General features: G+C 45.1%; 2 protein-coding genes across 7 annotated transcripts; one reads left to right on the top strand and one right to left on the bottom strand.

Annotated features, from left to right (window-relative positions):
• Window positions 1-10,359: 10,359 nt before the first annotated feature.
• Window positions 10,360-24,409, bottom strand: DNAJC27 (DnaJ heat shock protein family (Hsp40) member C27). Its single transcript, XM_066626613.1, has 7 exons — window positions 24,165-24,409; window positions 22,806-22,888; window positions 21,687-21,756; window positions 20,730-20,894; window positions 20,095-20,217; window positions 16,567-16,727; window positions 10,360-14,290 (listed from the first exon to the last, which is right to left on the bottom strand). The coding sequence occupies exons 1-7, from the start codon at window positions 24,240-24,242 to the stop codon at window positions 14,158-14,160; spliced, it is 813 nt and encodes a 270-aa protein (XP_066482710.1). The 5' UTR covers window positions 24,243-24,409; the 3' UTR covers window positions 10,360-14,157.
• A 23,319-nt stretch (window positions 24,410-47,728) lies between these two features.
• On the top strand, window positions 47,729-204,816 carry EXTL3 (exostosin like glycosyltransferase 3). 6 transcript variants are annotated; one of them, XM_066626592.1, is made up of 8 exons: window positions 47,729-47,844; window positions 119,417-119,517; window positions 137,764-137,874; window positions 159,212-161,765; window positions 193,590-193,717; window positions 197,056-197,200; window positions 198,675-198,803; window positions 201,242-204,816. In XM_066626592.1, exons 4-8 carry the CDS (start codon window positions 159,618-159,620, stop codon window positions 201,449-201,451), a joined length of 2,760 nt encoding a protein of 919 aa, XP_066482689.1. In that variant the 5' UTR covers window positions 47,729-47,844; window positions 119,417-119,517; window positions 137,764-137,874; window positions 159,212-159,617; the 3' UTR covers window positions 201,452-204,816. The 6 variants fall into 6 exon arrangements, with proteins under 6 accessions (XP_066482689.1, XP_066482657.1, XP_066482697.1 ...); XM_066626560.1 differs by having other exon boundaries at window positions 119,389-119,517; XM_066626569.1 differs by lacking the exon at window positions 47,729-47,844 and adding an exon at window positions 74,411-74,566 and having other exon boundaries at window positions 119,389-119,517.
• The last annotated feature ends 234 nt before the right edge of the window (window positions 204,817-205,050 follow it).

The raw sequence follows: 205,050 nt of genomic DNA, 5'->3' as shown, positions 1-205,050 counted from the left end.
GGTGGTGAAAAATGACTGAGGCAAAAGTTAAGATGCACCAATGTTCACTAAAGTTGCTCAAAAACCAAAAATGAGATTTGACTGGGACTAGCTACACTAATGTACTCACTTCTTAAATGATACAAGGAGGAAATCTATTGTTGTTGGCAACCTTCAGTCTCGAAAGACTATGGTATCGCGCTCTGAATGGTGGTTCTGGAACAGCGTCTAGTGTGGCTGAAAAGGCCAATCCGGGAGCGACAATCCCTTCCACACTAGGAGCAAGCGCAGTCTGTCCCTGGCCTGTCTCCCTGGCTATGGGCCTTCCTTCTTTGCCTCTTTGCCTCAGACTGTTGGCCAAGTGTCTCTTCAAACTGGGAAAGGCCATGCTGCACCGCCTGCCTCCAAGCGGGCCGCTCAGAGGCCAGGGTTTCCCACCTGTTGAGGTCCACTCCTAAGGCCTTCAGATCCCTCTTGCGCATGTCCTTGTATCGCAAGGTGGTGTATTACCACCACATGAATGTGATGGGGCCCCAAGGAAAGTAGTCAGAATGTCGAGAGGGGAACTCCTTCCAAGGAAGAGGGGCAGAGCAAACAGGGAAATATGGTGCTGGGAGAAGGGACATAGGTGAGTTGGGATTCCCAGAGGAACCCAGAAGGAAAGGGGCATTTGTAGGAGAGAAAGGTGGGGATGGCTCAGGCCATGGCAAAAGGTTGTGGCTGAGAATGACTCTCTGAAGCCTGAACCAAGGGCTACAGGCAAGAGACAAGCCCCCAAACAGGCCATTAAAGCACTTCAATCACATGCAGTGGAGAGTTGGTCTTTTCCACTGAACAGACTCTCTTGCATGATGCCACTGGTCCTAGAGAGGATCTGCTAGGTCAGTCATTTGTTTCTTCAAAGTTTGGGAGTGTTGCACTGCAGGGGTTGTGGTGGTAAGAGGCTGACCCACACAAATCTCCTTGAACAAAGGGGGATCTCAGAGGCAGAGAAAGAGCTACAAAGCAAGCAATTAACATGCAACAGAGGCAGGAGACTTCAAGAGCTGGGCAGAGGAGCCAAGCAGCCTATCTTCCTCAAGGGAAAGAGGAGGTGGGACAGTTGGAGTGAGCCCATGCTGGTAGCAATCAGGGAGAAAGGGAGGGGAAAGCCAGAAAGGAAAGGGGCTTGCAATGCATGCTGGCTTCACGGAGGCTAGAACGGGTGTCACTTGTCACATCACCAATATGCTAACAACCCAAACACAGCAAAGCAGGGCATGGATGGATGTTTTTATAGGTGTTTGTCCCATAGAATTCTTAGGTGGGGTGACTCAATCAAGAGGTCCACTATTGTTAGCCAGGGACCCCTGATGAATTCTCCCCTTGTCCCACCACCCAGTTGAAGCTGCAGTAGCTGGTTACATAGATGTGGGATCATTTCCACAATTAAGCTTGATCACAAGGTTGGCGAAGTCCACTGGGTTTGTGAAATCTTTCCTTTGTCTTTCAAAAGTTTTTTTCCCCAAATTCAGGAGTCTTGGGGAAATGGCTGGGATCTTAAACCATTAACTGAACTGTTCCAACAGGATTTAGAGCTGTAAAGTTTCATCTGCATTTTGGAGCCATGAAAACTGTATTATTTAAGCCACCACATGCACACGATGGAGTAAACAAGCTCTGTCCAAATCTGGAGCATTTAATTCTAAATATCAATTGAGTCAAGTGGGGGGTTATTACATGGCTCAAATAAGAAATTAGAAGTGTGGCCTTCCAGGTCTCTGGCCTCTTGTCACATTTCTGGCCTCCTAACAGTTATGGTCTTGATTTGGCACTTTACTTTCCAAGCAGGCATGCAACACCATGTCTCCTGCATGCCTTGAATCAAGCAGAAATAAACAGAAATAAAATATTGACCACGTAACATCATACAGTATTGCAGATGAGCAAGGCTGAGGCTGAGAGGCAGTGGCTTGCCCAAAGTCATCTAAATAAGTTCCTGGTAGAGATAATGTCTCTTTTAGCTACTGTGCTAAAGTATTTAGCATGATGATTAATGCAAATTAATGACCATGAATACTGGATTCCCTTATAAACATTAGGAACAGTTTGTTCAGCATGAATACCTCAAGAAGCTACACTGACAACTTTCATGGCTGTTTTCTCAAGAAGTTTGAGTATCCTTTGCTGTTATGTCCAACTGAAATGTTTGAAGTGGATCCTCTCTACTTGCACAAAGCTACATGTCACTGTGAACATTTCTTTTCAACTGGAAAAAGCTTTCCAGTTGGCTTAACATTTTCAGACACATTTTGTTTCTTACGGTGTGTAGTGAATTTTCAATGTATTCTTTACACAATGTTGTTTAGTATTTATGATCCTGATTGCATACTTTATTTCCATTATCAGATTTTCATTTCACTATTGTGAATTGTCCAGTAATTCATAAACTTGCCATTTCTTGCTCAGTATTCATGAATTGGTTCACACATTCTGGATTATGTAAGTTGCTTATATAACTTGTTGCTAGTTTGCAGTAGTATCCCATGTGCCATAGTATGAGAATCAGGTTTAAATTGCCAAAGCAGATTAAATAGTTGGAACCCTAAAGAAAAAAAAAATGCCTAAATTTGGAACAAACCACTTGTTTTAGCTTTCATTTACTAACAGTCAACATTTGGTAACCATTGGGTTTTCAGTACCTATGTAGATCACAAAACAGGCTGTAGCTGAGGATCCCAAATGTTCTGAGCACTGTTGCAATTTATGACTTGCATATAGGATTGAAATAAACCTGTTTCAAAATGCATTCACTATAATAGTTTCAGCCAAGGGACCTTTGCAAGCCATAGTACAGTGAAATGATAAGACCCAACCAAAAAATTCAAAAATTACAATTCCCAGGTTTCTTTGGGGAAAGTTAGTATGGTTATATAAACCTGAAACTGGTTTCAGCTCAGTTTATATTTGCAGTTCAAGTGTGTCCACTCCATCTGTGCACAGCCTAGATATGTGCTAAATACTAGCCAGGACTGTAGTTAATCAAATGCTATTATCCAGAGAGATTCAAGCTGAGACTGCTTTCAAGAGCCAAACTCTAGAAGTGATCATAATCATCTGACTGCAGACATTTTACATGATACTGAAACTATTAAAAAGCAATCTCTCTCTCTCTCTCTCTCTCTCACACACACACACACACACACACACACACACACACACACACACACAGAGTTTAAGAGAAACACATCAGATTTGCCAATAGAATCCATGTGAGAATTTCATTTTGGTTCATCAGCATTCAGTTCACAGAACCAATTACTGGAAGTGTGGAATGTTGGAAATGAGTAAAGCTATCTTTTAATCAATTCTTACTCTGCATTTCTTTAACAGTATCTGAATTCATACCTTTCTCAATTATTAATATTGCAAGAATTGAACTCATTGTTCATAGGGTCTGCTTTTAATTCATTCCCTTTCATTGAAAAGTGTATACTCTTTGGGAGACATGTGCTGAACCTAAACTCAGGAAGGGCAGAGTAGGAGAGGGCCTCCACATCAATAGCAGCCTCCTGCCTTTTCATCAAACACAGGATGGAGGGGGGCTCAGAGTTATACATACATGCAGTGTAAGGTATGGCAAACATCATCTCCACCATACAGCACCTGAGAGATGGAGGTTCTGCCTTTGCTATTTGAAAAGATCACTTGGGGGGGATGATAATTGACTTCAGAGGATGTGCTACCTCCAAGACCAATTCTTCCTCCCCCCAGTGAATTATATTCACAGGTTCCATCTTGCTATGGTATATTATCTTACATTTGTAGATTTTATTATATAGAGTGGGGTTTGTGGCACACTTGAATAGGGAAAGGAAAGTTGACAAGCACAGCTATAGTACAGGGTAAGACTTGCACTCCTGCTTATTCCATGCCTCAGACTGCAATCTTATACACACTTATCTGGGGAAGTCCAACATAATTCCATGGAGCTTGCTTCCGAACAGGCATGCACAAGATTTCACTGTCAACAGACTAGCGTTGCCTCCCCAACTCCAATGTGTATATGTAACTCTGTACAAAGTGAAACGTGACCTTGTGCATGGGAAACGTTATGCATGGGAAGGATTACCGCAGACACTCGCCTATAAGTCGATCTCACAGATAAGACGAGGGCAGGTTTTGAGTCCAAAATCATGGCATTTGCTATGACCCTCGGATAAGACAGGGGTTTAACTTAGGGAGGTGTCTTGACTATAATTTTGTCTGATTTTACTTGAGGACAGATCCTGAAAAATAACCTCTCCGTAATTGTTACCTAAGAACTGTACAGTCACTAATTTATTAAAAACACTGTATATATACATAGTATGTATACATCTATACATACATGTATACATACATAGTATGTATACATACATATGTATGTATGTATACATACATAGTATGTAGTATAGTATGTATACATACATACACTATTTCTAATACTGTTTTTGCTATACTATATACACATAGTATACATAGTTCACAGTATTCAGTATTCATAGTGAACATAGTTCACAGTATTCAGTTCACAGAAGAGAGATAAGCAACAAGGAGTGACTGAGCAAGTGCAGCTGCACATAGTATACATAGTATAGCAAAAACAGTATTAAAAATAGTCTCTAATTTATTAAAAACTATTATCTATCTCATAGATCATAAGATACATTTTTATTCACTAATTTTTTTAATTGTTCTCTCAACAACCATTTGTAAACACTATCAAAGTAAGGCCACAATCCCATCCACACTTTCCTGGGAGTAAGCCTCATTGACTTTAATGGGACTTACTTTTGAGTAGACAAGCCTAGGATTGGGCTCTAAGTACACTGGAAACAGCACACCAGTAGAACCATTAATGAAATCCTCCTTTAAAGTGCCTGGTGCCTTAAGCCAAAAGCTCTACTTAGAACACACAACTGGGAGTGTGCAATTCAGTTCACAGTAGAGAGATAAGCAACAAGGAGTGACTGAGCAAGTGCAGCTGCACATAGTTGCACCTGATTTACTTGGAAGTAGACCCTCTGTGGAGGAAGGGCAGCTGTGCTCCTGTGGAGGTCCTGGCAGGGGGAGAAGCAAGCATGCTCTCCTAAAAGCTTACTACATAAGCAGCTGTTGCAAGTGCTTTCTAGCTCCTGCCAGCATGCAGCTAAGATCTCTGGCTAAAATACCTGTTGCTGCAGAATAATTCTTCTTTAAATTCTACTCTCTGCTTTTCTGTCTGCTTTTACATCTTTGCAAGGTCTCCAGGACTCTTCCAGTGAACAAATGCAGGGACTTTCCCCCCCCCCCCCAGTCCAACTTCATTGGTGAGGATAGGGGGAAATGAGGTTAGCAAAAAGTTTTGCAAAGGAGAGACTGAAGTGTGACTGTATACAGTAAGGGGAGAGGTGGAGAGGAAAGCAAGAGGAGGGAATAGACTAGGAGCCCAATCCTAGGCATGCCTACTCAGAAGCAAGTCCCTTAATAGTCAGTGGGGCTTACTCTCATGAAAATGAGGCTAGGATTGTAGCCTTAACTGTTTTAAGTGCTCTCTCTCTCTCTCACACTCACACACACAAACTTTTCCTTTTATAAAAGTTAACTCTTCCTCTTTTCCCCCCAGTACAACTTCATCAGTGGTGAATGATTATGGAGAGAGGGGCTAGCAAGCCTCAGCTTCGCAACAGAGAGTTTAAAGTTTGGATTTAATAAGGGGGAGGGGGCAAAAACAAGAAGGAAAGAGGAGATGGACTTCACCCTTTCAATGGCTTGAGAAACAAAGGTACAGCCTTCTGCAGGCTGCCTCTTTCTCTCTCTCTCTCCCTCTTTAAAAAGATCACTCTCCCCCCTTCCTCACCCTGTCCAACTTCATCTGTGGGGAGATGGGAAGGGGGTTAGCAAGTTGGGCTTTCCAATGGAGTGCTTGAAGTTTAAATACAGTAGGAAGGGGGAACAAGAAGGAAAGGGGAGATGGACTCAGCTGTTTCAATGACTGCTTCTCCCTCGTTCAGACGCCCCCTCCCACACACAGCTCACTGTCTCTTGCTCTGTCTTGGGCGCAGCTCCAGAGATGTCTCCGTGGGCTCTGGTGCTGAACAAGGGGGGCTGCTGATGGCTGCGGTGGCAATTGCCCTACGCTTGGAGCTTCTGCAGCTGGGCAACAGCCTGAAGGAGCACATGGAGCACACCCACAGGCAGCTTCCAACACTCAGCAGCACCCCAGCCTGCACAGCTTCCTCTCAGCAGAAGATCACTTGCTCCCTGCCACCCTCCCACAATAGTGATTGGCTGGCTCACTTGCCTCCCCCCCACCCTCTTGCCTGCCACAGAGATAAGGCGGGGCAATGATTCAGGCTGCTTTTCTGGGAAGAAATTTTTCGCCTTATAAGTGAAAGGCTGGGGTGTTTGGGCCTCTTCAGCCTAGAAAAGAGACACCTGAGGGGGGACATGATTATGCAGGGGAAGGATAAAGTGGATAGAGAGATGCTCTTCACACTCTCACATAACACAATAACCAGGGGACATCCACTAAAATTGAGTGTTGGGAGAGTTAGGACAGACAAAAGAAAATATTTCTTTACTCAGTGTGTGGTTGGTCTGTGAAACTCCTTGCCATGGGATGTGGTGAAAGCATCTGGCCTGGACGCCTTTAAAAGGGGATTGGACAAGTTTCTGGAGGAAAAATCCATTACGGGTTACAAGCCATGATGCGTATGTGCAACCTACTGATTTTAGAAATGGACTATGTCAGAATGCCAGAAGCAAGGGAGGGCACCAGGATGAGGTCTCTTGTTATCTGATGTGCTCCCTGGGGCATTTGGTGGGCCGCTGTGAGATACAGGAAGCTGGACTAGATGGGCCTATGGCCTGATCCAGTGGGGCTGTTCTTATATTCTTATGACCTCAAGTGCCAGTCTCTCTCATACTTTGGGCTTGATGCACCACATGCCTCCAAAGTTTTACATTTTGAGTAGGAAAAAAATCAGGAACTCATATGTGAGATTATGGATACTTTCCTGAGCAATAATATGTATGAAAAAGATCTGAGGTTTTAGTGGATAATAAGCCAAACATGAGCTGATGATGTGACCCGATGGCAAAGAAACCAACACATTTCTCCTTCTCACAAGGTAGCATCAAAAATAGGATAGTATCACGGTCAAGAGCACTATTATCTGTATTCTACTTTAGTCAGGTTCCACTTCTGTCCAGTTTAAAGGCCCAATCCTATCCAACTTTCCAGCACCAGTGCAGCCACAATGCAAACCCAAGGCACTGGAAAATGGGATATGATTGGGCCCTAAGAGGATTATAACTCAGATAAATATCTGAGGGGCTGGTACATGGAAGATGGAGCGGATTTGTTCTTGGTTCTCCAGTTGGTAGGACAGGGACAAATGGGTTTAAATTGCAACAAGAATTTTCGTTTAAAAATTAGGAAGAATAGAAGTTCTTCCTTCTGTTAGGAAGGGAAGAATGGAAAATTTAAAACAGAAAATAAAATAAGGAACAACACAAGATTAGGAAGTTCTTCTAAACAGCAGAAACTGTTTGGCAGTGAAATGGTCTGACTTGAAACGTGGTCAACTCTTCATCCCTGGAGGTCTTTAAGCAGAGGCTGGAAAGCCACCTATCAGGGATGTTGTCGACAACTTGCACTGGCAGGGACTTGATGGTCTAGAACAATGGCTCCCAAACTTTTTAGCACCAGGACCCACTTTTTAAAATGACAGTTTCTCAGGACCCACCTAGGTTTATCAGACTTTAAAAGAAGGAGATTTAGAAAAAAATAATCTATCTATAAGTAATAATAACCAGAAAGAAAAATGTTTGTGGGTGTTGTTGGCAACCTTCAGTCTTAAAAGACTATGGTATCGCGCTCTGAAAGGTGGTTCTGGAACAGCGTCTAGTGTGGCTGAAAAGGCCAATTTGGGAGTGACAATCCCTTCCACACTGGTTGCAAGTGCAGTCTGTCCCTGGTCTGTCTCCCTGGCTATGGGCCTTCCTTCTTTGCCTCTTTGCCTCAGACTGTTGGCCAAGTGTCTCTTCAAACTGGGAAAGGCCATGCTGCACCGCCTGCCTCCAAGCAGGCCGCTCAGATGCCAGGGTTTCCCACTTGTTGAGGTCCACTCCTAAGGCCTTCAGATCCCTCTTGCAGATGTCCTTGTATCGCAGCTGAGGTCTACCTGTAGGGCGCTTTCCTTGCACGAGTTCTCCATAGAGGAGATCCTTTGGGATCCGCCCCATCATCCATTCTCACGACATGACCGAGCCAACGCAGGCGTCTCTGTTTCAGCAGTGCATACGTGCTAGGGATTCCAGCATGTTCCAGGACTGTGTTGTTTGGAACTTTGTCCTGCCAGGTGATGCCAAGAATGCGTCGGAGGCAGCGCATGTGGAAAGCGTTCAGTTTCCTCTCCTGTTGTGAGCAAAGAGTCCATGACTCACTGCAGTACAGAAGTGTACTCAGGACGCAAGCTCTGTAGACCTGGATCTTGGTATGTTCCGTCAGCTTCTTGTTGGACCAGATTCTCTTTGTGAGTCTGGAAAACGTGGTAGCTGCTTTACCGATGCGTTTGTTTAGCTCGGTATCAAGAGAAAGAGTGTCGGAGATCATTGAGCCAAGGTACACAAAGTCATGGACAACCTCCAGTTCATGTGCAGAGATTGTAATGCAGGGAGGTGAGTCCACATCCTGAACCATGACCTGTGTTTTCTTCAGGCTGATTGTCAGTCCAAAATCTTGGCAGGCCTTGCTAAAACGATTTGTGGGTCTATCTCCCTATATTTACACATCCTCGCAAACTGCAGGAGCTCAGTTCTTTGCAGGACAGTTAGCAGCTACAGTATCTGATTTTTGAATAGCTTCAGGGCTTGAGGCAATTAGATACTGATCTTTTCATCACCCTTTGGCAACCCATCAAATTCAGGTTGTAACACCCCGATGGGTCTGGACTCACAGTTTGGGAACCACTGGTCTAGAAGTTCCCTTTCAATTCTATGAAAAGGCTGCAGCTCTATGGGCTCAATCCTAACCCCTTAAGTCAGTGCTTTCCAGCACTGACTTAAAGGCAATGCAGCTCTGAGGTAAGGGAACAATCATTCCCTTACTTTGAGGAGGCCTCTGTGAGTGACACCCAACTGCAGGATGCAGCACAAGTTCCATTGGCACCACTATGCCTGTGCTGGAAAGTACTGGCATAAGGGGTTAGGATTGTGCCCTATGTCTCATCTATAAGGATAGTGCAAAAAAACAAAAATGGATAAGTTTGAATTGTGATCCTGGAAAAGGAAGGAACAAATATTCTCAGTAGAACACATTATGTAAGTCACAGGATTTCTACCTACACTTTTGGAAGTGGTAACATAGTAAGCTGGTTATTTGTTCCTCTTCAAATTGGCAGCTTGAAGCATATGAATACCATACCAGTTGTGATGTCTACAAGTTCTCTGCACTGTTGAAACAAATCAGATCCATATTACAGTTGAGCTGATTGAAATTGGCTCTGGTGTGCAGTAAGAAACCAATGAGACAACCCTTTACACAAGATCTGCTTTTCAAACCAACATGGAACACTCCCCAGAGTACTCTTTTTTAGAAGCATGATCATACATGGGCCTATAGCAGCACCCAGTGGCCATTGCAGTAAAACTCAGCTCACTAGCACGGCATATTTACTGGATGAGAACAATACAGATTAAAGAAAGCTTCACTTGGGATGTGTTAGTAGTCCTAGATCTGATGTCCTTGATTTCGTATGCACGTGTTGCACATTTCTAATGCAGGCCTACCAATGAGGCACTTTGGACAGTAGTCAGTCACTGGGCGTCACTCTTATTGAGGAATCAGCTTCCAGATGTTCTTGTTACTTTGATTTAGCTCTGGAATGGGAGGGAAACTGACAACTACAGGTCATGTTCCCCAGCCACCTTGGAGGCAACCCACCAAGAGGTTGCACGTTTTTCTTTCTTTCTCCCAGATTTCAAAATAGACAAGTCTAGCCGGGCAAAAAGCAGACATGTAAAACGAGCAGCACTAGTTGACAAAACAAGTTCAGGCAAATGAAGGCAGGGCATCCTGGGACACATAGTGACTGCCTTACCTCAAGCCACTTGTGAATCCAGGACTGAGGTAGGGATTGACCTCCAAGTATGCCCTGTGTGCATATCCAACTCTCCATTGATTGGATCAGCCTGGTTCAATATGCTATTATTGATCTGAGCCCAATTATCCCCTTTGGACCTGCTCCTCTAACCTTCTAAATTTAAGTATCCAACCATTTATCCAATTTATATGGTTCTAATAGGTAATCCAAAATGACACATTAAGAAAATAGGAACTCTCATACACATTAGACAGCAAGAAAAGATGTGGCTTTAAATTAGATTTAATTTTGTAAAAAAAAAATACATAAACTTCAGAAGGTTTTCTGTACAAGCCCATGCATAGGTGTCAGAATTTCAACATTTTCTATCAGCTCACCTCAGCTGGTCTACCCTTTCAGGTGTTGTATAACAAGGGCCTTTCGGAGTAAGGAATATTTATCAACAGATTCAAATCCATACATCTTGCAAGGCAGGCTGAGGCAGGCTCTGAGCAATAGAAAGCGCTTTGTAAAGAGTTTTCCGCCTATATGGCTTGGCATTTACCCACCCTGCACTGGGCTTCTCTCTCTTTCAAAAGTAAAGCCTGCACAAAGAAACAGTCTTTTGAACCACCCTGTCTAAAGGCCAAACATCCCCTTAAAAACTCAATTATCGTCCAAGAAACTGGAAAGGGGCAGATGTAGATCAACAGCAGACAGACCCCCTGCTTGCACTAGTATCTTTACCCCACACAGCCTTCCCTTCTCTCCCAATCAAACCTCAAGCTGTGCAAATGAGGAACCAGTAAAGGCTATGCAGATTGCATGGCTAAAATGACCCTATGCCAGCACCCAAAAGAGTTAATCAGCACTGAGTAGGCAGATACACATTTCAATGGCTTCCCACACATCCAGATTCACATGCAAGTGTCAAAGAGAGACTAACATAACCTGCTCCCCAATACAGGATCTGACCTATCAATATCACAATGTTTGATGTTCTGATCCCATCACATTGCAATTTGGTTCAGACAAGGAGTCATTTAGCCACCTTTCAGAACAACTTCATGCTGCAGAATCAGAGTATCCAAACAATGTTTTATCTGCAGCGACAGCAGGTTCCGCTTCACTTGCCTTGGGGAGATGAAGATGGAAAGGCTCCTACACTGGCATGCCAAATGCAAGGAAAATAATAATGAAAGCTGAGGAGGGGGGACAAAAATCTGCCTTAGGACAGACAAAAATCCAAATCATCATTTGCATTAGCTAATTTGCTATGCACCCCCATTTTACGATTTCAAGCCTCCTAGACTGTTCACACTGTCTTCTCTGTAAGTACATAACCCTGGGAGAAAAATATTGCCAGACCTGAAATAGAGATGAGGAACAGGGCCATTTTTCAACACCTGGAAAGAGAGTGGTATCTTTTCCTTGGGACAGATCTTAAACAGCTTTCTCTGGTCTCATGGCAATCTTTATAAATTGCAACAACTCATAGGATGACCAACAAGAATAGCAGTGCCCTACAGCGTTTCTGGACTGTACAGATTAGAGAACTACAACAGCACATACAGGCTGCTCAGAGGGTGGGCTGGAGAGAGGAGCTCCAGAAGGAGGTAGTATCTGTGGACACTGGAGGGCACAGAGGTGAAGGCAAACATCAATAATGCAACACAATATGCATGACACAGAAGGCAGAAAAGTGCAAATGCAAGAAAACACAGCAACCCATCAGTTCACTGGGATAGTACTTTACAAGGCCTATACAATGTTCAGGATACCAAGCTTCACTTTAGAAAAAGGGAGATGATTAGAGGGGAGGCAACACTATTAAGGATGTGCACTATTCGAGATGTGCAGAAGTCTACAAGCTTAAAACCACTGCCTAAGGTAAGAAATGGTATTTAGTATATTAAAGTGCAGAAATGGATTGATGGATATTTATACAATACTGAAGGTAGAGTATCATTTTTGGCTGGGGGGGCAAGATGTCTTCCCCCCCCCCAATTATTTTATCAAAAGACCTGTCCAGCAATGTATGCTCACAGGGCTTACCTATGTCCACCTCTGACCCAAAGGTAACAGAGGAAAGAACTTCCTCTCTCCAGCTCAGAGAAGCCCCAGACAACAGGGGTGCAGAGAGAAAACTAAGGTCCCCCTTGGTGGGATACTTAGTGTTCTGATGATCATGGTCTGAAAAGGATAAGGTGAAGCTTGAAGGTGCAAAGGTCACTTACTGAATAGTTAGATAAAAGTACAGCAACTTTACAGCCCCAGAGCAAATTGTGCCCCAAGGGGTGTCCCCACTCCCTAAGACAGTCATCTCCCAATGCACCGATCCATTGTCTTAAGAGATGGGAAGAAGGAAACAGGCATCAATGCATGAACAAGGGAAAGAGAACCTCATGTGTGCCTCTACCCTCTTCTCTTTTCCACTTCCTGGTATATCAAGTTGTTCCTGATAACAATTGGGGTAAGGGGGAGAAAGGGAGGTAGAATTGATAGTAGCACCTTCCCCCTACCCCAAAACAAGCTGCCACCAAGGAAAATACAGGCATACAATTTCCACCATGGAATTGGATATACTTAACTCTGAAAAAAATCATACAGCCAACCAACTGTTATGCAATCCCACCTATATTCATGCATTAGATTCCCCTCCCCTTCTTTATATGTGATCTTAAGAATGATTATTCTTCTATTGGAATGAGCCCCTGATGAAGCCAAAAGAAAGTTTACCTGGATTTGGGATTCGCACACCATTCCCCAGAATTTGGGAAAGTATTCTTTGGGAACCTTACTTAACTCAAACCTGTCCACCTGTTCATGCAGTACTGAAAAACATTATAGGAATGCCACAGCTCCACTCACTCCAAATTTCAGTCTTTTTAATCCTGTGCATCTGAAACAGACCTAATTCCATGGCAGAGGATTTCACCCTGTCACAGGGGCTGTGTTGCAGGTAGGTAACAGAGTGCAGAGAGAACTCTTTCCTGTTCCTGCAAGCCAGGCCCTGATTCCAGAAAGTACTTGGGAAGCACTGCCAACCACTTACCCTGTTGCCTTATGACTCTTAACCAGAGTTTTAAAAAAATCAAAATCACATGAAACTCACATGATAAGCACAAAGCAAGTTTCCTGCAATTTCAGTCTCAAGTCTTAATCCAGAAGCAGCCAGTGAGATTGTAAAATCACTCTCCAAGCTGGAAGAGTTTCCAGAGAATCAGTACCTAGCCTGCATTAGAAAACTTTTGAAGGCAAACGAAAAACTCAGCTTCCCTGGGACTTTTCACCTTCTCCGCACTGGGGATAAGTCAGAGGTCTTGCTAATGCTAGAGAAGGAGGGATAGCACAGAGTGGGAATTCATGGAGAACTATTACTCAGATGGGCAGAGAGCAGCTCTTACCCACCTCACGCACTCACTGCCCATAGTAGCTCCCAACCCTGGTATTTTTCCTATCTGCACACATGTGGTACATAAGAGACCATAAGAGCCAGAAAAAGCCCCTGGCAGCCACTGTATGCAGATAATAGTAAGAGGAAAAGAAGAGGATCAGCAGGTCTAAAGGACCCTATGGTAATTTAACTGAGAGAAAGGGTCTGAAAGACAACTTAAAATGGAAGAGGGAAGTTGCCAGGCCAAGAAGCAGCTGCTTAGTGGGAAACTGTAGCAAGGTAAATGTGAAGCACCACATCTGGGAGAACAAAGCACAAGGATGCTACAAAAACAAGCCCCTCCATATAGAAGAAACATATTTTAGAGTCAACTCAATCCAAAGCAAAATTCTTTGTAGAGAACATGAAAGGGCACTACAACTGCAGATGCATTCCAAAGGATTTGGGAATCCATCACAGAGGGGCAAATCTGTACTGAGCCAGTTGCAGCACATAGGAAACAGTTTTGGATTTACAAGGTGCAAGCAGCAATGAAGAGAATTCACCTTGAACGCTTCTTCAGGATCTTGCTCCCATTACCCTGCCTGCAGCAGAAGGTAACCCTTGACATCTTACTTGGACAGGAAGAGGGCACTCTTCTCAGAAAAGCCTTGAAGATCACCTGCTCTTGAGGAGACCTGTCTCCTCCCTGTCTTACTTGATGTTTTTAAGCAAAGCAGTTCGTGCGTTGACCACAGCCTTAAAGGCATCTTCACTGCCAGGAGCCATGCATTTATCCGGGTGCAGCAGTACTGCTAGTTTCCGATAGGCCTTGTTCACCTCGTCCCTGGAGGGCAAAACAAGTGTTCAACAAGAGTTGTAACCACAATCATAGGCATTAAAATTTTTTTAAAGTGGGATGCAGGAGTTGAGATTCAGAATTTCAGACTAAGTTGAAGAAAGAAGTGCATGTCCTGGCTCCTTGCATAGGCCATCTTAAAGAACTCAGAATGCAAGGAGGAGATTTCACTCACAAAGCACACATAAAGCTAAAGTTATTTCACTAGTGAAATTTACAACATTATCAGTCTTCCAAGAGCTAAATTGAATTGAAAAAAAAATATCAATCTAGAGCAGTGTTTCCCAAAGTATGAGTCACAATACACTGATAGCTCAAGAACCTATGTGTGGTGGGTCGTGATCCTCCCACCCACACTTGTGCCTGGTTGACTCCAAACCAAAGCCATTCTGGAAGAGGGCAGGTGACACGATGGCTAGAACGCCTCATTAGAAGGCCTCAGAGGCCACTTTGGGTCACACCAGGACAGTGACCCACTCTAATGGCCTCTGTGGGCCCCAGAATGGCTGGCAGAAGCATCCAGAAGTGACTTCCAGTTTGTGGACAGTTGTGTAGACCGGTAGAGTGGGTTGTGGGCCCAGCACGACCCAGAAGAGGCCTCTGGGGTCTCCCAATGAGGCACTCCAGCCAACTGCGCCACAACCCACCATGGAGGATGAGGTGGGAGGTGGACTGAACATTTTGAGCACCACTAATCTAGAGGTCACAGTGATTACTAGGCCTATCACCCAATTAAAGCATCTTAGCTGATTAATTGCATAGATTTTAGTCTACTAAATTTGACTGATTAATCAAATTTGCAAATAAGAAGCCAAGCTGTTCTGAACCAGAATGGATCCCCCCTTTCTTTAAGATGATGAATGCAAGTGTCACAGTGTCATAGAACAGGCATCCTTGACGATCTGCCTCTATAGTCATTGCAATCTGCAGTTTTCAATCGGAAACTTGAAAACTTTCAACTTTCAGGAAAAACAACAATTTTTTAGTCTACTGCCAATTAATCAGGACACAGTTTTAGTCAACAAAAGGCTTCTAAAACTAAATCAATCTAATTGATTAATCCAGAAAATGTAGCAGACCTCGCTATTACCAATCTTTTTGAGAAATGATGATGGGCAAAGGGAGCATCCCCATTACAACTGCACCCAGAACTCAGGAGTCTCCTCCATCACCATTCAGGCCTTCCAAACAAAGATGAGGAAACAACGTTCTTTGTCTTAGAAATGGCAGAAGAGAAGTCTCCCCATCTACTCAGCCTGGATGATAGCAAGGAAACAGAAACCAATATAAGGCTGGAATGTAGAAGCATGATACTGCCCTATACTGCTCGGAACCAGGGTATCTTGGAGATCACCTACTCCCATACAATCCGACTCGTCCCCTTAGGTAATCAGAGAAGGCTCTTTTACCACCCAGGGAGGTATGGGGGAGGGGGGCAGCAAGCAATAAGGCCTTCTCAATAGTGGCACCAACACTATAGAATTCCCTTCCCCTTGATTTACAAACTGCTCCCTCCCATAAAACTTTCTGGTGAGGCCTGAAGACACTTCCTTTCAGACAAGGCTTCTGAGTTCCTGGCCTTTTTAACATCATTTTTTAACATCTGGTTACAGGATTGGGGCCTTTTATAAACTGTTGCTGTTTGCTCTTTTACACTTTTTGCCTGATTGCTGTTTTAACATCTTTGTTTTTAATGTTTTTTAATTTTTTTTTTAAATTATGTTTTAATTGTATTTTTAATTATTACTGTAAGCTACCTTGCGTCCCTTTGGGGAGAAAGGCGGGATATAAATAAAGTAAATAAATAAAATAAATAATCTAGGAGCAATTGGTGGTGGAGGGCACTGGGGCACTTGCCGCCAAGCAGTAACTGAGAAGTTCCATAGTACTGGCATTGGTAGGGACAGGGCAGGTCTGTTGTGGAAAGAGGCATTATTATAGGCAATCTTCCCAGGGCGAGAAAGCAGGTCTCTTCACCACTTCCCACAAATCATCAGGGCACCCTTTCTTCCACAAACCCAGGTTTTGCACACAGTCCCTCTTCACTTCCCTCAGGCCCCATTCTCCTGGCTGAATGGTCTTGTTGGCTTCTCCAGCAGCAGGATTACTTTGCTTATTTATTTACCTGACAATTTATACCCCCACCCTTCTGCCCCCAAAAGAGGTTCCCAAGGCAGGTTACATTACTTAAAAACACAATAGTAAAATTATTGATGTCAAAATACACACACTACTTCAGGTCCAAAGGTTAGAGTCTCCATTACCTAGTAGCCCCTGGTTTGACACCCAGCATGTCCCAACTGTCCTTGCTGCCACGGATTCTTCGAATGGTGTCCGCTTGTTCCTTGGTGAAACTGACACTCATGCTGGATGTGGGGCGCTTTCCACCATTGTCAAACAGATCAACAATAGCCGAATAGAAGGTCTGCAAGCAAACAGAAGGCAAATTTAGGAATACCCAGGGCATACTGTTGCTTGACAACATCCTGTGAACCTCTCCCTACCTCCAGAAGCTCAGTCTGCTGCCTCAGATCCAGAAACCTGGGAAAGCTCAGGGATTAAGAGTCTTCTGTCCAAATCTTAACTGTGAGATGCATTAGCAGACCACAAGGTCTGCTAGCATATCTTGTGGGTTGCCGGCTTTGGCTTTTTGCTGCCATTCTGTGGCTTGCTGTTGACAGCACAGCAGCTGGTAACAGTGGGCTGCAGACCAGCCACTGGAGCAGATAAGGTGGTAGCAGGGGGAGACCTCAGTCACAACCAGTTGGAGCCCTTGGCTCAGGCCCAACACTTCCCCTTTGGCCTAACTCAGGGCTTTTCAAACTGGGGCGTTGCGACGCCCCAGCCTGCGGGCCCTGGCCCCTGCCCCCTTAAGGGGCAGGGGCAGCCTGGAGGTGGTAAATAATAATAATAATACTACAGGTATTTATGTACCACCTTTCTTGGTCATCAGATTTCTCCTCAGACTTTATTCAAGGCAGTTTACATAGGCAGGCTATTTAAATCCCCGTAGGGGGAGGAGGTAGGTAGGGAGGAGGCAGTGGCGCGATCCCTAGAATTGCGCCATTCAGGAGGGCTGCAGGGGCTTGGGTACATGTACCCAAGGCCCTGTAGCCTCCCAGGACTGTAGGGAGCCCGGCGCAACCTGCAGCAGTGAAAGTAGATGCGGAGCGATTGCGCCCCGCCTCTGCTAAAGCGGAAGTGAAGTGCTATCGCTCCGCATGTACTTTCACTGCTGCGGGGAGCCCTGCTGCAGGTTGCTTCGGGCTCCCATACCCCCAGGAGGCTGCAGGGGCTTGGGTACGTGTACCCAAGCCCCTGCAGTCCCCCTGAGCGGCACGATCCTGGGGACCGCACCGCTGCCCTCCCTCACCCCTGCTGCCTCCCCCCTCCCATCCATGCAAGAACTTAGTGGTTCTCAAACTCTCCCAGAGAGTTTGAGAAGCACTGGCCTAACTGATTTACACTAGCAGAAGAGTTGGCACAGATCTCAATAGGGCATTTGGGAACCAGGGAATGGTGGAGGAGAAAAATAACTTTAAAAAAAACCAAAAACATACATCTCACCGCTGACCTGCGGAATGCAGTGAGGAATTGTAGGGTGCAATCCTACAAGCCAAGTACCTACAAATGGCAGGGAGGCATGAGAAACACTGCCACAAAGGAGCTTCCCAGCAGTTCCCAGGTAGTTTCCCATTCAGGTACTTTACAATGACAGTACTAGAACTGTATTAAGATGCCTTCAAGATATTTTCTGGGTTACTTACAGCCCAATCCAGAACAGTGTGCACTGGCTTCACTGCCAGCATGCACTATCTCAAATATGCCATAAGACAAGTTTGTGGGACTTAGAGCAAGGCCAGTGCCGGAGCTAGCCCAGCACAAGCCCAAGCAGGACAGGCTCAGGATGGAGGTCAGTGATCTGCCACCCGGTGCTCTGTGTGAAGCACCAGGCAGCAGAGAGGGTTGAGGAGAAGGCATGGCAGGGGGAGGGAGCAGGGCATAGATGGTGGCAGGCCCTACTGTCATATCCTGACTCCCCTCCCAGCCCAGGAGTCCTGACATGGGTCTCCTCGAATCTGCACCCACTCAAGAATGGGAGCTGCACAGCTTCCCAGCCCCACTGGATGCAGCAGTAGCCATTTTGGTGCCACTGCAGGCCTGGGCACTGGGAAGCATAGGACTGGGCCCTTAATCCCTCACCTCTGCAAGCCCTCCTGTCATAAATGTACCATCCTCATTCATACAGGTTGCTGCTTCTTCCTCTTCCCACCCCCTCAATTCACAAGTTATTTTACATCTCTCCATAACAAGCTGCTACGTTCTTCCCCACCTCCTTCTATTTCAGCATACAGATGAGATGGGGGGGGGGGGATGGAGGAGAAGGGCTAGATTCTGGCACTACTGGCTCTTATTTGTTCATTCATTTAAATTTACAGCCAGATTCAAAGGAGGTTGGGGCTGTAGCTCAGCAGAGCACATGCCTTACATATAGAAGATTCCAGGTTCAGACCCTGCCAGCATTTCCAGGATGGTAAAGAACCTAAACGGAAATCAAGAAGGCTGCTGCCAGTCACTGTAGATAGTTCTGGGTCCAAGCAGTGGCCTATTGAACTCAACAGAAAGCAGTTTCATGAGTTCAAAGTTTTAGGGCAAGTAACAAATTAAAAATGACAAACACAATTTTAAATTCTTCCCTACAGTTTCAAATTGTGGGTGAGAGTTACATAGAATCAGAACAGAGAAATAAAGAAAAGCCACAAGGAATGAAACAATCTCCCTGGCTGGGGCTGAGAGTCTCTCACATGTCTGTTCTTCTGCTGCATCAGAGCAGTGCACAGGTGTAAGCCTTCAGCTACCTGGTGTTGAAAAGATCAGCTGAAAAGATCTAATCAGCACAAGGAAAGAAGACACATGCCCTCAGAGAAGGAAAACATAGGAACCAAGAAACTGCAAAAAGGAGAGGGGAAGAACCATTGACAGTTTCTCGTGACAAGCAAACTCATCCTTGGGACAAGACTCTTCTTCAAGGAAGCTCTTTTTACTCATTTATTTCTTTCAGGGACAAACAAGATTCAACTTTGAAGGTTCTTCCTCAAGTTTTCAAAACCCCAGAACAACTCCTGTCCAGGGGCAAACAGAAGATTGCAAGGGTGGGGATAGATGCTGTGCAAAAGGAAAATGGCAGGGGGGAAGACTCGGAACTCCCTCCACACACACTACTGTGGTTCAGATTCAGATGGCCACACCATTGTTTTGTGGTTTAAAAAAAAAAAAGGTAAATGTGTGATTTTTCAGTGATAAGGAAATAAAAAAAACACATAACACTGCTTTCTGAAGTTGTCATTTTGGAAAAAAAAAAACCCAAACTAAAACTCTACAAAAAAGGGAAATCATTTTCAAATATGTAATTGGCTGTGTGACTGCTGTTGCATCTGCTGACACTATAACACCTACTTGCACACAAGTTATTATAAAATTTATTAAAACATGCCCTTGGATTAAAAACACATAACACCACATTCTGCACTTTCTCCTTGGGGGGGAAAAAAATAAAATCTGTGAAAAAATTAAAACTTTTAAAAATGCCTCTAAAAATAGGGCAGGAAGAGAAGGAGCCTTTAAGCCATGCTTTAAGTCGCATCTGGTTTGGAGACAGAAACTGTCTTCCATACAGAGGTCAAAAAGTAACACTTCAGAGCTCCCACTAAAGAGAATTTACAGGGTGCATATCCTGGGAAATTAAGAAGAGTGTGCAGGAGGGTGGCATCATTTTGCATAGCAGGTTTTACCTGAAACATCTCATTGATTCCCTCTCCAGTCTGCGCTGAGGTCTCAAAATAAAGGAAGCCCCGACTTTCTGCCCACAGTCTCCCTTCACTCTCATCTACAGAGCGAAGCTTGGCACAGTCAATCTGAAAGACAAGCAATAGAGCATCACTCTAATGTCCAGGAATGGGGTTGGAGCTCACTGAGAGAGCATGCGCTTTCTTTGCAGGCAGAGGGTCTCAGGTTCAATTCTCGACATCATCAGGTAAGGGAAGCCCCTCATCTGAAACTTAGTGGTCCACTGTCAGCCAGTATAGACAATACCAAGCAAGACGGACCAAGTGTCTGACTTTGTAGAAAGGCAGCATGTGCCTGTGTTCATCCCAACTCAGCTGCCCTTTGTGAGAAAGGTGTATGACTGAACGTGGGCAGTATGCAAGCCTCAAATTCTACTTGTCATGACATACAGTTTGGGAACCTCTGGTCTATAGTGATTGAGCAATTAGCCAAAAATGTGTTTAATTCTTTTCTACAGTCAATAATTCACAACAGGAAACTCTCTGAAGTACGCACTGGTCTCCAATATGGAGCTCTCTGCAAGAGCAAATGTTATAAGAAGGAATTTTCTTCATCTTATCCTCCCCTTGGAGATGGTTACCTTGTTGGCACAAACTACAAAGACTATGTTCTCCATGTTTCCGTGTGGTCCAAGTTCCTGTTTCATCTCAGCAAGCCACGAGTCAAGAGCATCAAATGACTCTTTGTGTGCAACATCGTACACTAGGATCACGCCTTGAGTGTCCTTGTAAAACTCATTGCGCACCTACACAGAGCATAGAAACAAAGCAACTGCTATTCTAGACCACAAGGATGCTCCAAGACACAAAAAAGGCAACCACATAAACTACCAATGTACAGGTTTACAATTTATGGGTCAATTTCTTCATCACATGCATGCCAATATACAACCAATCTGATACAATCTGCACAGGCAGACAGATGGAGCTATAGGACTGACCAATGATGACAGCATCTGCACTGTATCAATAATAGTGGTGGAAGGTACATGAGCCTACGCCACATCACTCCTGCTTAATAATGTATGATCTGTCCCCAAAAATGATATAATAAGGAGGCGCATCCCTTTCAACATTAAAAGCAGGAAGGATATGACAAATTTATGCTTACATGTTTCATTTTGTGTTACGCTTGTACTTAATAAGGTTACAAGATTCCTACTTTAGTTATAGAATGGTTAACTGAGAACTACAGTGGCCACATGTTATGGTCATTATTATTCCATTTCTAATACCCCCACCCACACTTTTAAAAAAAGGTAAGGATTTCAATATATGACTACCTAAGGATAGTATAGAATGCTTGCTTTATGCTTCAAAATAATATGCAATAATTGCAAGCCACTAAGCAAATTAATGAAAGCCCTCCAGCCTAAGACAGGATTACGGTGTGGTTCTCAATGATAAACTATTTCTTTAAAATGTATATTCCAACCTTGTTTTACAGCCAGAAGTTACCTAGATCCCCGCATTAGAAGTCTCAGGGATTGCTGTCCTGACCTCTGCATTAGAAACTTGTCACTTATTAGCTCACTTACTTCATAGAAGAAGGGGTGTCCAGCCATGTCAAAGATATTCACTTTGATTTCTCGATCTCGAACCTGCACTCTGAAAGAAAGAGGAAGACAGGCACAAGGTCCAAGCATGGGCAAACTCCTCTCACCAAGTCTGTCTTTTCAATAGGCATCAACAAGCATCTCTACACAGAAGCTGAGTCACAAACCAGGAGCCTTCTGATGTACTCATTTGGACCTTGTGGCAAAACTCCAATGTTAATTTGTGAACAGAAACAGTAATCCAGTAAACTGGTAGAATAAGCTGTCTAACTGCTTTTGTGACACATTCTCCTTCCACTGAGTCATAGTAGAGCCTTGATCCACATGATGCATCCCCAATTATCTTCAGGGATGAATTTACAGGGGGTGCCACGGTATCTGGGGGGATCAGTTCTTGGACCCCCCACAGATACTGAAATCCATGGATTATGAAATTTGAGGGTTGGGGAGGCTGCATGCGGCTTCCGCAACCCTCAGAATGACTTCTAAGGCCTTGAAGAAGCCTTAGACCATCACTTCCGTTTTCTGATGAAAACTAGAAGTGACGTTTAAAGGCCTTATTAGGCTTTTGGAGGGCCAGGGAAGCCTTCCCCAGCCCTCCGAACACCTTATAAGGCCTTTAAACATTACTTCTGGTTTTCGCTGAAAATCAGAAGTGACATTCTAAGGCCTTCCTGAGGCCTTAGAACTCATTCTGAGAGTTGCGGAGGCCACATGCTGCCTCCCAAACCCTCAGAATGCCCTCTGGATGTGACCGGATCTCTGCTCCAGTCATGTTTGGAGGACTACAAGTCACCCCTGATTGGGGCTCATTGTGAGTCAGTGGACCCACATTGAGCCAAATCCAAGGATGATGAGATGCAACCTGTGCATGGCAAATGGAATGCTCACACATATAGCTACAGCTTCCCAGCAGCAGCTTTCACTATACAGGCAAAGGAAACTACCATCGCTGCAAGCATGACACCATTAGCGCATGCCTTCCACTCCTTCCATTTCACAAACACAACACACACTTTTCTTCCACACCCACCACAACAGACTTCCCTTTCAGGAACTGCAATGTATATTGGTTTTCTTCTGTGAAAGGTTATTACTTACTTGGTTACACCATAATCAATGCCAATTGTTGCAAGGTACTTGGGTACAAATCTCTTCTCACAGTACCGCTTTATAATGCAGCTCTAAAAGACAAAACACTTGTGACTGTTATTCAATTGTCAAAACTGAAGATCTGGCCCACAGGTCTTTTTGTTTTTCAAAGTTAATTTCAACACACACCTTTCAGAAATACAAGTTTCCTGCATGCGTGTACATGACCAATGCTTGATAAAACCAAGTAACTGAAGACAAAATTTACAACTCAACAGATTTAGGCTGTAATTTTTCTTTTATAAATATATCAATAACCTACACCATCCTTAAAATGCAGAGGATAATTCCAACAATTATTTATCTATACAGTGCTGTAGTGTCTTACAGAGTTCCAAAGGAAAAAAACAAACTTGTCTCTATCCCTGAAAAGTTTGCAATCTCACCCAGGAAACCCTGCACATCTCAGCATATCAGCCTTTCTGGTGGCTGTTGCTCGAGTTGTGCCATTTTAAAAAGAAGATAAGTCCCTTTGGGACAGAAAGCCATATTTTCATGTATATTGCCCATATACTGCATATATGCTTTTAAGATATATTGCCCATATACAGTATATATGCTTTTAACAATGTTAGTCAAGGGGGTTTGCTCTTGGGTAAGTAGGGATAGGACTGCAGCCTCAGGTTGTCAAACATTTTCCTGCCTTATGATGTCACTTCCGGCCATGACATCACTTCCAGATTAATGACATCACTTCCAGTGGGTCCCATCAGATTCTAAAAAGTGGGTTCCGATGCTAAAAGGTTTGAGAACCAGCGGGTTAGAAGGATTCTTTCTTTTAAATAAATTTTTAAACATATGCTTGTTGCAAACTTTTAATTTATTTGATTTGATTTTGTTGTATGGGGGTATTAAAATTTTTTCTGCACAATGATGTCACTTCTAGCCATGACAATGCTTAATGGTTATGACATCACTTCCGGTGGGTCCCGACAGACTGTCATTCTAACAAGTGGGTCTCAAGCTAAAAGGCTTGAGAAGCACTGCCAGCATATTACGCCAACAGTAAGCAGGGCAGAGCCTCCACCAGAAAGCTGCAGCCCGAGGAGGAAGTTAGGGAGAGCTCAGGACTAGAGCCCCAGGCAGGCTGCTACAGAACAGGCCACTGCTGGTCATGGCCCCCCCCCCCTGACACAACCCTGACTTCTCTTCCCAGAAGCCTTTGCAGCAGCCAAGCAATTGGTGCCTATCGCTCCATCCCTTCCCAACTGTCATAACGGCCAAATATGTTGCGAACACCCGATTGGATGCCCAGCTGTCACTCAGCCTCCCGCAAGCCAATAGCGCGCCTCCGTTTCTCCCCCTTACCTTCCCCACCTCCGCGTTGCCCATGGAGATGACTTTGATCCTCAAAGACTTGCGCGGCTCCTTCCGCTTCGCCTCCATCTGGGCGTGGAAGAGGCTCGACTTCCCCCACAGGGCTGCGGCCGCACTCACGCGTTGCCCACAGGGCCGCCGCACGCGGTACCGATCCCCGTCCTCGCCGCCACCGTAGTCCCGTTCCCCATAGTCTTGAGCACTTGGCGCGGATAGGGCCTCGGGTGACGCTTCGCGACTCTGTGCAATGTCGCGAGAGTTGATGAGCGACACGCCTCATCCACTCAGCGCAACGCGAGACCTAGGAAATCTCGCGAGACTGAACCAAAGCTGACAGCTTTTGTGCCTGTTTCAAAGTTAGATCTGGAGAACCTGCCTTGTTGCAAGTCAAGCCTCTTGTTGAAGTGCCCTTAAAGGCTGCAGTCCTAGCCACACTTTCCTGGGAGTAAGCTCCATTGATTACATGGGACTTGCTTCTGAGTAGATCTGCATAGGATAGGACTCTAAGGCTGCCATCCCGTGCACACTTTCCTGGGAATAATCTCCATTGACTATAATGGGACTTACTTCTGAGTAGACATGCATAGGATAGGACTCAAAGGCTGCCATCCCATGCACACTTTCCTGGGAGTAAGCTCCATTGACTATAATGGGACTTACTTCTGAGACTGCCATCCCGTGCACACTTTCCTGGGGGTAAGCTCCATTGACTATAATGGGACTTACTTCTGAGTAGACATGCATAGGATAGGACTCTAAGGCTGCCATCCTATGCGCACTTTCCTGGGAGTAAGTTCCATTGACTATAATGGGACTTACTTCTGAGTAGACATTTGATTGGATTTAAGGTTATATATTATGCTTCCAAGACAGATTATTGCAACAGTAAGAAGTGCATCAAATAACTTGTAATTTAACATTTCAAAATAACATTTCAAAATAACAAAAGGAAAAAATAATCACCTTAATGTTGTTGTTGGCAACCTTCAGTCTCGAAAGACTATGGTATCGCGCTCTGAAAGGTGGCTCTGGAACAGCGTCTAGTGTGGCTGAAAAGGCCGATTCGGGAGTGACAATCCCTTCCACACCGGGAGCAAGTGCAATCTATCCCTGGTCTGTCTCCCTGGCTATGGGCCTTCCTTCTTTGCCTCTTTGCCTCAGACTGTTGGCCAAGTGTCTCTTCAAACTGGGAAAGGCCATGCTGCACAGCCTGCTCAGCCTGCACAGCCTGCTCAGAGGCCAGGGTTTCCCACTTGTTGAGGTCCACTCCTAAGGCCTTCAGATCCCTCTTGCAGATGGCCTTGTATCACAGCTGTGGTCTACCTGTAGGGCGCTTTCCTTGCACGAGTTCTTCATAGAGGAGATCCTTTGGGATCCGGCCATCATCCATTCTCACGACATGACCGAGCCAACGCAGGCGTCTCTGTTTCAGTAGTGCATACATGCTAGGGATTCCAGCATGTTCCAGGACTGTGTTGTTTGGAACTTTGTCCTGCCAGGTGATGCCGAGAATGCTTCAGAGGCAGCGCATGTGGAAGGCGTTCAGTTTCCTCTCCTGTTGTGAGTGAAGAGTCCATGACTCGCTGCAGTACATAAGTGTACTCAGAACGCAAGCTCTGTAGACCTGGATCTTGGTATGTTCCGTCAGCTTCTTGTTGGACCAGACTCTCTTTGTGAGTCTGGAAAACATGGTAGCTGCTTTACCGATGCGTTTGTTTAGCTCGGTATCGAGAGAAAGAGTGTCGGAGATCGTTGAGCCAAGGTACACAAAGTCATGGACAACCTCCAGTTCATGTGCAGAGATTGTAATGCAGGGAGGTGAGTCCACATCCTGAACCATGACCTGTGTTTTCTTCAGGCTGATCATCAGTCCAAAATCTTGGCAGGCCTTGCTAAAACGATCCATGAGCTGCTGGAGATCATTGGCAGAGTGGGTAGTGATAGCTGCATCGTCGGCAAAGAGGAAGTCACGCAGACATTTCAGCTGGACTTTGGACTTTGCTCTCAGTCTGGAGAGGTTGAAGAGCTTTCCATCTGATCTGGTCCAGAGATAGATGCCTTCTGTTGCAGTTCCAAAGGCCTGCTTCAGCAGGACAGCGAAGAATATCCCAAACAAGGTTTGGGAATTTAAAACAAGGTTTTAAATTCATACACCAAAAACAATTCACACTGAAGTGAGGTTAGTTTAATGATGTCAAGACTGGAATGGAAGAGACTGGAATAAATAACACTTATGAATAAATAAAACTGATGCAAAAATAAAAACAGTGGAATGTGTTTAAAACACACAAAGACAATACAGTATTTGCAACCTGAAATTCAATATCAGGATTGTGTTAACTCCTTTCCAGCCAGAATCGTTCTGGATTGAAGTGGGCTGAAATAGACATAATATTACTATGCAAAAAACGGTGGGATGTATTAGAGGCACATAGAAGAACATTTTACAGTGTTAAAATTGTATTAAGTCTTTTTCAGCCAAAATCTATTTTTTAATGAAACAATAAATTGGAATGATGGGTTCTAAGCCATCAAACAAAGCTGGATTCACACACCAGAAAAGATTAGGTGAGTGAAAGTGATTGATACAACAACCACAACATTTCCACAACGTTCACATTTCCCTATCTGTTCAGACAATCAATAGTATTCCAGAAAAAGAATCCAGAAAACCAACTTCCAAGCTAAGTAAACCATTCAAATTCACAAGTCCCACTGGACTAGTTGAGAATGATATAGCAAGCCACAAAAACCTAAGTTTTATGTTCTGAAACCCATTCTAGGCAATAAACAGTATTGTAGAAAAAGGGGCTGAAATGTCAACTTTCCAGCTATCTTTCCTGACCAAAACCACAAATCTCACTGGGCTGATGAGAAGGGGGGTAAGGGGAGTAATTTATACCCGGGCCTAGGGTCCAAAAAGGGGCCTAGGAGCCAAAGAAGGGGGCCCCGAAATTTCCTATCTCACCTGGACTCACTGCCTGCGTGGGATGCTGGGTGCATGGTGGCTGCTGCTACCATGTTAAGGACATTACTGTCAACACAATGTCAAATATGGGAGGAAACGGACCTACTACAGTAGCTCTTTTGCATATAGATCTGTTTGCCATGAAGGAGTGTATAGGAGCTCAGGGACACAGCCTCAGGGCTTACTAACTCAAACAGACCTGCAGAGATGAGAGATTTGACTTGAAAGACTCTGACTCAGGTCTCAAAGTGCATGTTTTCCCTGACTCATGTGGACTTGAGTTACACGTTTTGAAATCGAAAATGGCTCAGGACTCAAGAGTTTTTCTCAGGAACAAGGAATGCACAGTCCTAGTATTCTTCTCCACGGACACCTGGGTGGAAGCCCCATTGAGATGTATTTGGTTTTCCATATTACCTGGGCTCCAAAAACTTTTCGGGCTGTCACCACCCTCCCCCTGTCCTGTTTTACTCCCTTGCCATTCCTGCCCACCCTTGTCATCCCGTCCCCCACTTTTTTCATCCCCTCCCCCTTTCAGAAGGGGCTCAAAAGAAACTTCGTTCTCCCTGATAAAATTCCTCTCCAAGGCCTTGGGGAGGGAAGCAGAGGCATGTATCGAGTGCTGGCTAATACATCATGCGGGGTGATTGATTTGGTCAATGGGTTGCAACAATGAGACCACAACTTAACTTACTGCTTTGAAACATCACCACAAGAAACCAGGGTTGGGAAATACATCATATCAAAAAGTGCTTCCTTGATTGAAAACCAGAGGTGCAGAACATGGGAAAGAACTCCCCTGTGAAAGTTAGAGTGGGGAATCCTATGATATGGGCATACCAGTTAGTTTCCTGCCCTCAGGGCAAAGCCTCAGAGGAAAGCTCTTGCACTGTTCGCTACAAGGGCTCCTGGACTTCCAATAAATGCAACTGCAAAAATGCCATAAAAATTATTATTTTTTATTTTTAAGATCAATACCACAACATACATAAAACATGTGTGAATTCACTAGAATGGGCTGGTTTGATACCTTCAAAACAGATGCAGAGATGAATGTCCAACAATTTAAAGAAGCCGCACTTGACAAGTAGCATGCAGAGCTCTTGCCTATAAAGTTGCCAAGAGTTGAACATGACTGAATGGATTAAAACACACACACACACACACACACACACACACACACACACACAGAGGTGGGCCTCTGTATCTGCAGATCAGGTACCCATGGATTCAATTATCCGTGGATCCGAGGGGGTCCTGTGCCCCCTGAGCTGATTCCATTACCTTAGTTTTTGTGTACTAGAGCGGGTGTTTCTTCCTTAAAGCAAAATCATTACTGAAATGAAGAGCGACTGAACCAGCCTGCATGCTAGATGGATCCTAACTGAACATTAACAGGAAGTGCTTCCTGTCAACATTGAGTGCATCTTCCTCAGAGGCATAACGCACTGTTCCGGTGCCCAGGGCAATGACGTTACAACATCACTTGATATTGTGTCACATTATGTCACTTCCCCTCCGCGGAAGGGGCTTTGTGCCCCTGTTCCTTCTCCTGTGAAGGGTCCTCTTGAAGGAGCTCAGAAGTGACTGCCTTGCAACCAGAGCACTGTCGCTTCCAGATTCTCCCCAAGACAGGGCTCTTGCTGCAGTGGTTTCACACCTCAGTTCCTTCTCCACAGGAAAAGGAATGGAGGTGCAAAGTTGCCAGTGCCTCCTCCACAACTAGGGCACAGCCTGAGGGGCAGTCATGTGCCTCCTCTTGGCGTTATGGCAAGGGCAGGTGCCCCTCAGTCAATGCCCTAGTTATGCCTCTGGTCTCCTGCCTGAAGTGTGTGGGCTGGTTGACTGTATGTCAGTCTTCAATTCAGCAAGGATTTGCTTTGTTTCAGGGAGAAACACAGAAACTAAGGTAATGGAAAGGGCGTAGGGGGCTGCTTCAATATTTGAATACTGTCCCCCATATCCATTGTTTCCATATCCGTGATGTGTGTACCTGTATCCATGGTGTGTGTGTGTTCCACATTCACGGTATGTGTGCGTGTGTGTGTGTGCATGTGCGTATGTGAGTTACATAGGGCACAAAATAGCCTGGTACCAGCTCTGAGGTACTAAACTCACTGAAGAGTAAACAAGAAATTATAAATGGTGCTAAAAAATTAAAAAAACTTACAGAAGCTGAATACAATACCTAGAAACAACTCATGTCTAGCAACATAAACTACTAATTTTGCATATGTCTAGCAACATAACCTCATAGAAATTATGTCCATCACTGACCCAAAGGTAACCAGGAGCTGTGGTGAGGAATCCTTCACTGAATTCCTCCTATAATCACAAATTGACATGCCAGAGATGTCACAGACCTTTTCTCTGCCTACATAAATGGCAGAAAGAGCTTGCTAGAAATAAATAGCATGTGTTTAATTGTGAAGTTATCTCCATCTTCTGTTCATTATTTAAAATCTTATACATGTTCTTTATTCTTTTTCCCTTAACTTAGTGCTTTTCTGATTATGTTTGTAATTGTTATAAATGGCTTTGCTTGGTAGCTGTTAGATAAGCCTGGTATGTCTCCAAATTGCCTTGATGTTTTGAATTAAATCAGCATAATGAGTCTTTTAATGTCTGCAAGGCATGCCTGGGAATACCTGACTACCCTCTTCTCCACAAGAAAAAGGATGAACATAGAACAGCCCCACTGGATCAGGCCATAGGCCCATCTAGTCCAGCTTCCTGTATCACACAGCGGCCCACCAAATGCCCCAGGGAGCACACCAGATAACAAGAGACCTGCATCCTGGTGCCCTCCCTTGCATCTGACATAGCCCATTTCTAAAACCAGGAGGTTGCACATTCACATCATGGCTTGTAACCCGTAATGGATTTTTTCTCCAGAAACTTGTCCAATTCCCTTTTAAAGGCATCCAGGCCAGATGCCATCACCACATCCTGTGGCAAGGAGTTCCACAGACCAACCACACGCTGAGTAAAGAAATATTTTCTTTTGTCTGTTCTAACTCTCCCAACACTCAATTTTAGTGGATGTCCCCTGGCTCTGGTGTTATGTGAGAGTGTAAAGAGCATCTCTCTATCCACTTTATCCTTCCCATGCATAATTTTGTATGTCTCAATCATGTCCCCCCTCAGGCGTCTCTTTTGTAGGCTGAAGAGGCCCAAACGCCATAGCCTTTCCTCATGAGGAAGGTGCCCCAGCCCAGTAATCATCTTAGTTGTCCTCTTCTGCACCTTTTCCATTTCCACTATATCCTTTTTGAGATGCAGTGACCAGAACTGAACACAAGGCTCCAGGTGTGGCCTTACCATCAATTTGTACAACGGCATTATAATATTAGCCATTTTGTTCTTAATACCTTTTCTAATGATCCCATGCATAGAATTGGCCTTCTTTACTGCCGCCGCACATTGGGTCGACACTTTCATCGACTTGTCCACCACCACCCCAAGATCTCTCTCCTGATCTGTCACAGACAGCTCAGAACCCATTAGCCTACATGTGAAGTTTTGATTTTTTGCCCCAATGTGCATGACTTTACACTTACTGACATTGAAGTGCATCTGCCATTTTGTTGCCCATTCTGCCAGTCTGGAGAGATCCTTCTGGAGCTCCCCACAATCACTTCTGTTCTTCACCACTCGGAAAAGTTTGGTGTCATCTGCAAACTTAGCCACCTCACTGCTGGAGCACTGATGGATGCATTGTGGCCCTAATGTATGTCAAGACATCTATTAATTCAGGTACCCTGTGCACATTCTGGTTGGACTTGGGGCCAGTGCAGTTCCAAGTACGAGGCAAAAAAATCCAGCATGTGCAAAAGCTGGTGCTGAGGAACTGCAGAAGTACCTTGGCCACAATCCTACCAGAGACTGAGGCAGCTGTGCAGCGCCATGCTCCAGCAGCCACTGGAACTTCCCATGCAGGGAGCCAGGCAGGTATGCTGCCCAACCTCTCCCCCTTTCTCCTGCCTGGCTACCCATCACTCTCTGTGGGTCGTCAATCTTAGCATTCAGTTTCCATTTTCCAGAGCAGGTATCCGCGGGTACCCGTTCCTCCCCATTCCACCCCACATCCCATTCTGACTGCTGCTGACTCACCATTGTTGGCAGGTGTTCCACTGTCTCCTGGTGCATACTGCAGCCTCTCCAGAAGCACACAGCTCTGCACACTAGAGGAGTATGTTTTGTGACACCTGAAAGCATGCTCTGCCATTGGAACGCTAGTTCTGGTGGCAGCCTGCCTCTTTAGGATTGGGCTGGAAGTACTTGTGATTGAAACCATCACAGAATCTTCTTCTCTCTGCTCTTGCCTCCCTACCCCCTTCTCTCCCCTCCCCTCTTCTTTGTGTCACTGGCCAGATTGTAAGCCCTTCAGAGTATGGCCTTTTCATGCTCTATTCCTCAGTGGCATTAATATAGCAACAACAATAATAGTGATCTGGGTTTATTTGAACAGATGGCTTCCCAGAGGCATCTGCTGGAAGCAGAACACTGGGCTGAATGAATCTTTGGTCTGGCCCAGCAAGGTAATTTTTAATAGCCCAGACTTTGGAAATGTTGCCCTTCTGTTCATGCAGGCAAATACAATGATTAAAATAGCTTTTCGATTTCCTCAGCCAAGAACAGAACATCTTTGAAGGCAGACTCACTCCTGGGGCCTCTAGCTGTAAATTGATCACAGTGCTTGAATGCGTCACCTCGGCCTGTTGCAGAGAGATCTCACTTGGAAGTCTCTCATTCCGGCTTCCTGCAAGAGCAATGATGCGGAACAGGCTCCTTGCTGAAATGCAGATCACGTCACTAATTGATTTGGGGCAGGCCTTCTTTCTAGTCTCCTCTATCTTCCTGCAGGTTCTTATCCCACCCAAAAACTCCCAGCTGAAACATTGCTTGCCAAAAGCAACAGTGATTTGACAGATTCTCAAACTCTATACTGAGGAGGTCGTGTTGCATTCATTTGCAGGCAATGCATACCTGCTGATGGAGATCTAGTTCCTGAACTTTTTACCTCCTCTTCAATGGGATCTTCATAATTAGTACTTCAGAGTGCTCACAAGTTAGCACATGTTCTTAGCTGCACTTGCTCTGATCTAGTAAACTCGGCTCCTAGTCAGAGCTAAAAAATAAATTCAAATACATCCTGCCAGTTTGTGCACATGATACTGGCTGCCTGAAAACCATGCTTTGCAAATTGGGAGCCAGACTCATGAATGTGTGCTCCCTCTCCCTTCTCAGCATTAAACTTGAGTGTGTGCATTCACCAACACAAATCAGTCCCCTCATACCCTGCTGGCACATCCAGTTCAAGTCACAGTCTCCGCCTCTAGCTTGCACAGGAGCCATGCGTGCAGGAGGCCTTGAGGACCCCGTGTTGATGTATTGGGCACTACAACAGGGGGTTGTGGGGTTGGCTTGGCCAAGAGGGCCTTCTGATGGACATAGGGCCTCAGCCAGTGCCCAATCCTGGAACCATGATTGACATCAGTGTGCATGTAACACAAAACTAGGGTTACTACTGGGAAGATCAAATGGCCTTTAATGGAAAAATGTATCCCAAAGGCTGGTCTTTATCTGCAAACTATGCTTTTCAGGGAGCCCATATTGCATCTGCACCAAGCCACAGTGGGAAGCAAGAAAGCTATGAGGATGACCCTTTGTTGGCAAACAGAGCCAAGGAGGAAAGTACAAAATGCCCCTTCAGTGGAACTTGGTTCCTGTAGGAGAGTTAAGACAAAAGATTTTGCAGAAGCCAACCTAGGCGAGAAATGAGTCAAAATATGAGCAGTTTATTAAAACCTAAAAGAATGGGAAAGCCGGGGGGGGGGGAGGCAGGAGGCATGTCAGGAGACAGGAAGGGGTGGCACCCAGTGCAGGTGACTTGCACTGGATGCTACCCCTTTTCTAGCCTCCCAACAAAACCCCTTTCTCTCCTTGGACCTGTGCCAGCTAAAGAGATGGCACAGGTCTAAGGAGACCCATTGGTGAAAGCCAGGAGGTTTGAGGGAAGATATGAGGAGGAAAGAGAAGATATTTTCCCTTACCTCTCCCAAGTTTCCCGATCTGCCCCCCACCCCCACTGGTATGCAGCACAGTCAGTTTTGGCACAGCTGCATGTTAGAATGGGAGAAAGGATAGGACTGGGCTGTTAGCTTCTTTATGGCATGGAATGAGGACTAAGATGTTGTAAAAGTGGGTTTTAAGAAGGGGTTTGAAGGCAGCTAGCAGGGGCGTGGTCCACAGGGTTCTGGGAGGCAGTTCCAAGCACAAGGTGCAGCAGCAGAGATAGCTGTTTGAGGGTAAAATGAGACCTTTGGATAGCTGACTTTTGGTGGAGCTGGAACAGCAAAGGCACAGGCCAGAGAGAGGGATATATGAGATGAGGATGAGGTGGGGCACAAAACCATAAAGGGCTTTAAAGATAAGGACAAAGAGCTTATGCTGAATCCAGTAATGGACTGGGAAGGGATTCAAGAGAAGGAATTCAAGGAGAGGCTACAAGCACTAAGATTCTGCAAACATGTGCATCACTCACACATTGGATGTGTACTGATGTACAAGCTGTGCACACAGTCTGTTGTGAAGCATCCAGGATAGGAGATGCTGGTCACATTGCAGAGCAAGAGGGGAGCTTGGGCACTTTCCTGAGAACCACTTCATGAGTCTGGAAAGAGGAAGGGATGCTACTTATGAGGAAGGAAAGGGAGGCCGGAATTGAGCACAGCTTGGGAGTGATGATAAAAAACAGAGAGAGGGAGAAGCCGCAGAAGTAAAACCTCCTACCCTGATATGAAGAGAGAGAAATAGGGGAGGAGGGTAGAGGATGCTTGCCGGGTCCTCCTCTCCCCCTGAGGCTACAGGGACCTGTCAGGCGAACCAGAGAGTGTGACAACTGCAGCCGGGTCCTTTCCAGTCACCATTTCCCCCTGCACATGGACAGAGTGGCACTGCCTTCTCCTTGGGCCTTGAGACAGTGGGGTTTGAGAGGCTATTTGAACAAGCCTCTCAAGAGTCATCTGCTCCAACAGGAGCCTTGAGATTGACTTTTGCACCACTGCCCTAGGTTCCCCCCACCCATGCCCCAGCACCAGAGGTACGGCAAATATTTATTTACTATGGATTTATTATATTTGAAATATTTATATCCTGCCTTTCAAACAAAAGAACCAAGGCAACTAATGATCAAAATTAAAAACAATAACATCTTAAACATAAACCATTGAAAACAATTAACAAACAACAGAAAGCAACCAAACAAAACAACAAAGGAGACAAGGCAATTCAAAATACAAGAGTCTCAAGCCCCCACTGGAAGGCCATTGAACAGACCCAAGAGATGGGCTTGCCTGTCCGGATGCCCAAAGCTGGGCATACTGTGCATCTTCTCACATCACCACTTGACTTCCAGTGGGCAGCAGAGACACTTGTGTCCAAAAGGTCTTCTTGGATCACTGCCATTTTTCTTCAGTGATGACTACAATTGGCTTGTCTTTATGCAAACCGTTCATGCTTTTACTCCAGCTACCCTTCTGTTTTTAGTGTTTTACTTGGTTCATTCTCTGTGGCTTTGAAAAGCCACACTAGAAAGGCAGAGAAACAAAATGTTTGTAGTGAAGAAGCCATCAAGTATGTGTCTGATGGAGAGAAAGCAAGGTACAAAGCGCATAAATACAAGATATAACCTCTGGCTCTTGCTTGGATTTTAATTCCCACTTCTTTGTGGCTAACATCCTCCCAGCTGGTTGTTACTTTAGCACGGGAAGGCTTAAGAGGCTCTTGAGATGCTTCTCTCTTTGCCTCTTTGAACCATTCTGGAAAGACTGCGTCACTGCAGAGACAAGGGCAACCAGCACTTCAACAGTTATTTATTTATAGCCCGTTACTGCAGTGTCCCATACTACAGTCCAGGGGAGAGCAATTATTCCAAATCCTTACAAAATAATAGGTTTTTTGCACAACGCCAATACATCAAGCCATTGCATAGACTAGATGTAGCCATGGCAACCACAGGGGCAAAGATAGATGGATGGCTACACGGTGTTAATTACATCACAGAGGAGCCGTCTTTATCAGGCACTAATCATCACATCCAGACTGGGCCTCCTTGGGAGGAGGAGCCGCGAGGGAGCCAATGACGCTCTTCCTCAGACATTGCGCCAGTAAAACAAGGCCAGCAGTTTGGGGGAGTGTAAACCAGGAGCAATTCATTCCTGAGACAAAATGGTACAACGGTGATGAAGTTCTCAAGGGAGCTGCCAGCTCATCCCTGATACCCAGGAATTTATTTGAGCTAGGACTCAGGCATACAACGTGGAAAATAGTAATAAAAAGAGCAGCTCCGAGCACATCCCACGTGCATTTCCCATTCCTGGCTCTCTTCCGCATGCTGCATGTTGATGGAGCTGCCCTACACTGAGCAAAGCCCGGATCCAGTCTGGCCCCAAACCGTTTCCTGGTTAGGCCTCAGCCAGGAGTCAGGGCAGGTTCCAGAGCAGGCAGATAATGGAGTCGGGTCCGGCAAAAGTCAAAGTCCTTTGCAGTAAACAGAGATGGGGGGGCAGAGGCAAGGCGGGCGGAGGCAAGGACATAGTGAAGGTCAGGCAGGATCCCAAAGGTGGGAGCTCAGGGGAGAAGGAAAAAGAGGCCCAGCCCAGAAGCCTGGATGTTTCCTTGTAGCATCAGTTTGCTCAGACTGAAGCAGCAGTTATATAAGGCCAGCCAGGACCCCACTGGTTCCCAAGATCACCCGGCCTGGTTGGGCAAGGAAGCTGCAGTACTCTCTCTGGCCATCATCTCAGTGGTTCTGCAGGGTAGGAAGGATAAGGCTCCTCACTCTCTCTACCTGAGAGACTCCCTATGCTGGAGACCCTACCTCAAGACACCACTGGACCCATACACCACACTTGATTGCATCAGGGTAGTTCCCTACCTTCCTGTCTGCTCTGTTGTGGCAGCTTTCCAGAAGAAGCACTGCTGCAGTGCAGGTGGTATTGCAGCTATCATCTCTACAGGGACTGAGTGACATAAAGTCCCATCTAGTCCTATAAAGCTGCTGACACACACTGGCCTGGCTCCTTGTGCCTGCTTAAACTCCATGGCCATCTGATGCTTTGGTCCTCTTGAGTCTAAGGCCAAGGTTTTTCGAAAGGATCAGTTTAACTAGAGGTGCCTGAACTGAAAGTAAGATCTTGCACAAGCAGACCACATCACCTGCTGCTGAGCCAGAGCTTATCAGCTTCTAGGTCAGACGATAAACAACAATGGGCCCAATCCTATCCAATTTTCCAGTGCCAGTGCTGCTGTGCCCATGGGGTATACACTGTTTCCTGTGTTGGGGATGCAGTCACAGAGGCCTCCTCAGGGTATGGGAACATTTGTTCCTTTACCTCGGGGCCGCATTGCAGCTGCACTGGTGCTGGAAAGTTGGATAGGATTGGCCCTATTACACACAATCCTATGCATGTCCACTCAGAAGCAAGTCCCATTGGGTTCAATGAGACTTACTTCCAGCAAAGTGTGTACAGGATTGCAGCCTTAGATACTGAAGCCACTTCAGGTTGAACATCTGGAGCTGTTTGCTTCAGAAGCAGACTATTGGTCCACCTAGACCTGTATTATCTTCTCTGGCTGGCAGCAGCTCCACAACATCCTGGGCAGCTCTGGTTTCTGGGATCCATAACTGGAAATACCAAGGACTAAACCTGGGTGCAATATATATGTAAAGCATATTTCTTGTCACTGAGCTGTGCCCCTTCTCTTATGCAAAACCCAACAAACAAGCAAGGCCCTGGTGGGAGCAATGCTGGGAGCCTTAACCCTTTGTTGGGTTGCTCAGTGGAGGACATGTCCATTGGCCTTTCCTTCCTTGCAGTGGTGTTGGAAACATGCCCCAGCAGCTGGTAATTAAATAAAACTCATAGACCCAATTGCCAACCACCTCTCTTTTCCTAGCTGAGTGCAACATATAAACCATGGCTAGGAATGATTTGATGCTGAAGTCACGCTGAGGAGTCTAATGAAAGGCACTTTTCCTCATGAGCACTGTTTACTGCAAAACTGGAGAGAACACATCAAAACGCTAACTTAGAAGTTGTTTTCAACTTCCCCTGCAGACTATTGTATGATTTCACCACTGTGGGGAAGGATTAACAATCAGGAGCATTGACATATCTTGATCAGTGAGTCTTTTTGGACACACCTGCAGCCTGAAACTGTGGGCTGAAATAGATGTTGGGTAGCTGGATCTGGGAATGCAGGTCTCTTTTGAACAATTGCAAGGTGGAGGGAAGGAGCTAGGTGAGGTGGAGCAGGGAGATGGGAGCCTCTGCTTTTTCCTCAACCAAAATTCTGGATGTGTTTGCAGCACTGACATAAGGGCAATGCAGCTCTGAGGGAAGGAAACAAACATTCCCTGACTTTGAGGAGGCCTCTGTGAGTGACACCCAACTGCAGGATGCAGCACATGGCCCATTGGCACCGCTATGCCAGTGCTGGAAAACAATGACATAAGGGGTTAGGATTACGCCCTTACAGCCCAATCCTATCCACACTTTCCTGGGAGTAAGCCCCATTGACTCTAATGAGACTTACCTCTGAGTAAACATGCATATGATTGGGCTGTTAGTCTATACTGACTGGCAGCAGCTCTCCGAGATTTCAGACATGAATTTTTCTCTTCCCTACATGGAGATGCTGCCAGGGATTGAACCTGAAATGTTCTGCCTGTGAAGCAGATACTCTGCCAAAGGGCAGTGGTTCTATCTTGTCTGCACAGTCTGGACACCCACTGAATAAACTGCCTAAGTTCCTTTTCTGGTCTAAAGCCTAGGCTGAATTCCCAGGTGATGCCTGAACTTGTTCTCATGGACATAAAGGTGGAGCATCAGCAGCTTTGAGTTGGTGCTTGGCTGACCTGAGTTTGGGGTGCTTTAACTATAAGCTGATACATCACTGAAACTGGTCATCAGATGCATGGACTAGTCTAATCATGCTATGAGAGTCTGGAAGCCTAAACAGTATTTCATTTTTATTTAATATATTTATGAAATGCATTTATTAATACATTTATTAAATACTGTTAATAATAATAATTTATTTACATATAGATAGGTATCAATTTTTCAAATTTATCTCAGACCATATCAACATACACATGTGATTGAAACATGCAAGCTCAAATTGCAGACGTCAAATAATAAAACAGCAAGAATGTAAAATGTAACAAAAATAAAACACGAATACAAAAACTTGTATCATAATTAAATTTTGGTCCAATGTTGCATATACACGACAGGAACCAAATGTGTACACCTGCAGGTTGGGCAAAAAGGAGTTAAAACTCTTTTGCCCGCTCGAAAAAGAAAAACAAACTAAATGTATTTATATACTGCTTTTCAACACACTTTGGTTTGAATCCAAAGATTCTTGGACACTCTTGTGTTGCTTGAACATCTCAGTGGAATCTTTGACTACTTCTTTCTGAGTAATAGGTCCCCATGTCATTTTCCAACTTGGCAGACTTTAGTTTGCACTGTGGCATGGGAATCTGTCACTAAAAAAAAAATAAATCACAGATTCCACTGGGTGTGCCCAAGCACATCTTTGGCTCCAAACCACAGGTCAGACTTTTTAATGCAAATTTTTTACCAGCATCAAATTCCAACCCAAGTGGTCATTAGCCATTTTCCCTAAGTATGGAGCTTAATATGGGCTTTTCCCACAAAGTTACCTTCGGGCAGCAGGTACAGCTGTGCCAGAATGGCTACCATTGCATCCAGTAGTACTGCCAGGGCTACCAGAGGTCTCCTTGAGGAAAGCCCCAAGCCCTGCAATGGGGCTTTTCAAGTCTGCGCCGGCTATTTTGCTGGCGTAGACTTAAGAGTTTCCACATCGGGTTTTTCAACCCAACATGGAGGATAGGATATGGCAGAGCAGGGCTCTAGTCCCACCCCCTCCTGCCTCGGTACCTCCCCCTCCTTGCCCTTTCCCCACCCTGGAACGCCTCTACCCTACCCCAAGGCCCTCACTGCTGCCTGGAGCTCTTACCATGCTCTGGGCAGCATCCATCTGGTGCTGGGCACGTTTGCAACACCCAGTGCCGGTGCTGGAGCTTTGTGCCAGTGCTGAGGTGGGTTAGGATAGGGTTCTAAGTTACCAAAATCTTTATTTACTACGCCCAAAGCCTTCAGGTTGGAAACAATATTTAGGAACAGAATGTTTTAAGATATAAAAAGATGCAGCCATCTCTTCTCCTCAGTCATGTTTTCAAAGATGCAGATAAAGACATTGGCGTGTTACAGAACCAATATTTGACCCTCTTGACCTTATGGATGCCATTTTCAAAACACAAAATGCGTTTTTGAAGACAGGAAACACCTATGTGCCTACAGCCAGTCACTCTGTAACAAGACGTGTGTAACACAAAGTGTTCTCCTTCCTCTGTCTTCTTAGCCACTACTCCTTGGCCTGGAGTTGCTAGGTGTCTACAGCTTAGCCAGCTTCATGAGGAAAGAGTGGGTGGCTTTTGTGTTTGTGGTTTTCCTGCTTTTTCCTGTTGGGTTTTCAGTTAGGTTGGGTTCAGTTAGGTTGGGTTCAATCTGGCAGAGGTGCAGCTTCTCACCTGCTGTGTCCGCTGAAAAAAGGGACTCTCACCAGTCCTGTCTGGTTGCCCAAGTGAGCAGCACTTCATAGTTGGAAGGGGGCAGGTGGGGGACAAGAATAGAGCTGTTTGCTCTGCTGAGCATTCTGCCAGGATTCAGCACAGCCCAGAAAATCCAACTTCCCATGCATTTTTCCCATGCCCCAGCTGCACTCGCAAGTAGAGTTGCCAACCCTCCAGGCATGGCCTGAAGTCTCAGTGAATCAGCATCAATGTCCAGGTGACAACTGAAAGCCATCTTAGGGATTTTAACAGGGAATCTCTGGCTAAATGACATTACATGCTGGGAGGAAAAAGTCTCTAGGACTAGTTTCAGAGTTGGCAACCCTAACTGTAGTGATGTGGGGTCGGGAAGGACTACAGCTCTTTGTCATTCTGGACACTACTTAGGCCTAATTCAAATGTGACTGGGCCCACATGGCTAACAACAGGGCTATCTTTGGTATACTCCATTATTTGGTGCAACTATGTGGAAAGACTATGTGCTATCCTGTGATTGCAGGACTGAAGGTCTGTAGGGTGCTTACCAGGAACGTAAAGCAGCAGAGCCAGGGCCAGCCCAACCATGAGGCCAACTGAAGTGGTCATCTCAGGCAGCAGGTTGGTGGAGGTGGTATCGCTATCTGCTTAATCTCCACTGCACCTCTTTCTTCCACTCCCTGGACTGGAAAAATAAGAGGGGGACAGAGAGGAAATATGGAGAGGAGTAGAGTGCTTAGTTAGAATTTTGATGAGTGGGAGGGGCAGAGACTTGCACATCATCAAATAAGGGGTGGCAGCTTTTGGTGTGCTGCCTTGGGCATCAGACAGTCTTTGACCAGCCTGGGGCAAAATTCTGGTTTGGAGCTTTGCCCTTCCAGTGTTTCTGAGTAGCTCCAGGGGTACCCTTTGCCTGAGAGGTGCTCTTGCAATGTTCCAAGAGGCAGTGTTCCAGGGGAAGGAGGTGAGGCAGTGGAGATATAGATTATGGTTTCTTGCTTGAGAAACCCAAGCCCTAGGGGGAAATTCAGTCCTCTTCCTCTGAGTGGTCTACAGAGTGATCTCATAAAAACATCAGAAAAACTCTGCGGGACCTGACCATATGTCAGTCTAGGACCAGTATCTTGTCCATAAGCAGGGTATGAAAGCAACAGCATTCCCCTTCTGTTCTGAACACAGGGGTTCAGTGGCATGCTGCTTTGGATCTCTTTGCCTCAGAACTGCTGCCTTGGAGATGTGGGAATTTGGACCACCACATGGTCTTGCCAAAGTGCCATCACCCACTCTCTGGCAGCAAGCAGCACTGGTGTGGAGAGTGCCTCCCAGACAGTGCCAAGCCATGAAACTCTTTGTGGCTGTGGATAACTCCTATCACATTTAAATGGTGTTTGAAGTCCCACATTATGCCCTTTGGATGGTCTGCATGTTTCTCTAGGGGTTCCTGAAATTTCATTCAACCTCACCAATCATTTTTTCTTAAAACTGGAGCCCCACAGCCATAAGGACTAGAATCTTGCTTTTGCTTTTCAAAATGCTGATATTCTTGAGTTGCTCAAGTTGCACAACTGATATAAATTTTTCTGCTTGCAGAATTGACAAAGTGCTGCCCAAATTATTGTTGATTGAATTGCTGAATCTCCAGTTAGATCAATGTGTTTTCAATTTTTTTCCCTTCCTCAGCCATATAAATTTAAGAAAAGGAATAATGTTGTGTATTTGCAAGCTATCAAAGTGCTGGATGGAAGGAAAACCAAGATGCAAGACACCTTCCACACAATCCTAAAAGCAGCAGCATAAAAGAGAAGGAAGAACAGCCAAAGAGAGTTTTGTTCCAGGTGATGACAGGAACTCTTTAAAACAGTTTTAATTGCCTGTTAAAGTGAAAACAAAACAGCATATAGAACCCCCATAAAAGTGACTTGCAGACTTCCAATTAAGAGCCAGAACCAGCCACTGCATCCTACTGCAGTATTGTTCATAATCTTTAATGAGCTAGCAAGCCCGGAAAAGGGCAGAATGGCGGCAATTCAGCAAACAGGCACCCCAGGTTGAAAGATAGAATTGTCCCTCCTGGGGACAATTGGGGTGCTGAGGGCCCAATCCTATCCAACTTTCCAGCACTGGTACAACCGCAATGCAGCCCCCCAAACAAGGGAACAAATGTTCTGATAGCTTGGGGAGGCCTCTATGATTGCCTCCCCACCACAGGATGCAGTGCATGCCCCGTTGGCACAGCTGCACTGGCACTGGAAAATTGGATAGGATTGGGCCCTGAGTTGCTGCTGAGAACAGCAGCAAGAGGGATCACCCCTTGGCTGGCCTGGAGGCAAAGAGGCACCCTCTTCTAGGTCAAAGACCTCTTCCAGGTCAGGGACCACAAGAGAGGGTGTCCCTGGCAGAGACTAGCAGTGGGCCTAGTGTGGTTTTGCAGGATCTTCTTGGGTTGCGGAAAGTCTGGGGAATGCTGTTTGGTGCTGTTCTGTGGATGATGCACTACTTGACTGTTGCCTAATTCATATGTTTTCTTGTTTTTGTGATTACTGCTGTGATTATTATTTTGATAATTGCTATGAAATTGCTGTGATTAGACTCTTAAAAATTGATTGGTACTGAGACATTCATATGAACTGAATTGTTTTTAATTTATGTATCTGTAATTTCAGTCACATTACTTGAATTGCCGGCTACTTGGGTAAAATTCTGTTTTAGAAAGATGGAATGTTAGTAAAAGTTTCAAATGAACCTTGTTCCAATAACCTTACCGTAATGAAGGAAGTTTTGCTCCAGCATATTCTTGTGCATATGAAGAGAAATTGGAGAGAGGAAAAGTACATACCCTGAGTTGTGCTTGCGTGGCTGCACTTCAGTTCGGTGTGGTTTGTGTAAGCAAACTTCCCAGTGGATTCTGCCTCATGGGTCAGCGGTGGCTGTCTTCCACACTGCTACACTTAATGAAGCCCAAATCCAGTGCCTGAGGCAGCCACCTCGCAGTAAGGCCGCCTCAGCTGGTGGAAAAATCTATATATATTCCAGCCTCTTTAGCTCTTCACCTGGATAGATTCAGCTCCAATTAGATAACAAGAGACTTGACTTATAGATAGGTGTTGCTGCCTTCTGTGGCATGTGCTTTGTTGCTTCTCAGGTCCTTTTCTCTTTTTTCTTAAGCTATTTGAATACAGGTGAGGCCTGCATGTCTCACATTAGGGGATTAGGCTGCCAGATGTCAAGTGACGCATCTATTTCCCTCTGGGATCTCCTGCCTGCCTCAAGAGGCACACAAAAGCCTTTCCTCTTTACCTATTAAAAAACAAAATATGTAACTGATTTTTCTAAACTAGTACGCTGGAGCACTGTATCAAAAGATGCTCTGCTGTGCTGTCTTTGGGTATCTGATCACAAACCACTTTACATAAGAACATAAGAACAGCCCCACTGGATCAGGCCATAGGCCCATCTAGTCCAGCTTCCCGTATCTCACAGCAGCCTACCAAATGCCCCAGGGAGCACTCCAGATAACAAGAGACCTCATCCTGGTGCCCTTCCTTGCATCTGGCATTCTGACATAGCCCATTTCTAAAATCAGGAGGTTGCACATACACATCATGGCTTGTACCCCGTAATGGATTTTTCCTCCAGAAACTTGTCCAATCCCCTTTTAAAGGCATCCAGGCCAGTCGCCATCACCACATCCTGTGGCAAGGAGTTCCACAGACCAACCACACGCTAAGTAAAGAAATATTTTCTTTTGTCTGTTCTAACTCTCCCAACACTCAATTTTAGTGGATGACCCCTGGTTCTGGTGTTATGTGAGAGTGTAAAGAGCATCACTCTATCCACTTTATCCTTCTCATGCATAATTTTGTATGTCTCAATCATGTCCCCCCTCAGGCGTCTCTTTTCTAGGCTGAAGAGGCCCAAACACCGTAACCTTTCCTCATAAGGAAGGTGCCCCAGCCGGATCAAAATTCGGCCGTAGATCTTTACCTGATTGCTGGTTATAACTTTTGGTGACAGGACCATTGCGTCCTGAACAACTGTGTTCTGGTCAAATGTGTCCCTTATTGGACATTTGTGTCTATGTTTCTTGTGTCCCTGACATCTGTGTCCTAATATATGTATATTTCTATTAGATGTACTTTTTAAATTTTTAAAAAATGCAAATGTAGGGTTAGGGTTGGGATAAGAAGTTTAGGATATATAACATAGGGTTTGTGGCCCAGTTATAGTTTGTTGCCCAGTTATAGTGGGAAGCAAAGAACCAGGATGTAAAAACAAACAAATGCAAATGTCCAGGGATGCCAATGACCAGGATGCATTTGACCAGGTCACAGTCATCCATGATGCAAATACCATAACTTTTAAGAAAAAGATCCAAATATGTTGATTTTTGCCATGTGAGAGACTAGAGGACACATTTATCAATGTGCTACTAGTCATGATGGCTATATACTAGCTTTAGTCCAGAGGCAGTACAGCATGGAATCCCAGTTACCAGTGGCAAGAAAGGGCTGCTACCTTCATCAACTTGGGAGCTTCCTGGAAACATCTAGTTAACCAACGTGGAAAGGAGGTATAAGGGTTGGAATGTGCAGGGCTCCTCTGCAGTGAGGTTTTGAGGTTAGACCTGCCATCCTGCATGCCAGGGGTGCCCAATAGGTGGATCGCGATCTACCAGTAGATCGCGAGGCAAAATGAGTAGATCGCGGAGTGCCGACCCCCCCTTCAGGTGCTTCTGGGAGGAAACGCCAGGAGTAAGGCCCATTGTACTCAATGGGGCTTACTCCCAGGTAAGTGTGGCTAGGATTGCAGCCTCACAGCCTAATCCTAGGCATGTCTACTCAGGAGTAAGTCCTGTTATACTCAGTGGGGCTCAAGGTACACCAACATACATTGTACACATAAATGTTATATGTTATGATGGCGCAAACATTGTAAAAAAAAAACTCTGGTAGATCTCCGGGCCTTGCTGGGTTTCAAAGTAGCTCTCGAGCCAAAAAAGTGTGAGCACCCCTGCTGCATGCCCACTTGCTCAGCCTGCATAAATACGTAGATATTGCTGAGTCATGACACATCTCTCCCACAAGGAAACCAACCACAGAGAAAGATGTCTCTGGAGCTGCCTTGGGTTCTATCACTAAGGAGCACAAAGCAGAAGGTTTTCCAATTACCATACTTCCCACAGATGTGAGTTTATTTCATAGATTTATTAATGCTGAGAATTTTACATATTTGAGAGTACAAAGTATATAACTGCATTTACTAGAGACTGTCAAAATATTCCTAATTTTCCGCTTGTTTCTTACAATGGGGAGAGGGTCAGTATTAAAAAAATACTCCCAGTGTATTAAAAATTTAAGTTATTTCATACATTAATTCTGGTTCCTGAACAAAAGTGCCATCCTCTCACAGGCAGAAACAGATACGTTCTTGGGTGTTTGTAACATCCCTATCCTTTTACCAGTGGTTCCCAAACTGTGAGGCGTGGCTCCCCAAGGAGCTATGGAAACCAGCCACAAGAGCCATGGAATCATAGCAAAAAACCCATAGTCCTATGCAATGAGTAGGACTGTAGCCCTAATGGGGAACCATGGTCAACGGCCCAGTAGGTCAAGGGAGCCGCCAGTCGAAAAAGTTTGGGAACCACTGCTTTATGCAAGATTCACTGCCTGGACATCTGTCTCCTGCCAAAGGTGCAGGTTGCTCTGCCTGCAGTATTCACTCCAGCAGCCTGTCCTGCCCTGGTATAAAAAGAGAGTTTGTTCTGTTGATTACACAGAGATTAGGAAGACAGTCAGTCAGTGGGTAGGCCCCTGCTGTGTATGTAGAAGGCACTGGAAGCACCTCCAGGTCAGGCTGGGAAAAGCCACCTTGCTGGTTGAATTGTTTTTACTGAAGTGGTAACTTCTTTATTGGAGTGGAAAGGCAATCTATACTGTACATTTTAAAAATGAATTCTTTTTTAAACTATTGCTTTGTGTACCTTACAGTGGGCTTAGAGGTTCATAAAGCTTATCTCATCATAAAATGGTTGGATCTGAAGGTGCCACAGGCTTCGTTGTCATGTCTGCTGCACTAGACTAAAACAGGGACTATGGACGAATAAGTCAGGAGAATTAGAGCATATGGCACATCTTTTTTTGGAGAGACTTTCTCTCACTTCCAGTTTTGAGACTGAACTGGGCGTGTGGAGGAGGCTGCCATGAGGTCGTCTACCAGGCTGACAAGGAAAGCAGCTTGTTTTTTACTTCCTGTGTGAACAAAGAAGGTGAGAAATGCCCACATTTTCACCAACTCTTAAGTTAGTGTTCTTGGCTTTTAGATCTCCTGAAGTTCAAATCCTGTCACACATGATACCCTTCCTTGTGCAGTTTGACTCTGATGGGGGTGTGTGTGTGTGTGTGTGTGTGTGACTGGGCCAGAAGGAGCAAATCTAAACCCAATCTTAGGCTGTGATACCAGTTTGGAGCCTGGGCCTGCCAGCCAGAAACCCCAGGATCTGCTCCCTCAGAGTTGGAGCCTGAGCCCCTTGGCATTTCTCATCCATGCCCACATACCTAAGTCTGCACCTGAGTTCTGGCAACAGGCTAGTGCAGTGTTTCTCAAACTGTGGGCTGGGACCCTCTAGGTGGGTCACAAGCCAATTTTAGGTGTGTCCTCATTCATTTCAAAGTGCATTTTATTTTTAATATATTTGACTTGACACTACCATGGTATGTGACTACATTTGGGGAAAAGTTACAGATATGTACTTTTAACAGGCCACTGAGTGTATGCTTTTAACAGTGATAGTCAGTGGGACTTATTCCTGGGTAAATGTGGATAGGATTGCAGCCTTTGGGATATTTGGGGATTGAGAAAAAAAACAACCAGGAGGATTAGGAGCATACATTGTTAACTTTTATTTACTTAATTTGATTTGATTTTGTTGTATGAGGGGGTGTTAATTTTCTTGCTCGATGATGTCACTTCTGGCCATGACATCACTTCCAGGAGAATGACATCACTTCCAGTGGGTCACAACACACAGATTGCCATTCTAAAAAGTGGGTCCCAGTGTTAAAAGGTTTGAGAATCTCTGGGCAAGTGGGAAGGTGACAGAACAAATGTAAGACACTAGGCCAGCCCAGAAGGTGGCCCTTTTAAACTGCTCTGCTCTCCAAGAAGAGGCAGGGTCTGGAAGGAACAACATGGGCCTGGAGGCATGCGCACCCTTGCTGCTTACTTGGAGCTCCCCTGGATTTTTCAACCACAGCTTTGCTTCACCTTGTCTTACATCTAGCCCCACTAGATCAGTCAATAGGCCCATCTAGTCCAGCTTCCTGCATCTCACAGTGGCCCACTAAATTCTTCAGGGAGCACACATGACAACAACAGACCTGCATCCTGGTGCCCTCCCTTGTACCTGGCATTCTGAGTTAACCCACTTCTAAAACTAGGAGGTTGCACATACACATCATGGCTTGTAACCCGTGATGGACCTTTCCTCCAGAAATTCTTCCGATCCCCTTTTAAAGAACATAAGAGCAGCCCCACTGGATCAGGCCATAGGCCCATTGAGTCCAGCTTCCTGTCTCTCAAAGCGGCCCACCAAATGCCCCAGGGAGCACACCAGATAACAAGAGACCTGCATCCTGGTGCCCTCCCTTGCACCAGGTATCCCTTGCACCAAAAGTATCCAGGCCAGATGCCATCACCACATCCTGTGGTAAGGAGTTCCACAGGCCAACTACACGATGAGTAAAGAAACAGTATAGAAAGTCAAGTAAAGCCTGGCCAGCTTTCTCTTGGAGGGGAGGATGCGAGGATAGAGAGCAGCACTGAACTCTGGGTCGACCGCCAGCAGGGGGCGCATCTCCCCCGTTTCCTCCCCTTTTAAATGGCTCTGCTTCCCACAATGCACTGAGCAGTGGCCACCACGGTCCCTGCCTGCTTGGCTGACTGCACGGGGCGCTGGGCAACAATGTTGCAGGAGCCTGGAGGAAGGTGCGCTGAGCCTGCATCGCCTTCTGCAGCGTCGTGCGATCGCGGCTGGCTCTGCTCCCTGGAGCTGCACGGTAAGGGCTGCCCGGCTTGGGTCGGGAGGTTCGCCCAGGCTGGGAAGGGCTCAGATATGGCTCCTTCTGCCTGCATCCCCTCCTCCTGCAAAGGGGCTTCTCGTGGCCGCGTCGTGCGTCTGGGGGGCTGCCTCCGAGCCCCCCACGCCTGCAGCCCTCCTCCCCTCCTGCAGTGGCTCACATTGCAAGGACTGGTGTGGGAGGATGCGGTGAGCACCGCTCTGGTGCGCGCACAGCCCATGCGGCTTCCTCCCTGCGAGCCCAGGGCAGTGTGTTGTTGGTGCTTCCAGGTCCAAGGCAGGAGTGTGGCCAGAAAGGCACCCTGGCATGCCTCTGATCGTGTGAACGGGTTCAGTAGCTGACCCAGGACGTCTGATTCCCCCCTCCCCCCCGCTCACCGTTCCCATCCGGGGTGCATCCACAGGGAAGAGAGTGCCCATCAGTTGTGGACGGTGCTCGACAGATCCCAAGGACCAGTGCAGTTGTCTCCAAGTGCATAGCTAAGAAACCATGTGGTTAGTGGTGGTGAAGTCCCTTACTCAGAAGTAAAGCCTTGCACAAAGTCAGATTGTTGTTGTGTCCAGCCCTGCGCTCTCAACTCGGAGCAGCTGCTATTCTTCTTAAACCCATATTTTTTTTTCTCTAGTTCTGCACCCTGAAACTAGAGGTGTTGGGAGTCAAGCTTCTTAAGCGCAAAGCACATGTTTTACTACAGAGACACAAGCACTCCCTATTTCCCCACCTGGTGATGTGCATATATGTCTTTTTTTTGGACTGTGGGCTTTGAGTATCAACTCTCAGGAATGCTGGGCTGAGACGTTAAATTTGGGGAGAGAAATAGTTTCCTGATCTTCTGTTTCAATTCTGCATGCCTTCCTGCTCTTTGTGGTAGGCGAGGCTGAGAAGTAATTTGTTTATAAAATGTATTAGTGCTGCATTATTCAGATATGATTGCAGGGGACTTCTCGCATGTGTGTTTGAATGTGTTGTTTGAGTAGAAAGATGTAGGCACCTCACTTCACTTGTTTTCTGCGGCTTCCTCTAGGGCAGTGTTTCTCAAACTGTGGGTCGGGATATTTTATTTTTAATATATTAGGCTTGATGCTACCATGGTATGTGACTGCATTTTGGTTAAAATGCAAGTTAAAAGCCTGTATATTGAACAGGCTTTTAACAATGACAGTAAATGAATTTACTCCTGGGTAAATGTGGATAGGATTGCAGCCTAGGATTGTTAAAAATTTCCCTGCTTGATGATGTCATATCCGGTCCTCACATAACTTCTGGTGGGTCCTGACAGATTCTCATTCTAAACAAGTGTGTCCCAGTGCTAAAAGTATGAAAACCACTGCTCTAGGGAGCTCAGGATAGCGGCATCCCCTTCTGTCCTCACAACTGTCCCATGTTAACTGTCCCATGTTAACTGTCCCTTCTGGTGTCCTCGTCAGTGTCACCCTGGGACAGTATTGGTGTGGAAGGTGGACTCCTGTCACCTAACCTTGGGTGTCTGGCATTAGTGGAGTAGTGTTTTTATTGACATTTATCACATTTATATCCTGTCTGTTGTCCAAGGAACTCGGGCAGTGTACATGATCTTTTTTATCCTCACAACAGCCCTTTGAGGGTAGGCTAGGGTAGGCTAAAAGAGATGATTTACCTCTCCAATGTCACCTATTGATCGTCGTACCAGAGTAGGGATTTGAACCCAGGTCTGACACCCTAACCCAGGATTTCTCAAACTTTGAGGGAGCTTTACTCCCTCAGCAAGTTCTTGTGGAGGAGGGGCTAGGGCAAAGACACGATCCCCAGGATCGCGCCACTAAGGGGGACAAGGAGGGGTGCTTGTGACTTACTTGGCATGGTGTAAGGCTGTATCAGGCTGCAGGAGGTGCAGCCTTAAAGGGATGGGGGAAGTGTTACATGCACTGGTGGGTTGCAACCCACCAGTTTGAGAACCACTGCGCTAATCACATCATTGTGCATACCTTTTAACAGATCCCGTACTGCTGAAGTAACAGTTGGGATGGGCCATAAGAGACTGACTTTCTGAAGGCCATTCCCTGAGCAGAGATCTGGATCAGCGGCTCCCTGGTCCAACTGAAACCCCACACTGGCTCTCTGTGATTTTCTGTGTGTTCAGGTTTTTTGACATATAGCAACCTCCATCCCAACCCCATCAGCTGCTTCTAGCTGAAACTTTCAGATAGTTTCACGACATACCCACCAAGGCAATGAGTGATTGGGGAAGGAATAGAAAAATCCACCAGTCCTTGGGGTACAGTAAAGGTGAAAGTTTGTGACTGTGGTGATCAGTGGCAGACTTCTCCGGCCCCACGCAGGAGCAAAGGTCTACAATGGTGCCCCCCATGAGATGCCTCTGCCCCCACATGCGAATCTGCCCCCCCCCACTCACCAAAATGTTGCAGAGCCTCGCGCGACATGTCGGGGAAGCGTTCTGAGGCTTCCCCAACGCCCTAAACTGTGCTTCTGGCAAACTGGAAGCATAGTTTTCAACCATGTCAGGAGCCTCAGAGAGGCTTCTGCATGGTTCTAGAGGGGTGCATAACTCTGCGCCCGGGGCATTTGCTCCATTGATGGGAGGTCCGCTACTGCTGGTGATGGTCCCTAACTTGGACAGCCTTAAAAGCTGGGGTGGGGGAACCGGAGAAAACTTTGAGCTTGATAAAAGAAATAATTTTTTTGTGGTAAGAAAAGAGCAGAGAATCAAAAACAAGGAAGGGGCAACCTGGCAAGTGTGCACTCCAAGTTTTCATTTTTGTGACAGAGAAGAACCCTGGCAGCATATGCTGCCTCCCCAAACATCTCCCAACACATAGAGTTCCCAGCTGTTGCTGCATAACACATATTTGGGAACAGTCTGCAGCACATGTTTCTGAAGCACATCTGTGCATAATGTTACATCTGGATGTGCCTGTTAAATGTAGAGATTAACATGCATCCACGTTGCACTGCATGTGCACATTGCACCTAGTCAGAGATCTTGAACTGCCAAATCCTCCTTCGTGGAGGTTATGAAGGCTGCCTAATGCCCCCCCCCCCAGCTGCATAACTGCTTGGAAATTATTTTGTCAAATGGATTTCATAAATCAAGCAGCATGAATAGAACTCGAGATGGAAAGCAGGCTAAAGTTAAAATAAACACAGCCTAGCTTCGTATTTTCTTGCATCACACTAGGGCTACCGGTGCCTTGTCCAAACACAAACATTCCTTACTGTGTTTCTGTTCCCAGTTTTATTTTTTGTCTCACACAGGATTGGTTTTGATCTGTGTGGAATGCAGTTTTCTTGTCTTTGGGTTTATACGCACTCCACTTCCTCTTTTTACTCCTGCATAGCTACTTTGGGTTTCTTCACTCTCATGCTACGTCTGCTCTGCCCATTGTCTGTCATTATTTCAGACATAATAGTGCTTGATATTTCCTACAGGGTGAATTGGGTAAATGGGCAGCACCACAGAGACAAGAGCCTAGTTCACAGTCATGAGGTGCTGTCTGTTGTGAGGTTATATGTTAGAGCTTGGTAGATGCTCAACAAAAGTAATGCCTGGTCTTTGATGTGGGTTGAGTGGCTTTGGATTGAGTGGCTTTGGGGTTCCACCAGAGAGCGTTGTGGCAGAGATCTTTGCCTGGACTCAGGACAGGATAAATTCTCTGTGGTCTCTTAATAATGGATGGTCAGTGCAGTTGGTTCCTCTCCAAAGATAAGGTCATGCCTCATCCACTGGGGTTCCGTTCCAGAACCCTCAGTGGATAAAAAAAAAACAGTGGATACCAAATCAGTGGAAAAATAGCTTTAAAGACCTACTTCCAGATCTCCTGCTCCTCCATTGTTGCTCTAGAATGCATTGGAATAGATGCTATATTGCATTCTGCCATAATTGGGGTGAATAATGGAATCTAATGGCCTGAAATTATTCCATTAGATTCCATTATTCAACCCATCTAGGGGCTGAATGCAGTACAACACCCATAACAATGCATTCTGGAGCAACAATGAAGGTATAAGAAACCCAGAATTGGATCTTTAAAGCTATCTTTAACCCCAAGAAGTTTGCAACCAGTGCGCTTTAACAGTGCAAAGTTAGGAAATGGAATTTTGGCATTTTTTTCCCCATGTTACAAGGCTCAGTGGAAAGCAACCTCTTTCCAGCATAGACTAAGAAGCAAAATAGCCTATATTGTCCATGGCCCTTTTCCCTAGGTCTTGCTACTCAAAGGTCAGTTGTACCATATCTGGCTATGGATACTGTCCAGCATAGGTTTTTGATTCAGTCACCTACAAAGCTTGACTTTGATGAAGAAACACCTTCTGTTACTCTTGCTGTGAAAATAAACTCAGCGGAATAACTTCTTGTGCTTCCAAGAAGGTGGACGGCCTTGGTGTGGAATGGGGCCTAGATCCATGGCAGAGTCTCTACATTTGTGGAAGGTCCCAGGTTCAGTCTCTGGCAGTATCTCCAAATAGGCCTGGCAAACACCCCTGCCACAAGTGCTGGGAAATTACTGCTAGTCATTGTAGGCAATATTGCTCTAGATCAGCGGTTCTCAAACTTCCTGTTTTCGCGACTCACTCCAGTGTGCGCTCCAGGTCCTAGGCCAGCTGCATTCAGGAAGCTGCGAGGCAATATGTAGCGCTAACCAGAAGCTGCTTCCAGGTCTTGCTGGCCCACATCTCATGCCACTGACAGTGTTGTGCTGCATCACACCTCAATGTGCTGTGCAAACTGCTCCCCCCTCACTGTTGAGTCATTCCTGATGGTGAGAGAAATTTGGAGGAGATGTTTCTGTGTTGCTCTTGCTGCCGGGAATGGCTCCAATGGTGATGGGCAGCTTGCATGATGCGTTGAGGCACCCTGCAAAACTTAGTGCTGTGCCCTCCCATAGCTACGCTACTGCATTAAAGATATCAGAAGCGTGTACAAAACACCATTTCAGGTATGTCTTCATGTTCATTTGCACTTCATTCTGCTGTAGGTGTAGACCAAATGTCAAAGTAGACAGTAGAGGAGTAGATGATAGCGACATAAGACATCTACCTTTTGCTTGATCTAAGAGGGAAATAGTACAGAGAATGTTGTGCATCCTCTTGCCCGATCCACCAGACGATGGTGCTCTGGGAAAACAGTTTATTTGAGCCTCTATCTCTGTATTCTAAATATCTGAGAACAATACCCAGCCAAGACTGTAGATGAAGTTGTGACAGTGATGTATAGTTTTCTTTTGGATCCTAGGCCAACTAGTACTGTGCGCCCAAGAGGACATGGGGATTTGGGTTAGATGAGTGGTCATTATAGCTCAGTGGAAGAGCTCTTATTTTGCATGTAGAAAGACCCAAGTTCAGTCCCCAGCTAAAATGATAATGGGTAGCGGGGCTAAGAGAAGGAGCGCTCCCCAAGACTTTGGAGAACCTAAAAGAAATACGCAGTGCAGATATGTGTAAAAAAACCCATTCCTTTGGAAGAGTCTTTCTTTGCTCCCCACATCCAGTGCTAGACTTAGTGTGGAGTGGAAGGTTGCCGTTGAAGTTCAAGAGGCATGGGCTGGGTAGAAGTTGGACCAGGAAGGCCATCGGAAAGGACCCCAATGTCTCTCCTCAGCAGTGGCTTGATGGAAATGTTATGGTGACCTGCCTGATCTTAAGAACATTGGAAGGGCCCTGCTGGATCAGACTAAGGGTCCATCTAGACCAGCATCCTTTTTTCCAGGGAGGCCAACCAAGGTAATGCTGACCTGAAGTGCCCCTCTTCCAACTTTGCTAGCCTTGTGTCAAGTGGGGAAGTTGCGAGGGTGTCATTTTGGGACTCTTCATGGGTGGGGAGCAGAAACCAGCAAACAAATGATGATCTTGGTGATACTTTTCCCAGGGCCTGTTGGTAGTTATTATTTTTCTTGCAATTTCCCTCACCATGTTTCTCCACTGAATGGGTTTGTGGGTTTAAAAAAAAAAAGGTTTAAGCCAGCAGCCCTTGGGAGAAGTGCTGCCACCAGAAAACAGTGGCACTGGGAAAAAATTGAGCTTGGGCATCTTGGCGGGGTGATTTAAACCCCCCCCCCCCACTTTTCCAGTTCTGAGTTGAAAGTTTTCCAGGTAAAATTTTCAACTTAGGGATCCTGAACCAAAGAGAAGTCCGCGATTGCAACAGGCACATCCAAGCTTGCGAGTGTACCTCAGGTAGCTCTTTGGTTTCCAGCCATGATGTATTTGGGGCTGGGTGGGTATTACAATGGTAGTGACTTCAGTTAAAGTGTGTGTGTGACCAAACAACATCAGGGCTATTTAATGTCTTATGTGTTCTCTGGCTGGTGCCTCTGGATCCTGTTGCCAAATCATTCAGCAATCGGCTTACCCGTTATTTTCCTTTTCAAAGAAGCACTTTGAGCCTCTGAGAAGTCCCCTCTTCCCCCTCTCTCCACTGACAAAATGCCCTCACCATTGTCACTGTTCTTTCCCTTCATCATCAGCAGCAGCAGTGGCAACAACAGCATCTGTTCTGCAGTTGAAGAGAGAGACAAGCAAAGAAAGAAGCATTCACAATTTGCTTTGTGTGGATAGTCAATAAGCAAGATGAAGTCATGTGATTCCTTTGCCCTTTAGCGTGCCATATCCTGATGGACTTGTCTTGTAAAGGGAAGGGAACTTCTGCTGTCTGAGCCTAGAGCCCCTTTAGGATGACTGCACAGAAAATTTTCCCTGTTCCTGGTTGCACATCTTAGTGCTAGACTTTAAGCTTGGAAGATGTGGTTTCAGTGGGCATGAGCAAAACCTACACCAGCACCACATCTTGATGTATGTGCTCAGTGTCTCCTTCTGCAGTGCTCAGGTTGGGGCATATGACCCCTGCCACAAAGCCTTGTGCTGTTATGGCGCCCCTCTAGACTGAATGGGGGCCTTGTAGACCATCCTCTTTTGCTCCTTAACATGCAAATTGCTGACATATGTATTTGTGGCCAATAATTCTGATATGTTTCTGCAAGGTGGTGCTTTTGGTTGCAGTGAGACTGCATTTCAACAAGCAATTAAATAATACTGTGCTTTCTTCAAGTAGCTGTTGCATGTTACCCACCCCTATTGGGTATTGTTTGTTCTATAAATGGTGATGAGTGAAACAACTCATAGTCCCTTCCTGTTTAGTTTCTCAAGCTTTAAAGGTCATCAATGGAACTTCACATGGTGTACCACTTCAACAAAGGAATGCACATCAGTGATGCGGAATGAAAACTTTTCCACTGGTGTATTTCTCTAGAGAAAACTTTCATTCTAAAAATATTATTTTATGGGGAAAAATGCAACATAATGAATGGCAACCGGTACCATAATCAGGCAAATAAGGAAAGTTTTAAGATTATAATTAATTTTTTTTTTCAGGGTGATTATTTCTAGGAAGTGTGTGTCTGACTCCTATTGGTTTGCACACACACAGAGAGCCCTATTGAGATGTAAATGGGGATGGGGAAGATAAGACCACAAATATACAGAGCAATCTGAATCAGAAATCAAACTGTGAATTTGGTTGGTTGAACAAGTCAACTGGAAACCACAGCTCGGATTCTTAGCCCATCTTAATTTGCAAGTACTGTAAAAGCAAAACAAAAATGGTGATTAGTTTTGGTGTCACTTCCAGCAAATGCACAGAGTAGTCTCATTTCCTTTGTTGAGCTGAGGAAGTTGGAAGTGTTTGTATCAAGTATGTTACCTTTTTAGTAGTTCAGGTTACTTTGTTTCTGCTGAAGCATTATTATAACCTCAAATTGTATGTGGTGTCACTGTAATGAAACCACTGAAGGAAGGGGGATTTGAGTATATCAACATATTGCAGACAGACATATACAAATAATGACACAAGAATTAAAAAATGGCAACATTCAGAAAGTGTTCTGAAAGACTGGAGCTCTGAATTTGTTTCAAAATAACATTTGAATCACAGTAAATGTACAATACTATTTTTGTAATCCAATATTTCACCTAATATCCAGAAAATGTCCCAATCCCTAATTTTCTGGAAAGCCAACATCACTGAGACTCCTCTAGTCTTTAAGAAACAAACAAAACCCTTTGCTGTGAGCAGCCTTGATCCCGGTGCTGTGGACAAGCAGTGTATAAAAATCAATTGATTGATCAAACCAAGGAGAAATAGTGAACACCAATCCAGCCTCCTCATTCCTGCCTTGCCTTAGGTATCACCTGCTTTTCATTTTTCTAGTATCTTGAAGGCTATGCATCCCTCCCCACCATGCACAAATACCCTTTTACATACATACATATATGTACATATATATATATAAAAGAAAACTCAAGCTTGGAAGTCTCTTTTTACTTGTGAGCATGGAAGAGGCTCCATAGCTCAGTGGCTGAGCATAGGGTTTGCATGTTTGAAGTCTTGGTTTCAGTCTATGGCAGTTCGTGTAAAAAGGATCTCCACGCAGGAAGTATGGTCTGGAGCTGTTGCCTTGCCTCAAAAAGCTAAGCAGAATCAACTGTCTTGGATCTGTGACTGAGACCAAGGGCTGCTGGTGGAGAAGTGAACTCTGGAGGAGTCAGCTTGCAAGAATGTATAACATTCTTGAGATACTGAACTGAAGCTACTGCCTAGAAAGTACAAGAAGCTGGCAAGCAGGATGACAAATGTACTATGAAGGGAAACACCTGAAGAAATTGAGGGGTCTGTGAGATTCTCTCATCGAATAATACTTGTAAAAACTTAATTGAAAAATTGGGTTTATGGGGTACAGCCTGCCAATGTAAACCACCTTGAGTGTATGAGATAAAACAGTATATAAATACTGTAATAAAAAAATAAATTGGCAAGACCATGAAAATACCTACTGGTTAAACCCGAACTGCTGCCTGTCAGAGAAGACAGAATTGAGCTAGATAGACTAATGATGTGACTTAGTGTAAAGCAGATTAGTATGCTCAGGGCCCCTTAATATTTTGAGTGCTTTTAAAAATACGATTATAATAGTTTATGATAGGGTAATGGAAGCCTCTGGCTGGAAGCCAGAAATTCCTGCTCTCAACTTCTAATTTTGACACTGCTTTTTCTTCTGTATCTGGGCAGATATAAACAAGTATTTCACTTCCTGATTTTATTTATTACAGCAGTCACTGGGATCAAGGTTGGGAATGCAGTTTGTGGGGAAGGGGTTCAATCTTCCCCCTAGCTTGTATTTCTCCTGGGAAGGAAGCTAATGTTGGTTCCAACAGCAGGTTTGGGGAGCATGGGTATTGGAACCATGGCACAGGGAGAAAGAGTTGGCCACTCCCTCCCCTCCACATTGCAGGGCTCAGAGAAGGACAGACGGACATGCTCGCTCACACACACCCAAACAAGCCCTTTTTAAAAAATTAGAGGATAAAGTACGTGCTTGGCCATTTCCACCTCCTTGTCTGTACTTCATATCATGCTAATAATCCAGCCAAAAAGTATTTGAAATATTCTTTATGGTGAAAAGTGTTAGAATTTCTTTTTTAAAAGAGTGCTGCTTTTTTTATGACTGGCTTTATAGATATCCATGCCAACAATTGTCTTCCTTTGGTCTTATGTAGCTATTCTGTTTTGTCAGTAGAGTGACATTAATTTTACTTGGGGTGAGGTTTAGCCAAGAGTAGTTTATTTACTGACTTACCCAATAAGCCAGATCTCTTATTAGCTTTATGGGATTCCTTTTTATTGACGTCCTGTCATGGAGCACACCAAGTAAAATCCAATTTTATGTTTTGTCTCCGTCTTGCTGATAAACATTTTGAACCGAGTAGGACTTCTGAACTGATCCCATTGGCATTTGTTTTTATGATGCACTAAAAGCAGGCGGAGATCTTCTGTCACTCCAAATAATGCGAATGTACCTACTCTTGTTAACACAATCAAATGTATGCATTAGAAATAAATGAAAGAATAAAAATCGTAGAAGCATGGTTTCAGATCAAAATGTTACAGTATTAATGATCAGGGCTGGCCCATCTATGAGGTTATCTTAAGCAGCATAAGAACATAAGAACAGCCCTGCTGGATCAGGCCATAGGCCCATCTAGTCCAGCTTCCTGTATCTCACAGCGGCCCACCAAAGGCCTTAGGGAGCACATAAGACAACAGGAGACCTGCATCCTGTTGCCATCCCTTGCATCTGGCATTTTGAGATAACCCTCTTCTAAAATCAGGAGGATGCACGTACACATCATGGCTTGTAACCGTGATGGACTTTTCCTCCAGAAATTTGTCCAATCCCCTTTTAAAGGTAACTAGGCCAGATGCCATCACCACATCCTGTTCCACAGAGTTCCACAGAGTTCCACAGAGCAGTGGCATCACTAGGGTTTGCATCACCTGGTGCAGGATGCCAGTGCGTCACCCCCCATGCAGTGGGCGGGGCAACACCCCAGGTGGTGGGTGTGGTGATGTACCTTCGCTCCACCCCCACTGGTTTTTTGGCTGTACCTTTTGATAGAACAAAAATAGAACATGTTCTGCATGAAATCATGCATTGATTGATATATAACATGATAGTATTATTCCTCTAAACTGTGATTTTAGTGATTTTGGTCACTAGTGGTGTTACACCCCCCCCCCAGGTGTCAACTTACTAACACATTATTGCAGCATTTCTCAAACTTTTAGCACTGGGACTCACTCTTTAGAATGACAATCTGTCCAAGACCCACCAAAAGTGATGTCATGGAGGAAGTGACATCATCAGGCAAATTAAAATAAATAAATATAAATAATTAAAACAAATAATTAAATAAGCAAAAGCCAGCCCTTTTCCACCAAGTGAATTTCCTCTGTAGTCTGCCTGCAATAACACCCCCCCTCCAAAATCAGTAAGGTTTTCAGCCCTACCCAGTGCCCAGTTCAATTTAAGAACTTCTGTTTAAACCAGATCACTGTCAGGATCCACCTGGCTGAGCAAGTTTCAAAAAAGTTCACCTTATCAGCTGAGGCCTCTGTTTTGATCCTTTTTTTATGGGGGAGGCTGCCTTTTGGAGCATTTGTTGAGCTCCAGTTCCATCAGATCAGGACGATTCTGATGGCATCACATTCCCCTTTGCCTGGCCTGACCACCAGCCAAGGCACGTTTGCTTACTTGTGAGTAAACACAACCCTGAAGCTTAGTTTCGCTTTCCATAGGGCTCAATATATTTGTCTGCTTGGTGGGAGGGACTTCCTTCTCAGGTGTTTTTGGGGGCTGCATTAATTGGATCAGGACCATTCTGGTGTTGTTGGATTCCTCTCAGCCTGCCCTTTCTGAAGGATTAAGGCAAGTTTGCCTACTCACGAGTAAATGCACAATATGGTTCAGTTTCACTTTCCATAGGGCTTCATGCAGTTTTTGTTCTCTGGTTTTTTGGCCATAACTTTTGATAGAAAGGAGACATTTCACTCTAGTGTTTTGCATTGCATTCTGCTGGAAATTCCACATCCAACGGTACAAAAGATGACAGTATTACTCCTAACCACTGCAATTTTAGCATGTCACCCCCAGTGCGCATCACCCCCCAGTGCGCCTGCATCACCCACACACTCCTAGTGACGCCACTGCCACAGACTACACGCTGAGTAAAGAAATATTTTCTTTTGTCTCACCTAACTTTCCCAACACTCAATTTTAGTGGATATCCACTGGTTCTGGTGTTATGTGAGAGGGAAAAGGTTGGTGGGAGGGCAGCCACCTCTGCCTGCCAGCTTGCCTCCGCTGCTCCTCCTTCTCCTTCCACTCCCTGGATTTGAAAAAAAGAGAAGAGAGAGGAAGAGGAAACATGGAGGGACAAAGAGTGCTGAGCTAGAGCATTGGAGGATGGGAGGAGTAGAGGCTGGCACATCATTGGGGAAGGGGGGTAGCATTTGGCATGCTGCCATAGGCATCAGGAGGTTTTGACCCAGCCCTGCAAACAATTGATCAGGAAAAGATACAGGGTGCAGTCCTAACCCCTTATGTCAGTGCTTTCCAGCCCTGGTATAGCAGTGTCAATGGGACATGTGTTGCATCCTGTGGTTGGGCGTCACTCAAGGAGACCTCCTCAAAGTAAGGGAATGTTTGTTCCCTTACCTCAGAGCTGCATTGCCATTGCCATTATGTCAGTGCTGGAAAGCACTGACATAAGGAGTTAGGATTGTGCCCACAATTTAGTACCAAATTTAGTAGAGCCAACTTCCAACATCCTGATCATTCATAATGGATATTTTATTAATAGGTGGGGTAACTGAGGGGAGGGACCGTGGCTTGGTAATAGAGCACATCCTTTCCACACATAAGATCCCAGGTACAATTCCTAGCACCAAAGTATCTTAGGTAGTAGGGCCAGAAAGATTCCTGCCAGGACCTTTTGGTACTTGCACTAGTCAGAATAGGTAATACAGTGTCAGATGAACCAGTGATCTACCTCCATAGAGGACAGCTTCACATTTACAAAGAACTGCAGCCTCTAGGGAGGGAGATTATATAGCCTTTCAACAAGACTGTTCAGACTGAAATTAGTTAAGTACCTTGACTGTGCACAGGATTGCAAGCCATGCAGATCTTAGCTAAATCAGCAACTCAGCTGATGTTGGACCTCAACAGGGGGCCACTCCATGCTCTGTCCAGGGGGCCAGAGGCAAGAACATAACCGTGACTGTTTTGGACTGAGTTTCAGAGAAGGAAGATCAGGCACTGAAGTTTGAGAAGTCCTGAGTAGGTAAATAGAGATGAAAAGGACCAGAGGCAGAAGTGTAATTGAGATCAGGTGGGGGTTGATATCCAAGGCAGCTGTAGAGCAGCCAGAACCAGATGTGAGATTGAAATTGAGCAGGGGCATGATTTAAAGCACAAATTGGGAAAAGGGAGCAGGAGTGTAGGCAGAGTCCTTGCACAAGCCATGAGTTTCTCAGATAGCTAATGCTGAGGCCAGGGCTTTTGAGAGACTGGTGTGCTGGCAAAAGTAGTCTGCATTTAGTAGCAAGATTACAGGTCTTTGGCATTGATTACAGCTCCCCTGTGTCTTGATGGTACAGGAGGCCAGAATGTTAAGACACCAAATTAAAATAAAAGCGAATGAAATCTGAATACCTTTTAGCTAAATGGCATTTCTTACTGGTACAGAATATCAAAATGAAGACTGTGGGCACTATCCAGTTGGGATTAACCACTTCTAAGTCCTATTGATTTCAGTGGGAGAGTGAAGCACAAGCTCTTATCTCTCCCAGGGAAACTGACAGGACTTCGTTCCAGCTTCAGTTGGGGTTCCTGGGCCAAACCCCTGCAGTGGGCCTCTCATGGCTCCTTTGCCTTACTGAGTACTGCCACTGGTATTGAGAGTTCAGGGCTTGGCCTGGCCTGATGGGGTCCCCTGATGGTCATGGACCCTTGGCTGACCCCTGATGCCACCCAGATGGAACTTGAAAGTGCTTCATTTTGAAGGGATTTTGTATCATATATAAATCAGTGGTGTCCCCCCCCCATCATTTTTCTGCTCTCAGCACACTGACCTTTTTGGGCTTCTCTACGGTCTCAGGGTCCAATCCTAGTCTTTGTGTGCCGGCTCACTGCAGGCACATACTTTCGCAAATGTGCCGTTTGTGGCACATTTGTGGGCCCTAGTGCTGGTGCTCCACTGGCACTAGCCCAACGCAGACTGGTGCTGGGCTAGCACTGGTGGAACACCGGAGCTCCGCTGCTTGGCGGTTGCGCGGACAGTCGAGCAGCGGAGAGGTAGGTGGGGGCATGGGGGAGGCAGGGAGGAGGCGTTCCAGGGCAGGGGGAGGCAGAGGGAGGGCAAGTAGGAGGTGTGCCGGGGGAGGGAGTGGGGCAGGAGGGAGGCAGAACCGGTGAAGCTTTGCTCCACCGAATCCAGAGCCTCCATGTCGGGCTGGCTGCCCAACCTGGAGTTCTACGCCGAGCTTTTGGTTGTTGTAGAATCGAGTAGCCCCATTGCTGGGCTGCTCGGTTTACTCAGGGGAAGGGGATGAAAGTTCCCTTCTCCAGAGTGCTATTTTTGGTGCTGCTGCAGCCCTGTGTGCCGGGCAGCTCAGGACTGGGTTGTTAGTCTCTTATGATGTCGCTTCTGGGAGACTCTTCTGGGTTTTGCTGCTTTGTTTTTAGGGCAACTGCCTATAGTACTGAATTGTCTGTCCCTCTTCCTCTGCTGGCTCTTCCCTAGACAGTTGGCCCAGAAACAGAGCTGCAGAAACAGGAAGAGTTTTTTCAGTGATTTTTCAACCACTGTGCTCCAGACTCCCACAGCATACCTGTAGACCTTTTGCATCACACCAGTATGCCATGGCACACTGGTTGAAAAATCACAGAATGAAATAGCTTCAGAATGACTGTGGGGGTTTGTGACTGTCTCTTGGGGAGAGCTGTGGTGTAGCTAAGCCATTTGCTGCCCAGTGCAAAGAGCATTTTGTAGCCCCCCCCCCCCCCGCAACGAAATCAAATTTAATTGAGTCTTTTTTATTAGTTAATATTTCTCACTCACTTTAATTAACATTTTGAAAAAGTAAGTATTTGTTTAAAGTTAGGATTGGGCCATAAGTAGTATGAATTAAAACTAAGTTATTTATTTATTTACCTATTTAATTTTTCATCCCACTCTCTTCTGAGGGGCATCCAAAGTGGTTTACAACAATTTGAACATATATACATCTAAAATAAAACTGTAAAATGCAATGTAAAAAGGCATCAAACAATCACAGGCATTATGGATGAACACAAAAGCACATAAAATACAATAAATCATAAAACCATCAATAAAAGTAGCAGGTGTCAGGTGCTAGAGAAGACTGAAATTAGAAGGCTTGCTGAAATGGAAATGTTCTTAGAAATCACTGGAGGCTTCTAAAAAGGGAGGAAACCAAAGAGGCCCTCTTTCAAACCACCACCCCTCTTACTTCCACAAATCTAAAAGGCATATCTAATTTAGAGCCCAATTCTGTGACTGCCTACTCAGAAGTAAGTCCCATTATAGTCAATGTAGCTTACTCCCAGGAAAGTGTGCCTATACAGTTTGAGAGGTGCAGGGAGCTGGAGACAATCATGAGCCAGCAGCTTAACTTTAGGAACTGGAATAGAATAGGAATCATGAATTACAAATAAATGATGAGATGATTATTATTACTAAGAGGCCAGGCCAGGCCTGCTCTGTGTGCCAGGTGCTGCTCAGTGCTCCTGCAGCTTGCCTTGCCTTGCCTTGTGTGCTCTCCTCTTCAGGATCCTGTGCAGGGAACTCATCACAGCCAAACAGCCAGCCAACTGAGAGCTCAATCCTATGCATGCCTACTTGGAAGTCAGTCCCATTATAGTCGATGGGGCTTACTCCCAGGAAAGTGTGGATAAGATTGCAACTCTGGTGAGCAACTTGGATTGGACTGCAGTTGCAGGCACGCACTGGCTAAACTTTTGCCCCCCTCCCTCGTGATGGTCCCAAAGTGTCTAGTTTCCAGCTCTTCCCTCCTGCCTGACAATGTTTGGAGGGGAAGATCCTGGCGTTCAAGCCCACTGCAACTGGCATGAGCGAGATCGCAGCCAGGAAGGCAGGGAGGAAGGAAGGCGAGTGGAGAATGGAAGAGGAGCAACATCAAGCAGTTCCCTCTTGGCTGCCAGTCCTCGCCTGCAGCCGAACCTAGGCTACAGTCCTATGCAGTTTCCTAGGAGTAAGCCCCATTGACTATAATGGGACTTACTTCTGAGTAGACATGCATAGGGCTGGGCTTCGAGTCTCTCCTCTCTCCTGTATGCCTCCCTCTTGTGTGACTGTTTGGAGCTAAATTATGTGTGTCCCGTCCCCCCCCAGAGAACGATCTTCTTGCCGAACATCACAGCAGTTGCGGAAGGCAAGCAGCAGCAGACCACACAGTCCCCAGCTGCTGCTACTGCTGCCGCCGCTGCCACCATCTCAGCTGCTGGGCTGGCTGCTCCGCCCTGCACCTGAAGCCCAGTCTAAGTCGCTGTGGGTGGGGAATGGCAGTGAGGAGCGAGTGAGTTGACTGTTGCCCCCCCAATCTCCTCTCTTCTGCTTTGTGCCTGCAGCAGCTTCTCTCCTCCTGTGTATGCCTTGCAGCTGTCCGATAGGCATGTGGGCATTGTTGCCCGCGCGCTGTAGCCACTCCCACCCTGTAGCCCGGTGCATTTGCTACCCCCTGCACCCCCTTAGCTATGCTACTGGGGGAGAGGTGTAGAAGCCACTGTAGTCTGAGGAAAAAGGTGAAGCACAGCCTTCTCCACTAGGGTTGTGACTAGTGGAGAAGTAGGAATTGCTAAAGCGGATGCTGTGATTTGGGGAACTGTATTCCTTGTGACTCTTTCAAGGCAAAAAACCAGCAGAAGTCAGTTAGGAGGAATGATGGAGCCCCATCCCATTACTTTCAGGGAGAAGAGCTGCCCAGCCCATGTATGTTTAGAGATAAGTAAGCCCTCGGTCAAATGGAGCTTATTCCCAAACACGTGCATGCAGGATTGAAATCTTCATTGAATGGACTGACCAGTGTTGGATTGTTCAGGCTACTGAAGCTTCTTTACAGTCGGGAGTCACAAGTTATGCTGGGCTTATAGTCACATCTTCTTCCATGGCAATTTCCCTGTCAGTCTTGGCCACTTCCCTAAGAATAACCACACATCCCTAGTCATTGGGACTTTAGTTACAGGCAATAGACTTTCATTGTGTGGCTCTCAGACAGAATTGCAACTAGTTTCTTTTAGATTGTGCTTGTAGTGCTGAGAGGTAAGAACCTGGTCACAGAGTATAGTTGCACAGAACCCATTTGTTTACAGTCCCATTTGTCAAATGCTTCAAATGAACATGAGACTTCATGGGATCAGGCCAAGAGTCTATTGAATCCAGCACCTTCTTTCTTCCCTTCTTCCTAATAGCACCTAGCCAGATGCCTCTGGGAAGCTCACAAGTAGGATATGAAGGTAACTGGCATCTGGTCCTGTTACTGGCATCTGATTTTTGGAAGTATCCTTCCTTTGCACTTGGAGGCCCCATGGAGCTACAGGCATAAGAACATAAGAACAGCCCCACTGGATCAGGCCATAGGCCCATCTAGTCCAGCTTCCTGTATCTCACAGCGGCCCACCAAATGCCCCAGGGAGCACACCAGATAACAAGAGACCTCATCCTGGTGCCCTCCCTTGCATCTGGCATTCTGACATAACCCATTTCTAAAATCAGGAGGTTGCGCATACACATCATGGCTTGTACCCCATAATGGATTTTTCCTCCAGAAACTTGTCCAATCCCCTTTTAAAGGCATCTAGGCTAGATGCCATCACCACATCTGAGTAAAGAAATATTTTCTTTTGTCTGTCCTAACCCGCCCAACACTCAATTTTAGTGGATTTAGTGGCATTGATAGACCTGTTATCCATACATGTTCCCAATTCTTTAGTCTTTTTTCAGGAAGCTAGTGGCGTCTCAACACCTTGTGGCTGTGAATTCCACAAGTGAATTTTGGATTGTGTGAAGGTGAGGAAGTGTCTTTCTTTTTTTTCTGATCTCAGTCTGTTAGAAATGAACTTAATTTGTCATTGTTTCATTTCCTTGAATTTAAGTGTATGTATAATATTCCTAACTGATTCTATACTTCCAACCTTCAAGGCTACAGAGGTATGGACTGAACAAGGCAAATTTATTTTTTGTTGTACCTGTTTAATTCTTAACCTGCATGCATTGCAGGAGCTCACTGTTTTCATTTTGGTCTTGCAATGCCAGAACTGAACTAATGCTGTTCAACTTGTGCATTGTGGTATTTTAAGATGAGCTGACTGAGCTGCTGCTTGTCTGTTTTCTGTCTTGCTTGTTATCAACTGCATTGATATTTATAACTTTACCATCTGCTGTGAGGTGGACCCTGAAGAGTGGGAAACAACTTGGGTTTCCTTGGTGCACATTCTGGTTAAATTATAGCTAGTGCAGGAAGCTGCAAATGGGTGAACTTTTGGAGGAGACTGGAAAAAAACCAAACAACCAGCAGTTGGTGACATGTGGTGACAGTGGGATGCACTGATGTGGAAAGGCCTCAAGAAGAAATTCAGGCCCCCCTCCCAAATTCAGAATGCTAACTCAGCCTTTGATAGAGCAGGTGCTTATCTGGCAAAGCACTCAGCCATCCAGTTGGGCTGAAGGAATGCAACTTTGCTTCTCATGTTTTTGGTCTGGGACTTAATGGTAGTGCTGGGGTGCTAGCCCAACATGGGGAATTGTAGGATGCAAAACAATAGAGTCCAACCTTATCTCACAGCCAGGCCTGTTCATTCATCAGATCATGCCTTTGCGCAAAATAACAATAAGGAAGGAGCTGGCTCTGAGCATCTGTAGTCCACTTACCATTTTGTAGTCTAGATTTTGATTGGGTGCATAACTCCCAGGCCTGGAGTCATGGTAGATGTGATGATGACTATTAGCTCAGAGAAGGCTTTACGGGGATTTTACACACATTCTAGGAGGTGGAGAGGTCTGTCATTGGTTACTGGTCTTTATGGCTATGTGAAACCTTCAAGTTCAGAGGCAATATACATTTGAATACCTATGAGTATTCAATTGGGGAGCAAAAACCGGACAGGGTTATTGTGTTGAAGTCCTGCTTGTGGACTTTCCATGTGGCATCTAACCCAGCAACTTTTGGAATCTGAATTCACCTGAATGGTGAATCTTGCTCTAATCCAGAAGGATTCTTTTCTGTATAATGTGGCTACCAGGCAAGTCTTGGTGCTCTCTTTAAAAAAAAAAAATTGCAAAAGTAATCTTGTTTTAAAATATTTATATCTTGCCTTTGTCCACCCCACTGGATAATCAATTTTTATCAAAGAAGAAAGGTGATGGGATATATGTATATGAAATACATATAACATTTTTGTAGCTGTACAGTTGCCTTTTAGAGTCTTTTTTTCTCCGCCAAAAGTACTATTCATTGTGCATTCCTTTGTGGGTGCATTAAAAATGATAAAAGGGGTGAAAAGATTGTGGGCAAAGGTGTTTATATTTCCAAGAGGAAAGGGTGTGTGGGTGTATTCAGTCGTTTCAGTGACATTTTGCCTAAGCCCCACATAATGCGGTGATTGTTTCTTTGGGAAATGTGCTTTGATGTACAATTTCCAATTGCTCTCTGTAGGTGTACACCTATAATGCCACTTTTGTCTCTTTTCTAAGCAGCTGGCTCCCCAGTTCTTGATTCTGAATAGCGTGCCACCTAACAAAGGGGAGATTGAGAGTGGCTTTGGATGCTTTAAACAAGCAGGGGGAGCATAGAGAGGGAGAGCACAAGAGAGTTACCCTGCTCCTTCTTACACATATTTGAAAAATCCAAAGCTGAGCCCATGCATTTCTTCTCCACAGGGATGTATGTGTGAGTGCATACAGGCTGACTGAGTGCAGAGGCTGGGCACGCATCTTACTTATTTCATTTTTATCCCACCTCTCTACTCCTAGGTATATTCAAAGTGGTGTAAAGTGTGGGAGGAAGAAGAACAGGAGAGGTGACAGGGTTGATGGAGGTGGACACTTTCCATTAAGCTACTGCCTGAGAGCCCAACCCTATCCAATTTTCCAGTGCCGGTGCAGCTGTGCCAATGGGGTATATGCTGCATCCTTTGGTGGGGATGCAGTCACAGAGGCCTCCTCAAGGTATGGGAATATTTGCTTCCCTACCTTGGGGCTGCACTGCAGCTGCACCTGTACTGGAAAGTTGGCTAGGATTGGGCCCTGAGGCAACTATCTCAGTTGGCTTTTTAGATGGGCCAGCCCATTTGTGTTTCATCCTTGAAATTGACTAGCAGTAGATCCATGAAATACAATAGAAGGTACCTCTTCACAAAACACATAATTTATGGGATTTGCAGTCACAGGATGTAGCTATGGCTACTTACTTGGCTCTGAAAGGATTTAGACCCATTCATGGGGGAGGAGGGGTCTGTTATTTGTTACATGGTACCTTTGGTGGTGTTTAGAGTAAACTGAATACTGCTTCATGGTGAGCAAACGATGGAGGAGGGCTGTTGCCTTCATGCTGTGTTTGTGGATTTCCAATGAAGTGTCTGATTGGTCATGGTGGGCAGTAGGATTCTGGAGTAGATGGACCCACTTTGATCTGCTTCTGCAGGGTGCTTCTTGTGTTCCACTAATTCTAATGTCCTGCCAGTAGTGGTTTCTATCCACTTCTGGCCAGCATCTTTTGCTAAAGATCTATATGGAACACAAACTTTTTGGTTCACCTTACTCCTGTCTGCTCTGTCCTCAAACAAATCTGAGTTTTGAGGGGGAGTAACTGGATATACATCAAACCAGTTAATAACAGTAGTTTTGTGTGGCTCTCTCTCACAAAGGAGCTCCTATACGTTGCCTTTGTATGGTGAGAATGGCATGGTTTGACTCTGGTTTTACAATGTCTGAGAGCTTTCTGGTTCTCTCATGCACTTTTCTAAACTACGTACTTTTAAAATACCTGGAAAATTCTCAGTTGGAGAATGCATTACACTTGCTCTGTTCATAATGATGTTAATAAATCTAAAACAGGCCTGTGGTCATGGGGGTGGGAGTAATCAGAACTGCATAAAGCTTGGAGTGTTGTGGAGTTTATGGCACACAAAGGTTTGGGTCAGTTTGCATGAACTTTCAGTGGGATCTTCAACAGAACCAATATTGACTATCTGAAATGTGCAAGTGGTAAATGTTGACAGTATAGATATGGGAAGAAAGGGGCTTTAAAGATTTTTGGGGATGTATTCAGGCTCTTTAGAGAATATATGAGTCCTAGGAAAAACTAGAGTTTGTTGTCTCTCCCTGTCAATAGCTTCTCTGACTTAATAGGACTGCCTGCAGCTCCCATTACCACTGCCTTGAGCCTTTCACAGATGTTTACATGGTTGTTTTCTGTTCTCATGATTCACATGTTTGCTATCTTCTTCCAAACTCACAGTGACTTAAATTGTTTAGAAATACGCATTTCTCCCATAAGCATATGGAACGAAAGGGGGGCATCTTTCCTTTAACTACTCTGATTATGACTGCAACATGGTGTTGAAGGATGTTACAGAGGTAACTCTAACCCCTTTGGATTGTTCTGGCTTGTGCACCCTTAGGCTTTGCAAAGGAGGGGTTTTTGGTCTGATTCCAGAGTTAAGATTTCTATCTAACGCCTTTTAATAGCTGCATAATTATAGGATTGCTTGCTTCAGTATAGACAGGAGTTTGTCCTGTTTGTTAAAGCTCTGGTCCTTGGGGTGGGTATGCAGAGGCTGCTGGAAGACACTTATCAGTGGCACTAGAAAGGCTGTGATGTTGCGCTGCCCCCTTTTTGCTCCAGGTTTTCCTGGAGATAAAGGCCCAGAATTAAAGGCCTGCCTGGGAATGTAGGAAGACTGGAAGAGAGGGATTGGCCACTACAGGGAGTTTCCTCTTCTTCTCTGCCTCACATCAGATGTGTGATTCAGTAGCAGAATGGGGATGTGAGAGTGTGAGCTGTGGGGTCTAGGATATGGGTGGGAATCTCCTGCACTGAACTCCCTTTCCAGCCTCCTGCCTTCACACTTGAGCTTTATGCCCTGCATCACGTATGTGTGGGGAACGCCTTCACATTCTGATAATCACTAATTTTTAGCATAAAAATAAAAGAGAGCCAAGTATGCAGTTCCACATACTGTATTCCATAAAGTGTTTTTATTTGAATTATATGTTTGCCTGTTTGAAGTTGCTTTCTCTAGCTCAGTGGTTCTCAAACTTTTAGCACCGGGACCCACTTTTTAGAATGAGAATCTGTTAAGACCCACCGGAAGTGATGTCATCAATCTGGGAAAATTAACAATCCAAGGCTGCAGTCTTACCCACACTTACCCAGGAGTAAGTCCCCTTTACTATCATTGTTAAAAGCATATACATAGTAGCCTGTTAAAAGTACAGATCTGTAACATTTCCCCAATGCAGTCAAATGCCATAGTAGCATCAAGTCTAATATATAAAAAATCAAATATTAAATGAATGGAGACCCACCTGAATTTGGCTTGTGACCCAGTTAGTGGGTTCCAACCCACAGCTTGAGAAACACTGTGCTGTACCTCTTGAGACATTTCAGAACTAAATTTTCACTGATGCTATTTTTACTACATTGAAATTAGCTATTTTACAGAGCCTCTGGTTATGGGAACAAATTTTGCACACTGCATAACCTTGTAAAGGTTTGTCCAGAGTCACTTTTCACATTTGTCAAAAGGCAGCTTCCTTTGTCATGTTTTGTAGGAATTTTGAGTTGTGACTGTCGTGAACATAAGTGTTTTGCCAGGAGCAACAGCAGCTTGTGCAAAATGCTTGTTCCACTTTCATTCCTGTCAAGAGGTTACTGGTCCTGTGAGATTACAGCCACAGAACCAAATGCTGGAGTGGTGACATTCTTATAGAACTGGTGCTCATGATTTCTCACTCTCTGTCTCTCTTTTCCTTTATAAAACTTTCTTCCTTTGTTTTGTAAAACTAAAGAAACAAAAATGGTGCAAGAAAGCAAAACAGCAGTAGGATGGTAAAAATGCAAATTGGTGTTGGAAAGAAGTCTATAAAGTGTGATGTCATGTTTAGCTGTTCAAAGTTTGACATTCATGCATAAGACCAGAAAGTCATGTTTAGATATATGTGGGGTATTTGAAGATCTGTACCAGCAGAGAAAATAGAAAGAAACAGGGCTTCTTTGAAAGGGTGCATTTCCTGTGCCATTTGAAGCATGATTTTTTGTGTAACTTTGCCTGTTTCCAAAACCTCTGACACTGCCACTGAACAATATTTAGTGATTACAAGGGTTTCCAGCAGGCATATTTTCATTTTGGCAGCTGTGCTGCTGCTCCTTCTTTGGGGTGAGGATAGGATTTGAGTACCCAGTGATGGTCTTTGATTAAAATGGGAGTAAGTGTTCATGGAGGGCAGAGCCATCGACACTTTAGTCATTATAGCTAAACGGAACTCTGTGTGTGGAACTGAGGATACAATGGAGGGAGGAAACTGCCTTTTAGCTGCTCCCTTCTTTGCTATCAGTCTTGCTCTTCCTCCCAACATCTCAAGAGGAGCTGAGCCTTCAAGTACAAGCCCCACTGGGCTCAACTAAGTAATGGCAGAAGAGAGTTGGGCAGTGATGGTGAAACTTTTGCTGTCTTCCCCAGCCATGGCTGGCTTTTGGAAGCATGGTTCAAAAGCTTCTGTAGCCACTGGACCTATATCTTCAATTCTGTATTGTCCAGGTGAAACATAGATAGGCACTACCAACTTTGCTCTTGCCTCATGTATCATGCTTCTGATGCAAGTTCCTTTCCAGAAGAGCCCCAGACATTTTGGTGTCTGCGACAGAAAAGCCAAATGCCATTGGTTTGCTCTCCATTGTTGTAAAAATACCGTAATAACCAAATAATTGGCAGTTGTCTGCCCTTTGGTTGTACCTCGAAATTGCCCTGAGGGAGGCTGCTTCATCCTTGCCCTTGTAGTAATACTGGCCTTATTTATACATTTGGTGTTCCAGAAAGAATATGCCATCCTCAAAGAAGTCCACAAATACTTTTTATTCACCTGGACACTCCCCCATGCTCTATAGCTGTTTCTACTATTTCATAGCTTTGCTGAATTTTAGTGTGTGCGCTGCTGTTTCTGTAACTTATTATATTTCTCTTAATTTACTCCATCTCATTTTAAATTGTATGCTACCTTGAGCCTTATTGCTAAAGAGACTTATACCATAAAACTACTAAATAATTCTTTAAAACTTGTTTTTATCCAAGAGGTGTCATTTTATTGATAGGTGGAAAAGAGTAAAAAAATAAGAAATGTAATGTAAAGAGCACTCCTTTGCCCTGAGATTTTTTTCTTCTTTCTAAAAGCCTTATTTTAGGGAGAAAGATGGGTAGCAGGTTTCTTTTGTATAGTAAAGGAAATAAACAGATCATGACACTGGGAAGAAGAACCTCTTGTTGTTAGCTGCTTTGGGCTTTAACTTGAAAAGAAAAACAAGATTTTGAAAACTTGAAAAGAAAAACAAGATCTACTGGTAAATATGAATTTGGAGGCTTCTGGGCTCTCCAGATTGTAGGTGGGAAAAGTATGGCCATCTACCCCCAACTGGGTGTGGTAGATTTTAAAGTGAAACATCCAAAAATGATACAAAGAACATCATCATCCATCAGAGATGTTGTTACATATTTGTTAGTTACAAACTAAAATTCTTAATAAAATCCAATCTAGAAGTAAAAACTGAAAAACAAAATAGTATTGACAATGAGAGGTAGCAAAATAATCAGCGATTTTCAACCAGTGTGCTGTGGCACATTGGTGTGCCGCAAATTGTCATCCTGTGTGCTGCGGAAGTTTGGGGGGGAGGGTCATTTATTAATAGGGCCATTGGGGTGTGTGAGACCCCCCCATCAGCAGTGCAGTGTGCCTTGTCAATTATAAAAAAAACTGATGGTGTGCCTTGACAATTTTAGTGCCTTGTCAGTGTGCTACGAGATGAAAAAGGTTGAAAAGGTTCCATAGATTACAGAAGAAAGACATTGGCTTTCCTGAAATAATTTAGAAATGGGCTCTGGCTTTCATAACAAAGCTCAATTTTATTTCTCTTTTTAAATAAGCAGTACTGATTTTTCTGTCCTTGCCAAATTTGCTTGAGTGGAGGGGGTGTTAGCTCAACACTTTCACCTTGTCACAGCAGCCCTTAAGATTCCTCCTCTTTCCTTGAAAGAAAGCTGGCCTGGCCTGAAAGGAGGAGTCCAGTGAAACAATTCACCCTGATCAGTGGAGAAAAATTCTACTGTACTGGCAAGCACCTTTTAAAATGAAGGCTGCTGACCTCTCTGTGCACTTGCTTAGAAGTAAGCCCCTTTAAACACAGTGGAGTTACTTCTGAGTAGACATAAGAAAATAAGAAGAGCCCACTGGATTGGGCCAAAGGCCCATCTTGTTCAGCCTCCTGTATCTCACAGTGGCCCACCAGATTCCTCAGGGAGCACACAGGACAACAGGAGACCTGCATCCTGGTGCCATCTCCCTCCCATTTGCAATTCTGAGTTAGCCTACTTCCAAAATCAGAAGATTGCACATACCCATCATGGCTTGTACCCTGTGATGGACTTTTTCTCCAGAAATTTGTCCAATCCCCTTTTAAAGGCACCCAGGCCTGATGCCATTGTCACATCCTGTGACAAGGAGTTCCACAGACTAATGACATGCACATACCCATCACAGCTTGCAACCTGTGATGGATGGTGCAAAAGAGAGCAACTAAAATGATTACTGGGCTGGGCACCTTCCTTATGAAGAAAGGCTACAGTGTTTGGGCCTCTTCAGCCTAGAAAAGAGGCACCTGAGGGGGGACATGATTGAGACATATAAAATCATGCAGGTGATGGATAGAGTGAATAGAGAGACACTCTTTTCCCTCTCATATAACACCAGAACCAGGGGACATCCACTAAAATTGAGTGTTGGGAGAGTTAGGACAGACAGAAGAAAAAATTTTTTTTCTTAGCCTGTAGTCAGTCTGTGGAACTCCTTGCCACAGGATGTGGTGATGGCATCTGGCCTGGATGCCTTTAAAAGGGGACTGGACATGTTTCTGGAGGAAAAATGCATTACGGGTTACAAGCCATGATGGGTATGTGCAATCTTCTGATTTTGGAAGTAGGCTAACTCAGAATTGCAAATGGGAGGGAGATGGCACTAGGATGCAGGTCTCTTGTTATCTGGTGTGCTCCCTGGGGCATTTGGTGGGCCACTGTGAGATACAGGAAGCTGGACTAGATGGGCCTATGGCCTGATCCAGTGGGGCTGTTCTAATGTTCTTATGACTTTTTTTCTCCAGAAATCTGTCCAGTTCCCTTTTAAAGGGATCCAGGCCTGATGCCATCACCACACCCTGTGGCGAAGAGTTCCACAGGCTAATCACACGCTGGGTAAAGAAATATTTTGTTGTCTGCCCTAAATGCATAGGATTGCACTACCTGTTACCATTCAAGGTGAGGGAAGTGGGTTTTGTGTGTTTGTGTGTGTGAGGGAGGGAGGGAGGCTTGCTTTGTCCTGCATGCCACTTAGGTTGCTTCCATCAGAGTTTGTGTGTTCATTTTGGACCGATGTGCTTGAAGATACACATTTGGTATCAAAGCCCAAGCCTATGCTTGTTTACTCAGAAGTAAGTCCCATTGTATTCAATGTGTTTTACTCCCAAGTAAGTGTGGATAGGATTGTAGCCTTAGGTAGCCTCTTCGGGGCTTCCAGCCTCTGATCTAAAGAGAAACGTGTGTGGAGAGCCCTCTTTTAGGCGGGAAGCTCATGTGCTCACTGCGCATGCGCGCGTGTGGGGTTAACACTCGAAAAACTCGGCAATTTCCGTCGTTCGTGTATCTTCGCCTAATCTCCGCTTCGTCGATCTCCGCCTCCCGTCGGGCTTTTCCGCCCACCCTTCGGCTGTTTCCCTGAATGTTGTCGGAAATGACCGAAGACGCGTTGTAGGAACCGGTGGCGGGCGCGCGAGGGAGGTGAGGGGATGGAATGAACCATCTGCGGCTGACTTGAAGGGGGGAGAACGACGGGCGCGCAGCTTTGACGGAGGGCAGAAGAGGCGAAGACGGCGGCTTCTTTCTCCTTCCCCCTTTTTTCCGCGACGGATCCTTGGAGCGGCTGCGGCACCCGTCAGGCGGGAGGATTAAACTCGGAAGGGGGGGGGGGAAGATGATGACGACGGGACGGTACCATGTGCGGCAGAGGAGAGGTGTGTTTCTCTGTATCGGCTAACATGCGACCTTTTGTGAGTTGCCTCTGATGAGGTTGAAAGAGGAGGAGGCGGATCCCCCCGGACCTGCAGAATGGTCCAGCCTCGGGATAGTGAGTGCTGCTCTTCTGGAGAGAGGAAAAGCGCTGCTGGGGAGGGAGAGGGGGCGGGGGAGGGGAGCATGTGGGTCTCTTGGGCTTCCCCTTGGGCAGGATGGGGGGTCCAGTTCAACTGGCCAGATATGTGGTTGCTGGTGACCCTGGAGGCTGCCTTTCTGCCTAGAGGCTGGTGCTTTGGAAGGCTTGCCTCCTGCCTGCACTTCAATGTAGGCCATTTCAGGGAGGTGCGTTGGGTGGGGAGAAAGGTGAGGCAGAGCCTCCCCACTGGAGTCCTTTGGAAAGTGCTGCCACCTGTGAGGGGCAGGGTGGGGAGGCAGGTGAGGCAGAGCCTCCCCACTGGAGTCCTTTGGAAAGCGCTGCTGCCATGCGAGGCACCCAAGCACCCACAACCCATGCGCTTTGCGTAACTTATCAAAGCTGCAATCAATCTGGTCAGAAATATACATATTTCTTTGCATTCTCACACCTAGATTAAAGGAACTTCACTGGATCCCAGTTTATTGATGAGTGTGGTGCAACTTCACACTGTGGTGCCTTCCTCCTAAAGGAAGGCTTCTCTTGGGAGGGAGTTCTACAAATGGCCTTTCTCTGGTCCAAGCTTCATAGATGAAGACACCCAGAAGAAGGTGATATACCTGGGTTACCCCCTTCGTCTTTACAACAACCCTGTGAGGTATGTTAGGCTGAGAGAGAGACTGGCCTGAGGTCCTCCAATGAGCTTCAAGGGATCTGAACACAGGTTCTCCTACTTGGTATTCTAACAGTTGCATCACACTGGCTCTCCAGTCCATTGAAGGACCTTGACAACGAACAGGGATCTAGTGTAGTTCCTTGAATTTGGGTGTGAGAATGTGAAGAAATTTGTATATTTCTCTTCAGTTTGATTGCAGTACTGATATGCTGCACTTCAAAGTGTTTTCCCAACTTAAACATGACAGGAGTCACATAGAGGTCTGATCCATGCAGGTGCTTCACAGGGTTGGTGAATTGTTCCAAAAATTCCAGTTTTGTGTGCTGATTGACTACATCTTCTGTCTTGTTCCTATAAGGAACATGGAGTGGTATGCATAGTTTCTTCTACCTAACACTGCAACAGCCCTTTGAGGTAGGTAAAACTGAGAGAAAGAATTACTTGCTAAAGGTCATCCAGAGAGTTTCACTGCTGAGTGAGGAGTCTTCCACAGTAGTCTTTGGGTGGTCTGGGGAGCCCTCTGCAAGGCTTCCTGTGCTTGCAAATGTCTAAAAAAATGGGCACTTCCAGTTTTCACGATGAAACAGTAAGTGCCCATTTTCCCCCCTTTTTTTTAGATATTTGCAGGCATGGAGAGCCCTGTGGAGGGCTCCCCAATTGCCCCACACACTCAGTACTGCAGTGCTGGCTGCAGGTAAGTTTAAACAAAAACAAACAAACCCTCCCATGCCCAGAAGTAGTGATCCTGGGAATCTTGTTACTGCCTCCCCACTCCCCCACACATATTTACAGTGCTCCCGAATCCCTTGTAGGAATTTGGGAACCACTGGTCTAAGGAGAGTGAGGGAAGACACAGGCTCACCTCTTCCGTTTGACTCTGGAGAATTGGCCAAGTCTGTCTGACATGTTTCCTTGGGGGACGGATATTGTAAAGGTCAGTGTGACTGGAGCTGCAAAGTACTTATCATCTGAAAAAATGACCTATGAATAGTATAGAACATATGGTTAACCCATTTTTGCCCGACCCACAGGTGTACACATTTGGTCCCGGTGGAGTATATGCAATGCTGGGCAGAAATGGCTTATAAAAGAGCTGGCAACTTACTGATAGATTTTTGAGATAAATATGTAGTTAGGTTGACTAAGGAATGACATACAAAATTGTATATGGGAAGGATAGAGAGATGCTCTTTACACTCTCACATAACACCAGAACCAGGGGACATCCACTAAAATTGAGTGTTGAGAGAATTAGGACAGCCAAAAGAAAATATTTCTTTACTCAGCGTGTGGTTGGTCTGTGGAACCCTTTGTCACAGGATGTGGTGATGGCATCTGGCCTAGATGCCTTTAAAAGGGGATTGGACAAGATCCTGGAGGAAAAATCCATTACGGGTTACAAGCCATGATGTTTATGTGCAACCTCCTGATTTTAGAAATGGGCTATGTCAGAATACCAGATGCAGGGGAGGGCACCAGGATGCAGGTCTCTTGTTATCTGGTGCACTCCCTGGGGCATTTGGTGGGCCGCTGTGAGATACAGGAAGCTGGATTCGATGGTCCTATGGCCTGATCCAGTGGGGCTGTTCTTATGTTCTTAATGAGGGTAAATTTTTTTCCACAGTGAAAAACTGTTTTAAGCATTAGAGATGAACTTTGAAACTGATCTCCAATGTGTGACATGCAGCAAATGAATTGCTCAAGCCCAAGCATGTTTAGAATTAAAGGATGGGCCAATGTTTCTGAATAGACATGACTCCAGAACCTCCCCTATAAAAGTGGAGAGACAGTGTAGTGGTTAGAGTCCTGGACCAGGAAACCCAGGTACAAATTCCTGCTTAAACCATTTCTGCCGAATGTTGCATATATGCAACAGGGACTAAATGTGTACACCTGTGGGCTGGGCAAAAATGGGTTAATTGACCCTATGTAATGAACCTCTGCATTGTTGTGAGGATAAAAATGGGGTAGTGTATGCTGCTCTGAACTCCTGAGGGGAAGGGTGCGATAAAAATGGAATTAAGTTATAATTGGTGTTAACAACTTGTGGCAGCACTCTTGTTTGTTACTGGATCTAGCAGTAGTGTCTGTAAAGACTAAAATGGGTTTGTTTCCTCGAAATGCTATTACTTGCTCATTTCATTAGACACCTGCTTTTTGTGATCTCACTTGGCAAAGTTTGGGACAATTGTGATGAAAAAGACCACTTTCTCATGGCAGAGGTTGACTTGGGTAATTTGATCGTTCTGATTATGGAGAGAGGGAAAGAGGAGATATAAATTGTTTAAATGCAGGAGCCTATACACATTTACTCAGAAGTAAGTCCCATTGAGTTCAATGAAACTTACTCCCAGGTAAGTGTGTATAGCAGTGGTTCTCACACATTTAGCACCACCAGAAGTGATGTCATAACCAGAAGTCTTATCATCGAGCAGGGAAATTTTTAACAATCCTAGGCTGCAATCCTGCCTGCACTTACCCAGGAATAAGTCCTATTTACTATCATTGTTAAAAGCATATACATTGTAGTCTGTTAAAAGTACAGGTCTGTAACATTTCCCCAAATACAGTCACATGCTATAGTAGCATCAAGTCTAATTTATTAAAAATAAAATATTGAAATGAAGGGGGACCCACCTGAAATTGGCTCGCGACCCACCTAGTGGGTTCTAACCCACAGTTTGAGAAACACTGATGTATAGGATTGCAACTGGACAGCCCAATCCTAATAGAAGTCCCATGCTGTGATGCAGTGGCACCAGTGCACTCTCCACTGCATCCCATACGTGAATTGCAGCTGATGGATGTCTCCTCAGGGTAAGGGGATAAATGATGGTAAAGCCCCATCAGCTGTAATGGGGCTACTCGGATATGTGCTGGTGCAAATCCAAGCTGTCCTGTGAGGCTTTCAAGCCTGCAAAGGGAAATAAGATATGGCAGTAGTAGCTGTTCCTGCTCTCCTCTACCCTTTGCTGGCCAGCAGAGCACCTACCTGTTCCGGTAGGCACAGGCTTCCAACTTGTGGCGACAGTCTGTGTGCTAGCCTTCCTGCAGGCATGATGACTATCCTTCGCACTGTGCAACGTGCCTTATGGCATGTTTGGGGCAGTGTGAGCGCCCTACAAAATATACAAATCAAACTGTATTTATCTATCTTACCGCCAGCGGGACAGGCACACACACTGCCCCAAATGTGCCATTAAATTGGTGTGTTAAAAATAGATAACTTTTTCTGTAATTGCTTCCTAATCATAATCAGGAGCACTTCTTAATTGATCAAGAAGTTTGTAATGGATTTGCCTGACACTTTACTTGGCTAACTGTCGTGGGCTGTAACATTCTGTTCTTTTTCAGGTTGGAGTCTTATCTTTCATTTTTGTCAGATCTTATCAGATAACTTATTACATAGACTGAACTGTTGGATGTAGTTGATAATAAATGAATGGATTCAACCCTTATAATGATAGCTGAAGGCCTCAGATTGGGGGAATGCTGCCTTCAGCAAGGAGCTCTGTGTGGGAGTAATGACTAAGTTCTCTTGGTATTTACTGCAATCTGTGGGGGGGGGGGAATTGGGGCAGAAGGACAATGCCAAGTTCTCTTTCTTAAATAACCTCTTGCATGGTGCTGAAAGGCATCTTATTCTGCAATTCCATGCAGTGTTCTGTTTTGGTTAGTCTATTTTTTAATTCAAATGACTGTATTTTATCTTCTTCAGAGTTCAGCTGCTTGTAGCCAAATCCTCTTGGCACTGAAACGGTGGTACAAACAGTCCTTGAACTGTTTGACATTTTATTGCAAAAGAGATGTCAAAACAACTCTCTGAAACTCTTGACTTTTTTTAGTTTTCTTTTTGAGAGGATAGGATGGGAAGATGTATTGAGAATTTGTACTGTAATGCTCAGATTGCATCAGGGAGCTGAGCAGAAGTCATAAGGGTGCCCTTTACAAGCCAGATATGATGAGAAGATGCTTGGTGGTTTGAGGGCTTTCTCAGCAGCAAACTTTTTTATTTTGATCACTGATGACTGAGATTGATGCTCTTCAGTGATGCAGAGAAAATGGCAAAAAAGTTGTGATATCTTTGATTTAATAGCAGTTTTGGAAAACTCAGGCTCAGGTGTATCTTGGATTCATTAGTTCTTCTGGAATCTCATTCTGGAAAGCATTTTTATAAATTTCCTTGATAAGTATCCTGCTGTGAGGTGGGAAGACTTCCAGTGTCTTAGCTTTTATATAATATTTGTAACTGACTTTGACAATTGGAGGCAAATTATATTTATTACATTTTATTTATTTGTAGACTGCCTTTCAGACTGAGGCCTCTCAGAGCTGTTTGCATACAATAAAAAAAAACAAATTAATCAGATTTCTGGCTGCAGTTGCAGATAGGTTCTTAGAATCAGGCTTGATGCATGTTGTTTCCAGAAAGATGGCCACCAGGAAGAGAGAGGTTAGCAGGTAACAGATATGGGAGTGGCAAATGTGGTTCAGTGTAATTAGGTATGAAGTGATGCATGTTGGGGGCAGAGAATTCCAACTTTGCATATGCACTGATGGGCCTGAGCTTTTGGTGATGAACCAGCAAAGAGATCTTGGGGATGGTGGTGGTGGTTTGGTGGGTAGCTCAATGCAAATATCAACCTGCAGGAAACTGTTGGGGGAAAAAGCAAATTCCTTTGTAGGGGTCATTAGGAAAAGGATCAAGCACAACACTGCTGACTTTATATTGCCTCTGTGTAAATTAATGGTGTAGCCTTGCTTGGGAAAACTGTGTCTAGTGCTGGTGTCCACACCACAACAAGGACATTTTAGAGCTGGAAAGGTGTCAAAGAGGACAGCCAAAATGATCAGATGGCTGGAGCATCTTCCTATAATGAGAGCCAGGGTGGTGTAGTGGTTTGGATGGTGGACTTAGACCTGGACGATCCAGGTTCAAATCCCCCCTTAGCTATGAAGCTTCTTGGGTGACCTTGGGCCAGTCACTTTCTCTCAGCCTCACCTACCTCACAGGGTTGTTGTGAGGACAAGAAGGAGGGGAGCAGTTGTGTACACCACCTTGAGCTCTTTGGAGGAAGGGCGGTACAAAAATGTGAAAAAATAAATAAAAATATTTGGAGGATTTAGATTGGGGAGGGAGGAAAGGTGATCAAGGAAGGGACATGATTGAAACTTATAAGAAGGATGCATGTTTTGAAGAGGGTGCTAGAGAGAAACTCCTGGTGTCTTCTGCATTGCTGCCTCTTTTGCCCACAAGGCTGCACTGCCGAAAGGTCTAGTCTTTGTGGTGAATTGTTATTGGGGGGGGGGGGGAAGGGGAAATTTTCCAGCACAAAATGTTCTAGTGGTGGTTTCACAGTGGTTTCTGCAACTGCGTTTTGCTGTGTTAGCACAGAAGTGATGGCTGTCAGACAAATGAGTTGGGTTGTTTGGAGAATGGGCGCAGAAGGCATCTGGATGCCCAGTTTTCTTTGGACCAGTAAAGGTGGCTGAAAGTGCAAGGGCCCTTTCTGTCTATAGCTGATTGTGGATGTTGAAAGCCTTGATTGCTATCTGGCAAGGTAAATGGTTGTTATTACAGAGAGGGGAAGGAAGGCTGGTTTCTGAAGTGCAAAGTGAAATCTTGTTTCTGAGAAATCATGCTAATTGAAGTCTCCTGCTGCAAGAGGGCTAATCCATTGCAAATGGATCCATTGCAAATGGATTAGGTTCTGAAAATGTCTACTGGCAAATTAGTAGTTTGGGTATTTGAAATGACTTCAGATTGCTGTAATTTAGAAGACAGAGTGAGGTTTTTAGTTCCAATAGTTTTGAATTCCCTCTCATTTTTTGTTTGACAGGGTGGGGGCGTATGTTAAGTATCCAGTGTAAAGCGAAGGTGCAACAGTCAGTTTGCTGCTCCCTCTGCTGGCTTCTGATAAACCAGCCAACCAGTCCTCAGAGGTGTCATGTTAGCACAGTCAGCTTCCAAAAAGCGTAAGCCTGTTGTAGCAAAGACGGCAGTGTCCTGTAGCACCTGAAAGGCTAAACAGATTTATTTCAGTAGAAGCTTTCATGGACTAGAATCCACGTCATCAGATACAAGTGGATTCTTGTCCCTGGCAGCTTATCCTGAAGTAAATTTGTTTACAGCACAATCCCATGTGTGTCTACTCAGAAGTAAGTCCCATTGTGTCCAATGGAGCTTATTTCCAGGAAAGTGTGTTTAGGATATAGTTTTAGTCTTCAAGATTAAACTACAAGCCTCCAGGGCTTTTTTTGCTGGCACAATCAAGTTCATAGGAAATGTGGTGGTGATGGTGGTGGGGACTCTCCGCTCACAGCAGGAGAGGAAACTGAATGCTTTCCACATGTGCTGCCTCCGGCGCATTCTCGGCATCACCTGGCAGGACAAAGTTCCTAACAACACAGTCCTGGAACGTGCTGGAATCCCTAGCATGTATGCACTGCTGAAACAGAGACGCCTGCGTTGGCTCGGACATGTGGTGAGAATGGATGATGGCCGGATCCCAAAGGATCTTCTCTATGGAGAACTCGTGCAAGGAAAGCGCCCTACAGGTAGACCACAGCTGCGATACAAGGACATCTGCAAGGGGGATCTGAAGGCCTTAGGAGTGGACCTCAACAAGTGGGAAACCCTGGCCTCTGAGCAGTCCGCTTGGAGGCAGGCTGTGCAGCTTGGCCTTTCCCAGTTTGAAGAGACACTTTGCCAGCAGTCTGAGGCAAAGAGGCAAAGAAGGAAGGCCCATAGCCAGGGAGACAGACCAGGGACAGACTGCACTTGCTCCTGTTGTGGAAGGGATTGTCACTCCCGGATTGGCCTTTTCAGCCACACTAGACGCTGTGCCAGAACCACCTTTCAGAGCGCGATACCATAGTCTTTCGAGATTGAAGGTTGCCAATACGGTGGTGGGGATATTGTCTGTGTCTCTGATGCTGATTAAATGTCCCAGAATGGGTGATATAACTCCTTTTATATAGTTTTCTTGTTTTAATTATTATATTTATGTAATGCCATCAACAGCACATTGTGTTTTATGAGGAGTGAAAAGATGGATCTCTGCCCCAAGGGGCATACAATCTAGATCAGGCAGGGGTGGCAAGCATGGCCCAGGGGCTGGATGCAGCCCGCGGCAGCTTTTTATCCGGCCCTCTTGCTCTCAGCTGCTGAGCAAGCTGCTGAGGTGTTATTGCTGTAAGGGCAGCCCACTTGAAAATTGGGCTCTCTTATATCTTGAAATATGATCAAGATTTGTGTATTTTTGTCTTCTGTCATTTGCAGCGAATGAGTTCCTAAGTGAGAAAAAGTACTTATTTTTGGTTATGAACTGTTTAATGACATCACTTCTTGCCTAATGACATCACTTCTGGCCCTCAGCAGGTATCATGAATGCTGTTCGGCTCTTGGTATTAAACGCGTTTGACATCCCTGATCTAGATCTTGACACAAGGGAGACTAGATGGAAGGGGATGGGAGGCAAGGTTAAACAGAGGGAATGTATGTGATGGTTTCCTCTCTTCATATTTAAACATGCATTGAGGAATGGAGACTACTGATAGCGTATTATGAAGCTGCATTATTCTGAGTTAGTCTTTCAGTCTAGTCTAGTACACTATTGTCTATGCCAGCACAGGTTCTACAACTTTTTGGTCTCCAGAGCCCTTTGCACTCCTAAATGGAGTCTTGGAACCCCAGAACGCCAGCTCATGTGTGAAGTGGTGCAGAGCTAAGTGGATGGCAGCCACTTATGGTGTGCTCCTAGAGCTCCTGAAGGGGTCCTTGGGAGCCCCAGAGCTCCTAGGAGCACACTTTGAAAAACACTGGTCTGTATCAACTTATTGCAACTCTCCATAATTTCAGACTGGAGTCTTTTCCCATCCCTACTAGTACATGTTTCTGAAGATTGAACCTGGGACCCTGTGTGTACAAAACATGTTCCCTGCCACTGAACTGTGAACCAATCCCATAGATGGGTTGCAATTTTATGATTTTTTTATATTGCCTTTCTGACCTTGATTAAGGCTTGGTGGATGCTGTGGAATCAAGATTTTGGTAAAGTGTTCAGTGTTAATTGTGCCAACCTAGTGCAGGCTTAGAAGATGACCTGCTGGGAATGAGGTCAGTCAATGAAATTAAACCTTTAATGGAGTTTTTGTTTTAGGCTAACATTAAATATAGTTCCAGTGGCTTAAATTCTGTTGTGGGTTTTATCTGATCATTTTATCTTTGCTAGTCTCTCCTGCACATTAATTGGTGTTGCTTGTGCATGAGCCTTTCTCAAATCTGTAGTATTTCATATAATGAAGCTGTTTTTGCTTAAACCTTTTTTTTCAGTCACTGGAGACTGTTATATAGTTGGTCTGTACTACAGTTACTTTTGGGGGCTAGGGGTGGGTAAAGAGCCTCTTATTTACCAGCAAGCTTTTACATTACGCTTCTTGGTTTAAACAAAACAAAACAAAACTTGATGCTTATTCTCTTGGTCATTGACTCGGGGGTACTGGCGGCATACTGTCAGTCTGGCCAGTGTCATATGTGCTTGTGGAGCAGCAGGGAAATGTTACACAAAAATAAAATTGAGAATTGCCCAACAAGGGCGTTGTGTGCTAAAACATATGGTAGTTATTCAAGTGTAGAAAGCTAGGGCTCTGGCAGCATCCCCCAAACATTTTGAATAAGATGCTTCCAGTTTCTATGTCATGATCATAGTGGGGCTGCTACCTGAGCAAGGTTCCTAGCTCTCAGTAGTCCATATATTTTGATCATGCCAGTTTTGGGTAGTATATTGCACTGAGGAGATTTCAGTTCAAATTCCCACTTGGCGATGAAGTGCTCTTTAGGGCGGTTTTCTCTCGACCTCCTGGTCCTCTCAGGAACTGTAGTGTTGCACATTGGGCCAAAAAACCCGCAACCATCTCACCTTCATTTTTGCAGTGATTGGATCTGAACTGGCAGTGATTCTCCTGGAAGGAGATTTGGGGCATGGTAGAGAGTTCAGTGAAAATGCAAACTTTTCTTTCTTGCTGCTTCCCTCTAACAAGTTCTGTGCTAGAAACTGTTGGTCTTGCAATATCTTCATATAAAGCTGGACATGGTGTGTATATATTTATTCGTATAAATGCACCTGCGTTTGGAATATTGTGTGCAGCTCTGACAAATTCATCACAAAAAAAGGATATCATAGAGTTAGAAGTGGGGCAGTCCAATTAGTCAAGGGATTTTTAGCACTTTCCATCTTGGGAAAGGTTAAATTGATGTGTTTTTTTTTAAGTTTAGAAATGACTACTGAAGGTCACAGGAAGTGTGTGTGAATGTTGGGGGGAGAGAGAGAGTGCAAGAGCAAGAGAGCGTAATTCTCTCATAACCCTAGAACTTGGATTTGGCCCATGAAACTGATTGGCACTACATTCAGAACAGAAAGAAGAGGAGTTTTTCAGCCAAGCCATCGTCCTTTGTGCACTTTGAGGTTACAGTCTCCTCCAGGCAACCAGGTCACCAACATTTATAAAAAGGGGCTCTGTTCTTCTTAAATTATGTTCTGTTTGGTGACGGATGACTTGCACGAGTCTGCCTAAGCAGGTAGGCAAGTGTACTCTTGTGGATGTTTATCTTTCCTAAACATGTCTGCAAAGCTGCTTACATATAAACGTTGTCTTTGCTTATAAAAATGTAAGAGGAAAGTCCAACAATTGAGGAAAGGAGTGAGTTTCTTGTAATCTTGCTTGGATGTAAACAGGAAGAACAACAGAAATGGTGCCCCAAAAAATCAACAGTTGATCTACAGACCCCACCCCACCCCACCCCACCAGTGCAGTAGAACCTTCTTTTGTCTTTCCTGTTGTGGATTAAGGTGGAGAGGATCCATTTTCTCTTGCAGGCATGATTTTGAGCCTCTAGCAATGGTGTACTGAGGGTGGGATGGGGAGCAATCCACCCCAGTTATTAAAATACACCAGGGGTGTCAATTCACCACTGAGCAGCTGGTAGACCTAGCCTTCCCCTGGGGATTTTGAGGTGTAGGCCAGGTCAACCTTGTGGTTTCCAGTGTCCTGCCCCAGGTGTAAGTAAGGTACCCTATGTCCACCACTGCATGCTAGATCTCATTTATTAAACCTTAAGTGCTTGGGCTCATGTGCTGAAGTGCCAGTCTTCCAAGTCTTCTTGCCCCTGTCCAGTCTCCAAGGGTAGTCTAAATTATCTTATTCCTTGTATTGGTGGTGTCTGTGTGATTATGACCTCTGTGGTCACTCCATGGTACGGAGCACCCTTCTGGACATTGTGCTGAGCTTGAGGATCTTCTAAGTTAGGGGTGCCCAAACCCCGGCCCTGGGGTCGCTTGTGGCCCTCGAGGCCTCTCAGTGTGGCCCTCAGGGAGCCCCCAGTCTCCAATGAGCCTCTGGCCCTCCGGAGATTTGTTGGAGCCCGCACTGGCCCGATGCAACTGCTCTCAGGGTGAGGGCGACTGTTTGACCTCTTGCGTGAGCTGTGGGATGAGGACTCCCTCCACTGCTTGCTGTTTCAGAGTCTGTGATACAGTAGCAGCAGCAAAGGAAAGGCCAGTCTTGCTTTGTGCAAGGCCTTTTATAGGTCTTGAGCTATTGCAAGACCTTCATTCATTCATATAAGTTCATCTTTAATATATTCATTTACGTAAACTTATGTAAATTTATTCAAATTTTAAATGTAAAGTAATCCTTCCCCCCCCCGGCCCCCAACACAGTGTCGGAGAGAAGGTGTGGCCCTCCTGCTAAAACCTTTGGACACCCCTGTTCTAAGTCAATGCAAGATTCCATCTGATTTTATTAGTATTTAGTGGTTGTGTCCAGCTAAAACACAGTAATCCATAACTTGCTTGGTTTTCAGATACTGTGCTTGGATTAACATATTGGCTCAAATGTACGGGAACTTCAGAAACCCCGACTGTGCCTTAAGGGGGAGGAGAAAAAGAAGTCAATGAGGCAGACCTCCCTCTTGCCTTTGCTTCTCTAGTGGATTCACATAAGCTGCTTTGCAAGCCTATTGGCACAAATGCTTCATGAGCCTGCCCAGAGGAGCAGAATTGCAGAGTGAAGTACTGCATTACAACAGCATTAAACTTTTGGTTGAAAGGTGTTGCCTCTAAGTTTCTGCCCTTTAGTCTTGCAACAAGGTTGAAGAAGAATCGGTTATTACTAAATGAGCCAGGGACTAGAAACTTTCCAAGACTGACTGTAAATTGCTGTGACTGGTGACTTTTTGTTTTTATTTAAACTTCAGTCTGATTCAGAATTTATGAAGGATGCCAAGATAGGCATGCATGCCTACCTGGAGCTGAGTAAGACTTCCCACACAGGCCTCTACAGGTATGCCTGTGTTCGTGTTTGGTGCCTCTACTGTGAGCTCTGGTGTTTTATGTCTGGCCTCTGCAGGGCCCTGGGAGGGTAGAATGAAACTTTCAGGGCCTCTGGTGGTGGTATTCTGAAGAAGAAGGTGGTAGTATTACCTCAAGAGTCTATGGAGCTGAGGTAATTGAAAATGCCCCCACACCAACATTTCCTTGCGTAGCAAAACTAGCACAGCCCTCTCCCTGACTGTCACGCTACTTTTCCATGGGCATGTTACAGGGCCCCATACATCCACTCACCAGCAGCAACTGTTTCTGCACCACATCTAGTGCATTGATGGGAGAGATGGTGGAAGCAGCCCTGTGATGCTTCTACAAAATATATCACAAGGGAGGAGAGTACCTCTCCTTTTGTCTGTGGAGAGCTGGAGGAGGAAAGGAGGGGAGGGATCTCTCCATGGGCACTTCTCATGTTTTGGACATTTTCTCAGCTTGATTTTCTGGAACATTTTAGGCTGTGACCCTTGGCTGTAGACCACAGTTAAATTTTGAAAAGGGAAACAAGTTTCCATTGGGGAGACGTGGAAGCATTGTGCATGACTTCCACTTCTTACTTGTGGGACAAACAGGCTTGTAGCATAAGCCTGTTTGTCTACTACTTTCTTTCCTTTTTGTACTCCAGCTTCCTTTGTTTGGATTCTCTGCAGGGGTTGAGTTGCAATTTTGTTTACAAAGAGAGGCCAAAAAAAAAAAGTTTAAAACCAAGCCTCTGCAAGCTTGTATATACTCTTTCATATAACTGAACTTTGTTGATAAGATGCACTAGTCTTGTGTAAATAACAAAAAAGTATTGTGTGTGTGTGTGTATGCGCGTGAGAGAGAGAGAGAGAGAGAGAGAGAGAATATGGATTATGCTAATGAGGCAAAATGAAAGGTTAGTTGATACTTAAAATATTTGGAATATCTCCTAATTTTTTAACTTGAATAATCTTTCATTCACTTAATAGTGACCATTCTTGAGCTATTTAGATTTTAAATGTGCACCCCAACCAGTGAGAATGTGATGAACGATTGATCCAAAACTTCAACACTCTGTTAGTCTCTTGGAGCTCTTGCTGTCCAGACAAGTCTGTTCCTCTACACAGGTATTTACGATGTACGTACCATTTTGGGAAGCTGGCATGTATGTCAGTAACTCCCACATATACATAGGGCAAGGCATGTACTCCGACACACACAGCACCCACCAAATGAAGGAAGAATGTCAGATGTGAAATGATTCTTGTTTTTCAGGACTAATAGGAAGGAAGCTTTTTTTTTTTTTTCAGGGCAAGGGAGCTTCCTTCCATAAATGGAAGTCTTGCCCTAATGAGGAGAATAAAAAGGAACATAAACTGTGGCAAAAGAAATGTAAGAAGGTGATACTGGAGGCCAAGCGAGTCTATGAGGAACGCATGGCCAGCAACATTAAGGGGAATAATAAAAGCTTCTTCAAATATGTTAGAAGCAGGAAACCCGCCAGAGAAGCGGTTGGCCCTCTGGATGGTGAGGGAGGGAAAGGGGAGATAAAAGGAGACTTAGAGATGGCAGAGAAATTAAATGAGTTCATTGCATCTGTCTTCACGGCAGAAGACCTCGGGCAGATACTGCTGCCCGAACGGCCCCTCCTGACCGAGGAGTTAAGTCAGATAGAGGTTAAAAGAGAAGATGTTTCAGACCTCATTGATAAATTAAAGATCAATAAGTCACCGGGCCCTGATGGCATCCACCCAAGAGTTATTAAGGAATTGAAGAATGAAGTTGCAGACCTCTTGACTAAGGTATGCAACTTGTCCCTCAAAATGGCCATGGTGCCAGAAGATTGGAGGATAGCAAATGTCACGCCTATTTTTAAAAAGGGAAAGAGGGCGGACCTGGGAAACTATAGGCCGGTCAGCCTAACATCCATACTGGGTAAGATGGTGGAATGCCTCATCAAAGATACAATCTCAAAACACATAGATGAACAGGCCTTGCTAAGGGAGAGTCAGCATGGCTTCTGTAAGGGTAAGTCTTGCCTCACGAACCTTATAGAATTCTTTGAAAAGGTCAACAGGCATGTGGATGCGGGAGAACCCATGGACATTATATATCTGGACTTTCAGAAGGCGTTTGACACGGTCCCTCACCAAGGACTACTGAAAAAACTCCACAGTCAGGGAATTAGAGGACAGGTCCTCTCGTGGATTGAGAACTGGTTGGAGGCCAGGAAGCAGAGAGTGGGTGTCAGTGGGCAATTTTCACAATGGAGAGAGGTGAAAAGCGGTGTGCCCCAAGGATCTGTCCTGGGACCGGTGCTTTTCAGCCTCTTCATAAATGACCTGGAGACAGGGTTGAGCAGTGAGGTGGCTAAGTTTGCAGACGACACCAAACTTTTCCGAGTGGTGAAGAACAGAAGTGATTGTGAGGAGCTCCAGAAGGATCTCTCCAGACTGGCAGAATGGGCAGCAAAATGGCAGATGCGCTTCAATGTCAGTAAGTGTAAAGTCATTGGGGCAAAAAATCAAAACTTTAGATATAGGCTGATGGGTTCTGAGCTGTCTGTGACAGATCAGGAGAGAGATCTTGGGGTGGTGGTGGACAGGTCGATGAAAGTGTTGACCCAATGTGCGGCGGCAGTGAAGAAGGCCAATTCTATGCTTGGGATCATTAGGAAGGGTATTGAGAACAAAACGGCTAGTATTATAATGCCGTTGTACAAATCGATGGTAAGGCCACACCTGGAGTATTGTGTCCAGTTCTGGTTGCCGCATCTCAAAAAAGACATAGTGGAAATGGAAAAGGTGCAAAAGAGAGCGACTAAGATGATTACGGGGCTGGGGCACCTTCCTTATGAGGAAAGGCTACGGCGTTTGGGCCTCTTCAGCCTAGAAAAGAGACGCTTGAGGGGGGACATGATTGAGACATACAAAATTATGCATGGGATGGACAGAGTGGATAGAGAGATGCTCTTTACACTCTCACATAATACCAGAACCAGAGGACATCCACTAAAATTGAGTGTTGGGCTGGTTAGGACAGACAAAAGAAAATATTTCTTTACTCAGTGTGTGGTCGGTCTGTGGAACTCCTTGCCACAGGATGTGGTGATGGCGTTTAGCCTAGATGCCTTTAAAAGGGGATTGGACAAGTTTCTGGATGAAAAATCCATTATGGGGTACAAGCCATGATGTGTATGCGCAACCTCCTGATTTTAGAAATGGGTTATGTCAGAATGCCAGATGCAAGGGAGGGCACCAGGATGCAGGTCTCTTGTTATCTGGTGTGCTCCCTGGGGCATTTGGTGGGCCGCTGTGAGATACAGGAAGCTGGACTAGATGGGCCTATGGCCTGATCCAGTGGGGCTGTTCTTATGTTCTTATGTTAATACACCGGGCTCAGCTCTGCTTACTAAAACTTAAGGATTAAAAATGCAATTTCTTAGCCAAAATACACTAAAAACAAAAAACCTCGAAGACTTCCAACCTGATGCACTAAGAGGTGAAGGTGGGTGGGCCCGGCCTGCTGGAGGCCAATTAAAAAGGCCCACTTGTTAAAATGCTCACAGCTCAAAGTGTCCGTGTAATGCAAACTGTGTCTCTTGTTCCTGCTGCTAATCTGATGCTCTTGCTGAGGATTCAGTACTGAATCCCTCAACTACAGGCTGCTGTCCAAATGTGGGAAGGCATATCTTTCATGCTCCCTTTTCCTTTCCCGCTCTCCAGGGGATTACCATTTTTATGGTTTATGTGTTTATCTGTATGCGAAGACTCCCAAGAGTGAAACTTGAGTTCTATCTTTTTCACCCTCAGCTTTTCTTTCTTGGCCATTGGTAGAGAGATTTCCAAGACTCACTTGCACTCTTTCTTCTTCCCTGATCCATGTTGACTGAGCAACAACCCATTAACTCCACTCTCTTTGGGCTTCACCAAAATTCTGGGGAGGTTTCCAACTAGGATAGGAGACCTTTTGCAAATCAGGCCAGCCCCTTGGCTTGTGCCTTTCTGAAGCTAGCCTATAACCCAAATAATTTTTTTCATGCTTGAAAATGAGCAGAAAAATATTTGTAGCAAGGGAGCTTGTCCGTTTGTCGCAGAGCTTAGAAGAGGAACCCAATTGCCAGTTGTCTCTGGGACTAAGCAAAAGTTGCTTTCTCAGGTGAGGGTCAGCAGCCTGCTTTACTGGATTCTCTTTGGTAGGTATATTTTATATGTTTGATACATAAGCAGCCTTGATTTCTCCTGGTGTCTTGAATCTTGAGAGTTGAACAAAAGCCTAAGACAAAAATGGGAAAACTGAGAAGAATTATATCATGTTCTTGAAAAAACTGATATATATGAACACTGGAAGGACTGCTTTTGGCTTTCAAAAACCTGCCATCCAGCTTCATGCTGATTCCTGCCAGTCAATATGTGTTTCACTTTTATCCCCCTGGTATCTGTATTACTCTTCTAAGTTGCCATCTTTACTTCTGTACTGTTCTACATTGTCTTGTTTTTATTATTTTAACTGTTGTAAGCTGCCCTTACACTGTCCCTCACCAAAGGCTACTAAAAAAACTCCACAGTCAGGGAATTAGAGGACAGGTCCTCTCATGGATTGAGAACTGGTTGAAGACCAGGAAACAGAGAGTTGGTGTCAATGGGCAATTTTCACAATGGAGAAAGGTGAAAAGCGGTGTGCCCCAAGGATCTGTCCTGGGACCGGTGCTTTTCAACCTCTTCATAAATGACAGGGTTGAGCAGTGAGGTGGCAAAGTTTGCAGACAATGCCAAACTTTTCCGAGTGGTGAAGAACAGAAGTGATTGTGAGGAGCTCCAGAAGGATCTCTCCGAACTGGCAGAATGGGCAGCAAAATGGCAGATGCGCTTCAATGTCAGTAAGTGTAAAGTCATGCACATTGGGGCAAAAAATCAAAACTTTACATATAGACTGATGGGTTCTGAGCTGTCTGTGACAGATCAGGAGAGAGATCTTGGGGTGGTGGTGGATAGGTTGATGAAAATGTCGACCCAATGTGCGGCGGCAGTGAAGAAGGCCAATTCTATGCTTGGGATCATTAGGAAGGGTATTGAGAACAAAACGGCTAATATTATAATGCCGTTGTACAAATCGATGGTAAAGCCACACCTGGAGTATTGTGTCCAGTTCTGGTTGCCGCATCTCAAAAAAGACATAGTGGAAATGGAAAAGGTGCAAAAGAGAGCGACTAAGATGATTACGGGGCTGGGGCACCTTCCTTATGAGGAAAGGCTACGGCGTTTGGGCCTCTTCAGCCTAGAAAAGAGACGCCTGAGGGGGGACATGATTGAGACATACAAAATTATGCAGGGAATGGACAGAGTGGATAGGGAGATGCTCTTTACACTCTCACATAATACCAGAACCAGGGGACATCCACTAAAATTGAGTGTTGGGCTGGTTAGGACAGACAAAAGAAAATATTTCTTTACTCAGCATGTGGTTGGTCTGTGGAACTCCTTGCCACAGGATGTGGTGCTGGCATCTAGCCTAGACGCCTTTAAAAGGGGATTGGACAAGTTTCTGGATGAAAAATCCATTATGGGGTACAAGCCATGATGTGTATGCGCAACTTCCCAATTTTAGAAAAGGGCTACGTCAGAATGCCAGATGCAAGGGAGGGCACCAGGATGCAGGTCTCCTGTTATCTGGTGTGCTCCCTGGGGCATTTGGTGTGCTGCTGTGAGATACAGGAAGCTGGACTAGATGGGCCTATGGCCTGATCCAGTGGGGCTGTTCTTATGTTCTTATGTAAATGCTCTTTGTAGTACCTGATTAATTTTAGCTGAATTTATTCTGTTTTTCAGCATCTGTACCGCCTTTCTCTAAAAAGTATATTAAAAAACCTTTTTTGTGTCTGTTTCTGAGAGGGGAAATTTTATATGTACTTATACTTATTTATTTGTAATCTTTGTAGGAGCAGATGGATATGGAAGGTTAAGAATTGATGAGGGATTGTGTGTGTGTTTTGAGGGGAGTGATCTCTGTCCACAGCAGGAATTTGCCACACTTAGATGTGTGTTGAGATGGATGAATGATGTTTGATTCCCACAAGGCTCCTAAATCTGCTGGGCACTGAGGATTGCACATGTGCACTGCCCTTAATCTGCCCTTAACCTAGTAAATACCAGTGAGCAAGCAGGACCCTTGGCCAGTCAGGGCTGAAGGGAAGCAAGAGGCCTCTTGCTTACTTTCCTTCAGCCCAGCAAAGGTCTCTGCTAGGGGTTCAGGATTAAAGGTTGGAGGAGGAAACCGTAGAGGCCTGCTGCTGCATCTCAAGAAGTTGCTAGTTACCTCCAGATTTCAAGCAGATCTGGTGACCCAGCATCTGTTAGGTTGCTGTGCTGATCTTCCCAGTGTCCTTTTAACCTGTCAGATTGCATGGAGCCACTAGTGAAGGGTTTTGAGGAGGTGTGGTATGCACCTTCTCTAGGGTCCACTTACCAGGTGAGGAGTTCATGAGAGAAGTGGGAAATAATGTCCCCTACTGTGCTTCCTCTCCCACCCCCTTGTGGTGTTTATTTTGCAGGCCCTCGCTGTTTCTAATATTTCTAAACCAAAAGCACCCAAGATAAGATCTGGAAAACACAGTACTTTGGCCCCTTTGCACATGGTGAGGGGCTGGCATTTTCGATAACCTTCAGCTCGTTTCCCAGAGGGCTCCCCCACTCCTGAAAAACCTTTTGCCTTGTATTTTGTTTTATTTTTTTTGTCCCTCTGTCCCCTGGCAAAGTCTGTCTTTTTCTGAAATTCAGCATTCTTATTTTTGCCCAATTCTTCCTTGTGTCTGTCCTCTGTACTATTTCCTTGCACTGATTGACCACAGCTGCTGATCCTGGCAAGTGTTCACAAAAGTAAAATTAGCTTTCTTTTCTTGCTGTTTTGGTTACTCGTGGTTTAGGCATCCTGTGCTGTGGGCAGCCACTCCTGCCTTAAACATGTCAGTAGGGAGCAGTTCAGTGGTGGTGTGTGTCTGAGTAATTTGCCTTTTTGCTCTTGTTTTTTTAAGAACCAAGGATTTGTTTTGTTTTTGTTGCTAACCTGTTCATTGGTGTTTATTCCCTTTAATTGGGCAGTGTCTGAATAACCTGCCAGTTGGTGGGATGCACTGGAAAATTGCTTACTGATATGGAAACTGCCATACTTTAGCGTAAGTTCTGACTTCCTGTCATTCAGCATCTCCTTAGACCAGTGGTTCCAGAACTGAGAGCCAGGGCTCCCCAGGAGCAGTGGAAACCAGCCAGGGAAGCTGTGGAATCCTCATGGAAAACCTGCTGCCCTATGCAATGTATAGGATTATAGCCCAAATGGGGAGCCAAGGCTCAAGTAGGTCAAGGGAGCCGCCAGTTGGAAAACTTTGGGAACCATGGCCTTAAACAGATGTGGGTTAAAAGAAACTTTATGTACTACTGTCAGATTTCAGTAGGCATTTGGGATTTGTCCAATGCTGTCTTTAGGTGGATTGGAACACAAACTGAAAACGTAAAGAAAACTGTGCTAGATTAGACCAGGGACTCAACTAATCCAATATCCTGGCCTCCTAGGTACTTCCAGCCAGTAGCATGGTTGAAGGGGGGAGCCACAGAACTACCTGTACAATGGAAGGGCACGAGGCAGACTTACCCTTTAGCAAAAGGTGAAAATAATGAATTCCGTAAATTTTCTTTTATGCCAAGAAAAGATTGTGAATTCTGCAAACTTGCTTATACAGTATTTACTTTGCATAATTCTGCTTCCACAGGTCATGAGGGAGGCCATAAAACTAAAAATGTATCATTTCTGGCCTCTGGAAATGGATATTGTCTTCTGTGGCATTTCATTGACCATTTCCCATGTGTTTAACTACATGGCAATGATCCAAATCATAAGTGCTAGAAACTTCATTTTTTAAAAACTGGACCTCTCAGAATACTGAGTTGTGTGCTTAGTATCAGGCTTTTGTACTGTGCAGTTAGATTCCTGACCTTGCAACTATAGGTCAAGCTATAGGATAGCTATTGCTTCCTGTGAAGCAATGCCAAGGCTTCCTTTAAAAGGAAAGGATCTTATTGCCTTCCCTCTCATCTCCAGCAAAGCTGTTTCTAACCGTATTTTCTCATTGATTGCACTTACCACTTTGGATGAAGTCTCCCTCTGATCCTTCTTCTCTTAGTAGGGGGAGGGGGTCTCTTTCATTTGCCTGTGGAACAGCTGCTGTTCATAAGTATGCTTGTTATCTTCGGATGCGGTGGGAGCACTGATGTGCCTGGTGCACAATTTCTCAGCTGTGCTGGGAATGCTACAGAATCTTTGCTTACTTTTTAGAAGAATCTCCCACTTTGGAAATGGAATGGCCAGCATTCTGATGAGAGCTCTCCTGCTCATGTGTTCTCCAAATGTGATGAAGGCACTCTAGCTCCATGGCAGCTGTTATGCTGCTTTACTGGTCTGCTCCTATTCTCTCCATTGGACTTTGTTTAGGACCTGTGTGAGTAACCACCTTTTTTTTTTTTGGTGAGGTTTGTTGATGGGGATTCGAAAATTTATTCTACTGTGTTGTGCAGGGCTAGGAGTGTTGAGTCTTGCCAAAAAATGTCATCCTTTTCTTGGAAGACAATAATTTTGCCTGGAGCTTTTTATTCAAAATTGCCAGTACAGAGCATGTGCCTTTCTTTGTACTTAACAAGTACACATATTGTTAAAGGGAAGCTGAAAATTGTTTGTAGCAGCTAGAAACCTTCTGAGAGCAGGAGCTGGGACCTTGCTTTGGAGGCAGGACTTTAACGCCATGGTAGAGCACCTTCTTGACATGCAGAGGGTCCCATGTTCAGTCCCAGGTAGGGTTGAGAAAGACCCTTCTCTGTCTGAAACCCTGGGGAGCTGCTGCCATTCAGTGTTGACAGTACTGCACTAGAGGAAATCATGATCTGACCTTGGTATACAACAGTTTCATGTCTTCATCTAATATGCATGTACAGGGCCTAGCTCAAAAGAGGCATAGGTGTGTGCACACTGCAAAATATCATCTAGATTTGCAGAGATGGCACATTTCATCATGATGAATGGTTCTCCAACAACCATGGCTTTCTAGGTCTTTCCAAGATCCCTTTCTTATGGATGTAGGCAGTGCTTTTTTTTGTAAAAAAATAAAATAAAATAAAAAAAGGTGCAGAGACTCACAACTTGTTAATCTTTTATTTATTTATTTATTTAACCATTTTTTATTGGAGAAATAAAATATTTTTTATGTGCTAAAAATGAACTTACTTCTGAGTAGACATGCATAGGATTGGGCTGTCACTCTCCATATCCCCTTCCCCCTAGCTACTTTTTCTACACATGGGGAAAAATACTGTACAGGTGCACTTGTAGCGTGTAGTATGTAGTGTGGCACTACTTCGAGGAGACGAAGCAGTGAATGGATTCCAAAAAATGGCTTACATGAGTTCCATGTAGTAAAATTACTCTAAGCAACTGTGGGAGTAAGAACAAAAAAGGAATTCTTACACAAGAGGGGTCCTTAGATGCACATAGAAACAGCTATGTTTTCAAACAAGTGATTAAATATGGTTTAATTCAGGTATTGGAATACTCTGTGTCTTTGGGAAGGCACTTGGCATGCAATTGTATGTTCCCTGCTGCCCTGAGCAGCTGCTGTGCATTGCTGGAGAGGAACTGCAAACGCTGGCTGGCGGAGGGCATGCTTGTGGGGGAAGGACAAGGAGGATCTCTGGCAAGGCTGAACAGCACGTTGTACACACATAGAATCCCTTTTCACCTGCCCTTAGCATGTGAAAACGGGTGCAGATATATATCTCTGCCAGGATTAAGAGCCCAATCCTAGGTATGTCTACTCTGAAGTAAGTCCCATTCTAGTCAATGGAGCTTACTCTCAGGAAAGTGCCTAGGATTGCAGCCTAAGAGCCCAATCCTATGCATATCTACTCAGAAGTCTACTTTAGTGAATGGGGCTTACTGTGGATAGGATGGTAGCCTCAGGGCCCAGTCCTGTGCCTGTCTACTCAGAAGTCAGTCCCATTAGAGTCAATGGGGCTTCCTCCCAAGAAAGTGTGGAGAAGACTGCAGCCTCAGAGTCAAAGCCTATGGCTGTATCCTCAGAAGTCAGTCCCAGTAGAGGCAGTGGGGCTTCCTCCCAGGAAAGTGTGGAGAGTACTGCAGCCTCAGAGCCCCTCCTCTGCCTGTCTCCTCAGAAGTCAGTCCCAGTAGAGGCAGTGGGGCTTCCTCCCAGGAAAGTGTGGAGAGGACTGCAGCCTCAGAGCCCTTCCTCTGCCTGTCTACTCAGGCTGCAAGGCTATGGCACTTTCCCGGGAGTAAGCCCCATTGAACACAATGGAAGTTACTTCTGAGTAGACATGCATAGGCTTGGGCACCCTTTCCCAGGAGCAAGCCCCATTGAGCACAATGAGACTTACTTCTGAGTAGACACGCCTAGGCTCGTGCTGCAGATTGGCACGGGGGTGCACCAGCCAGCTTCCTTCCCCACCTCTGCCAAGCCAGTACCTGGGCGTTCCATGGGTGCCGCAGCCCGTCTCCCTGGCTTGCTGGCTGGCTGTCCGTCCTCCTCCTCGGTGTCAGCGCGTGTCCCCCACGCCCTCCACCGGCTTGGAAGCTGTGCGGGGAAGCAGAGCGCGGAGGGGGGGAGGCTGGCTGGGCTCAGGCGAGAGCTTGGGAATGGGGCAGGAGGGGGTCGTTGTGTGGTCAGGCAAGTGCCAGGCGCCCGCCCACCCTGCACTCCCCAGCACCCACCCAGCGAATGCCTCTGTTTTGCTCCCCCCCTCCTGGAATGCCTCTGAAGGGGAGGGGCACCTGCTAAAAGGTGCCAGAACGCCGTCCCTCCATGTTCCATTAGAAAAAAAGCCCTGGATGTAGGTGCCCACACATTCCTGAGCTCCACTGAACTTGGCTGGGCTTGACAGCTAGCCAGCGTTTGTGCTTACTTCTATCCCTCTTGTGAGAGTGAAGGGCCTAGAGTGTTGGCTAGAATATTAAGCTAGTTTTTCTTTGAGACCTAGCTCCACCTTCTTAAGGTTCAGAGAGACAGAATAGGCTGAGCACGATAGTGAGGAACTCCTGTGGAACTCTTTGCCGCAGGATGTGGTGCTGGCGTCTAGCCTAGACGCCTTTAAAAGGGGATTGGACAAGTTTCTGGAGGAAAAATCCATTACGGGGTACAAGCCATGATGAGTATGCGCAACCTCCTGATTTTAGAAATGGGTTATGTCAGAATGCCAGATGCAAGGGAGGGCACTAGGATGAGGTCTCTTGTTATCTGGTGTGCTCCCTGCCACAGGATGTTGCAACTTCCCAATTTTAGAAATGGGCTATGTCAGGTGCAAGGGAGGGCACCAGGATGCAGGTCTCTTGTTATCTGGTGTGCTCCCTGGGGCATTTGGTGGGCCGCTGTGAGATACAGGAAGCTGGACTAGATGGGCCTATGGCCTGATCCAGTGGGGCTGTTCTTATGTTCTTATGAGGAGAGCCCTCACCCTACTCTGAAGCCTGTAGAAGGGGGGGGGGAGACTCTTGGAAAATGACTAAACTTCTTGCTGCTTTCTAGAGTCAAAGAGAGCCCCCACTTTCTTAAGAGAAGGGGCAGGGGCTCCCATAAGAATAAAAAGCGTCCTTGCTAGTGACAAGTTGGTGATTTGGTTTATGAACACTTGCCCTTGAATATCTGTCACTCTGAGCCCCTTTGTGTTGCAGAGCACTATGTGGGATGTTTCATGGAATATGCTCAATTCATGCAAGCCACTGGTCAGAGCTGTTAGAACTTGCTATCTGTCTGTGTGAACTGCAAATGCACTGCAGAATGTACCCAAGATTCTCCTCTAGCTCCTTGTTGCTGTGGAAGACCAGGAATGATGAACTAGTAGCTTTCCTGGGACTCTTGTTGTTTCCATTCTTATTGAGGATAAGCTTCTTGGGAACCCTAAGATTCCCCAAAATGCAGCTGGGAAACCATTGTCCTAGCATGGTCAACCACAGTTCAGTAGTGGAGCACTTGCTTTCCATGTAGAAGGTCCTGAGAAGGTCCTAGTCTTGCCTTCTAGTTAAAATGATTAGGTAATGGGAAAGATCTCTTCTGCCTGGAGAGCTCAGAGTATAAGGCAGTTTCATATGTTAATGATTAGTTCAGGGGAATTCTATAAAGAACATACCTTTCTTTAAAAGGTGGGCAAACTTATTTGAGATAGGAAAATGTGAGAAAGAGGTCATTTGGTTTACATCTGTATTGCTGTACAAAGTGTACATGTAGAAAATATTTTCTGCTTGACTCCTGCAGAAAGCTTTTAACTGTCAGTGTCTCAGTATCCTTCTAAACTGCATGGAAACTGGCTGGCAGAGCACTGAGGTGTGTGTATGTGTTGGTCACTTGCCTAACACTGCAGGCAAAAACACCCTTTTGTCTTTTCCTTGGGAATTTTCTCAGGCCTCAATTTGGCATTCATCTCAGCCTTCTGATTTGCCTGGGAGTCTTGTACAACTTCCTGGGTCATGTCAGGTCTCTCCCCCGCCCCAAATCCAGAACATTTCTTCTGCAGTTTGCAATTAGCAAGTCCAAACTTTATTGGCCAGACTTGTATGATCTTTCTTCCTTGACTTCTGCCCTTCCTTGCCCCTGGATTCTTTATGGGCTAGTCTGGCTCAGGTCCTAATCTGAAAGTATGTAATGGAACAAGCATGCTGCAGCTAAGCAAGGTAAGCTATATCGACAGGTATTGTCGATGTCAGGATGCTGGGTGACTGGGAGCATCCCTTCTGTTGGTGTGCTCTTCTCCCCTCTCTCTAGTTCTGTGCTGCCTGGACCAGCGTGACCATAGTTGGTCGTGTCCAATTTTGAATGCAACCAATGGTTAATGGTAACTATGGTGACACAAGCTTAATTGTTACAATAAAATACAGTTATTGCTATCCAGTAAAAGGAAAAAGAATTTACATGGGTAGGAGAAGGAGCCCACAGGATGCTTCCTTTTCCCAGACCGTAATTTGGTAATAGGACAGTAGCATAACACATGAACTGGCCTTCTCTGGCTATGTGGCAAGCTTGTTGAATTCAAAAACCACATTTGCAGAGTTGGGTCTGGCCTCCTCCTTTTCGTGAATATTTATTTCAGCACGGGGATCAATTCTTGGCTGTGAGTATAGCCATGGAGTGTTACTACTCTAGATCAGAGCAAGGGTGTGATCTTCTTCCCTCAGTGGAGACCTGTTAAGTCAGGTCTGTTCACAGAGGCAGTCCTGCTTTGGTTCGAGTGGAAACTACAATACGAAAGTTCCTGAATCAGCATTGTAGCTGGTCATTTTTGTGCAGCTGCAGGAAAGATAATTAAAACAGCCCAAGAGAGCTTTTGGTGTTAACTTTTGCCAGTGTGAATACAGCTTCAACAAAGCATACCTCTTGGGGCCCAAAGTCCCTGAAGGGGGTTTTGTACAGAAACTTGGTTGCAGAGTTTGGATCCTTGGGAAAGGGTGCTTTTCGTTCTACCTATTATTTTGTTATGAATGTGCTTGCATTTTCCCACTCAAAGCATTTCGAACACGGAATAGGGGTTTTTAGCATAACCCAGCATGAGCCACATTTGAAGGCATCCATGGGGAAAATTCTTCAGTTGTTTAAGAATTGTGCAACTAACATTTTTCCATCCTCCTTTAATCAGCAATTTCATGTCTGGGTCTAGCTACAGTTTAACAGCAGGCATGGACCTGACTAAGAACTTGCAACTATTTTTAAGTACTCTGGATAGGCCTTTCCTCATAACTTGGTAGGGAGTGTGATGAAGCCCCAAACTATAGAAGGACCAGTTGGATAGGGCTTGCCAGGGTGAAAAGAAGGTGGGGAAGGAGGGCTGGAGTTGGCTCACTTCTGTAACTCTTTTTCAAGGATCAGTTTACCATTCAGGGAGATTCTTGTGCCAGCCTTGCAAATAAGGCAAGGTATCTTAGGGACTGCCTACTTCCATACAGTCTGGCTCGTCCTCTTAGGTCATCAGAGAAGGCCTTTTTACAAGTGCCGCCGCCTAGGGAGGTACGTGGGGCGGCGGCAAGAAATAGGGCCTTCTCAGTAGTGGCACCAATATTATGGAACTCCCTTCCCCTTGACTTAAGAATGGCTCCCTCTCTTGAGACTTTTCGGCAGGGCCTGAAGACCCTTCTATTTAAACAAGCCTTCTGAGTTCATGGCCTTTTAAACATCTTTTTAACATCTTTTCTACATCTCTTAGTATTTTTTACAGGCCTGATTCCTATGATCTGCTGCTCTATGCTCCTTTTACCTGATTTTTTATCTGATTACTGTTTTTATGATATTTGTTAATATGTTAATGTTTTTATCTGTTTTTTAATATTATGTTTTAATCTGCTTTTAACCTGTTGTAAGCCGCCCTGGGTCCCTTTGGGGAGAAGGGCGGGGTATAAATAAAGTTGTTTGTTTGTTTGTTTGTTTATTATATAAGTAAGACAAAACGTACTTGTGCTCCTGCCCTGTAACCCTCTTATCCTGTCTGTTGCCTTCATTTCCCTGCTCGTCCCCTTTCCCAGCATACTGCTTTCTCAGTTGGGGAGAGTGATGTGGGGTTAGTCCAGCTTTTTCTCCTGGCTCCTTAAATCCACAGGACATGACTGTGGCAGTTGTACACTGTTCAGTTCTGGTCACTGCAACTTGAAAATTGAGGACTAACAAATTAATTCATGTTTGTGGGCGGGGGTGGGGGGAAACACTCATGGTGAAAGACTCTTGCCTCACTTTGGAGTGAGGTTACAGATGATCATTTGTCCACTGCCCTGAGCTCAGCAGTAGGATGGGATCTGGTCCCTGTAGCTGTGCCATACTTTCAAGGAAGTTGGAGCGCCGTGAAAGCACAAGGTAATGTGGATTATTCCCTGCCAAGGGGTCATCATTCCTGGCTTTCTGTTTTGCTTCAGAACTAATCATAGGATCTTTAAAATTTAGGGTGACATCAGAGACAAGACCCCACCCCTTCTGAAATTGTGGGAAGGGTCATGATTTTGCTAAACATCTTTTCTGCAAGGTACCAAATCTATCCAAAATTTGTGGGCCCAGGTGAAGGTGTAGGTGCAATTTCAGTTCCAGCACTATCTGATGGCAGCGAATTTTGCCCCTTCCCCCAAATTTGCAAACCCAGAAAATGAAAATTGATGTAATCTTGACTGAATGTGGTTGTTGCTGTCTGTTCACAGAAGTCTCTGGGAAGAGGTGGGAACCTCAGGCGTAGGGCAATCTGAAACAAGTAACTTTCTGTGATTTGTGGTTTGAGGATGATTAGAAAACGCTTTCAGGGTTGAGCAGCATGTGTTTTCAGAATTTTCAAGGAGATCGGGATGGGTGGCATAGTGAGCAAATGTTTGTCACCCTGGCTTTGCTCCTAGAAAATGGCACTATAGCCTGGGTCCTTGGTGTCTGTTGTATTTTTAGCATAATGATGAATCTGGCTCAGTCAAGATTGCTTGACCTATGTAGGATTATGTGTTCAAGTACTTCCTTCGCTGCTTTGTCTGCAGTGTTGCATTTTCTCTACTCTTCTTTCAAAGGATTCTAGTTCTTTGACCCTTTTCTTCTCACAATTTGCATTTAGATTGGCTGCCTGAAGGGAGAGCAACTTGGACAGTGAACAGCAGGGCCTACTGGTTGTGTTTGCACTGTGATACCTGGTGAAGGGTTTTATTTGCATAAAAATTGGTTACTGTTATTGATAAACATGAAAGGCATCTGTTTCAGTTAATTTTCCAATGGGAAGTCCCTCTCTATAGGATATGCAATAGTTTTGGGGAAGAGAAAAGCTGAACTCCTGTGTCTTTGTAATTGCATCTCTGTACTGTTAATGGAGGATTCCAAGGAGATGGTGTACTTCTGTTACAAAGCCCAGAGATGAGCGCTTAGCCCTGTGGAGGTCTGGGCTGGGAAATATTTAATGCCCTGTTTTTATGAGCAATACCTTTGACTTGTGAAGATTAACAACTTGCTGTTAAAGCCAGTCCTTCATCCCTGCTGCTGATGCTGTTTGGCTAAATGCCAAGGGTGTGGAAAAGGGGCTTTTGGCTTTTCTTTCAGCAAGGCCAGATTAAAGACCTGGAAGCCCTGAGCTGTGCGTGTGTGTGTGTGTGTGTGTGTGTGTGTGTATTCTTTGCATGATAAACTTCCAAAGCTGGTGTTCGGAATACATTAGGAGAATTCCATGTGTTTGCCTAGACTTGCTGAGCTTTATCTAATGTACTCTTCTGTCATTCAGATTTATCAGTGATCTTTGGTAAAGTGTGACTAATTTGTGGCAAGGGAACCCACAGCATTATGCCTAAGCTGCTCTCCAAATGTGTGATTGGGAAATTTGCTTTTAAAAAAATGTGGATAAAGAATGTGATGCTTTGGAGGCTGAATTTGCCACATTGCCTGTGTTGTTCTCTGCCTTCACAATTTCTGCCATTCTGCTGTGTTTGGAACAAGTGAGCTTGAGCCACTTTTCCCCATTTTTTTTCTTGGATTGCTCCAAAAATCTATTTCCTAGGCCCCCCTGGACTGATGGTTGTGTCCTACCTTAACTGTTCCCCTGAGTCAGTCCTGGCAGTTCAGGCTATTTACTGTGGTGTGAGTTTGGATAGCTACAGCATTCCATAACTATGGGAATCACTTTCATAAAGTGTTGGGTGGTGTTTCTAATTTATTTTTATGCCAGATGTTTGAATCCTGTGTTTTTAGTAAGAGAGTGTGGGAATAGAGATCTAATAAGGAGAACCTTCTGAGAGGTAAAAGCTCCAGAGTAGTTGAACACCCACTTTTGAATGAGAAATGCTACAGTCAACTTCGTTTGTGGGAGTTGGAAACCAAATGGACTCTCTGTGTTGGGAAGGACTGATAACGGATTTTTGTCCGTATTTTCATAGTCTGTCAGTGGCAGCGGATTCCGTAGCACTGGCTACTTGCTACAGTTAAACTCAGCAACTTGCTACAGTTAAACTCTCCAGAGGGTCATAATGAAATCCTAGAAGGAGTAGGATGAACTAAAAAAGTGGATGTTGCTGTGAAAGTGGATGAAATTTCAGTATGAGAAAACTGGAAACTAATTCATAATACAGGAGAATTGGATCCTGTTGATGACAGACTGTTGTTCTCTGTACAGAAGAGAATGTTATAAGTTTTTTCATTTTGGAAACGAAGTGGTGGTGGTGGACCTAATGGACGCTTATAAATTTTCTTTCTGTGTTAGAAATTGGGATCTCCCACTGAAGCCGATCAGCAGCAGGTTCGGGATAGACAACAAGCAGTAGATCTTTATGCAGCAGCAAGGAACTAACTTGTGGAATTCATTGCCTCAGGATGTAGTGGCAGCCTGCAGCTTAATTGATTTTGCTGAATTTATGACTGATGGGCCTGATGGCTATTAGCCACAATAGCTGGATGGAATCCCTGTTATATTCAGAGGACCATACCTCTGAATGCCAGATCCTTGGGTTAAACTAGGAAGAGTTGTTGCCTTCTTTTCTGCTTGAGCTTCCTATTTTTGGAAATAAGATGCTGGAAAGGATGGACCCTTTGGGCTTACATGCCAGAGAAACTTCTCTAATCCATTTTGGCTTCTTTTCCACTATGGCCACTGCATGTAATTTATTCATTTTGTTTAAAAGATTTTTATACTGCCTTTTCTAAACATTCAGAGCGATTTACAAAAAGACACAAATACATAAAAAGGTGAAATAATTATTAAAATAAAAAACCATAAAACAAGTTAACAATAGCAATAAAAGAGCAAATAGGAAATAAATACATAGCAGCATAAAAAGTTGAGGGGTCCCTAAGGAGTACCTCCCTCCCCAAAAGCTAGACGAAACAAATAGGTCTTCAAACCCTGCCGGAAATCATGTACCAAAGAAACTGCTCTCAGATTTTCTGGCAGCTGGCTCCAGAGGTGTGGTGCTACAACCAAGAAGGCCCTGCACCTTGCCGCCATCCTCCTGGCTTCAGGTGGTGGCAGTATCCTGAGAAGGGCCTTCTCTGATGACCACATGCAGGAACGTATGGAGGAAGGCGGTCCCTAAGGTATCCTGGTCCTGTGCCATACAGGGCTTTAAAGGTCAGCACCAACACCATGAATTGGGCTTGGAAAGAAATAGACAACCAATGTAGCTGCCGAAGCAACAGCATAGCAGATTCCGCACACTGAGCCCCAGCGACCAATCAAGCTGCCACATTCTGCACTAACTGCAGTTTCCAAACCATCTTCAGGGTAACCCCATGTAGAGTGTGTTACAGTAGTCTGAGATGTCACTAGGGCATGGACCACTGTTGCCCGATTCAACTGGCACAGGTACGGCTACGGCTGGCGCATTAGCCGAAGCTGGGCAAAAGCTCCCTTGGTCGCAGATTCTACCTGAGCATCCAGGGACAGTTGTCGGTTCAAGAGGACTCCCAGGCTGCGAACCTGCTCCTTCAGTGCTACCACATCCAGAGAAGGTTGTGGGTCTGATACCTGCATAGCTGCCTTATGGATCAGGAGGACCTCTCTGTTTTCCGGATTTAATTTCAGTTTATTAGCCCTCATCCAAGTCCCAATGGCTTCCAGACAGCACCCCAGAACTAGCCCCCTTGGAACATGGTAGAAAAGAGTGCAGCAGTGGTCTTGTATAACACTCCTTGGTGTGCAGTTGCTGCAAGGTAACTGCTTTCTGAGGAGAGCTTGGAGATGCAGCTTTGCCTTTTAAATAGCAAAATCCTGTTTGCTGAAACAGAGGAAAGAATAGAGGACATTGGATGGAGAAACAAAGGGGGAAGAGACCCAGAAGTTTTCAGAAGACAATTTATTGCAGAATGAGTGTAACATGAGAACTCTCTTCCATAGAGCTGATTCATTTTTTAAAAAAAAAACAGAAACTAAACAATCCCAGTGATCTTGTCTTTCACTCAGTAAGGATTCTGATAGAATGAAGACTGAGATGCTTATTTTCCATTAGGGCTCTATTGATGTGGAATAGAAGCAGGTTCTCTCTGTTGCTTTTCTCTACTTCTCTTTCAAAGCAGCCAGCCAAGATAGGCAGTGGTGCTGGAAAACATTTATTCTCAATTTCTTGATAAATAAACTTAGGAGCACAGAAGCAAAGCAACCTGTCTGAATGGCACAGAGTGTTGGGCAAAACTGAAACTCGGTCTATTTTGCTGTCTTCCTATGGAGGAACCAGAGCGGAATGGTAGTGCAGAGACATACTGAAGCCCTGAGGAAACTGGACTAGATGGGCCCTTGGCCTGATCCAGCAGAGCTGTTTGTGAAGTGGGTTATGACATCACCACCATGTTCTCTCTCTCTCTCTCTCTCTCTCTCTCTCTCTCTCTCTCTCTCTCTCTCTTTTTTAAAGGGGGAGATGGGCAGAGGGTGACCTGTCCAAAAAAGGAAGATGGGCCTCCTGGAACCATTAATAATTGTGTGAAAGAAGGGATATCAACACTTACCTCAAAGAGCAGCTGCATCTGCCCAAATCCCCTCTTCCTTTTCTGGGCAGTGATGAAAAGGCACCCTTTCCTCCAGTCCCCCTAAAGGTGAAAGTGGGAAGGTGGACATGTATGGTTAGAAAACTAAAAGTGGGAGCTTTTTCAGGGTGTCATTCAGAAGTGGGTATGGGGCCTGAAAGGATTGGAGACTGTTGGAGGTGCCTTCCTGGGCAAGACACACAAATAGCCTGACTGGGATCAAGGCAGCTTTATAACTGCAGACTGTGAGAACCGACTTGTCCTGTCAGCAGGGCTGAGTACATGCTTGAATCCTAAGGGCCTAACCCAATGCAGCTTTCCAGTGGTGATGCAGCCATGCCAGTGGGGCATGTGCTACACCCTGTGGTGAGGGGATAGTCACAGAGGCCTCTTCAAGGTTCAAATGTTCAAATAACAAACATTTATTTCGTTGACTCCGGGGCTGCCTTGTAGCTGCATCCATGCTGGAAAATTGAATAGGATTGGGCCCTAAATTCTGCATCAAGAAAAGCCATGCAGCTTCTAATATACTTGCTTAATTTTATTCTGCTCCTGTTCTAGGAATGTGGAAGGTACAGAGCCTTAACTTCCTGCCCCTGGAAATCCAGCTCAGCAGCTCTGCTCTTCCCCAAACCGTTCCCCCAATCCCTGACTTCTGAGATTTCACTGAGCAATGTGCATATTCTTACAAGCTTTCCCTGTTAGCCTTAGGGACTAGAGAATCTTGCATAATTTTTTTTTAACCTAAGGTTTTGAGGAAACCAAGTGCTACATTTACTGTTTATTCCTGCCCTTTCCCAGCATAGTTCTGCAGAATTGCAGACCTGTCTTGCAAATTAAATAATTGCCTTTAAATAATTTTAGCTGGTATTTGGACCTGTCTCTTCATTTCACTCCCACATGCCACCCCCATTTTTCCGTTTACCCCAGTAAAGTACAAATCGTGTGCTGCTTCAGTTGTTGTTATTTTGAAACAAAAAATGGGGCAGAAATTGGCTACCAGCTATTGAACAGCTGGGCTTTGCTTAATAGGCCTAAATTGGGAGGAGGATGCATCTGCCTCAGATGCAGAGTATGTACTTTGAATGTATCCAGAAACTTCTTAAAAGGAAGCTGAGCCTGAGCAGAACAGACTTTAAAAAAACAAAAAACAAACAAAAAACCCTCTATTTTGAGATCCCAAACTGACCAAGGCTCAGAATGTGAGCACTGACAAAATGACCAATGTATTGATTTTTTCTATAATTTTCTGTTATTTTTTTTCTACTTGCCCCGTGGCCCAGATCTTAAAACAATTGCAGCTGTGTATCCACTCACCCTGCTGATATAACATGGCAAGACAAATTTAAGTACCCTTTATATGTTACTGTTAAAGGTAAAGTCTTGCTTAAATTGGATTTTTATCTGCTGTGGTATTTTAGCTTTGGTGGCCCAGCAGAGGTGTATACCGCAAAGAAAGAAGGGTTCCACTAAATCCAGGAGGGTGCCCGCATGGCTAACCAGCCAAGTTAGAGAGGCTGTGAAGGGCAAGGAAGCTTCCTTCCGTAAATGGAAGTCTTGCCCTAATGAGGAGAATAAAAAGGAACATAAACTGTGGCAAAAGAAACGTAAGAAGGTGATACTGGAGGCCAAGCGAGACTATGAGGAACGCATGGCCGGCAACATTAAGGGGAATAATAAAAGCTTCTTCAAATACGTTAGAAGCAGGAAACCCGCCAGAGAAGCGGTTGGCCCTCTGGATGGTGAGGGAGGGAAAGGGGAGATAAAAGGAGACTTAGAGATGGCAGAGAAATTAAATGAGTTCTTTGCATCTGTCTTCACGGCAGAAGACCTCGGGCAGATACCGCTGCCCGAATGGCCCCTCCTAACCGAGGAGTTAAGTCAGATAGAGGTTAAAAGAGAAGATGTTTCAGACCTCATTGATAAATTAAAGATCAATAAGTCACCGGGCCCTGATGGCATCCACCCAAGAGTTATTAAGGAATTGAAGAATGAAGTTGCAGATCTCTTGACTAAGGTATGCAACTTGTCCCTCAAAACGGCCATGGTGCCAGAAGATTGGAGGATAGCAAATGTCACACCTATTTTTAAAAAGGGAAAGAGGGGGGACCCGGGAAACTATAGGCCGGTCAGCCTAACATCCATACCGGGTAAGATGGTGGAATGCCTCATCAAAGATAGGATCTCAAAACACATAGACGAACAGGCCTTGCTGAGGGAGAGTCAGCATGGCTTCTGTAAGGGTAAGTCTTGCCTCATGAACCTTATAGAATTCTTTGAAAAGGTCAACAGGCATGTGGATGCGGGAGAACCCGTGGACATTATATATCTGGACTTTCAGAAGGCGTTTGACACGGTCCCTCACCAAAGGCTACTGAAAAAACTCCACAATCAGGGAATTAGAGGACAGGTCCTCTCGTGGATTGAGAACTGGTTGGAGGCCAGGAAGCAGAGAGTGGGTGTCAATGGGCAATTTTCACAATGGAGAGAGGTGAAAGGCGGTGTGCCCCAAGGATCTGTCCTGGGACCGGTGCTTTTCAACCTCTTCATAAATGACCTGGAGACAGGGTTGAGCAGTGAAGTGGCTAAGTTTGCAGACGACACCAAACTTTTCCGAGTGGTAAAGACCAGAAGTGATTGTGAGGAGCTCCAGAAGGATCTCTCCAGCCTGGCAGAATGGGCAGCAAAATGGCAGATGCGCTTCAATGTCAGTAAGTGTAAAGTCATGCACATAGGGGCAAAAAATCAAAACTTTAGATATAGGCTGATGGGTTCTGAGCTGTCTGTGACAGATCAGGAGAGAGATCTTGGGGTGGTGGTGGACAGGTCGATGAAAGTGTCGACCCAATGTGCGGCGGCAGTGAAGAAGGCCAATTCTATGCTTGGGATCATTACGAAGGGTATTGAGAACAAAACGGCTAGTATTATAATGCCGTTGTACAAATCGATGGTAAGGCCACACCTGGAGTATTGTGTCCAGTTCTGGTTGCCGCATCTCAAAAAAGACATAGTGGAAATGGAAAAGGTGCAAAAGAGAGCGACTAAGATGATTACGGGGCTGGGGCACCTTCCTTATGAGGAAAGGCTACGGCGTTTGGGCCTCTTCAGCCTAGAAAAGAGACGCCTGAGGGGGGACATGATTGAGACATACAAAATTATGCAGGGAATGGACAGAGTGGATAGGGAGATGCTCTTTACACTCTCACATAATACCAGAACCAGGGGACATCCACTAAAATTGAGTGTTGGGCTGGTTAGGACAGACAAAAGAAAATATTTCTTTACTCAGCGTGTGGTTGGTCTGTGGAACTCCTTGCCACAGGATGTGGTGCTGGCATCTAGCCTAGATGCCTTTAAAAGGGGATTGGACAAGTTTCTGGATGAAAAATCCATTATGGGGTACAAGCCATGATGTGTATGCGCAACCTCCTGATTTTAGGAATGGGTTATGTCAGAATGCCAGATGTAGGGGAGGGCACCAGGATGAGGTCTCTTGTTATCTGGTGTGCTCCCTGGGGCATTTGGTGGGCCGCTGTGAGATACAGGAAGCTGGACTAGATGGGCCTATGGCCTGATCCAGTGGGGCTGTTCTTATGTTCTTATGATTTTATTTTATTCTTTATTGTATGTGTTCTTTCTTCGTACATTGCCTTGTATTGAACAGTTTGGAAAAGCGGGTTACAAATCAGTTTAAAAAAGAGCTGTGGAATGAATGTTCTTGCCAAGGGTCTGCAAGCCTCCCTATTGAGTGCCAGCACTGTGGAGGAAATGAGAACAAATGCTATGTTCTTTGGATTTGGATTTTTTTTCTTATAGCATTCTTGGGTGTGCCATCCTTCACTGTTAGGGGTGAACTGCCTCAGACGTTGTCTGGATATATTTGTAGGTGTTGATGTTGACACTGTGTGCCTGTACAAGCAAGCCAAAGCGGAGTGTCGCAGGAGCCACCAAAACATGGAGTTGAGCTGCTTCCCACATTCTTGTGATGAAGACTCTCTCTTGACCTTGTTCTTACGTATTTGTTTAAAAAAGAAAAGAAACAAAATCTGACCCACCGCTGCCCTGAGGAGTTTGCAGGGAAAGGATTGCATCCTTGGTTCTCACAAGGAACATCTGGGCTAAAAGCGGGGTGGGGGAGAGGGTTGATGACAGGAAAGTGATGTTGCTGTAGTGATCTCAAGGGAAACACACATTCCATTATCGTGGGTGGTATGTGAGTTTCCTCATAAATGTGGTACATTCAGTGACTTCAGATGGAAGGTAAAACACCTACAAGAAGAGAAGGGGTGAGACTGACTACCTCCTGCCTTCCACTGGTAGAAGAGCAATGCTGGTATAGGCTGCCATTGGACTGTGTAAAATCCCTCCCTCATTGCAGAGCTGAGCAGAGAATAAGAAATGTGGCTATTTGCCACTTGAGCAAGAAAGAGGTGAATAATTGGAAGAACACCAAAATGATGGCCTCAGCTCCAGTAGGGAGGAGGCGGGGACAACTGCCAGTCTAAGAGTTACAGCATCATATGGAGAAGAAGTGGAAAAGGTTGTCTGGCATCCGCAGCTACTTGTATGTATGTATTTTAGACTCCTGCTAGTTTTTAAAAGTCCCAGCATGTCTAATAACATAAAGCAATAAAAAATACCACAGTAAAACCCTGTTGTTAAAACTGTGTAAGCCAGCAAAATGTAGGGATTGAACTTGAGTCTTTGGTATGCAAAGCATGTGCTCCACAACTGAGTTATAGCCTCTCCCTTAATTTTCTCACTCAGTAAATTGGGCACTGAACCTTCTGGGGATGAGGATTCATGACTAAGTCAAAAAATGCATAGACTTAACTTGCTTTCAAGCCATAGACTGAGGCACATTTTGGATCTACATGAATACCTTGGTAGGTGCAGGCCTGATACCTTCTAATTATTATTAAAATATTAGAACCTAGTATTTTAGCTGATCTGTCAAATGCTCCCCCCACCCATACTGGTGATGCCTCCCATGTAGAGATGCCCCATTCTACTGGTGTCCCCCATGATTCTGCTTCATTCGCATCTCTTCTTGCTTTTCCAGATCAGGGAGTGGAAGAGTAGTGGAGGCAAATGGGCAGACAGAGGTGGTGGCTTCTTGTCAGTCTGCTACTTGAGGTGATGGGCTGGTCTTGGGTAAACAACATAAATTTTCAAAGTAAAGGTGTTTCGATGTGAGTACATTTATTCTGATGACAAGAAGGAGGGTGGTAGTGTTGGTGGTAAAAGTAATGATAGTAATTGGTAGTTTGTTTTCTTTATTTGTAAGCAGCTCTCATCAAATACTCTTACCTAGGACTTGGCAATGTCCTTGATCCATTTTTTTGAGAGCAACTATCCATAACTCATGCAACATTTTGTCCAAGTTCTTCAGGGAGTTGAACCATTAAGAATGTGGGTTCACTTTGTGTTCTGGTTTAACAGTTTTTATTTGATTTTTTTTCTACAGGACAAATATTAACAAGTGCTTCGGTAACCAGTTAAGACACTTCAAACTAGTTTAGATAGCATTCTGCATGAAATGTATCAAACTCTCTTGCTTGTATTATAGCTCTCACTAAAACAAAAACAGTGGCAAGTACTTAACTTGACAGTAAAAAGAATTAAACAGGATTAAAAAAAACTGCAGGGAAATTAAATCATATCATTAAGTTGAATACCTAACTTTTGAACCTTTATTCTGAACAAGTTACAACTTTCTGTGTGTAATGGTTTGGTTCACATTTGAAGCAATTTCAAGGTTTTTCAGGTTCATGTTCAGTTCCACTTCCCTGAAAACCTGTTTAGAAAGGTTTTTTCAGCTTCGTTTGAATTCCTTGGAAATCTTAGTGATGTAGATGGAGGCTGGTACAATTTTTCTTTTCATAAAACTCAGGTTTCTAGTTCTCAGTGCTACTGTGAAAAAGTAAGGATATTTGACATGTTTTGACTTTCTGGAAAATGTCTTGTACATTGTCTAGAAAATACAGTATTCCAGTGTTGGTTCTAAGTGGAACCCGATTTAGCTGTTTGACTTGTATTTAATGAGTAAAACTTTTTTTAATGCCATTTTAATTTTATGTGATCTATAACTATCTCAGAAGTTTTCCCAGTGGTCCAAAATACGTAGCTGAACTGAAATATTTATTTGGAGAACAAGGTCAATAAACCACAAAATAATGCGGTTTAATTGTTATAGTCAAAGCATTACTTGTACATTATTTTAGTTTGAACACTTGTAGAAGTTTTGAGACACAGTAAATCTGTAGCACACATTTCCTCACATTGTTTAACTTGCTTGTTATATCATAAAAATAAATGGAGGCACCGAAAGCTGTTAGCATGCTACAGTAATTAGTGCATACTCCACTTCCTAGGGAGCGTCACCTGAAGGAAGTGAACTCCAACTTGGAAACTACCCAGATTGGCTGGCACTGTATCCATTCATTACGTTATGAATCAATTTCATAACATGGTTTTAGAAATGGAAAAATATTGCAATGGAAAATTCCCCACCTCAGGTTTTGCCGTTCTTGCCCTCTGGCCCTCGAATTGTGGACCTTGAATTCCTTGGTCCAGATTAAGTAGCCTTTCTTCCCATCTCTTTGGGCTGAGTACACAGGTAGCTCTAATTATCGGTTGGCAGCAGCCTAGAATGATGATATAATAATATGCTGTAATCTGTTGGATGCTTCTGATGAGCAGTCGCAGTAGGCGATGGCACTGTGCCTGTTTACTTCAGTTTTATAACAGGCTGCTGTAAGAGCAGAAGGAAACAAGTGGGTCAAGAGGCTCTTTCACAAAAATTAGGGATTAGCACATAGATCAAGCATCTGAAACACAGAGCAAGGATTCTTCCTGGTGTAGCCAAACCCACTGAGCTATTCAGCTCTGCTTAGCAGTCCCATCACCACCTCTCTCCTGTTGGCATCAGTTCACTCTGGACCAATTAACTTTCAGTTGGCTGAGGCTGGCAGCAAACTTTGGAAGTCCAAATATCCAGTAGAGCAGGTACACTTGACCCATGAATTCTCCAAAAATGTATGCAGACCTTCCAAATTCCTGTGAAAAAACTCCAAATTAAGTTCTTTGCTCCACAGTTGTTTGCTTTCATGCTAACATCATGCTTCTGTAGCCACTAAGCCACCTGTGAATGGACAAATAATGCTGGCTCAGGGCAGTCAAAATATTGGCTGAAAGCTTTTGAGTGACATAGAACTCTTCAGCAACAGATGTTTGAAGCAGAATAAAAAAAAAATGAAAGTGCCTTCTCCATGCAGTTGGTATGCCTGCTACCAGGTATGCTTATACTTGTGAAACTGTTGGACCCAGATTTAAAGCAAGGAGGTCAGTACTTGGCTAATCAAATGATACAGATGTGTTATGCTGCAGTGTTCAGTGATGTCTGGCATTCCACAGTAGCAGCTTATGGAGGTGAAGACAAGCAGGTGGTACAGCTGGTAAATATATCCACCATTCTATGCAAATAGCTTTTGTTGGAATGAATGAAAATTTTGGGGGCCAAGGGGTGCTATTTGTGTTGGTTGTGTAATGCGTACAATCACATTTCTGTTCAAAATAAAACCTTATTCCTAAGTCAGCATCTGGATAGGTCAGGCCTTCACTTCACAGTCAAAAATGCATCTTCCTCTTCTTTCCATCTCCCTGTCCAGGAAGAAGGTTACATTTAGGGCTGTGGTTTTCAAACTCTCTGGGAGTTTGGAAACCACAGTATGTCCTTGCAGGGGAGGGGAGGGAGGCAGCGGAGTGGGGAAAGCAGTGACACGATCCCCAGGATTGCATCACAAAAGGGGGCTGCAGGGACTGGCATGTACTCACCAGTCTGTGCAGCACCCATTCTGGGGTGCGGGGAGCCCTGCGTCGCAAGGGCTCCCCAGCCTGCAGAAAGTGAAAGTGGAGCAATCAGGCTCCACTTCCTGTTTTGCGGAGGTGGAGTGCAATCACTCCACTTTCACTTTTGGAAGCTTGGGGAGCCCCGCAGGCACTTGTGCAGGGCTCCCTGCAGCCCAGGAAGACTGCTGCAGGAACTGGTGAGTACATCCCAGTCCTTGCAGCCTCATGAGCAACATGATTGTGGGGATCACGTCGCTGCCTTCCCCCCCTGCCCCCGTCCCTTAAGGGGGCAGAGGCCAGGGGACTAGTTTGAATACCACTGTTTTAGAGCAATGTCTGCATTTTCCTTTGCCAAAACGTAGCTGGCTGCAAACACAACAATAAATAGAAACTTTTGAAAGCAGTCTAAGGGTGACAACTGTATTTTTGAGGCAGAAATAGTATGTCCTTTTTGTTCCTAAATTGAGCCCCACAGTGCTTGATGGATTGCATCCCAGCTCACTCCAAAAAAGCTCTTTGCTTGGTTTGCTTGTTCACCAGTTCTTTTTCTAATATCAACCCCTCTTCCTGATACATAACAGCTGTCAGATTCCCCACGCCCTTCTGAATTCCTGACAGTATGCTTGTTTTCCACTTCTTTCCTTTAATCTGACTCTGTACTTAATATCTATTTTCCTAGCTTTTTTATTTTTGTCTAGAGAGCTGACTAAGCATATGGCAATCTTCTGCCAGAATCTTTCTAAAGATCCCAAATGGATACGTCCTCTACCATCAAAGGCGTGGCCTATTTCCATGCAATTACTGGACTAATGCTGACATAGGATGAAAAAGAGTTGTTTGTCTGACTCTTGTCACCACACTGCTTAAATCAAAGTTCTGTCATGCAATGCTAAAAGAATGCCACATTTTGCATTGGGGTTGGGGCTGGGAAAGAAATTGATATGTTTTGATTCTAAAATAGAAATAGAAAACACATAGGTTTTGTTTGAACCTATTAAGTGGCTTATAGCATCCAAGGGCACTACCTTCTTCTTGCCTAAAGTTCTGTAGATTTTCATTGGACAGCTCCAAGGAAAATGGTTTGTGGCTCATCCTATTTCTTAGGGGGTTGCATTCTAATCTCTTCAGGCCAGTGAGGCATTAGGGCAACAGGTACTGTAGCAACCAACATTCTAAAATGTGTCGCTACTGCTAAACAAGTGTGTACCTATAGTGCACCAAAGTTACTGTAAGAATTTATCAAATGCCTTTTTTTAACCCCCACATCACTCATAAAAAGTACTTTTCTAATCTCACTGTGGGGTTGAATGACCTCAGTTAAATGAAAAAAATACTTTTAAAAGATTTGTTTGGCAATGATTCCAGTTTAATGTACAAGAAAGTAAATTCAGGATTATTTATAATACAGGTATACACTGATGCAAAGGTGGTGTTCAGGGTTTGTAATGGTCTCTTAATTTTTTGGGGGGGGCGAATCTCACTGACTCTGGCTGTTCATGGTTGTTACTTTTTGGAGGTATGAATGGAATGAAATCAGAGGCTGCTGATTGGGAAGAGGTTCTAAAAGAATAAAATTGCTATGTTACATTTTAATTATGTATAGGAAAAATTTTGAGCAGCTGTTTTATAAATATATAGCAAAAGGCTGCTGAAGAATAACCAAGTTTGACCTGTAGCTCTTCAAGGATGGAATTAAAGTAGTCTGAGCTTTTGTAGGCAACAGGTCAACCTTCCCTTCAGCAGGTTAGATCCTCTGAAATGCTAAATGGATCTTATGAAATAGCATCTTGCCTATTAATGTTCATATTCCAATAAATGTATTTGTCCTATTTATATACCATCCTTTTTGATACAGGGGAACAAGATTCTTGGCAAGGTTTAAAGGCTGGCTCTTGGATATTGGTAAATTATGCGGCACAAAAGGAGTGCATTTTAAAAGCATTGATTGGGTTGCTGGGTTCTTTTTTGCAATAATGTTCACAATATGGTCACAATATGCCTTCGACCTGGTCAGCAGGGATGGCCTCTTCAAGATTCTCCCCAAGATTGGATGTCCAACCAGGCTCCTCAGCATCATCCGATCCTTCCACAAGGACATGAAGGGCACTGTTGTCTTCGATGGCTCCACATCAGACCCCTTTGACATCCGAAGCGGCGTGAAGCAGGGCTGTGTTCTTGCACCAACCTTGTTTGGGATTTTCTTAGCTTTCCTGCTGAAGCATGCCTTTGGAACCGCAACAGAAGGCATCTATCTCCAGACCAGATCAGACGGAAAGCTCTTCAACCTCTCCAGACTGAGAGCAAAGTCCAAAGTCCAGCTAAAATGTCTACGTGACTTTCTCTTTGCCGACGATGCAGCTGTCACTACCCACTCTGCCAAAGATCTCCAGCAGCTCATGGATTGTTTTAGCAAGGCCTGCCAAGATTTTGGACTGACGATCAGCCTGAAGAAAACACAGGTCATGGTTCAGGATGTGGACTCACCTCCCTGCATTACAATCTCTGCGCATGAACTGGAGGTTGTCCATGACTTTGTGTACCTTGGCTCAATGATCTCTGACACTCTTTCTCTCGATACCGAACTAAACAAACGCATCGGTAAAGCAGCTATCACGTTTTCCAGACTCACAGAGAGAGTCTGGTCCAACAAGAACCTGACGGAACATACCAAGATCCAGGTCTACAGAGCTTGCGTCCTGAGTACACTTCTGTACTGCAGCGAGTCATGGACACTTCGCTCACAACAGGAGAGGAAACTGAACGCTTTCCACATGCGCTGCCTCCCTCCGACGCATCCTCGGCATCACCTGGCAGGACAAAGTTCCTAACAGCACAGTCCTGGAACGTGCTGGAATCCCTAGCATGTATGCACTGCTGAAACAGAGACGCCTGCGTTGGCTCGGTCATGTTGTGAGAATGGATGATGGCCGGATCCCAAAGGATCTCCTCTATGGAGAACTCATGCAAGGAAAGCGCCCTATAGGTAGACCACAGCTGCGATACAAGGACATCTGCAAGAGGGATCTGAAGGCCTTAGGAGTGGACCTCAACAAGTGGGAAACCCTGGCCTCTGAGCGGCCCGCTTGGAGGCAGGCTGTGCAGCATGGCCCTTCCCAGTTTGAAGAGACACTTGGCCAACAGTCTGAGGCAGAGAAGGAAGGCCCATAGCCAGGGAGACAGACCAGGGACAGACTGCACTTGCTCCTGTTGTGGAAGGGATTGTCACTCCCGAATCGGCCTTTTCAGCCACACTAGACGATGTTCCAAAACCACCTTTCAGAGCGCGATACCATAGTCTCTCGAGACTGAAGGTTGCCAACAACTCACAATATGGTATTGTTCATGTGAATTGAGAAGAGACCTTTTTTTTGAAGACAGGGATTTGTCATTTCTTGTTGTTTCTCTGTAAAGCAAAGTATGTGGATGGCATAAAACAATCATCATCTTGATTGAGTGTGGTTGGTAAACGAGGGGTATCACATCTATCTTGATTGTAAAGATGTATGCAATTGATTTGCAATAGACCCTCACTTATGATGGTAAGTCATTCTGGAAACACTGGAAAATACTGTAATGTGAACCCAATAGTGCAGTATGTTTTGGTAATACGTTCCAAAACCTTGGAAGTTGAAGTATTTGCCACAGAACTAAGCTATTTCCCTCTATAAAAGCTGCTTACTGCACTCTAAGGGCAGTGGTTATCAGGTTTACACAATCCTGCAATTATAAAACCCAAATTGCAAGGCTGTGTCCTTCCCTCAGTACACCCTGCTACTGGTTGAGACACACCAGCTATCAGCTATATAGCAGTACCTTGCACTTTTGTCTGGTTAGTGACCAGAGCATCAATGAAAGTCAAAAACGGCTGACTGTCAAAGCATAGTCTCATTTGGCTTGCAAATTTATTTTGGCCAGTGAAAAAATGTAAATAACTACGTAGCACATGTGAATGCGTACAAAACCTAAATAAAAGAAAAATAAACATAAGACCATTGTTGAATGTCATGGAAGGTTGGATGAAAGAGAAAAACAGATGGACAAGATTTGAAATATGGTTATAATTGAAAACAACTGAAAAAGCAAAGTGATGAAGGGCAAATGGACGAAAATCAAGGTATTATTGTATCCTGCTCTCCACACCCACAGCCATAAAATTCTGCTGTTGGCTGAGATGCTATTAAACGCTTTTATTTGCCTCACAGGTTGGCATATCTATCACCTGTTGGAAGCAATAGTGAGCTGATTGTAAAGCCAATAACTTATCGTATAGTGAATCTTGTTTTACAACAGAGAATGTATTGTAAAGTGATTTGATTGGAAAGTGGGAGATCTGCTGTATTGATACAATTGCAATAGATTATGCAATTCGTAATCCTAGATGAGGGGACAGCTAAGTTAAATATTGGGAAAATGTGATGTTAAAATTTCTTCAGGGTTGATAGCAGCTTATAAAATTTTGCTTAGTGCAAAGGGAGCAGATAGTCTATGAAAGCTACTTGCTACGTTACTACTGTAGAATGGAACATCCATCTTCAGCGGGAGAGGGCTCTTGCCTTGCAATTCTGTTTGTGAGCCTCCCAGAGGCATCTGAAAGACCACTGTTTGGAATAGGATGCTGGACTATGTAGCCCTTCTCTAATCCAGCAGGGCCCCGCCAACATTTTTTTTTAGTTGGTTAAGTATAATAGTGCCTACTCTTAGATGCACATGCTAATTTTGCCTGAGTGATTTCTTCTGGGAGATCTAGAGTGGAGAATTCCCATAAGGGATGTAGATTTTAGTGCTCAAATCTGTTAACAGCTGCTAGACTGACTGGTTAAATACTGGCAATCCAAGAGAGGCTTCCCAGTCGATGAATGGAGGAGGAGACATTACACTAATGGCAAAACTCCCTCTTCCATACATAAAACTGCGGGAAAGTCATATGACAAAGACCGATTTTCTTTCAAATTAGACCTCTCCTACCTGGAATGGGGATTTTAATATCAACAGTCTTTTAGTATTTACAGTTTTCTTTAAAGTAGTTTTTTGTTGTTGTTTTTTGCTTAAATGTGTGGTCTGGTTTGTTCTCTTCTGAAGCTTGTGACTTGCTTTGTAACTTCGTGCAGGAGTAGTCATTGCCTCAGGAGATACACTAGAGGGGCAATGTATGTTATTTGGGTGAAACTTGTGATTCCATTAGCAACTTTTTTTCCTCCATAAGGAGCCCCCACATGTGCTTTGTCTGCTGTTCAAACAATAAAATTGCTGACCTGTCTCTTCAGAGACTGTCCCTCTCATGATTTTTTTCCCCTCTCTCTCCTCTCCCCCTTCTGTCGTTGGTATAGCTGATCATCTGTGAAACCTCTTTCACAGGAGTCTGCAAAAGAGTCTGAAGTATCCATATGAAATGACAACCCCAAAAACACTGTGACAACCCCAAGGACAGGTTGAACAGGCTGGCCATGGAATTGAGGGTAAGGTGCCATCCTGCATGCTGAGCCATTGTTTGCCAAGCTTTTCTTCAACTGTCTTTCTGCACAAATGTGAATTGCCTTTTTCAAATTTGGTAAATAAATCATTACAAAAATATTTGACTTTTATCAGTGCAGAACTGCTAAGAACTAACAAGTATTCAAGTCACCCAAATTGTCTTAGTAGGACTACACTTGACTTGAATTTCGGTGTTTAGACTTAATTTGTGCAATTAGAGTATTTTGCCCTTCGCCTTCCCATGGAACAACTTATTAACTGTTGCATAAATCTGTTGTGTGTTCTTAACATTTTGAAAAATTATTGTGAATACTAGCAGTGTAATCTTTTAATAATTATTTTTATAAGCCACATTGGGCACTTAGTTGAAAGGGTAGAGCAGTGGTTCTTACACATTTAGCAACGGGACCCACTTTCTAGAATGAGAATCTGTCAGAACCCACCAGAAGTGATGTCATGACCAGAAGTGACATGGTCAAGCAGGAAAAGTTTTAACAATCCTAGGCTACAATCCTACCCACACTTACCCAGGAGTAAGTTCCATTTACTGTCATTGTTAAAAGAATATAAATAGTAGCTTGTTAAAAGTACAGGTCTGTAACATTTCCCCAAATGCAGTCACATACCATGGTAGCATCAAGTCTATTATATTAAAAATAAAATCCTGAAATGAATGGGGACCCACCTGAAATTGGCTTTTGACTCACCTAGTGGGTCCTGACCCACAGTTTGAGAAACACTGCGGTAGAGTATAAATGTAATGCATTGTTAAAACAACATGGTGGTCTCTGCATGGTGGGTTCTATGGACCTTGTATAGATCCAAAAAAGCAGTTTTTAAGGGTTGTGAAATGTTAGGCCAGGAGCCGTGGCTCCCTGGGAAGCCGTGGAAACCAGCCAGGGAAGCCGTTGAATCCTCACAAAAAACCTGCTGCCCTATGGATTGTATAGGATTGTAGCCCTAATGGGGAACCGTGGCCAATGGGTCAAGAAAGCCACCAGTCAAAAAAGTTTGGCATCTATAAGGCAATTATTAAGTGTCAACAGTATGTGTGGTACTGAACAGTGCAGGCATTGTTCTCTTTTGTCCATGGTATGGACAAAACGGATTGGGCAAAGCAGGCAGGGAAAGTTTGGGTAGAATGGAGAGCTTTTAAATTGGAGACTGGTAATGGTTGGAGATTTTGTTGGTAATGGTTGGAGACTGACCCAAACTGCACATTATGCAGATTGAAGTGGTAGGATTCTGAATGTATGATCATACTCATTTACTCCATGCAGTGAGTTTTGGCCTGGGTGATGGAGAAGAATAATGAGCATGACGAAAAGCTTGAAGGCACAGGAATGAATGAGCTGGATGGACTGTGAATTTATCAGAAAAGTGAATGAGGAAAAGACTAATGAGAACTGAGAAGAGGAAGCGGTGGTGGTGAGGGAGAGTCTGTGGTATGGAAGCTAAAGATTCTTCAAATCAAGCGAGAAGTGATAAGGAATAGGCAGAGGATGGACTGTAAAAGGGAAAGAGAATGTAGCATTCTATACCAGGGGTGTCCAAACTTTTTGGCAGGAGGGCCACATCATCTCTCTGACACTGTGTTGGGGGGCCTGGAAAAAAAATTAATTTACATTTCAAATTTGAATAAATTTACATAAATGAATACATTAGAGATAGAACTTACATGAATTAATGAAGGTCTTGCAATAGCTCATGGCCTATAAAAGGCCTTGCACAAAGCAAGGTCAGCCTGTCCTTTGCTGCCACTGCTGCATCACAGATGTGAAACAGCAAGCAGTGGAGGGAGCCCTCATCCCACAGCTCACGTGAGAGGTCGAACAGTTGGCCGTCACGCTGAGAGCAGTTGCATCAGGCCAGCATGGGCTCCAGCAAGTCTCCAGAGGGCCAGAGGCTCATTGGAGACTGGAAGCTCCCTGAGGGCCAGATTGGGAGTCCTCAAGGGCCGCAAGTGGCCCCAGGCCTGGGGTTTGGGCACCCCTGTTGTATACTAAGAGTTGGATGGAGATCTTAACAGCAAGCACAAAGATCCACAAACTTGGAAATGCAGCAATGAGGGAAGCAGTAAGGCTTGATTAGAATGAGGGGGAGAGTACTACTGCTTTTCTTTGTGCAGGTTTTTTCTTTCTTTTCTGAAACACACTTCTTATTGAAAACGAATATCTTGTTCTAATAGAAAAAGAACATTGCAACAGCCATAAGAAAAAAATTGAAATATCAAACAATCTGCTGGGTAAATGACCAGAGAAGGACATTAGGGATGGAGATTAAACACAGAATTATCTACAAATCATATGGTGCGTTAAATCTGTGCAGAGCTGAATGAAAATACAGTAAAGGTGCTTAAGAGAAACACATGAATCTGTGACTGACTCCTAACATTTGTGCTAAGGGGCTATACACATTACTATTGTTGTGGGGTGTTTTTCTTTTCTATGTTTATCAAAATAATTACATTCTGAAAAGCAGATGGTAAGAAATAAGTCTTGACCTAGATAGATTTTTTGATTGCTTGCTTCTGATGTCTAGACATGACCTTTGCTTCCTATGTCTTTCCCATTCAATTCCTTGAGGTGTGCCAGATTCCCTGTAAAACATAGCGTGATGTGGACCTCTGTTTCCATTAATTTCTGAGCTCATGCTTGTTGGTTTAGTACAGGGGTGTCCAAAGTTTTTGGCAGGAGGACCACATCATCTCTCTGACACCATGTCAGGGGCCCGGGGGGGGGGGGGAAGAATTAATTTACATTTCAAATTTGAATAAATTTACATAAATGAATATATTAAAGATTAACTTATATGAATGAATAAAGGTCTTGCAATAGCTCAAGGCCTATAAAAGGCTTTGCACAAAGCAAGACTGGCCTTTCCTTTGCTGCTGCTACTGCATCACAGACGTGAAACAACAGGCAGTGGAGGGAGCCCTCATCCCACAGCTCACTCGAGAGGCCAAACAGTTGCCCTCACGCTGAGAGCAGTTGCGTCGGGCCAGTGTGGGCTCCAACAAATCTCCGGAGGGCCAGAGGCTCATTGGAGGCTAGGGGCTCTCTGAGGGCTGCACAGAGAGGCCTTGAGGGCCACAAGTGGCCCCAGGGCCAGTGTTTGGGCACCCCTGGTTTAGTAGATCAAGTTTCCCTTGTTTTAGGAAGGGCCTAGTTCCTCCTTGTTGGAGGTCCTGCTACTGGAATAACAGCAGGCTGGCGTCACCAAATGGCTGTCCTCTGTGGTTGTTTACTTTGACATTGTGTCTTTTGTTACTAGTTTTGGTAGGAAGGAAGGAAGGAAGCTGCCTGCTCTCTCTCCTATGCATCTGTGGAATGACCATGTAGAAGAGTCCAGATGTTTTACCCAGGGGGAGGAAGCAGGAGGGATGCCCCTGACCTCGAAGCTAAATACAGGAACCTTCTTGGCTTGCAGGTTTCAACCCCCAGATGCGTGCTAGTCCTCAAAGATGGACAGTTCAGCTCAGCAGGCAGAACATATTCAAATACCCTCCAAGTTTTATCATTGATTTCACTGTGGCTATTGCAACAGTGGTACAGTGGATACTCTGTGTGGTTAAAAGTCCTAAGAATTTTTGCATTTAAGAGAGAATTCCCATCAACATGATTCAGAATGAGAAAAGTTCAACAAGTAAGAGGGGAGGAGAGGGCAGAAAGGAATAGTAACGTGCAACATCTGTGTGTGCACTGTAGTCGGCGAAAGCATCACTTGTTGACCATCCGTCATTCTGCCCAGAGAGTCAGCTTCTGTCCTGCAGTGAAGATGGCTAATTGTGAGCTACCAATCTCTGTCTTCCCTCCCTTCCTATCTAGCACCTGCTGCCCAGAGGTGGTACTCGCACACTTGTGGCTGGCCTGAGAAATGATACTTTGCACTGTGTAATGACTCCAACCACTGCATGCCAGATGCCATTTCTAAACTGGCTAGCCATCCATCCGTCCCTCAGCCTTCCCAGTTCAGAGGCATGGTGGAGGCTCCTGTGTTATCACAAAGGACCTGGTGATAGTGGAGAGCCTCCCTTTAGCCCCTAGAGGTGCAGCGTGTGATAGTTGGCTGGCTATCTTGAGCACTGAGCGTATAGCGGCGGTGCCTTTTTATGAGGAGTCATCCAGGAAGCACATTTCCAGCTTAGTTCAAGACCCCTGAAAATTGTGCACTATTTCTGAGCTACATGCAGGCCCTCAACTTTTCCATCTTTGAAGGAAAGGACACTCCAGGAGTTTTGTGATAGCCTAGCGATCCCTGGGATGTGTCTGTCTTCAGCAGTAAGTTGGGGCTGGGGAGAAGTCTAAATCAGCACTGAAATCTTTCGAAGATGGCTCCACTCTTTGGATTCCTCTCCAGTTGACCATCAGCCCCCTTTCCAAAAAGGAAGATGTTGCCCCAAGGGATTATCCTTTATTCCAGAAGCCTCTAGTTTATCCCCTCTGTTGAAGCAAAGAGGATCACTGATCAAGGAGTTCTGGGTGAGAAACTGTCTGCGTGTCTGGCTGCCTTACTCCCACTTCAAAACAAGCAGAAGCAATGTTAGTCAATGTTTCAGGTGATTGCCCTGAGAACACTTTTTCAAGGGGAGATGGTGGTTCATTTATAGTTATTGTAATAATAACAATAATAATAACTTTATTTTTACACCGCCTTTCTCCCCGAAGGGACTCAAGGCGGCTTACAACAGGTTAAAACAGGTTAAAAACATAATTTAAAAACAGATGAAAGCATATTAACACATATCATAAAAACAGTAGTCAGATAAAAAGTAGTAAAAAGGTAAAAAAAGCATAGAGCAGCAAGTCATAAAAGAATCAGGCCTGTAAAAAATTAAAAGATGTTGAAAAGATGTTAAAAAGACCGAGAACTCAGAAGGCTTGTTTAAACAGAAGGGTCTTCAGGCCTCGCCTTCAATTGTACTTGAAATTATGATGTTAAGTAGCTGCAACAGGAGTCATTATGAGCTGTCCTGGCTACATTCTGAAGTCTTTGGCAAGCTGGAATTCATGTGAAGCCCAGTATGCTATTGTGTCTGCCTGCTTCAGAACTCATTAGCAGTGAGGAGTCCACCTACCACACCTTTGAAAAGAACACATAGGCCATGGCTACAGAGTAAGGAACTGCATCCCAGAGAGCAGTTTCCTAGGCAAAGATCTTGACTTCCCCCCAGAAGATTCCATTGCTGAAGTAATCCTTGTTTGAACAGGAAGCATATGGAACAGGCTGAAGGGTGGTGGGTCTATTTAACCCTTTGTATGTGTCAAAGTTCCTTAGTATTTTAAAACTGGACGAAGTTCAAAGAAGAGCTAGGGAAATGGGGTTGAAGACTGGAAGGCAAAGACTGATAAGAGGTTAAGGTCTCCTAGATCTGTGGCTTGTAAATATGGTTGCATTGAAGACCCTCCTCCCCATTCTGGTTTGCTTGTTCCCTGGGAATCCCAACTTCAAAGGCTTTGGCACTTAAAACTCAATTTTATCCTTATAGTTATGATCTAGTGTGATACATATACTTGAGTGAGAACTGTGTTCCTAGCTAAGAGCTTCTACTGTGGTCCTTTGGTGCTGTGGAAGAGGCAAGCTGCTTTTTAGTTTAAATGTTAAAAAATTAAACTGATATGTGTCTTGCCTCTTTACCATCTGGAGGTTACCTCAAGCAAATTCTCAGCTTTTCAGTGTTATTTTTTCCCCCTGCTATGTTTATTCTGAGACCAATTGGAAGTTTAAAGGCCCGTTTGATTAACAGATGTTTGGTAGTCATTTCACTCTTTTTTTCTGTCTTTGTGTTTTTGGGTCAGCAATCCTTATATAGTTTCATAATGATGATCAAAGACCATCACTGGTCTACTCTGATCACAGGCATTTCCTTTGACATATACTGTTGATGGAGGAAGAAGCAAGGAGTCTGCATGTCTCTGATCCTTTTCGTAGAGTGAGAGTTTGAAGGAGAGAGAGAAACTTCTTGTCCAATCTACTTCCCAATGGCAGAATCATGTCACCACTCATGTTCCCAACAGATGAACCTTCATGGTCCAGACCATAATGAGTTGCAGTTGCAGAGAGAGCAGGCATACTGTAGGTGAGCATACTGTAGGAGAGTGCTCACAGAACTATTGTCTCATTTCTTTGAGTAATCTCAAGATAAGTTACAAGACTGGTGCAGTTGTGTTTCTCAATTCCTTAAGGGATGAGTAGCACTCCATGTCTTCATTTATTCCCTTCTTCTCCAACTTGAATCCCATCCTGCCTTGCCTTTGCATTGCACCTGTATTATAGTTGACTAAGTTTAACTGTTAAACCAGAATGTGAAAAGGTTTAGAAGCTCACTTGCAAACCATGGTTAGTGCTCAGTTTGGGTAGCTACACCAGGTCTCTCCAAACCCTGGCTCGTGGGCTGGATTAGGGCTTTGGGAGAATCCTCCCCCCATAATAATAATAATAATAATAATAATAATAATAATAATAATAATAATGGTATTTATATACCGCCTTTCTTGGTCATCAGATTTCTCCTCAGACTTTAATTCAAGGCGGTTTACATAGGCAGGCTATCCCAATAGGGATTTTTACAGTTGAAGAAGGTTCTGTCTTTCAAGAACCACAACATTTCAGGTGGATCTTTTATGATCTGTTATCACTTTCTGGCCTCCATTTCCTCCCACACAGGCTGACAGCGGCCAAAGAGCAGGTGGAATAACTCGGCATAACTCGGCTAGGCTTGTCAGCTGCTTCAAGGTCTCGCTGTTCACGGTGCTGGTGGCCTGGCGACCTTCAGATGTTATCTTCAGGCAAACGGAGGCTCTACCCTCTAGACCAGACCTCCTGCCCATGAGTGGTGCTTACCATTCTGGCACACCGTGGCTCTACTTTTGTCTGAATCAGGACAATGCAACATTCTGGGCAGTCTTGTATGTCTAGAAATTGAGGTGCAGTGCCTGCTGGGGCATTATACCATAGGCACAACTGCCTAGAGTGTTGCGTCATCCTGATCTGTGCAAAAGAAGAGCTGCAGTGTGCCGGAACAGTAAATGCGGTTCGCGCCGAGGAAGGCGTTCCCAGTGCGCAGAGGTCTCTGATTTGGAGGTGGCTGCTTTACACCATGATAAACACTGACAAGAGAAAGGAGGGAAAACTTGCACATGCTGTGGAGGAAAAGTGCATGTACATGGATCACTCCCAGATTCTTCACTCTTGATGAGCAATCAGGCAACATCAAGTCTACACTGTGCCACAGTGTTGGGGAAGGGAAAAAGATCTCAATTTTGATATGGGGATAAATATAAGTATCAGTAGAAATGTACAAGTATGGACTATCCCTTTCAAATCAGCACTGGTCACTGTACAGAAATATAGAAATGGCAGCATCATTCCCCACCCCCAAATCACAAAGTGTGCATTTTTTAATTGGACCGGAAGGAAATGGGAATAGCTATTTTCAATGGAAATGTGAATATGTATGTATGGTGGGCCACTGTGAGATACAGGAAGCTGGACTAGATGGACCTGTGGCCTGATCCAGCTAGGCTGTTCTTATGTTCTTATGTACAGAAGTAGCTAACATGGGCAATTTAAAAACAAACAAAAAAATGTGTAGTTGGATCCTCTTGTGGTGTTCTGAGCTGTTCCGTGAGCTGTTCCGTGTGGTGCGGGGCCTCCTCCATCAGGCCCCCCCAGTAGACCAGGAGGAATACACGGTCAGCCGCTGTGACGTGTTTGCACAACATTTTGCAGATAAAATCGATTGTATTCGTCACAACTTGGATGCCACATTGACAGTGTCTGACGATGTCCCCTTGGCAACTGCATGTCCTGTGTTGTGGGATTCTTTTCAGCTTGTACAGCCTGAGGATGTGGACAGACTCCTTTGGAGTGTGAGGCCATCTGCCTGCCTGCTCGACCCTTGCCCAGCCTGGTTGATAAGAGCTGCCCGGGGTGGGCTGGCTGAGTGGACAGGGAGGGTGGTCAACTCTTCCTTGATGGAGGGGACGTTACCACTCACTTTGAAACGGGCGGTGGTTCGCCCCCTCCTGAAGAAGCCCTCCCTGGATTCCACTGTGTTGGATAACTACCGGCCAGTCTCCAACATCCTGTTTCTGGGCAAGGTAATTGAGCGGGTGGTGGCGTCCCAACTCCAGAGGGTCTTGGATGAAGCGGATTATCTGGATCCTTTTCAATCTGGCTTCAGGCCGGGCTTTGGGACGGAAACCGCCTTGGTCGCCTTGGTGGATGACCTACGCCGGGGACTGGACAGGGGGAGTGCGTCCCTGTTGGTCCTGCTGGACCTCTCGGCGGCTTTCAATACCATCGACCATGGTATCCTTCTGGGCCGATTGGCCGAGTTGGGAGCTGGAGGCACTGTTTTGCGGTGGTTCCGCTCCTACTTGGAGGGTCGGTCCCAGATGGTGGTGCTGGGGGATGCCTGTTCGACATCCTGGCCCTTGAGATGCGGGGTGCCACAGGGCTCAATTCTGTCCCCCATGCTATTTAACATCTACATGAAACCGCTGGGAGAGGTCATCCGGGGGTTTGGAGTGGGGTGCCATCAATATGCTGATGACACCCAGCTCTATCTCTCCTTTCCTCCAGACTCCAGGGTGGCGGTTGAGGACCTGGAGCGCTGTCTGGAGGCAGTGAGGATCTGGATGGGGGCTAACAAGCTGAAATTAAATCCAGATAAGACAGAGGCTCTCCTGGTTAGGAAATCCTCGATGCAGGTGCTGGACTATCGGCTTGCGCTGAATGGGGTTGCACTCCCTCTGAAGGAGCAGGTCTGCAGCTTGGGGGTCCACCTGGACTCGCAGCTGCTCCTGGATTCCCAGGTGGCGGCTGCGGCTAGGGGGGCCTTCGCTCAGCTTTGGCTGGTGCGCCAGCTGCGGCCGTACTTGGATCGTGCAGACCTGGCCACGGTGATCCATGCCTCGGTGACATCGAGATTAGATTACTGTAACGCACTCTATGTGGGGCTGCCCTTGAAGACGGTTCGGAAACTGCAACTAGTGCAGAATGCGGCGGCCCGTGTGGTTACTGGAGGTAGGCGGTTCGACCCTGTCAGTCCGCTTCTCCAGCGGCTGCACTGGCTGCCCATTCGTTTCCGGGCCCAATTCAAGATGCTGGTATTGACCTTTAAAGCCCTATACTGCTCTGGACCAGGGTATCTTAGAGATCGCCTGTTCCCGTACAATCCGGCTCGCCCTCTCAGGTCATCAGAGAAGGCCTTTTTACAAGTGCCGCCGCCTAGGGAGGTATGTGGGGCGGCTGCAAGAAATAGGGCCTTCTCAGTAGTGGCACCAACGCTATGGAACTCCCTTCCCCTTGACTTAAGAATGGCTCCCTCTCTTGAGACCTTTCGGCAAGGCCTGAAGACCCTTCTGTTTAAACAGGCCTTCTGAGTTCTTGGCCTTTTAACATCTTTTTAACATCTTTTAATATTTTTTTTTTACAGGCCTGATTCTTTTATGACTTGCTGCTGCTCTATGCTCTTTTTACCTATTTTTACTCTGACTGCTGTTTTTAGTATGTGTTAATATGTTTTTATTTGTTTTTTAAATTGTTTTTAATATGTTGTAAGCCGCCTTGAGTCCCTTCGGGGAGAAAGGCGGGGTAGAAATAAAGTTATTATTATTATTATTATTCTGAAAGTTTGTCAGGAAAGGAAGTACCTGAATCTTATTAATGGATATGAGCAGAGTGTGAAACTTTGGCATAGGACCAAATTGAATAAAATGGAGCAGGAAGTGATCCGAATGCTGGGGAAGTGAGAGATTCTGAGAGCGCTGAAATAAGAGGAAAAGGAAATGGCATTGTCTCCTCTCTTTCACTATTCTCCAGGGTGTCACACAATACACTCTCTCACATCCACAGGATATCCAATCGTAGATCCTCTGGGATTCATTTCAAGCACCTTCGTTCTCTGTTTTTGTTTTTAAATGCCCTGTTTCCTATTCTCCTGGAATAGTATTAGAGTGCAGGCCTGGCAACGTAGAGTGTACCCAGGCAAAAAAGTCCGTCCCCCCCCAACCAGGTGCAGTGTGTTTAGGTGATAAACCTGAGGCAAGGAACTGTGAGTTCTTCATTTGCATACAGTGGCTGGTATACCTTAGGTGGTTTGAAAAGTGATTAATGATAATGATTCTCTGTCATATGTCTCTGTCTTCCACTTTGTGGAAAAAGCTGGAAGGCAAACAGACAGGGTAGCCCCACTAGTTTGGCAGCAATTCTTTTAAAGCCTTTTTTTTATAGTTCTATTCCTCCAAAGAGCATGGGGGGATTTTTTTTCTGATGAATTATTTTTAAGAATATCTATGTATTGCTTTTCAACCTAAAGTAGTTCACAAAACGATTTATGTAGAATAAATAAATGATTCCATGTCCTCAAAGGGCTCACAGGCTTAAAAAAAAAAAAAAGATGCAAGAGATGCCATCCTGGGTTGAGGAGGGAGAGTTGTTCTTCCTCCACTAAATATAAGAGGCAAAATAAGAACTTAAGACGAGCCCCGCTGTATCAGGCCAGTGGGTTTGATTCTGTGTCATGTTTGCTGCTTGGAGTTGTTTCTTGACCCAACACTGATGCTGTGAATGCTTCATGGGCAATAGTGTTTAAGAGTGTGTTTTGATCATCTCCATTAGAACTGTGGGGTTGAAATTTTAAGGTTGTGCTTCTCTAAGAGATGGGGACAATCTTACTGCTCCTCTTCCTTACTCCAGCTCTCCTTTTTGACTCACTGAAGCCAAACCTGTTAAAACTAGTCTGCTTTCTACCTGTCCATGGAATCGGAGCTCTTGTGGGAAATTTGTTTAGGTATAGAATGGCCTGGGCACAGGCTAATGTGAATAACTCTGGGTTAGCTAAGGAGGTAAGTGCCTGGAGGGGAGGCTGCCTGGAGCCCTGGCCAAAATGGCCTGAGCTTTCAAAAGGAAGAGCAGGATAGTAGTATAGCAAGCAGATGCCCAAATTGTTCTGTTGATTCTTTTTCTGGGGCCTGCTGTGACAATCAGGTTGCAAGATGATGAGCCACACAGTGCTCCCCTTCACAATGCATAACAACTGAAGTTGAACTTATTGGTTGTTTGCTGTCAGCTCAAATTGAAAAATGCAGCCCCTCAAGTTGCTTGTAGCCTGACAGTGGATCCTGATGACTTGGGCTTGCCTTAACCCCCTTCCCCCATTACGATTGCCCTTAAGGAAGTTTTAAGAATTTGGGTGAACTTGTATGCTGTGGTGGGGGTCTCCCTATCCTGCTGTTTACATGCAGAGTGCCACAGAGCCAGCCAGTCACAGCTAAAAGTGATGCCAATCATGCCAATAACACCACAGAGCCAGGAGCTGTCAGAGTCCACCAAAGATCAGTCCATGTTCAGTCATGATCTGCATTTGGCTATAACTTAGTTGTCAGCCTGAAGCTAATATCTATAGAAACACTGACATGTGTTCTTAATATGACTTTTTCTCCCCCCCCCCTTTTCAACTCAAACAGTTGACAGGAACCAGCTTGGGACCCACACTAGTTCTATATGGCTGAGCAGCTGACTTCCCATGCAGGAGATTTCTTGTAATTGGAAAGGCAGGAGCGGATCTCAGCCTTCCAGAGACTGAAGTTGACTGCCTGCAATCTCCATTGGGAAGAGGGTGGAGAAATTCTTCATCCTGCCACACTTGAGACAGAAGGATAAGAAGTTTCCATATATTTGCATTCAAAGTGGTGCTTATCAGGAATGGAAACGTGGCTGGGAAATTAAAACCTGACTGAGAGCTGTTCATTTTCCTCCTTGGGAAATGCAGCTCTACTTTTTGACATGTATTTAAGTGAACCTGGAGATGATCAGACCTTGGAGTGCTGTTTGGAATCTTGAATTTGTGCTAGTGGACTCGGGATTGAGGAGGCTTCTCAGCTTTAGTAATTCACCAGCAGAGTCTCTTGCTTCCCATGAATAATTATTTGCTTGCTGGAGGAGAGCTGAGGACCTCTGTGTCTACCCCAACCCTGACTCAGTGGCCTGCTTCTCCCCCTTCCTCCCCCTTGGGAAGGAGGGTGGAAGTTTTTCACTTGATGAAGTTGTTTCTCCTTGGCAGGGAGGGGAAACTGCCAGACTTAATGAGCCGCAATGACAAGCCGTGTCTGCTTAGATCAGCATCACGAATGCATCTCTGCTTCTGTTGTGCCATTTTTATCTTTGGTGGGCTAGTTCCTTTTCAGGCTGCTCCTGATTAGTCTGCCCTGGGATTTTCCTCGCTGTGCAGGGACAGAGTACCAAAGGTAGCAGACAACTGCTATGACAGCCAGAGAATCTTGACACACATTCCCCTCCTGTGATTCTTCTTCAGAAGCCCTGCTGGTGGGAAAGACCTTCCCCTGCGCTCTGTCTCTCCCTTCCCCTCTCCCAAGGCTATCTGCACATAATGCACATTTTAAGAGACTTTTTCCCCAGAAGTCCCCAACATGCAAGTCACAATTAAGGAAACCCTGAGGTGATGCTATTGGAAGGTGGTTAAGAATGTGCCCTGAGGAAACAGGAGAGAGCTGAAGGGGAACTTGGGCAAAAAAACACGTTTTGACCTGCAGGTTGTGAGATCTCTGCTATCAGCCCCTTCCATCTTTCAGGCTCATGGATTTCATAGAATCATGGAGTTGGAAGGGGACCCATTGGTCTTGCTACGGCCTCTGTATTAAATACTGAACTGCTTCACTCTTTGACCCAGTTCTCACAGATCTGGTAAACCTGTCTGGGTTGCAATACTTTATTTAGCAGGTAGGGGCTCACGTGACAGACTTGTCCCCTCAGAAAGAATTCCTGCATGTAGCAAACTAGCATGATAAGAAAGTTAAGCCTAGGCCCTGTTTCCTCAGGATCTAATTCTGTGTGCAGGAAGGCCCTTTTCCCTTTTTTTTTTTTTGTATGGAGGAGTATTCTGTCTTTTGAGCCCTTGTCAGCAGCGGTGCAGCACAGACATGGATTGACCACCTTGGGGTGGGGGGGGCAACTGGGCCTGAGTCTGAATTGGGCAGAGGTCCTGCTGATGACAGCACTCCGGTTCAGGAAATCTCTTCCTTTCTGACCAAGGATGGATGCCTTCTTCCAGTGTTGTAGGACCTTTTCATTCAGGCAAATGCCTAAGATGAGCAAGTGGAGCTGGCCTTGACTCTTTCATTCTTTTGTGACTCTAAAAAAGTGTTTTTCTTGCTCGTTTTCAAAAGTTGTAACCCATCCTTAGCCTTTGGGTGGACTAAATTGCCACGTATAAATAAGCGATACAATTTGTGCCAACCCTCAAGTCTCTCTGTAAAAAAAAAAAAAAATTGCAATCTGCCGGCTCTCTGTCAGAGTCTGTACTTCTGCTGCTGTCCCTTGAACCTGTCAAATATGCACAGACCTGGTGATTGCAACTCAGGCAGCATTAGTGCTTGCATGTCTTCTGCTTTACTCTGTTTGTCTGATTAAAAAAAAATTAGAAAAGGCATTCATATGAGGAAGGTCCTTAACAGTTTGCCATTATGACTTTTTGCTGTTTTTTTTCTTAATCGGCTCCTGTTTGAAAATTCTGTATTTTTAGTCCTAATCTCTTTTTTAATCATTCCAATTGGTAACAGGTGCATTCACACTTATCTTTTTATCTCCCAGTAATTGCATCCTGATTCAGGAACCATTTCTGTGTTGTGTTCTTGACCCTGGTGTGTGCATTACTCCTAGGTGCAACTTTAATTCCCCTTATATTTGAATTTCTCCTTCACTGCACTTTGGAAGTGGCTGTCTCTGGGAAACCATGGAAATATGGGAAATTTCTGTGCATTGATGAAGGAAACATTAACGATTGGAAGGATAAAAGTAGTTTTCCTAATCTACGAATATTGTCACCTCCATTTTTAATGCTACTGGAGATGTGTAAGCAATAATGCTGCCATTCTCCTGAATGGCCTTTGCCCCTCCTCTTTCCTCGGGTTGTTCAAAGTCATGGCAAGATATTCCAGGTAACTGGATCTAATGTAACTGCAACTGAGTGTGAGCTATTAAGTGGAATATTGCCACACCTGGATTCTACCTCTCCAGTTCTGGAAGGTGCAATTTGTCTTGGAGCCAGAACAAATGTTCAGTTATTCTGCATTGGAATTTTAGAGATTTTGCCCTTGTCTGCTGTTGATTTGGTATTTTATTGCAATTTTTAAAAGTTGTTTTTATGTTTATGATGTAGTGTTTATATGACTTATTTGTAAGCTGCTGTAGGTACCCTTTGAGGAGAAAAATGGAATAAAAATCTTGTAAATAAATAAATCTGAAGTGACCCTGTGTCAGCAGGGATGCGGGGAGAGAGAATAAAACAAGCATTTTGAAGATGGTGTTAAAAATGAGGATGATGAGAACTGCTGTCCCTGCAGGACCACTTTCAAGAGCAACTAGAAGGATTTGTAATCCATGCTAAAGAATGCAGATAGGATAATGATGACCATCTTAGGCGAACCTGTTGCACAAAGAAGAATTTGATGCGTCCTAGTACTTAACTGCCTGTTAGTTGTGGTTGACATTCACACTCCCTGGAAATTCTGCTTCCATGTATCATTTGTGTGAAATAGTACCCCAATTAGGGTAAAGTCAGTCATTGATTCTCAGCGAATCTGTTTCTTTTGCCCATGGCTCTTCTACAATTACAGTTGCTGAATGCTCATAGCACCTGCTGTTAGGACCAGAAGCTTTGCTTTCTACTTTCTTGTTAATCTTCATAAGCATGAACAATTTTTTTCCACTGCTTATGTGAGGTCTCTTGGTGATCTGCTGGGGCCCTGCTCTGCAGGATCAAGGATATTCTTCTGCTTCCCTCCCCAGCTCAAACTTTGCAACTGGAAAAGGTGACAAGAACTTCTTGGCTTGGCTCTGTGCTGCTGAGGTGTCCCGAGTGTCTCAACAGTGCAGCAGCAAAGAAACCCCTGCCACAGTTTCCAGCTGGAGAACTGAAAAGAGTGTTCTGTGTGTGGCTGGCTGTGTGCCATGGAGGTGCTTGGGCACCTCAGCAATGCAGTGGGCCACAGCCCTCCTCCCCACTATGTATGCTACAACAGACAAATGGGGCTATCCCTCAAGAGGAGGCACCTATGGCTCAGCATGACTGCGAGCCCAATCCTAAGCCTGTTTACTCAGAAATAAACCTCATTATAGTCAATAGAGCTTACTCCCAGGCAAGTGTGGACAGGTTTGCAGCCTGTAGCAAAAGGATCTCCCTTTGGTGTATTTCTATAGACTGTTGGCGTGTTTTGATTCTACTTGGTTACGAAGGGGGCATGCTGAATTTGGAGGAGGAGGCTCTATCTACTGAATTTGCACTTTGAATTTCTGTGAATCTGCACAAGGCGTTTCACATCACTTTAGGGAAAAGGGAATAAATTTCTATCATCTTCTCCCTGTTCCCAGTTACCTTGTGAATGGAGAGTAAAAGATTATTATTCCCAGCAACAACAAAAAAAGTGGTGATTTTAAAATATTTATAAACAACTTTGGGACTTTCAAAATGCCAAAAAAAAAAAGGAGCGTCCCTCTTCCCACACACAATTCCTGTACTTGTTAAAGACCACAGGGACCTGCAGCTCCCCAAACAATAACACATCAAAGGAGTAGCTTTGGGGCCATGGAACTCGGTCTGCCCCATCCAGATGATGATTGCCAAGATCTCACAGCTTTTCTGAGCCAGAGTCGATGCTGGGGGAACAGATTGTCAATTTGGCTGGCTTTGCTGAGTTTATTTCAAATGTACCCATAACCTGGAAATCTTTCTCGCTCCAGAATAATCCAAGGGCAGCCTGCTGTATATCCTGCATACCAATAAAAAATACACTTGGCAGTTCTTTGAGTGTTAAAGCTTTCCTCCAATATTTTGGTAAACTAATGTTTATTGGAAGGAACAGCAGGACAGAGAGACCAGGAGAAGGGGGAACCAGAGAAAACAATGCTATCAGTTCTCTAAGGTAGGCTAGTGTTGGCTAGCAGAGCATGGCAAATTGGCTTATTCCATTTTGATGAGTTTTTGTCTTTTGTTGTGCTGTCTTACAAAACTGTTTTTCCCTAAAACTTGGGAGTCAATACCAAATATGCTGTTCCAACATTTGGTTGGAAAGCTTTATCTACACTTTGGAGGTGTGAAAACTCCATTTACATTTAAGGAGTAAATGAGTCTCTTTTCATATGTGTAGCAGTGGATCAATGGGGTGAGTGATTACATAGATCAGTGAAAAATGTAGCCTTTCTGGCATGTGGGAATATGGCCTCCTGTCCTCAGTCCTATGAATCACATTACTGGTCTGGCCCTTTGCTCTACCGGCAGGCACCTAGCAACATGTGTATCTCCTGCACACCTTAAATTAAAGGAAATAACAAAAAATAAAATATTGACCATGTAACAGAAGGTGTGCCCTAATCATCTTATCCAGTTGTCTGCTCAATGGGGGTGAAGTCCATTTTGCAGTACCAGTAAAACCAGGGCATAGTTTTGGTGCTGCACTGTCTTTGCAAGCAGAACCACAAAACCTCAGAGAAGAATAATCTGCAGCAAAATGTGCATTGTCAGCCAAATTCGAATTAGCATGTTGTGGCTGGAAGATTTGACATGTTGCACGCTGTAGCTGGAGAGAGTATAAATCTGTTAAGAAGAGCTTAAGATCACTGTGTTTACAGCTCTTGATGGTGATCCAGGAGATTGTATCTACAACTGCAGGTTTCTTATTATCTGCACGGAATGGAGAAGGAGCCTGCTAGTTTAGGGAGTGTTTTGCCTTGCAAGAGAATTCCCATGCGACTTGTTTTTTGATCTGTGGCATTTACTTTGCATAGATGCTTAGCGAAGACAAACATTTGTTCATATGACGTTTATAGTGAGCTTGGACCATTGATCCACTTAGCCGAATTTTCCACTTCCTAAGGTCTCGAGCAGTGGCTTTTCACAGTCTTGCTACCTAAGATCCTTTTCATTCAGTATTGTGGGAATTCAACCTGGAAGAGTCTGTATACCAATTGGTTGCTCAGCTATTGAGTGCTGGATCCTCCCAACCGGGAAAATGCAGGATTTTGATGCGGGTGCCCATACCTAACTAATCTTTCACAAGTAAGTATCGTGGGATAGTTTGTATCCAGCTAGTATTGGAGAGATCCATGTTCTGGCATATCTGGGTGGCGTTGGGCTACTCACATGGAGGAGGAACTGTGTACACTACCCTGAGCACCTCACAGGAACCGTATGGTATACCTGTCATAAAATAGACACTTATGATCAGTTCAGCACCTAACATATTCTCATGTGTTAAACTGTACCAGTATTAATATTTATATACTGCTTTTCAATAAAAAATAATTCACAAAGCTGTCTACATAGATAAAGTAGTGGTAGTAGAGACAGGAATATATGTGTTGATTGCTTCCCCATATTGAAAAAGTTTCAGCATGTGGAAAGCTAGCACTATAGAGCAGGGGTCTCCAAACCCTGGCCCGGGGGTCAGATGTGGCCAAAGGAGACCTCTATCCGGCCTGCAGCCAGCCTCTGATCTCCTGAGAGCCTCTGGCCCAGTTGACCAAACACAACCAGAGTTGTGCCTGTGTGGTGGGGGAATGGGGGTGCATTTTAGTATGTGTGCTTTATTTCTTGGGCTGTGTTGGTGCTTGGAGAAATCCTAGACATTTGAACCTATCCATTTCAGTTATTCATCTAAGTTCCATCTCTAATGTATTTATTTAAATTTTATATTTAATTTTTTTTTCCGGCCCTCGACACTGCCAGATAATTGATGCGGCCCTTTGGCCGAAAAGTTGAGACCCCTACTCTAGAGGAATGGGTAGGCTGCCATTGTATTCCCTGATTTGCTAGTTTTGTCTGTATAGGTTTTTTTTTAATGGTGGAGGCATTCAAACATGGCATGCTTGCAGCTTAAATAATTCTGAATTGCAAATTTCTCTGTCACCACAACTGTGGGAGCCAGTTACTTCGCATGCAAGAAAATTGGAGATGGGATGGGGAGAACTTAGGGGCACTTACTGCTAAGGGGTACTTCATCCACTCAGTTTATCCGCCTTCGTATAGTTGGATGAGTTGAGTCATGAAGGACGGTCTCTGTGACCCAATCCTTGCCCTGTTATTTCTTTGGTGGTATGGCTGCTGGGCTTGTTTCCAACCCGGCACGCTGAGGCACAGCCTTTCTTGCAGGAAGACTCCAGTCAGTGTACTTCTAAGTGAGTGTCATTTTTATTTGTATGTTAAACAGGAGGCAATCCCCTGGAGACTGGCATTCCCTGCTGTGGAGTGGTTGAACAATGAAGGAACTTGTGCCCATGATGACAACACCCTGTAGGCCAGAGTCTAAAAACAGAATGAGGTACAGTGTGGCGGTACTGGGGATTGCTGGGCCCAACTGGACTGTGGTTTGCTTTGTAGGACAGAACTGGCAAGTTTGGCTTTATTCTTCTGTCTGCAGTGACTACCTTGTTTCTGTAGATTGCTTTGAAACTGTGTAAAAATATGCACAGTATCCTCAAGGAACATGGCAGCTGGAAACAGCAGCTACAGTGCATAAGAAGAACCTGGGCCAGGGTGCTGCTCTGCCCAGCAATTTGAATAACAGTCTCTTTGTTGGCAAGCATATATTGACCTCTGACCTCAAGGACTCCTTGAGGATATCTCAGTACAGTACTCTGCCTGGACCCTCACTTTATGACAGTGCCTGCATCTCCCTGAAGAAAGGCTCTTGCCTTTCCTTGGAGGGCAATGCAATGTAGACTGCAAAGACTGCTCTGGTCCTCACATATCACTGCAATGGACAGGTGAAGAGGACCAGTGACAGGAGATGTCCCCAGCCCTCTACCTTAATGATGTAAATTGCAAGAGATTTTAAAAGCTCGCAGTACAGATAGCAACTTTTGGGTGTCATTGTCCCACTGCCCTACCGTAGTTCCAATTTTAAACACTACCTGAGAAAAATCTCCAGGTAACTGTGTCATAACAGTTTCTATTTGGTGGGGGTCCTGGTCTTTGGGCTACTTAAGGCAGTAATTGACTGAACCTTCTTTGCCCTGCCATACTGAAAAACGTTTGTCTTGGGACTGGTTCACACATGCATGGTTCATATGACTGCAATGTCAAGTGATGGCTTGCATGACTGAATAGACCATCACTGATGGAAACTTTCCTGTCTCCTTGCATGTTGCCTCAGGTGCGTTGCTTTTCAGCAAAGTTTATTTGCCTGCCCAGGCAATCCATCAAGAAGTGCATTTGAGTCAGGCCTTTGGTGGTGTATGTTCAGACTGCATCCAACCATCCTGGAAGCAGGAGATCAGCAACTACTAGTTTCCACTCAAGTCTGGGCTCTGATGAGCACCCCTTCTGGTGGCATTAGGGTTATAAAAGCTTCCTTTCAAATTATGTATCTGTTTTCAAATTATGTAGCTGTTTTGTACACAATTCTTGTGTCCTGCACTTATCTGTTTGAAATGGTACCTACTTGAAATTTGAAATCCTTTTTCTTCTTTTCCTGAAGAAGCCTTGAAGCTTGGTTCCCAAGAGGTCCCCACTCTTCTTGAGTTCAAAAGATTCTGCTTCTTTGAGGCCAGGTTGTGGTCTGCTCAAAGGAGAGCGTGTTGCAGTGAAAGAAGGCAAGGGAAAAGAACACGGCTCACAAAGTGAAAAGAGAAGCATGCCTTTGGGTAGGGAAGTGAGCTGCGTGCAGCATTTCAGATTTTAAGTCTGCTGTGCTGCATGGGGCTTTATGGTTAAGCACTTAATGTGTTGCTGTGGGAGGTGTTACAAGAGATAAATGCTCCTCCTTGCTTTTGAGCTGAGATTGTCAGCTGGCTGGGCTCCAGCAGCCCATCTGCCCTGGAGTGTTTTATAATGTGGTTATATTAGGAAGGACAAGAGGCGTGCAATGAAAGCACAGAACCAAAAGTCCAAATCCCATTGTGCTGTTTGTTCTGCCACCTGGAGGCAGCTCCTGTCAGTGCGAGTTTAAACTTGAGTGGTATTGGTCTACAAAGAGGGGCTGGAACACAGTGAACTTGCATGGCTGCCAGGAGCTGTCCTTGGTCTCTGATTTGTCCTTTGATCTTGCCATGTTTTTACATGCCAGTGATTGACATTGGCAAATGTCAGGCTCTGGCAGGCAGTTGGATGCTGGGACCTGGCTGTCCAAGTGGATCAGAAACAAACACATAGTCCTCATCAGGTAGGGATTGAGCTCCAGAAAAGCAAATAAGTGCAAAAGGACCAGGACAGTGTCAAAGTCAGTATGGGGTTAAATCCAGGATAGCCAGGGTGGGGGAAGGGAGCAGGTACTTATGTAGTGTCCTCATGCAAGAGAGGAGTACCCTGAAGTAAACATACTGTGGAACAGACTTTGAGGCCAAGATTTTATAGAACCTGGTGAGCAGGGATTGGCCCTTGGATGGCTCAGCTGACTGAGTGTTCAGGCCTAGGTGGTGTCTTTAAGATGCCAGAACTCAGGCTGGCAGTGGAAAAGAGTGTTGGTGGCACAAGTGGAAAGTTGCCTGACCCTGACTGCTGGGAACTGACGTTCAATATCCCGTCTGGGACATTGCAGCCTGTTGTGGCTGCACTGGTATTAGTGTTTCCAGTAAAGAAGGATGGGCATTGGTGTGGGTTTCTGAGCAGGCTAAAATCATGCACTTGGGAAGTTCTGGTTGATCTTGGCTACCCCTCACATTTTGCCCTGTGTGTTCAGAGATGTGGTCTGCCTGTCATCCTTTATACATGGTCAGAAATTGGACTGGTGTTTGTGGATTTTCTGTGTTTTATCAAGTTATAGGTACAGTGTCTTGCAGGGTAAGACTGAAGGGAGAACTGGGTCTAGGCTAGAGGAAAAGCTCAGACAAGGTCCAAAGCAGGTTGCTTGACCTTCTGTAAGGCTTTGTGCATGAAGAATGGTGCAGTTTTGTTTTAGGAAACGAAGAGCCAGCAAGATTTTCTAGGAGCCAGGTAATGGGAAAAGTCTGCTCACTGACCACTGTGGGTTTCCTTACCTAATATTTAAGATTCTAGTGGCCATTAGGGTGCCTGAATTTTTGCACCCTTTCATACCACATGATCCTGTCAACAATAGGAATGAGAGTTGGGTAGTACTCCCACAATAGTTTCCAGTTCAGGTTTACTCACAGGTCTGATTGAGTAATTATGCAATTTCATTTACTCAGACCCATGTTCCCAGTTCAATGGGAATTGCTCCCAAGTAAGTATGTACAGAGTTGCAGCTAAAGGGACTTGCCTGCAGTGTGTTTGAGAGATCCTTGAAATCTCTATGGCTGCTTAGTGTACCTCTTGACAGGAGTGGAGCTGACAACAAGGTCTGGCTTGTGCAGGTAAACTGGAAAAGAGGGAGCTGGCTGGAGGTTGGACAGTCATGGCTCACAGCAGTAGATGGTTCTCAGTGGTTCTCATGATCTCTCTCTGCGTTTTGATTCTGGTGACCTTGTTCATAAGCCTCAGTGGGGCTAGGGAATCTAGAAAGCTGTCATAATGAACACTTCCAGGAGGACCAGCGGTGAAAGAAGCTGGACCTAATCCATGACTTAGTTACTCCAAAGTGACATGGAAGTGAAGTGCCTGCCAAGGTGCCCCTTCACTCCCTAGTCCTGCTTGGAAAGGTCTTTGATGGGACTTTCTTAAGCTCTTTTTCAGACCAACAATACAATCCCCTCTGACAGCACTTGGCAGGAACCCATATACATAATTTAGCGCCTGTTCCAATGCATTAGCACATTTTATGGCTCCTGTGGGGATAAGAGACCTAGGTGTGCTGGTTAATCTCTTCTGCTGGTCTTTAAACTGCTAGTTTTACTATTCTTAGGGGATATTTCTCTTATGACATTGATGTTTTTGGCAACCTCCCAAACTTCCAGGTATCTAGATTTGAAGTAGTGGATTCAAAGTCTTCAGATGAGCAGCTTGTGTTGGAGGGTCAGTTAGCTTGCAAGGGCTGGGAAGGAGAATTATTCAGCAGAGTGTCCATCACAGTGAAGTGAAATCAGAATGCAGTTTTTTCAGCCGAAAAGAGTTTTTAGTTCTTAAGATGTGCTAGACTCTGGCCAAGTCACCTGGTGGCAAGTCTTTTTGTCACTTGAGTTGCTTCACATCCCTCTCTAGCTTGTGGGTTAGTAATGTAACTGAGGATTGGGCAGCAACCCACAAGCACAGGATGTGACCTAAGGACATGAAGTTATTAGCTGTCTGTCTTTCCCTCCTTCTGTCCTGCTTGCAAGTCTTGTGCTAAAGTGAGCAAGCAAAAAATTAAGGCCATCTTTATTCACAGGTTAAAACACATAAGCTTTGTTGTGTCAAAGCATATACAATTTTTCTGATCTAGTACTGTTCCACTAGATGTCAAATATTGGCAATCGTTTTGAACAAAAATATGAACCTTCTGAGCCTTGGATCGGGTCACTTCAAACTGAAAACCAAGAGGGCAGCACAGCTGTTTGAGCTATTGTCAGCAGCTCTGAAACCCAGCCAGAGTCCCTCATAATGACCTTTTTGTTATACAAGTCTGTGCTTGATAACCCCCACCCTTTGTTTTCTCATCTTTTGTCTATAGATTGGAATGAGAGAGAAGGGAAGGGTCAGGGATGGGGGTGCTGAAGGGAAAGGAACAAGTGGACAAGTACAGGGGTGACTGGGAGGTAAGGCATTTATAAGTGAGGCATGCTTGCAGCTTGATGTAAAAATGAATGCTCTGCAGCTGGGGTGGAGGTGACTCCTGTGTAGAGAAAGCTACTACTTAAACGTTGCCTGAGATTCCGCATTTCATTTAGCCTTGTCCAGACTTCTGCCCTCTTCTTCTGGTGTGCCTTGCAGCCAGGCCAATAAAATGCCCACTGGAAGGAAAGTGGAGCACCTGCTGAGCTGTTGAAATGTGTGCTTTTGGATTGGTGTGCAATGAGTTGGTGCCAAACCATCAATTTTCACCTTCGCTGGGTGCAAAGGGATGGTGAAGAGCAAAGGGCAAAATCTCCTTGAAGTGTAAGAGCTGCTTGATGAAGATGTCCTGCAGAGCTGGATGTAGTTTCTGTCTGGTTTCTGTTTGGCTGCCAAATTGGTTCCTTTTCTCAGGTTCTCTCCATGCCTATGATAGGCAAATTCCCCTTTTTTAAAATCAAAATTCCTACTCAACCACTGCTTCTTCTGAACATGACCTTTTGGAGGGGGAGGGCATCACAGTCTCCCTTGTTCTGCCTTGTCAGTTGTAGTTTAATCCTCTTTTCTACAGCTGCCCATCAAACCTTCCCTTCTCCCTTAGGCCCCACCTGTGTTACTTGGGCCAAACCACTGCCTGAAGCTACTGCCTTGCCTCACCCCATGGAAGGGCCAGACCTGCCTGCAATGGCCACGCCCCTGATTGCCTGTGGCAAATTGCCCCCAGGTGACTAGATAGGAAAACTTACATTTTCTTCTCTTTATGTCTCTGGGAGGTCCCAAGTCTCTTAACACATGTTTGTGTGCACTGGGAGTCAGGGTCACTTAAAAAAAGAAAATGCTTTGTTTTCTCCTGTTTTAAAAGATATGTAGATCTTATTTTCATAGCCCAAAGGCACTCAAAGCTGCTTACAAACACCACAATAAAAGCCAGAATAAATACAAGAACAACCACCCAATAAAACAGCAGTGAACCAAAGCCAGTTTAAACATCCTCTTCAGCAAATACCATTCTGTAGAGCCAAGTCTGAGGAAGCTGGCTAAGAAAGAAACAGCCTGCTGGGCTCCTTTGGGGAAGAGAATGTCATCTTCCTTATTCTAGCCCAGGAGTTCTCAACCAGTGGTTTGCTGGGTGGTGCTGGGTGGTATGCGTGGCACCAGCCGCCTGGCAATGAGACAGTGATGGGAGCTTCAAACAGTAGTAGGAGACTCAGCCCAGTGGTCAGAGCTCCAGTACACAGTTTTTGCACACTTGAAAAAGCCCTCCTTCCTGCCCTGAGACTCTTACCATCATTGGAAGCTCCCAAAGCTAACATGAAACTGCTAGAAGGGGTCATCTGGCGATTTGGTGTTATCAACATGCTTATGGTACCCAACTCTATCTCTCCTTTTCACCAAATATCAAGGGGTCAGGGGGTAGTTGGGACTTGGATGAGAGTTAATAAGCTGGTAAGACAGAGGCCCCTGGTCCAGAAAACCAGCTTTGGCTGGTGTGTCAGCTGCGGCTATACCTGAGCCAGCCAGATATGGCTATGGTGGCCCATGCCTTAATGGCATCATATCTAGATTACTGTAACTTGCTCTACATGGGACTGCCCTTGACGACAGTTTAGAAATTGCAGAATGGTTCAGAATGTCATGTTTTTAATTAATGATATGTTTAATTTTATTGTAAGCTGCCTTGTGCAGCTTAACTGGAAAGGTGGGGTATATATTCTTACACACACACACACACACACACACACACACACACACACACACACACACAAAGAAAGAAAGAAAGAAAGAAAGAAAGAAAGAAAGAGCTAACCGTTGGCACCTTTTTGGACAATGTGAGAAGATTCTTCAAGGTGCATGGAGTTATTGGGCAGAGAGTCGGCTGCTTTTGTGCCTCCTGGTCCTCTGCCTTTACATTCTTATGTTACTACACTTCGTAATTGGAGTCTATCGATTCCTTTATTTTTCCCTGTCTGATTTCCCACGATGCTGCAATTGTTCAGGTGACTGCTCTTTTGAAACTACTGAATTGAATTGCCTGTTGCTAGAACATTATGTGATTTAGATTGTTGTCCTGTGAAGCTTGTATAAAGTTAATAGCATGCATTACTTCTCCTTCTCTGGAATGTAGCTTTCAGCATGGCATGCCAATTGTTGCTGTGTATGTGTCACTGCCCTCTGCAGGCTGGAAGTGGACTTTATCTGTCACTTATGTCTCATGTGATTGCACTGATTCCAATTTGATTTGGAATTAAGCCATCTCGCCCTCAACATTTGCACATATAAGTTTGGAAATATATCAGTGGTATCTGGTATTGGGAACATAGGAGGTTGCTTTATACAGAGTCAGACCTTTGGTCTGTCAAACTTAGTATTGTCAACACTGCAGACTGCGTGTGGCCTCTGGGAACCCAAGTGCCTCTGGGAACTAAGTGCCAGGTAAGGCACAAGAGTTTAGCATCTGGGCGAGGAGAAGGCAAGGAGACCGCTGAGTTTTGGAGAAGGAGAGGAGGAGGAGCAGGAGGAGGAGGTAAGTGTACTCATTCTAACGCTTTGTCTTTCTAACTCCCTGTCTTCTAACCTTAACCTTACCTTTAAAGCAACCTTAAATCAAAATTGAAAGTTAGCACCTAAGGGAGGTACATAGGGCTACTCTGAGCAGGAGCAGAGTCCTACTCGTGAGTAAGAGCAGCGTCCTACTCGTGAGTAAGTGCCCAAGGGTCAGGCATTTAAATCAAAATTGAAAGTTAGCTGCACCTAAGGTAGCACTTAATCGAAGGAAGGGAGGAGGATAAAGTGAAAAGCAGGTTTTCTACTTGTTTAAATTAAACCTATACTTAACCCAGGTTAAACCTAATCTAAGTTAGAACATAACCTAAACAGGTCAGTAAATTGGGACACAGGATCTAGAGAGCAATAAATAATTAAACAAACCCAAATAAAAACTAGCTTGAGGTTACAAAAACAGTCCAGCCTAAGAGAACAGAACTAGGAGGGAAAGGACCTAGGAAGGGCCAATTCCCAAACCCATTAAGAGCCCCATTAGGCTAATCCAAGCAGTCCATTCAGGAGCCTGCAGAGTAGGTCACGCCCATCAGCAGCCATTTGCCTTCCTGAGCTTTTGTAAACTCACCTGGGAAGGCCAGCCCCCTTTCAATCAGGAAGGAAGGAGGGGGGAGGAGCCAGCCAGGAGTATAAAGCTAGGCAGGCCATCGCGTGAGGCTCTCTGCAGACGCGTGTGGCCTCTGGGAACCCAGTGCCTCTGGGAACTAAGTGCCAGGTAAGGCACAAGAGTTTAGCATCTGGGCGAGTTCAGCAGCAGGGCGAGGAGGCCAGGGCCCCAGACACTGCCCTTCCTCTTCCCTAGAGAAAAGGGCTGCTATCCAGTGTACGGTTTTTAAAAGGACCCCTAAATAAAACAACAACAACAACAACAACAAAAAAGCTATGCAGTCAGACAGCCAGCAGCAGAGTGGGGGCTATCCAGTGTTCTGCATCGAGTGCCACATGTATGATTATATGCCTCTGGGGCATAAGTCATGGGTGTGTCCTCGGTGCAAGGAGCTCCAGGCTCTCAGGGAACGCGTCCGCTCCCTTGAAGCCTTGGTGGCCGACCTGGAGAAGCGCAGGCAGCCAGAGGAGGACCGTGGGGAGACTTCCGGGGACGATCAGGCTTCGTCCCAACCTCAGGCGTGCAGCTCCTCGGCTGCCCGGGTGGGAAGTCTCGGGACTGGAGGACGTCATCCTGGAGAGGAGGGAAACAATCCCCTAGGGGGGATCCCTTCTCCAGGGGATAGGCCCGTATCCGAGCGCACTCGGGATACTCCTCGGCGGGAGGGGGGTCGGGGGCTTCTTGTAGTGGGGGATTCGATTATTAGAAACATAGAGAGGGGGGTTTGCGACGGATGTGAGGACCGCATGGTGACTTGCCTGCCTGGTGCGAAGGTTGCGGACATCACTTCTCGTCTAGACAGGCTGGTAGACAGTGCTGGAGGAGAGGTAGCGGCTGTGGTGCATGTCGGCACCAACGACGTGGGCAAGTGTAGCTGGGAGGTCCTGGAGGCCAAATTTAGGCTTTTAGGCAGGAAGCTGAAAGCCAGGACCTCAAAGGTAGCGTTCTCTGAAGTGCTACCTGTTCCACGCGCAGGGCCAGCTAGGCAGGCGGAGATCAGGGGTCTCAATGCGTGGATGAGACGGTGGTGTAGGGAGGAGGGGTTTAGATTCGTTAGGCACTGGGGAACGTTTTGGGACAAGCGGGGCCTGTACAAGAGGGACGGGCTCCATTTGAACCAGAATGGAACCAGACTGCTGGCGCATAACATTAAAAAGGTGGCAGAGCAGCTTTTAAACTGATCCCTGGGGGAAGGCCGACAGGAGCCGAGGGGCATCCGGTTCGGGACTCCTCATCCCTATGGGATGAGGATGGGGAGGTTAGAGAACAACAAGACAAAGGCAGAGTAGGAGAAGAAATTGGGAAAGGTAGGGAGATGGGATGTGATAGACGGTTTGGCACAATGAGAGGATGCCGGGACAAAGGAGCGAATAAGCAGCCCATCCTGGGGCATTCCGTGTATAAATGCTTTTATGCGAATGCCCGAAGTCTACGAGCAAAGGTGGGAGAACTGGAATGTCTGGTGACAAGGGAAAATATTGACATAGTGGGCATAACGGAAACCTGGTGGAATGCGGAGAATCAGTGGGATACCGCAATCCCGGGCTATAAACTCTACAGGAGGGACAGGCAGGGGCGTGTTGGAGGTGGGGTGGCCCTTTATGTTAAGGAAGGGATAGAATCCAGCAAAGTAGAGATTGAAGGTGGGTCCGACTCCACCGTAGAATCTCTGTGGGTTAAATTACCAGGCTTGAGCAGCGATGTAATACTGGGGGTGTGCTATCGTCCTCCAGACCAGAAATCTGATGGGGACCTTGAAATGAGGAAACAGATCAGGGAGGTGACAAGGAAGGATAGGGTTGTAATCATGGGGGACTTCAATTATCCTCATATTGACTGGGTCAATTTGTGTTCTGGTCACGATAAGGAAACCGGATTTCTTGACGTGCTAAATGACTGTGGCTTAGATCAGCTAGTCACGGAGCCCACCAGAGGACAGGTGACTCTGGATTTAATTTTGTGCGGTACGCAGGACCTGGTTAGAGATGTAAACGTTACTGAGCCATTGGGGAACAGTGATCATGCTGCGATCCGTTTTGACGTGCACGTTGGGGGAAGAATACCAGGCAAATCTCTAACAAAAACCCTTGACTTCCGACGGGCGGACTTCCCTCAAATGAGGAGGCTGGTTAGAAGGAGGTTGAAAGGGAGGGTAAAAAGAGTCCAGTCTCTCCAGAGTGCATGGAGGCTGCTTAAAACAACAGTAATAGAGGCCCAGCAGAGGTGTATACCACAAAGAAAGAAGGGTTCCACTAAATCCAGGAGAGTGCCCGCATGGCTAACCAGCCAAGTTAGAGAGGCTGTGAAGGGCAAGGAAGCTTCCTTCCGTAAATGGAAGTCTTGCCCTAATGAAGAGAATAAAAAGGAACATAAACTGTGGCAAAAGAAATGTAAGAAGGTGATAGGGGAGGCCAAGCGAGACTATGAGGAACGCATGGCCAGCAACATTAAGGGGAATAATAAAAGCTTCTTCAAATATGTTAGAAGCAGGAAACCTGCCAGAGAAGCGGTTGGCCCTCTGGATGGTGAGGGAGGGAAAGGGGAGATAAAAGGAGACTTAGAGATGGCAGAGAAATTAAATGAGTTCTTTGCATCTGTCTTCACGGCAGAAGACCTCGGGCAGATACCGCTGCCCGAACGGCCCCTCCTGATCGAGGAGTTAAGTCAGATAGAGGTTAAAAGAGAAGATGTTTCAGACCTCATTGATAAATTAAAGATCAATAAGTCACCGGGCCCTGATGGCATACACCCAAGGGTTATTAAGGAATTGAAGAATGAAGTTGCAGATCTCTTGACTAAGGTATGCAACTTGTCCCTCAAAATGGCCACGGTGCCAGAAGATTGGAGGATAGCAAATGTCACGCCTATTTTTAAAAAGGGAAAGAGGGGGGACCCGGGAAACTATAGGCCGGTCAGCCTAACATCTATACCGGGTAAGATGGTGGAATGCCTCATCAAAGATAGGATCTCCAAACACATAGACGAACAGGCCTTGCTGAGGGAGAGTCAGCATGGCTTCTGTAAGGGTAAGTCTTGCCTCACAAACCTTATAGAATTCTTTGAAAAGGTCAACAGGCATGTGGATGCGGGAGAACCCGTGGACATTATATATCTGGACTTTCAGAAGGCGTTTGACACGGTCCCTCACCAAAGGCTACTGAAAAAACTCCACAGTCAGGGAATTAGAGGACAGGTCCTCTCGTGGATTGAGAACTGGTTGGAGGCCAGGAAGCAGAGAGTGGGTGTCAATGGGCAATTTTCACAATGGAGAGAGGTGAAAAGCGGTGTGCCCCAAGGATCTGTCCTGGGACCGGTGCTTTTCAACCTCTTCATAAATGACCTGGAGACAGGGTTGAGCAGTGAAGTGGCTAAGTTTGCAGACGACACCAAACTTTTCCGAGTGGTAAAGACCAGAAGTGATTGTGAGGAGCTCCAGAAGGATCTCTCCAGACTGGCAGAATGGGCAGCAAAATGGCAGATGCGCTTCAATGTCAGTAAGTGTAAAGTCATGCACATTGGGGCAAAAAATCAAAACTTTAGATATAGGCTGATGGGTTCTGAGCTGTCTGTGACAGATCAGGAGAGAGATCTTGGGGTGGTGGTGGACAGGTCGATGAAAGTGTCGACCCAATGTGCGGCGGCAGTGAAGAAGGCCAATTCTATGCTTGGGATCATTAGGAAGGGTATTGAGAACAAAACGGTTAGTATTATAATGCCGTTGTACAAATCTATGGTAAGGCCACACCTGGAGTATTGTGTCCAGTTCTGGTCGCCGCATCTCAAAAAAGACATAGTGGAAATGGAAAAGGTGCAAAAGAGAGCGACTAAGATGATTACGGGGCTGGGGCACCTTCCTTATGAGGAAAGGCTACGGCGTTTGGGCCTCTTCAGCCTAGAGAAGAGACGCTTGAGGGGGGACATGATTGAGACATACAAAATTATGCAGGGGATGGACAGAGTGGATAGGGAGATGCTCTTTACACTCTCACATAATACCAGAACCAGGGGACATCCACTAAAATTGAGTGTTGGGCGGGTTAGGACAGACAAAAGAAAATATTTCTTTACTCAGCGCGTGGTCGGTCTGTGGAACTCCTTGCCACAGGATGTGGTGCTGGCGTCTAGCCTAGACGCCTTTAAAAGGGGATTGGATGAGTTTCTGGAGGAAAAATCCATTATGGGGTACAAGCCATGATGTGTATGCTCAACCTCCTGATTTTAGGAATGGGTTAAGTCAGAATGCCAGATGTAGGGGAGAGCACCAGGATGAGGTCTCTTGTTATCTGGTGTGCTCCCTGGGGCATTTGGTGGGCCGCTGTGAGATACAGGAAGCTGGACTAGATGGGCCTATGGCCTGATCCAGTGGGGCTGTTCTTATGTTCTTATGTTCTTATGTAACACTGACTGGTAGCTCTCTAAAGTTCAGACAGGATTTTTCCTCTGCCCTACCTGGAGATGCTACCAAGATTGGATCTGGGCTCTTCTGCATACAGATCTCAGAAGCTTGGGGTGGAATGGCATTATTCAACAGGATTTCCAGTTACCTGCAGTGCTTTGCTGCATATTCCCTTCCTGTGGCTAGGAGAACCTAATAAATGATACATGTTTACATCCATCTGTACATTGCTTATTTTGCTTATAAGCTTTTGGATGCTACAGAGTTTGTGTCTGGTAGTGTTTCCTTTCTTCTTTGAGTTGTACAATTCTGCTGTCCCAGAAGAAAGGAGAATGTAGAATCTGATTCTATAGTAGGGCCAGAGAATGTGCAAGGGGTTCCAGTTGGCAACAGGTCAGTGAGGCAAAGTGTAAGACTCCAGCAAGCGGAGTTGTGAGAGTTATGTGGATATGAACCTAGGAGGCCCATTTGAAACCAGGTTGGAATGGTTCTTCCTGACTTTGGCAGAGGTGGGGTAAAGTTTGCAACCTTCTTGGCTAACTTTGCAACTTTGCTTCTGGATAAGTGTGCTGAGATTAAGAACATACTTTTCACTGTTGAAGCTTCCCCTTACCTTCAGCTGTGCCACTGTGGTTCCCTACCTTGCACTGGATACAGCACAAGCCTCCTGACTTGTCTGTTCCAGCGCAAGATAGAATTGCACCCTTTTTTGTGTTTTAACATATATGAAGTGCTTGGATGTGCAAGAAGTTCTATACAATGTTGTTGTGCTAGCCAGATCTTAGTTTGAATGGTCTTCATCCATTTTTCCATGCTCAGCCCTCGAATGTAGGAAGCAATAGTTGATGTGTTCAGAGTACCTTTTCTTTCTTCCCCCTCCGGAATAACTACACCTAGCCATCCATTTTGTGGGTGGTGGTGGTGATGTTGAAGGACCAAACTCAAGATTGGTGACACTTGCTTGGATCTCGAGGACCTAGTTTCAATCGAGCTGTCGCATAGCAAACAGCACATTCAATCCTTTTGGTTCACTCAGCAAAGCTGTACTGAATTATGCATCAGCATAGGAATTGTGCAGCTCAGATAATTAAGAAAACATTTTGATAAGCTTCTGTTTTATGGCAGTAATCATAAAAACCTGCTACAAAGGAGGAGATTCAGCAGCATATGTGGTGCACAGTGGCAAGGCTTTCTCAGGATGATTGTGGATACTTTTCTTGGGCAGGTGTTGTGGCTGTACATGCCTGAGGACAGCTTACAGGCTGCGATAGCATAAGCAAAAGCCTGACATCCAATCTTGCCATTCATCTCTGCTTGTTGGGACCCAGCAGCTTAAAACCCCATTGAGCCCAGTTCATGTACAGAGGCATAGTAACGTCTACCAGTGGTGGTCAGCTTTTTTGCTGAGGGTGGAACAAGTCAAGTCCAAAGTCAAGTCTGAATGTGTCCCACTCTAGCATGTATTAAATCCCATTTGCAGTCCTCCTATATGTTCAGGGTTGTTTTACCTCCCCAGTGTGAATAACTGAGCAATCTCTCACACATTGTGGGAAGGCAGACAGTTTCATGATTCTATGCTGTAACCAGATCCACAGGTCATGTGTGCTTGCCACTAGCCCTGCCTATCTCTGAGCAAGAGGGTTGGGGTCTATTCTTTGTGGAGCTTGGGAGTGGAAGGACCAGAGAGAGTGGAAGGGAGCGTGGGAGGCGAAGGGCCAGAGAGAGGCCAGACCGGGAAGGAATCCAGCTGGAGCGAGGAGTTCTATGAAAGACTAGAACTATTCAATTGTAAAAATCCCTACAGGGGTTTAGAACAGCCTGCCTATGTAAACCGCCTTGGATTAAAGTCTGAGGAGAATCTGACGACCAAAGAAAGGTGGTATATAAATACCTGTATAAATAAGTATAATAAATTCTGTGATGTTTTGCTGAGCTGCCTTTTTGAGACTCAGTCTGACTGAGGGTACAAGTCCCTACCTTCCTCCCTGACTTTGAACAGTGAGAGAGAAATCCTTGGCAATACACATTTGAGATTCTTTTTTATGGAAGTACAACAGTATATTAATACTCTGTTCAAGTTAACTTACAGAAGGGAGGAGGTGGGAGGGCTCAGGAGAGAACATCACCTGCAGCAAATCCTCTAAAAGTATCCAAGAATGGGAAGTGTCCTGCTGCTGTTGAGAGGAGGAGGAGGTGAAGTGTGTTTCTCTAGGAAGAACATTTCCCACAGTTTCTCACATATTGACAGTGCCCCCAAGCCCAAGTCCCTAAGTGTCAGGCATGAGTGCCAGAGAGGAAAAACGGGAGAGGAGAAGACCTCTGCAGGTGCTCATGAGACTGTTCATTTGAAATAAGTTGCTGGGGGAAGGGCGCACAGTCCGAGATGAATACTAGACTAGTTATTAAATGCCAGATTAATAACGCCATAGGACAGTCGACTGGAAATAAAGGGGGATAGTCTAGTGGCCCCACCCAAAAATGAGTTGTCCAGACCGAAGATAGCAGGTCAGGGAGCATTATGCTAAACTGTAGGCAGTAGATTGACTTCCAGTGTTGTCTGACTCCCTGGGTCAGGTGGATTCTGAACTGTGACCAACAGCCTCTGTGGCACAGGGAGCTAGAACTGGCTCTGCAAGGCTACTGGTTCAAGCCTTGTGGCAATTGTTGCCATGATGTGTGACCTCATTTCATTTCAGTGGCAGTACTTACTGTGCAAATAATCACCACCTTCTTTGTGTCTTGGATTTGGGGGGAGTGGTGTGTGTGGAACTGGCAGAGTTTGTATAACCCCAAAGAGAACAGTCTGTGCGTGTGTGCAAGTTGGCACGTTTCTCTCCCTCTCTACGAGGAGAAGACACAGGTCTAATTTTAAAAGGCAAGAACATGTCAGCTGGGTAGTGCATGTCTTTTGTGTCTAGTTTTGAAGGTTATTACATAAAATTATCTTGCTGTTCAGAGCCAGCTGGTATTAGTGCTCTATTAGGAGCACCTTATATAGAATCCTTTAATGATTTGCTGATGGGCTCTTATTTAAAAACTGAGGTGCAAGGCAGAAAATGAAAGGTTAATGGGCTGAAATAGCTACTAGATGGAACAGCAAAATTAGCCAGCCTTTTTGGCAGCTTCTCTAAATGTGTGGTTCTTAAATCTCTTGTGCTCTTTATTAGGGCTTTCCTTTAGAGGGGCCAACAATGGTTTCTGAAGATACAGGCTTCTTCCTTTCCCACATCCTCCTGGGTTCAGAGTGGATTGCAATTTAGAATTCAAATAAAAAATATTCTGCATGTGGCATGTTTAAAATGTAATCTATATCTGACTCATTCGCCCCTGTTTTTGTACAAATGCAAGTCAACATCACGCTGTTCCATTCTTTTTCTAGGGTGTTTTTGGCACTACTGACTCAAATGTTCTGTCACTATATCAGCGTGGTACATTTTAGCTTTGCTGCGGGGACACCATGGACAACCAGAGGTCCAATCTGCAAGGCAAGAAATTGCCAATTGTCTTTTTGGTGGGCCACATTCCAAGCAAAGATGAACAGGCCACCATAGTTGGCTTGTATTGCATCTGTTACAGCTATGTGCTGTCTTGTTTCTAATTTTTTGTTATGCTCATGAAGGGAGAGTGAAAATCTATATTCAGAGAATTTTTGTTGATTAGATTTTGAAGTTGCCTGTAGGAGGATGAATTGCAATAAAACCCACAGAATATAACACCCAAGGGTATTGCATAATTCAAAGCTCCCTCTCTTGAGTCCTTTCAGCAGGGTCTCAAGACCTTTTTATGCTGACACCAGGGAGGGGGACGGACAGTGTTTTTTATGAATGTATTTTAATCGTGATCCAGTTTTATTGTGTCTTATTGTTTTTATCATAGCTCAATGTCTTTAATATTGTTTTATTGATTCATTTGTAAGCCACCTTGAATGCCCCTAGCGGAGTAGAAAGGTGGGGTGTAAATTCTTTTAGTAATAATATTAGTAGTAGCATTTTGAAAGCTGTCAGATCTCCCTTTCAGTGTGCTTATCTGTAGAACAAGCATACCCATTTCCTTCAACTTGGTTTGTATCATTGGGGTTTGAGACCCTTGACCCTGTCCTCCAAATCATTTCCAACTTTTTCATTTGACCTGTGGCGCGTAGCCCAAGCCGAACTTGGTACTTTCCGTATGAAGTCCTCCAGGTGTTCATCGAGCAAAACACTCCTTCCTGAGTCTTGGAAATGCGACAGTTCTTTTATCCTGCAGACACTAGTTACCTGTTCCATTTATGCCACAGGGATTTTGCCAGTCAGTGAAACCTGACATAGCTGTAATTGGGAGAGACGTTTTGAGTACAGCGCATCTGCTGTATGGTGTGGCAGAACAACCTGCATAGCACAGTACCATCAATTTGAATCTTGGCTTAGCTGGAGTGTATTGTCTGTTTGTTCCATCCTAAGGGAAAGTTTATATCCAACAATTGCAACAGTGGAGGCATCTGTTAAAATACTAGTGTTTTGATCATTTTGTTGGACCAGATTTCCAGTTCAGGTCAAAGAGCAGTGTTTTAACAATCGCAAAACAAAGCTCAGTTGCTTGGTGAAATTTTTGTCAAAGTATTTTTATTCTCCAAAGGTTCAAGGCAGCTCACAACAGAGATTGTGAGAAATCATAAAACCAAAAACAGCAGAGCACACTCTAAAAAAGTCATCTGCTTCAAAAACAAAGAGAGATAAAAATAAAATACAAAAACAATTGGAGAATGCCTTTAGGAAGAATCTCATCTGAAAAAGCAGAAGGACTAAAACAAGCCTCCCATGAGAGGGATTCCATAAGGTGGGATCACCACCGAGAAGGTCCCCTCTTGCTTGCTTCAGACAGCTGTGGGACATACCCTGAGATCTTTTGCAAAGGCTCTTTTGTAAGGGTAGATTCATGTGGAGGAAGATGGTCCTTCAGGTATCTTTTATCCAGGCTGATTAGGGCTTTAATGTTCACCATCTTGAACTGCTCAGAAATGCTAGAGTGACCTAACCTATTTCAGTGCCAAAACCAGGTTGAAAGCTGGAGTGAACATTTGAAGATTGGACACTGATATGTAATTATCCAATATAGTATGATTTCGGGAGGATTTCTTCATCAATTTCTTCAGTCCTTATGTGGCAACCTGTATTATACCTTGACAACCTAGCCAAGTCATAGACAACACTTTGTATGTGTTGATCAGCAGTATGAGAATGAAGATACTTGCACCTCTGCTGTTGACTTTGCCCCAGGAGAGGATTATCACAAAATCAAAGGCAAGGCATGAGGAAAGGCTTTCTTGGCCACTACCCCTGCAACAGTAGAATTTGCTGGGCTTCCTTGTTTCTGGTAGTGTTTCTGGAACTTTGCAAGGACATTCTATTTGGACCGATTTAGAAACTTAAGCTTTAGTACTGGGTAAACTTAGGGCCCAGTTCTATCCAACTTTCCAGCACCGGTGCAGCTGCAATGCAGCCCCAGGGTAAGGGAACAAATGTTCTCTTACCTTGAGAAGGCCTCTGTGACTGCCTCTCCACCACAGGATATAGCGCATGTTGTATATTTGTGTTTGGTATTTTTAAACTTTCTGTGAGTATTTGAGAATGAGGTGGAGAGGCATTTTTACTTAAGCTTTTTGATGAAAAGACCACTGAGCTGGCACACAGTGATGATAAAATAACAGTATAGCAGCCTTTAGCACTATCCCCCCCCACCTTCCTTCAACTTTGCCTAACTACATGTACATGAAATAATCATACTTTCTTCCCCATCTACCCGGCCACCATCCTTTCCACTGTTTGTCCCTTGTGTTTATTTTGATTTGTGAGGCCTTTGTGACAGGGACTTTTCTTTTCATTTGTAAAGTGCCATGCACTTTGATGGCACTTGGTAAATAAATAATAATAAAAGCCACCCAAAAGCTTGGATGTAGCAGCACATAAATAAACCACACAGCAGCATAGAGAGCAGTAAACCAGTTGATTGCCATTTCCCCTCTAAAGTGCTTTCTGAAATAATCAAGTTCTCATGCCTGCCAGAAGGCAAGCACTGATGGAATTGAATGGGTCCCTTCCGCTGCCACCCCAGGCTTGCCCTGCATAACTGTTGCTGTGAGATACAAATACTTCAAAGAACTGGTTTGACACATTTATTCAGTAGTGGGGGAGCAGACAAACTGACTTGTGCACACCCATCATTGCATATACAACCTGGGGTATATGTACATCCATTTCCTAGTCCTACCCCTTTCTCTTTTTTGTGGGATCAGTTGTGGGTATAGGGATGCATGTGTGCAGATTTATGTATGTCATGGGATAAGAAGCAAGTTGGAAGGTCCTGTTACCCCACAACTCACACAGGGTTTCCCAGTTTGTGACTACCAGTATGATAGTCCGACAGGAGCAATTCCAGACTGGATCAAATGGAGAAAGTCTGTTGCATTTAGGCTCACCCTCCCCTTCTGAGCTTTACTAACTTCACAGTGATATTGGAATTATAAATCTTAAGATTTTTTTTTCTTGTCTTTCACCCACCTTCTGGTCTTGAGGAAGACTTTACCAGCTCAGAAACATATGGAGTGCCTCCTGTGGTTGTTGTTTCCTAGGTATCCTGCAAATTCTTGGGACTGCTTTTGTAACGTGAAATGTGGCGTCTTGTGGCTGGTAAATCTCTGAGGGCTCCTTCTAAATCTTTGCCGTGTGATTTCCTGTTCCAAGATTAAACATGTAAAGCATTTCAATGTCCAAAAGCTGTTTCTTCCCAGAGTGAAACAAGCTCAAGAAGAGATGCTCTTTTATCCCAAATTCTGAGTATAGGAAAAGATTTAGGCAAAGCACCCGTAAGGGGAGGGAAACATTGGTGCCCTTGTATGAGGTGTTCTGCTGTATTTGCTTACTTACATAAAAATATTTTTGCTTAGCCTTTCTGAATGCAGAATTTCCAAGGCAGCTGACAAATCTAACCACAGCAACCGTGATAAAACAGACAGATAAACCAGCAGCAACCGCAAAATCTTCAAAAGTCAATTAAAAATCTCAAATCATTGAGAACCACTAAAACCAATTTTTAAAAAGTGTTAAAAGCCTGTGTTTTGTCTGGTGTCTAAAAATAATCAAGTCTTGTGCTAGGCAAACAGTAACAGGGAAGGAAGTGCCATCACCTGAGACACCACTGAAAAGCCCTGTCTAAATCCAGATAAGGCAGAAATACATATGAGCAAGTGAAACTACATTATACTGCAGCAACCTGTTGGTCCATCTTCGCCCAATATTGCCTAGTCTGACTTCTAGCTGCTCTGTAGGATTTCAGACATGGGTCTTTCCCATCCTCAGCCACCTGGCCCTTTTACTGGAGATGTGAGGTATTGAACCAGAGTTCTGGGGCACATGCATGTGTGCTCTTGCTTTGGGTGATTGGCTCCCCTGTCTTGTGGGGGAACTTTCTGATCTGGAAGAGCTGCCCCTGCAGAATCAAATTTGCAGTTTCAGGTGCCATAGCTCTCTGGAGGCTAAGGTGGTGATGGTGACAAGGAGTGCCTTTTTATCAGCTTTAGCTGCTTGCCAGATCTGCTTCTTCTTGGAAAGATTGGGCCTGGCCATAGTCATTCATGTTCTAGTCATCTCCAGACTTCGGTGCTATAACACACTATCCCTGGGATTGCCTCTGAAGAGTGTCCAGGGACTTCAGCCGCAACAGAATGCTGCTGCCAGGTTGCTGGCTGGGATTGGTGATATTTCTCCAGTGTTGCTCAGACTGCAGTGCAGCTGTTTTTCTGGGCTTAGTGTGAGGTGTTCCTCTTTGCCTTTGAAGCCCAAGAAGGCATGGAACCAGGTCTGTGTTTTGCTGTAGATGTCTGTTTCTGGGCTCCATTTGACATCCAGGATCTGTTACTGTGTAATCTGCTAACTGAAGTTTTTAACTGTTTGCTACTGGAAGTGAGTCCTTCTTGGTAGTGATTCCAACTGTGTGGAATGCCTTTTAGGCCCCTGTTCTGTATGCCTTCAGGTGCCATCAAAGTATGGTTTTTCAATACATATGTATACATATGAGTATATGTGGCTGCAATCCTAACCACACTTTCCTGAGAGTAAGCCCCATTGAACAAAATAGGACATACTTCTGAGTAGACCTGGTTAGGATTGTGCCCTGTTGGTTTCCTGCTGAATATCTTTTGGCTTGTTTTTGTCTTCTTATTACAGTAAGCCCTTCTTATCTGTGGGCTTGGCACCCGCAGATTCCACCACCTGTGGATGCCTCCCCATGCTTCAGAAGCCCTTCCAGGACTTGACCAGAAGCCATTTCCCATTCACGTCTGTGACTTGTGGATTGGGTCCCTGGAGGGGGGGGGGTGGAATTGGTGGCACTGTCATGCACTGTATCATATCTCTCTTCCTGGGCCAGACCCATTGACAGAGATCCACTTGGACTTGCACCAGCAACTTGTAGGATACAGCACAAGTCATACTGGCCCTACTACATAGGAATTTTTCTGCTTTCCAGAGCAGCCAAGGTTCTTTTTCAATGAGGGCAGATCTTGGAGAGGGGCCATTGCTCTGGGGAGGCTCACGTGCCAGCAGTTCTGGGTGTCAACCCAAACAAGGAGATGTTTTAGTGCTTCCAAAAGCCATACAGGTAAATCTCTGAGGGGAGAGAATTCAGCCATTGAGGGCAGTCCCAGCAATGGCTGTCTGTGGGTCTGTGTTGTCCAAACCAGATGTACTGATGGTGCTGTCATGCGGTTCCTTTTTCTCCCTATACTTAATACTATTTAAAAGGGGTTTGTGTTCACTATCACTGAAAATAATTATGTTGTGAATAAAGCACTTTCCACCCCTTAAACCTGTCCATGCCAGTGGTTTGCACTAAGACTTTTCCCTCTTATCTTTTTTCAATTGGAAAGAGCAGAACTAATTGTTTTTTTCTTTCTTACTATTGCTTTCATCCACAGCACTGAAAATCCAAATTAATCTCAATTTTTAAAGTTGTAAGAATGGAGGCACATAATGATAAAATTGTTTATCAAGTTGGTTGCAAGTCTGGGGCATAGGTTCAGTGTCTTAACCTTTTTGCCAAGGATGGCTGAAGTTGGGCAAAGCCAGTGATCAGATGTTGCTTTCTAAAGTGGTGAAATGGCCCACATTCCTAATTCCTAGAGATCACAAATACAGATGACTTGCTGTACTAGACTGGACAAAACATATCTTCAGCTTGGGAAGCAGGGTATGGGCTGTGGACTTTCTCATCTCTCACCAGATTTGGAAATAAAACTTTGATCATGCCCCAAGCAGCGTCTGGTTTGCTTGGTTTTGCAAGTCATGGCTTGGATTTAGGCAAAATGTAGGACATTTGGTTCTAAATGCTTTGCTTCTTTAAAAGTTGCTTCCATTTTTTGTAGTTAATTAACTAGGCACTTCTCGCATTTTCTAACATATCATTGTTGTCTTCTAGGAACGTTGGAATACCTGCAGCAGAATGGCGGTGAGGGATACTGAGATGTAAACTTCTGGCTGCTTGCCTTGTTAGTTGGATGCTAATACAGAATGTTGAAAGTGACAAGTAAGGTTGACTTGCGTCTGTTGAGTTTCTCTGGCCCAGAGGAGACTCCTTATTGCCTCAAGTGCTCTGCTCCTTTACTGCTAGCAACACCCAGAGGTCAAGAAGAACAGTTTAATGCTTGGTTCTAATTGGATCAAAAGTTGTGTTTGTCATCCCACAAAGAAGATGAAATTTCCGTTCTATCGGCCCATTGTCAAACTGGCACAATAACACTTTCTTCTAGGAACCTGCTGAAAGAAACTGGTTTTGTTATGGCTACTGATCCAACGTGATAGGGTGCGCAAAAACTATTGGACTCATGACTGGGTATACCATGTTGCGGAATGGGGGAGTGGGGAATGGAGGCCAACCCTGGATGTTGCGATGGTCCAGTCGAATTCGGCTCACTTGGCTCAGTTTCACATTGTTCATCATCTTGGTCTTCTTTCCCCTCATCGCCCATTACTACCTAACCACCATAGATGATGCAGATGACGCCGGCAAGCGCATCTTTGGTCCCCGTACAGGCAATGAACTGTGCGAGGTGAAGCATGTCCAGGACTTGTGCCGCATCCGAGAGTCAGTGAGTGAGGAATTGCTTCAGCTGGAAGCCAAGAGGCAGGAGCTGAACAGTGAGATCGCCAAGCTGAACCTCAAGATTGAAGCCTGCAAGAAAAGCATAGAGAATGCCAAGCAGGATCTCCTGCAACTGAAGAATGTCATCAGTCAGACAGAACATTCATACAAAGAACTGATGGCCCAGAATCAACCCAAACTCTCACTGCCAATCCGGCTGCTCCCAGACAAAGACGACTCGGACTTCGCCTTGCCCAAATCCAACAGGAACTGTCGGCTGCACAACTGCTTTGATTATTCACGTTGCCCGCTAACCTCTGGCTTCCCGGTATACGTCTACAACAGTGACCAGTTCCAGTTTGGGAGCTCATTAGACCCTTTAATTAAGCAAGCCTTTGAGTCCACCGTCAGGACTAATGTGTACATCACTGAAAATGCAAACATTGCCTGTCTATACATCATCTTAGTGGGAGAAATGCAGGAGCCTGTAATGCCAAAATTTAGTGACCTAGAGCAACAGTTGCATACTCTGCCATACTGGAGAACTGATGGGCACAACCATCTCATTATTAACTTATCCAGGAAGTCGGAAACTCAGAACTTCCTTTATAATATCAGCACAGGGCGAGCGATGATTGCCCAGTCCACCTTTTATGATGTACAGTATCGTCCAGGTTTCGACATTGTGGTGTCTCCTCTTGTCCATGCCATGTCTGAACCCAATTTCCTAGAGATCCCACCCCAGGTGCCAGTTAAGCGAAAATACTTATTCAGTTTCCAGGGGGAGAAGGTTGAGTCTCTCCGGTCAAGCTTGCAAGAAGTACGTTCATTTGAGGAAGAAATGGAAGGCAATGCCCCAGCAGACTATGATGATAGAATCATTACCACTCTGAAAGCTGTCCAAGACAGCAAACTGGATTTTGTCTTGGTGGAATTCACTTGTAAGAACCAGCCTAAGGCAAGCCTGCCCACTGAGTGGGCCCTTTGTGGAGAAAGGGAAGACAGACTAGAGCTACTGAAACTCTCTACTTTTGCACTGATAATCACCCCTGGGGACACCCATCTTGTGATCTCTGCTGGGTGCGCAATGAGGCTCTTCGAGGCTCTGGAAGTTGGAGCGATCCCAGTTATCCTTGGAGAGCAGGTCCAGCTGCCCTATCACGATGTGATCGGGTGGAACGAGGCAGCCTTAATCATACCAAAGCCACGTATCACAGAAGTGCACTTTCTTCTACGAAGCATTTCTGACAATGACCTCTTGGCCATGAGGAGGCAGGGCCGCTTCTTGTGGGAGACCTACTTTTCCACTTCTGACAGTGTCTTCAGCACAGTCTTGGCCATCATAAGGACTCGAATCCAAATCCCAGCTATCCCCATTCGAGAGGAAACCGCAGTGGAGATCCCTCATCGGTCTGGCAAAGCTGCCGGCACAGACCCCAACATGGCTGACAATGGGGATTTAGACTTGGGGCCAGTAGAAACAGAGCCACCCTACTCCTCCCCCAAATACCTGCGCAATTTTACCCTCACAGCAATGGATATTTACAGAAACTGGAACTCAGCCCCTGGTCCTTTCCACCTTTTTCCCCATACGCCCTTTGATCCTGTTCTGCCGTCAGAAGCCAAGTTTCTAGGGTCTGGGACAGGGTTTCGACCTATCGGTGGAGGAGCTGGTGGTTCTGGGAAGGAGTTCCAAGCAGCTCTGGGTGGTAACGTCCCCAGGGAGCAGTTTACAGTAGTCATGTTAACCTATGAACGAGAGGAAGTGTTAATGAACTCCCTAGAGAGGCTCAATGGTCTCCCTTACTTGAATAAAGTAGTGGTGGTCTGGAATTCCCCCAAGCTTCCATCAGAAGACCTCCTGTGGCCAGACATCGGTGTCCCAATTGTGGTAAGAACAGATATTTAGTATTTTTGACTCCTCAGAGAGGGGTATATGTGTGTTTGTAAGGCAAGATCTTCCTTCCTCCACCACTACTTCTCTACCAACTTAGCCACATGATCCATATTTGAAAAAGGTGTTGTAGAGGCCTGCCACTCTCATCCTTAGCATGGAGTAGTAAGATACTGTGCAGGATTTTTGGATCAAAATAGGTTTTAAAATCTCATTCTACATGGGGCAATACTATGATGGTGCTGGGTTTGATCAAAACCTGGATGAGGTGTGTGTCTGAGGAGTCAAAGATCCAGGCAGCAGATTTGAAGGGGGAGGGGAGTTCTATACACTCACGGGGCTTTAGAATTGTGGTAATTTGAATCCAGGGTATCCCATGCAGATAGAAAGTATTGTACTAGCAAACCTTCCTTGGAACCAGTGTGGGTTGTTGAGCATTCACCATTTGCTTCTCTCAAGCAAAGGTTAGCTACTGACCCACCTGCTTGGGTCAGAGAACAGCCAGTCTATATGTGGTCTCTTGCTTAACTAGCTTCACTCAAGTTTAAGGCCCTCTCTGTAATCTCTGTGTTGCTTTGAATGGAATGAGCACCAAGTATACAAAGGGATAATGCAAAAGAGGACAGATAGACAGCATTTGCATCCAGTCTACACTTGCATGTGTGCACCATTGTCCTGGCTCTGATTTGAAAGTGACCTACATACAACCCCCAGCTTCTCTTTGACCGCTCTGAAGAAAAGTGAATATGACAGATTGTAAATCTAACAAAGAAAGGACAAATTATAGGATAAATATTGTCATTTTTTTTAAAGCCTAGGAAGGGGGTACTTTGTTGCAGAAATAGAATGCGATGTTGAAGCTGTGGGGGCCGGTGGTACCTGCTGCTTCCTTGGTGTCTAGAGCTTAGAACTGCATGAAATGAACTAGTTTTTAATATTTCATCTTACTGTTTTTAGGCTAATAAATAACACTATTCACAGGTAGAAATGAATGAAAACATTATTTTCAGGAGCAGTAAAATGAGTTACAATGCGGCGTATTGCTACAAAATGAGCATTCACTTTAGCCCTGCTGAGTCTTTGTTCTTGAAGAATACCCACTTTAAAATGTTTTAACACCTTCGTATCTGCAGGATCATAACCATAAAGGAGCTTCATGCCTGTGTCTGTAAAAATGTACTGAGCTCTTCATCAGGCCAGTGGATCTTCTCCATATTGCTCCTATTCTCGCTCCAGCATTAGAATTTTTTGTAATCAGTAGAATGTTGGCAGAAATTCGTTTCTGTTTATTTGCAAGTTTAGCCTGCCCCATTTCATAGACAAGAAGCCTTTGAAAGCCCAGAGCAGTAAGACCAATGAGAGAAAATTCCAAATGAAAATTGACAATAACATATGGCTAACTGCCTTCTTTAAAAAAAGTACTGTGATACCAATGATCTTCAAAATTCATTTTTGTCAACTCCTTTCTGATGGTAACAATTAATATTTCAAGGTAATTGGGAATAGATTAACGAAGCTGTAGATATAAATGATGACAAGAGAAAAGCCTTATGTTCTCCAAGTCTTCTAAGACCAGGATTTTCAAGGTGTGACGCATGCATTCCAACAGGCCAACTGCATGCATTCCAACAGGCCAATTGCATGGCCAACTGCTAAAGAGCTTCTGCAGGCCTCTAATAGGGTTTACCCATGGGGTAAAGACGGGATCCATTGCAAATGGGGGCAGAGATTCTGGTGCTTCAGAAGGTATCCTTATGTTCCTGATTGGCTTCCCAGCCCACTCTTTCAGTAACCTGAAAATCCTACAAACTGTTCCCCTCCTTGTTGTATTGTTGTACTGTGAGCTGTGGGTGTACTGTCGGTGGAAGCTCATTGATTAATCAGTCATTTAAAAATGATACCCTGCCATTCTCTGTAGCTCTAAGCCACTTTGGACCAGTGAAGTCTCCATTTTGGAGTATCTGCTTCACTGAGGCAGGGTGACTTCATCATGTGCATTCAGGACATGTGTTGGTATTGCTGCAGTGGTCAGGTTCCTAGGAATATCATTTTTTGCTTTTAAAAAGCAAGGTTTGAATCCTCATGATTGTGGTATGAAGTATACTGGACATAGTGGCTGGAAAACCCTTTGAAACCAGGAAGATTGTAGAATTGGATTGCCAGTGACCAGAGAGTGAGCTTCAGCTTTCTCTGCATAATTCTGTGCTTCTCATGGTTACTAGCAGAATTTATGTAATGATAACAATAGTTATTGCTTAAATAGCATTTTAGAGTGTTCAGAGTTCTTCACGTACATTTTGTCAGTGGTCTTGTCAACCATCCCATAAAGCAGGTCAATGTTACTCCCATATTGCAGGCAGATGAGCTGAAGTTGAGAGAATAGGAGGTGGCCCAAGACCACCTAGTGCGTTCCAAACTAGGGACTTCCTCGGGCTGGGACAAACTACCCTCCCCAATGTTGCTGTCCCATTTGTATGCTATGGGCACAGCATCTATTTTTAAGCATCTGGGCGCAGGGGGTAGGATGCAATGCAGTGGCATCATCCATCCTCCTCCCAGCAGCTGCTGGCTAAGGAACTGCCATTAAAAAACCCCCAGAAAGTCCCTAGAACAGCCATTTCCAACCACTGTGCCGTGGCACATTGGTGTGCCGCAAGTGGTCCCCTGGTGTGCCACAGGAAATTGGGAGAGGCTCATTTATTTATTATTGGGGCCATTGGGGTATGTGAGCCCCCCTATTGGCAGCATAGTGTGCCTTGTCAATTGTCCAACAACTGGTGGTGTGCCTTGACCATTCTAGTGCCTTGCCAGTGTGCCATGAGATGAAAAAGGTTGAAAAACTCTGCCCTAGAACAACATTACATTGCTGTGAGGGTGCCTTCTCGTTTATAAAAACACCCAGATGCCTGATTGCACAGAAGGTTAGAAACCTGTTGCTGAAGCCTATGAATGAAATATATGGGGTATTTTATTCATAAGGGCTGCAAAGCAACCTTTCTCTCTTATTACTGGATATTGCTATATTGCAGGCTATTTAGACCTAGGCATTGAGGGTTAGGGAAGCAAGGTTTTTCTTTCACTTAAGGTGGAAGGTGTTGGGGAGAGGCAGCATCATTTAAAAATTGCTCTTTCTATTAACGCAAAACAATTTCAAGCAGGAAAAGACCACCAGGTGCAGAACAATGATAATGCCACCCTGACAGAGTGATTACTGATCAAAGCATCTAAAGCAGACGGCTAATGAACTCCAACAAATTACTGTGTAATGAGGCAGAGTACCTTGTGCATTCTGAAACAGGCTCAGCCGCCAGAGCCATGACAAACCAATACATGGAAACTAAGAACCGAGGTGTTGTAGTGATTTGAGTAATGGGTTTGAGTTTGGGACACCCAGGCTGCAATCCCTGCCCCAGTTGCTGAGACCCTAGAGTGTCAGGCCTGCAAGGGGTCCATTGAAAGGACCAGAGCCAGGGTAGCAAGCAAAGTTCTGGGAGGCCAGAGGCAGTTGGGTCAAGGTCTGGAGCAGAAACCAGAAGGATCAGGGGAGGCATGTAGTCGCAGTCTGGCAGATGGTCAAGTTCCAAAGACAGATTGTGATCCAAAGAGTCAGGATACAGGTCAGAGCTGGGCTGACGGGGAGAGTCTAAGGCTGCAATCCTGTATGCACTTACCTGGAAGTAACTCCTATTGAACTAAACAGGGCTTACTTCTGAGTAGGCGTGCATAGGATTGTGCTGTAAGGCAGATGGAATTAGAAGAGGATGAGGCAAGCTGACTGTGCACTCCTAGTCATAGTGACACACTGCTCAGTTTGAGGATCCAAATGAACTCAACAGATGTATATGGCTGACTGGGCCCCTATTGGCTCCCCAGATCACCTGGTACTGCAGTGCCCTCTCTCACCACATCCTGGCTGATGCTGCAACACAGCAATGGTCAAAACAGCATCTTCCTCTTCTTGAGAACTGCTTTGGCAGTACTGTACTTCAGGGAGCAAGGCACCTGGGTCCACCTGCCAAATTCTCTGGCTTAAGCCATCTATTGCATAACACACTCACTGACTGTCATGGCCCTCGTTCATATAACTACCATGATCTGGTGCTGGAATGATGTGGTGGTGGAGTGGCACAAGGTCCACCCCAATAACCTCCTCAGATAACTGCCCAGTGTGGTGGAATCTTAAAGTGGCTGTCCAATTGGCTGGGGTCTTGTTCCTCCCCATTTTGGGGGAACACTAGTGGTGCAGGGGTGCTTTTGTGAATAGGTCTCATGAGTGGGTTGTTTATGCTGGAAGGGAGGGGCTACTGCTGCCATTCCATCAGGGCTAGTTTTGTGTCACAAGAAGCCTGACTGCAGAAATGATCAAGGCCAGAAGGCTGGGTGATGGTTGTTGACACCATAAACTGGTTCACACAGGCCTTAACCAGATGAATGCAATGTTGGGTGATGACTTGGAAGTGTGTATATGAGAGAGAGAGAGAGAGCACGCTTTTCTTTGTTTTGCATCTTCTGCCTTCTAGACCCTATGCTCTTTTACTGGTTTCAGTTTGCAGATAACTCTGCTGGTTGTCAAGCGAGGAATCCAGTGACTAATTTTTGTGTGTTGGGAATTGTAGGGTTAACATCACTAGCCATGCCAAAGTCTTGTGCCTGAAGTAATCCATGTGTTGCCTCTAAACCTCAAAAGGGGTGCGGTTGCTCGCCTCTTGATCAGGCATATCAGTGTGGCAGGGTCCTGACTACTTGCTAAGCTCTTCCCTGGTTTTTCAATTAAGATAACTGGGGAGAAAATGAGAGGTTGGATTCATTGCAAGAGAGAGTGTTTTTCTGAAAGACAGTTTAGCCTTTATGAAATGGGAAAGAGAAGATGACCAGCTTGGTCCCTCTTTGTGGCACTTCTGCATGGAATACAGAATGCTAGTTTTGGATGTGGTAATTATGACCCAGCTTCCGATCAGATGATGCCAAACAGCTGCAAAATCATAATTGTAGCTGTTAAAAAAACTTTTTGCTTTCTTTGGAAATCAGCAGAGCTAAATTTCATCTCGCAAATTAGTCTGTGAGTCTCTATGGGTATGGGGTATGCTGGTCTTCAGCCAGGGGGTCTAGGCAAGTGGGTCATGTGCCTATAAATGGCAGGTTGCAACAGTGACCATTATGGTCTAAGAAACATCAGGGATGTTTTGAGAGTGGGGGGGAATAGAGAGTGGTTGACCCAATTGCACAGGACAAGAGGTGTGCTCTGCTTTTTAACTGTTATGAAGAAGAGGGGATGTCAGTAGATGCAGCTTTCTCACCTCTGTAAGAGAAACTGCATCTACCAGCATGTCCATCAGTTAATCACCTGACCATGGCCAAATATTATTGGATGTTTCATGAAACCAAGAATGCTGCTAATATATAGGTGGCAGCTTCTCTATTTTAAAAATTTTGGGATGGCATTTGTTAGCCAAAAGCATGAGTCAGGGATATTTGCCCCTTAGCCTGGCAGCAAAAGCAGCATCTGTGCAAAGGTCCTCCTACTGACCACCTGCTTGAACTGCAGGCATCTCGTAACACGAACAGAAGCAGTTATCAGCCACTGAAATCACTGCCTAAAACTGCCCAGAACTCTGCTTTGCTTCCTGCTAGACCCAGAAAGTACCCCCCATGTAATCTGTCAGGGGAAGGCATCAAGTCGCAGATTGTGTCTTGTTGTCTTGTGTGCTCCCTGAGGCATTTGGTGGGCCACTGAGACACAGGAAGCTAAATGGCCTGATCCAGCGGAGCTCTTCTTATGTTCTTATGCTCAGGAGAGCTCCAAGAAATATTATCTCTGACTCTGGAGGTTCCATTTAGCACAACCTCACTTCCATCTCAGAGTGGCCTTCCAGCAAAACTCATTCCTGACTGGAGTTGTGCATTGCCTGAGTAATCCAGACAATCGGCATGTGGGGTAGATAGCAGGGAGTCTGAGAGATGGTGGCTTAGCCATACGCCACCTTTCAATCATCTCCTTAGCCATATGCCACCTCCTGGCTGAGGCAAAGTTTCAGCCAGTGCCTTCCCAGCTCATCCTCTTGTGCTTGTTACATGACACCAGCTCATTCTGACATATAAAGATGAACTGCATAATGTTCATAATGTTTGGGAGATGTTGCTTTCTGAGTGGCAAAATGTGGGTGGATTTTGTGTGCGAGAGAGAGAGAGAGAGAGAGAGAGAGAGAGAGATGGCGTGCAAAGAGCATGTTGTTTTGCTGAGTGAAATGGATCTCATGAAGCCCCCTTCTCTGCCAAGAAGCTGTCCTCGTTTTAATTCTGCTAGTTCTGGGAATTGGAACGAAGCAATCACCAGGCTGAGAAAAGAGTGAGGACAAACGGCTGCCCACACCACTTGTTGCCAGTAGCCCTGCCTTTCCCCAAACACCCTCATAGTTGTTCTGCCAATCAGTAATTTTTCTTTAATTTCAAAATCAGTGCCTGATTAACAACATGAAACTTAAGTCAAATTAACATTGCAACATAGAAGAGTTTTGGGCTGACCTTGTCCTGAAACTTGCTATTCCAAAACATGACAAAAAACCTTTTAATCATCTCATTTGTGAGTCTTAAAAAAAAAAAAAAGAATTCAGTTTTGTCATCACAGTGCTACTTTATATCTTCAGGTACTACTCTGAGACTGAAGAAGCTGCAGGGTCCCGTCCCGTCCCCCCAGTTAAATTATTATATGTATCTTAGCAGCTGGTAACAGTTTCATTGGGAGTTTCCATTTGCTGTCAATCTTTAGATAGCATATGAATACTGTCTTGGGATTATATAGCATAAAGCCTATCTTTTCTTTAACTGATGTCAGTATCATTTCCCACAATTTTTCTATTTATAGGGCATGTCCAGCATATATGATAGTAACCAAAATTTGTTGGACTGCAATGCCCAAGAAGATCTGGGTAGGATAGTAAATACCGTTTTAACCCGTGTGGTGTTAATTACCACTCGAATTGTACTTCAAATAAATTTTCTTTTCACATTGGCAGATACAGTATGAGATTGGCATGAGCATCCATTACCTTGTTTGTATAACTTGTACTAAATCTCACTCTTGTTTTGTTGCAAAAGTACCGAGCAAATCGGTTAGGTTGGCCACAGTAACCCATGCCCTAGTGACATCTAGATTAGATTATTGCAGTGCGCTCTAAGTGGGGCTGCCTTTGAAGACGGTCCAGAAATTACAACTAGTACAGAACGCAGCTGCTTGTGTGGTTGCTGGGGCACATCGGTTTGACTCTGTCGGGCCGTTGCTTCGGCGGCTACACTGGCTGCCGGTTCTGTTCCGGGCCCAATTCAAGGTGCTAGTTTTGACTTTTAAAGCCCTTTATGGCTCAGGTCTGGGGTATTTGAGGGACTGCCTCCTTCCCTACAATCCTGCCCGTACTCTTAGATCTTCTGGGGGGGCCCTTTTGACTGTGCCGCCACCAAGAGATGTGAGAGGGGTGGCGGCCAGGAAGAGGGCCTTCTCGGTGGTGGCCCCCGAACTTTGGAATACTCTCCCCTTAGAATTGAGAACTGCTCCCTCGTTGTTAATATTTCGGCGTGGACTGAAGACCTTTTTATTTCAAAAAGCTTTTGACAGGCTGGCTGGCTTTCCTTCTTCTTTTATATTAGAATCCATGGGGTTTGTTTTAGATTTTTTTAATTATTTGAAAACTGTTTTAATTATTGTTTTTAATTATTAATTGTGTATTTTTAATTGTTGTAGGCCGCCTTGTGTGCCCCTGGGGCAAAAAGGCAGGATATAAATCAATAAAATAATAATAATAATAATAATCAGTCAGCTCACAGCTTCTGCAGCTCACAATTTTTTGAAATCCTGCTATTTACCAAGAAAGGAACCCTTTCATTTATTTTGCATTTAGTAGTATGAATCATCCAAACAGTAATACAAATTAGGTTCTGTGAAAACTCATGGGGGGGGGGGTTGTTTGACCTCCTTGCGCCACATGCACAATCCCTCCTTTGATTATCTTTGCCTGGTGAGGTGGGGGCTTAGAGCTTCAATGATGTTCAGTCCTTTTCTCCTACTGAACTGTTGGTGGCAATGGGGCACTGGCCTCAAAGCCTGAAGTCCCCTTCCATGTGTCATTGCTTCTTTGCTTCATGCTGCTGAGAATGTTCTCATTTATTATTTCTTGTTTGTGGGGTTTAGTTTTTAGTCTGCCATCATGGGGTTGCCTTTTTCTTTTTACTGTTTGTTTCAAGGCTGAGGAGGTTTGAACCCCTCTCTCTTTCTTCCAAACTCCATCTTTTCATGAAGCCTCTGCATTTATCTCTTGGTCTCCTTCCCCCAATCAGACTGAAACTGAACTCTCTTTCCTCTCATTACCTTTCCCTCTTTTGGCTCTTAGGTTAGTGCTTCCCCAACTCCTACAAAGGAGGTGGAAGCTCTGTATGTGTGCGGGGGATGGGGGAAGGCAGCAACGCAATCCCCAGGATTGTGCTGCTGCCGGGGATGGGAGGGGGGTTTTCTACTTGCCTGCAGCCACTGCTGCAGTCCTAGACAGTCAGGGGATCCAGGGAGCCCTCCATAGGGATCTTCGTGCCTGTAAAAGTCTTTTAAAAAGGGGGGGGCAATTCCGGGTTTCGTGATGAAACAGGAAGTGCCCCTTTTTCTTTTTTAAAGGCTTTTGCAGGCATGGGGAGCCCTGTGGAGGGCTCCCTGGACCCCACTGGTTGCAGGTAAGTAGAAAAACCCCCTCCTATCCCCAGCAGCAGCACAATCCTGGATATTGTGTTATTGCCTTCCCCGCTCTCCTCCCCTTTAAGGGGCAGGGACAAGTGCTTCCCTGGTTGATGGGTCGCAACCCATCAGTTTGGGAACCACTGTCTTAGGCTGTCAAAATTTAAACTCTAAGCTTTCTGGGGCAGGGACCTGTAAACTTTGCATGCGTTACTCAGTAAAGCACTATGTATGTTTTCATGGTACCATATAAAATAACAGAGACTTACTTGTAGTTGAATTGCAGAGGTACTACGTCTGGCAGCTCTTTACTCAGAACATATGCCAGGTGACTGTAGGCAAGTAATCCCACTTGAAGCGGTTGGGACTACTAAAGTGGCTAGTTTTGCACCCATTCACTAAATCAAAAAATTTTAAAAATGGGCTTTGGGCATCTTAAGGTTAAGAAGGTGCAAAGTAGAGAGAATCCAGAAACTGATCTTTTTCTAGAAAGTTTAATGTGTACATGTGCACGCTAGCCAGCATTCCTTTGAGAAAACTATGTGTAAAATTCAGATTAAATTTTCCCATCTGCCAAATCCTGGGGCTTGTACTTAAGCAAAGAGCATGTACCTCCAGGAAAAAGTCTGTCTGGCATATCTTATTAAAACTATAGCCATGAATATTCAGCTAGTTGCTGCAAGTCATTCTGTTTTAAAAAGATTCTCCACTCTGAACAGTCTGTCACCAACAGTACTGCAGATTGGAGGACTTGCACTGTTGCTTAGGCATTAACTACTCTCTTTACTCAATCCTGGAGTGTCTCCTTTACTTTCAGTATTTGTGTGCATCCGTGTGCAATCTGTATTCTATGGTACAAACACATCAGAGGATACAGTAGGCCTTGCAGATATTATGCAGATAGGTCTACATTTGTATGCATAGAATTCAGCCTTGCTAGTGAGCACAGACATTCAAGATTTCCCAGCCTAACGTCTTGCCTGCCGGTGAGCATCCTTAGCAGTGGACCCAGTGAGTTGCAATTTCCCAAAACTCAGAAGCTTATGGCATTCATTGCTCTAGGACAGCATTTCTCAACCAGTGGTACTTGTACCACCAGTGGTACTTATGAGATCCCCAGACCCCCACTGCCTGGCAATGAGACCAGCAATGCAATGTGACAAACAGCAGTAGGAGGCTCGACTTGGCAGGCAGAGACCATTGTGTGCTTTTCACACACTCAAAAAAGCCTTCCCTTCCGCCTTGAGCCTCTTACCAGTGTTTGTTGTGTCATGTCTGGCTTCCCAATTTGGAAGTAACTGGTGATGACATCAATGGCAGTTACTTCTGGTGGTACTTAACAACAGATGGACTATGCAAAGTGGTATGGTGAGGGAGAAATGTTGAGAAACTGCTCTAGGATACAGTGGTATCCACTTGTGTAAATGATTTCGAAGAAGAAAGGGTTAGACATACTTTTACTAGGGGGGCTATCAAGCAGGCCAATAATCCATTAAGCTTGTGCACTGACTTGGGCCTGATCTTACCTACTGACAGGGTAAGTCTGCTTCTCCCAGTTGCCAGTGAATCTGCTCTCCTTAGTAGCCAACCAAAATCCTAAGAAAACCCCCATGAAGGTCATGCAATTGCCCTCCTCCAATTGTTGCTTCCCAGCAACTGGAAGGTTTCATGTAACCATAACACCCCCCTAGCCAGTAATAGACCTCTCCCCCCTTCAAGCATTTGTCTAATCCAGTGATTTTCAATCTTTTTTCATCTCATGGCACACTGACAAGGTACTCAACTTGTCAAGGCACACAATCAGTTTTTTGACAATTGACAAGGCACACCATGCTGTTGGTGGGCGGCTCACATTCCCCAATGGCCCTACTAATAGATGACCCTCCCCCAAACTCCCACAGCACACCTGCAGACCATTCATGGCACACTAATTGAAAATGGCTGTCTAATCTTTCGTAAAGTCAGTGGAGGGCCAAGCTGCATATTATGAGGACTGCAAAGAGCCATGCCTAAGACCAGAAACACTTTTCTTTAACAAAAGCAGCTGTGGAAGGTCCCCATCTAAATCAAGATCATGGCCTTCAAGCAGGGGAATAGCAAGTTCCTCCTGAACCATTTTTTTTTTACCAAAGATCTTGCACACATCCCCAGCTGCCAGTTGTCCTCAAAGGGACTATTCATGGGAAATGGCTGCTGCTTGAAGATGGAGTTGTTGGAAAAATGGAGGATGACGACGGAGAGTTAATACCCCCCTGCACACTATGGTTCCAATCTGGATCTCCCTCCTGAACTCTGGTGTTTGCTAAAGGACAGTTTCTGTTACATTCCCCATGATGTGTAATTTTGGTCCTTAGCAAGTAGACATTGTCTTATTTTATGGCTGAAAATTCCTTAAGTTGCAGCAGTACTTAATGGTAATTTTGAATCTGTAGCTGGTCATGTTCATTGGGTGACACGTTCCCACCCTAGATCTTGTAATATACAAGGAGCGAAATTTCTGTCTTCAGTTTTTCCATGTTGTGCATAATATTATCAACCTTGATTGTGTTCCCAAATACTTCAACCTTTCCTTACAGGGTTATACATCCCTGATAGTTTTGGTTACCTAGTCCTGCACATTTTACAACTCTGCAATTCTTTTTTTGAAATGGGGCAACCAGAACCTAATGCAATATTCCAAATGCAGCTGTGTTACAAATTTTGTCCAAGGGCTGTGCAATACTGGAATGTCTATATGGGAAGTTCCTCCTCTCTTACATTTGGTCCCTCTGCCCTCCAGACATTGGGCATCCTTCTGCTGCTCCTGCCTGTCAGTTTTATTGGTGGTCCAGCCATCTGCTCTCATAGAAGTGCTAAATATGCAACAGATCTGCTTTAGAAAAGGCAGTGGACATCTTTGGTCTAAATAGGAAAAATAAATCTATCCAAAAAATCTGTGATGTGGCAAGATGACTTGTTTATATGGGCTGTTTGCCAGGCTTAAGATGAATGATGAGAAAAACTGCCTGCCTCATTTCTCTGAGCAAAATCTGCAGTGTCGTTCCAATACCCACCCTCTCACTGGACCTGTAATCTTTGAGCTAGGGGGAAATAGCTTCTTATATTCCCTTTCTTTTATGCTTTCCTTTCTTACCCGCCCCCCAAATTCTAAATGTTGGTATATGATAGCTTTATAAGTACCAGCATGTCCACATTGCTTGGTGCTTTTCTCCAAAGCCTAAATCAGTAGAGTACTCTGAGGAAGATTTGGCACATTGGCAAAAATTTTGTGTATTTTATCTTGTAGATCTGTTTCCAAAGGATTTTATCTTTTGAGTCTTTACCTCTTGAATCCCTTTTTAATGTGTGAACGACTTCCAAAGAGCTTTGCAGTTGAAACAAGCTGTTTCCTCAGTCTTTAGAGGTCTCTTGGGTTTGTGTAGCATTTTCATGTTATGCTGGTAGTCCAGTTTCCTTGTGTTCTGACTCTGGAATAGCACCCCTATCCTGCGTTTCTATTCTTCTAGGGCAGCCATTTTCAGCCACTGTGCCATGCACTCTGGTGTACCGCGAGTGCTCCTTAGGTGTGCCACAGGAATTTGGGGGAAGGTCATTTATTAATATGGCCCATGGGAGATGTGAGCCCCCACTGGCAGTATGGTGTGCCTTGCCAATTGTCCAAAATCTGGTGGTGTGCCTTGACCATTTTAGTGCCTTGTCAGTATGCTGTGAGATGGAAAAGGTTGAAAATCACTGTTCTAGGGTGTGTGTGCCTGTGTACTCGCGTACTAAGGTGATTGCTTCATGCATCGGATGAATTGAGCTTTAGCCCATAAAGACTTAAGCCACCATAAATATGTTGGTTTTGAAAGTGTTAAGATTGAACAAGTCTCTTGTTACCAAATCCTATCAGTTGGCCAGGCATATGACAATCCTTATTTTATCTTCTGAATTAAGGTAAACTGAGAAGCTTATCAAGAGCCACCTGATGTGCTTGATTTTTTTCAGTGAGTATGTGAACATGCAAGCTCTTTCGCATGCAAACAAAGTCTCACCTGTAGATAACTGAGGATGAATCTAATCCACCTTGGAGCCTGGAATTTAAAATCTGGGATTCCTCATTCTCCCTACTTAATTCCCCCAGAGTTGGTTGGATTTCTTAGCTTGCAGTTTCTGTAAGACCATGGAACTTGTTGATTAAAGCCTTTAGGCTTTGTGCTGCTGAGCAGATAACATTTTATGTGTTCAAAGCCAGTGGAAATGGTACCCATTTCACACACTGAAGCATAATTGCATATAATGAAGGTTTGTTATACTCCTGTTGTGGAAGTTGTGCTTGATTAGTTGCCCAGTGACCAAGTAGAAATTCTATTTGAAGATGCAGTGCCAAAGCACAAAAACTGTGGGGGGAGGTCCCAGTGTCTATTAAAAAAAAAAAAAGAGTGCCTTCTTAAAAGTGGGGAAGAAGGGGGTTTGGTTGGTGGGTAATTCCTAGCACAGTCCCCTTCCATGCCCGTGCTTTGGACTTCTGTCATGGTTAACTTTCCACTATTTGCCCCAAATGGAATATTTTTGCAAGTTGACTTCCTTCACGGCTGCTGTAGTGAATAGAGTTCAGAAGCTGTCGGCTGTGCCAAAGTCAGTGCACTGAAGTGAGCTTGAGATGTTGCATTTGGAGGGTGCTGCAGAATTTGTAGTGTTATCTTCTACAGATGAGATGTGACAGAATTGCCCTGGATTCCTGGTGCCTTTTGAGAGAGTTTGCTTTTGCAGTTGTGCCTGATAGGAAAGTGATTTTCAAAAGTGTGGCACTGATTAGGAGAGAAGCTCGAGTGCAGATTCTGAGCTGGTGTCTTGTGTTTGCCTTTTTAGCTTAATGACAGGCGGCACTCAGGTGCCAGCCTTGATCCTATCCACTTTTCAAAGAGCTGTTCAGATGGTTGTATGTTTGCAGCAGTCTCCTTCCATCATGAGCATTTTCTCCTTATACTAGAATGAACTGACAAATGGGGGGTAGAGAATAAAATTAATCAGTTGTTTTAAGAGGGAAGTAAACCCAGTGTTGCCCAAAGCTCACTTCTCTGAACAAGGAGAGGCTTTCTTGACATCCCCTCTTCATCTGAGCTTTGATTCGGCCAAGGTCATCCAGTTAGTTTCATGGCCAAGGCAGGGAGGGGGATCCTCAGTCCTAGTCAAACATTTCAACTACTACACTGACTCTGTGATACACAGGGGACATCTTACGTCTCTGATCTTGAAGAATGTGGTGGTCTAGAAGAGAGGAGGTAGACTTCATTGTTCATTGTTGGCAACCTTCAGTCTCGAGAGACTGTGGTATCACGCTCTGAATGGTGGTTCTGGCACAGCGTCTAGTGTGGCTGAAAAGGCCAATTCAGGAGTGACAATCCTTTCCACACTGGCAGCAAGTGCAGTCTGTCCCTGGTCTGTCTCCCTGGCTATGGGCCTTCCTTCTTTGCCTCAGTCAGTTGGCCAAGTGTCTCTTCAAACTGGGAAAGGCCATGCTGCACAGCCTGCCTCCAAGCAGAATGCTCAGAGGCCAAGGTTTCCCATCTGTTGAGGTTCATTCCTAAGGCTTTCAGATCCCTCTTGCAGATATCCTTGTAGCACAGCTGTGGTCTACCTGTAGGGCGCTTTCCCTGCACAAGTTCTCCATAGAGGAGATCCTTTGGGATCCAGCCATCGCCCATTCTCACAACATGACCAAGCCAAGGCAGGCGTGTCTGTTTCAGCAGTTTATACACACTGGGGATTCCAGCTCGTTCCAGGACTGTGTTGCTTGGAACTTTGTCCTGCCAGGTGATATCGAGGATGTGTCGGAGGCAGTGCATGTGGAAAGCGTTCAGCTTCTTCTCCTGTTGTGAGTGAAGAGTCCATGACTCGCTGCAGTACAGAAGTATACTGAAGACACAAGCTCTGTAGACCTGGATCTTGGTATGTTCTGTCAGCTTCTTGTTGGACCATACTCTCTTTGCGAGTCTGGAAAACGTGGTAGCTGCTTTGCCGATGCATCTGTTTAGCTCGGTATCAAAAAAAAGAGTGTCGGAGATCGTTGAGCCAAGGTACACAAAGTCATGGACAACCTCCAGTTCGTGCACAGAGATTGTAATGCAGGAAGGTGAGTCCACATCCTGAACCATGACCTGTGTTTTCTTCAGGCTGATTGTCAGTTCAGAGTCTTGGCAGGCCTTGCTAAAACAGTTCATGAGCTGCTGGAGATCTTTGGCAGAGTGGTCGGTTACAGCTGCATCGTCAGCAGAGAGGAAGTCACGCAGACATTTCAGCTGGACTTTGGTCTTTGCTCTCAGTCTGGAGAGGTTGAAGAGTTTTCTGTCTGATCTGGTCCAGAGATAGATGCCTTCTGTTGCAGTTCCAAAGGCCTGCTTCAGCAGGACAGCGAAGAAAATCCCAAACAAGGTTGGTGCAAGAATACAGCCCTGCTTCGGATGTCAGAGCGGTCTGATGTTGAGCAGTCAAAGACTACAGTGCCCTTCATGTCCTCGTGGAAGGACCTGATGATGCTGAGGAGCCTGGGTGGACATTTGATCTTGGGGAGAATCTTGAAGAGGCTGTTCCTGTTGACCAGGTTGAAAGCCTTCGTGAGATCTATGAAGGCTATAAAGAGTGGCTGTCGTTCTCTGCATTTCTCCTGCAGTTGTCTAAGGGAGAATACCATATCAGTGGTGGACCTTTTGGCTCAGAATCCACACTGCGATTCTAGATAGACGCTCTCTGCAAGTACCTGAAGCCTCTTCAGTGCAACTCGGGCAAATAGCTTTCCTACAACACTAAGGAGAGAGATGCCGTGGTAGTTATTGCAGTCACCCCTGTCACCTTTGTTCTTGTACAGCGTGATGATGTTTGCATCCCTCATGTCCTGTGGTACTCCACCTTCTCTCCAGCAGAGGCAGAGGATTTCATGCAGCTCAGTGGTGATGATCTCTTTGCAGCACTTTAGGACTTCAGCAGGGATGCTCTCTTTCCTAGGTGCCTTGCCAGAGGCGAGGGAGTCCAGGGCCACGTGAAGGTCTGCTAGGGTTGGTTCACTGTCAGGCTCCTGCAACACAGGCAGGCACTTGATGTTGTTCAGTGCTTCCTTGGTTACTGCATTTTCTCTGGAATACAGCTCAGAGTAGTGCTGCACCCAGTGTTCCATCTGCTGCGCCCGGTCCTGGATGACCTCGCCTGTGGCAGACTTCAGAGGGGCAGTTTTCTTCTGTGTTGGACCTAGGGCCTGCTTGATACCGTCATACATCCCCTTGATGTTGCCCATGTCAGCTGCTATCTGTATCTGGAAATAGAGTTGGAGCCAGTAGTTGTTAGCACATCTCCCGGCAGTCTGCTGGACTTTGCTGCGAGCAGCTCGGAGGACCTGCAGGTTGCGCTCACTGGGACAGTCTTTGTATGCTGCTAGAGCTCTCCTCTTCTCCTCAATGTCTGGGGTCAACTCCTCAGAGTGGGCTTCATACCAGTCTGCCGTCTTGTTGGTCTTGCCAAATATGGACAAGGCGGTGTTGTAAACAGCATTCTTGAAATGTTCCCAGCTGTTGGATGCATCTGCAACAGCCAGTCCTGGAAGAGATTCCTCAAGCGCTCGTGCAAATTCCTCCACTTTTCCCTGATCCTGGGTCTTGCTGGTGTCAATGCGAGGTCTTCCTTCCTTTTTCGTGTGATACAGTCGCTTTGTTTGCAGTTTCACTCTGCTACACACCAGGGAGTGGTCAGTGTTGCAGGCAGCACCTGATAACTGTGTGTGATCTTGATGCTGGGAAGGCTGGAGCGTCTGGTGAGAATCAGTTCGAGCTGGTGCCAATGCTTTGATCTTGGGTGTCTCCAAGAGATTCTATGTTGGGGCTTCGTGTTGAAGAAGGTGTTGCTGACTTAGAGACGATGAAGACAGCAAAGCTCTAGCAGGCATTGGCCATTTTCGTTCATCCTCCCAGTGCCGAACTGGTCTAAGCAAGTGGGCCACGAACTGTGATCAGCACCAACTCTAGCATTGAAATAGCCGAGGATGAACAATGGCTCTTTCGGGGGATTTTCTTGATAGTGGTGGCCAGGTCATCATAGAATTTGTCTTTAGCTTCTGCTGAAGATGACAGAGTCGGTGCATATGCACTGATGAGAGTGACAAGTCCTGCTGATGAGTGGAGCTGCAGGGACAAAATTCTTTCACTTCCTGCAGAAGGTGGGATGATGGATTCCATCAGGGTTTTTCTGACCGCAAAGCCAACGCCGTGTTCCCTGGTCTCGTTTAGTGGTTTTCCCTGCCAGAAAAATGAGAAATTTCTCTCCTTGACAGATCCTGAATCTGGCAGCCTCGTCTCTTGAAGGGCGACAATGTCCATCTGCAGTCTGTTCAGCCCCATGTCGATGACAGCTGTTCTGCATGCGTCTATTTCTTGCAGGTCGTCAGAGAAGCCAGGTGTCATTGTCCTAACGTTCCAGGTGCCCAGCTTTAGGGCAGGAGTTTTCTATTTTCTGTTGCCTGGTGCAGAGTTGTCGATCCGCTTGTTGGTTTTCACCCTAAACCCCACGCACCCCGTGAGGTTAACGGACCGTGGAGAGGCAGCACCTTACTGGCTGGGAACTGCCCAGCTTAAGGCGGGTGGTAGCTGCCCAATGAGATGCAATGATCTCTCTCACTGTTGGAAGCAGCCCCTGGCGTCACGCTCTACGCCAATTGAGCAAAGACTTATAACCGGTAAACTGCTGCTTCCCATGTTGTGCCGACGCCGTATGGTGAAGCTGGAGTGTCCTCTCCAGTGCGCAAGGCCTGGGAAAAGTGGGTATGGGGGGATAGACTGTTACCAATGCAGGAAATCCCCCCTCTCCATGTTGCTGGAATGGTCCAATGGAAAGGCAGAAGCCGATATGGTTGGTTCCAGCGGCGTCGCAGGAGTTGCCAGAGCGTGACTGTGTTCAGCCGCGAACTGTCTCAGGGACTCCGGCTCTGGATTTTGCCTCGAGGTTGTCTCCTGCAGCCTTTTCCATAACTGGATGTAGCCACAAGGCAGTGGAGGTCTGGGATCAGAGTTTTCCTTCTCCCAGATGAGCTGCCTTCGCAGGCTAAGGGGTCCCATCTACCTGGTGGCTGTTTAGTCGCCTCTTACGACAAGTACAGCCAAACTGGGGTTGTGGAGGGAGAGGATTGCAGAGGGAAGAGCGAATTGTGCGATATGGAGGAGTGGGGGTGGGGCTGGGTTGTGGTGGATAGAGAAAGCAGAGGGAGGAGAGGATTGTGGGATATGGAGGAGTGAGGGGGGCTGGACTGTGGTGGATAGAGAAAGCAGAGGAAGGAGAGGATTGTTACTTCACTGAGGATTGCTAACTTCATTGTTCGTTCCCACATAATTCAGCATGGTTGAGATGTGTGAGTGGAAAGGAGGTTGCAAGGACAAGGCAACTGCTCTCTCTTTCTCTGGTTATTTTGATGGTTTCCTGTGATTCAGGCAAAGAAATGGGCCAGCACCCTCAATCTGTCTTCCTCGCTCTCCCTCCCATTCAGGCAGAGCTGCAGCAGGTTCCTCCTCAGACCCTCCCTTCCTCTGCCTTCTATCAGAGGCTCCCATGTTGTGCCTGCTTCCTGTTTCCCTTTCCTTGCTTATGAGTAGTTCTTTTCTGGAAAGTGCCCAGACTCCCCATCACCTCTGCAGTGAGGTTGTGTCCTGGTATCACCTTCTTATTGCCCGCAGCAGAGAGATATGAACATCTTGCTGTCCTCCACCTTTTCTCCCAGATCACCAAGCCTTGGCTGCTTCTTCCTCACAAGTTGTCTGTCTCTAAGAAATGAAGAAAAGCCAAATAGGATGGGTTTGCACCTAAGAACATATAAAACTGCCCTATCCTGAACCAGATCCTTGGTCAGCATTGTCTCTCCATGGTTTCTGGCAGGGCTCTTTTCCAACCCTTTCTGGCAATGCTGGGAACTCAACCTGGGGCGTTCTGTGCTCTGTTCCTGAGCTATGGCTCCACCACCTGCTCTGGGATGCTTGGAGAGTGAAACCCCTGGTTTGAGCATTGTGAAGCAGAGGATCTTAAACCTCTTATGTGGTGGTCCTGGATGATCTGAAATGGTTTCTCAGCATTTGCTTTGCATAGTGATGTCAAAACACTGTCTAAATACATCCCTTTCTATCACTGCTGCAAACACCTAAAGCAAGATGTGGTGTTAATGGAAAATGTTCCTAATTTGTCATGACCTTTTAATGCAGACTTACTAACTTTGCTCCATTCTGTGTACAACTTGACTTTGTAAGGGCAAATGAGGGTGTATTGGTAGGTTTCCTTCTGTGCTGTTGCCAGATGCCTCTTAACTCTGAATGCAAGGGATCCTTCTCTTCGGCATTAGGCAAGTAAAACTCTGGCAGGGCTAGTAGCCACTGTTGTCATTGTTACTGAATGCGTTTGTTTAGAACATACCTCCACAACATGTACTCTTACAAAGCTAAATGTTGCCTTGTAGCCAAACCTTTCTCAACAAGCATAAAAAACATGACTTTTTGAGCACGTTATGGGCTGTGTTCAACTTGGTGGGTTGCTATCAGCACTAGAATTGAGAACCCATAGCTCTTTGGTATGCCAGGTGGTCCTGAGCAGTGGATCGATAGGGCAATAGGTTAGGCAAAGAAAAGTGATCAGGTGGTGGAGTGGCTCTGTCCACCCAGGCTGTCCAGTGGCTCTCCATAACAGAATGGAAGAACTATAAAACCTTCCTGTTCAGCCTGGGGCCCTTCCTGCGTTGCTGCGCTGGTACGTATGGGAAGGCTCTACCCAGCCTCCTTCACAAGCTGCAAAACACTTTATGGTGCTTTTGTGGCAGCCATCACCAGCAGAACACACATTCTACTGGCATGTCCTATTATTAGGATTGGGCCGTAAGTTTCACATAGTGATTTAAAATGTGCTGAACCTTGGGCTGCTGATGTCTAAAATATTATTGTACTGTATTTCAGTCCAGGCCCAACAGCCCTAGTGATTCCATTCTGGAAGCAGTTTCTTATACTTAACATTAGGAAATAATTTGCCGTTTTCCTGAAATGGAGTCCATATTGCAACAGCTGGGGGTATGAGAATTCCAAGTCCTTGCAGTCAGCTGTGTGAGCTGAGCGGTTGCTTTGCTTTTTCAATTGGCCACTGACTGTTGCAGCAAAAAGGAGTGAAGATAAATTACTTTATGTATTTATTATTTCCATTTTGATCCCGCCTTCTCACCCAAAGCAGTCTCTAGGCAACCAACTAATATGAACATAATTATTAAGGAAATTAATTACTGCTTTTCAACAAAAAAAATGTATCTACCATATTTCTATCTCACCTTTCTCCCCCCCCCCCCAGGGGACCCAAAGCAGCTTCATAAAGTTCACAAAGAGGTTGACAGAGAAAATCAAATAAACAAACATCCTTCCAATTTTTTCTTTGCCTTTTCACCCCAATCTGCTGCTTTCTACTTTTTCTTAACTTTAACAGGGCTTCTTTCTCCTTTGCTACAAGGTCCCAACAAAACAGTGTTCATTTAGTGGATATCACGGAACCAGGGAGCTAGTCAGGTCTGTCTACATTATGTCATCAATATGGGTAAATGAAACAGCATTGCCTTCACTGTGAATCCCTAAGTTAGCCCTAGCCATGCCAGGATGCACATTAACATCTAGATGTACTTTCTGACACAAACTGGGAGTTCAGAGGGAGGGCAGTGCAATTTCACTACTGCATGATAGCAGAATGAGGAGCATCAGGCCAGATAGTAAAGCAATAAATCTCCTCTTAGAAAACTGTTTTGAGGACTGCCCCTCACTGAAAAGGGTTTTTTGAGAGGGCTTGAAAATGCTTGAGAAAGTTGTTCTCCTTTGGCTTGGGTTGGCTTGGTTCCAGATATGGTAGACAGGAAACAAGCAGTTTGCCTATGAAATCCTTTGACTGCAGACTGTTTCAGATCAATATGGACAATTGCTTTCGCTTTCTCTTTCCGTTGGTCTTTCTCTTTCCTTTGTTCTCTGACTCACTGATTGTGTGTTTTGGTGGCTCTTGTACCCCTCCCACCCTCTTTCTACCTGGAGTCCCAACTGTTTTTGGATTCAGGAGACTTTTGCTTCAAAGTTGACAAAAGTGGAACTTTCTGGACTTGGACCCTTCCAACCCACTAGTTAGAATGTTTGTGAACATTATATGACATCACAGCAGCTCTGCCAATTATTTGTGAAATGGAGCAAGTGTGCTTGCAGGCAATAATCAGATTTTAGCTTTTCCACATATATGAGAAAAAACCAGTCTAAAAGGTACATTTGCAATGTTAAACCGTCTAATACCGGCTTAGGCCTCAACATCTTCTGCTCTGAATATTGGAAATTCATAATAACAGAGCCATTCCCCAGGGCTGCTTGGCTGCCCAGAACTGCAGGCTGTTGTTTCTGGCAAGAGGTTGTTCATAGAAGTGTTGTGCAGTTGTGCCAGCTTGCTGGTTTTAACCAAGGGCAAGGCTGTTTCAAGCGAAACACGAGGATGCCACCTTGAAGCACATCACTGCAGTGTGGGTTGCTGCCTCATCACAAACGACGGGAGCACATGGCCAAAAGCAATAGCTGTTGTAGGCAGGGGCTCTGTGCTCCACAGCGTGAGTTTTCTTTGCTGACTCCAGAAACAAGGAGTGTGCCTGCAACCCTGCTGTGCCGTGCCGTGAGGGCTTTGGCCTCATGCTGAACTTTCTGTCTGTTTTTTCACCCTTTGGGAAGAATTCAAGCTCCATGACCCTTTTGAAGCATTCAGGCCCTACTGACTCTGCCATTGTGCCTCTAGGCTTGCTTTTATTTTTTGTTTTTCATCTAACCAAATCACTGGGGGAAAGAGCAAGGGTGGGCATTTGTGTTCTTCCGTGACCACGTGTTTAAGGGTTGTTAGTTTGAATTAGCAACACTTCTGTATATGGCCGAGGAGGCCTGAGCACAGTAGTTTCAAGGTCGATTCTTACATTATGTGTTCATAAGTAAGGGCAGAATGAGGTCAAGCTAGTCCCCCAATACTAGCCAGCCAGATGCTTCTGGGAATTGTCATGAATATTTATATACTACTGTTCAGCAACAAAAACAGTTTTCCATAGTAGTTTACGTGGCAGAAGACATAGTTCCCTGTCCCAAAGGGGCCTCACTGACTTCAGTCACTGACAGGACACTTAAGTTTGCAATCAAACCTTTGTCTTGCTTGCCTCTGCATACAAGAGATAACAACCCACCTTCTCTTTTACCTACAGCCATCCATCCTGGTGTGGAAGCCAGGGCTAGAGCTCTCTCTTTGTATGCCAACTTGCTTCTGCCTCTGATTCACTCCTTAAATGTGTGAATTGGGGGGAGGGAATGAACTATAGAGTGTTACCTCAGAGTTGAGAGATCCCCTGTGAACGACAGCATGCTTGTTGAAAGAAATTCACTCTGCCCAAAGGCCTCTTCATAAGTTCCAGAACCCTCCTCTACTGCTCTGGCAGCCAAATTCAGTTTACTTTGGTTGTTCACTGCAATCAGCAGTATCCAGTTGGTTAGGGCCTATAAGATGAATCCTGTGCTGTTACTTGATGGCGACATTTTCCTCCTCCATATCCATGTGGCAAATCTGTCCTGTGGCAGATACCCCTAAGTTGTAAGATAGCCAGGTTCTAGCTCTGTGCAAATCGCTTTTTCTTCCTTGTGTATCTTTGGCCATAGTTAAAGGAAGAAGGAATGAAGATAATGGAAAAAACTAAAGTTTGGTGTGCGTTTGTGTCATATAGGCACACAATGGTTATTTAAATCCAACTGTGTTAAAATATTGATGAAACAATGAACAAATAAAATCCTATCTTGTTTTGAAATGATCCCTCTCCTGAACATAAAGTAACCAAACAGTCTAGCATTTCATATAATTGTGAAAATGGTTAGTTTTTGGTATCAAGAATACTGATGCACCTGCTTCAGGGTTCAGTGAGGAAGTTCAACCTGACATTTTCAACTTGTCTGTTTGCCCAAAACTGTTTAGCATTTTTTTAAAAAGGGGGGGAAAGGATGTCCAAGGGAAAGCTCATACTCTGAGAGCTCCTTCTCCGAAACAGTGAAATGAGTTGATCACAGACTGATTCCTCTCTGACCAGTGGTGTTTTTGCCTAATAAATTGCAGGTTTCAGATGCACTAATAGCATGTCTATTTCCCCTGGGGGCTGGGGATAAGAATAGGCCCTCAGTTTGGCTGTACTTGTCGTAAGAGGCGACTAAATAGCCACCGGGTAGATGGGGCTCGTCAGCCTGGGAAGGCAGCTCATCTGAGAGAAGGAAAACTCTGATCCCAAACCTCCACTGCCTTGTGGCTACATCCAGTTATGGAAAAGGCTTCAGGAGTCAACCTCGAGGCAAAATCCGGAGCCGGAGTCCCTGAGGCAGTTCATGGCTGAACACAGTCACGTTCTAGCAACTCCTGCGACGCTGCTGGAACCAACCGTATTGGCCTCTGCCTTTCCATTGGACCATTTCAGCGACGTGGAGAGGGAGAATTTGCTGCATGGGTAACAGCCTATCCTCCATACCTACTTTACCCAGGCTTCGCGCACTGGAGAGGACACTCTGTTCCAGAACCACTATTCAGAGCGTGACACCATAGTCTTCCGAGACTGAAGGATGCCAACTCAGCTCAATAGCATGTCTACTCAGAAGTAATTTTCATTGACATCAGTGGGATTTAGTAGTGGTTCTCACACTTTTAGCACTGGGACCCACTTTTTAGAATGAGAATCTGTCAGGACCCCTGGAAGTGATGGCATGACCGGAAGTCACATCATCAAGCAGGGAAATTTTTAATAATCCTAGGCTGTAATCCTACCCACACTTATCCAGGAGTAAGTCCCATTAACTATCATTGTTAAAAGCATATACATAGTAGCCTGTTCAAATAACAGATCTGTCACATTTCCCCAAATGCAGTCACATACCATGGCAGCATCAAGTTTAATATATTAAAAATCAAATATTGAAATGAATGGGGACCCACCTGAAATTGGCTCGCAACCCACCTAGTGGGTCCCGACCACAGTTTGAGAAACACTGGTGTATAGGATTGCAGCCTAAGTAAACGTTTGCTCTGATTTTCCCAGGAGGCAACATTTGGATTACGGTCCTTCGGCACACTTACAGGAAAACAGCAGTTGAATCAGTGGAACCGTTTGAGCCACTTCCTGCAGCAGTATTGATTCACAGGCTGTTTGCATCTTAAAGACCTCCCAATAAATATTTGTCTTGTTATGCAGAAATCTATAAATTCATACAGACTTGTATTAGTAGTAATAGCACTGATTGCTATTGAAGCTGAATGGAAGGGGAATTTAAAAGCAATTTTAATGTACCATGAAGTCTGGACAACTTAGTATTTTGAGATCCAGGAAATCTAAAGGGTAATGATTTACCCTAAATCTAAAGGGTATGATCCTTAATTATCCTCACCTGCTAATTGAGATAAATAACTGTTTATGTAGCACTGTGTTTTCTGCATTGTCAAAAGTAGATTTTAGATGCCAGTAATTCCTATTCATAGTCAGATAAGCATTTGTAAAATAAGTAACTTGTAGTTGACATTTCAAACTGTGCAGGCAGATGGGTAGGGCTCCATGTTGCACACAGAGCTTCGTAGGATTCCTCCATTCTTTTCAGTGTTCAGAAATGCTTCACCTGCACATCCTTATGGCCTGCATGGAGCATTTATGTACATCAAAGAGAATGCTCACAACTTGCACAGAGCAGTGTGTGCATTAAACCTTTTGCATGTACAGCTTATCTAAGGACTGAAACTTCACAGTTTCTGACTGAGGTTTTAGGTTTTTAGCCACTGAAATAGACACTTGAATACTTGCAGCAACTCCTTCCTACTTCCCTACCTTTTAAACTTTTTTATTTATCTCTTGTTTTTCTTAATTATGAGCTAGAGACATTTGATAGAACTGCTTCTCTACGTTTTGGGATATCTATAGGTGGTGATAGTGGTACCTTTTCTAAGAGTAGCTAGCAGGCTCTTAAGAGGTGTAGATCTTGTGCATGCATGGGTAACAAAAACCAGGCAACAACGTAGATCCAGTATGCTTCCCAGCAGGCAACACTGTGGAGGAAGGGGGAAGAGAGTCCTGGATGAATAATGTACCTGCTCTATTGTGCCACTGAAGGAATGGCCAATTACCTGAAGCCTCTGCACCATACATTCTGGCTTGCTGTCTTCTCCTGCACATGCTATCCTGCAGTAAATTTTTGTTCCTGCTTTTGATGGCTCTTTCATGAAACATTACAATGCTTGCCTGTTGAAGGTTCTATAATTTTCTCTCTCTCCCTCTCATTAGCTATTGACAGGGGAAAGTACTAATGTTGGCTTATTGCAGGAATTTAATCATACCAGCTGTCATCTGGTTGCTTCCGACAAATATTTTCCACTGTTAATGGTTTCAGTGCAGGATTTTTTAAGATATATGATCCAAATGTAATCTTATTTAAAGGCACTTTCTTGCCGTAATGCTGCATTTTTCTATGCTTGCTTGCCAACTTTGGTTACTTTAAAAATCTGGGGATTGGAAAAGGGAGGGCCTGCATTTTGAATCCGGGACTAGGCATCAGAGTTGCAGTTCAGAGCCACACTTTCCTGGGGAGAAGTAGGCAGTGGCTCTAGAACAGAGGTGGGCAAACATTTTGACAGGAGGGCCACATCGTCTCTTTGACACTGTGTCAGGGGTTGGGGAAAAATTAATTTACATTTCAAATTTGAATAAATTTACATAAAGGAGTAGAGTTGGAACTTATATGAATGAATGAATTTTACTGAGGTTATTTATAATACACAGGAAAACTAATACATGCATGAGAACTAGAACTGTTTGCCACACACCTCTTGCACAGTGAAAACATACAGTCCAAGCCAGAAACATGTGAAGTTGTTCAGAGGCAATAGGGGGGAGGGTTTAAAATAATACCCAGGGAGAAGCAGAAAACACATGGAGGCTATAAAAGTCCTTGCTCTAACTCAACCTGCAGCTCGTGTCTGGCAGTCACGACTGGCAGTTGCAGGCCAGTGCAGGCTCCAACAGTCTCTGATGGGCCAGAGGCTCATTGGAGACTGGGGGCTCCCTGCTGGCCATATGACAGAAAAGCCAAAGTTGGGTAAAAGCAAAGTATAGGCATTTGCCTGAAGCCGTGTTAGCTGGACAGCTGTGGGAAAGTTGCTTTAGAGTAGGAGTGCCCAAACCCCAGCCCGGGGGCCACTTGTGGCCCTCGGGGGCTTTCAATCAGGCCCTCAGGGAGCCCCTAGTCTCCAATGAGCCTCTGGCCCTCCAAAGACTTGCTGGAGCCCGTGCTGGCCTCTTAGCAAGAGAATGACTATTCGACCTCTCACTTGAGCTGTGGGACAAGGGCTCCCTCCACTGCTTGCTGTTTCATGTCTGTAATGCAGCAGTGGCAGCGAAGGAAAGGCTGGCCTTGCTTTGTGCAAGGCCTTTTATAGGCCTTGAGCTACTGTAAGACCTTCATTCATTCACACAAGTTCCATCTCTAATATATTAATTTATGTAAATTTATTCAAATTGTAAATGGTAAATTAATTCTTTTTTTCCCCGGCCGCCGACCCAGTATCAGAGAGATTATGTGGCCCTCCTGCCAAAATATTTGGACACCCCTGCTTTAGAGCATACCAAAGGAGCTTGCTTCTTGGAGATACGGAGGAGTGGCCAGCCCTCATCTCTGGAGATAGCAGTTCCCAGAGTGGCTGATTGGCGATGGACCTCTTGTTTACGAATTCATTCCAGCTGCAGGGTTTCAGGTTGGAAAGGGTGACTCTCCATGAGTGAGTGACTTGAACGCACATCTGCCTCTAGAAATTTCGGCTGGTTCCAATTTCTAATTGGCTGTTGAGTGCATGTCTAAGAATCACCTGTTCGGAAGATCCTTTGTCTTAGTTCTTCTCTGGCCTGTGGGGCCTGAGCTTTGATCACTCTGTTTCAAGATGGACAACCCTGACTGCAGCAGGGCTGGCTGATGGACTAATCAACTGATGTAAGGCTTTGGTGAGTGACACTGTTAGTGTTAGGGGTTAGCTTTTATTATTTTAATTTGTTGTATGCTCTCTTTAAAATCCTAAATTGATTCCTAAATGAAGTGCTTGTCTTCTGTTATTTCTGTTTCTAGTAAATTCTATCTTTTTACAGCTGTGTAGATTCCTGGAACCACAAAAGGGGGAACTGGTGGTAAATGTAACTGGTTTCCAGTGACTTGGTCTTATGTTACCCTGACGCCCTATTAAGTGTGTCTGGCTCCCTGTTTCAAACCAAGTGGGAACTCTGGCTGAAAGTCAAGGCTATTGAGGGCAATTGCAAATTGACCTGTTGTATAGTCTGCAAGTTCCTTGGGTTGAGAGAGCAATTGTCAGTAACCAGAAGCCAATTGGGCTAATTAGAGGGTTGATGGGTTTACAGCCTGCTAATTACCTGGGTTTTGAGGAGCTTCTGACACTTGCTTGTAATAATGGAGGTCCCTGAGGGCTGCAAATGGCTCATGGGCCAGGGTTTGCCCATCCCTGCTCTAAGAGGTCTGAATTCCAGTATTGTCCCCCAATATTAATTTTTGGTGCTATGGATTTTCTCCTGCACTTCATGGATCTAAGTGCCCTACCTTGTCCCTGTTCTTTAGACCAGCTGATCCCTAAGGCCGGTTTCTGTGAGCAGCAGTTGTAAAGTTTTTCCTGTGCAGTTCCAGTTTAAATTGTAGTTGGCGAGATCACATGTGTGAATGTCCACCATGGCAAAACGTCTCCGTGTGTTGGTGGTTTTTAAGTGCACGCTACGAAAAGGGATTCAGACAAGTCTTTTCTTACCATACTATTCTTCTGTGTACAGGATGATTTCTTTTGAGGCATGTAGTTCTCTGGTTGAACCCTGAAGTGTCCAGGAAAAGCTGTACCATTTAATTCTTCTGGTTGTGTCAAGTGGTCTCTAGCAAAGGGCAAGAGTGAAATAGGAAGAAAGACCCTTTGTCTGCTGTTTAAAAAAAAATTATAGATTTTATTGGGGTTATAATACAGATGGGCCGGGAAGCTTAGTATTTTGAGATCCAGGAAATACAGATCACAGTGGACCAAGGCACAGTTATCTATCTGTGAGTAAATACACAGTGTGGCTCAGTTTCACTTTCCATAGGGCTCCATGCGTTTTCCTTCTGTGTTAATCAGCTTGTCAATATCAGCTTATTGGCCCACCAAGCAGGTTGTGACTCATAGTTTGAGAAACACTGCAGTAGGAGGTGTGCGAGGGGGAGATTTAAAACAGAGATGGAGAGGAGGCACTTAGCCCTCCCTACCACAACGTCTCTGCTCCAAATAGTCCTCTCTCAAAGCTGCTTTTGCCTAGGAGAAGTTGCTGACAGGTTTCTGCAAAACATTTGTTTGTGCATGTTATATTGTTGGGTTTCCACATGTATATTCTCATGCAATCCTTTGAAAATTTCTAATGTAGGGACACTTGCCCTGTTGCAACCAACATTTGGTCATGCCTAGTGGCGTCACTAGGATTCGCGTCTCCCGGTGTGGGAGGCCTGCGGTCACCCCATGCAGTGGGCGGGGCAACGCCCCAAGTGGTGGGCATGGTGATGTACCATCACCCAACCCCCACTGGTTTTTTGGCTGTACCTTTTGTTAGAACACAGATATTTCAATGTGGTTTGCTTCATTGCATTCTGCATGAAATTACACATTGATTGATATATAACATGATGATAATATTCCTCCAAACTCTGATTTTAGTGATTTTGAAAACTTGTAGACACACACAAACACGTGTCAACTTACTAACACCTTATTGCAGCAGTTCTCAAACTTTTAGCACTAGGACCCACTTTTTAGAATGACAGTCTGTCCAGGACCCATTGGAAGTGATGTCATGGCCAGAAGTGACATCATCAATCAAATTAAAATAAATAATTATAGATAATTAAATTAAAATAAAAGAAATAATTAAATAAGGGGGAGCCAGTCCTGTTCCACCAAGTGAATCTACTCTGAAGTAAGTCCCATTGTGGTCAATGGGGCTTACTCTCAGGAAAGTGTGGTTAGGATTGCAGCCTGTGAGCACAGTCCTATGCATGTCTACTCTGAAGTAAGTCCTATTATTATTATTATTATTATTTTTTTTTTTTTTTTTTTTTTTACCCAGCCTTTCTCCCCGAAGGGACTCAAGGTGGCTTACAAACAAGGTTAAAACAAATTAAAAAACATAGTTTAAAAACAGATAAAAACATAACATATCATAAAAACAGTAGTCAGATAAGAAAAAAAAATAACCAGGTAAAAGAGCATAGCGCAGCAAATTAGAAAAGGATCAGGCCTGTAACCAGATGTTAAAAAAGATATTAAAAGATGTTAAAAAATATGTTAGAAAGGCCAGGAACTCAGAAGGCTTGTCTAAACAGAAGGGTCTTCAGGCCTCGCCGAAAAGTTTCAAGAGAGGGAGCAGTTCTTAAGTCAAGGGGGAGGAAATTCCACAGTGTTGGTGCCACTACTGAGAAGGCCCTATTTCTTGCTGCCGCCCCACGTACCTCTCTAGGCGGCGGCACTTGTAAAAAGGCCTTCTCTGATGACCTATGAGCCGGATACCCTGGCCAAGAGCAGTATAGGGCTTTAAAGGTCAAAACCAGCATCGTGAATTGGGCCTGGAAACGAATGGGGAGCCAGTGCAGCCACTGGAGAAGCGGACTGACTGAGTCAAACCGCCTACCTCCAGTAACTACATGGGCCGCTGCATTCTGCACTAGTTGCAGTTTCCGAACCTTCTTCAAGGGCAGCCCCACATAGAGCGCATTACAATAATCTTGCCTCAATGTCACCGAGGCATGGATCACCGTGGCCAGGTCTGCACGATCCAAGTACAGCCGCAGCTGGCGCACCAGCCGGAGCTGGCCACAGCTGCCACCTGGAAATCCAGGAGCAGCTTCGAGCCCAGGTGGACCCCCAAGCTGCGGACCTGCTCCTTCAGAGGGAGTGCATCCCCATTCAGTGCAGGCCGATACTCCAGCACCTGCATCGAGGATTTCCAAACCAGGAGAGCCTCTGTCTTATCCGGATTTAATTTCAGCTTGTTAGCCCCCATCCAGATCCTCACTGCCTCCAGTCAGTGCTCCCGGACCTCAACCGCCACCCTGGAGTCTGGAGGAAAGGAGAGATAGAGCTGGGTGTCATCAGCATATTGATGGCACCCCACTCCAAACCCCCGGATGACCTCTCCCAGTGGTTTCATATAGATGTTAAATAGATGGGGGACAGAACTGAACGCTGTGGCACCCTGCACCTCAAGGGCCAGGGTGTCGAACAGGCATCCCCCAGCACCACCAATTGGGACCAATCCTCCAAGTAGGAGCGGAACCACCGCAAAACAGTGCCTCCAACTCCCAGCTCGGCCAGTCAGCCCAGAAGGATACCATGGTCGATGGTATCGAAAGCCACTGAGAGGTCCAGCAGGATCAACAGGGACACACTTCCCCCCTGTCCAGTCCCTGGCGTAGGTCATCCACCAAGGCGACCAAGGCGGTTTCCGTCCCAAATACCGGCCTGAAACCAGTTTGAAAAGGATCCAGATAATCCGCTTCATCCAAGACCCTCTGGAGTTGAGACGCCACCACCCGCTCAGTTACCTTGCCCAGAAACAGGATGTTGGAGACTGGACGGTAGTTGTCTAATACAGTGGAATCCAGGGAGGGCCTCTTCAGGAGGGGGCGAACCACTGCCCGTTTCAAAGCGCATGGTAACGTACCCTCCATCAAGGAAGAGTTGACCACCCTCCCTGTCCACTCAACCAGTCCACCCCGGGCAGCTCTTATCAGCCAAGCTGGGCAAGGGTCAAGTAGGCAGGCAGATGGCCTCACACTCCAAAGGAGTCTGTCCACATCCTCGGGCTGTACAAGCTGAAAAGAACCCCACAACACCTGACAAGCAGTTGCCAAGGGGACATCGTCAGACATTGTCAATGTGGCATCCAAGTCATGACAAATATGATCAAATAGTGGTCAATGGGGCTTACTCTCAGGAAAGTGTGGGTAGAGTTGCAGCCTGTGAGCTCAAGCCTATGCATGTCTACTCAGAAGTAAGTCCCATAGTGGTCAATGGAGCTTACTCTGTAGCCTGCTTGCAGTAACCCCCCCCCCCAAAATAAAGAATCAGTGAGATTTCCAGCCCTCCCCAGTTCCCAGTTTAAAGTTCTTCTATTTCAGGCATATCAAGATAAAGACCCACCTGGCTTTACAAGTGCAAAATAGAAAACTTTCCCCTTACCAGTTCAAGCCTCTTTTTTTGTCCTTTTTAGGGCTGCCTTCTGGAGCATTTGTTGCACTCCAGCTTCATTGGATCAGGACCATTCTGGTGTCCTTACATTCCCCTTTGCCTGGCCTGACCACCAGCCAAGGCACGCCTGCCTACTCGCGAGTAAACGTGACTGTAAGGCTGCTTCGCTTTCCATAGGGCTCAATAGACTGCAGCTGGGAGGGAGGGAGGGACCTCCTTCTCCCTTTTGTGTTTTTGGGGACTGCATTCATTGGATCAGGATACTCTGAAGTCCTTGGAGTCCTCTCAGCCTGCTCAGACTAAGGCAGGTTCACCTACTTCTGAGTAAACGCGGCCACGTGGCTTGGTTTTGGGCTCAATAGGCTGGGTGGGTCCTCCTTCTTGGGTATTTTTTTATGGCTGCATTCATTGGATCAGGACCATTCTGGTGTTGTTGGATTCCTCTCACCCTGCCCTTTCTGATGGACTATGACAAGTACGCCTACTCATGAGTAAACGCGCAATACGGCTCACTTTCACTTTCCATAAGGGTTAAATTCATTTTTTCTTTCTGATTTTCGGCCATAACTTTTGAAAGAAAGGAGCTATTTTGATTCTGTTTTTTGCCTTGCACTCCGCTGGGAATTCCGCATCCAGCAGTGTATAGTATGATGGGGTAGCTCCTAAAGCCGTGATTTTAGTGTGTCACCCCCCAGGGCATGTCACCCCCCTGGCGTGTCACCCAGTGTGGCCCGCACCCCTCCAGCGACGCCACTGGTCATGCCAACAGTTTTTAAAAAAACTGTTCCTGATTTCTGTTTCAGGTTGTGCGCACTGAGAAGAACAGTTTGAACAATCGGTTTCTACCCTGGGATGAGATAGAGACAGAGGCCATTTTGTCTATTGATGATGATGCCCATCTGCGCCATGATGAGATTATGTTTGGATTCCGGTGAGTGAAACCTGTAGAATCCTCTTGTCATGCAGTAGACTACAATAAATCTAGTAATCCTTCCAGTTTTCTCTACAAATCCTGGCCTCCAGCTGTTGTTGTTTCCCTCCTACCTTTCACTGGTGGCTTTGTCAGTCAAGCCAAAGGTATGGTATATGGCTAGATACAGATGTGCCAAATGGGTCTTGTGATCCTTTCTTCTGTTTTCCTAATTCATAATGCAAGTTTTCCCATGTTTCTTTTTTCATTTGTAACTTGTGCATATCATTTAACCATTTTTTGATGATCATGAGGTTGGCCACTGTTGTTCCCATTTTACAAATATGGAAGGGACAGGACTGATTCCAAGAGCCAGAGGCTTGCCAAGGCAACTTAATAAGCTCCTGGAAGAAGTAGGATCCCATCTCCCAGATTCAAGCCTAACTCTAATACCTGAATGTTGCTCACTAACCTTTTATTCTGAGCAAGACAACTGGGGATTTTTGTTGAGAATGGAGGAAGGGGCGGTAGCCAGGAGGAATAAATGAAGGGCAAGAAGGGTGAAAATTAGGGGAATGCTAATCAGGGCGTCGATTAGCTTCTCATTTCAGTAGGCAGAGACTTTCACAGATGCTGCAACCAGCTTTTGGGCATAGCTAGACAACCATGAAAACCAGAAATTCTTTTTTTTAAAAAATGGAAGTGAATATAATCAGAAATAGTGTGTCTCTTGCCTTGCACCTCACCTCTGAGATTTTTTTCTCAAACACGCTAAATCATATTTTAATCTGTTTTTAACCATTGTAAGCCGCCCTGGGTCCCTTTGGGGAGAAGGGCGGGGTATAAATAAAATTATTATTATTATTATTATTGAGGTAAAAGGTAAAACAAAGAGCAGATCTTAACCACTGCAGCATGGTGGTTAGCCATGCTGACAGTATGGCACCTTCCTGTACTCTTAAACACCAGATGCTTGTGGGCAAACCAAAGGAAGGCTTTTGCCTCTGTGCTCGGCTGCATACTTGGGGACTTCCTGAAAGCATTTGGCTGTCCACTGAGAGAAGTAGAACTAGGTGCCTTAATGAGAAAAGTGGGATATTAAAAAAAAAAAAAGAAGATGTTGGACCAGATGAGCCTACCACGCTATGATCCAGCAGGGCTGTACTTGTGAGCATCTGGGGCAAAAGTGTGTTGCATTTCCCGTTCATAATTCACCACAGCCTGAATTGTCTCAAGCATTAGGTGGAATGTTTCAGCCTTTCTATGCTCACTAAAAAAGTCAACTGTTGTGAGCATCAAGTGTTAGATATAGGTATGATATGGCATTTGACCACACGAGTCTCTGTTTCCTTCTCTGCTCATACATTTTAGATTGTAAGATCTTTGGGAGTTGGGACTTGTCTGTTTTTTCTGTCCAATCTTTAAGACACCATATATATCAATGGCATGATGTGAATAAAAACACTTAATTTTGTTGCTCAGCATCCCACATAAGAAAACAAGAGGTGCTGTTGGCAGATTGCCCAAGCCTGGTGTGTGACTGGTGGTGCTCCCTAGTTGCAATAAGGGGAGAATTAGCTGCATTAAACCTTTACCATTTTGCTGTGTGTGTTCTCAATTCCCATCACACAGAGAAGTAAAATTGCAACACATGTTTTGTTGTTGATTTTTTTAGTATCATGCCCCTATTTATAGTGCTAGTAAAAAAGGGCTACTTTTTGCTGACATGGTGTCATGAGTCATGGGAGCATATTTCAGAGAGAAAAATAAATTTCAGTCCAACATACAAAGAATTTAAGAGAATAAAATTTCTTTTTAAAAAGACAAGAAGTTTCTCTATGCCCACATTTAGCCCCAGTTAGACAATTGTCTCAGGCTTAACTCGACACAGCAACTCATCCTCACAGTTGGAGGAGGTCATGAGACCTGCCAATCCACCTGACACTGCCCCTCAAGTCATCATTCTCATTTTCTCTTTTGGGATTCTTTCCCAGAAGAAGAAATAGGCATAATTTTGTTGCAGAGGACAGCTGAATTACTCCCCACTAATTTGGTTAGTGTCCCTAGAGAGTAATTTCACACAACCACTTTGAATCTGTTGCTGTTGAGACCAATATAATCCACTTTTCAACAGATTTTCAGAGCATAACAAACTACAGTCTGGACACTCATAAGAGCCTTTGTAAGGCAGACTCATTCAAAAACTGCTGGGGAAGTCAACTTATATTGGCTGCTCAATGAAAACATCCTTGTGAATTGGACCTTCAAGTCAGTAAATGGGTCAAGTAATTGAATTTATTTAAGGAAATGGGAGTTTATGTGACATTAGGAGTCAAGAGGAAGAAAATGTTCTTAGAAGTGGCAGAAATCCTTACATGTAACAATTCAAGCTTCTTTTTTACTACTAGATCATAAACTTGTTTGGATAGGAGAGTCCTGTGCTTACTTAAGTGCAAAAAAAAGTCCATTTTAAAATCCCATTTCTAAAAATGTGTTCTTCCTCGTGCCTTTATGGGCTCAGAAGGTCTGTGCAGGTAAACTCAGCAACCCACCTGTCCCTGGAAACTCTAGGGCAAAAGCAAATTCCCTTAGGCAAAGAAAATTTTTTTGAATATCTTGGCTCCATCTTTTGATTGACCAATCTCAGCCTTTCATGTAGACAGAGAAACAAACTCTCTCTTCACTTTGAGCCAATCTGTGCCCTTAGCAGACCAGATTTTTACTAGTTCATTAGAGATGATCATCCAAAATTGAGTTTAGCACTGTTCTTTTATGAGTAGGACTGCTCACATTTTTGTGGGGGTTGGGGAGTGAAGGGGGACAAAATCAACATTTTTAAATAGCTTTCCTTTTTTTGTCACTGCACCAGTTTCACAATGGTGGTACTCTTGGCAGCTGGGGAGGCAGCCATTTTTTCCCCCAGAAGTCCTTGGGAATGATGCCATGAGATGAGATGGGGTTATTCTGAGGGGGAAAACAGCAGCTTTCAGAAGGGCTACCAGAGCCACTCTCCCAATCACCAAAGCTAGCAGGGGCATTTCTGCTCAGCCTGGATTAGAATTGCTTTATACGCCCAAAGGGTAGTCTCTGAGGGTGTCAGACATTCCTTCTAAAGCAACTACAGGTCAGTTGCACTGCTTAGCATTACTTATTTTATAAGACAAAAGTGTGTGTGGGAGGAGAGGTTTTGGAAGCTGCTGGATGACAGGTCTTGATTCACAAATAGAATGAGAAGTGCATGCGCAAATGTTCAAGCCAATAGGACAATTGTGAGGAGTTATTAAGCCTCTGAAATGCAGAACTGGTCATATTAGTTGACTAGGCTTACCTGCCCACTGAAGTTCTTTTCACTCCTGCAGGGTCTGGAGAGAGGCCAGAGACCGCATTGTCGGATTCCCTGGACGGTACCATGCGTGGGACATCCCTCATCAGTCCTGGCTTTACAACTCCAATTACTCCTGTGAGCTGTCCATGGTGCTGACAGGGGCTGCCTTCTTTCACAAGGTAAAAGGGAATGGAATGAGAATGGCGCCTGTCCCTTGGAATGGTGCTGGACCTGGCCTCCCTCCCTCAGTGTAGCTTGAGTATTTTTGTAATATGAAAACTATCTGTTTAGCTCTTCCTTTTGGGGGATTTGCCAGATCTGGAAGCAAAATGCAGCATTCTGCAGGTTGATCTCTTAATCTCTAACTTGTGCAGGGAGCAACGTTGTGAGACTGAGCATGGCTAGTGCAGTTCTGGCATTTCTCCAGGCTGCTCATTTCTGTGTAAGTCGGAACATTCTGCCTTGCTCAATGTGAAGCAGAGTCGGCTACTTGTAACTTGTTTCTGCCTTTGAACAGAAAGCAAGATGTTCTGTTGTGGGTTCCAGAACTTGGATCCAGCTAGGACCAGTGCCAGCTGCTTTCTGAACCTGACATGAATACCAAAGCCTTAAAATCAGGTTCCAGAAATGACAGGCCCTGCAGGGCGTTAAAAGCTGCCTTTAATGTGCTGTTAAAAGCTGCCTTTAAACTGCCTTGGAACATGACCACTCTGGACAATTGGGGAACAGATAACAAGTAATTGACATGCATTCTGTTCCCTAGTTTCGAAAAATTCGCAGCCCAGATCCAATCTGGTCTTGCTGCTTCAGTGAGGTAGTTTGTCTAGAACAGTGGTTCTCGAACTTTTTGGGAGCTTTACTCCCAAAGTAAGTCTTTGTGGGGGAGGAGCGAGGGCAGCAACGCGTTCCCCAGGATTGCGTCGCTGGGAGAGTGAGGGGGGTGCTTTTGCTTATTGTTTGGGCAAGCAGCAGGAGGTGTGGGGAGCCCTGTGCAGCCCTCTGCAGGGCTCCCTGAGGCTTGGAATCTTCAGAAATTGCAATTGCAAGCCACCTCCTGGCTGTGTTCACAAACCAGAAGTGGCTTGCACTTGCTATTTCTGAAAATTCCAAACATTGGGGAGGGCTGTGTGGGGCTCCCCACATCTCCTGCTGCTTGCCCTAACACCTAGTAAGTAAAAGCATCCCCTTGCCCTCCTTAGCAACATGATCCTGGGGATTGCTTCACTGCCTACTTCTTCCCCTTAAAGAGATAGGGAAAGCATTACACGCACTGTTGGGTCACGAGCCACTAGGTTGAGAACCACTACTCTAGAATAAAAAAACTTAAGATGGGACAACTGAATACAACTTCCTTGGAACTAAATATAACATCAGAGGTAGTGGGAGGACCAAAGCTTGGTGGGAACAAATGCTCTGTTTGTGAGCTTCTGAAAGTGACTGGTTGATCACTAGTGGAAACAGGATTCTGAATAAGATGGACCTTTGGTCTGCTCTGACCAGGCAATTGTGTTTTTATGTTGGGTGGGGCACATGAGACTCTCATTCAAGCTTTCTCATAGTATGATTTTTAATGATAAATCGAAGAACGATTACTATTTTCATTTGGCATTTCTTGACCATTCTTTGACACTTTGCCCAACTTTCCACTTGCAGTACTATGCCTACCTGTATTCCTATGTGATGCCACAGGCCATCCGCGACATGGTAGACGAATACATCAACTGTGAGGATATTGCCATGAACTTCCTTGTCTCTCATATCACCAGGAAGCCACCCATCAAGGTAAGTGCCTGATAGAATATCTGGAGATTTGTTGGGACCCAGTCATATCCAACTTTCCAGCACTGCTGCAGCCACAATGCAGCTCCAAGATAAGGGAACAAACATTCCCTTACCTTGAGGAGGTCTCTGTGATTGTCCCCACCACCGCAGAATGCAGCAAATGCCCCGTTGGCACGTCTGCATCAGCACTGGGAAGTTGGATAGGTTTGGGCCCTTAGTCCAGAACCAAGACAAACCAAATCTGACAAACCAAACCTGTGTAGCACTGAGAGAAGGACACCTGAAGCAAGCAGATCACTTGGACTTCAAAAAGTAAATAAATGCAACCTCGCTGTGTACAAAACTACAACTTGATCTTACTGAACTTTTCATTTTGTCCCTTCCCCAAGGCTTGGCAGTGACGCTCTATAGCAACAATTTCTAACCTTTTTCATCTTATGGCACATAGACAAGGCACTAAAACTATCAAGGCACACCATCAGTTTTTTGACAGTTGAGGAAGCATGCCACACTGACAGCAGGGGCTCACATCCCCAGTGGCCTTACTAACAAATGATCTTCCCCCAAACTCCCAATGCACACCTACAGACCATTCGTGGCACCCCAGTGTGCCATGGCACAGTGGTTGAAAATGGCTGTACTAAAACCAGAAACCTGTAGGTAGAAGACTCACCGGGAGACCTGTTCCGTTTTGTTATATAAAATGTTTTGTTAAATGGTGACTATCTTTGTCACATTTTGATTCATTCTTATGTGATAGAACTGCAGGCTGCATACAGGGTGTGCGTGTGTGAAGCAGTATCCCAGGCATTTTCCCATCCAGACATTGGCCAGGTTTGGATCTGTTTAGCTTCAGCGAAGTTTCTAAATGGTGTCTCTCCAGACCATGCCCAAAGTGTTTAGATACTTCAGCAGATGCAAAATGTGGTTGCCAGGTTGTTACTCCTCTAATTTGCACAGGTTGCTTGTTTGTTTACAGACTAAATTCAAGATGTTGATTTTAGCTACTAAAGCCTTAAATGCCCCGAGACTTGAGCAGTGTTCCTCTAAGTGTCCATGGCTCTCTCCTCCTGCGGTGTAATGTGGGAGGCTGAACTACTCATCAGGGAGTCTCCAGTTTGCATCATGTCTATGAATGTGCCAAATGGTCTAGGCAAGCCCTTCTCTGTCACAAAACTCCCCATCTGCAGTATGGGGATAATACTTAGCTGCCTTGCAGGGTTGTTGTAATAACAGTGAAATAACGTACAGAAAGCACATTGAAAAGTGTTATACAAATTATTACTATTATTTTTATTTGCCATTGTTAACAAAACACAAGAACCTGGAGAAAGAACAAATTTGTGCAAAATGAGCAACTGGTTCAATTTCTGTAACATGTCTGGATAATTGAATTTGTGCTTCCTTGGAATATTATTTGGGCTGAGGTGGAGCTTGAGGAGAGTACAAGGTATCCACAACCCTTGGTGTGTGGGTCAGAAGCACTGCAGTCTGACATCAGCAGAAGTCTCCAGGGCCCTTTTAATTCTGCATTTTGTTGTTAGCTGACATTTCTCTAGGGCAAAGTCTACAGCAAGTCTAGGTAATTGCTTTGACCTTTTGACTCCACTCTGCCGACAGAGTAGGGGAAGAGGCATGTAGCTGAAACTGGGCCTGCTACACCATTAATGCCAGGCTTTCTATCTCTCTTCATTAAAAATGAGTTGGTGTGGGCAAGGGAAATTGCTTGTTAAAGGGAAGGTGATCTCTTGGCTTTCCTAGAGGCACCATCAGAGATCCACAGGGGGTAGATGTCTCTGGTAACTTCCTCTTGTTTTTTCCTGGCCCCTTCCTGGCAGCAATGTATGGGGGGAGGTGACCATGCACATTTCTGGGGAAGGATTCAAGAATTTCTTACAAGAAGGATGACCCCCCCCCCCAGTATCAACATGGGAATGAGCGCACTGATAGGGAGAGCCCAGTCAAAAACACACATGGGGCAGAGAGAACAGGGTGTGAGTATGTTAGCCAAGTAGGCAAAGCCAGGGCTTGTCAGACCTCGGCAGTGGCCTGTGCTCAGTTGTTGGGTCCTTCAACCAAGGGCATGATCCAGACAGGGCCAGAGCAAGCAGATCAGGCTTGGAGGGGCAAGAGGTTCCCATTGGCCCTTTTGTCTTGTGCATCACCTTTTCAGAAAAGCGAGGCAAGATACCAGGCATCTGCTGCAGTTCTGTGTGGTGACTTGCTTGAAGTGATGGGCCAGCACTGAGACCGAGGTTTTATAGGCCTAGGTGAGCTGGGATAGAATTGTGAGATCAGCTGACCATTACTGCAGCCTATGGGGTGTCCTTGGGTTGAAATGCTTAGCTGCATTTTCAAGGAAATGGCTTCTTCCTTACCTTGGCCAGAATTCAGAGATTCTTCTCTGCTGATCCACTTATCTGCTCTCTTATCCGCAGGTGACTTCTCGCTGGACTTTCCGCTGCCCTGGCTGTCCTCAGGCCCTTTCTCATGATGACTCTCACTTCCATGAGCGACACAAGTGCATCAACTTCTTTGTCAAGGTTTATGGCTACATGCCCTTGCTGTATACCCAGTTCCGTGTGGATTCTGTCCTCTTCAAGACCCGGCTTCCCCACGACAAGACAAAGTGTTTCAAGTTCATCTAGTGGGAAGTGTTCGGCTGTGGACCTGCAACTGGGCCACCTGGGGGTCAAGGAAGGAGGTCTCTCTGTAAGGCTCAGAGAGGAAGAAACCTCCCTGCCACCCTGGGTTGAAAGCCCCTTTCAGTTTTAACTCTGGAACACACAATCATGGATTCCACATATGTGCAAGCCCCACAGGAACTGTATGACTTGGGGCCCCATTTAAAGACTGCTTGGAGTTGGTTACTGAGGGAAAAAAAGGTTACTGAGACTTTGGTTAGTCCCCCAGCTAGTGAGTGGATTAGCCAAGGGCAAGACTGGGGTTTTAAAAATATGAATTATTATTTAAAATGGAAATGTTTTAGATATGCCTTGTGAGGCTTTCTATTTTTTTCTTTTGGGGCACAGGGAAGAGATTATTTCATTTTTATTTTGTTCCCAGCCTCTATGCCTCTTAGGGGGAAGCAGACAGTTGGAAGGCCTCTCATTCCATGAAGACCTGGAGTGCCCTTGGGAAGGGTGGGGAAAGCCCTCGGTCATCTTGTGGCCTGATATGCTCTGTTTCAAGATTTTCCTGGGGCCTCCTGGAAGAGAGGTTGGATCCCTTCCATAGGAGAAGCTCCATGTCTCTTTTCCTCTGTGGCTGCCAAGGGGAGAACGGCTGCTGCTGAGCTTTCACCCCCTCCCCCTCACGTGGCAACACAAAGTCCGAACCTTGTTCTGTATGCCTGCTGATGGGTCATGCTGAAGCACCATATTCTGTCTAGTTCCTTTTCAGTGGTGCTTTCACAGCTGCTCCTGCTTCCCTGGAACAACAGACAGATGGAACGCTGTTTTTCTGCCCGTCTCTCCCATGCACTGGCCCTTCTTTTCCTGCCACATACTATTCTTAAACTCCACCCCTTTGAAAGGCTGGGCTTAAAGGTCTTAATTTAAGCACTACCTAATGCAATGCAAAAAGCTGCAGTATTGGGTGTGAAGGCAGCGCTGCTGTTATGAGACTGTGCTCTTTTGTCTTTTTAGAGGAGGTTTGCTGCAGGTGTTTGTGTGGTGTTGGTTTTTAAACCTTTTTTTGATTCGGCCTTAGTGACTGTGTCACTGCTTCCTCACTCACTTTTGCTCTCTTTCCCCACTCCATTCCCAGCCATCCACGAGGCTGACAGCAGCAGTCACCTTAACGAGGAGATTGGCAGGGACTGCCCACCGGTGTCCATTCATTCACCTCCACTGCGGCTTCGCCTCCACCCACTCTCTGGACTGAAGAAGGAAGAGGGGATGGAGAAGAAGTATGGAGGAGAGAAGAATGGTGGGTTAGAGTGTCTGTGACAGACACTCTAGCCCTCCACTTTCCTCTTCTCCATGCTTCCTTTTCCAGTCCAGAGAGTATGAGGAGCAGAGGCTGGTACATCAGATGGTAAGGGGGAGGGCAACATTTGGCATCCCACCTCTGAGACCAGATGGTCTTGGGCCAGATGGACATGCTCGAATGTGCACAAACATGCTCAGCCCCCCTAAAGGCTTTGGAAAGATAGAAATTGAGGCTTTCTGCTGATTGGCTGATGTCTTCCTCTTTTGCTCCAGCTTTTCTTAATAATTTCTAGGAATGAAGGAAAAATATGCCTGTTTGCTTTTCATCCTTGAAGGTAGAGGCCCCACTTGCAATTCCTGAAATCAGTCCTTTCCACCAAGGGGAGGATTCCAGCTCCTCATGACTACTCAGCTTGTACCGTTTTATACTGCCATACACTGTGCTGGGATGCCATTCAATGAAAGAGCGGTTCTTTTTACCAAACAGAGCACTAACAACCCCAAGATCCATCTTTCACTTATTTTTTCTCTGCACATCTGATTGCTGCTACTTACGAATGTTTGCAAACATCTTCACTTTTTAGAATAGTCTTCAAGAATTGCCATTTGCAACCATCTGCACAAAAGAGTATTTCCTTCACAGGCATTGACCTCATAACTTCATAGTTCCATGTTTCCCAAGGATGTGCTGGTGTTCAGGCTGTACAGCAGCAAGGATTTGCACTGGGTAAAAATAAGAGCTCCGAACACTGCTCTCTTAGCTGGTCACATAGATGGGATCCCTTTTCCTTCAGAAATGTGCCTCACCCCAGAGGAATGATCACACTTTTGAGTTGCTAGTTCTGTTGCTGTGCAAACCCAGGGCACAAGGTTTGGCAGCCTCATCACCGTCCTTTTGTGTAACATTTCTTGAACAGGTGCATGTGTGCATTGCCCCACTACCTGTGCAAGGTTTATAACGAAGACTTTTTCTTTGAAAACATTTTCTGGTCTAGTGCTGCATGGATTACCTCTAGCCGATGGTCATTTTGGGAAAATGGCAATATCTTCTCTTTCAAGCTGAGCATAGGCCACTGGCCTTCACCAGCACATTTAGAACTCTGCTATGTGTCAAGTTAGACCCTAGAAAATCCACCCTAAAATAAACGTGTTTATCAGTCCAATACCACAGCAGTGCTGCTTCCTCCTCCTCTGCTGTGCTGGCTGCAGCTCATTCAAGTTGTGCTCCTGATAGGTATAGTTTGCAGGGCAATAATGCACTTCGTTGGCTGTAGTGGGTAAAAGGCTCGCTAACTTCCACTGCCATAGTTGGTGCCGGGAGTTCCGGATTGTAGGCATAATGTATGACTGAAACACACAGATGCTCATGGTTTTTCAAATGGTAACAGCTCTTTTATAAATATGCATGTATGCCTGAGCACAAACACACTCTTGGTGGGGTTAGATATCTGGGGTTGTTTTACTCAACATCTGAATCATACGGTCAGCCCCCCCATTGTGATTTTTAATTTGTTCATGTGCACATGGAGTCTTACTATGCCATACTCTGCACCTCAGGTTGATCTCGGTGCTATAGAAAATAGCCTGCTGAAAATTGGGCCCATCTGTGAAGCTGGTTTTCACCTGGTTCTCCCTAACAATTGTCACAAGATGGGCATTTTGAATCTTAATTGGTTCAACCCTTGAGGCAAACGAGTCCGCTTTATCAGCTCTTGAAATTACATTCCACCTGAAACCCTGCCTTGTTCTTTTTTCTCTGCCAAAATGGTTTCCCTTTTTCTTTCTAGGAAATTATGAGTGGAAGCAGAGGCTTAGTCCAGAGGGTAACCTTCCGTGTTCCAAAGCATTCTGGAGTGCCAGTGATGGTGTGTGGCTCCATCCTTTTCTCGGCCCCCTTCATGATACATTGCTGGCCCTCTGTTCCCTGCCACTATGGATGTGTGTTAAAGGCTCTGTGAGCGTTACATTTAAATGGTAGTTTCAAAACAATGGGAGGGAGGGATTTAAGACCCTGACACGAGCACAATATTCATATGTTGATTTTGTAAAAGGATAAAATAAACTCAGAGTTAAACTTGGAAGTGTATGAAATGGTTTGTGGCTTGGGATGGAAATAACATCTTCATAGATATGAGCAAGATGGGTTAGTGTAGATAAAAGATGTTATGTCATATATACTGCAATGTCAAGTCAGTGCCACTTAATTCAAAATTAGCCCCAGGCATGCAGGGACCACTGCAATTCTCGCCATGTATCTCATCTGTGGGACTGCATAGATGTTAATAGTATTAAATTAGTGTGCTCGATTGTACATT

The sequence above is a fragment of the Tiliqua scincoides genome, chromosome 1 (assembly GCF_035046505.1).
Source record: "Tiliqua scincoides isolate rTilSci1 chromosome 1, rTilSci1.hap2, whole genome shotgun sequence".
Classification (NCBI taxonomy): domain Eukaryota; kingdom Metazoa; phylum Chordata; class Lepidosauria; order Squamata; family Scincidae; genus Tiliqua; species Tiliqua scincoides.
Note: the sequence above shows the minus strand (reverse complement) of the source record. Positions and strands in the feature narration are given on the sequence as shown.

What these genes read in the sequence shown, in the direction of transcription:
- DNAJC27 (XM_066626613.1), bottom strand. Translation starts at nt 24,242, where the DNA reads ATGGAGGCGAAGCGGAAGGAGCCGCGCAAGTCTTTGAGGATCAAAGTC. An exon ending in ATTGATTATGGTGTAACCAA is followed by an intron (nt 21,757 to 22,805) that starts GTAAGTAATAAC and finishes TCTTTCTTTCAG; the next exon opens with AGTGCAGGTTCGAGATCGAG. An exon ending in GACACCCCTTCTTCTATGAA is followed by an intron (nt 20,895 to 21,686) that starts GTAAGTGAGCTA and finishes TGCTCTGTGTAG; the next exon opens with GTGCGCAATGAGTTTTACAA.
- EXTL3 (XM_066626592.1), top strand. Translation starts at nt 159,618, where the DNA reads ATGACTGGGTATACCATGTTGCGGAATGGGGGAGTGGGGAATGGAGGC. An exon ending in GAGATTATGTTTGGATTCCG is followed by an intron (nt 193,718 to 197,055) that starts GTGAGTGAAACC and finishes TCACTCCTGCAG; the next exon opens with GGTCTGGAGAGAGGCCAGAG. An exon ending in CCAGGAAGCCACCCATCAAG is followed by an intron (nt 198,804 to 201,241) that starts GTAAGTGCCTGA and finishes TCTTATCCGCAG; the next exon opens with GTGACTTCTCGCTGGACTTT.